Here is a 228,669-nt window from a genome sequence, read left to right as displayed (position 1 = left end):
TTGTGGGCTTGATCCCCAGTAGGGGGCATGCAGGAGGCAGCCAATCAATGATTCTGTCTCATCATTGATGTTTCTATCTCTCCCTCTCCCTTTCTCTCTGAAATCAATAAAAATATATTTAAAAAATTTTTTTAAAAAATCTCATCTTTCCATTATCCTTCCCTGACTTTCTTCAACTTGAAGAGAATTCATATTCACTCTTGAGATTTGTTTGTTTGTTTTTTAACAAATGTGCTTGCTTTCTTAACTACCTGTTATAAGAAATGTCTTAGAAATTTTTTAAACCAAATTTTATGATTGTATTGGGTGTTATATCTGTTTATTCTAGAAAATTCTCCCATATTTTATGATATTTAATTTCTTAAAGTGTTCAGACCAGTTGTCTTATAGGGTGTCCTACATTATGAACTTGTCTGATTTTCCCTCATGGTGTCATTAAACCTGTACCTCTATTCCCTGTATTTCCAGAAAACTGGAATGAATGATTTAATAAATGTAACAATCGCATAACATTTTTTTAAAGCTCTCATTTATTTATTGTACTTGGATTTTAAAAAATTGAGCAATTACAGGTTCCCTTTCTTAATATGTAGAAATAAATTCCTACTTGGATTCTGTTGTTATGATTTTTGCTTTTCATGATTACTTTTATATTAAAACTATAACCCAAAATATTTTAATGCATTGACATTGAGCATTTAACACACTTCATCCAGGTGAATAAACCCCAAGACCCAAGTCTTGAAAAAATGCTCCTTACACAGACTGCAACACTTAAGATCAGATAGAGATATGGTGCTGAGCATGTACATCATAAAGGAAAACAATGACTAGTAAGTCACTTGAAATTTTACATTTAACCAAGCATATGATTATTTAGTTATGATAGGTTCTCTGAACTAAAACAGTTATGGTGAACTGGGGGATGGCACAAAGGGGAGGGAAGTTTGAGTCATAAGTGTCCTCACAACTCATAAGGTTTCATTCTTCTTTCCGGTCAAAGGTATTCATACGTCTAGAAATAAACGCAAGTTTCTCCAGAGGTGACGGAACCGGTGCTGATTTTTTTGTCAGTGGTTTCCAGATTTCAATGCATTATACCCACGGTTATTTTCTTTTCCTGTAAATCCTCACCCAAGGATATTTTTTCCATTGATTTTCAGACAGTGGGAAGGAGGGAGGAGGAGGGGGGAAGAGAGACACATCCATTGGTTGCTCTGGCATGCACCCCAACGGAGGCCGAGAGTCCAACCCTCCAATGGCCTTCAGCTCACAATCTAACTTTACACTCAGCGATCAGATGGCAAAAGAGGGGTTTTTCAGTGACTTACCTCTGAGGCCCTGCAGGAAATATATGAGAAATATCCTAGCATGGGAAGGGAGGGTTCTAGCACCTTTTATCGTCTTAGGGTGGAAATTTTGGACCTGTGGTAACACTCAAAATCTTGCTTTTGCCTTATTAAGGATACAAACGATATATTTTTCTGTAATCTATCAAGATATACACTTCATGAAGCTCAAGCAAGCAGGATTTCAAAGTAAAGGTGATTCAAGTAGGGGTTTATTCTCTTCCCTGGTACAAATATGCAACTAATGGTTTTGAAAGAGAATTTGCATAAGAATAATCTTGGCATTTTTTAGTTTAAGGAGAATCATCATAGCCTATTGGTACAAACTATTTCCTTGGGAAAAAAATCTTGACCAGATATTATCATGAGTTCTAGCTTGATTTGAGTATGTATAGATTGTTTTGCCAGTCCATATTACATGACATTTTCTTTTATTGTATTGGAGATGCTGGGATATTAATTGCTAAAGAATGAATTGTTTTTGATGTTTAAGAAAAAAGAAAACAGTAAAAGTTAACAAATACAAATTTAGCCCTGCAATAAATGAGCTACACAGCAACTCAGTAAATTATGCCTTAAATAATGAAAGAGACATTTATTTCCATCAATGAAAATTTCCCCCTGTACAGTTGACCCTTGAACAATGCATGTTTAAACTATGGGTCCACGTATATGGGGATTCTTTTCAATAAATACCTGTACTGTTTTCCATCTGTTGTTGGGAGTTTACGGATATGGAAAGCCGATTGTATGCACTGATCTACACCATTTATATAGGGAACTTCAACATCTGTAGTATTTTCAGGGGTCCTGGGACCAATCCCCCTCGGATACCAAGAAACAAGTTTGGGGGGAGTCAAAAGTTATGTGGGGATTTTAATTGTGTGGGGGTTAGAACCTCTAACTCCTGCATTGTTCAAGGTCAACTGTAGTTTTATAACTGTATTTGATTTTGTGTCATCATCACATGACTTTATTCAAATATAAAGTAAGAATTATATAATATTAACCATCTCAAATAAATAGTTACTTGAACCTAATAGATGGAGACCAATCCTGTGAACAGTAGACTATTACCATGTATCAGCCATCATCCATGAAATATCAAGAAAAGCAAAAGAGGACTTTAAAATAGCCTGACCTTCCATGGGAAGTTATGACGACTATCGTTTTATGTATAGACCTGGAATGAGTTTTCTTGTCAAACTTCCAGATATCTGTTAGAACAGTCCACACCCAGTCTTAGAGGTAACTTACCTTTGGAAGATCAAAGAAAATTAGGTATGAGCAGAAAAAAATGCATTTGTTTCTGTACTCAACAAGAAAGAGGCTACTGGCTTCTAAACAAAGACCATTGTGAGGTAAATAAAAAGATAAAAATAGCTAAGCCATTAGTACTTCTCGACTATATATTAACAATTATTTATGTTTCAGAAGAAAAGAAAACAATACTTCAGTTAGAGCCATAAAATACCAACTCTAATGTTACTTCCTCTCTTTTTACCCAGAGTCCCAAAGCAAGAATGCCAAAGATGATATTTTCTCTAGCTATTGTGTTGTTTTCAGCTTCAAGGAGCCTAATTTATTTTGCAGTAGAGTGATGTTGCATGTATCTCCCTCATCTCTGTATTGCATTAGGTTGGCAAAATATGGACAATTTTTAACATTCAATGAAAAAAATTCTGGAAGGATCAAGGCATTTTCTTTTTATTCCAGAATGCTGAGATGATGACCCTTAAAGAGGTGAAGTCTGTTTCTAGAGTTACTCCAGGATGAGCAGATAGGTATCAAAATGACTAATTCAATGGGCTTGTTATCCAACATCCTTCACATGAAGAAAGATATTTCTGAAACTATTTCCAAAGCGAATTGCCTGAGAATTTGCTACATAGCCTTGAAATTGCCTGGTAATGTTCTTGCATTGGCGCTTTATAATGCACAGATATCAGTAGCATTTAAAATATTCGGTGAGTGCTTTCCAGAGGTTGGAGAATTCAGTGAGCCTGGAGAGTTCATCGAGCCGTTTCTTACTTATTGAGACAAAATCTTCAAGTTGTCACTGACTGTCACGATTTGGACCTTAGGAGGTCCCAGACAGGTGTGGATATCTACCATTCCTTTCCACGAGAGTTAAACTTACCTTGGGTTGTTCTTCATCCAGCGATTTCCCCCCACAAATGGGCAAATTATTTACGCCATGATTACATCGCTCATTTTTGTGAAACTGGAAATTAAACTGATTGTGCAGTTTCCAATTATTAAAAATTCACCCAAATCTCATGCATGTCCCCAGTGCACATTCTGGAGTGTTCAAACGAAATTTTCCAAGGGTGACCATCTCACACTCAGATTTTTCTAATAAGACAAACGTTTGCAGGCAAGGCTTGCAGAGCGCATATGAGTCTGGTTTCCTGAGCGGGAGCACAGGCTCTTCTGCGGCTGGATGTAACTGTTCTTTGAGCTCTTTGGAAACCACCCTGCTCTCACCTGTGCTCCGGCTGCTACGCAGACGCTCCCCTCTCCGCCGCCAGCGCCAAACCTGCAAAAATTCTGACCATAAATGTAGCTTTCCTCTTCCTGGGCCATCTGTGCTACGCCCAGGAAGAAAGAAAAACTCACCACTTGCCTCTTCTGCCAGATTTTCTCTCGCACGATTTCCTGAATATCCTCTGAGTACGTTGTCTTAATAAAAGAAGCCTTCGAAAGCCTCGTAAGAGAGAGATCGTCAGCTTACATCTAGTCCCATTCACTGGCAGAAAATATGGGCTCGCTGCCGACGTTTGCCAAGCCCCTTCTATCCCGGCAGCCTTCGGATTTTGTCTTTTCTAAGATGGAGTCTGCAAGAAACTCAGGGCTCCTCCTCCTACTTTTTAGCCTGTAGCACCACCAGGCGTCCGCACTGAAAACGTGGTGTCTACAGCGCTTTCCCTCAGACAAAGTCTGTTCGGAGTCACGTCGTCAAGTGGCACATTACTTACCTCCTGATAGATTCATTATCTCTATGGCTTTTAGGTTAGCCAATGTGAACAAAACAATAATTAGTTAGTGTATGATTTTAGTATCCTATTATCAATTATGTGATTATCATAATATCATAGCTGTACAGTTTCCTTTGAGAGTAACTTGAATTGGATTTCTTCCATTTCAGGTAGGTCAGTCATTTGGCTATGCATTCATTGAATTTATAAATTTATTGGCAGGTGTTTATTCCAGATTATATATTCAGGCACTGGGAAAGGCATTGGGGATATAAAAATTGAATAAAGCCTGGCGCCTACACCTCAGGAGGTTACAGCCTAGAAGGGAGACTCAAGTAAAACTACAATTATGGTAGTTAGTGGTAAGTGCTAAGGCAGAGATTTGCACAGGCACTGTGAGGTCCTCAAAGGGATATGTAAGTAGGAACAGAAATGGGGCATCAGGAAAGATTACCAGAGGAGGTGAGGTTTGAGTGAAGCTGAATTTTTTTGGTACCAACTTAAACACAGACCCATTGAAATTATTTTCTACTACAGCTGAAGTATTCCTGACTTTGCAAGAAATAAATTTTTCTCAAAAGATGGGAACATTGTGGCAAATGTCGAATGCAGTCTTCCAGTCAGTCAGTCCATAGCACAGGCTCCTGTATGAGGTGACAACGGCTGGGGATGGGCCCTTTTCTCCAGTTTGAATTTGGCTCATATATCTAATACTCAATTTTTTTTAAAAAAAAAAATCCTTGTTCGAGGACATGTTTTTATTGATTTTAGAGAGAGAAAAACATCATTGTGTGAGGGAAACATCGATAGGTTACCTCCCATACCTGCCCCAACTGGGGATCAAACCTGCAACCTAGGTATGTGCTCTGACTGGAACTTGAACTTGCAACCTTTTGGTATATGGGAGGATATCGAACCAGCTGAGCCATCTGGCCAGGCCTCTAATACTCAATTTTAATGAGAGCCCTGCAGCTTGAGTATGTGCGTGTATGAACCGTTTGTTCTTTTAATATATATATATATATATATATATATATATATATATATATATATATATATATATATATCACTCAGCCATAAAAAGAAGGAAATCCTGCCATTTGTGCACCATCTGGTCCTGGCCTTTTTTTGTTAGGAAGTCCATAAGAAACTATGATTCTTCCAGGACTGGTCATGGAATAGGATAGCTGCAGTCCATCTTGGCAAGAACCAGAATCATTATTACCTTTTCTTCTTTCTGCCTTTCCCTCCATTCTCTTCTTCTGGAACTTCTACTGGGCCTATGTTGGGATTTTTCAACTTATCTTCCAGGTCTTATGTGACAGTTTTAAAACCTGAGTCCCAGGTTTTTTGATACTCCTCTATTCAAAATGTAGGGCCTACGTCCCCTCTGCTTAAATCTGATCTCTGACTGCTTGACCAAAGTCAAGAAAGTATGATGGAAGTGGTATTTGCTCTTGGACCCCAGCCACCATGGTGTAAAGAAGCATAGACCATATAGAAAGGTCACATGCAAGTTTCTGATTGACTGCCAGTATCAATCATAAAAGGGAAGTTACCTCCAGAATATAGTAGCCCATAGTCACATGTCACCCTAGTTTTGGGCCTTTCTATCTGAGGCGTCATAGTACAAACAGTTCATCCCTATTATGCCCCCCACTGAATTCCTGACCCACAGAGTTCATGAGCATAGTAAAATGGCTGTTTTATGCCACTAAGTTTTAGGGTGGTTTGTCACATAACAGAAGATGACTGGAACATTGTTTACTACTCTTTCATAATTTATCTTTTTGTTCTGTGCTATTTCTTAGTTATATGCCAATTTACTAATTTGTTCTTCAGTAGAGCCCAGGCTGAATTTTATCCCATCTGCTGAGGTTTTGTTACATGACTGTGTTTCATTTTTCAAATTTCTAATAGGTTATATTGATATCCATCTATTTTTATTTCAGTCTCTTTTTTATTCTTTCATAATTCATTGTCCATTTTTTGATGTAACTCCTGAATTCACCTCTACAAGTATCTTTAAGTTTTATTTTGAATACTACTATTTTTAAAATGTTGTCTTCTTTTTACTTGCTCTTCCCACCCATGTTCATCTACTTGACCACCTAAACATGGTCTAGAACCAGGTCTTATAACAGTGATTTGGGTTTCTGGTGCAACATGGTACTAAAGATAGTACAGTTGGCTTCATTGAACCTGCCGACTATAAGTTCAGTACCTAGTGTGTGTCTGAAACCTCCATAGGTCTGAAACCTATTATAACATATAACTTCAGGGATCTTTTGGCAGCGGTGTTTCAACCTTTTGTTATGAACATCTTAGCTCCTGGCTCTAAGCATTGACCCTGACTTTTATTCTCCATCTTTCATGAAGAACATTTTTCTCCGGGTAGCCCATAAGAACCAAACTAATGCCAACCAAGGCCAACTTCCCATTCTGTAGCCCAACAATGCAAGGGTTTTATCCCTGCTCAGCATTTTATGTTTGTTCCATTTCTGGTTTTGCATTTTAAATTTTCCTGTTTTTCATTGTTATCTATCATTTCTATGTCTAGCACAGTGCACAGAAGTATATGCTTGCTTCACCAACTTAGCCAGAAAACCCTTGTTATTTTTACTTTTTAATGTTAATTTTAAGTGTTAAGTAAATATAACCAATAATTTAATGGTATTATTTTAAAATATTACATAGATTTGGAAATGAAGTCAAATTTTTAGTTGAAGAGTAAGTCTCTGATAGTCATATACTTCAACTTTATAGAAAATAGACCTTTAGATGGGAGAATTATATAGATGAATTCTGCTCCCAAGAATACAACAAACTCATCTTAAATAGAAAATAGCTATAAAATAAAACACACAGACATGACAGAGAAAGCTAAATATTTATTTTGGGGAGAATTAAATAAAACCAGACCAATTCCATTTCTTATATATCTGTATGTCTAATTTCAGCATATAAATCTATTTTAAATAACATCTATATTATATATCTTATAAATGTATAAATATGTCTACATAATAAAATTTAAATTTTTCATATTTTGATATCTATTTAATAGTTTTATGACTATATGGACATTTAAAATGAAGTTAATGTAATCTTCATTTAAAGTTAAAACATCATTACAAATAAACCTTAACAGGATTAAAGAAACCTATGCTTATTTAAAATCATCTAACATATAGTATTATAAAGAAATACTAATTTTGATCAAAATGTGTTTATGTTGATAATTCCAGGCCTCAAAATATGCTCTTCATCCCAGATAAAATGGTTTGAACAACAAAATAAATAATGGTAGTATTAGATTATAACTCAGATAATAGAGTAAATCTCCACGAGTCCATATATAAAGAACTAAATAAATAATAAATGGGGGAGAAGTAACAAGTTTTCCTTACCAAAAGATTTCAATTAATTAATGTAAAAGGAATGAGGGAAATAGAAAATCACCACTTAAATACCACAGTATTAATTACCACAGGAAACATCCAACAGTGGATACTAAAATTAATAAGCAAAAGTTTAAGCAGAAATATATTTGCATAGTTTCAAAGTGTCTGGTCTCATGTATTTATTAATTACAAAGGGAAAAAATAGCAACTTTACAGTGAAGAAACTTGGCAGGTATTATCTTAGTCAAGTGATCAAGATTAACACTACTGACCTGTTCCCTTAAAAATGGTTAACATGGTAAATTTTGTTATGTTTTTTATAATAAAAAGAGATTAACATCACCAGTTAATTTGACATCATGAAGCACTGAGAAGGACACAATAGCATTCCTGTGGTATTCTTCCCAATAATGCGTAACATCAATCTAATCATGAGAAAACAAAGACAATCTCAAATTGAGGCACATGTTTGTTAACTAAGCTTACTGTGGTAATCATTTCACAATATATGGAAATCAAGTCAATTTTTCTGTATACCTCAAAGTTATACAGTTCTGTATGTCAATCATTTCTCAATAAAACTGAAAACAATGGGGGACATTTTGCAGATAACGAACTAGCTCTCCTCCAAAGTCTTGGGGTCTGGAAGACAAGGAAATGTTAAGGAACTATCCTGGGTAGTAGAAACTAAGGAGACATAACTAAGTGCATTGTGGGAGCCTGGATTAGAGATCCTTAAAAAGAGCAAGGATAGTAATGGGAAAAAAACTGGTAGAATTGGAATAAAGCCTACAGTTTAGTTAATAGAATTACACAAACGTTACTTTCTTAATTTTGATAACTGTGCTATGGTTATGGAAGATGTTAACATTAAGGGAAGGCAGGTGAAGGGTATATGAGGACTCTATACTATTCTCACAGTTTTAGATCTAAAATTATCTCATAATAAAAAGTTTTAAAAGAGCTTAAATTCTTTATAACTTAAACTTTTCAGTGGAAATGTAGATCTATGTGCATTTCAAAGTGAAATAGGTATTTTTTTTAATTAAATACTTATCAGGGCCTTTTTATACAGGAGCATTGCAAGGCATTTGGTTATATCTTTGAATAAATACAAATAGTTCTAATGTCACTTGACATTTGTGGGAGAGTAAGTGTCCTAATTATTTTCATTCTTTGTGTTAATTTGCTGATGGAAACCTGGACTCAATCTCAGCTGGTATATAGTTCTCTCCAAATACAAATAGTTCACATCATACTCAGCATATTGATGCAGAGTTGGTCTTAGTTTTTAATCATCAGGTACAATTGAACTTTTCTTGGGAGCTTCAAGTCTGAATTAGAATGAGATTAGATCATTATTTATTTCCGTAGTTCCCAACCGGAAGTCATGGCACATTATTCACTTGTCAAAGGCAAAAATGAAAATATAATGGCAAAATACAATCTTTATAAAACTATGTTTTTTTTAAAATTTAAAGGATAGTTACTTTATGAGATTGTTGTCTTACCATTTTAAAATATCATTTCTTGCCCTAACCAGTTTGGTTCAGTGGATGGAGTGTCGGCCTGTGGACTAAAGGGTCCCAGGTTCGATTCTGGTCAAAGGCGTGTACCTCTGTTGCGGGCACATCCCTAGTGGGGGGTGTGCAGGAGGCAGCTGATCGATGTTTCTCTCTCATCGATGTTTCTAACTCTCTATCCCTCTCCCTTCCTCTCTGTTAAAAAATCAATAAAATATTTTTTTAAATATCATTTCTTTTATGAGATAATGGTATGAAATGATGGTTTTTTTACATTTTAATTTAATGTTCATACATGGAAATATAAAAAGTTGACAAATCTACATCTACTTTTATTTGTTATGTGTGTGTGAACTTTACTGCTGTTTGAAATTCAGTCTTAAAATCACTGACCTATACCATTTTCTTTCCTTATCATTGACATCAAACCAGGCTCCATTAACTATGCTCACATCATCCAAAGTAATCAAATACAATTATATCATCAAATGCAGTTAATCCAATGACTTTTAGTTAATAATGTTTTAACTAATTACTACTTACCCATAAAAGTTAATTATATGTCTTTTCTTTCTTAAAACCTCTGGTTTCAACATGTGTTAACCAATCCTAACCCAAATACACTGGAACACAAACTGTTCTATGTTTTGTGCAAGAAAGACCTTGACTCCAATGAGCAGGATTATATCTCAATTTATGGAAAATATTTAATATTGATAAGACAATTTACTGATATCCTGCATTTATCTCATCTATTCTCAAAATACTAAGAAAAAAATGTTGAAGTCAGAATAGGTTACACCAATTCTGCCTTAAGCATCTCTAACATTTAAAAATTAACTTAGCACTAACTTTTAGTATATCCCGGCTACTAGGTCAACAGCCAAGTGGTACCATTAAGTATCAGTCTTAATTCCAAGAAGAATGCTTATATAAACAAATATGATCTGGTATATTTCAGAAATATTTTAGAGGTACTGTTCTACCCTTGGAATTTCAGGTACAAATATAGTGTCCCCCTGTGCAGGACATATCCTTGTGGGTCTGAATTTACACACATTTGTCTAAAACAGGGGTGGGCAAACTTTTTGACTCGAGGGCCACAGTGGGTTCTTAAACTGGACCGGAGGGCTGGAACAAAAGCATGGATGGAGTGTTTGTGTGAACTAATATAAATTCAAAGTAAACATCATTACATAAAAGGGTATGGTCTTTTTTTTCAATAGTTTTATTCATTTCAAACGGGCCGGATCCGGCCCGCGGGCCGTAGTTCACCCACGGCTGGTCTAAAATAAGGCACAGAATTAAAGCCTCATGAATGCAGACTATATTTTTGCTTTTAAGTCACAGTTAGTAGTATTATAATAAAATATGTTAATGTTTTAATATTGGTTTCTTTAATTTTAGAATGAGAGAACTTAAAATAGCTTATGAAGGCAAACAGTGATGATTAAAAAGAAGTCTAACTTCTGTCCCTACTCCTTTTCATTCTATGAATGATTTGCTAGGAGATACAATCTTCAAAAACTGAATCAGGACGAATCAGAAACCCTGAATAGGCCAATAACAAGTGATTAAATTAAAAGCAGTAATAAATTAAATTAAAGCAATAATAATAATAATAATAATAATAATAATAAACCTCCCAAGACACAAAAGCCCTGGTCCGGATGGCTTCACATGAGAGTTTTACTAAACATTCTAAGAAAAACTAACACCATCCTCAAACTATTCAAAAAAATCCAAGAGGAAATAACACTTCCAAGCTCTTTTTATGAGGCCAGCATTATCCTAATTCTAAAACCAGATAAAGACACTACAAAGAAAGAGAATTATAGGATATTGATCCCAGATGAATATAGATACTAAAATCTTCAATAAAATAATAGCAAACCATATCCAGCACTATATTAAAAAGATCATACACCATGACCAAGTGGGATTTATTCCAGGGATGCAAGGCTGGCTGGTACAATATTTGCAAATCAATAAATGTGATAAATCACATAAATAAATCGAAAGACAAAAATCACATGATCATATCAATAGACGCAGAAAAAGCATTTGACAAACTCCAACACCCATTTTTGATAAAAACTCTCAGCAAAGTGGGAATAGAGGGATCATACCTCAACATAATAAAGGCCATATATGACAAACCTACAGCCAACATCATACTCAATGGACAAAAACTAAAACCATTTTCCCTAAGAACAGGAATAAGACAGGGTTATCTGCTTTCACCACTCTTAAGCAACATAATACTGGAAGTCTTAGTCACAGTGATCAGACAATAAGAAAACATAAAAGGGATCCAAATTGGAAAGGAGAAAGTAAAATTACCATTATTCACAGATGAAATGACATTGTTCATAGAAAACCCTAAAGACTCCACCAAAAAAATTACTAGATTTAATAAATTAAATCAGCAATGTAGAAGGATACAATACCCAGAAATTGATGGCATTTTTATACACCAATAATGAATTCTCAAAAAGAGAAACTAAAAAAATAAATAAATAAAAACTAAAAATAAGATACTTAGGAATAAACTTAACCAAGGAGGTAAAAGACCTGTACTCGGAAAATTATAGGACATTGAAAAAAGAGATAGTGAAGATATAAACAAGTGGAAGAATATACCATGTTCATGGATAGTAGAATTAACATTATTAACATGTCCATACTGCCCAAAGCAATCTATTGATTTAATGCAGTCCCTATTAAAATATACCAATGGGATATTTCACAGATCTAATACAAATACTTCAAAAATTTACATGGAACCAATAAAGACCCCGAATAGCTGCAGCATCTTGCAAAAGAAGAACAAAGTTGGAGGGATCACAATAATAGATATCAAGTTATACTACAAAGACACTGTAATCAAAACAGCCTGGTACTGGCACAAAAACAAGCATATAGACCAATGGAAGAGAACAGAGACCCCAGAAATCAACCCAAACCATTATGCTCAATTAATATTTGACAAAAGAGGCAAGAGCATACAATAGAGTTAAGACAGTCTCTTCAATAAATGATGTTGGCAAAATTGGACAGGTACATGCAAAAAAATGAAATTAGACCACCAACTTACACCATACACAAGAATAAAATCAAAATGGATAAAAGGCTTAAATGTAAGTTGTGAAACCATAAAAATCCTAGAAGAAACCATAGGCAGCAAAATCTCAGACATTTCTCATAGCGATATGTTTGCCAATACATCTGCTAGGGCAAGGGGAACAAAGGAGAAAATAAACAAGTGGAACTACATCAAAATTAAAAAAAGCTTCTGCACAGCAAAAGAAGCCTTCAACAAAATGAAAAGGGAGCCCACTGTATTGAAGAACATATTTGCCAATGATACATCTCATAAGAGTTTAATTTCTAAAATATATAAGGAACTCATACAACTTAACAAAAGGAAGACAAACAATCCAATTAATAATGGGCAAAGGACCTAAATAGGCACTTCTCCAAAGGGGACATGCAGATGGTCAAGAGACATACGAAAAAATGCTCAAAGTCACTAAATCATCAGAGAGATGCAAATTAAAATGACAATGAGGCTATTTGTCAGAATGGCTACCGTCACCAAATAACAAATGACAAGTGCTGGCGAGGATGTGGAGAAGATGAAATCCAAGTACACTACTGGTGGGAATGCAGACTGGTGTAGCCATTATAGAAAACAGTATGGAGTTTCCTCAAAAAATAAAAAATTGAACTGCCATTTAACCCAGTGATCCCACTTCTAGGAATATATCCTAATAAACCCCAAACACCATTCAGAAAGACTATATGCACCCCTATGTTCATAACAATGCAATTTTATAGCTAAGATCTGAAAACAGCCCAAGTTCCCATCAGTAAATGAGAGGATAAAAAAAAACCCTGTGGTACATGAAGTACTATGTAGCAACAAAAGAGAAGGATTTCTTATCCTTTGAGACAGCATGGAGGGACCTGGAGATTATTATGCTAAGTGAAATAAGCCAGAAAAAAGACAAGTATCACATGTCTCACTCATATGTAGAATCTAAAAACAAACTGATGAGCAAAATAGACTCAGCGACATAGAAGCATGGAACCATCTCAGAGGGAATATGGGTGTGGGAGCGGGGGGCGAATGGGAAGATATTTTTTAAAAAAGAAGGCTAGTTTCTTGGGATATATTCCTAGACGTGGGATCACTGGGTCAAATGGGATTCCATTTTGAGTTTTTTGAGGGAACTCCATACTGTTCTCCACAGTGGCTGCACCAGTCTTCATTCCCACCAGCAGTGCATGAGGGTTCCTTTTTCTCTACATTCTTGCCAGCACTTGTTATTTGTTGACAGGTGTGAGATGGTACTGCATTGTTGTTTTGGTTTGCATCTCTCGGATGATTAGTGACTTTGAGCATGTTTTCATATGTCTCTTGGCCTTCCTTATGTCCTCTTTTGAAAAGTATCTGTTTAGGTCCATTGTCCATTTTTTGATTGGGTTGTTTATCTTTCTTTTGTTAAGTTGTATGTGTCCCAAGAAACTAGAAACACCAATCAGAAAGGATATGTGCACCCCTATGTTCATAGCAGCACAATTTACCATAGCTAAGATTTGGAAACAGCCTAAGTGCCCATCAGCAGATGAGTGGATTAAAAAACTGTGGTACATCTACACAATGGAATACTATGCTGCAGTAAAAAAGAAGGAATTCTTACCATTTGCAACAGCATGGATGGAACTGGAGAGCATTATGCTAAGCGAAATAAGCCAGTCAGAGAAAGATAAGTATCACTTGATCTCACTCATTTGTGGAATATAATGAACAACATAAACTGATGAACAAAAACAGATCCAGAGACAGAAAAGTACCCATCAGACTGTGAAACCTCAGAGGGAAGATTGGGGAGGGGAGGGGTAAAGGGAAGAGATCAATCAAAGGACTTGTATGCATGCATATAAGCCTAACCAATGAAGACAGATACCAGGAAGGTGAGGGCATGAGTGGGGGGTGGGGGACAATGGGGGATAAGTTCACATATGTAATACCTTAATCAATAAAGAAAAATAAAATAAAATAAAAAGAAAAGAAAAGAAAAGAAAAAAATAATTTTAAAAAGAAGCCTAACTTGTGTCCCTACTCCATTTCATTTTATGGATGATTTGTTAGAAAATAACTCTTTTTCTGTTTCCATGTCATCCCTTCAGAATGCTCAGAGGGGAAATGGCTTAAAACCTAATCTGGTAACATCTGAAAATGTATTTTTTCTTAAGTCCACTTAATTGGTATTAATGAATTCTTTTTCCTTTAATATCTTTTTAGTTTGTAGTTGTTCAATAGCACTTATTAACTACAACAAGCTTAATTTATTATTTTATCATCCACTTTTCATTCCACACATTCAAATAAGTGCTCTCTGATAAGGAGTGGGTTAGACATCTGTGTAAAAAGAGAGGTTTGGGACTTGCCTAAGACTCCAAACAACCATTAAGAAATATACATCTACCTTAACTCTTTTTATTTTATTTTTAATTACATTTATTGGGGTGTCATTGGTTAATAAGATTATATAAGTTTCAAGTGTACATTTCTATGTTAAATGATCTGTATATTGCATTGTGTACCAACCACTCAAAATCAAGTCATCTTCCATCACCATATACTTGGCCTCCTTTAGCCTTTACTACTCCTACCCCCTTCCCTCTGGTAACCACCATACTGTTGACTGCATCTATGAGCTTCAGTTTTATATCGTATATATGAATGAAATTATATGGCTCTTAGCTTTTTCTGACTGACTTATTTTGCTTAGCATAATATTCTCAAGGTCCATCCATGTCATAAACGGCAGTATTTCATCTTTTCTTGTGGCTGAATAGTATTCCATTGAATAACATTCCTGAGTTAAATCTCTTTAGCTTTAAATCTGCCCTATACTCACATTTGAAAAATAAGTCAAATGCTCTTTTCCCTTTATGTTTCCTCCCATCCAATTATTTATGAGGACCACCATTCACCAAACATTTGCATGATTATGAATAAATGGCATGCAAGATGTTGATTCAAAGACATCTCCACTCATCATGGGACAAAAATCTAGAAATTTCTGAATAATGATAAGCTATATTTCTGTTTCTCAAACCTAATTGCTTCCTGATACTACATCAAAACTAGAAGCCAGTTTTCTTCCCTACATATGCATACCTTTCTACTGGAAAATAATTTAAAGGTAAAATAAAAGAATATCTTTATGGAACTAAGCATTTCCAGGGCCAGCACTAATGAATTTCCAGGGGAGACATGAATATTGGCTACATATAGTCATCAGGTACTCGGGCATGACCCCCTGACCCCAAAGACCTATTCCTATCAGAATCTGGTGGTACACTGGAGCCAGCTTCTGTTTTCACCTCTCCAGTGCCATGGGGAAAGGGGAAGTTGGGCATGAAGCGCTTAAGAAACCGAAACTCACTAGTGCCAGTGCCAGTGGCTGAGCACATTTCATAGGGACAAGGCTGGGATAAAGGTCCATTGGCTCCTCCTTGTACCAGGTGGTTAGGGAAATTACAGTCATCATAGAAATGCTCTTGAATTGTGATCTTTTCTCTATATTTAATTTTCTGGTAGATGTGTATAATGGAGATCACTGTGACAGAGAGGAGAAAGAGAAAGGAAAGCACAGCCAGAGAAATGACCAAATATTTAGTGGATGGATTTACCATGGTAGGATGCTTGGATGGATCCCGGAACTGCAGATAGGGCTCAGAAAAGCCATCTACCAGCAGGATGTTGAGTGAAGCAGTAGTGGAAAGAACTGGTTGGCCATGATCCTGAACAAGAATGATAAGTTTCTGCATCATGGGATCTCTCTCAGATATCTGCCGCAATGTACGGATTTCCCCATTTTGTTGTTGAACAGAGAATAACCCAGGGTCACTGGCCTTAAATAGATGATATGAAAGCCAAGAATTCTGACCCGAGTCACCATCCACAGCCACCACCTTAGTCACCAGGTAGCCTGCCTCTGAAGACCTGGGCACCAGGTCATTGCAGGGCAAGGTGCCATTCTGCAATGGGTACAAGATCATTGGGCGGTTGTCATTGTCATCCAGGACAACCACTCGGACAGTAACCTGGCTACTCAGCGATGGGAAGCCCCCATCAGTTGCCTTTATCACAAACTGAAAATCTTGAATGGCTTCATAATCCATGGTTCTCAGTGCATAGAGCTTCCCGTTGTCTGAATTTATGGAGATGTACGCAAAGACTGATAGATCTCCACTTTTTGGAGGCAGCAGAGAATATGTTACTTGGGCATTCTCACCCAAATCTAAGTCCTCAGCATGGACTTTGCCAATGAAAACTGCAGGGCTGTTGTTTTCCCGAACAGTCAAGATGTAGGAGTCCTCCCGAAACACTGGGGGATTGTCATTAATGTCAGATATTAGCACCTCTATTACAGTCTCTGTGGACAAATTGGGCGGGCCGGTATCCATGGCAACAAGGGTGATATTATAGCCTGAGACCTCCTCCCGATCCAAGCCTCTGTCCGTGACCAGCGAGTAAGCATTCCGGAACGTAGGTTTGACTGCAAAGGGAAGGTCTTCTCTGAGGAAGCAGGTGATTTTTCCTCCCACTCGAACGTCCCGGTCTCGGATAGAAAAAAGGGCCACTACAGTTTGTAGTGGGGAGTCCTCAGGGAGAGGGCTGGACACAGAGGAGACAGTCACTTCAGGAGGATTGTCATTCACATCCACCACTTCCACCAGGACTTGGCTGTGGGCAGAGAGACCTCCTCCGTCGGTAGCTTGAATGTCAATGTCGTAGGTTTCAATCGCTTCAAAATCTAGGGGCCCTCTCAGTCGAACCTCTCCCGTTTCAGAGTCAATCTGAAAAGTCTGGAGAATTGCTTCTGGGTTTTGAGCTAAAGAGTACGTTACCTTCTTGTTGGAGCCCTCGTCTAGGTCTGTGGCCGTCACCGTGACCACCAAAGAACCATTGGCGCTGTCTTCCGGTACCTGCGCGCGGTACACCAGCCTGGAGAACTGGGGCACGTGGTCGTTGACGTCCAGGACCTCCACGCGGATGTGGGCGGTGCCAGACTTGGGCGGGGACCCGCCATCCACCGCCGTAATTGTCAAGTTGACTTCAGGGTGCTCCTCTCTGTCCAGGGGTTTATCCAGCACCAGCTCGGCGTATTTAGGCCCGTGGCTGCGGAAGCGAGTGTGCAGGTGGAAATACGCGTTGGCGCTCAAGGTGTAGTTCTGGAGGCCGTTGAGGCCCACGTCCAGATCCTGGGCGCTCTGCAGAGGAAAACGGGAGCCCAGGGGCGTGCTCTCTGGAATCTTTAAAAGCGGCTCCTTGTTTGGGAAAATCGGGGCATTGTCGTTGATATCAAATACCCTGACCTCGGCACGGAAGGACTGCAGGGGCTCCACCAGCACTATTTCAAAGTGCAGAACGCACGGGTCGGCTTTGCCACAGAGTGACTCCCGATCCAGTTTCTCCTTCACGAACAGATCCCCGGTCTTGCGGTGGAGCCGGAAGTGCAGTCTGTTGCCCTCGGAAACCAGCCGCGCGCCGCGCGCAGCCAGCTTCCCTACCTCCAGCCCCAGGTCCTTAGCCACATTCGCCACAAACGAACCGCTCTCCATCTCCTCCGCCACCGAATAGCGGATGGTTGCCTCACCCCCCACAGAAATGCACAGAAAAAGGAGAAGGGACCCCACTTGCCTGCTTTGCAAGAGTTTTCTGCGCACAACCGCCATCCGTTTTCACAAGCGCACTCTGTGCAGCGGCCACCACCTGTGGCGGATAGACTTTCAAGTCTCTCTGCAGGTTCCCACCTGTGGCGGATAAACTTTCACTTCTCTGCGGGTTCGTGCAACCGCAGCTCTTGGCTTTGCTACCCTCTAAGCGCAGCTGGGCCAATGGCTAGCTGAGCCCTGTAAGCTGTTTTGCACCTGGAAGAAAATTGGCACTCCCCAGGCTATCGAATGTATTAATAGATATGTTCTCATCCAGAGAGTCAGGTAGGGGTTGAAAGTTTGTTGCCAAAGCGACGGCAGACGCGCCTTTGTAATTCCCTTTCAGAAGAAAAGTCCTTGGGAATTGAGAAGCCAGTGAGGGTTCTCGCTCAAGCTGAAGTCACCGCTTCTGGGAGCCGGCTGGGGCCACCGCAGCAACCTGCAAACCGAGGAATAAGCTACTCCTGACACTGCACGCACTCCGCCTAGAGACCAAGGGAGAGGAAAAAGATCTTGCAGTGTCTTCGGGATTCCCAGCCAAATGGGGGAGAATGGTTTGGAGGAAGTGATCAGTAGGACAAGGAAAGGGGACAGACATAGGTTATCTTCGGAACCTGGGTCCAGTAGGTACACTGATAGGGGAATTGGTCAACTACCTTCTTGATTTGCCCAAAACTCTCAAACATTTAGGAAGCAGTTGGCTTGGCACTTAACTGATCTGATGGCAGTAATATTTCTTGTGTGTGATTTCTATATACTGGCACTATGTTGAATGATTTACATGCATTATCTAATTTAATCTTTGCAACAACTCTGTGAGACATACATTATAATTTATTCTTTCACAGACAGAAAGTTGGACTGGAGATATTTTAAGATCTTCTACCTAGTAAAGATTAAAGAAGGAACTCAATTCAATATTGTCTGTCTGCAAAATCTATGCTCTTAATTAATATACTATTCTGTTTGCATATATATATATATATATATATAATGGATACATTAAATGAAGGCAAATATTTGGCTTTGGATTTTAAAGTAAATGGAACAATAGGTTACATATAAATAGGATGCCCCCAAAAATGTATACACCCACTTTGAATAATTGTAAAGGCAGTGTTTGTTAAAATGCATTTAATTTTCAAAATTGAGCGATTAGCTGTTAAAATGTGTGTACATTCTGGGGGACACCCTGTATGTATAAATGACTTGATATTTGGCAGATTTTTGCGGAGAGTTTCCTTTACAATCGTAGGATCATAGGTTATTTGAGATGCTAAAGCACCTCAGAAAGATGAGGTCCAATCTCTCCCTCCCCCTTTTTTTACAAACGAAAAACTAAGGCCTAAATCCGGAAATCTCTTGCCCAATAGAAGAACTAGAACCTGTCTGCTGACTCTGTCTCATGCTCATTATCAGAAGCACTTGGTGACTTCCCATTCTGCTCAGTGTTTCATATGCTAGATGCTATAGAAAGTTACTGCCACTTAAGAGAAATCTAAACCACATTTTCCAAGTGGGAAAAAAAGTGCATGAAAATGGTGTATATAATGTGTATGACATCCTGACATGAAGAAGTTAACAGTTCCTTCTGTCTCGTCTCCATTAGCTATTTTAACATCTGTGCATCTCTAAACAGTTTAATTTTGCTCTTCAGCTGGATCTTAATCTGTTTGGTTAGACCCTAGGGCATGCAGTAATACCCTCTTGATGGGATGAAATTCCAAAATATTTTCTTTTTTCTCTGAAAACCTGTGGAACTTTAAACATGGTGTTATTTTTAAGTCTTCATCCTTTCCAGTGAAGATAGAATGATGGGCACACAGAATAAATCTACAACTTTCTAGGTTGTAATGTCAAGGTGAGTTTTTTGGGAGAACAAAAGACCCATTCCAAAACTATATCTAAGTACTGACTTTTAAGCTTTTAAAAATATTATTTTGAAATAATTTAAAGTCATGAGTGCTTACAATGGCCTACTACTTACCCACTAGTTTGGCTTGACCAAACTTTAGTCAGGCTTCTCTTTTCTGCATAGGTCCCTGAACTTTAATTTTCCCCCCAAATTAAATAAGCCCTAAAATGCAGAACAGCCCCCACTAAATGGCTCATTCTGAGAACTGGCCAGCCACAGAAAAAAAATTTCTTGTGAAAGCACCCTGATTATGCCATCTGCTCACTCTATCCCCTTGCTTTACTCCCATACAAAGTTTACCCTCCCTATTAAAAAAAAAAAAAAACACCAAAAAACAGCATAACTTTTTTTTTTCTGTTTGATTTTGAAACATTTGCAGGTTTTGTGGTCAGAGTGTTTTCCTCCTGCCATAGTCTTTTTGATAGAGCTTCTCCTTACCTAAGTCCTGATTTGCTTATATTTGACAAAATAAGTAATAATAAGTTAGCATCAGCCCAGATGGCATGGCTCAGTGGTTGAGCATCCACCTATGATCCAGGAGGTCACAGTTTGATTCCTGGTGGGGCACATGCCCAGGTTGCAGGCTCAATCCCCAGTAGGGGGCATGCAGGAGGCAGTTGATCAATGACTCTCATCGTGGGTGTTTCTGTCTCTCTCCCTCTCCCTTCCTCTCTGAAATCAATAAAAATATTTTTAATAATAATAATAAATGACCATATGCTCTTCACCTAGATTCCCCAATTTTGCTACATTTGTGTACTCTCTCTTTTTCATATATACATGTTATTATAATATCTTACATAATATATGATATAATATATGTTATAAACATAGAGATTAGGACTTCAACGTATCTTTCTGGAGGACACAATTCAGTCTACTCTGCTAATGTCCCATTGGTCAAAGTAACTCACTTGGACAAACACAAAGTCAAAAAGTGGGGAAGTATACTAAACTCAATGTGAGGTCGAAGTATATAACATAACCAAACTCAGCATCATTGGGACAGAGGTATACTCCTCCCATAGGAGTTGAGGGGGAGAGCGATTATTTTGAATAATAAGTGTGTATTCATACAGTAGTCCTCATTTAACATTGATAGGTTCTACAACTTTAAGCAAAAGATGTATAAGGAAACCAATTTTGCCAAAGGCTAATTGATATAAATAAGAGTTAAGTTTCTATGGCAGTTCATTAACATTGTAATGAAATGATGTTAACTGAAAACTATTTTAACACTTATGTAAAATGTGTAATTTATGTTTATTTATTTACCTTTACATCATAGATTTAAATGCTTCAAGATTGTTCTGCTAATAATTTTGTCACTTTTTTCAATATTTTCAGAAAAAAAATACCCTAAGTAGAATATTGGAGAATCTCCTCATTTGTTGTTTCTATTATTGCACCAAACTTCAAGTAGTTTTAGAGTTTTAATATTTATGATATTTATTGTTACAGACATATTTATAAACATATTAGTATCTGGAGTCCCCTCCCATTTTCTTTCATGTATATTCCTTAAGTCTTAAAAAAGCTGTCTAGTTTTAGGAGCAGATGTATTTTAAAACATTGAATTCACACCTGAATTTTAGATTTCACTACTATTTTAGAATTCTATTATTTCATTGTCTTTTCATGCATTTTAAGTTTCTTATTCATTTTTGCAGGAACATGAGGCTTTGGGGGTTTAGACATCTTTCTTAGGCAGCTCAATTTATGGAAGCTGCTCTTGACCAACCATCTGTTGCTTTAAATGACAATGCTTCTTATTGTTTACCATCTACATGTGCATGTAACATAAGAAGCTATAATTTAAACCAAAATTACTTACAGGCAAGGTTTATATTACTCGTATTTTAAACAGATGGCTGTAGTGCCTTTATTTCTGCTTATTTGTTTTCCATGTTGACTCTGGTAGACAGATTATAGGTGTCTTTTCCTGAAATCTGACAAGTGTTTGGGAAACTTTCCAATTTAACCAAAAGGAGCCTAGGTTAGAGTGATAATTCTTTTCCTCATTAAACTCTAATTTTTTTGCAATTGAAGACAATCCCAATTCAGTACCTAAATTTTATTGAAATTAATATTTAAAAATAATGTTTTATACATTAAAACAAAAATGGTAACCATATTTTCTGTATTAAAATTCAGAGAAGAGTAAATGAGAAAATATAAGAATACTAAATATTAACTGGGTTGGCTAATAAAACCAACTGTGTTTCCTGGATAGGTCTGTTGTTTTCTGAGATTGATTAATTTGTTTGTGAAAGAAATTCATTTTACTCTCAATTTGTTAGAATTGGTTTTACACTGTAATGAGCTACATAGCAGTCACTTGTTTCAAAAGATGGAAAGAATGATATTAAACTACTTAGGAAGAATAGGTCACCATGAAAGACATTAAAATTTATGGTCAGTTGAAATTTTGACTTCATAGCTGCTAAAAAATGTACCCAACTTTCCATAGTATTTTCATAATAACAACATTTGAATGGGCACCTCATTAGTTCTTGCTCCTGTTTTTTTGTTGTTTTGTTATGTATCAAAGGATCTCTAGTTATTCAGCAACCTAAGGGTCTCCTTATATGAAGTTAAATTTACATATGTCACAGTGATGATCAAGTCATTGCTAAAGTAGTGTAAAACAGTGTAAAAATACACAGGGTAGAAATAATAAGCATACCATAAATTTCCTGTATTTTCAATTATCTGATGGTTTATAAACTACTAGTTCTGGAGGAAAAAGAAACATGATTTTTCCTCCTATAACTCCTGTGTCCTCTTACCACTTCCTAAACATAATTACACCTTTTTTCCCTTCCAGTAGCTGAAATCAGAGCAGTACTTTCATCTAAGCTTCCTTGAATTTATTTGGCTAACAAGATAGAACCTCAATAGCATTTCTTTTAATAAAATCTACTCTATGAATACTTTAATAAATATTTCTAAATGCCTATATATGCAAATACTTTTCCAATACCCATCTGAAAACAAGATGTGTTGGAAGACATGCTTGGGGAGATTTAAACATATTTGTAAATTATTTTCTTGTGTAGAAGTGAGAGCGCGCTCTGAAAATTCTCAGTTTCTCCTATATCTTTCTATGGCTTTTAAAAATAGGCATATCTCCCAAAATCTCATCCTGAGGTCCAAGATCCCAAGCCTTTTCAATTTGTTTCTTCAGAGTTTAGGGGTGTCAATCCAAAGTCCTTTTTGAACTTTATCAACAGCACTTTTCTCATCTACCACCAGGTGGCAGGTGGATCCACTTTTTGAAACGCTACCCAAACCCCGCCCTACCGGAAGTTGTCATGTAAAGGAACTCTCTCTGGCCACGCCTAGAGTTCAGCACCCCAGATGCGGACAGCGACACCGCCCCAGTTTAGTCCCATGACTCGCTGCAGAGATTTTCACCTGACAAAGGAACTGGCCAATACCAGCGGGTTCCAAGAGCCGCGTGACCGACTAATTTACAATGCCAGATATGGAGGGGAGTGAGAACCCCTTGATTCGGGACATTTAGGCTAGCAGGGGAACCAGCTGATATTAAATACTATTCCAAATTTCAAAAATCTGATTTTTTTCTCTCTCCCTACCCGCCGGATTCTAAGTGCATTCTTGTAAATGCTGTCTTGCTGTGCGACAGACGGTAGATTAACCAACCTCGATGTGTTGGTTTATTCCGACAAAATGCGTAAGACAGCAAAGGCGGTACAAAAGTCTGTGTGAGTTATGGCGACCAGTCCCTCCTCTTGCACAAAGCTGCTTGCCAGCTCTCCTAAGAAACCGGCGTGGGACAGCCTTCTTTTGCTGCATTGTTTTTCAATTAATTAGTCTCGGACACAAAACCAGCAGCTGTTTTTGCTCGCACCGAATTACTGTTTCAGGCAAAGAGATTGATTGGGCTGAAGCACAAGTGTGGTCTGGAAGTGACGGTTCAGGTATCATTTTCCAGTTGCCTAGCAACAAACCAGACAAAAATAGCATGTTTGCGGGTCTCAATTCCCATTTTAGAAAGGCAAAAACCCAAGAGCAAATGAAAATGGGCTTGGGACAACATAACATATTAACGGGACTAGGTATTAGAATAAGAGTCTAATTAAACCTCAGTGGTTGGGCAGCAGACAGGACTAAGGGAAACCAGTGGCTATTTAAGATGGACAAATAGGCTACATTAAGCCGAGTTTCAGCTGTAATTTTTCCGTGTTATACGGATTGCTTTCTTTCCCACTTTGTATTAGCGGCGATAATTCGGATATTTAACCAGCAGAGGGCGAGTCGACTGCACTTTTTGAAGCTGAGACACTCCCTCCTCCACCCAGCCCCCAAAGGTCCCTTGCCCTGGGGAAATTAATTTTCTAGGCTCTTAAAATGCAGACTAACCGAGGAAGGTGAGGTAGAAAGAGAGCGGTGCACAGAACTTGGCAGAGTGCCCACCCTATTAGCTTTGGATCTGTGGCTGCTCTCTTGACTCCTTGTTTGGGGCTGCTGAGGGAATTGCAATAGTTGTCCTTCCTAGGAGGGGAGCAAGGATGAAAAGCAGCCCCATCCCCAGAAGCCGTGGACATTCGGTATTTCTAGCCTCAGAGAACAGAGGGGGCCGGAGGTAGTCTAGTTAGACGATGAATGTCCCCCATGAAGGTTCGAAAGAGAAAAGAAGCAATTCACTTCTCAGGGCCAATAGCTCAGAATGTTGGAACATCCACAAAAATGGCTCTGATTTGGCTTTGCTACTCGAGGAACAAAAATGAAAGTGGAGGAAGAGGTGAGAGGCAAGTCATCTTTAAAGTCTGGCTGAGTCATCTTTAAAACAACAACCAAAGCAAGCCACTCAGGGGGAGAGACAATGAAAGAAAGCCTGCCAGAATGCAGGGCAGAGCAATAAAGCATGCTGTACAAAGTTAATTTATTGTAGGGTGGAGCCCTCCGCATTCTACACACACATACCTCTTGCTCCAGAGGGGGTTTTACCTTGTAAGATTTTGCAAAATCTCCTTGGGCAGGCAGCCAGAAATCCCATTAATTGGACATGCCCTTTCTCCATCATAAATGTATTTATGTCTCAGAATTCATCTAACTCGGTTTCATAGAAGTAAAATTAATTTTTTTCTGGAGGCCATTAAATTAAATTGTATGCAGCATTGCATTTTCTCTCCCTCAATCATTAAATTTCTGTAAAGCTTGTGTTTAAAGGACTCCATTTCATTAATAAATTCAATTCATGAGAGTATTATTTTTTTGTAAAGTTGGTAACGATAAGGTGTCTTAATAGGATAGATCAACAGTTTTCAGAAAACACTCTTGAGTCATAGTTTCATGATTAATCTTACACATAAATTGCACTTGGATGGTGTTGTGTTGCATACCTGTATTTCTGTAGCATTCTCTCTGTACATGAACACTTGTAAAATAAATTTCTATACATATACAAAACTTCAGTTATGTTACACCAAGATCCAAGCAAATACTTTAAATTGGCTAATACAATCTTCCCATGGAAGCCAAATTATCATTTAAAAACCAAAGTACTAAGTCAATGAGCGACACTTATAAAAGAGAATATACAAATATCCAATAAGCATACGAAAAGTTTTCAACATCATTAGTTATCAAAGAAATGTAATTTTAAACCACAATGAAATGCCTTTACCCACCCAAAAGAATAACTTAACTAATCAATTAATATTAAAAGCTAACATTTCCAGGTGTTGGAAAGAATGGAGCAACTTCAACTATCATACACTGCTGGTGGAGTTTAAATTGGTACATTGGGCCTGGAATATTGGCAGCATTTACTAATTTCAATATATACATACCCCACAACTCAGTAATTGCATTCTCTGATGTATACCCAATAGAAATGCTTATATGTGCATACAAAGAGACATGTAGGAGAATGTTCATCACAGAGCAAACTTGAAAGCCATTCAAATGTACCTCAATAGTAGAATGGATGAATAGATTGCTATTGCCATATATAGAAATATGTACAGCAATGACAATTTTTAAACCTATTACTATGTGCAACAATATGTATAAATCTCACAAACAATGTTCAGTAGAAAAAATCATATGTAAAATAAAATATTTTGCATGATTCTATTTATATAAACTCAATAATTGGAGAAACTAATTTGTTTTTTTGTTTTGTTTTTTTGTTTTTTTTAAAAAATATATTTTGTTGATTTTTTACAGAGAGGAAGGGAGAGAGACAGAGAGTCAGAAACATCGATGAGAGAGAAACATCGATCAGCCGCCTCCTGCACGCCCCCCACTGGGGATGTGCCCGCAACCCAGGTACATGCCCTTGACCGGAATAGAACCTGGGACCCTTCAGTCCGCAGGCCAACGCTCTATCCACTGAGCCAAACCGGCTTCGGCCAATTGGAGAAACTAATTTGATAAAAATGCAAATCGTGGTTGCCTTTAGTGGAAATCAAGACTAGAAGGGGGTGCCCTACCTGGTTTAGCTCAGTGGATAGAGCGTCAGCCTGTGGACTGAAGGGTCCCAGGTTCAATTCCAGTCAAGGGCACATGCCTGGGTTGCAGGCTTGATCCCCAGTGAGGGGTGTGCAGGAGGCAGCCAATCAATGATTCTCTCTAATCATTGATGTTTCTGTCTCTCTCTCCCTCTTTCTTCCTCTCTGAAATCAATAAAAAAAATTTTTAAAAAACTTTAAAAAAAGACTAGAAGGGGGCAAGTGGGAGGCTTCAGTGGTATTGATAATATTCTATTTTTTTATTTGGGTGTTGGTTACACAGGTAATCACTCTCAAAATCTGTTAAGCTATAACTATATAAACTTTATATAACTTTATGACTATATAAAACTATTATTTGTACATGTTAATCTATAATTTATAAATGTTAATTTTATGCAATAAAAAGCATACCATGTTCTTTTAAAAAGACACAAGGCAGATTATGTAATACTCATGATTAAACCATTCAACATCTTCCCATTACAAGGAGAGTACAATCTAAATTCCTTAACATAGCCTAGAAGGCCCTGCATGTATTAATCCTACCTAAATTTTCAGTCTCTTATTGACTACTTTCTCAGTCACCACACTTGAATTACCCTGATCGTTCATCAGTTTCTACAACATATCTATATCTTTTCAATCTTGGGTCCTTGGCCTGTTTACTCTGCCTGGAATGAATTATCACCAGCTCTTTTCATGATGCACTCCTTTTAATCCTTCAATTCTTAAATTAGTGTCACCTCTTTAGAGAAGCTTTCTTGAACTTTCCTATCTAATATCCCTGTGCTATATTTATATCTTCTATAACAAATTACCACACAATTGGTGGCTTTAAATAACACAATTTTACTCTTAGACTTCTGAAGGTCAGAAGTGTGAAATGGGTCTCACTGGGCTACAATCAAGGAAGGTATCAGCAGGAGTTCTCTCCTTATGGAGGCTCTTAGGGAGAATCCATTTTCCTGCCCCCACCGCCCAGCTTTTAGAAGCTGCTTGCACTTGTGGCCCCTTCTTCCATCTTCAAAGTCAGCAGGGCAGCAGCTTCAAATCCCTCTCTGACTCTGACACTCTCTCCTCTGCCTCTCTTTCCACCCTGTGATAAACCCAGACAACCCAGGTTAATCTTCTGATCTCAGTGTCAGCTGATTAGCAACATTAATTACTCCTTGTTATCTACACTAATAAAAGACAAACATGCAAATCGACCGTACCTTCACTACACCTTAAGCCACATCCACCAGCCAATCAGAGTGACTATATGCAAATTAACCCAACCAAGATGACGGCCGGCAGCCACGGAGCTGCAGCAAGCAGGAGGCTTGGTTGCCCAAATGATGGAGGAAGCCAAGCTTCCCACCTGCCGTGGCCAGCTCTGAGCTCCACTCAAAGCAACAAAGTTTCAATTATAGAAGATAAATAAACCCCAGATACCTGCTTTCAGCCGGCCGTGGCCACGGAGCTGGAGCGAGCAGGAGGCTTGGTTGCCCCTGGCGATGGAGGAAGCCAAGCTTCCCTCCTGCCCGCCCTGGCCAGCTCTGAGTTCCTCTCCAGGCTACAAAGTTTCAATTATAGAAGGTAAATAAATCTCAGAATAAAAAAGAAAAAAGAAAAACAGGAGAGGCTGGGAGCTTCTGTCACCGGGGGGAGGAAGGGAGAGCCTTGGCCAGCCTGAAAATGGCCCTCAGCCCCTCTCCCAGACTGGCCAGGCACCCCAGCGGGACCCCCACTCTGATCCAGGACACCCTTCAGGGCAAACCAGCTGGCCCCCACCTGTGCACCAGGCCTCTATCCTATAATAAAAGGGTAATATGCAAATTGACTCTAACAGCAGAACGACTGGGAATGACTGGTCACTATGACACACACTGACCACCAGGGGCCAGATGCTCAATGCAGGAGCTGCCCCCTGGTGGTCAGTGGGCTCCCACACAGGGAGCTCTGCTCAGCCACAAGCCAGGCTGACGGCTGCCAGTACAGTGGTGGTGGTAGGAGCCTCTCTCGCCTCCTCAGCAGTGCTAAAGATGTCTGACTGCAGCTTAGGCCTGCTCTCTGCTGGCAAGTGGACATCCCCCGAGGGCTCCCGGGCTGTCAGAGGGATGTCTGACTGCCAGCTTAGGCCCAATCCCCTGGGGAGCGGGCCTAAGCCAGCAGGTGGTCATCCCCCAAGGAGTCCCAGACTGCAAGAGGGCACAGATGGGCTGAGGGGACCCCCCTCCCAAGTGCACAAATTTTTTGTGCACCGGGCCTCTAGTATAATATAACATATTCACAAGTTCTGGAGACTAGAATGTGGACATCTTTGAAAGGGGCATTATTCTGCCTACCACAGCCCTCCTCTTTTGTTCTAGCACAGTATCATTTTTATTTCCTTAAGAGCAGTAATCACAATTTTAATCATTTTATATATTTGTTTGCTTATTCACTGTTTATCTGCCCCAACTCAAATGTAAATTCTATGATAGTACAGGCCCTATCTGTCGTGTTTTCTGCTGTTTCATAGGTGCTTATGATTATGCCTGGCACATTGTAGTTCAATAAGTATTTGTGGAAAAAATAAATAAATGATTATGAGTTTAAGTCTATGTTTTGAAACTTAACAGCTCTGTTTGGTTTATATCTTTCCCTCTCCTATAAAAATATATATTGTGTCTTAGCAGGAGGGGAATTTCTGGAGGACTCATAGCATAGATTTTTTCAAGTTCTTCATCATACTAACTCTCTGTAAAAAATCATGCCTACAGATAAAGGCTCATATATGTCCCATATATATCTTCATCTGTTTATTGTATTTAAAAGGGTTAATGTATAAGTTACCTCCTCCTAGAAAAGAGCATATCATTGGGCTCAGGCTACTGAAGAAAAGATAATCTAGAATGAAGAGTTGGCATTCTTTGTTACATTCATGTGAAAAAAAAAATAGGGTATACGGGGCTTTGAGAATGACCTAGGTATCATCAAATAATCACTGTCCCTGTTTTACCAGGTTATAATATTAGATACTAAAGTTGGTGTTTTTTAATGCTTGGTGATTCACTCGTTCATTAAGCAAATATTTATTGATCATCTATTAAGTGTCAGGCATTCTCTCGGCTCTGAGTGCACAGTATGAATAATACAAAGTTTCTGCCTTTAGAGAGCCTGAAAATAGATACATAATATTCCGTGAGATACAGAAAGTGTTATAAAGAAGAAAGGCAATAATGAGAAACTGGTAGAAGCTTTTGAATGGAGGTATGATTTATGTTATAAAAAGATAAATCTGGTTGCTGTATGGGTAGAAGAAGGGAGGCCAGTTAGAAGGCCATTGTACTAATATAGACAAAGTAATGATAGTTTGAACTAAGGTGACAGTGCTGGAGTTCATAAAAGATGGTTGGATTTGGACATATTTTAAAGATAAAATTGACATGATTTGATGAATTTGAAAGTAGAATGTTAAATAACAACAACAAAAAAATAATGGCCCTCAATTTGTTTGGGGTATCTTGGTGATTGGTGGTGTCATTTACTAATATGGGGAAAGCTGGGGTTAGTTTTGGAATGAAAAAAAATCAAGAATTTTGAACATGTTAAATTTGAAATGCATGTTAAACATCTAAGTTATGTTGAATGGGCAATTGAATATTTGGGCCTGGAGACTTAGGGGATATATCACATCTACAATATGAATATTTTAGAATAAAGATTAGAAAAACATAATTAAGCAATTAAACTAAATGTGGTTATTTAGGGAATTAGTGAAGATCGGAAGATGGTCAATCCTAGGGCACTTCAATTTAGAAGGTATACAAACTGGAGAGAAGCTAGCCAAAGAGACTAATGAAGAGCAGCCAGTGTGGTAGGAGGAAATTTGGGAGAGAATGTGCCCTGAGAGTCACATGGAGAAACTATGTCAAAAATATGGAAGGAAATACTGCTGTGGGTTTAGGAAATGAAACTTGAGATGGAAAGATGGTGGTCCTTTGTTGAATTTCTTATTTTATCAAACCCAATCAATGGTTTTCAAAGCATTTTCTAAGACCCCCACATGATACATTGATGTTTGCAAACTAGTTCTTTGTATTACTTGTGTTGATACCATGATGAGGCTGTTTTTAACAATCACCATCATGGTCATTAGACCTCGTAATCGTGCACACAGAGCTCGTAAGTCCTTCACATGGGCCCAGTAAAGAAGTTTTAGAATGTGATCATTAAATAATCTGTGCCAGCTCTTTTTCACAGAAGTGAAAAAATGAGGGACTTCTCTTCTAAAAAAATTATTTCATTTCACCTAACACTCAATCAGCAGTACAGTCATTCATTTGCTAAATGTTATTAAGTATCTTCTGTGTGTTTGGCCTATCCTAGGGTCAGGTAATATGTTGAATGAGATGGGCACCATTTCAGCCTCACAAAGCTTGGATTCTACAGACAATATAGGCAATCAGATTGCTGCAATAAATGTGTTACAGGCTACCATAAGAAGAATACAGGGTACTAGAATAACTCAAAACTGCATGTGGGCGTGGTGGTCAAAGGTTAGGAAAGGCTGGGCTCTGAAACATGAGGAGTTACCCAAGAAGGGAAACAGTGACCTGGCAATAGGGAAAAGCATAGACACAGGGTTAGAGGCAATAAAAGAACTGAGCTGCATTTGAAGAATACTGTTTTGCCCTGGCTGGGTACCTCAGTTGTTAGCGTGTTGTCCTGATAGGCCAAGGTTGTGGATTAGATCCCTGGTCAGGATACATTCAAGAATCAACCAATGAATGCATAAACAAGTGAAACAGCAAATTGAAGTTTCTCTCTCTCTTTCTCTCTTCCTCTCTCTCTAAAATCAATAAATGAAAAGTTTTTAAAATGCCGGTTTTTCCACATTCATACTTAAGAGAGGAGAAAGGGAATAGAGGAAACGCTTCCGTCCAGAAAAAAAAAAAAAAGCTACTAAATGAAGAAGGAATGATAGAATGAGGAAGTTAACATGTGATAACCCCCAGTATAATCAACAAACAACATAAGTGGATATTAAAACCATTGGGTGAAATTATTTAGGGAGAATAATAATCACAAGTCCTCAAACTATCATCCCACAAATGACCTACCAATTTCAAGATGAAAATATATATCTACAAAGGTATATTTGTAGAAATGTGGCAGTCATTGCCTTAACCAAGTAACCAAGCTTACCTTCACCAATAGGGGACAATCTGAAACTATATATCTTCTGATGAGAGGCTATATATATATATATGTAGGGGTACTATATATACACACATATAGTTTTTTTACCAAAAATGTTTAACCTTAGTGTAATCATGAGAGGCCAGAATTAGACAAGTCTAGAATGTGGAATAGATAACTAGCTAGGACACTTTTTTCCAGTCAATTATATGAAAAACAAGTAAGGTAGGGGAGCCATTCTAGCTTGAAAGAGACTGAACATCAATAATAACCAAATGCAATGAGTGAAATAAAATTGGATCATCGTTTGAAAGAAAACTACATTTGGGGGATAATTGACAAAATTTGAATATGGAGCATATATATAATTAGAATAATTGAAATAACATTAATTTCCTTATGGGTGAAAATATCATCATGATTATGTAGGAGAATGTCCTTATATTTAGGAGATGCATGCTGCATTATTTAGCAGTGATGTGTCATGATTTTTAAAACTTACTTTTAAATTGGAGGAAGTAGCCATATGGTCTGATGCTTGACTTTTAAATTGGAGGAAGTAGCCATATGGTCTGATGCTTGAAATTGATATTAGGGAAGTGTTGCAGGTATTGATAACTTGAAGTCTATATCTGATTTGGGTGTGAGTAAGTGGTTGAGGTGGGTAGAGTGTTGGCTAGTTGGAATGGAGAAGGTCAAGGAATGGAGAGACTAGACTATTAGAGGAAATATATATATATATATATTTCACATATTATGGCTGGGAAAATACTGAAGAAGATGATGAAGAATCAGTAGTTAAAATATTCAAGAAGTGAGGATGAGTGACATAAGGTCAGTAGATGACTGCCACAGAGAGAGGTAGTGGGTGGCGAAATTTGCTGAGGTGAGATTCTAAACTGCATGTTGTTAGGCAGAAGTAGAGTGATCTGGAAGTGACAGTGAGGAGCAAAGAGAATTTCTTCTTTCTAGGCCCAGGAGTATTAGTTTTAAGGAGAAACCACGGCTATATTTTAAGAAAAATAAAGGAGTGGACATTTCTTTGTAAGACGGTGAGTGTTCAGGAGAGAGGCCAAGCATATAAGGGATTTTGCTGACTGACAAAAGGGCACAGTGGAAGGGTTTCGGGAGCTGAATAGAGTGGAAATAACACAGAAAAAGGAAATCTACGGAACATGGGAGTTACTCTCTGGGGCAAAAGAGTTGATAGGGAGTTCTGAAGTTTTGGAAACTAACATAAATTGTAAAGCTACATTGCCAATCACAATGGCTGATGATGTTGGTAAGCCTGTGACTTGGGGGTGAGGAATGGGACACTTGTCAGGAACAGTCGGAATTATGAGGCTTTCATTGAGCTGAAATTGGGCCATATCGAAACCCCTTTTGACTCCTCCAACGCAGGTTTGCTAGTCAGAGACAAGGGGCAGTTGGCATCTGGCAGGAAAGTTTCTTTCTGCTGCTTTGCATATTCTCCACAGCAGAAGGAATCAAAGTTCTGACTTTCTACCCATTTTGAAAACAAATTCACTCCTGAAGCCCATGCTTCTCAGGAGGTCGGAACGTTGGAATGACAGTTGTCTATCAATGCTGCCAGTTCTCACCTGGGGCCATGGCCAGGGATAACCAAAGGCCAACAAAGCTACCTAAAAAGTAGCACTGAGCTGGAGAGCGCTCATGTTTTCCCTGTGGCGAGGAAGGGTACTCTTGAAATATGGAAAGTTTAACTAGAGCCTCCCAGATGAATTATTTTTCAGTTTAAAAGTTGGCTACTTTCTATCACTGAGATCAGAAACACAGTGGCCTAATAAGTAACTGTGGACATTTTGAAACATCCTAATATTTAAAAGGAAATTAAAAGGAAGTCTTGCTTGCTATCATTGCTAAAAATCACAAACAGACACACACATACTGAGTCACTGTAATAATTCTCTAGTCTTACTTCACTGAATCCCTGCAGATCCAATTTGGCACCAAATAACAGCCCATTCTTCTCTGCCAGCCTAGTCATTGGGAGCTGATGAGGAGGCAGATAGCACCTTAGCTACAGAAGAGAAAGAAGTGCTTTTCAGGTGACAGTTTGTTTTGGAAAAAGTCTGCAAAAGTAAAAGTCTGGCTGTGGTTTTTTTGTTTTTTTGGGGTTTTTTTCTGAGCAACACTAAGCAGTATTGGAGAGTTTGATCATGGCATCTTTGTATGTATGTATGTATGTATGTATGTATGCATGTATGTATGCATGTATTTTTAATCCTCACCCCCAGGATATTTTCCCATTGATTTTTAGAGAGAGTAAATGAGAGAGGGAAAGACAGAGAGAAATATTGATGTGAGAGAAACACATTGATTGGTTGCCTCCTGCATGCACCCCATCCAGGGCCTGGGCTGGGGAGGAGCCTGCAAGCGAGGTACCTGCCCTTGACTGGAATCAAACCTGGGATCCTTCAGTCTGCAGGCTGAAGCTCTACCCACTGAGAAACTGGCTAGGGCCCATGGCATCTTTTCTTAAATCAACTTAATTAAGTAGAAATTAGGATACCTGAGTTTGCCTCTGATTATGTCCCTGACAATTACAAGTCATCAACTTACTTACTGTTTCTCCTTCTATGCAAGTGAAAAATAAAAGTGTCCATACCTGTCAAAGGGGATTTCCGAGCCATTGGTGACTGGAGACCAGGTGTTTCAACCTCCAAGATGAAAAGAATGTTCACATCTTCAGTTCCAAGCCTTAGCTTCTTGCAAGAAATGCAAACTGCTCCTCTCAAAAGAGACCTCACTTATGCAAAGAGCGCAGCCAGAGGCAGATACCAGATTCAAAGTGGGAACCCCTCAGTAATGTCTACAAAAGGAATTAGGTTCCTAGAAGGACACAGTGTACCAAGAGGGATGGACAGCCTTTTATAAGGAGCATGTTAAGGGGGTGATGGGGATTTAGCACAGCTGATACCATTTCAACTAAAGTCAATTTTTTTCTGATGCCAATTTACCTAATTAATTCAGCTAAAATTAGCATTTGCTAGAGAGCATTGTTTTTGTGTGTGTTTTTAAAATATATTTTTATTGATTTTAGAGAGGAAGGGAGAGGGAGAGAAAGACAGAAACATCAATGATGAGAGAGAATCATTGATTGGTTGCCTCCTGCAGGCTCCACACTGGGGATCAAGCCTACAACCTGGGCATGACAGGAATTGAACCGTGACCTACTGGTTCCTAGGTTGATATTCAACCACTGGGCCATGCTGGGCCAGGCAAGAGCACTAGTTCTTAATCCTTACTGTGAATTAAGTGATTCTGACCTAGGGAATTTTAAAAAATACGAATGCCCAGGCCACATCCCCAAAGATTCTGATTCATTTTGCCTGTGGTTGAGCCCAGTCATTATCAGTAAACAAATCATACAGATAAAACAATAATATTTTAGTGTAAATATGTTCCCACTATTGCATGAAACATTGCATGAGACATACTAAAGATTATTTGCTATTTATCTGAAATTTAATTTAACTGGCTGTTCTATATTTCTGTTTGCTAAATCTGGCAATTCTACCTGAGACTCTAGCTTTAGCCAGCATTAACAATCCCACTGTTCTTGTGTGTGTACCTCATACAGGTTGTCCTGAGTTTGTCTAATGTTTTCTGAATAATTTTGCATCTTTTAAAAAGTATATTTTTCCCATTTCTAGGCAGTTCAAAAATTTGTTTTTAGCCTGTTAGTTTCTAAGGGACTATTGCATACCTATAATTTTCATATTTTTAATAAATGGTTTAGGTTTCATGTGCTTCTTTCAATTTAACCTTTTTGAGTGTTTATTTCCTTTTTGCTATTTGCTGTTATTGTGTGCAGGTGAAATAATGAATATCTTGGATTTACTTTAACATTCCAGGGGAGGGGAAGTGAGGAGATAAATAAAATAGGACTGGCAAAATGATAATTGTTCAAAGCTGAACCATGGCTATATGAGGGCTCATTGTACTATTCATTCTAATTTATGTATTTCAAACTTTTAATACAATTTTTAAATTCAAAAAAGTAAATAGATGTAATAGATATCCCTAAGGAGTGAAGGATCAGGTAGAGACTGGAAGGATCAAGTCATTAGCACTCCCCCAGAATGGAAGGAGTGGAGAAGTGTCATCTCACATCTTTGTAAAGATCAGAAATTCTGATTGTTAAAAAAAATTTAATAATTTCATAGGTGACAAATGATATCTAATTGTTTCATATTTTTTTGCCTTTGATTATTAATGAGGATGAACAGTTGATCATTTCCCAAAATATTTTAAATTCTCTGGTCTGTTTATATCTCTTAAAGGCTGAGCATGTTTATTAATTTGTATGGATTCTTTATTATATTTTCTGTTAATATTTTTGGCAGTTCGCCTTTTAACCTATGGACATGAAATAAATGTGTGTAATCAAATCCATTCCATTTTTTTGTGCTTCAATTTACTGCCTCTAAACTTAGAAGCTTCTTCTCCCCTTTTCACACTGTTTTAAAGCCAAATTTGCTGCTCAGATACTTAAAGTCATGTTGTATTCTACTAAATAATTGACACCTGTTGTGTACCAGTCTCAGCCTATCAATAAGGTGTTTAATAGTCATGCATTTTTGTTTTACTCTAGTTCTTCTATGGTTTAATTTATATTTAATTCTTTAGTCCAAATGGCATTTATGTTTTGTTGTATGGTATGGGTGAAAACCCTTTCATCTACCTTCAGCCAATCCATTATCTCCAAGTTTCCTTTTCTTGACCTCTGCTTTCTCACTTCTCCACAGGCAAGCAAATAGTGAGGGAATGAAGTGAAAAAGAAATACAAAATTATATGACTTTTTTTTTATTATTAGAAGGGAATAGTTATCTGTAAGTGACCAACTTTTTCTGGACACTCTTTCTTTTTGACTAGTAGCCAACAATGTGCATGTTTTCTTGAAATTAAAATAAAAGTTCCTTGAAAGTATCCAGAAGAAACCCTTGAAATATAAGGCAGAAAATCAACTTAACTTACTGTTAAAGCATGCAATATGAGAAAAGAATACATTCAGCATGCCCTAGGAAATTTGTTGGATTGGAAAAATTAAATTTCAACCCAGGTATATATTATGTAGATTCACTTTATGTAAATGAATTTTTTGCAGCATATTGACTTTCTGAGTTGTTATTGAGTTTTATTTTTTAAATATATTTTTATTGATTTTAGAGATGAAGGGAGAGGGAGAGAGAGATAGAAACATCAATAATGAGAGAGAATCATGGATTGGCTGCCTCCTGCACACCCCACATTGGGGATTGAGCCCACAACCTAGGCATGTGCCCTGACTGGGAATCGAACCCATGACCTCCTGGTTCTTAGGCCAATGCTCAACCACTGAGCCACCCCAGCTGGGTGAGGGTTTTAACTATAACCTGATTTTCACTGGAGATGAGAAAGGGTTTAATAAAGATAGTATGGGAAGGAGGAAGAAGAGCAGAGGAAAGAGGAAGAGGAGGGGGGAAATAGTGAGGAGGAATAAAAAGAATTGGGGGGGGGGGGAAGCACTTGGGAAAGAGGATGAATTGGAGAGTTGGGAGGAAAAGGGAAGAAAGGAATAGAAATGGATTTCCAGTCACTCAAAATGGGTTCAGGTGCCATGTTGTCAACTTTTTAAAAATGGCTCACATTTATTAAAAACTTCCTCTGTTCTAAGATCTTTACAGATATTCTTTTAAATCAGTTATCTCTCCTGGCATATGATTAGACGTTAGTGTCAAAATTCACTTTCTTATTATTTACACACATTACCTATTCTTTCAATAAACCTAAGACCCACACAGGACAGGCTCCAGGCCTGCTACCTGGGGAGTTAGTGAAACTTCTAAACAATGACATGTGGGCTCCTTTTCAGGGAAATCTTGAATGCTCTAGTTTAGTCTCAAGTCACTATGAAGACTGAAGGGTACAACTCCAGAGCAAGGCGATTGGCCCACTATACTCAATGGTTTCTAAGCTCCTGATCTAGCAAGCCCTTTGGGACACAGGCTTAATGCTCCTTCCACTGAAATGTCAAGTCTGCATTTATTACAGTAATTATCCATTGCACGAATATATGGGCTGAACATTGATTCTGAGATCACACACTCTATTTAATATATCTACTGAGCCAAATAACACCATCAATTTTTCACGCTGTTTTAAAGCCAAATTTGCTGCTCAGTCTTGAAGGCATCTTGTATTCTGGTAAATAATTGACACCTGTTGTGTGCCAGTCTCAGCCTATCAATAACCAAAGTTGTGGCCGGGCCGGCCCTTGTGGTTCTCATAATAGCAACGTGCCCTCAACAATAACCATCAGGAAACTTTGGGAAGGGGAGTATTACGTACAGATCCCGCAAATTACACAGCACACCTGGAACCACACATAGAGCACGAGAGAGCACAGGCCTGGGGTTCTGCTTTTATTGAGATTGTGGGTGAGGGCCTAGGCCAGTGGTTCTCAACCTTGGCTGCACATTAGAATCACCTGGGAATCTTTTTAAAATCCCGACTTCTGGGCCTCATTCTCCAGAAATTCTGTTTCTTTGTTACTAATGTTGTGGCCTCACCCCATAACAAAGAAACAGAATTTCCGGTGGGTGAAACCCAGAAATCAGGATTTTAAAAGATTCCCAGGTGATTCTAATGTGCAGCCAAGGTTGAGAACCACTGGCCTAGGGCTTCATGGGCTCACTCTTTATTGGTGAATTTGAAACATAGGAGAGAATTTAAAGTGCAAGAAGAGAAAAGGCAAGCAAGCGGGCCAAATGGTCAGTTATCGAAATCAACCAAAATCTCTGAAACAAAGGAGCCTGGGGGCTGGGAGTATAGGGGGCGTGGCCTGGCTCTTCATTAACTCAAGTGGCTGGTAATGTGTTTATTGAGGTAGCCATCTTTGAAGGGGCTTTGCCTTGCCAATCAATGCTTAAGTCAGGCACTTGCATTACAAAAAGAAAAGCCAACTGCCATAGCTTACTCTACAATTCTGTATCATACCATAATTATAATCTTCTGAGAGAAGAGATAAAAAAATTGTGCAATTTACGGTAATTAAACACAAATTAAATCACAATGCTGTGCTTATCATATTTTCAAAGATGAGAATGGCGGATAATATCCATTGTTAGGCAAGGTGTGAAAATTCTCATAAACTATTGGTAGGAGTATACTGTAGTTCCAGGGCCAATTTTGTAATATGTATTAAAAAAGTTTAATGTGGCCGGAACCGGTTTGGCTCAGTGGATAGAGCGTCGGCCTGCGGACTGAAGGGTCCCAGGTTCGATTCCGGTCAAGGGCATGTACCTGGGTTGCGGGCACATCCCCAGTAGGAGATGTGCAGGAGGCAGCTGATCGATGTTTCTCTCTCATCGATGTTTCTAACTCTCTATCTCTCTCCCTTCCTCTCTGTAAAAAATAAATAAAATATATTTAAAAAAAAAAAGTTTAATGTGCATATTTTTTAGCTTAGTAATTCCAATTTTTGGAGCATATCCTGAAGAAATATTGGGCTAATATGCCAAATATGATTTTAAAAAATGTTCAGTGTAGCACTGTTTATAGTAGTAAAGTTTTGGAAAACCTTTACTATCTATTAACAGGGACTGGTTAAATCAATTATAGTATAGCCATATTATGGAATATATGTAAATAATTTAAAAGATTTATATTTTTATTTATGTGAGGAAAAGTATACCACAGAAAGTAAAACTAGCACTATTACACTTAAAGTTCACAAAGGCCTTCCAAATTTCCTATTTGGGATACACCTAGCCCAGGTTTCATAAAGCTCAGGTACTGAATTTATCATTGCACACAAGTGCTATTTTGTTTTGTTTTTAGAGCAAAAATCTGAATGTAACTCAATTGTCCATTAATAGAGGAAAAGCTGAGTGCATTATGACTTTGCTGTTAGGGTAGCCAAAGGAGGAATGCACAAGGCCAAAGTGGTGAGGGATTACGAATTAATTTATGAAAAAGGCCTGGACGTAAGGAATCTCTGGCCATTTCCCATTGTGGTGATAGCAATTATCTAAATCTCACAATGGGTTAAAATTGAAAGTGCAGTTTTCAGGCCATTGAGACTTACTTTCTAGTTTATATTGTGACCAAACAGTGTTACAAAAGAAAATGAGGCCCTAACCGGTTTGGCTCAGTGGATAGAGCGTCAGCCTGCGGACTCAAGGGTCCCAGGGCCGATTCTGGTCAAGGGCATGCACCTTGGTTGTGAGCACATCCCCAGTAGGGAGTGTGTAGGAGGCAGCTGATCGATGTTTCTTTCTCATTGATGTTTCTCTCTCATCGATGTTTCTAACTCTCTATCCCTCTTCCTTCCTCTCTGTAAAAAATCAATAAAATATATATTTTTAAAAAAAGAAAATTAGGTGCTTGGGCCTGATCTCAGCCGTGCGTGTGCAGAGGGAGTGTAGCATGGCCCACGAGAGAGGAAGGGTGAGTAAGACCACAATTCCAAAGGTGTCCTCACTGCTAAATAAATCACCATGAGAAATGAGGGTGACCCTCCAGACTGGGCATCCCAATCCAGAAGGACCCAAAGCTGAACAGCTGAGGAGTCTTCTGGCCTAGTGCTAGGACTTTTGAGACAAGAGACTTTCAAAAGTCAGTGAGAGAGAGTGGGCAGAAGACTCGAGATGAGGGAAATTGAGAAACATCACTCGCCTAGAGAAGATTGGCAGGTGTGAGATGAGGGTCAGCAATGGAGACGGACAGGTCCCTGATCCAGTATCCTCCTTGGCTGGTGGGCCCATAAGGGAGGGGGGCCTAATCGAGTCACCTGAGTAGCATTTGGAGGTAAGCCCAGGACGAGCTGCCACTGCCTACTGCTCTCCAAGTAGCAAACTCGGGGGACTGAAGCCGGGGCAATGGCTCCTCTTCCCTGTGGAACCTTCCCAGGTTTAGGCACCAAACGTTAGGGTTGCCAAAGGAGGAATGCATGAGGCCAAAGTGGTGAAGGATTATGAATTTATTAGGTCATCTGGATACCAGATGAGCTGAGCCCCAAAATGGCTCCAGCATCCAAAGCCAGAGAATCAGAGATTTAAAGGACTCTAGGCAGACTTTTTCAGGGCGGAGAATTCTCTGGGCAGGTCCAGATCCCAGGAAGGTCCAGAGGGGAAGGATAATGGTCTTAGCAAGTGGAATGAGGTCTAAGTGAAAGGGAATGTCCGTTGTGAAGTGGTCTAAAGGTCAGGTCCCAGGGAGGGGTATTGATTCAATTATTTGATCAGAACTAACAATTATGATCAGATAATTATGTGGAATTGTACTGGAATCTGTAATAATAAAAGCATAATATTCTAATTAGACCGGACGACCTTCTGGATAAAGCCAGGGCTGCGAGGGAAGCCCAGGTCCAGGGTGCCAGAGGGAAGCCGGTGCTGGCAGTTGGGGGAAGGAAGGCCTACTCTTGCCCAAATTTTGTGCATCAGGCCTCTAGTTTAAAATAATGATTTAGAGTTGACCTGGAGAAATCTCCATGTTAGTGTAAGTTTTTAAAAAAGAACATTTGCCCTGGCTGGTGTGGCTCAGTTGGTTGTTGACCTGGAGAAAGCTCCATGTCAGTGTAAGTTTTTTTAAAAAGAACCTTTGCGCTGGCTGGTGTGGCTCAGTTGGTTGGAGCATCATTCTGTACGCCCAAAGGTGGCTGGTTAGATGCCCAATGAGAGCACATACCCAGGTTGTGCGTTCAGTCCCAGGTCAGGGTGCATGCAGGAGGTAGCCAATCAAAATTTCTCTCTCTCTCCCTTCTTCTCTCTAAAAAATCAATAATATATAAATGAATAATATGGTTATTGATTATATATATATATATATATATATATATATATATATACCTTCAGGGTAATGAGCATGGTATTATTTTGTTTTTGTTTTTAAAAGAAAGCAATTATACTTCTGTGAGATATACATGTGACATATATAACATATGTGATATAGATATACATATGAGATATGTTTAATTCTCTACATTTTCCCTAACTGGTTATAACAATGGGGTTGCTATAGACCACCCATAGGCACAACTTCAAAGGGAGAAAAGCACCAAGCTCATTGACTGAACTCTCCATCCTAATTATAATAGCAGTATGTGTGTGTGTGTGTGTGTGTGGAGAGAGAGCGAGAGAGAAATGTCTAAAAACACACCTGAACGTTAACACTAAATACCTGTGTGAGAGAGAATTGAAAGAAGCTGGTGATCAGATTAATATTTTTTCTTTCTATGCCTCTGGATTCTTTGATTTATAAGAAAGAACATGTACCACTTTTATAATAAAAATTCAGTGTCACAAATTTAAGTTAGGCTAGTGAAAGCAAAGCTTAAAACTGGAAAGTATTCAATCTCCTTTACCTTTAGACCTCTTTTGGCAAATTGTTTCACTCTGCTCTAAGACCAGCTACTGGCTGAGTGCTTGTCTGAATCGTTCACGTTCTTTGTGGGCTGATAATGCCCACGTCGCATGGTAAGTGCGTAACCTAACAAATGGCTGGCCTTTATGGTTTTCATGACCCAAGCTCCTTCATTTCTTTGTTCAGACCAGACTCCACACTCCAGAACCGACGTTACCAGTGTCTGTCTCTCAGGAGCTTAAACTCACAAACTAACTCATGGACTTTCTCTGTTTTAGGCAAAAGATTTTACCATTTAATGTTTCAGCAGGCATTTCCCCACGGATCAACCCCAGGAGGAAATGGGAACCAACAAAACATGTTACCTAGTTAGTTCTGACAATAAGGTTGCTGTTAGGCACAGTTTCAAAGGGAGAGTAGCACAAGGCTTGTTAGTAAAACCCTCTTCCTAATTATAATAGGAGGGCACTTGTGTGTGTGTGTGTGTGTGTGTGTGTGTGTGTGTGTGTGTGTGTGTGAAATCAGAAGGGATTTTTAGGTTGCAAGTTACATATTCTGCTAGCCAACAGCCAAGCTAATTCTGGGATAATTAGCTCCTTCTAGGAGGGCAGGAAGAATATGAAAACATGATGAAATAGAGTGAAGGAATGGCCCACTTTCTATTTCTTAGGGAAGCTCTTTAGCTTTCAAGTAATAGGGGAGTGTATCTGTAGTTCTGTGTGTGCTTTTGGCATACTTCTTGATGTTCTGGTGGTTTTAAAATCTGATTTAACACTAGAATTGCATTAATGTTTGATCAGTCACATTTATGCTTTAGGATTGAGTATTGAATTTCATAACATAAAACACACTAATACAAGATCCTAAAACTCAGAATCTTACCTAGGAGCCTAAAAGCCAACAGCTAAGGAAGGCTCTGAACCTTCACTGGGGAGCTTAACCCTTTAAAATTAGATGAATTGCAATTCTTCTAAAGAGTGAATCCTGCACTCTGTAAACGTGAACCCCATATCACATAGCCTGGCCCTTAAAAAAATAGAACTTGGGTTGTTCCTGATTAGCTGTGGGACAGTAGGCAAGTGTGTGGATCTTTCGGTGTTTTGCCCTCCTGCCAAAAGAAGTTGTTGGAGGTGATGCTTCTCTTTCCCTCTTAAGCGCACATGAAGTCTATTCATTTGAACATGCAGAAACCTTTGTTCCCTGACTTTCAGATCACTGATTATTGATGTGGAAGAGCTATAAAAAGACTGGTCACCTGGCCACTTACTTAGAGACTTGATTATTATTTATAATAGAAATAGGTAAAGAGTTGTGAAACTGACATCATTAGAACTTCAAAGCAGGAGTGAGCAAAAAAGTAGAGGGGTAAAAATATTTTTCTTGCAGTCTATATTGAATTATTTTACCATTCCTTATTCAAATTTGAATCTGTAGAGATGAAAACAAAGAATTATTATTAATAATAACTATTTATTAAGCACTACGGTGGGCCAGACACCTAAAACCTCTTTGAGATTATCTTACTAAATCTTCCCCACAAATCTACAATAATTATTAATAAATACTATAATTATTACTATAATAAATATAGTAAATACTATAATAAATACCATAATTATTCCTATGCTATAGATGGTGAAAGTGGGGCTGAAAAACAGAGTGGCTTGCCCAGGTTTCCCCAGCTAGTAAGCAGCAAAGCTACTGTGGTTTATTTCTTTCTGTAAGTAGAGTCACCACACACTCGGTTTGCCTGGAACAGTCCCAGTTTACTTGGGTCCTGAAGAAATTGTTAAATGGACCCAACAACAAATCATATGGTCACTCTATCTCAAGGTTTCTCAAATTTGGCACTGACATTTGGGGTTGGAAAATTCTTTGTTATTGGGGGCTTTTTGGTGTATTATGGGGTGTTCAGCAGCATCCTTGGCTTAGACCCACTAGATGCCCGAAGCAACTCTCACCCAAGTACCAAAAACCAAAAATGTCTCCAGGCATTTTTCCCTGAGGGGAAAAGTTGCTCCCAGTTGAGAATCACTGCATCTACAACTTACGCTCATGAAAATTTAATTACAAAAGGAAAAGACAGTCAATTTGTTACAGAACATGTACCATGAACTGAACTACCTATTACAGTGGCTGGCGTATACACTGTATTCAATAAAAGTTCACTTTGGGGGCATTATATGACTTCCCAATTGTAGAGAGGTGCAAGGCTAAACAAATAATGAGCAAGATGATTGGAGGCCTCTAGTGATAACAATTGGTTTGTTGCAACTCTTATTGGAGAAGACTGACATTGGGTACTGGCAAGCGACCCAGAAACCTCCTGGCTGCCCATTTGAGTAATACTGTGGCATTCGATTATTGATTCCACTGGGTGTTGTGCCTTAGTAATGAACATAAGAGCCAAGGAGATAGCCAAGGAGTGATGTGGTAAGTTTCATACTGCAACTTTCCTCAAAAATAGCAGCTAAGGATAACCAGTCTCCTATTTCCTCCTATTCTTATACTTAGAAATGACCACCATTTCTTTCATACCACCATTTTCCATTTATTAGCAATAACAGAGGAAATACCAGTAGCACCAATTAAAAATGAATCCACATGACGTGTTTTATCCTTACAGCTGTAATAACTAGTAACTAACATGGATTGGAAAGCACTTTGCAAAGGTAAAAAGTGCTGTACAGTTACATTATAATTATCATCATTAATAAATTAGCCCGATTCTCCTAGTATTCAAAAGGCACGTAAGGTCAGATACATGGGTTTCAGTGGGGCAAATGATCACAACCTATAATGTAGCAATGGTTCAGACGTGTTGGCAACAAGTTTTACCCCATGCAATCCTGCAGAGCTGAAGTTACACACCCTTCAAAATATGGGAGAATGAAGCTGAAAATAGAGAAAACAGATTTTTTTGAGATTTACTGCTTTTGTTTTAATAACAGACTCCTACCTCTTTTACGTTAACTTTTAAAATATAATTACTCAAACTTCTAAATTGTACATTTTAACAAAATCAACATTTCTTATTTAAGGTGACAGTAAATTTTATTATTCTCTATGAGCTGATATTCCAGACATCATTAGAATTTCAAAGCAGTCTGCAACTTGAAAGAGGTCAGATTGGTAATTTTGTGCTTTCATACCCTCAGGGAATATCTTGAGTATTCATCCCAGAATTGTTACTAGAAAAAAACAGCTTTATCCATTCCCTTGCCAGCAGGAGTCTTGGCAAGAGACGGCTCTTGGCTGACCATAAATAAAATTCCTTGAATCACCAATATCTTGATTTAAGAAATAAATTTTACTGTGTCTTACATACACAAAAGCTGATTAACAATGGTTAAAAAAACATTAGTCCACTTTTTCACAGGTGTACAAAAGGAAATATGATGAAATTACATTCAACAATAAAGCTTAAAGTTCACTCTAGGTAATAGTTGCATTAACATTCACATACACAAGCACAGAGTAGGTATATTTCAGGAGTCTTATCATAGCATACAGCATACATATGGGAGATTGATCTCAGGTAACATCATAGGTGTTAGCAAGATTAGCAATTCAGAGTGTTCTAGAAAAGGTAAACAAACCAAAGAGAAGGTGTAGGCTAGCGCACCAAGACAAATCACAGAATTAGAGGATTGCAAAGTCTGCTCACTGTGTGTATGAGAAAACAATATTTTTCTTCCATTTCTGGGTCTTGATATAGTTGGCTAGAGAAGGTTGTGTATTCAAAGTGCACGTAATTGTTTTTTAGAAAAGAGAGAGAGAAAGATCCTTTTATTTAGTAATTAATACATGCAAGAGGCAGCCCCAGAGTGACCTGAAAGAGTAAAGCTGTGATTGGCAGGTGGCCGGTATAATACAGATGTTCCAGGCAATTCTCTTAAAGCACTTCTGTAGCAGCAATGATCATTTAAATGGCTGTAGACTGAATTCGGTTTTGAGGCGAGTTTAGGGGAATTGTCTTCATCATAGCTCTCTTTAAAGATTTATAGTTATAGATTTTCTCTGTTTTAAATAAATCTATCAAACAACAAACAGCATAAAGTGAGGTGTTGGGTTTTTCTTTTGCTTTTGCATATGTGTTATTGGAAAAGGATCTGGCCTTTTCATAAACACCGTGTGCAAAAGAATTTTTCATAAAGTGAGCACAAGGACATGTACAGGAAACGCATCAGATCTGCTTCTGTTGCCCTGGCTGGCCCCCTGCTAAACACTGAACTGTTGACTTGTAGATACAATTCAGGTTTTAGGTATAATGACATCACAGCCAACAGACTTTAGGGACTGCTAAAGCCTTGTCCATGAGGACAGTTTGGCTGATTGAGAGTGGCCACCACCTCTTGAGTTGTAAGATTTAGAAAGTCTGGTTCCTTTTAAATTTCACATTTCCCCTCCTGACTGGTAACTCCCCGTGTCGATTTGCCTTTGTTTCCCAGCCCTCCTTTCACCAACTAGTTTAATCTGGCCCATCCCAGCCAATGCGGCACTCACATACCCCTGGTGGCCACACATGCCTAGTGGCCACAGATACCCAAGCTGCTGGATCTTAAAACCTTTCAGCCTGCCCAGCAAGTGTCATCAAGACAGGATCCCCGGAGCTCAGGGCAGAGAGTCCAACCTCTCACTGGCGGGGCTGGGAAGCCTCTCCTTTGCGGCGGAGGAGAAAGGAAACTTGGGTCTGCTTTTTAGGTTCTGAAAACAAGCCAGAGTGGAGAGAAAGAGTTAACACCAGACTTAGCGAAGCTTTTCAGACAAAACCTGTCCAATGAGATCTAGACAAACTCAGGGAACTTCCTGCAGGTTTCTGAGGTCTACTGAGAGGGTGGATAGGAGAAAGGAGGGGGAGTTGCTACACGGGAGAGAGTTGCCATTATTACAAAAACTGGCTAAGTGGCTTATTTCCGTTACAGGACCTCACTGGTCACTGTTGTCGGTCGTGCTGTTCCCTTTCTCTTTTTTCTCCTGGGTCTTGTTACCCTTCTTCTTTTTCTTCTTTTTCTTGGTCTCCTCCTTTTTGCCGAAGGTTATGAAGTCACTTTTGTCAATTTGGCTGTTAGTGGGCTCCTGCCGGATGGAGATGATTGCAGGAGATCCTGGGATAATGAATTTGTCTGGCAACTCACCGGGACCAGATTGTTTGGGGTTGCCTGGTCCGTATTTAAAGGTCCAGCTGTTGCTGTTGACACCAGCACCGACTGGAGGGGACACCTCTCCTGCCTCAGGTTCTGAAAGACAAAAGATCACAAGTCAGTAAGGGAGTCAGCCTTCCATGCCACATTAGTGGGTAGAATATAGGAAAAGCTACACAGACAGGCCTGGCCCCCAAGAAAAAGAAAAAGAAAAACAAGAACACCCTGAGGTCAACTGTAAACAGGGCATTCCCTGGAGCAATCAGATACCCTGGGACATTTTTTCTTGTAGTCACCTCACAAACTGAAATACCTGAATCTCACCTGATGTCAGGTACTACACTACTGTTTCTTAAGCCAGTCTAAGGACCACTGGAGTCTCCAAGTTCTGTCAGAATTTTTTAAATACAGGTTTCAATAACGACGGTAACTTAAAAGGCAGCTGATATGATAGATTCTGCATCATCTGGATGGTGCTCCCCAATTTAAGAACTGCTAGGGGATTTCAGAACCCTTGTTTGCAATTGTATTCAAAATGCTTTGTCTTCAGCTAATGGGGAAAAGAAACCAAAAAAGAAATACATGATGCAGTTTAGAATGTTAAAAAAAAAAAAAAAAGCAGAATTTGTTACTTTTAGTGTATGAATTCAAGAAAACTTCAGCTACAAAATATATTTTGACACCTACTCTGTCCAAATAAAGGTAAATCTAGTTGAATTAATTATACTTGAACCTTAAACAACATGGGGTTGTTAAAGGCACTGAACAACCCCCCCACCCCCGCCCAAGTAAAAAATCTACATATAACTTTTGACTCCCAAAGAACTTAACTACTAATAGCCAGCCTATTGTTGACTGGAAGCCTTGCCACTAACATATACAGTTTATTAACACATACTTTGTATATTATATGTGTTATATAATGTATTCTTATAATTAAGCCAGAGAAAAGAAAATGTTATTAAGAAAAACATAAGGAAGAGAAACTACATTTACAATATTATACTTACTTATTGAAAAAATCCACATATTAGTGAACCCGTGTAGTTCAAACCCGAGTTGTTCAAGAGTCAACTGTATTTAATCCTAATTCTATTTTAAAAACCTTGCGGAGTGGTGACATGAAGCAGAGGAGGGATGGGAGTAAGTGTGGGCATCGAGGGACACTACCCAGCATAAGAGAATGGGATCCTGTTGTAAATCCGGCCTGCTTGTTTGGATAAAGCACTGGGAGCCAACCTCGCTTGCCAAGTCCAGTCCCCTCCCTCAATGTGCTTACAGTCCGGATGGAACTTATACTTAACAACTATAAACCAATTTGATAACTGCAACAACCAAGGTACATGTGAAGTATTATAGGACTCAAGAGGAGAAAGTAATTAATTATACTTGAGAAAGTCAAAGGAGATGCCAGAGAAGAGATTAAATTTACACTGAGACTTGGGGAAATAATTACACATCCACAAGGGTTTTCAATGCAAGACTTTCCCAAGAGTCTAGTTGGAAGACACGCCATAAAGTATACCCATGACTTCTAGAAAAGTAGAGGTCAGCGCTAGAGAGGAAGAGTAATGGTCTGTCTGGGCAAAGTAACCTCAGGGGCCATGGCACTGGAACCTTTGACATCACGGCAATGTTCTTCCATCTGGCACTGCTCCTTTGCTGGAGTTGTGGAGCTTTTGGTGCAGGGTAAGGATGTTGCAAATTTAGTTCAAGTACCAGCAAGCAGAGGGGGGAGGGAGTAAGAAACTTTCTTTTCTCCCCTAAGCCCCTTTCCCTACACCATGCTTCCCCTGCCAGAGCTCACTGCCACAATAGCTCTTTGGATAGAGACAGTAGATATTTTTTCTCTGAGACTACTTCCTTTGATTCATCTAATATAATCAAATCTGCACTTGATCTCAGCCAGAATCTGCCTGTTTACCTTTCAAACACAGGCCCTGACCCTGACAGACTAAGACAAAAGTGGGAAATGTATTTAGAAGCCTCTGATTTGGCATCCAGGGGAATTGGGTTTCAACACCACTCTTCAGTCCTTTATTGCTCTTACAGGAGGCCAGGATGGAAATTCCTCTCCAACCACACCCAGAACTCTGCATGCGGCCTTTAGGACTGTCATCTGGAGATGCAGAGCTCAGAGATACCTTTGTCTTGCAGAACTGAGGAACATTAATGGCCATGCCTATTGGCCAAGGGAGCCCCTCCCAGCAGCACCACTAAGAGTTAGTGAGCTCTTTACCAGTCACTGAGCTTCTCTGGGCTTTGCTGGGAGTCTTAGTTGGGTTTGACTCGGCCTAAACTCCAAGAAGCAATGAGACGATCATTCAGGTGCATCCTCCTCATCTTCAGCTTCTGCAGAGCAGAACAAGATCTGCTTTCTTGACCCTTCACAGGCCGTTGTGCCTAACCTGTTCTGGCTGATGAATAAGCAAACACCTCTGATGGCTCTTTCAGGTGAAATAATAGCTTAAGGATCTGACAAACAACATTTACTGACCTTCTGATCTGAGTCCCTTTGGTCAAGAGCACTGAAACCCTTGACCAGCTTCGCCTATAGCTGTGACTTTGGGGCAGAATCAAGGAGATAACTCCCTCTGAAGGAGATGAGAAAGACACGCCTTTTATGTCCCTAACCCTGGCCCAGCGCCAGTCCCAGCAAAAGGTCAATCAAGGGAATGTTTTTTCCTTCCGTGCTGCCTCCCTTCCCCCATCCTGGGACCGCCCACAAGTCTCCTCCCCTCAGCTCCCGGGACCTAACTCACAGGCAGACAAAGACAGGACTGAAAAGCAAGCAGTCAAGACACAAATGAATGGATCGATTAGACTCGAGGATTTCAGACACACATCAAGCAGGTGTGGATCCCTCACATTCAGATAACAACCCAATAGGATTTGAAATTTTTAATAAAATATGATCATCATGGTAAATGGTTTTGCTTCTTTTTTTATTTTTCCACAACAGTTAGGAATACATTTTAAAATCAGAACCGCGTATATATATTTAAAAGCATGTAGATCTGCAACTTTAAAAACTGCCCTCTGGAGGTAGCTGACCACTTCCCTTAATCCTGTAATCCAGTTTAGGCACTTCCCTTAGGCACTACCCAGGGCCTTCTTAGCAACATTCCCAATCTTCCTCTTTCGCGCTAAACCAGCTCAGGTGAAGTTCATCTTCCATGACTGGGAGTGATTGGGCTGGAGGCTTTGCCAATGCCAAAGCCAGGGAATGTCCTGAAGATAGTGAATATGTGCCAGACTTGTAAACTCACCCCCAACCCTATTCTGAACTGCCCTGGACAATCAGCTAAGGCCAGGAGAGGTTTATCTGATGTAAAATAACTTCCCCGAATGGAACAACACAAAGTCATTTTGGCCAAGGATCTTACTTTCAGGAAAGCTCTTAGGAGGGCTAGAGAATTATGGAGGGTATTTAATTCTCTTTTCCTCTCTTTATTTTGCTTTGCTCTTCTGAATGTGAGGGCCTGCCCTGGCTCTATGACTTGATAGTATATAGTCCTGAGCAATGGACATAAATATCTCTGAGCCTGTTTCCTTATTCATAAAATGGAGATGATCACCCTCCTGTCTACATCAAGGTTATGGGTGTAGTTAACATTTATTGTGCCCTTCCTCTCTGTGTGGCACTGGGTTGAGTAGATCTGCGTGCAATGTAATTTTTCGCTCCCCACCATAGGAAGTAGCTATTGCCAATATCCATGCATGTTTTATAGGTACATCTGTTTTATATATTAAAAGACTAAGGACCGATGGTCACATGGTTATTAAATGGTGGGACCTGGCAGTCTCACTCCAGTTAGGAGACCCACATCCTGAGCGGTGGGTGACGACTCTTTGAAAACCCTGCAGCATTATACAAATGAGGCAATTACTATAATTATATCTGTTTCGTTACCATGTGGGGAACAGAGATATAGGCCGGAGTCTCCAGGCTAGATCCGCTGAAAGGAGCGGAGGTGGGGGGAGGGGTGCGTGGGAGTGACAAGCTCAGGAAAAGCGCTGTTCCGTCTGCAGGTTTCAGCCCCGCCCCTTCGCTCTTCATTCATCCCTTTGTTACCATCTCGGGGAGTTGGGTGCTAACGTTAATAAAGAGCTTCCAGAAAACTCATCATTTTGATTAAAGCCGGGAACTATCTTGCCAGACAGCACTCTGGAGCCTGCCTACCGCCGGCTCTGCTAGGTTAGCGCAGCCAGCAAAAGGCTATTAAATGATTACAGCCGTTTTCGGCCCAGCAGACAGCGCCCCTGGACGCACGTTCTCGGGCGCAGATGCTCTGCCTCTGGCGACGCTGGGAAGAGGCAGGACACAGAAGGCTCTGCAGCGTCTGGGTTTGCAAGTGAACATCCTGGCTTTCTGAGCAGGGGCCGCTGCCGCAACCTCTTCCTTAACCGCTCTCCCCACCCGACTCAGCCACCGCCGCCTTTAAGCAGCTCCGGTTTCATCTGAGCCTTCTTTGGCTTTGAGCAGCCATTTCATCTCCGTCTCCTACCTCAGTCTCTTTCTTCCTCTGCGTGTGTGTGTGTGTGAGGGGGGGCGGGATTTGGCAGATTGTAGAATTATACATGCTAAGCCTGATCAGAAGGCAAAAAGCAACCGCCACCAAACCCGCTCAAAGACCAGGTTGCAAAACATCTCCAGCTCCCCCCCCCCACCCCCCATATCCTGCCATCTGTGGGGGGTGTGGACTGCTGGGACAAGCTCCGCCTCCTCCCCTCACTCAATCCTTTAAGAATCGGGCGACGTTAATCTGAGTAATTACAGCCCACAAAGCACAGGAGAGCCGAGGTCTGAAACCCACACCCTGCTAGGTCAGAGAGAGGAGGAGAAAGCTCACACCACCTGGGCTGGCATTTCCCCCACGGCTTCTAGTCCTTCAGTGACAGTGGAAAGGATTTTCCATGGAAACAAGAAATGTAAAAATATACTTCCTGCTCTGTGTAAGACTTTAAGGCTCCATAATCAGAATAGCAGGTTTAGGTTCAGCTAGTGTCAATGGTGTGATGTTTAGAAAATTATGTAATATTTCCGGGCGTCGGTTTTCATGTGTAAAGGAGATGATAGCACCCACCTCATGGGCTGTGTTAGGATTAAATGCAATTATCCTTAAAGAGCACATAAGGCGGTATCTGGCGCAAAGTAACAACTCATTGCGTTTTACTGATGGTAGTAAGATCAGAGCAGCAGCAGATTTATTCATTTGTTTAAGGAATATTGATCAGTTACTTATGTTGGGTCAGGCACTTTATTAAGCATTTTGCATATGTATGTATTTATTTGAAAATATATATCATATATATACGTATATATATATATATGTAAAAGATTTCCATTTTATAGATAAGGAAACCGAAGGCTTAAATTACAAGACAATTTGCCCTGAATCACAGAGGGATTTGGTAATAAAGCTAAAAAATTATTCTCTGACTGATTCCCCAGCTCCATAATAGATTTTTATTTCTTTTTACTTCTTGAAGCTTTGGGGACGGGGGAGGAGACACAGTTGAGCTCTATTCACAGGCCTAGTATTCTGATCCCTAGAGTAGCTGGAGAGGGATAGTGTGTGTGTGATCAGAAGGCAGGCTTGGTGATGGGGAAGCCGATATGGTCCCACTCCCCCGGGGCCGCCACTCCTGGGGTTTCACCTCCTCTGAGTGGGCTGAGTGATCTGGAAGAAGATTTTGTGGCTGCCTGGTGCCTCAGGCCACAGCTGGGCTAATTTTCAGTAATCTTGGAGCGGAAGAGATAAATACAGTTGCGTATTTTTAAGCCTCAGCTCTTGCTTTGTGCCCAAAATAACTCTGCCATTTCTAGGTTAAGAGTATAAAGACTTCACGGGCTAGGAACCCAGATTCAAAAATCGGAATAGCCGGTCTCAAATCTTCCTATATCTCCATAGTCAGCTAAAAAAAAAAATTAAAATAATTACATTTCTTGTTTCTGTGACTACCCCAGGGCTCCTTTTTAAAAAAATCATTAAGAACTTCAAGATGGCTACAGCATAATATTAAACCAAACAGGGCTTTTCCAAGTGCTGGGCAGCCTGGCTTGGACCCCAGAGCCACTGCTGGGTTCCTCCTTCAGCACCAAAACTTGACAGTGACTCTTCCCAGGGTCTCACACGGACTCTCTATCCCACCCAAACCTGTGTATGGCATACTCTTTCCACCTAATAATAACACTGCTTCTGGCTTGGGTTGAGTTTTCAAACTTTCCTTCTCCAGCTTTCCCCCCTTATTTTGCTACAATCTGTGCTGCTTAAATTTGGCAGCAATCCCAGGCTCTGTGCTGCTGTGTCACTTCTCAGCCTTGAGCAACCATTTCTAGACAAGCAGTGATGTCCCTGCATTGAGGGTATAAAATGGAGGAGCTGTCCGGACACCGCAGCAGGAGAGCAAGAGGAACAGTCACAGGGAGGGCCCTCATCCCCACGACCCCCCACACTCTGCAAATACCACTCCACTGAAACCAAACAGTTTGAATCCTATTTACCGTGCGCCAGGTATTGTACTAAACGCCAGAACATTACATTGAATAAATGCTAACATGTTTGCGTGCTTCGCATGAGCTAAGCACTGAGCTAAGCATTTTTGCATGTATTGTCTCATTTAATCCCTATAGCAGCCTACAGTCTTGCATCTTTCACACACTAATAAACCTGAGGCACAACAATTAAGTGCTACAGCAGGGATCTGAGGCACTGTGCAAAGCCACGCTGCCTCCCTTAAGCTCACACACGTAAAATTTAAACAAACCTGCCCTTCACTCTCCATATTTTCTCAGACATAATCAAGACCAAATCCACCAGAATTACCTAAGAAAATTTCCAAAGCCAGTTCTTTTTACAAAAAGGCTGCACACACCTCACTTTGGGTGCCACATTTCTAGACACTCTAAGTTTCCAACCCTTGCTTTAGGTAGAGAAAAACGCTAAGTTGATAAGATAGCTCATGAGTTAGTCTTCGGATATTATAGGTTGTTTTAAAGATTCATAGAGCAGAGGGGGCTTATACGGTCTCCTTTCTTAAAAACAAACAAACCAACAAGTCTTCTGGTGGCTCTCCATTGCTAGCAAAAGGAACTCCAAGTTCTCTAGCTGGATTTTTAAGGCCTTACAAAATCTGACTTCAGACTACCCTTCTGACCTCATTTCCCAACAGTCCTTCATCCCACTCTATTCCTCAGATGTACTCATTCCATTTACCCAGATTACACACTTCTGATTTTTTTTTTTTTTAGAATGCATGTATTGTTCCCTTTGCCTGGAACTATCTTTCTTCCCACATCCTACTTGCCATGCTTCAATACCCAAATTACATGTCACATAGTCTCTGACCTGGTCACCTAAATTCCCAATTCCATCTCTGGATTCCCACAACATCCAGTATTCATGGTTATTGAGGAAGCATTAGGGCCCGGTGAAAATAATTTGGGGGACTCTTTCAGGAAAGGTGAACCAGCTTACCATATTTACATGGGGCTTGTTTTGATTACAACACAGATAGGATCTGAGTCCCATTCTGGACTGACAGACCCTGGTGGCTTGTCTCAGCTTCCTTTTCCCTCATTGGCCCTGCCTATGCATGGCACTATTATGGTCTTTATCACATAACATGGTAATATTTCTGTTTTATTTCTGTTTCCACATACTAGTTTATAAGGACAGGACTGTGTTATATTGAATATTATATTTGCATCACCTAGAACAGAGACTGGTCTTAAGCAGATGGTTAATAAATATTTGTTTAATGAATATATACTAGTAGAAGGTTCCAACAAAATTCTATATTGAAGCTAAGCCAGGAAAAAATACCTTTGGAATGATATTCTAATATTTTACTGCTTTATGTTTATGTGTGTGTGTGTGTGTGTGTGTGTGTTTGTGTGTGTGTGTGTGTAAGAGAGCAAGAGAATATATATGAATGAATGAGTGAATGAATGAGTGATTTTAAAGAGAATGGTGGTGGTGGTGGTAGTTTAAGGAGGAGTTCTAGGGACCTGCCTATGAAGTGGGTTTTGTGAGGATCTTCATAGGGTCCTTCAAATCATTACCATTTAGAAGACTAGCATCCTGGAGGCAAGGTTGTGATCCTGAGTGAGAAAGGACCAAAGCAGATAACTTATATCTCTAAATCCCTATGTTTAAAGAGAGCTATTAAGAGCTCGTCCTCCTTAAAAAATTTCACCAAAGAAGATATTTAGAATCAATTTATACTTGGTCCAATAGAGGGAAATTGACATGACACTGATCATTGACTAAACAGGACCCCATTCACTGCAGACAACAGGGACAGCAGTTTTAGTGACATCTTGGTGACACAGGAGCCTGCAGGAGATGCTGAACTCCAAGGAAGCTCTTTCATGGGTCTCAGGCCTAATCACTGTCAGAGGCATGAGGGGTGGTTTATTCTCCAGTCAGAGCTGCTGAGAGTCTCTAGTCAGACGCTCTAGGTTTTGGAGGTGCCTAGCCTGTTTGGATTTCAAGAAGATAGCTAGTATGAGAAAAGGTTTGTTAAGCAAAATGCTCCTAAAAAAATACACCAACAAATCCTGAATACATGTATATCCATAGATTTTTCCCAGAATCACCCTCACCCCTGACCCTGACACAGGATGCCTCATTGAGGAAAAGCAAGTGAGATGTAGGAATACTGACAAAGCAACCTCTTCTGCTCCACTTCCCACCACCCCCAACACACACATACACGCCAATCGGGCTCTGCACTTCCTTCTTCGGGGAAGTCCTGGGTATACATTTTAATCTGCTTTCACCTAGACACAGATACTAAATGCATACAGGACAGGTAATACATGTTGCCCCTGTCTCCTGGCATTACCCTGGGGAGAGTAACTTTTCTGCTAGCTGCCATGCCCTTTAATTGAATCCTTCCAGATTAGCCTGTGGATGATTCAAAGAGTACTGTCTTGTCCTGACTGCTCCCCAACTTTAGGAAAAATACTCTTAAGCCTGGGACAGAACAATATCTCTTATCCCTTAATAATGCAGTGGGAACCATTTTCCTCTTGTCTCCACATTTCTACCCTTACCCATAGAGAAGGGAATACCCACCAAACCAATATTTCCATCCTGTAGCGATAGGTTAGGAAGGGAGCTCTTACCTTTAGCTCCACTTCCTTACTTACTCTCCCCAGTAAGGAAAAGTTGTTCATCGGATTGGGGAGATGTCCATAAATCATACTTTATTGTTTTGTCATTTTAAAAAATTATTTATTTTTAATCTTTATGGTTGAAAGTACATAAATCATACTTTAAATAGATTGTGCTTCTTGATTGAACAAAGTTAGCATCAACAGTCACTGTTCCTTCATGACATACTTCTCTAGTTCTCTTTCTCTCTCTCTCTTCTAGCTTAGCCTCTGTTTGGTCATTAAACCAGGACAGTTCTCCCTCCACACCAAGGGAGAGGTCTGCCATTCTTCATTTCTTTTCTCTTGCATTTGGGAGGTTGGACACCCTATCATATTCTCCAGACTATCCTTACCAATAATAAACCCGATTCTGAACTTTGTGAGTCTATTCTTAATTAGTTAAGATTTGGAGGGAAAGCAAGGTGATTAATTAGTCTCCACCAAACTTCTGACAATAGCCTTCGAAAAGCATTTAAAGTCTCGTCCATACTGACTATAACCTTTTCATAGTCCTAATACGCACCTTATTTTACCTTCACCTCTACTGAAATTTACACACAGACACACAAAGCCATCTGTGCTGAACATGAAAGACCTTGTGGTAGAAATATAATGGTCCCCAAAGATGTCTGTGTCCTAATCCCTGGAACTTGTGGAAATGTTATGTTTCATGACAAACGAGACTTTGCAGATCTGATCCTGACACAGTGGAATCATAAGGATCTTTATAAGTGAAAGAGGGATTAAAGAGAGTCAGAGTCAGCAAGAGATTTGCAGACACTCCTGCTGTTGGCTTTGAAGATTGAGGAGGGAGCCAGGAGCCCTGAAAGGTAGGCAGCCTCTTACAACTGGAAAAGGCAAATAAATGGATCCTCCCCTAGAACTTCCATAAGGAATGCACCCCTACTTATGCCTTGATTTTAGCCCAGTCAAACCCATTTTGGACTTCCAATAGTCAGAAATATGAGATAATAAGTTTATATTGTTTTAAACCATGTAGTTTGTGGTAATTTGTTACAGCAGGCCTGGGAAACTAATATAGATTTTGGTACCTGGAAGTGAAGTATTTTTCACCTGATGCGTGGGACAAAATAACAGTAGTATGTTAGTTAAGTGCATAGGGCTCACCATCAGAGAGCCAGGCGTTCAAATATTGCCTTTGCCATTGTATTCATCAACAAATATTTATTAAGCACCATTATGTGCTACACATCTTACTTGACATTGGAAATATAATGATGACCAAAAAAACACTAATTGTGTGACTGTAGAGAAGTCACTTAATTCCTGAGCTTCAATTTTCTTATCTGAAACATGAGAATAATAATATACTTCTCTCTTATTTAAATAGGCAATGCATGTAATGTGCATTATCACAGTTCTCAATAAATAGTAGCTATTATTAAGTCTTTCTTTCTCTTCTTCTAAAAGACTACTTCTAAAATCCAGGGGGCACAGGATTTAAAGACTCTGAAATTTCAACAACAAAGACTGTCCCAATGACACACACACAAACACACACACACACACACACACACACACACACACACACGCTTGCTAACAGGCATTGGCTAAGAGAAGGAAACTTCTATATACCATAGCTCATCATCAAATAGAAATCCAAGCTCCCCAGCACAAAGGTGTCCAGCGCTGGCCTGGTTACTTACCTGATGATGCTCTTCTTCCCCCTAAAACTCTTGGACATGCAGCATGTGGTGTGCACTAACATAAATCATTCATACTGGCTGAGGCTTGCCGCAGATCTTTAGGTGACTCCCAGTGATAATGGGAACAGAGGTGTGATAGGTGTTCTTGGGCAATGCAATCTCTATGATGCAGGGTCAAAAGGGTAAGAGTGAAGACTTGGGGAATGTCACCTCACTACTCAGCTTGACCCATTGTGTCACCTAGAGCAACAGCTCTGGACACAGGATTGGCCCAATGTTGGAAGTAAGCTGCAGCTGGCAAACTTTCTTGGACCATCAACAATACACTTGTTTGTTCAGACCTTGTGTATAGAACAGGCTGTATATATTTTTAAAGTTTGTTTAGTTGTGTGTTTTTTTATATTCAGTGGCAGCTGTAATCTGGAGGCTCAGGGTGCCCCATTTGGGATTCAGCAGTCAAAGGACACAACCTTAGTATCGGTAAACTTCTCAACATTCCTGTTCTCTTGTGATTCCAAATTTGGTTCCTTAAAATTCCTAAACCTTTCAGAGTTATACATTTTGAATATGACTTCTACAAAGCTCTCAACTTCTTGTTTTAATACCAGCACAAACATCCTTTTCCCCCTTATTTCCTTTGGTATTGCCACCCTTGAGCCTGCCATCTCCTATCCTTTACCTAGTCCAGCCGTGGGCAAACTATGGCCCATGGGCCGAATCCGGCCCATTTGAAATGAATAAAACTAAAAAAAAAAAAAAGACCGTACCCTTTTATGTAATGATGTTTACTTTGAATTTATATTAGTTCACACAAACACTCCATTCATGCTTTTGTTCTGGCCCTCCGGTCCAGTTTAAGAACCCACTGTGGCCCTCGAGTCAAAAAGTTTGCCCACCCCTGATAGTCTGTTCCCTTGAAAGTAGACTTCCAGCAGCAGCTGAGGAAGCTCTTGATGTCTCTGATATCTGGAATGGCATCAATCTCTGCTTCCCTCCTTTTTTTGACTGTGGGTGACAAGCTCCAAGTGCTGAGGCAGAGAGAGGCTCCTCTCCAATCCACATGCTTACTTCCAGGCTTCTAGGCAATGAGCTCTCTTCTATGACCCTTCCCTAGAGGCCCATAGTCTCTAGCAGTGCTTGACCTGAAAATGTTTCTCCAGATTAGGCAACGACCTTCTCAACTGCAAAGTGACTGCCTCTGTGAAAATGAACTTTTCAAATTCTTTTGGAATCTGGGCCAAGTTTCTCTGAAAATACTTGTCATTAAAGATGCTTGCTGTTGCTAGGGACAGGCTTTCACTTCTCGTTTACTACAATCAAAGTGGCTGAGGGCAACACTTGCTGCAGCTGCAAAGCTTAAAGGAATTAAAAGCTATCTCTATTCTTCTGCCCTTGATCCAGGTCATAAGTAGGTCCTTCTTGCCCAAGCACCATCCAGAGAGGAGCTCCAAGCCCACCAATCCCAACAATTCAAGCAATCTTTCCTACAGAATGAAGTGTAGAGTTCCACCCTCCTCTTCCTCTTCCCCTTCCTCACAAAGCTCTCAAACACACAGGTAGCCTTTCATCTTTGAGCTAAGTCAGGTCAGAGTTGGTGACCCCTCTTCCTTTGCCCTTTGTGACACTAGGATCCTCCCTGGAGAAACCTGAATTTCCTTTTTGAGGAGAGGCTTAAAACTTCAGGTGGGCAGCATGGTGTGGAGAGAAAGCTAGAAGGAAGAGTAATTCAGAAACTCCCCTGTCCCGTGCAACACTCTTAAACAAAAGAAGGATAAGGTGTACTCTTTTTCTAAGACATACTCAAAAGTTGTTTCTCATGCTGCAGTTTTCAGGGGCCAGACTACACTGCTCCAGTGGTACATTAGAGGGATCAATAATAACTGAAGTAACTGTAATGAGTCTCCATTTCCTGACCCTGCTTTAGCAGCTTCTCTGCATCTGTGGGATTTGAAGGGAACTGAAGCCTAAGGGAACAGTTCCTGCTGCTCTTCTCTGCTCAGTCCAGAAGCATATAGCTGAGGGCACACAGGACTGTGTTTTCAGGAGGCACATGATCTCTTTTGGACCACTATTAGAGAAGAAATTCATTTATTGTGCATCATGGCCCCAGCCCTGACTGTATTCTGCCAGGACTACCCATTCTGGAAGAGTTTATGTAGGAAAAAATGAGGGAGGTGCATGAACTACAGGGTGTAGAAAAAGAACTATCTCAGAATCTATTTATTAAACAGAAATGTTTAAATTCAGAGAAACCAGAAAGTCTTCACTCAGTTGTTTATCTCCATGACCATTAAAAATTGAAGGTGCAGTGTTCTTCTAAGAAGGAGATGAAGAAAGTCATGGATAGATGGAATCAGTGCAGACTTAAGCTTCAAGGCTTCTCCTAGGTAGAGTATTCTAATTCCCGTTGCACAACATCTTGCTCTCTCTCTCTCCAGGCCAAGTCAGAACACACAAGGTAAGCCACAGCAAGCGCTCCATCAGACATGGTGCGCTCCACATCCCACACAGGGAAAGGCATCTTAAAGGGCCCAACTTTCCTCAGCTGTGAGATGCAAGGTGAGAGGGAGGATACCGGCAGGAGGGAGCTGCCCCACCCACAGAGATCTCTGATCTCATTTCTTTTCCTAATAAAGATATGCACACACCTCCCAGGACTATCATTGCCATGACAACAGAAATTGAGGGTGAGCGGGTTAGTGGAACAGCGAGTGAGCTGAGTGTGATTTCCAAATTCTCAAACAAGGCCTGAGGCTGCACTTGCTCACAAAGTGGAAAAATTCATGTTGGCAGTTCTAAATAGATTCCAAAATATTAAGGCTCATGAGTTCTTTCTGGGGAAGAGTCAGAGAGGGAGTCTCCGTGGAGGCCCTCCGTGGGGAGTTGATTTTCTCAGAGGGGTGGGAATCTCTAAGACAATGAAGAGCCTGAACCCCCCTTTAAAAGTAGGACACATAAACTCTGTCCATTTTCCACAGAGCAAAGAGATGTGGCAAACCAGGGCAACAATATCCCCCAAGGACACAAAAAAGACAGGTGCTTTTAAAAAATATTTTGTATGGTACAGCCTTTCCACAGAAATAACTCAGAACAACTCAGACCTACATTCTGAAGCTAAAGGATAGACTTGTACCTTGAAAAATCATTGATATAGTTACCATTTACTAGGCTCTATAATATGTGTGTATTATCTCATTTAATTCTTGCAACAACCCTATAAAGCAGACAAGGCTATTATCTCTATTTTACAGAAGAAGAAACTGGAATAAAAATTAAAAAAAAGTAATGGTCCCAGGGACATACAACTACTGAGTGGCAGAACTAGAGTCCAAAGGAGTGTTACTCTGACCCACAGCCTGAGCTCTTAGTGATTCTCTCTCTGATATGGAAAAAGGCGTCCTGTTTCTTGCAAGAATCTTAAGCTGATGCTTCCTTGCATGGTTTCTGAGCTTGCAAAGATATTAGACAACTTCGAGGATATTTAATCTTGACTCTCTAGGCCAGTTCTTAAACTTTAGGGCCCATCAGTATCTCATGGAGGGCTTGTTAAAATAGATGGCTGGGCCCTACCCTGAGAATTTCTGGTTCAGTAGGTATTGTTAGAGCTGCTGCTCTGGGAACCATCCTGTGCTCTAAACTAAGGTTCTCTAAGCCTCGCTGCCTTAGTTGCCTCACCTACCTAACTAATCTTTCACTGTTCGGTCCTGGATCCCCTGGGGTGTTACTTGACAACCTAGAAAGTTATCCTTGGTAGTACTGTGTGTTTGGGAATTCCCTGAGCTCTTTTGAAAATAGTGAATAGCTCCCACTCCAAAAATAATTTACTTTTGCCTTAGGTAAGTCCTGAGATCCCATGAAATATAGAAAGAGGAGCCTGGATGAACCAGTGGGAGATGGCAAAGTAGTCTGGCACCCTGAAGCCAGACCAGCTCTTGAAGGGAGGGGGAGTTTTGTTTGTGTTTTTTTGTTTTGTTTTGTTTTGTTTTTACAACCTCTTGGGATTTCCTCTAGGAACTAGTCACAAGAGGGTAATCATTAAAACCTCTTCAGAGCATTCACATTAAGAAAGTTAGAGTTGCCGAAACCGGTTTGGCTCAGTGGATAGAGCATCGGCCTGCGGACTGAAGGGTCCCAGGTTCGATTCCGGTTAAGGGCATGTACCTGGGTTGCAGGCATATCCCCAGTAGGAGATGTGCAGGAGGCAGTTGATCGATGTTTCTCGCTCATTGATGTTTCTGACTCTCTATCTCTCTCCTTTCCTCTCTGTAAAAAATCAATAAAATATATTTAAAAAAAAAAAAGAAAGAAAGTTAGAGTTGTAAACGTGAATGACTGGCCCTTTAATGCCCCTCTCCTCAAAACACATTCCTCCACTTGGAGAAGAGACTGTAGCTATATGCCTGCACTCCCTATTTAGCCATTTTCTTTCTCTGCTCAGTCTCACAGGAACCTGAGTAAAAGTAAGAAGCCAGCGGGCCATGTCTGCTTACACAGAGAGCCTGGAGAAAGGGGCCAGAAATCAGGATTAATGGATTTAATGCCTGAGTTGTTTATCTTGCAGGAAACATCACCTGGTGATGTCCCCATTGATCCCTTCAGAGCAGGACTTTTGTGGACTCTGTAAATAAATGAGCAGTTTAGAGACAAAGCAAAGTAATTCATCAGTGGAGGAAAAACAACTGCAAGGAACACATGTGAATGAGGATCCCAGCACAGCAGGTCCCTCTCCCTTAATGCCATGCCTGCAGCTGTTGTGTGTGCTATGAGAAGATGCTGGTTCATGAGGTCTCAGACACAAGTGTAAGGCAACTCAGGAACCAGGAGGAAGCCTTTTGGAAGCAGCTGCACCTTCATCATGAAGCACTGAAGGACAACAGAAGCAATGAAAGGCAGGCTCTACTAGAAACAACCAAGCTTTTTGAAGCATTTTCCTTTTCTTTTTTTTTTCTTTTTTACAGAGAGGAAGGGAGAGGGATAGAGAGTTAGAAACATCGATGAGAGAGGAACATCGATCAGCTGCCTCCTGCACACTCCCCACTGGGAATGTGCCCACAACCAAGGCACATGCCCTTGACCGGAACCAAACTGGGACCCCTGAGTCCACAGGCCGATGCTCTAGTCCAGCGGTGGGCAAACTTTTTGACTCGAGGGCCACAATGGGTTCTTAAACTGGACCGGAGGGCCGGAACAAAAGCATGGATGGAGTGTTTGTGTGAACTAATATAAATTCAAAGTAAACATCATTACATAAAAGGGTACAGTCTTTTTTTTTTTTTTTTTTAGTTTTATTTATTTCAAACGGGCCGGATCCGGCCCGCGGGCCGTAGTTTGCCCACGGCTGCTCTAGTCTATCTGCTGAGCCAAACCAGTCAGAGCCATTTTCCTTTTCTTTGGGCAGAATTAATAAATCCCTCTCATTTCATCCCCACGAGGGTGGCTAGGGATGAATGGACTGTATAGATGTCAGGATGATCCCAAAAACTACAGAGTGTCTGTTTCTGGGCCTAGGAATGAGAACTATTGAATTCTGGTTATCAGCCAAGTCCAGCCACATCACAGATTGCTCAAAAGTATCCCAGAAAAAAAAGGAGTAAAAAGGTTAGACATCTATTAATATTATATGTCAAGCACTATATTCAGCTGTTTATTCTTACCATGGCAACTCGATAAGATAGGTGTTATTTTTATACCCAATTTATAAGGATAGGTAATTAGGAAAACATGAATTTAAGCAATTTGCTTATGCTCACCCAGCAAGTAAGTTTGGAATTGTGGTGCAGTTCAGATCTGATGCCACATCCTAATCTTAATCTTTATGCCATAGTCCCTCCAAACAGTGCAAAACATGTTTTGAGTCCTAAAACCTAAGAGTACCAAAGGACAGAGCAGAAGGCAGAGGAATATCTCTTTAACTTAGATCTTTGGTATGGAGGGATGTTGAAAAGTATGGTTAGGTCACCCATGGAGTACCTGGGAGATGTAAGCTCTGTCCAGCTCAGTCCATGAGGAATGTGATTTATGAGTCAGCAGCTAAGCACAGTCCTAGAGAAAAGGGATTACACAAGAGGGATTGGGACAGTAGGGAAGGAGAGAAATGGAAACTCCTTCCCTATCTTCTGGAAAGAAGATGGGTTCCTAAAATTCTTTTGAATCTGAAGGAGAGACCTGAGCCATATGCAAATGAAATCATCAGTACACAGTCCCTATTTCACATTTGCCTAGGCATATACATCCACCAGCATCATCACTGAAAGGAAGAATGTATTCAAAGTTAGTTCTTGGCTCACCAGTATGATCTATGAGAACAAGAAAAGCCCTGACATGAAGGTAGCAGGGCATGACTTCATGTGGCTGCTTTGACTGGCCTCACCTTTCCAGAGGCCTCCCTATCCTGAAACACTTGGCAGTCTAAACCCACCTGCTCATCCATCACTTCTTCACTCCATCATTGGCATTGGGGCTACAGATTTGTCAATGAATGCTCTCTTGCCATCTGGCAATATTAGCTCTCTAATGAATTGCTTTAACTTGTGCATTTGTTTTTTTGACAAATGTGACTTTTAGTTAAATTATGCAACATTCATAAATAGCAAATGCTGGCTGATTAGAATCAATGAAAGGCCTTAGAGTTGCCAGCAAAAATGGGCCCTTAACTGTACATGTTACTTAGATAGCTTAATCATTTGAAAGGCATCTGAGTATTTTTGGAAAGTACTTTTTACACACAAACTTATGTCATCTATTATGTATGTGAGTATGTATTTGAATTTGGATAAATTTTTGCAAGCCAGCCATGCTCTGAATATAAGTGCTAGATACACTTGGCTATGAAGCAAGACACACTTGGGTTGGATTCTACTTCTGCCACATGAACCTGGGTATGTTTCTTAACCTCACTGTGTCTCTAGTTTCTCATATGTGAAATCGATATACTAAATCCCCTGCAAGATTGTCATGACAAATAAATGAAATCACACATGTAATGTGCTTGGCACAGAGTCTGGGTATATATGGCTCAATACTTTATTAACTATTATCATCACCATGATGTTCTATTCATAGAGGATGATGGAAGACACCATTTGCAATCTCCATAACCCTTCCTTTCTGAAAACTACCACAGGAATGAGCCTCCAAAGCCATCTTTTAATTATGTAACACTGCTTTAGTGATTGGGTAAGAATAAGGAAACTACGGAAATGTGACTTGATTCAACCTGGCAGATCCTTTTTCTTGAAAATGTGAATTAGGAATTTGTCTCCATTGGTCCTCTGAACTAAGAAACTATGAGGCAGTCATGTTTGGTAATGTGTATGTTAAGGCAGTGAAGGTCAGTCTACAGAATGATGTAGTTGCGCAGCAAGAAGCAGATCCGACTTTGACTTTAAGTCAGAGAGTGGTGCCTTGGTTCTGATAACTTTCTACTTTCATGAAAAACCCCATTCCATCTATCTATCTATCTATCTATCTATCTACCTACCTACCTACCTACCTATCTATCATCTCCCTTTTGCTCACTACTTTGAATGGGTTTCCATTGTCTTCAACCAAAAGATCTTTGCTCCCAGTGTCATTTTTGCGCATGAAGCCACCAAATTTCTGTGAAACTTGGAGAAGCTAAACATTTGAAAGTTACCTGATTATTTTAGAAAATCACACACACACACACACACACACACACACACACACACACACACACACACATGCGAGCACACTTTATATTATCTGTTTTTAACTCCTGAAGGACATTAAGTAGAAAATCGAAATAACCATGTATGTAAGGAAGTCATACATGTAAGGAAGTCATACATGTAAGGAAAAGAAAGAATAAATAGAGAGCCATTAACAATCCTGGTCTTCCAAAAACAGGTTACCTTATCGCTTTCCAGAACCCAAACAAGAAGGGAGAAACCCTGGGTCTTTACCTGGAGTTGCACTGGATACTGTTGGCCATTGCTGATCAGATCCTCCTGGTCCAGCCCGTAGAATGCCAGCCTCCTCCAGGTGCACGGAGCTGAGTAAACACATAGACCCAAATAACAATTAGACCACAAATGCCTTTCCAAATCTCATTCCACCCTCAGAAAGTGCTTATACATCTCTGGAGACAGGGCTGCAGCTAACACATTCTACTCATGCTCGAACAGAAGCAATTACTGCTGAGCAATCACCTTGCAGAAACTGCAAAAGCATTGCTGACTTACTGCCTGCTATATTTAGGCACTAAGCATGTTTTACTTTTATGGCAATTTTGGTCTTCATTAATGCCATGGTCTTCATTTAATCTAACTGGAAACCCATCGGAGGGCTAATGCTGTTTTAACATCTTAATGCTGAAGCAGATGAGGAGAGCTTGTTCTCAAAAGCCCCCAAGCCTCTCTTGCTGGTTCTCTTGTTTCTGAATTCTCTATAGCAGTGGTTTTCAACCTTCCTAATGCCGCGACCCTTTAATACAGTTCCTCATGTTGTGGTGACCCCCAACCATAAAATTATTTTCGTTGCTACTTCATAACTGTAATTTTGCTACTGTTATGAATTGTAATGTAAATATCTGATATGCAGGATGTATTTTCATTGTTCGCAAAGAGGAAAACACACAAAAATTATTTGCTGATAAGTGTAATATTGTTCCAGTTTGGCTACCCAATTAATTCTTTTTTTTAATGAATTACTTTTCTTCTTCTTTTTAAAAATATATGTTTATTGATTTAAGAGAGGAAGAGAGAGGGAGAGAGAGATAGAAACATATAAACATCAATGATGAGAGAGAATCATTGACCGGCTGCCTCCTGAACACCCCCAACTGGGGATCGAGCCCACAGCCCAGTCATGTGCCCTTGACTGAAATGGAACCTGGAACCCTTTAGTCCACAGGCTGATGCTCTATCCACTGAGCCAAACCAGCCAGGGGTACCCAATTAATTCTTAACCTTATATTCTGTTTTACCCTTTCTGTATCTTTTAAAAAATATTTTTTGTTGATTTTAGAGAGGAAGGGAAAGGAAAAGAGAAATAGAAACATCAATAATGAGAGAGAATCATTAATTGTCTGCCTCTTGCATGCTCCCCACTGGGGATGGAGCCCGGCAAGCCAGGTATGTGCCCTGCCTGGGAATTGAACCGTGATCTCCTAGTTCATAAGTCAACGCTCAACCACTGAGCCAATCTGGCCAGGCTCTTTCTGTATCATTCATTCATAGATGACTCAACCTACATATAGGGACTAGAGGAAGCTTAACACCACCACTCATGGGTCCCAGTTCAGAAGAGATCAATTCAGCCTGAAATATGGCAAGGAGTGAGACATGAACTGGGAGACTATTAGAAGCAAGTGGAAATAGAACATAAACTGCTCAAGAGTGGAGAGAACAGTGTAGTCATTTGTGTATATCTAATGCTAGCACATATTAGACTTTCAAATATTAGTAGGATGAATGAAAGAAAGAAAGGAACAAATGGGACCCTAAGGGTAAATATCATCCAAGAAAATCCTCACCAATATTAGAGGACTCTTTTAAACTAGACATTCATTAATTTTGCACGTTAAGTTGCTAAATTAAACTTACACTACTTTTTGAAGGGGTTATATGAGGCAACAGAACAGGCAAACTTGAACTATGTGGGAGAAGGGCATCTACAAATTTAATATTCTCTTACTCTTTGGAAAATCAATTATTAGGCTCTGACCTGTTGCTATTATTCCCTTCATCTACACCTTAGAATCTTCTCTTTTTTTCCAAATATTAATATCCTTCAGGTGTTCCTGGATTTAAGTTATATGGGTTCAATCAGATTCATTCTGAAGATGTAACTACCCTAGAACCAGCTCAGCTCAAAGCAGAATTTTCAAAGGAATAGTAACATGATGCCTGAAGCTGGAAAGGCCAAGAAGCCAAGCACATGTATAAAAAAGATGCATAATTCTAATATATGGTTAATGTACTACATTGTGAGTAAAAACTTACATTTAGCTTTATTTCATTTTCATCCTACTTAAATCTATATCTTAATTGAAACCTGAATAGGAGCATATTTGACTTTTTTCCATTTAAAAATGGGATAAGGGTGTGATATGTTTTAGTATTTCAATTTAAGTGTAACTTTTCAAGTGTATCTCATCACTTGGTACTTTTGAAGTAAAGCACTAATTCAATAGGGAAAGAGTTCGTATGGTAAACCATGCTTTTTCCTGTTGCGTAGCTCCAACACAATAGCTCGGATGTAGGCAAAAGCATAGCTGGTCTCTAACAAACACAAAAAATCCTTCTGATATCTACTCTATGGCCTCTGCATAAATGTTTTGGGCCTAAAATTATGACCCAGGTTCCAATGTAACATCTCACCAAGTCAACTGCCAATGTTCAGCCCTTCACTCATTGCTTCTCATTCAGAAATGGCAGCCAGTATAATTTCTGCTCAATCTTTAATGTTATGCTTAAGAATATATTAATTTATTTTAATTTAATGCATTTTTAATAGACTAAAACTAATTTTTCATTAACTCAACATATACTTTGCATGCTCTGTCTTTAAAAATCGATCTAGGTTTGGTGAAGATCAAGTTAAGAGTTGCCCAGAGCCCAGCCAGCATGGTTCAGTGGTTGAGCGTCTGTGGGAAACTGCCTATTGTCTTCTCTAGCAGAGGTGTGGACAAGGAGCCCAGAATGCTGGTGACCCTTAAAGCCCTGGCAAAGGTCAGAGCTGTGCACCCACTGTTTAGTCCAGACAATGGTAGCTGAAGCAACTTCCCCACCAGATAGTCATGTAAATCCTTACTGATAAGATAGTCTGTCTGTTACTGGAATTTGCCTGCCTAAGGGCTATAGGTGTATCCCAAACTAAATAAAAGGATGGCAAAGCCTGAACAAAAGCGGAGTCCATTCTCTTGGGATGGGCTCTCGCCTGGCCCCCCAATTTCCAAGTTATTTTCTGTCTCGACTCTTTCATTTGTGTGCGCTCCCTCTTCCAGATCCTGAACCCTGAACTCCTTGGGACGTAGGGGAACATTCACATCTGGCGCCTCAATGGGACATCTGGAAGAGAAGACTTCATCTAGAGTGAAAAAACGAAGGTTCACCGTATAGATGGGGGAGAATTCACCAGATAGGTGGGCACACTGTATAGGTGGGGAGATATTTCACTGCACGCAAAGCCCATGATCAGCTGCAGAATTTGCAATCTGTAAGTAGAGTGGGAACGTGTCTTTCTAGCCAGGCTAATGAGGCAGAATTCAGCTTAAAATATATTTGATGGTCTTTCCAAGTTAAATTTCAAGGCTATAAGCAAGGGATGATTTTTGGAAAACTCCAAGGGCCCGGAGTGATTCAAAGAATTTGTTCTCTCTTCTTAAAGGAAATATTTTTGAATTTAGCCGATTTAATATACTTGAAATTGCATGGAAAGCTTTCTCAAATAAAAATTAATAACTATAGTTTACTTATATTTTAAATTTTATGAAGGTTTTGGCCTCTAAGAAGGGCAAAATAAAGTAACAATATATTTCTTAAATACAGCCAAATTTTTCAGATGGAATTTTAAAAGACCCCAGCCCATTTTTATTTTTGAATAGTTGATTGGGAATATACTGAAATTCTAGAGAGAGGCAGTTCCTGAACCAGGGATAAAAGACACTGCTTTGGTAATTTTTAATGCTGGACATTCTCTGGTGTAAACTTTTAGTGTATTCTGCGCACCTGTATAAGAGTGTTGATGTTTTTGTGTCTCTTTGTTGTTGTTCAATTTATTTAAAAAAGAGGCCCGCCATGGCGCAATGAAGGTGAAGGCCCGCCAGGGCCGAGGTGGGATCCCGAAGCCTCTCCAGTCCGCCGAGGGTGCACCACTGGCCTGTCTCACCCGCCGCGCCGGGGAGGTGGAGCATGAGCGCACGTGCTAGGACCCAAAAGATGGTGAACTATGCCTGGGTAGGGTGAAGCCAGAGGAAACTCTGGTGGAAGTCCATAGCGGTCCTGATGTGCAAATCGGTCGTCTGACCTGGGTATAGGGGCGAAAGACTAATTGAAGTTTCCCTCAGGATAGCTGGCGCTCTCGCAGAAAAAAAAAAAAAGAAGAAGAAGAAGAAGAGGCAAGTCCCGCTTTGGGGAAGCCTAGCTGTGTGTGGTGGGGTTGAAAGCGTGAGAGAGATTACAAGAAAGTCCCAGCAGCTGCCAAGAATTCTTAATCTTGGGGGCTCTTCTTGCTCTCCCTCTCAGGGTTCAGCCACCAGAAACAACTAGTGAGATTTCTGCTTGTCTGCAATATAATGTTGGCTGTCTATCTCTTAGAGACTTTGGTTTGCTCTTCTCTTGTTTATTGTGAGGATAAACAAATCATCTTTTCTGTCAAAGAACAGTTTAGACAGCTGCCATTTTGGACTGCCTGATTTGGCAGTCGCCATACTGGCCACATGGCTTACCGCTCCCCTGGGGGCCGCCATCTTGAAACAGCAAAGGCCAACCCTTCCCTTTGAATTAGCCAATTGAGAAAGACCGTGCGCCTGAGCTCCAATCAAGAGCAAAGGACAGGCCGAAACCGGTTTGGCTCCGTGGATAGAGCGTTGGCTTGCGGACTGAAAGGTCCCAGGTTCGATTCCGGTCAAGGGCATGTACCTGGGTTGCGGGCATATCCCCAGTGGGAGATGTGCAGGAGGCAGCTGATCGATGTTTCTCTCTCATCGATGTTTCTAACTCTCTATCTCTCTCTCCCTTCCTCTCTGTAAAAAATCAATAAAATATAAAAAAAAAAAAAAGAGCAAAGGACAGGTCACGTGCGTTAAGGCACTCTGCTTCAGAAAGGAACTTGCAAAGTTTCAGAGCCAAGTTCAAACAGGAAACTTTCAGGTAGGGTAGCATGTGTCCAGTCAGGGACACCAGGAAAGCCAAGAGTCAGGATCCCCCGTGGGGGCATCTGCCAGTGATACTCTGTGTATTTGCATTTCACAGATTGGGAGTTTATGAATTATTTTCAATGCTCAATACACTGCTTGCAATAAGCCATGTGCCTCATTTTAAAATTTTACATATTATTTATTCTTTATATGCTGAAATCATAATTGAATCCAAGTAAAGTTTAGGAAAATTACTAAAACCTCCCATAATCCCTCTGTATATGCAAATAAGCCAAAGGGGATACTCTTTAAAAATATAATTGCTAATATTTACAGGGTAAACTAAAGGTTGTTGTTAAAATACTAAACCTGACAGTAATTACAGTCACCATAAATGAAAAATCACTTGAAATATATGGCTTTGTGGTAGTATTTGTTAAAATCTCAAAAAGCAACCAAGTTTATTACATTTGTTGCTTGGTGTAAAAAAGAAAGAAAAGTGTCTGGAAGGAAATAAAAAGAGGTTTCCTTCAGATGTCTAACTGTAATTAAAAATCAATATATTGGGCCTCATAAGCTAAAGTAAGTAATTTGTGTTTTGTTTTGTTTTTAAATATATTTTATTGATTTTTTTACAGAGAGGAAGGGAGAGGGATAGAGAGAAACATCGATGAGAGAGAAACATCGATCAGCTGCCTCCTGCACGCCCCCTACTGGGGATGTGCCCGCAACCCAGGTACATGCCCTTGACCGGAATCAAACCTGGGACCCTTCAGTCTGCAGGCCGACACTCTATCCACTGAGCCAAACCCGTCAGGGCAGTAATTTGTGTTTTTGCCTCCCTAAACAAAGTTTATGTAAAACAAAGTTACCCAAAGATTAATAGAAGAAATTTAATTAATGTCATTTACTGTCCATAACTTAGGACAAGTAAAGTTAAAAAATAAACCTTATTTTAGATTTATTTAAATTGGCTAATTAAAATAAATGAATATTCATAAAAGCTTTGTTGTACTGGGCAGGAAACTGTTCCTGAAGCATTAACTAATTTTTTACTAATGGCTTATCTCATAGTAAACTTGCTTAACATGCAATGAATCCAAAGCAGTCATATTTCTGTGCAGAAAATTAAAATTAAAAAGTTATCAAGACGCCGAAACCGGTTTGGCTCAGTGGATAGAGCGTCGGCCTGCGGACTGAAAGGTCCCAGGTTCGATTCCGGTCAAGGGCATGTACCTGGGTTGCGGGCATGTCCCCAGTGGGAGATGTGCAGGAGGCAGCTGAGTGATGTTTCTCTCTCATCGATGTTTCTGGCTCTCTATCTCTCTCCCTTCTTCTCTGTAAAAAATCAATAAAAAATATATTAAAAAAAAAAAAGTTATCAAGACTGCATTGCAAAATTTCCAAAAGCCTTTTAATATTATTTAAATCAAAAAAGAAGAGGGATAGTGTAACAATCCCCTGTGAGTAAATTACATCAAGAAAATTTTTTACTTTAAAAATTATTTTTCACTTGTAAAGCTGAAGACAAGACACCCATGAAAACAAACATGGTGTCAAAATAAGCCAAAGGAAAATGGTTTGGGCACAATGAAAAGAAAGGATCCCATGTCTAGTTTATAGAAAAGAATCTTTTATTAACCTTTGGTCGAGAATATGTTTGTATATTTCCAGAAAACTCCTCTAAGCCCATGTGGATTCCTGCAATAAGGGATCCCAGAGAGCAACTGACCAGATTGCTCCAGCCACGAAGACAAGAGGAGAAACAGTCCAGAGATGGGAGATGGTGAAGACGCCTTGCCATACTAACAGTCAGCAGCTGTGTGTTGTGACAGGTTGCCCAGGACCAAGCCAGAGAAGGTCAGACCTGCACTGCCACCGTTTGCCCACCATCCTGAGCTAGCATATCGTTACTGGCATGTACACATAAGGAACTGTTGGACATTGAAATTGGGACACAAAAAACTGTTGGCCCAGAAAGAAACTTACAACAGACTGATTCCTTGGATGCCTGGCAGCAATTTAAAAAGGACATGACATTTGCCTCTCAGCATATGTCACTATTGCTTGTATCATTTTTGTTCTCATGTTTATTTCTAGTCTGCAGATGTAGAATGAAGAGTCTTAAAAGGACTCAAACCCTTTTGGGCAGCACTCATTTTTCAAGATTTTTTAAGGAAAAGAAAAGGGGGAGATGTGGGAAACGGCCTATTGTCTTCTCTAGCAGAGAGGTGTGGACAAGGAGCCCAGAATGCTGGTGACCTTGAAGCCCTGGCAAAGGTCAGAGCTGTGCACCACTGTTTAGTCCAGACAATGGTAGCTGAAGCAACTTCCCCACCAGATAGTCATGTAAATCCTTACTGATAAGATAGTCTGTCTGTTACTGGAATTTGCCTGCCTAAGGGCTATAGGTGTATCCCAAACTAAATAAAAGGATGGCAAGGCCTGAGCAAAAGTGGAGTCCATCCTCTTGGGATGGGCTCTCGCCTGGCCCCCCAATTTCCAAATTATTTTCTGTCTCGTCCCTTTCATTTGTGTGTGCCCTCTCTTCCAGATCCTGAACGCTGAACCACGTGGGACATGGGGGAACATACACAAGCGTAGACCTATGAACCAAGTGGTCACAGTTCAATTCCTGGTCAGAGCACATGCCTGGGTTTTGGGCTCGATCCCTAGTGTGGGGCGTGAAGGAGGCAGCCAATTGATGATTCTCTCTCATCATTGGTGTTTCTATCTCTCTCTTCCTCTCCCATCCTCTCTGAAATTTAAAAAAAAAAAAAAATTGTTGCCCAGCCCTCGCTGGTTTGGCTTAGTGGATAGAGCATCAGCCTGCGGACCCAAGGGTCCTAGGTTCAATCCCAGTCAAGGGCATGTATCTCAGTTGCCGGCTTGATCCCTGGCCCTGGTCCGGGGCCAGTACGGGAGGCAACCAATCCATGTGTCTCTCACAGTGATGTTTCTTTCTCTCTCTCTCTCCTTTCCTTCCACTCTCTCTAAAAATTGATGGAAAATATCCTCGGGTGAGGATTAACAAAATAAATAAATAAGGCTCTATGACCTAAAACAACAACAACAAAAAAAACCCAGTTGCCCAGCCCAGCCAGGTGTGGCCCAGTGGTTGAGCATTGACCCAGGAATCAAGAGGTCACTGGTTCGATTCCAGGTCAGGGCATATGCCCAGGTTGCGGTCTTAATCCTCAGTGTGGGGTGTGCAGGAGGCAGCCGATCAATGAATGATTCTCTCTCATCATGGATGTTTCTATCTCTCTCTCCCTCTCCCTTTCTTCAGGAAATCAAATAAAAAAATATTTTTAAAAAAATGTTGCCCAGATATTTTGAAGGGCTTATGTTTGAAGTTTATTTCTTCTTTAAAACAAAATCCCTTTGGTGGCAGTGGCCATTGGTTTCTTGGCCCTCCCCTTTGGTTTCCAAAGACGCTCACAAATAATGAATCTTTTACTTGGCCCCATGGCATAGATACTACATCAGCTCTGGTAATAACGGTTGTTAATCAATTACTGTCAAAGAGACAAAATAGAGAAAGCAACATTATATTTAATCTGAGTCTCAGAGTAATAATATTACTCTAGATTAATATAAAGTAAGCTAGATTTGGTCTCCAGATATTTAATAAAGGCCCTTCACATGGCTCATCCTCGTAAGAGCCCAAGCCATTGATGGCCATAAGATAGCAACAAGATGGAAAAGATAAAAAGACTCTATCTAATAGGGGTGAACATGAATAAGAATAATTATCAATTATTGTGGCTGACAGACCATAACTATCAATGTGCAATAGCAAATCAAGGTAGACAACATGTACACATATATTACACAAAGTACTCAAGTCGAAACATATTAGTATTATTACAACTTTTACAAGGGGACAGAGCCCTGGCTGGGTGGCTCATGGTTGGAGCGTCATCCTGTACAACAAAAGGTTGTGGGTTTGATTCCCAGTCGGAGTACATACCCAGGTTGCAAGTTCAGTCCTCAGTTGGGGCACGTACAGGAGGCAACCAATCAATGTTTCTCTCTTACATTGATGTTTTGTTTTGTTTTTCTCTCTCTCCCTCTCCCTCCCTCTCTCTCTAAAAAATAAAATAAACACACACACACACACCAGATCCTCAGGTAAGGATTTAAAAAAAAAAAAAGAAGGAAAAGGAGAAAGTATAGATAGAGAAGGGATAAAGGAGTTGGAATTACTTCCTCATAGAAATTCTAATGAGAGAATGAATACAGCAGCCTGTCTGCAATTTTACAGAAGACATTTGCCAGCACTTGAGAAGCATTTGGCACTGACCACTTCCAATGTTTCAAGGAATAGACACAGAGAAAAATAATTGCATTCCCCTGGCAGAGTGTCTAAAGCTTCCTAGTTTTGACAGCTGCTTCCGGAGACATAGTTTATCTGAGCTATACAAAGTTCAAGTTACCACTGAGTGAAGGAAGGAGAAAAATACATACCTGTGCATTCCTGCTCTCAGGGAGGCAGAGTAACGCCAGTCAGGATTGGGCTGTCGTGGCTGCAAAATCACAAAGGGAGTTTTTGTTAATATGACCAAACAATAATCTCCTGGTGATGATGTTCATTGATTAGTTGTTTCTTAAATATTTCCATGCATCTAAAAAAAAAAAGTACTGAAGGAGCCTTTTCATGTGTCACACTAAGGTGATATCCATATATATAGCAGTTCAGGAGAAAATTAGATGATCTCGTCAGGGTCCTTGCACCGGCTAAATATCACAGAAAACCAGATTTAATGATGCTGTGAGGACCAGCTTCAGCTTCCCCTCACTCAAAACAGGTCTGTGTTCTTAAAGCAGCACTGTGGAAGGGCTATCTGTTTTGAGACAGGAAACGCTTTTGTTACTTTTGCCCTAAATGCCCCACTAGGGGCACATCTCCAGTTTGGCGTTTGAGCTGTAACAGGGCACATGACTACACAGGCTCTGCAGGTCTGGCTGGACTGCAGAGCACTGCAATCTGCTGCTGGATTTGTAAACTGCAGCGTGTTTGACCCAGGACAATGTGCCCCGTCATCATGCCAGCAACTGGTAACTGACAGCCTCCTCTGCGGATTGAAGAGGAATGCTAGGAAGAGGAAAGCAAACCACGGTGCAGTTTGGCCTTGTTTTGCTACATAATCCTTTCCATGAAATTCCCTCCTTCTCTGAGTGCTTGGCCTCCTCACTCAGTTACTGTTCACTGAGCTCTAATTGTTTCACAGGGAATCGCTGACATGTAAGAAGATGGCTCATTCTGCACCACCAATGTGTTGGAAAGATCTGCTCCCATGTGTCTACAAACTGTCAATCCAAAGTGAAGGAGACAAAGAGGAAAACATGAGCAACTAAATACTGTTCGGGGAGTTATGTGCTGAATAGAAACTACTCAGGAATCAGTGGGTACAAAAATCAATGATCATCGCTATCTTGTATCAATTAGCAAAAGTTTTATATGAAAAACCTATGATAGATGTTCCTCTCAAAGTGGCCCTGTCACGAAATACTGAGTTCTATTTGAGTGAAAAGATGAGAGACAGAGGTTGTATTTTATTTTTTTCTTTGGATTATAATGATCATATTTAGTAGACACAAAGCCAGAGTAATACCAATAAACTATTTCAAAATGTCAATAATTCTTGTTCCTATCATAGTTCATTCACAGGATGCACAGTATTCCATAAACACACTTCTTCCCAACATCTAGAGCAGTGATTAGCAGTTCAACTTCCAGAAAGACTTTGAGATGGCTAAATGATATTCAAAGATTCAGCCAAAGTCAAGACCCAGGAGAAGCTACAGCTCTAGGATACTTTAAATGTCTCCATGCATTAACTGTCCTGTCTGGTCCTTTCCACTCTATTGGCAACATATGAATATGCAAGCTGCTTCATCTTTGTTTTATTTTAAGTTCACAAAATGCTATGGATAATCTATATAAAGTAGCATAAAACCATCTACAGACAAAAGGAGGGGGTTCCCATTTTATATCAGTGGTGTTAGAGGGAACAGAAGAGAAGATATTTGCAAATCCTTTTATAAACTTGAAACTATGATGGAAGTACTTTTTATTAATCAGATCATCACCATCTTTCACCTTACTGTCAGCAGTCTTAGCATCAGCTTGTCAATTGTGAGAACCTTCCTTCAAGAAAGACTTTGACATCTGTTGAATGAATGTTGCCAATTTTTCAATGATTGGGTAACATTCATGATGAAAATTGCTGCAGCTTGATCTTTGGAATGAAATCACCAGCCTCATTTTGCTGAATGGCAAAGTTCTAGCAGGATTGACCAGGAAATTCAGTTCCTCACACAAACTCACTTCCTCAGCAACATTTAATTTGTCATGCTGCTATTTTCTAGAATAGACCGTTAGCAACAAGATGCTTCTGATCTTCATTTGCCAGAATCATAGTTATGATGGCAGTAAGATCAGGCAGGAAAAAGGTAAGGAAGAAAGCAATAAATGTTTTAAGTATCCACACTAGGCAATGGGATAAGCACTTTTACATATTATTGCATTTATCCTAATACATTCTTTGTTACATAATACATTTTATAAAAATGATTTATCTGTTTTGTTCATAAACCATGAGTATCCAAAAATATTCATAATACATAGCTATGTCCTTAGAGCCTAGCAGGATTCAGATATTTTTAGGTTTTTAAAATGTTTTTGAATAAACTATCATGCAACATTACTGTACTTAAATTATAAAAATGAGAAATATGAGTTTTAGAGAGATTAAGTTACTTGCCTAATTGGTGGATTTGGCTGATAGTTATGCTTAGGTCTCCCTAATGTGAAAGTTGTGTTTTAAATAAATTTACATGAAATTATACATTTTTTTCTTTTTTCTCTGTTTTACTTCTGAATTTCCCAAATATTGCTTTATATTAACATAATACAAAATTAAAAGTAATAAAATGTACACAGATTTTATCCAAATTTGATTAAACTTGGAACAATTTCAAGTTGAAAGGATGATTTCTGATACATTTGACACAGTGAACACGTATACTAAGGCCTTGAACTAATTGCCATTATTTAATTCTTGGATGGTACATCACAGGACTATGCTTAATTTCTATTGGTGAAAAGCCCCAGTATGGTCTATTGTTCCAAAGCTTAGTCCTTTAGTAGAATCATGGTCACAAAATTCCAGATGTGGAGAAACTCAACTAGGTATTCTATATGGGTGATATAGTTTAATTAATAAACAAAACCCATTTAAGGTTCTATCCAAATTACACAAAGATTTTACTTATCCTGAAATGATATTTTTGTTATTTTTACCATAGAATATTTGATCTAAGGAAAGCTGAATCACTTTTTCCAAGACAGATATAAAATAAAATAGGTTAAAAATACCCTATGTCTCCTGGCCAGAGTGGCTCAGTAGTTGAGCGTCAATGACCTATGAACCAGGAGGTCACGGTTCAATTCCCAGTCAGGGCACATGCCCAGGTTGTGGGCTTGGTTCCCAGTAGTGGGTGTGCAGGAGGCAGCTGATCAATGATTCTCATCATTGATGTTTCTATCTCACTCCTCCTCTCCCTTCCTCCCTGAAATCAATAAAAATATATTTTTAAAATACCCTATGTCATTCATAAAGTCATAGGACTACTCAGGAAATAATATGCTATCTTCTTATCATGAAAATTCATACTGAAGCTATCAATAAATGGCCCTCTGAAACATGAGACTAGATGGAGCATCTCATTTTCCTTCCTAATAGGACTCTATTAAGGATGTATCCACTGCAGATTTTTCACAGTGATATTCTGTGAACACTGATATAATCAATGATAGGCAGAATCCTAAAATTGCCCCCAAGATCCACACACCACAGTGTATATGCCCTGAATAATCTCCAAGACTGTATATGATGGATCTTACTCCATATTAGGTTATGTTACATGGCACAATTGACTTAAGAAAGGAGGATCAGGAGAGAAACCAAGATGGCAGCATAGGTAAACACCTGAAATTGCTGCCTCGCACAACCACTTCAAAAATACAACTAAAAGGCAAAATGGACATCGTCCAGAACCACAGGAAGGCTGGCTGTGTGGAAATTCTACAACTAGAAGGAAAGAGAAAAGCACACTGAGACTCAGAGGCGGTGAGGAAGTAAAGTGCAGAGGTACGGAGGCGTACCCGGAAAAGGCTGGCAACTGAGGACGCAGTTGTCTTTTTCAATCGGTAGGGAGTCTTGAGCTCCCGACTGCTCTGAACTCCAGTTCTGGGCAAGTCTCTGGGGACCCAGACTCACACGGGGAGAAATTGGACTGTCTGGCATCGGGCGGAACTCGAGGGCGGCTTTCTCTCAGAGGTGCTTGCAGCAATTACCGCGGGACACTGAGACCCAAGGCCTCTTAGGTCAGGACTGAGGATCAGCCATAGCTGTTTGCTCTGCCCTGTTGGTTCCCTGAGATCCTGTCCCACCCAAGCTGTGTGCAGAGGCTTTTGCATATGAATGGTCTGGCCCTTTGCAATCTAACATTACCTAACAAACTGCAGCTGGGTCAGACAGACCCAGAACATCCAAAAGAAGGCCCAAGGCCCCACAGTAGCTTGCATTGCTTCACAGCTTCCCCTCATCTGGGCACCTCCAAAACCCAAAGAGGAAGAATCTGTAGATCTCTCCATAGCTCCTACTGTGTAGCCTCGTGCAGAGGCTAAATTAGCACCTCCTTAGAGATCCAAGAGCCAGTGTACCCAGTGGTCAGAGTGGGACCATCCAGATTACAACTCCTCAGATCCGTAAGGGACACACTCAGGGGGCAGACTCAGTGAGCACCAAAGCCCCACTGAAGCAAGTCTTGCCCCAGAAGGCTGTCTCCAGAACAGAAGTTCTCCCACTGTAGACACAGCTGATTCTCACAGCCAATTGGCCTGGAGGTCAATTCCTCCCAGTGATACTTACAACAATCAAGGCTTAACTACAACAAGACTGTGCACAAAGCCCACAAAGGGGTGTACCAAGAGTGTCCACCTCAGGTAATTGGGGAGGCTGGGCCACTGGGCCCTAAAGGTCACCTAGCACAGAAAGCCACTCTGTCAACACAGGGAAGCAGCCAAAATGCAGAGACAAAGAAACAGGTCACAAATGACAGAAATGGAGGAAAGCAAACTACTGGATATAGAGTTCAAAACCACGGTTATAAGGTTTTTCAAGAATTTTCTAGAAACCACTGATAAATTTAGTGAGACCCTCTAAGATATGAACAAGGACCAACTAGAAATTAAGTATACACTGACTACAAGAAAGAATATTATACAGAGATCCAACAGCAGACTAGAGGATTGCAAGAATCAAGTCAAAGATTTGAAATACAAAGAAGCAAAAAACACCCAACCAGAAAAGCAAAAAGCAAAAAGAATCCAAAAATATGAAGATAGTGTAAGAAGCCTCTGGGACAACTTCAAGCATACCAACATCCGAATTATGGGAGTGCCAGAAGAAAAGAGAGAGAGCAAGATATTGAAAACCTATTTGAAGAAATAATGACAGAAAACTTCCCCTACCTGGTGAAAGAAATAGACTTACAATTCCAGGAAGTGCAGAGAACCCCAAACAAGAGGAATCCAAAGAGGACCACACCAAGACACATCATAATTAAAATGCCAAGGGCAAAAGACAAAGAGAGAATCTTAAAAGCAGCAAGAGAAAAACAGTTAGTTACCTACAAGGGAGCACCCATAAGACTGTCAGCTGATTTCTCAATAGACTCTATGCAGGCCAGAAGGGAGTGGCAAGAAATATTCAAAGTGATGAATAGCAAAAACCTACAACCAAGATTACTTTACCCAGCAAAGCTATCATTCAGAATTAAAGGTCAGATAAAGAGCTTCACAGATAAGAAAAAGCTAAAGCAGTTCATTACCACCAAATCAGTATTATATGAAACACTGAAAGGTATCCTTTAAGAAGAGGAAGAAGAAGAAAAAGGTTAAGATAAAAATTACGAACAACAAATACATATCAACAAGTGAATCTAAAAAATCAAGTGAATAAAAAATCTGATGAACAGAATAACCTGGTGAATCTAATAGAATCAGGGGCATAGAAAGGGAGTGGACTGACAATTCTCAGGGGGAAAGGGGTGTGAGGGGTGCAGGAAGAGACTGGAAAAAAATCGTACACCTATGGGTGAGGACAGTGGAGCGGGGGGTAAGGGCAGAGGGTGAGGTGGGAACTGGGTGGAGGGGAGCTATGGGGGGGAAAAAGAAGAACAAGTGTAATAATCTGAACAATAAAGATTTAATTTTTTTTAAAAAAAGAAAGGAGGATCATCTAGGAGGGACCAGCGTACTCACATGAGCCTTTTAAATATGGGTCTAGAGATCAGAGATAGATATCAGTGAGACTTGAAGCATGAGAGGGATTCTATGTGAGAGAAGATTCTCCACTTAAGTTTTGACGATGTTGGGGGCCATAGGCAAGGACTGGAGAGCAACCTTTAAGAGCTGAGAGTGATCTACAGCCAACAGTACAAAATGGGGATCTCCATCCTCAAGCAACTGAATTCTGCCAACAACCTGGATGAACTCGAAAGCAGATTCTTTCCTCAAAGCCTCCAGAAAAGAGCTCAGCCCAGCTGCCATGTTGATTTCAGCTTTGTGAAAACCTGAGCAGAGAAGCCAGTCACTTTGTGCAGGGCTCTGAGATAATAAGTGAGTATTGTTTTTAATAATTGGTAGCAATTTCTTACACAGCAATAGAAAATGAATACACAGACTATTGGTTAGATTCAAAAATGAATCTAACATTTAAAATAATAATTGTTATGTTACATATTAGTTGTCTAGTAAAGCAAATTAAAAAGATGATAAACATGAGAATTCTAGGTTAAATATTTGCCTCTGAAGCCATTTACAACCCCTAATTCACAGAGCAGGAAAGTAAAATAAATATGACTTTAAAAGAGACCAAATAGGTTTCAGTACAACAGAAAATACTAGGTTTGCTTAATTCTGAATGCACAGCCTGCTAACACAGCAGTTAGTCTCTCACTCACAGTTTCACTTCCCTGGAGCCCAGAGTTCCAACCCTGCAAGGCCAGAAAGAAATTAAGGCTGCTTATGTGCCAAACAACTAACATTTCTCGTCACCTTTGCAATGTTAAATATTTCTTTGCATTTCTCAAGTCCAAATTCTTGAAAGAAAAACTTGTATAACATTTAGGCTCACAAATTTAAAACACTAAGAATTTCTCTTGGCCTTTGATTATTGAAATCCTGATTAAAAATGACAATGCTCAAAATTTTATATAAATAAGCTAAATTTGTATTCACACTATAATATGCATGGGGACAGGTGAAGTCCTACAAAAGTCACAAAGACACTGTAAATCCCCATTAAATTTAGTTCAACGTCTGGGGCATGGTGATGACAATTTTTCCTCAAACATTTACAAACTGATATCATCCTGACCTCCAATTGAAAGCAAAAATCGGTGGCCAACCAAGGCAAGTATCCAGAACTGACTCTGCTCGTCTGTCAAGCAGACAGCATGCCAATAGACCATTTATAATATGCCAGACTGTGTCCCTGCAGAGTGTTCTGAGGTAGACCAGATGCCCATATGACGGCTCACCCCTGGGTCAGAGGAAAGGGTAAACCAATGACATTCAAGCTACAGTAAATAGATTTCTTCATCAGTCAGAATATGAACAAGATAAAGAGACAGAGAAGAGCTCAGCCATGATTCCATCTGGCTCAGCATATCTGCAGGAAAGGGAGAAAGGAGGTAATTTGAAGAAATTATTATATTATCATACAAAAGAAAATTAACCTTTTTTCAGAAGGACAGTCCTATAACCAATATGGAAATGGCAAAACAAAACAGCCTCACCCACTCAAGGATGAAACACTGGAATAGGAAGCTCACAGATACAATTTCTTCAGCTATTCTGACCATTGTGCACTACTCACAAATTTGCCACCATAACACTTCGCACTAAGTGTAAATTCTGTTCCAGGACAGAGTCACCAGGGAGAAAAGTTAGTCCTGGGGGAAATAAATTAGGTGCCACTTAACAAAAAGTGTTAACTCTCCAGGCCACTGCACCTAGAATTGGGGTAAATCTGTTTACACAGTGGCTGAAATAACTGAAGATTTGGTGACTACTAATTGTTTTGAAAATAAATGAAAGTGAATGCAAAACAACTCGTTTCTGCTCGTCTTTTGGCAATTTTCACATTTTGTACCAACTGGTCCCACGGAGGCCCCGTTAAACAAATCCGCCCAGAGTGCCCAAAGGGACTCAGCAGTAGTCACAGGACCACAACTGCACAGAATTCACCTGCAGATTTGATTCCTTTACTTGGAGACTCTGAAAGCAGTGCTAACCACATTCAGTATCAGGTTTTCAGAAATCTCTGAAGAGAAATTCTGCCCTATTCCCAAATAGTTACTTCAAAAACCTCATTGCCCAAGTGGTTCACTGGGGAGTAAAACTCATCAAAAGATTAGAGTCTGCTGTTAAATGCTGATGTTTAATAAGCAACAAGAGAGAAATCAGAGAAAGGACCAAGATAAAAGATCTTAATAGGTTGTGCAAATTGTAAAACAAATAAACAAGTAAAAGTATATTAGCTTGGTAGTAACATTTTTACTCATTGATCCTTCCATTTGTGACCTACTTCTACGCAAGGAATTACTCTTTTTCCAAAAGCAATTAATTCACATTACTAGGCGAACCTGGTAGTAACCTAAAGGCCTGAGAATCCCATGTCAGAAGGAGTATAAGCATTGGGATTCTTGCAAACTCATGCTATTTCAAACAGCACAGTCCTTGTAGCCAGACAGACATGAGTTAAAATACTACTAGCAGAGTGACTCGTATGTCACAACCTCTCTGAGCTTGTTTCCTCACGTTATTGATCAATGTTTAATGTGATTTACAAGTAATGAAACCATACATATATTGCAAAGTAGAATACTTTCATATAGCAGGGTAGTCAGTGCAATTTCCCTTACTCATCCTCTCCGGCTTCCATCTGATTTTAATGTAGGCACATGGCCTTAATTGCACCCCAGGACCCTCCTGCCATCTGCAGTAACTAGGTGTGGAAAAGAGAAAGCCTAACATGGGAATTTAGCAGGTTGATTAGCAGTGATGACTTTCAGAGTTGACTGATTTTTGTTGCCATTTTGCCATGCTATGACAATGTGACACTCCCTCCCCACCACTGCAACAATTTCAGGAGCTGTAAGTCTTAAGGCCCTTCACTGGATTTCCCAAAGTGTCTGGCAGAAATTTGCCTTTATTAAAATCATGCACTCTCCTGCCAAAATCCCACAAGAGCAAGCACTTTTCTCATCGAATTTGCTTCCTAGATGAAAGGTCTGTATACCAAAGTACACATTAACACATAGGTCAGTGTAAAACAAATAGTTCATGTATCCAATTGCCCCAAGCTTTGAGCCAAGAGATAGAGAGTAAGCTTGTCATTCCCCTGAGCTTCCGGCTTACAGCTGGTGGCAAAGCTTGTCTGGCCTGCTCTCCACCCCTCTTCATCATCTGTGGCCTACCCTAGGCCCAAGAGGGTTTCACAGGAATTTGTTAAGCAAATATCTTACAGCATCCTTATTTAAAGTCAATTCCTTTGACATGCTTCCAAAAGCTATGATCTAAAGAATTCTAGAAGTTCCTTGATTTTCCCTCCTGTTTTTCTTAATCTTCAATCTGCCTCCCATGGCTGCTCAGCACTGACTAACATCAGGCTCTTCTGCTAAATCTGCCTACAATGAACACAGAAAATTCTCTCAACCCATCTCTGGTTTGTTGGGGCGGGGGGGACAGGGGAGTTCTGTGCATATGCATTACTTTCCTCAAGTTTAGCATGGATTTAGAATGTGAATCTATGCACATTAATAAAAAGACAGCAAAATGGCAATGAAAATGCATCACAAAATTATAGGAGGGACAATTACTATTAACTGATTTTGTAGTAGCTCTAAAAGTCCTAGCTACAAAGTAGTTGTGTAAGAAGATAACAATTCATCCCTATTTATGGGAAAATTTTGGGCTTCTGAAATCCAAGTTTAAAGGATCACAAAGCAGATTTCTATTATTTCAAGCATGCTTATTGAGACAAACACCTATATAAACACATCCACACATGCATGCACTGTCCAATAATTTACAGACATTCTTTACAACAATGAGCAGATGGCCTTATGCCCACTTAAAACTAGTGTATTTACAAACACCTGTCTTTCATGTACAGTAAGCCATCCATTTTCCAAGGCATTTGTAGCTATTGCAAACTAAATATTAGATCCAGAAAATGAATGTGTGCTTTGGAACCTGTTGAAGAATTGTCATTTAACTTAAAGACGCAAGGGGCTTGCCCTGGCTGGGTAGTTCAGTTGGTCGTCCCAATACACCAAGGTTGTGGGTTCGATCTCCGGTCAGGGCACATACAAGAATCAACCAATGAATGCATTAAAAAAGTGAAACAACAAATCAATGTTTCTCTTCCTATCTCTATCTCTCTCTAAAATCAATAAATACAAATTTTAAAAAGAAGACAAGAGGGGCTTGAAGAGGCTAGTTCACATCTCATCAAAACCTTAGGGATTATCAACAGGGAATCAAAAGATTACAGATTGTATTTAAGCTAAATGCAGGGAAATCCTCTTACAATGAATTCACTATATGCCAAAAAAGGTGACTAGTAGGAGAATTCTTTCCCCCTCATCTTTCTTCTCAACCTTATTCCGGTCTTCAGCATATCCCCACATCCCTAACCCACTCATTATCTCCCTGGTCCAACCAGACAAAAAGTGGTTCTCTGTCTCTCTGCTTACCACCATTCATTTCCTCTGGCAGCCCATACAGAAGAGTTACCACAGCAAACCGCCAAAGTAAACTTTGGCTTCAGGGTGAGGTCCACATTCTTTGGTTATATCACCTCTGCCATCAATTTCCAGAATACCCTATCACATTAGCTCAGTGCAATTACTAGAAATATTAACTGGATAATTTTCACTATAGATGATCCAAGGTATAAACAGGAACAGCCTTCAGAGGTGATCACCACAGCCCCTAGAGGTTTCAGAGCTTTTAAAAACACAACACTCCTATAGCATTTCAAAAGAGAACTTTCCCTTTATATAACACTAGAGGCTCAATGCACGAAATTCATGCAAGCATAGGCCTTCCATCCCCCGGCTGCCAGCACTGGCTTCCCTCTGGCACCTGGGACCCGGGCTTCCCTCGCAGCCCGGCTTCATCTGGAAGGTCATCTGGAAGGACGCCCGGAAGGATGTCTGGTCTAGTTAGCATATTATGCTTTTATTAGTGTAGATTATTATAGACAGCAGAGGCTATTTCTCCTTGAATCTCATAATGTTATGCCCTATAGCATCATTTTATTCTCAAGCCTATACTATTTCTCTACAGAGCTGTATTTTAACATCAAATATTTAAGACTAATCCTTATTTCTCAAGCGATGTTATGGTCTTTCTGAAAAGAAAATGGAAAGTAAAACAACTGTCTAGTACTACTTTTCTACAGAGGAAACAGCAGATTATAATCAAAGCACAGGTACTATATATACTCAGTTTACCAGATAACCCCTGTCACTGTTAATAGCCTAATAAAGCCATGTACATGATACTGGGGGCAGAAGGGGTGTGTGAAAAACGCATGACTTTATGGAAGACACCCCCCCCCCCAACTACTATCTCACCTCATGTTGAGAAATAGCCTCATTTTTTAGAATAATCAGGTTCCCAGAACTCTGTCCACTTTGGCCTGCGAGGTGCCTGTTGTCACTTGCTGCTGCTTGAGCTCCCCCAGGCCCAGGTCCTGTCTGCGCCCCTGTGTTGTAAAACATGAAAGTGTCACTCCCTGAGCCTGCTGTCAGGCAGGCCTTGTAGCAGTAGGTCTTAGTGAGGGAGCCATTCCCTCGCACCTCAATGAAGTGAGGCTGCACTTTGAGGCCATGCGGTATCCTGGCATCAATATTGTTATTGGCCTGTTTGTACAGTTCTGCAGAGCACCGCTCCCTCACTCCACAAAAGCCTCCACAGCAGGCGGTGCCATATGCAGTGTAGCGGTAGCACTTGATGATGCTCAAAACAACGATTGTCAAAAGAAATATAAAAGACACTGTGCTTAATGCTATTATTAGGTAAAGTGTAATTTCAGAGAATGTCCGAGGACTCCTAACATGTCTCTGAGTGTCAGGGAGGGTTTTGGAAACTCTATCCACCACAGCTACTGTAATGGACACAGAGGCTGACAGTGATGGCTCTCCATTGTCTCGGACCACCACGGTCAGGTTGAAAGTGGTTCCACTCTCATCTCCCATCTTCCTGGTAGTCCTAATTTCTCCTGTGTGTAGTTCTACTTTGAAAAGGTCCAAATCAGAAGTCTGGGCCAGATGGTAAAAGAGCCAAGCATTTTGCCCAGAGTCTGAGTCCATGGCTATGACTTTGGTGACCAGGTAGCCAGCAGGGGCAGTCCGAGGCACCATCTCAATGGCTGCTGACGAATTGGTTGAGGTAGGGTACAGGATGTAAGGGGCATGGTCATTCATGTCCACCACATACACGTTGGCGGTCACAGTGCTGCTCAGTGGTGGGCTCCCCTTGTCTTGGGCCTCCACGGTCACAAAGAACTCCCGAAACTTCTCATAGTCAAAGGAGTTGACAGCATAAAGGCTGCCACTGGCACTGTCAATGGAGACATAGGAGGTGACTGGCAGCCCTTGAATCTCCCTCTCCAGGAGGGAGTAGGTCACCTCTGCATTCTCCTTTTCGTCTGGGTCTGTGGCTTGTACTGTGCAGAGCAACACCCCTGGCAAATTGTTCTCCTGGACGTAGACGGAGTAGGTGTCCTTCGGGAAGCTTGGTGGATTGTCATTGATGTCAGAGATCACAACCTGCAGTGTCCTCTGGGATGTGAGCGGTGGTACTCCCCCATCAGTGGCTGTCACTGTGATGTTGTAGGCAGCCACCCGCTCCCTGTCCAGCGGGCCACTCACCACCAGTGTGTAGGAGTTTCCAAAGCCATTCAGTCGGAAAGGCAGTGTGGCCTCGAGGCCCAGGCTCACTTTCCGGTTGGGGCCTGAGTCTTGGTCATTGACACTGAGAAGGGCCACCACGGTGTTGGGTGCAGCATCCTCAGGCACCGGGCTGTACAGGTCTGTGAGCACCACTTCTGGTGCATTATCATTCACGTCCACAATGTCCACCAGCACCTTGCAGTGACCCACCATGGGCACTGGACCCCGGTCAGTCGCCTGCACATAGATCTGATAGGAAGAGGCCTCCTCATAATCCAGCGCCCCACTCACCCGCACTTCCCCTGTGCTGGCATCGATGCTGAAGAGCTGCCTCTCCCTGTCCGACGTGTAGCTGCTCAAGGAATACCGGAGCTCTCCGTTGGAGCCCTCGTCTGGGTCTGAGGCATTCAGCTTCACCACCAATGTGCCTGGGGGCGCGTCCTCGCGAAGCTGGACGCGGTAAGTGGACTGGTCGAAGGAGGGAGAATTGTCATTAGTGTCCAGGACACGCACGGAGATCTGTGCCGTGCCCGAGCGGGCTGGGCTGCCCCCGTCCACAGCTGTGAGAACCAGGTGGTGCCAGACTGCCTGCTCTCGGTCTAGGCCCTTACGCAGCACCAGCTCCAGCACCTTGCTGTTCTCCTGCAGGGGTTTCAGGTCCAGCTCGAAGTGCTCGCTGGGGCTGAGCTCGTAGGTCTGCACCGAGTTGGCGCCCACGTCGGGGTCCTGCGCGCTCTCTATGTGAAAGCGCGCTCCGGGCGCCACCGACTCGCTTACCTGAAGCTGGTAGTCGGGCCGCGGGAAGCGCGGCGAGTTGTCATTGATGTCCAGTACCTCCACCTCCACGGCGCTCACCGCCACGGGGTTGTGCGCCAGCACCTCCAAGCTGAGCAGGCAGCGAGGCCGCTGCTCACACAGCGCCTCCCGGTCGATGCGCTCGTTGACGAAGAGCGCTCCGCTCGTCAAGTCCAGCTCCAGGTAGCGCGGGCTGGGCGAACCCAGATGGTTGATGCGCAGGCAGCCTGGCCCCAAGCGCCGCAGCTCCAGCCCCAGCGCGCGAGCCACGTTGCCCACCAGCGCGCCAGGTGCCTGCTCCTCCGGCACCGAATAGCGCAGCTGGGCGGCCGCTGGGCCTGGCAGCAGCAGCAGGAGAGACAGCGGCGGCAGCAGCAGCAGCAGCCAGGGCATGGGCGGCCGGAGTCGCACAGGCTCTGTCGCCCCAGATCTGCTGCGCGCCAGCTCCATAGCCGCTGGCTGCGGCGGAGGCAGCCGGGCAGGGCCGGAGGCAGCAGCTTCCCCAGCCGTGCTCCACGCCCGCCCGGCCCTGCCTCCGCTCGTGCAGCCCGGCGCCCGCTCCCCGCGGCTCACGCGCTAGCAAACGCCGGGGGCCGCTCCCCTCGTAGGCCCTCCGGAGGGCTCCTCGCCCCGCCGCCCTGCTGACTCCCCATACCCCATCTCCTCTGCTCGCCTCCCAGTCGCTCAGCTTGGCTTCGCTTCCAGTAGCCACCGCCGCTGCTCCTCCAAGGGTGAGGGAAAGGAAGCAGAGGGGAGGGGGGAGGGCTCTGCTGGTCCCGGTCCGGGTCCGGGTCCGGGTCCGATTCCGCACCGAGAAAGCGAACCGCGGCAACGCGGACTGCTCAGTCGCTCCAGCCACTCCAGCCCCAACTCCTTCACTCTGGACCCAGCGGATCCCAGCAGACCGCGGGAACGTGGCCACTCCCTTTCTCCCTGCCCCCACCGTCCTGCTCATCCAATCTCCACGGCCCCTCGACTGCTGAACGGGTCTAGTAAGGAGATTATTGTGGGAAAAGCAGCTGTCTCCACTCCCCAGGAAAAGATTTCCAAGCGCAATTTAGGAAAATAAACTGAAGGCCTTAGCTGAGTAGGGCACCTGGATGGCGGCTCCACATTAAAAGGAAACAAACGCACGGGGGCGGGCGAGGGGGGGGGGCGTGCTCTAAGGGTTACTGATGATGGGGGTTGATTATTTGCCTGACCCCAACATTTTCCCTGGAAAACCATAAGTACTGCAGAAAGTGTGAAACTTCTAGGGCGGGGGGGGGGGGGGGGGCGGCGCCGGGGGGCGGGGGGGACTGCCGTCTTCTTTCAAACCTAAAACTGGGATCCTGGGATTCAACACTCAAGTCTGATCCTAGCCATGTGGCCCTTCCTTGGCAAAGAAACAATATTTCAGGTTTTAATTCTCTCTTTAAAAATTTGGCCCCAGGAAGCTGCAGGCTAAGGCTCTTATTTGACCCCTTTTGATCATAGTGGGGGGATCTGATAAAATTTTAAAGAGATTCTTTCCTCAAGCTTTTCCTAATTTTACTTCAAATATTTTTCATTTGTCACCCAAGGCATTTTCTTTGTTCTTTCGAGAGTGATTTCAATCTTTTTCTTTAATGGATGACAATGTCTTCAAGAGCTTGCAAAACCATTAAATCAAGAGAGTTACTCTTGATCTCTGAGGCCTGGCTGGAATTCCGACTCCATTAATGCTTTGCAGTGAAAAGTCTGCTGTTATTAAGCAAAATGTGGAGGCTGGGATTTATCTCACAGTAGCCAGCAATTTCTATGGCTGTAGTTCATCTTCCATAAATACACTCTGAGCTTCAGCTCCCTCAGACTCCACCTTACACGGCTGCAGAGGCAACAAAAAGACAACTACTTCTCTTCAGTGAGCAAGAAGGCAGAAGGATCACAGGAAGCCTTTCTGTGCTGTGTCATTTCCTCTGTATCTCTTTTCTGAGCATACACTCCATCCAGGCCCTCTCGTCTCTTCCACCGTTTAAAATCCATTGCCCCACATGCAAAAAGCACTCACTGAAATGTCCTTGCTCTTCTTCGTCTGCTAGCATCCTCTCACTCTCAGCATCTTCCTCTGTGGGTCATTTGCTAGCTATGAGCTGGAACAGAGCCAGCATAAGACCTGACGTTTGGCATCCTTTCCTTCTTGAGGGGAGAGCCGAAGAGGCCAGGGCAATGAACCTGACACCCAGATTTCAAAGGCCCGGACTAGCACATCCCTTCCTTCTACCCACCAAGGACCCTCGCTGACAACACTCCCCAACCTAACCAATTGTATTCCAGAGAAGCCCCCAGCTTCCTCCTATCACTGCTGCTTCTTATTTGTCCTCTTTGCTCCCTCAAGAGTACAGAGTGGGAAGCAACTTCCATCACGTTCTATTTCTGTCTTCTTTCTTAGGTCTCTGGCTTCTCCCTCTCTGCTTCCTCCCAGAATGTCCCTATGTAACTTTGCCTCTGTTGGCTGTGGTGATTTGATCTCAGAAGGCCTTAAACTCTCAAGTGCATGAAATGGCCTTTGTCTCCACCCATTACTCATTTCTGGAAATAAATGGCTTCTAAGTGGGATCAAGTTATAAGTTGTCAGGAAGCGTGACCTTTTCTTCCCTCATCTCCTCCCAGGCCCTCACAGTGGCTGCCTCCCCTGCCCACAGCTCAGAAACCTGGCCACTGGGTATTGACCATGCATGGACCTGTGCCCCGGCAAAGATCACAGGCACTTAAAGAAGAGATTAAAGCGATAGAGGCTTGGGGATGTTTTTAATGGAAGTCCCTGAGTGTCACATCTTTGGAGAGAAAACAGGGCTTGTCTTTTAGCAATTTTGTCATCTTCCAGCAGGGGCACCTGCCAGGTTGTCCATTCTGATGTGTCAGGATCATGAGCTTTAACTAGTATTTATTCCCTCAAAGACGGAGAAGGCAAACACTATCCTCATGCTATTGTACTTAGCCTCCTGCCAATCTTACTAGTTGGTGGGATGGGATTGCTTAGACTGCTGGCAAGTGCCCTGTCTACAAATATTGGTGCTAATGCTTTGACTACACCATTATGCATTCCCTTCCCTTGGATATTCAAGAACTCCCTATTACAAAGCAGAATAGCACAGTGATTAGGAACACAGACTTTGGAGTCAGCCATACTCCTGCTAATACTAACTATGTGGCCTTGGCCATGTTACTTAACCTAAGCTTCAGTTACTCATTTTAATTGGGGAAGACAATGTTAAGTAAAACTCATAGGGTCATTATGATGATATGAAATGATATATAGGAAATAATTTGCATAGTGACTGACAAGTATAATATTACTATTCTTATTAAAATGCAACAATTTATTATCATCATCAGATCATATCTTAGTTGACAGTCTATATATGGCAAGGCCCTTTAGGTATCAAATACAGATAAGTACCTATAACTATGCCAGATAGGAAGTCAGTGATGATGGGGAAGATAGGTGTGCACCAATGTTATGCTTTCCCAATTATTTCGAGAGCTTATCCTATAGTTTGGAACAAAAAACCAGTCCCTTTCTATATCACCAAGCAAAAGGGACTTCTGTCATAAGTATTCCTTCAAGGTATTTATTTCCTCACAAGTTATTCACCTTTTAGGATATGTGAAAATACTTTAGCAACCGAGTACAGACAAGTTCCCAAACATGCTATCATCTCCAGCGCCCAGTATAGACTTGGCACATAGATTCTTTTTTTTAAATACATTTTTATTGATTTCAGAAAGGAAGGGAGAGGGAGATAGAGATAGAAATATCAGTGATAGCAAATTATTGATCAGCTGCCTCCTGCATGCCCCACATTGGGGATTGAGCCCACAACCTGGGCATGTGCTCTGACTGGAAATCAAACCATTGACATTCAATCACTGAGCCACGGTGGCTGGGCCAGAGATTCTTAATTAATGTTTTTTAAACAGAACTAAATTTACATCTTTACTTGTGCAATTCTCTCAAATAGAAATAGCTTCTTTTTTCTTCCCCTTTCTGAATCTTATGTATACTTCAAGCTCCATCTTCAAACCCACCTAACCCAAGAAACATTGTCTGTTGCAAATATAATGGTCTTTTTTCTCTTTCACAGCCTACCACATATCTCTGAATGCTGATACATGTCTTGCTATAATTCATCAAAATTCTTTCATATTATTTCTTTACCTAATTATAAGTCCCTTGCAAGCAGAAGCCATGTCATATTTCTGTGTATTCTTCACAGGGTGGGAAACCTTATACACTCTTGATAATAAGTGATGATTGTTTCATTTTCTTCAGGTCTGTTTTTAGAAGTTCAGAAAGAACTGCTTCAATTAGGCACTTTCCCTTTGTTGTAGATGGACAGACCATGTCTAATGGAGAGAGGGCTCAAGAGCCTGCAATGATTTTACTATAGTTTTCTTTCTTTAAATTTTGAAATACAAAGTATTTCTAACCTGGAGAGCTAAAGCCCACAAATAAAGTTGCTGGATTCTAAGAAAGGCTCTGCCCCAAAGTATTATGTCATCACTCTTTATATTACAATCATAAAACGAAGGTATTCCTTGCTCATAACTAACAAGAAAAGTGATAGATAAGAGAAGTACCATGATAAGACATGGTTTTGTTTACGCCTATGCTAGACAAGAACTCTGAAATAGCATCCCTCAATTGTATCCCTTAATTGTATTTGTAAAATGCATCTATCATGAGGTCACTGGGCACAGGAGCAAAACCAATCACAATACAACTGTACTAAGCCTATGAGAAAAATACTGGCACTCCGTGAGCTCTCCCAATTCACATAGACTTTCCTTTCTCTATTATTAGCATCAAAAATCATTTTACTTTGGGGAACCAAACAATCTGGAGCCTTTTGGCCACAGGGCTCATTCGTTTGATGAAGCTTTGGGCTGACCATTATGAAAATATCTGCTAAATAGGGAAGGACCTAATTTTCATTTTTTTAAAATTTTTATTGTTCAGATTATTACAGATGACCCTTTTTCCCCCCATAGCTCCCTTCTACCCGGTTCCCACCCCACCCCAGACCCTCGCCACCCCACTGTCCGTGTCCATAGATACTGCATATATGCATATAAGATCTTTATCCAATCTCTTCCCGCTCCCTCCACATTCCCTCCTCCCCACCCCCGAGAATTGTTAGTCCGTTCCATTTCCATGCACCTGATTCTATTACATTCACCAGTTTATTCTGTTCATCAGATTTTTTATTCATTTGATTTTTAGATTCACTTGTTAATAGATCTGTATTTGTTGTCACTTTGTTGTTCATAATTTTTTATCTTTACCTTTTTCTTCTTCCTCCTCTTCTTAAAGAATACTCTTCAGCATTTCATATAATACTGTTTTGGTTGTGATGAACTCCTTTAGCTTTTTGTTGTCTGTGAAGCTCTTTCTCTGACCTTCAATTCTAAATGATAGCTTTGCTGGGTAGAGTAATCTTAGTTGTAGGTTCTTGCTATTCATCACTTTGAATATTTCTTTGAATTACTCCCTTCTGGCCTGCATAGTTTCTATTGAGAAATCAGCTGACAGTCATATGGGTACTCCCTTGTAGGTAACTAACTGTTTTTCCCTTGCTGCTTATTTTTGGATTCTTTTTTATTTTTGCTCTTCCGGTTGGGTGTTATTTGCTTCCTCATATTTCTAATCTTTGACTTGATTCTTGGGATCCTCTAGTCTACTGTTGAATCTCTGTATATTATTCTTTATTTCAGTCAGTGTATGCTTAATTTCTGACTGGTCCTTTTCCTTTTTTTTTTTTTTTTTTTTTTTGCATTCTCACTAAGATCCTTAAAGGTCTCACTAAGTTCCTTGGAGGTTTCTAGAAGATTCTTAAGTAACCTTATAACTGTGGTTTTGAATTCTATATCCAGTAGCTTGCTTTCTTCCATTTCTTTTATTTGTGACATGTTTCTTTATCTCCGCATTTTGGCTGTTTCCCTGTGTTTGTTTCTATGTATTGGTAGCTGCTAAGTCTCCTTGAGTTGATAGAGTGGCCTTGTATAGTAGGTGTCCTATAGGGCCCAGTGGCTCAGCTTCCCCAATCACCTAAGGTGGACACTCTTGGTGAACTACTTTGTGGGCTGTGTGCACAGTCTTGTTGTAGTTGAGTCTTGAATGCTGTTGGGAGGAAGCAGAGAGGGAGAAGCGAGAGACCTAAGAAAGAAGACAGAATCTGGGAGGAATTGACCTCCAGGCCAATTGGCTGTGAAGACCAACGTGTCTACAATGGAAGAGCTGCAGTGCAGGAAACACCCTTATGGGGCAGGACTTGCTTCAGTGGGGCTTTGGTGCTCACTGAGTCTGCCCCTTGAGTGTGTCACTTATACTAGTAGATGTGAAGAGTTGTAATCTGGTATGGTCTCACACTGACCACTGGGTACACTGGCTCTTGGATCTCCAAGGAGGTGCAAAGTCAGCCACTGCCTGGGGCCACCCAGCAGGAGCTACAGAGAGATCTGCAGATTCCTCCTCTTTGCATCAGGTTTGGAAGTGCCCAGACGAGGCCCAGCTGTGAAGCAAGTCAGGCTGCTACTGGTGCCAGCCCTGGGCCTTCTTTTGATAGCTTTGGGGCTCCCTGACCCAGCTGCAGCTTGTTTGACAGGTTTTAGGCTGAGAAAGGACAGGCCATTCATATGCAAAAGCCGCTGCACACAGCTTGGGTGGGGTTGTAAATTGGGTAGGGTGGGGTCTCAGGGAATCTCCAGGGCAGAGCAAACAGCAATGGCTGCCAGTCAGCCCTACACCAGGGAAGTCCCAGCACAGGAACAATGACCCTTGCGAGCACCTCCATCTGGAAGAAAGCTGTCTCTGCCTTCCTGCCCCAATGCCAGACAGTCCAGTTTCTCCCCATATGTGTCTGTGTTCCCCAGAGTCTCACTCGGCACTGGAGCTCAGAGCAAGTGGGAGCTTGTATCTCCCGCCTGATTAAAAAAGCAGCACACCCAGGTGCCAGCCCATTCTCCACCTCTGCACCTCCTACCAATCTCAATGCGCTTTCTTCTTCTTAACCTCTCTAGTTGTAGTACTTCCACTCAGCCAGCTTTCCTGTGGTTCTGGATGATAGTTGTTATGTATGTTAGTTGTAATTTTGATGTGGTTGTGGGAGGCAGCAAGTACAGGTGTTTACCTATGCTGCCATCTTGGTTCTCTCCTAATTTTCATTTTTAAGTTGTGTATTGATTTGTTTCCCACACACCAAGCACATGATATATAATTTAAAAACAGAGACAAAATAACATCCCAATGCTTAGTCCAAGATAGTTTTAAAAACTCCATCTTATTATGAAGGAAAAGAACTCTTCCCGAAGGAAAATACTTTCCAATATGATTACAATATTCTTTACAGGTATGGCATCCAGTGGATGGGGAGATATAAAAAGATTTTTCATATAACATGACAGCTGAATTTTTTTTCATATTCCCTTCCCTGCAGAGGAAATACATTATCTTTTAGAGAGAGAGCCTCTAAATATTTAGTTCTTCAACTTTTAGTTGATTCTTAACTGAGGCATCATAACATTGCTTAGAATAAACAAAAGAACTCAAGCTATATTTGGACAAGTAACAATAAAAAGGGAGAATAGGTTGGAAGTTTGGGACAGATTGTGCAATATTAAGAGATAAAATCAAACTATTCAATTACATAGGGATTTTGTTTCTCTATCAGTATTCTCAATTGTTATGGCCTAACAAAAATCATAGAATGTTAAAGGTTGAGAGGTATTAAAAAAGTATCTCATCCAAATTCTTTATTTTTCATTGAAGAAAATTAGCGAAACTTGAACCTCAAGATCAGTGAGGAGATACTAAGTATAAAAGTTTATAAGTAAGTCAAATGTATGTATAATAATCTTACAAATGTGACCAACGAAACAAAATTCCTATTTTTAAAAGTATTATTGAGCTTGATCTAAATTCAAAACTCTAATATTATTAAAGTGGCTGTTTATGACCACTTAGAAATGAAGGCATTCATACTAGGGACTACTTTTTAATTAAAAACTGGTAACATGAAATCAACCACAAAGACCAAAAAGAATTGCATGGGCATTTTAGATTTTCAGTTGAGAAGGGAAATGTGACAGGCACAGTCTATCTGGAATTCATGGAGACGTTAAACAAAGTCCCCTAATATTCTTGCATACAAAATGAATAAAGAAAGACCGCAAGACAGGATAGTTAGGTGATTTTATAATTGTTTGAATAATAATGCCAAAGAATGCTTATTAATGGAAAGCTTCAACTTGGAAGGAGAAGTCTAGTAGGTAACTGCAGAGATCCACCCACCATTGGTCTCATCCATTCAACATTTTATGAATGGCTCAAGACAGGGAAGCATCAAGTTCCCAAGCCAACCCAGCAGCAAGTTGAGCTCTCTGGAATACAAATAACAACTGCCTAGGTTAAGCCATGTTTCTAATTTACTAAAATTACTACCAATGTTCTATTTGAGACTTAAGACATGACAGAAATTTGTAAGTTTGTATTTAAGTTCATTTCTGGCTTCTAGTATTGCCATTAAAACCTGTTCCAAGTTTCCATTCATCACTTGGGGCCTTTTGTTTTAATAGAAAACTTTGTTTGGCCCTGTTTCCCCTCTGCAATTCTTGGGATTTTAGCCATAGAATAAAATAAGATGGTAAGTTGGCACTAAAGAACAGTCTTGTTCCCAAGTGGATTTTAGCCAAAGCATTCATTGATTTGGATCCCTTTTTTCCCCTCCTATTTAAAAAAAAAATGTAGATATTGTTGAAGTACCTTGTATTGGGACTATTTTCCAAGATATGACCTAAACTCAGGCTAAATGAAGGCCACAGTTTCTCCTTTCTACACCCATTGTGCTTGCTGCTTGGAAAAAAAACTAAACAGACCTATACCTTTGCCTAAGAAGGATCAATGCCCAAAAGTTTCTGTTTATATACTCAGTATATAAAGTAACTGTTGGCTTTAGGGTCCTTCTTGCATCCTGATACCTTAGTGCTAACAGTTTACATACTATTTCTATACATATTATCTCATTTAATCCTCACGAGAGCCCAGTGAGGTTAGTATTAATGAAGGAACTGGATCCCAAAAAAGGCAAAGGAAATTTTCAGAATCTCCAGGAAGCTTTTTACCATGCCCCTACTTCTTGAGATTTTAATATAGCATCAGACCACTACACATGTGATCCTAATCATGAATCGTATCATTCAAAAACCAAATCATGTTGTACACCTAAAACTAATATAATATTATATGTCAATTATACCTCAATTAAAAAAGAATTATATTACTGGTCTCAAGCTATTAATTTCCAAATATTTTATATTCAACTAGAGGTCCAGTGCATGAAATTCATGCACTCAGGGGTCCCTCAGCCTGGCCTGCGCCCTCTCGCAGTCCGAGAGCCCTCAGGGGATGTCCAACTGACGGCTTAGGCCTGCTCCTTGTGGGAGTGCACTATCAGGATTCAGCTCCTGCATTGAGCGTCTGACCCCTGGTGGTCAGTGCACATCATAGCAACTGGTCATTCCACCGTTCGGTTTATTTGCATATTGGCCTTTTATTATATAGGATTGTTTTCACAACTAAATTTTCTTTTAAAGACTTCAATTGGATCTTCTATATGTTTTTTCTTTTTTTAAATATATTTTTATTGATTTCAGAGAGGAAGGGAGAGGGAGAGATAGAAACATCAATAATGAGAGAGAATCATTGATTGGCTGCCTCTTGCACACCCCCTACTGGGGGTCAAGCCCACAACCCCAGGCATGTGCCCTTGACCAGAATCGAACTTGGGACCCTTCAGTCCACAGGCCGACACTCTATCCGCTGAGTCAAACCAGCTAGGGTGGATCTTCTATATGTTTTTTCAATGGCTGACTTTAGCAAAATCATGATGCTAAACAGATTTATATTTCATATCCCAACCTCTTCTTTCAGTACCATCTTTCCACCCACAATATTTTGCCTAAGTAATGGGGTTTTACAAATGATTTTGACTTTTCTGATATAAATCCCACTCATATATTCCTTGTGATAGGTTTTGTTACATAATTCCTTCAGCAGTTATGTGTACATTATAAAATGGATAAAGTATAAATCCTCTAAATTAGTCAAGTAGAGATGTACTGTGTTTTCTGTGAATATTAAAAGTTCTTTAAGACATTTTTATGAGATAATTATTATTAACTAAAACCTTTCTTTATCAAAGCTCATTTTTCACAGTTATTTAGAAAAGACTCATAAATTCTTCAATTTTGTGGTAACCTCAGAATTTTTTTACAATGCATTTTTTAGGTAGCAAGATCTAGAGTTAAATTCCACTGGCAATGACGGGCCACAATCCCACTTCCAGGTTTTTAATCACATTGATGCTTAGATCATGAACCTAGGTGGGGGGCCCTTAAAGGAATCCTGCTTCATGTGAAACCAGACTCAAAGATCAGGCTCTACTGTTTATTAATTATGTGTCCTTGGGAAAGTTGTTTAATTTCTCCAAACCTCAGCTTAATAAAATGAGGAAAACACATACTTACTACAAACAATTGCTGCTAGACATTTATTGAGATGAAGTATATAAAATTTGCACTATATAAATTTGCAATAAATTCAATAAAAAAGAAAAAAATTAGTTATTAGCCAGAAAAAAAATGATAAGACAGCATGGGAATAGAAGTCTCATGAAATTATCCAAATAACCTGAGAAGAAAGGAGGGATGAGTAAAAATAAATAGAAAATCCAATATTCTGCATTCTCTCTCTCTCTCTCTCTCTCACACACACACACACACACACACACACACACACGTAAAAGAAGCATACTTTACTTGACAGAATTGAAAAGGAAAATCTAGTACTGGTTCTATTTATACAGCATCTCTGAATAATGGTCTCAAAGATTTTAAAATCATTTAACTTAATGTATCTACAACTTAAAATTGGTTAATATCAACTTCAGCTTTTCAATAGTGAATAGGAAAAAAAAATACACAAAACTCCCCAATCAAGTAACACTTTGGCTTTTGAGGTGCGTGTGTGTTTTTTAATCTGAATCTATTGGGTAATTCTCTAATAAATCCAGTTAACCCAAGACAATGGGATAGTACCTTTAACAACGACATAAAATTGAAGCATAGAATGGTTCAATAGTTTACTAGGAATACAGAGTTGATTTCAGGTAGAACTGGGTAAAAATCTCACTTCCTTTCTAATTCAATGTTACATTTATTATAACAGAGTTGTCACCCTAGGATATTCAATATCCTTTATAATTAAAATTTCATCATAGCCTCCCATGATTGGTTTTCTGCAGTACTCTCAAGTTAGACTAGTATTCCTTTGATTCCATTATGATAAGCTCATTTAAAATCTCAACTGTATATGAAACATTTATTGGTTCATAAATCAATGTATACATAGACTATATTGGACAGCTATGTCTCCTAAGATATGTGGATTTAGTGTGACATAAGCTAGAAGGAATTGCAGAATAAAGGGAATTTTCAAATTACAAAAATTAATGCTTTGCAAGTCAACGATGATGTGCTAAGAAAGTAACAACCACACTAATAAAGTCAGACTGTGAGTTTCCTGGGTACAAGGGTGAATATTGTGTTCCTAGATGAAAAAGCCAGCTATAACTCTGGAAAGTTGACAGTTGTAGGTTAGCGGTAGGCACAGAAAATTATCATTGATCATTTCCTATTCTTATTCCCCCACCCCAAATATTTTGAAAAGACTCACAGAGGTATTTAATAGTGTTACAACAGGAAATGCCAACTTGAAAATACAGAAAGCAAGTAATCGTATTCTTCTTCACAATAACTATTTTTAAAACTCTTATATGTTGATCTAATGAAGCAAGATTTAAATTCCAATTCATTAAACATTCATTAGTATTTAGTATGTGACAATCCCAGAGCTAAGTGCTTTCATGTATGTCATCAAATTCAATTCTCATTAAAGAAATATTTTCATATTCATCAAGGTTATTGAGGCAACATCAAAGAACTGAACTCATAGATACAAAGAACAGATTGGTGGTTGCCAGAGGGATGTGAGGACTTGGCAAAATGGGTAAAATGTGGTCAAAAGGTACAAACTTCCACTCATAAAATAAGTCAAGGAGATGTAATGTCCAACATGGTGACTTTAGCTAATCATACTGTATTATTTATTTGAAAGTTGCTAAAAGAGTAGACATTGACATTTCTTATCACAAGAAAAAAAATGTAACTGTGTGGCGATGGATACTAACTGCCGGTAACCTGATTTTGATGGTCGTTTTGATATATATATATATATATATATATATATATATATATATATATATATATATACAAATATTGAATCAATATGATGTACACTTGAAATAAATGTAATGTTATATGTCAATTATATCTCAATGAAAAAAGTGATTAGATTAAACCCTGTAGACAAGCAAGAGCACTTTATAATTTTCCAACAATTCCCATTTATCTCAAAGGCAGAAAAGTATGAATATCTAGATATAGACATTTATATTGTTACTGGATTTAGATAAATCTAATGGTTTTCAAGCTTTAGTATACACAAGAATTTCCTGGTAGAGTTGTACCAATGCACTAGGAAAATTGTACTTGGAAACATTTATGTGATTTTTCAAGCTTATTATTACTTCAATATGCACCGAGTGGCCAGATTATTATGACCACCCCATCAGGTCTTCACTGACACTTCCAAAAATGCTGAATATTGAAAACTTCCTAAGCAAATACTTTCACAGTTTTTTTTTATTATTATTTGCATAACTAATTCACTTTATTGTACTGCTGGGGTGGTCATAATAATCTGGCCAGTCATAATAATCTGGCCACTCAGTGTATATATTCATCATACATACTTACTTTGGAACCTAATCCTTGGGTAATATGTTATTGCACTGTATTTCCATTTATTTTTACCTTTTCTCTATTCTTTTGTTATTTTGAAATCTCAGACTTTATAAGGAAAAAAATATTGCCTTAAGTTATACTGTCAGAATCTAAGTTGCAGAGATAAATCAGGACCAAACAATCTTACTACATTCTAAAAGAAAACATGTCCACTTTCTGGTGCTATCCTTAGAGGTAAATGTTAGGGAAGAGGGTTGTCATGTTAAGGTAAAATAATAATCCCATTGGAATTTTTATTGACACAGAGTGATAAGAAAAGTGAACAATTGTAGATAACATTAATTAATTTATTTTTTAAATATCTCTATTGATTTCAGGGAAGGACAGAGAGAAACATCGTGTGAGAGAAACACATCGATTGGTTGTCTCCTGAACAGGCTTTGACCAGAGCCTGAGCCGGGTAGGAACCTGCAACCAAGGTACATATCCTAGACTGGTATCAAACCCAGGACCCTTTGAATTGAACCCAGAACCTTTTGGTCCACAGGCCAATGCTCTATCCACTGAGCAAAACTGGCTAAGGCTGTAGATAACATTCTAAAAAACAAATTCCCTTAGACATTTATGTTGTTTCTAAATTTTTCCTATAATATAATATTATAATGATCATCTTTGTATTTTTAGTATATATACTGTGGCATTGTTTTGTAGGATCCATGCATAGTAGAAATAATGGGTCCAAAAGTATGAATATTTAAATTTTAATAGGTATTATCAAGCTTCCTTCAAAAGGTCTACAATTTCACATTCATTCCAAGTGTTTATTTTATAAAACTTCAACTAAGCTTGAGCATTGTCAGTTTTCATAATTTTTATCAGTCTCTATGGGAAGGGGAAAATATCTTTTTAAAAAAAATATTTTAAGGAAGGGAGAGGGAGAGAGAGATTGAAACATCAGTGATGAGAGAGAATCATTGATCAGCTGCCTCCTACATACCTCTCTAATGGGGATAGAGCCCACAACCCAGGCATGTACCCTGACCAGGATCGAACCATGACCTCCTGGTTCATTGGTCAACATTCAACCACTGAGCCACACTGGCTTGGCAGGAAAAAAATCTTTTTATTTTCTTTTTTTTTTATTAGTAAGCTTGGATGTCTTCATTTGGGCCATTACTAACTTTTCCTATATAAATGCTTATTTCTGTGTGTGATCTATTTTTGTATTTTATTGTACACTTTTCTTATCATAGTTCACCATTCTTAATGCACACATATATTAATGTAAACAATTTATATAGTCACATTTTAAGTCTGGAAATAATTCAAATTAAAATAATATCATTAGTGGAATATATGTAGTCATTAAAGTTGTGCTGATAAAGTTTTTAATAACATAAGACCTTATGTAACAATATTTAGTGAGGAAAGAGCATGAATTTAAAATATACATGCTTCCCTAAATTTCACGATCCTATATAATAAAGCGGTAATATGCAAATTGACTGTCACAGCCTCACACAAGATGGCCGCCACCATGCGGGCACAAGATAACCGCCCCCATGTGTCAAAAGATGACTGCCCCCATGTGGTCACAAGATGGCCACCACAAGATGGCCGGCAGGGGAGGCAGTTGTGGGCGATCAGACCAGCAGGGGAGGGCAGTTGGGGGGGACCAGGCCTGCCAGGGAGGGCAGTTAGGGGTGACCAGGCTGGCAGGGGAGGGCAGTTGGGGGTGATCAGGCCTGCAGGGGAGCAGTTAGGCATTGATCAGGCTGGCAGGTGTGTGGTTAGGGGGTGATCAGGCTGGCAGGCAGAAGTGGTTAGGGGCAATCAGGCAGGCAGTCAGGCGAGTAGTGGGGAGCCAGCAGTCCCGAATTGTGAGAGGGATGTCCAACTGCTGGCAGGAGAGGGCAGTTGTGGGAGACATGGCCTGTGGGATCAGGCCTAAACCGGCAGTTGGACATCTCCTGAGGGGTGCCAGATTGGAGAGGGTGCAGGCTGGGCTGAGGGACACCCCACCCCAGTGCACAAATTTCATTCACTCGGCCTCTAGTATCCAATCTAATAAAATAGAAACATGCAAATTGACTGTACCTTTGCTACATCCACCAGCCAATCAGAGTGACTATATGCAAATTAACCCAACCAAGATGGCGGCTGGCAGCCACGGAGCTGGAGCAAGCAGGAGGCTTGGTTGCCCCAGCGATGGAGGAAGCCAAGCTTCCCGCCAGCCCTGGCCAGCTCTGGCCTCCACTGATGGCAACAGAGTTTCAATTATAGAAGACAAATAAACCCCAGATACCTGCTTTCAGGCAGCCTCCACTGGGAGCTTGGATGGCTGGGGGCCGTGGCCAGCCTGCAAACAGCCATCAGCCCCTCACCCAGGCTGGCCAGGCACCCCAGCGGGACCCCCACCCTGATCCAGGACACCTTTCAGGGCAAACCAGCCGGCCCCAACCCATGCATCAGGCCTCTATCCTATATAATAAAAGGGTAATATGCAAATTGACCCTAACAGTAGAACGACTGGGAATGACTGGTCACTATGACACACACTGACCACCAGGGGGCAGATGCTCAATGCAGGAGCTGCCCCCTGGTTGTCAGTGCATTCCCACAGGGGGAGCTCTGCTCAGTCACAAGCCAGGCTGATGGCTGCCAGTACAGCGGTGGTGGTGGGAGCCTCTCCCACCTCCTCAGCAGTGCTAAGGATGTCTGACTGCAGCTTAGGCCTGCTCCCCACTGGCAAGTGGGCATCTCCCAAGGGCTCCTGGGCTTCCAGAGGGATGTCTGACTGCCAGCTTAGGCCCAATCCCCCGGGAAGCGGGCCTAAGCCAGCAGGTGGTCATCCTCCGAGGGGTCCCAGACTGCAAGAGGGCACAGGCCAGGCTGAAGGACATCCCTCCCTCCCCCCGAGTGCACAAATTTTTGTGCACCAGGCCTCTAGTTCTATAATAAAGGTAAATTAACTACAATGAAACACACTATATCCTATATAATAAAACCCTAATATGCAAATTGACCAAACAGTGGAACAACTGGTGGAACAACTGGTCACTATTATGCACACTCAATGCAGGAGCTGCCTCCTGGTGGTCAGTGCTCTACCACAGGGGGAGTGCTGCTCAGCCAGAAGCCAGGCTCAAAAGCTGGCGCACACAGCAGCAGCGGTGGCAGGAGCCTCTCCCACCTCTGCTACAGGCAGGCAGTAAGGAGCAAGGGGCCCTGGACTGTGAGAGCCCCGGACTGCGAGAGGGCACAGGCTGGGCTGAGGGATCCCCTCCCCATCCCCAGTGCACATATTTTGTGCACTGGGCCTCTAGTTTACATATAATTACAACTAATTTTAAAAATATGCATAGAACATGTTTTTTTAAAAGAAGCCATAGAAACATATTTGTAACTGTACTTGGATATTGGGATTACACATAATTTCTTTTCCCAAGATGTCTGCAGTGGTCATGTGGTACTCTTTAATGGGAAATGTATCTTTAGATATTTTTTCATCCTTACTGGCTCCCTATCTCTTCATGATAAAATTTAAAATCCTAAGCATTGCGATGAAGAATCTTCTTAATCTGATTTTTATGTAGCTTTCTAGCTTCAGCTTCTTCCCTCCTTACATGTTTACAGCATGCTCTGGTCAAATTAAACCATTTTCAACTTCTCTTATGCCTTCTCAATCCTCTAGGCCAGTGGTCGGCAAACTCATTAGTCAACAGAGCCAAATATCAACAGTACAATGATTGAAATTTCTTTTGAGAGCCAAATTTTTTTTTTTTGAGAGCCAAATTTTTTTAACTTAAACTATATAGGTAGGTACATTGTTATTAACTTATTTAGGGTACTCCTAAGGCTTAGGAAGAGCCACACTCAAGGGGCCAAGAGCCACATGTGGCTCGTGAGCCGCAGTTTGCCAACCACGGCTCTAGGCCTTTATGGTTTTTGCTCAGAGTTGAGAAATGCCCATTCTCAACTCTACCTCCATGCTCCCCAAATCATCCATTAACATTCTGATAAAAAGATATGTTACATGGGAAGATTTCCTTACCTGCCCCCACCCTTCATCAAACACCATGCCAAATCAGTTGCTTCCCTTCTGTGCTTCCTGGAGAGTATGTATTTGTCTCAATTATAGCTCAAACCTGGTTATATCATAATTGATGGTTGACTTCTTTATTGTTGGAAATCTTGTTATGGATTATAAATTATTTGTCTCCACATTTGTGTGTCCTACGCTAAAAAAGTACGTTAAATAGAATGACTAGAATAGAGAAATATAGAAATTGTTTTATGTCAAGTAAAGCTACAAGTACCAACTTTAATAAAATTTCATTATCTCTGAATGTTTTACATGGAAGTGTATGCTCTCTTGGTTCAGTGACTAAGTATTTCATAGTAAACATAATCTCTGAATCATTGTTTTCTAAAATTAATAATGTGATTTAAATCTCCCCATCAGGGTTTGGGATAAAATTAAGATACTGTTGTTTTCAAAGGAAAAGTAATTCAAATATTTTAAAGCATACATAGAAGCATTTTTATGTTACTTAGGTGTAATCTGCTGCTGATAAAACTGTATGATAGGGAATTTCAGGTAATGGCAGCCTAAATTATTCAGAGCAGCCATCCTACTGAAAGCAACTAAATATTCTGGATAAAATATTAAAACAATTATCTTAAAAGCACTGAAAATCTGACAAGATAATGGGGAACTGTGAGGACAAATTCTGGTGGGAATTTAAACACAGGGAGGTGAGCAGAATATTAAACTTTCTTTTTGTTCCAAAACTATTTACTGACACTAAGTTGGACATAAACTCAGAACTTGAAGGGGGGGAGGCGATAGAAATTAAGGACCAAGACGTACATGAGATAAGGAGTCTTACAGCATCTATATTAATCAAGGACTACACTCTCCAAGTGATGGCATACCAAAACTAAATCTACCTACCCCCTAGCCCCAAGAACGGCTGGGGAGCTTGACTGAGCACCAACCCAGACATAAGGAAAACAGGAAAGCAAAAAAATCCTATAAACTGTACATCCTGCAGATTTTCAGCTGGGTATACATGGTAGTCTATGTAGACAAGGACCCTCAAGTCTTGAACTTGGTTTAAAGTGGTTTACAACTGGTAGTATTCAGATGTAAATAAAAATCTGTCTTGAAGGAAGGCGATTTCATTCAAGATCTCAGGATATTCTGACAAATATTATTTTCAGGTTAGTGATCATTACAAGTCAAAATAAAATCTGGCACACATGGAAACAGGGAGCTGTGATCAAAAACCAGCTGAAGCGGCACACAGCAGAAACATGCTTGCAGACTTTGGACTCTAGGATTATCAGATGGAGATTTAATACATTTAAAGAATTAAAAAGCAAGCCTGAAAATATTTAAAGGGAGCAAGAAATGATTTAAAAAATTCATAGCAGATGTGAACAACAATTATTAGAATTTTTAAAATAAAAAATACAATAACTAAAATAAAAAACTCAGGGGATACTCTTGATAGCATATTGGACACAAGAAAAACAAGAGGTGACAATCGCTAACATCAGAATTGGAAAGGAAAATATCACCATAGATCCGCAGACGTTTAAAAGATTACAAGAGGACGTTATAAACAACTTTATGCCAAAATATTTGAAATTTTAGATAAAATTAATGTACTTCTGGAGAAACAAAATTTAAAAAAAACGAATAAAAATATGAATAAATTTATCATTAATAAAGAAATGTGATATTATTATTTAAAACTTTCCGAAGCCGAAACTGGTTTGGCTCGGTGGATGGAGCGTCGGCCTGTGGACTGAAAGGTCCTAGGTTCGATTCCGGTCAAGGGCATGTACCTGGGTTGCGGGCACATCCCCAGTAGGAGATGTGCAGGAGGCAGCTGATCGATGTTTCTCTCTCATCGATGTTTCTAACTCTCTATCTCTCTCCCTTCCTCTCTGTAAAAAATCAATAAAATATATTTTTAAAAAAAGTTTAATAAAAAAAAAAAAACTTTCCCAAAAAGAAAACTTAAACGAACACAGAGCATCACTGGTGAATACGACTAAATACTGAAGAAAGAAACCTCACCAATCTGAGCAAATAGGTCCTCTGGAGAAGAGAAAAAAGAGAGAAAAACTTCTGACTTGTTTAATAGGGCCAGCATAACCCTGATACCAAACGCTCATAGAAAAGGAAAATGACCAGCCAATCTCAAGTGATAATATAGATGCAAAAGCCCACTAACAACATATCTTAATTGGTTGGTTTTATTTTGTATGCACATTGTTTTGGTTTAAATAAAACAGCTGTAATCTTTGCTCAAAGATACTAATGAATAAGCATAATGCACCTGAATGCAGAGTGCATTTTTGAGGGTACATCATTAGAGCTATGCTATGAAAATAGTATAAATGTAGGTGGGTCTGGGAATAGGCAAGAATTTGAGGCGAGATACAAAGGTGTTTCTCTTTCTCTGCAGCTCAGAAGGCTTTGTGACTACATGTTCATTCCTAGATTCCAAGGCAAGTTCCAGATGAATGTATAATGACCTTCTGTGTTTATAATGCTTGAGGAGGAAATTATTATCCTAATTCTTTTTCATAAATGCAGTATAAAAGAGACATGTAATTTATTAATACCCCGAACCATTCTCATCTCATAAATTAAAATTAGGAACAAAATGTATCATTTACTTTAGGTTTTTTAGAATAATCCTTACCCACAAGTCTTACTTCCCATAATACTTTAGTTGAAATCCTAGACTGTATCCATATTCACTTGACGTTCTGCCAAATGTTATTTCTGATATTCACGTCATATGCAATTGAGCAACGTAAAAGCCTTTTAGCAATTTAGTCCACCTTTATCCCAACACAACTAAGTGTTTTTAGTCTTTGAAATATTACTGTTTCCCACTACTGCAAATACTGAAGACAACAAAAATCAATAGGTCATTAATATTATCAGACATATTATTAAAACTTTCTCACTCACACTTTTCCCAGGCATTACTTTTTCCTTCTGTCCACTCAGTTATATAATGCTCTTTTCCTTCCTTTTTAATAATTTGAGGTTTCTCAATTATACAAAAAATACTATTATACTGTCTACATGGTATTTTTAAAAATCTGAATATATTTCATATGCCATGCAAGCTTCCTTACTTACAGGACATTAAAGTTTTTCAAAGTGTGGTTATCAGCTTCAGAGTTAAAATAAATATAAGGAAACATCTAATTAGCCTATGGAAAAGTCTACTTATGGAATATTGTTAACAAATAAAAACACCTACAATACCAAAAACATTCTACCACTCTGTTAATAAATGACACTGCAAAGAGGAAATATCTTATATGCTATATATCCTGCAAAAGAAACACTATAATTCTAGAAGAACAATACACTAACATAACACTGGTATGTTCAAGATATCATTTTCACCCTAGCCAGTTTGGCTCAGTAGATAGAGCGTCAGCCTGCGGACCGAAGGGTCCCAGGTTTGATTCCGGTCAAGGGCACATGCCTGGGTTGTGGGCTCGGTCCAATGTGCAGGAGGCAGCCAATCAATTATTCCCTCTCATCATTGATGTTTCTATCTCTCTCTTCCTCTCCCTTCCTCTCTGAAATCTTTAAAAATATACTAAAAAAAGGTTATCATTTTAATGTGGAATATTTAATAAACTCAGTTTGTACACCACTGTGTGTTTTGTTACAAAATATTATCTAAAAATTTTCCAATGCCATTAATTTTAAATTCTAAGTAGAAATTTCTATCTCAGAGGCACCATCTTAGAGAACAATCTAAAAAAATTAAATTGCCCATCAAGAATCTTAACAGAAAAAATTGACATGAGACACATGTTGTCTGCTTGTTGCACAGTGGGCCAATTTTCTTTATAGTTGTCAAATATTATCAATAGAAAAGACATAAATATAAATGTTTTCATAAATTTCTTTTTTTTTTTTAGGGCAGGCCAGAATTCATTTTTTTAAAATATATTTTATTGATTTTTTACAGAGAGGAAGGGAGAGGGCTAGAGATCCAGAAACATCGATGAGAGAGAAGTATTGATCAGCTGCCTCCTGCACACTCCCTTCTGGGGATGTGCCCACAACCAAGGTACATGCCCTTGACCAGAATCAAACCTGGGACTCTTGAGTCTGCAGGCTGATGCTCTATCCACTGAACCAAACCCAAGTTTCTTAAACTGATAGATTTAAGTATTTTAAACTAAAATAAGATAGAGCCCTAACCAGTTTGGCTCAGTTGAAAGAGCATCAGCCTGTGAACTGAAGGGTCCCAGGTTTGATTCCAGACAAGGGCATGTACCTTGGTTGTGGGCACATCCCCAGTAGGGGGTGTGCAGGAGGCAGCTGATCAATGGTTCTAACTCTCTATCCCTCTCCCTTCCTTTCTGTAAAAAAATCAATAAAATATATCTTTTAAAAAATTAAAAATAAAAAAAATAAGATAGAAAAGCTTAGAATTTGAACAGACTATAAACACATGAATCAATATGATTCTGTATGACTCAGGCACACATTAAAATTATTACTCCAGCTTTATAAAAGTTACTTTACCCATGTTTTATTGCATCACACTTTCTTTATATATCAGGAAATATCCAACCCACAAAAGTATTGGCAGACAATGAACTGCTTAATAAGTGCAATATCAACAATGATGTAAAAGACTGTTCATCTGGATGAATGGGGTGACACAATATTCCCGCATGCATGAACAGTACATTTCTGTTACCTTAGCACTCATGTTAGTAAAAATTTGGTCTTGGGGACAGCTATATTTTTCATTCTGACTAGCTGTTTTTCCTTCTAACTTCCAGATCCATTGGTTTTCTTATCACTTATATTACCTTTCGAATCTAGTTAAAATGTGTTTCTCAAACCATTCCTGACCCCCAAACTTCATAGACATTACGTGTATCCAAATCCCTATTTGTTACAGAAGCAATGAAATAAAAGAAATAAATGATGAGAGCTTATGCACTAAGTGCTTTAATACTTGAAATATTAACATTTTATGCATCAATTTTTCCCTTTAAGTTAATTGCATTTAATTTAAATTCACTGCAAATTTCACATGTAATGATGTGCATTCTTACTAATCACTTTGTTATCCACAGAATACAGCATTGAGGTTTTTCATGTTATCTTTAGGATCATAAAATGCCTTTATGTTGTTTCATTATTATATAAAAATGATCTTTAAACAGTTAGGTATATATACACAGGTAAAGTAAGTTAAAGTTTTTCCCTCTATGCTGAACAGTGTTAACATCCAATTCATACATGCACAAATTTTTTATTCATTCAGCAAGTACTTACTAATCATATAATATGTGCTGGATTTTATTATATCTTGTGAGAATATTAAATATGCAAAATTATAATGGTATAAATCTATTTTTGCAGTTAACATCATTATTTGAAGTAAAATAACATAACCCACTTTTCCCCTTATTACCTAGAATAGTAAAACAAGGATCTTCCATTCTCCCTAATTTCTGCACACCTCCTTCCCTTCTATTCATGATTTCTGTGAGAAGTTAGAAAGAATATTGTAAAACTGCTAGCCCAATTGCTACCATTCCATTCAAAAAGTTTTGTAATGCCAAGAGGCACTAAGGATAAATGGAAGTATTTAAATAATTTAACATTCAAATATGGTGTTTATTTATTTCTAAGTATATTGGCTTATAAAATAATAAGAATAGTAAATCCAAGTTGAATGGACTTTGAATGGTAAGTGCACCTTTGAAAACACCGGTTTTTGACATAACAATTACTCATCTTTCTTGTGAAATCCTGTATAATAAAAGGCTAATATGCAAATTGTCCCAGGAGTTTGACCAGGGGGCAGGGCTGCCCATCAACTGCCCACAGCCCCTCCCCCTGGCCAGCCTGGTCGGACCCCACCCGTACACGAATTTGTGCACCAGGCCTCTAGCATATCAATAAAACACACAAAAAAGTTGTCAAGTCCTATGCACAATGCCATCACCTTTCTATCAATACAAATAGCTGTTCTGAGACATTCTTATAATTGTGTGGAGCTATTAGCTATGTTGTGGAGTATTGTTCTCAAAAAAAGACTGCTTTGCCAAAAAGGCACTCATGTAAAGGATGGCCTATGCTGCGTTTTACTAGATGGTATCTCATTTAAGAATCAATTCAAATGCCATCTCTATCACAAAGCCTTCTCTGATTCCCTCCTCCATGCCCACATGTTCTCTCGTGTTCTCTCTCTCCCTTCTTTGAACATCCATTGCAATTATTTTTACACCTTTTTTAGGTTATCATCATTTTTACTCATCTATTGTAAAGTTTAAGTAAATGTCTCATCTTCCATGATATTAAGCTTGTACTATGCAAAAACTCACATACTTTTCATTCCCACTTTAGGTCTTACACATCTTTTACTCAGAGTAATTTTTGAATGAAGGGATATTTGCTTTAAGTAATTTCTTGAAGAAATTCCTAAAAGGAATGATTTAAAAACATGTCAGGTCATTTATTACCTATACTAGGCATTTTGGTGCTTTTTATTTTTAATTTTATATCTTCATGCTATATTACTTTTATTGTTCTTCAGTGGGTTTAATTTCTTACCCTTGTTTCTCAAAAATAAACTATAATCTCCTTGAGGTCAAGAACAGTCTTTTAATACTTTTATGCTCCCAGAATTCTTAGCACAAGGAGTACTAAGCAGGAGTGTTCAACTCAATGCATTAAATGTTGCCAAAGGATCATCTAATAAACATTTAAAAACATCTGCCAGTCATCTCCTGGCTAAGAAAATCAAGTCCCACAAAATTTACTTACCATGGCATTGACATTTACGTGCTCTTTCCTATTCCGAATCTGAATACAGGCTATTGGCAAATTCAGTCCTACCCCGGTGGCCAGATTTCTCAGGTCAGCAGCACTGTACTCCCCACGCCACAGCAAACTGTTATTATCAGAACCAAGTCCCAGGGAGGCCCAATAGAGATAGGTCTGAGAAAGTCTCTCGACTGTAGTGACATCTATTGTGGCTGATGCCATGCAAGGATTCGAACTCACCGCCCTTCCATTCCTCAGCTCCTCTGGAGAGCAACAGCAGCTCTGAGAGCAATAACCTGGGCTCTGGCTCAATTTGATACACACAAAGAAAAGTAAGCACCCCAGAAATAAAAAGGAAACACAGGCCAGAGCAATTACTAAATATAGGTTCCGGGCAGAAAGGTGCCCTCCTGTTTCCCAGGCATCTTCAAAGTCTGGAAGGACCTGAGGAACAGAGTTGCTCAACAGCACACCCAGCGTGACAGAGGAGGAGAGTGGTGGGTCTCCGTGGTCCCGAACCACTACTACCACCCTCTGTCTCAGTGCATCAGTGGGAAGAAGTAAGCGGGCAGTACGGAGCTCTCCCATGTTGGCTGAAATTCTGAAAAGGCTGGAGTCAGAAGCCTGGGAGATGTGGTAGGAAAGCCAGGCATTGGAGCCACTGTCTGCATCCTCTGCGACTACTTTTGTGACCAAGTGCCCAGTTCTGGCAGAGCGGGGCACGATTTCCACTGGGACGGTGCCATTTCTGGTCACAGGAAACAAGATGACGGGAGCATTGTCGTTCCTATCTACCACAAACAAGTTCACAGCCACGGTTGCACTTCGGGGAGGAATGCCCCCATCCCGGGCTCCCACTTGAAAGTGAACCTCCTTGAGTTGCTCAAAGTCAAAGGACGTTTTGGCAGTGATCGCCCCGCTGGATGATTCTACTGCCACCCAGCCAGCGGCTGCCTGCCCTTCAGCGCTAATACCCAACAGCTCATAGAAGACAAGGCCGTTGCTCCCTAAGTCTGGGTCCTGGGCAAACACGCGGCCTAGAGAGGCTCCCGGGCCATTGTTTTCAGCCACAAAAAGTTCCTGTTGGGGTTGAGAAAAGCTTGGTGCATTGTCATTCACATCAGCAACTGACACAGTCAGTGTCCTGCGGCTGCTAAGTGGTGGCGAGCCGCCGTCTGAGGCGGTGATCAGGACCTGGTATTCGCTGACCTGCTCCCGGTCCAGGGGCCCATCGGTGAGCAAACTGTAGTAATTGTCAAAAGAAGCCTTCAGCTTAAAAGGGCCTCCATCGGATATGCTACAAATGACCTTACCATTGGCACCAAGCTCCTCATCCCTTACACTGAGGAGAGCAATCACCGTGCCGGGGGCGGTGCCCTCGGAAACGGGGCTGGAGAGAGTCAGCAGGTTCACCTCCGGGGCGTGGTCGTTCACGTCAGTCACTTCCACCAGCAGTTTGGCGGTGCTGGCTAGACCGAAGGCGCCCTCATCCCTCGCCTCGATGTATGCCTCCAGCAGCGTTTCAGGAGGACCTAGCGAAGCTGCTACCCGCACCTCCCCATTTCTAGGGTGAACGTGAAAGTGATGTCGCAGCTTTGCCTGCGTGCTGCTGCTTAAGGAGTACCGGACTTCCCCATTGGAGCCTTCGTCCGGGTCCGAGGCCTGAACTCGGACTAACACGGTACCGTTGGGTACGGTCTCTGGCACCTTGGTGCGATATACCGTGCGCTCAAATACAGGTGCATTGTCGTTCGTGTCCACCACAATGATAGTGACCTGCGCGTCCCCGGAGCGTGCGGGCCGCCCGTGGTCGCGAGCGGTGAGCACCAGCCTGTGGGTGGCGCGTTCCTCGCGATCCAGAGCTTTCTCCAGAACCAACTCTGGGAATTCGCTGCCGTCGGCCCGCGACCCCATGTCCAGGCGGAAGTGCTGGCTGGGGCTCAGGCTGTAGCTGAGCACCGCGTTGCTTCCCTCATCGGCATCTTGGGCGCTGGGGAGGGTAAAACGGGCCCCCGGCGCCAGGAACTCGGGGATGTGCAGCTGCACGTCGTGGGCGGGGAAGAGAGGCGAGTTGTCGTTGATGTCCAGGACGTGGATGCGCATGTTGTGCAGCTCCAGCGGGTCCTCCAGCACCAGCTCATAGGTCAAGACGCAGGGAGCTTTGGCCCCGCAAAGCCGTTCGCGGTCCGCCGGCTCTCGGACCAGCAAGCTACCGCTGGCCAGATCCACCCCGAAGTAGGGCCCGTCGTGGCTGGAAAGGAAGCGAAAGTTCCGCCAGGACAGAACCGCCGCTGACAGCCTCAGGTCCGCGGTGACATTGCCTACGGCCACGCCCCGCGGAGTCTCCTCCAGCACTGAGTATTCGAGTTGTCCCGCGGCAGCGCCACAGGAGACCCACACACACAGAGCCGCCACCCTCCAGCCCACCACCCTCCCTGTCGGCATCCTCGCTCCACCGGCGATGGCCCGGGACCATGCTCCGCACTCCCGGAGAGCACGGGCCGTGGGAAAGAGCAAGGGCCGCCGGCCGCCGCGCGGCTTGGAGGTGCAGAGACCGCCGACGTTCCGCCTTCTGGATGCCGGGGTTGCCCGGGACTGGCCGGCGGGGAGCAAGCCTGGCTAGAGCCGAGGCTTGGCAGCCGTCTGGGGAAGCGCAGCGGGCCGTGTGCGGAGGAGCGCAGCGCCGCCTAGGGGCGCAGAGACGAGGTAACCGGCGGAGGTGGGGAAGCGCCGTCCCAGTAACCTGCCCGCTGGGATCGCGCCCGGAACCAGGCAGCGGGCGCCGGGCAGGCAAGGAAGACGCTCTGAGAACCTAACACAGCATCGCTTCATCGGTGTTTCCTGGGACACAGCCCCGAGGCCGCCCCGGCCTTCGCCTCCACAAACTCCGCCCGAAGACAGCTTGTAGCTAGGACTGAGCTCGGCTGGGCTTCCCTCGCCGACTGTCAGAGAGCGGAGCGTTCAGTCGGGGAACCGCGGACCCCCTAATGCGCGCATGAGCGAGGAACTCCGAGAGGAACTTCCCCGCGGAGATGGTGAGAGGCGGAACCTTGACCGCGAACGAACACCCCTTCGAGACTTACGGAAACAGCAGCCCCGATCCTAGTGCTGTGGTGCAATCGTGCTGGATTCCCAGCCTCTCCGCTGCGGGTTAGTCTCTCCGGCACCTCCGCATAATCCCAGGAGCCCCCAAGATTTAAAGAGAGGCATCCAGCCAGGGGAACAGTGACCTCCCTAAAGCTTCCTCCAGACTCGCGCTTTGTGATGCACCCAAGTGGGAGAGTTCACGCTTACGGTTTCTACGTTCAGCTTTTTTGCGGGTCAGCAGTTTCTCTTTCCCCAGGAGACCCTACTGGGAGTGTTTGCTAGCGCCCGGGGGGGAGAGGAGGTCAGGAACCAGTCAATATCCAGCATCAGAAATTCAGAAAGATGCACAACTCATTCCCAAACAGGACATGAGAAGTGAGTGGGGAGAGGAAGTACTGAGATACTACCCAGAGTGTGACCAGGAAAGTACTCCATGAATATTTTGAAAACAGCAATGAGGCAGGGTAAGAACAGGCTAGATACCTATACTTTCTCCATCTTCTTTTTTTTCTTTTCATTTATTTTTTTATTTTAGAGAGAGAGGGAAAGAGGAAGGAAGAGGGAAAGAAACATTGATTTGTTGTTCCACTTATTCATGCATTCATTGGTTGATTCTAGGATCAAACCCGCAACCTTGGCTTATCAGGAAGCCACTCCAAACCAGCTGAGCTACCCAGCAAGGGCCTTCATCTTTGTTTTTAAGCCAGTCTTCTGCACAGAAATCCTAGTGTTCCGTTCTATTAAAAACGACTGTGAGCTACAAGTAATAACTCCAAATTCTGCCTAGCTCCCTACGACCAGTGGCTTTCCCTGAGATGGAGGCGAGATGAAAAAAGAGACTGACTTAAGTTACTATTAAACACTAAATTCCTCAATTAAATCCTTCTTTTAATACAACTGCAGTATTCAAAGTCCTAAGAACCAAAATTTGAAAGACAAAAGCTGACTACAAGTCAAGAATTGAAGCTTTCAGGGCATTCTATTTTCTGATCAGAAAACTGCCTGAATATTGTTAATTATTGAAACTGAATGCAGGATACATGGGGGTTAGTTGCATCATTCTCTCCACTCTAGTGTATGTTTGAATATTTCTAAAATAACTTTTTAATTGATGATTAAAATGGCGGGGGTGGGGGAGACCAATCACCTCCCTGGAACATCACAAACTCATCTCTTATCACTTCCAAGGAAGAAGAGCAGGCTGCAATACCAGGTAATATAAGCAGTAAATGCCCCTGTCTAATTTTTCTTTCTAAATTAAGGAACCAAAAACTCATCAAGTCTTGGATAAAATTAAAGCAGGAAGCATGTGAGCCCGTTGAAGGGTTAGGTAGAGTCATAGGTATAGCCATCTTTAGGGATCTTCATTAGGATGCAAAATAACTGATACAAATTAAATTTATTCTTCACTAAATCTCAGGACCAAAACTAATTGCCTGCTTCAATTTGTAGACAATTAGTGCCAGAGGTTATGATTTGCATTACCTTATTTTAACTTAATGTTGCTAACCAAGCTAACCTGTTTTGGGGTGAATGGTTATAATTTTCACTTTTCCCTTAGCATTAGGTGAAATACACCTGGAGAAGATGTACTCAACTTCTGGAAGGCCCCAACTTTTAGCATTTAAGCTCCCAGTTATACTGGGTTTAGGGACTCTGAGCTGTATCTAGGGTAGTATTATGGGGGGGGGCGGGGGGGATTAGGAAGAGGGGAGAAGGAAAAACTCATCTTGACAAATACTCTTCCCCCTTCACACACTTCTCAGACTTTGGGCTTCCCTTTTTCTCACTTCTCTAAACTGGCACTGGTGTCTAATTTCAAAGATTTAATTTGTGCCAAAAATAAGAGGATAGCACTCACCTAGTGGAATTTGTTCCACCATCTGCCTCCATATGTTTAGGCATAACTGTGATTTGTGGGAAAGCAATATTTACTCAAATACAATGGAATTTGTGGGAAAGAAATATTTAGGAGATATTTGGAAATCCCATAGATGAGAAAGTCTCAAAAATTTTTCCTTTTGTATAAGATGACTAGGTAAACACTAAAATCATGAATTAACAAAATATTTCTTTAGCAGAACCTTTCCTTTCTGACATATCATTTTCCCATTTTATGACATTATCCATAGTTTCTCATAATTGAGGCATTTTTAATTTTTTAATTAGGTACAAGTACAACTTTAAGTGGACTTGATGCAAAAACACAGTCCTGATTTCTGCTTGGGCTCTATTGCCAAGATTATTATAATAAAGCTCTCCCACCAAACTTGGCCTTAAACTGTAAGTTCAAAAGATTTCTAGGCATATGCATAAACTCCTGTTAGACATCTTGAGGTCAAACAAACAAAAACAGTAAATCTATACTCACTGAAGAGTTTGTCAGCAAAAGAATATTATACTTTAAGTAAAATTTCTTAGTGCTTAAGATGACTCCCTGGGAGTATATTGTGTACTTATGAAAACTAAAGGATACGACATCACAAATTTTAATCTAATAAAATAGCTTAATGAAGTTTCCAAAACAAATCCAACAGAGTGGGAATTCTTTGTATCACTGTGTCATTCTTTTTTTTACTTGAACCCTTTACCAATGACACAGTACTACATAATTTCTTTCTCAGATTTCTAGTGCTAAGGAACTAGTTTCTCTCCATGACAGAGCCCCATATACTAGTAAAAAGTCTTGGATCTTTCTTCATGAATCTTCACTCTAATTAATTCTATGCTGTATTTATTTGGTCTAATCACATAATATATTTTACCTACATCCAAATTTCATATTCCTTTCTATAATCATGTGCCAATTTTTTTAAATTACCTTTTTCTAAAAATATTTTTCCATTTCATCTTTAAAGTGTAACCCTCAGAACTTAAAGTCATACTCCAGGTTGGTCAAATCAGATCCAAGAAAAGGCGATCTGGTTCATTGATTTTAAATAGCACATATCAAGTAATGGAGTCTAAAGTTGCACCTGGGCCCTGGCCAGTGTGGCTCAGTTGGTTGGGCATTGTCCTGTGCATCAAAAGGTTGATGATTCTATTCCCAATTAGGGCACATGCCCAGGGTTTCAAGCTTGATTGTGGTAAGGGGTGTAGAGGGGGGCAGCTAATCAATGTTTCTCTCCCTCTCCCTCCACTCTCTCTAAAAATCAATTAAAAAGTCAATCATTTGCTGAAACCGGTTTGGCTCAGTGGATAGAGCGTTGGCCTGCGGACTGAAGGGTCCCAGGTTCGATTCCGGTCAAGGGCATGTACCTGGGTTGCAGGCACATCCCCAGTGGGAGATGTGCAGGAGGCAGCTGATCGATGTTTCTCTCTCATCGATGTTTCTAACTCTCTATCCCTCTCCCTTCCTCTCTGTAAAAAATCAATAAAATATATTTTAAAAAAAAGTCAATCATTTTTAAAATTTTATTGATTTTTAGAGAGAGAATGGAAGAGTGAGAGAAAGACATCTATGTGCAAGAGAAACATTGTCGATTGCCTCTTGCAGGCACTCTGACTGGGGGTCAAACCTGAAACCTGGGCATGTGCCCTGACCTGGAATGGAATCTGCCACCTTTTGGTGGATGGGAAGATGCTCTCACCAACTGAGCCAGCCAGGGCTGCATCTGGTTCTTAAACAGTTACATCACATACTTTTTTTTTAAATATATTTTATTGATTTTTTACAGAGAGGAAGGGAGAGAGATAGAGAGCCAGAAACATCGATGAGAGAGAAACATTGATCAGCTGCCTCCTGCACATCTCCCACTGGGGATATGCCCGCAACCCTGGTACATGCCCCTGACCGGAATCAAACCTGGGACCTCTCAGTCCACAGGCCGACGCTCTATCCACTGAGCCAAACCGGCCTCGGCCACATACTTTTTTGTGATGGATTGAAAACTAAAATAAACACCCATTTTTTTCTAGATACTACTAAACCACACATCGAAAAGTCCTAGACTTTTATACTTACACTAGGGGCCCAGTGCACGAAATTCGTGCACTGGGTGTGGGGGCGGGGGGAGTGTCCCTCAGCCCAGCCTGCCCCCTCTCACATACTGGGAGCCCTCAGGCGTTGACCCCCATCACCCTCCGATCGCCTGATCGGCCCCTTGCCCAGGCCTGACGCCTCCGCCAGAGGTGTCAGGCTTGGACAGGGGACCCCCATCTCCCCCCCATCACTGGCTTTGGCCCCCGCCCAGGCCTGAGGCCTCTGGCCCAGGAATCATGCCTGGGCAGGGGACCCCCATCTCCCTCTGATCGCTTGCTCCACCCCCCGCCAAAGCCTGACGCCTCTGACCCAGGCTTCAGGCCTGGGCAAGGGGACCATCATATCCCCCCAATCCCCGGCTCCGCCCCCCACCCAGGCCTGATGCCTCAGCCAGAGGACTTGACCCTCATCACCCTCCGATCACCAATCACCGGATCTGCCCCTTGACCAGGCCTGAGGCCTCCAGCAGAGGTGTCAGGCCTGGGCAGGGGACCCCCAGCTCCCCGCGGTTGCAGGCTCCGCCCCTGCCCAGGCCTGACACCTCTGGCCTAGGCGCCAGGCCCAGGCAGCGGGGACCTGCAGTGGCAGCGAGGGGGCGCCACGATTGTGGGCTTCGCTTTAGGCCCAGGCAAGGGACCCCTAGCTCCTGGGACTGCCAGCTTCGACCGTGCCCAGCTCCCATCACTGGCTCCACCCCTACTTCCTGCTATCACTGGCCAGGGCGGCAAAGGCGCCTGATTCTCCGATCATGCCTGGGGGGGAGGGCAAAGGCGGCCCCAGGCTCCCCCCTGGGTTTCAGATCACTGTCAGTGGCAGGGGGCTTCTTCCTGCTTTCCCTTTCACCTCCCTGCATTGTGCCTACATATGCAAATTAGCCGCCATCTTAGTTGGCAGTTAATTTGCATATAGCCCTGATTAGCCAATGAAAAAGGTATCACGTACGCCAATTACCATTTTTCTCTTTTATTAGTGTAGATTTTTTTTACTTAAATTTGTTTAATGCCTGGTCTAATCACATAATATATTTTACCTACATCCAAATTTCATATTCCTACATATTTGGTAAGCAGTCACACTAGATGTTCTTCTGAGCTACAGATGAAATTTTTCATCAAGTGTGGCTGAAAAGAAAGGCCTGCAATTACCACCAACCAACCTACCTGACATCAGTTTATTAGATGGTGTCTAACCTGAAATAAAAATTTGACAAAGATACTAACAGTCTTCAAAAATGAATCTATGCAAATCTCATATAATAGTTTCCAAAAATGCTAAACAAAGTATTGCCAGGTCACAATTATGATAGATGCTTAAAAGAAATTTGATAAATGAACAACATAAACTGATGAACAAAAACAGATCCAGAGACAGAGAAGCATCAATCAGACCGTCAAACCTCAGAGGGAAGGGGAGGGTGGGGTCAAGGGGGAGAGATCAACCAAAGGACTTGTATGCATGCATATAAGCCTAACCAATGGACACATACACAGACACCAGGGGGTGAGGGCATGAGTGGGGAGAGGGCAATGGGGAGATAAGGACACATATGTAATACCTTAATCTATAAAGGAAATTTTTTAAAAAAGAAATTTGATAAGAATTTAGCAAACATCACAAAACAATGGTCATCTTCATTTTAAGCAGTAAAACACCAGAATTATTCCCATCAAAAGTCATGAACATAATGCAGGACACTTCAGGTCACACTTATTATTCAATACTGACTTGGATACCCTAGTCAAAACAAGATAAGGAAATGTGTGTGTATTTTAGAAAAGAGAATAAAATATATTGTTAGATGATAAATTTATAGGTAATATAATTTCCTACTCATAAAATCACAGAGAATTACAAAAAATAATTAAAATTAAAAAGAGTTCAATGAGATGGTTACCTTAAAAATAAAAAACCTAGCTTTCATACATACCTGCAATAACTAGACAAAAAGTGGGATTTCTACCAATCATGGATAAATGAAAATGGAGATTTTAATGTCTCTCCTTCTCCATGAAACCAACCAAAAATAATAAAAAGTACAGCCAAGCCCTAACTGGTTTGGCTCAGTGGATAGAGTGTCAGCCTTTGGACTGAAGGGTCCTGTGTTCAATTCTGGTCTAGGGCACATGCCTGGGTTGTGGGCTCAATCCCCAGTAGGGGGTGTGCAGGAGGCCAATCAATTATTCTCTCTCATCATTGATGTTTCTATTTCTCTCTCCCTCTCCCTTCCTCTCTGAAATCAATAAAAACATATTTTTTAAACTTTGCAGCTGTGCCCTAGCCAGTTTGGCTCAGTGCATAGAGCATCAGCCTGTGGATTGAAGGATCCCATGTTTGAGTCCAGTCAAGGGCACATGCCTGGGTTGTGGACTCAGTCCCCATGGTGGGGCATGCAGAAGGCAGCTGATTAATGATTCTCTCTCATCATTGATGTTCCTATCTCTTTCTCCCTCTCCCTTCCTCTCTGAATTCAATGAAAAATATGTATTCTTAAAAAATTACAGCCTAAGTGCCCATCAGTAGATGAATGGATTAGAAAACTGTGGTATATCTACACGATAGAATACTATGCTGCTCTAAAAAGGAAGGAACTCTTACCATTTGCAACAGCATGGATGGAACTGGAGAGCATTATGCTAAGTGAAATAAGCCAGTCAATGAAGGAAAAATACCACATGATCTCACTCATTCATGGATAATAAAGGCCATTATAAACTTATGAACAATAATAGATACAGAGGCAGAGCTGCCTCAACCTGATTGTCAAACTGCAGCGGGAAGGCCAGGGAGGGTTGCGGGGCAGGAGGGAGGGGGTAAGAGATCAACCGAAGGACTTGTATGCATGCATATAAGCATAACCAATGGACATAAGACACTGGGGGATAGGGGTGGCCAGGGGATTGTCAAGGGCGGGGGGGAAAAAGGACACATATGTAATACCCTTTGTAATACTTTAAGCAATAAAACAATTAAAAAATTTTAATTAAAAACAGTAAAAAAATAAATTAATTAAATAAAACTTTGCAGATGTACTCTAATCTTGCTTTTTAAAAAAGAATACTTTAGAAGGAATCAATAGCAGGTTAGATAAAGCAGAGGATCAAGTCAGCAATTTGGAAGACAGTGTAGCAAAAAACACCCAATCAGAACAGCAAAAAGAAAAAAGAATTTTTAAAAATGAGGATAGCTTAAGGGACCTCTGGGATATTGTCAAGCATAAAAACATCCACATCCTGAAGGAGAAGAGAGACACCAAGGGATTGAGAACCTGTTTGAAGAAATAATGACTGAAAACTTTCCTAACCTGGTGAAGAAAAAAGACACACAAGTCCAGGAAGCACAGAGTCCTAAACAAGATGAACCCAAAAAGGCCCACACCAAGACACATCATAATTAAAATGGCAACTGTTAATGACAAAGATAGAATCTTAAAAGCATCATGAAAAAGACAGTTAATTACAAGGGAGCTCCTATAAGATTGTCAGCTGATTTCTTAACAGAAACATTTCAAGTCAGAAGAAATATTCAAAGTGATAAAAAGCAAAAACCTACAATCAACACTACTCTACCCAGCAAGACTATTACTTATTATTTAAAAATTGAATGTGAAATAAAGCTCTTCCCAGACAAGAAAACGCTAACAGAGTTCATTACCACCAGCCCAGCATTACAAAAAATGTTAAAGGGTCTTTCTTATGAAAAAGAAAGAAAGAAAAGAGAGGAACATAGTTATAAAGAATAAAGTGACATGGACAACAAGGGGATGGGAGCATGAGTGTGTGTGTGGGGGGGAGGTTGGGGACTAATGGGGGGGATGAGGACACATTTGTAATACCTTAACTAATAATGAAAAAAAAAGAATGAAGTGGTACAAATACACTGTATCTACAATTATTTAATTTAGCCTTTCCTTTGAGTATTATATTACAAGAATTTTAATGTCATTGACATGCCTGTCAATCTTTTCCTTTGTGATTTCATCTGCTACTTCAAACCTTAGAGAATTGTAATCTCTGTGGATTTTTCTTAGTTTCAATCAAGTACAATGTCTCTTCCACACCTCCTTTTCTCATCCTTTCCTTGAACTTTGCTTTAAATATTGTTTGTTTTAGATATACCTCAAGGCAGATTTACTTTTAAGCCTCAATCTCTTGTTTATATCACACATATAAAGGATTCAGACAAGGGGTAATCATATTTTAATTTATGAGGATTTATGAGTAAAGGTTATAGAAATTGTGCTTGTTCAACTTTGACACTGAATCAGCTTATTGGTGTGGGTGAGGAGATTGGCAAACTTTAAAAGACTTAAAGAAGATGAAAGGATAGATACTATTCATCAACTGTTCTTCATTTCTGTTAAGAGTTAAAGGAAATGTATATACTAGGGTAAGAACAACTTAGGTTTGAAAATATAGAATTGTTACACAGTTATCAGAATTAACATATTGAGTTCTATTATGAAGAGAGACTGAAAGAAGAATTAAGTTGATCTTGCCTAGATTGTAAAATTACAGACTCTGTAATGATTTTAAATATTTATATAGCATTTTGTAGTTTACAAAACAATTCCCCATAATTATTTCATCTGATTCTCACAGCAGCCATGTGAAGTAGGCATATATCCACTTAAGGATGAGGAAACTGACTTACTGAATTTCAAAGTTACAAAGTTGTACAACTTGCTCTCTTTTAAAAATGTTTTTTATGGGACATAAGGAAGGCCAAGAGACATATGAAAACATGCTCAAAGTCACTAATCATCTGAGAGATGCAAATCAAAATGACAAGGAGGTACCATCTCACACCGGTCAGAATGGCTATCATCAATGAGTCAGCAGATGACAAGTGCTGGAGAGGATTTGGAGAAAAAGGAACCCTCCTTCACTGCTGGTGGGAATGCAGACTGTGGAGAACAGTATGCAGTTTCCTCAAAAAACTAAAAATGGAACTTCCATTTGACCCAGTGATCCCACTTCTAGGAATATATCCCAAGAAACCAGAAACACCAATCAGAAAGGATATATGCACCCCTATGTTCATAGCAGCACAATTTACAATACCTAAGATTTGGAATCAGCCTTAGTGCCCATCAGCAGATGAGTATATTAAAAAACTTTGGCACATCTATGCAATGGAATACTATGCTGTAATAAAAAGGAAGGAACTCCTACCATTCGAAACAGCATGGATGGAGCTGGAGAGCATTATGCTAAGTGAAATAAGTCAGTCAGACAAAGATAAATATCACATGATCTCACTCATTTGTGGACTATAATGAACAATATAAACCAATGAACAAAAACAGATCTAGAGGCATAGAAGCATTTTTCAGATGCTCAAACCTCAGAGGGGAGGTAGGGGAGGGTGGGGGTAAGGGGGAGAGATCAACCAAAGGACTTATATGCATGTATATATGCCTAACCAATGGACACAGACACCAGGGGAGTGAGGGCATGAGTGTGGGGGGGTGGGGGCAATGGGAGGATAAGGACACATATGTAATACCTTAATCAATAAAGAATAAGAATAAGAATAATAAAAGAATAAAGTGGTAATAAATACATACCTATCAATAATTACTCAAATGTAAATGGGTTATATTCTCCAATCAAATGGCATGGATAGGCTGAATGAATAAGAAAAGAAGACCTATATATATGCTGTCTATAGGAGACCTATCTCAGAATGAAAGACTGAAAGTAAGTGGGTAGAAAAAGATATTTCATGCAAACGGAAATGGAAAAAAAAGCTGGGGTAGCAATACCTATATCAGAGAAAATAGACTTTAAAACAAAGACTACAAGAGAGAAAGAATGACATTACATAATAAAAGGACCAATCCAACAAGAGGATAAATAACCCTTGTAAATATTTATGTACCCAACATAGAAGCACCTAAATATATAAGGCATATCTTGGACATAAAAGAGAGAGTAACAGTAATACAGTCATAGAAGTATATTGTAACACCCCACTGACATCAATGAATAAATCTTTCAGGCAGAAAATCAACAAGAAAAAAGCAGTCTTAAAGGACACACTAGACCATATAAATTCAATTGATCTTTTCAGAGTATTTCACCCCAAAACTACAGAATATACATTATTTCCAGGTGCACCTAGAACATTTTCTAGAATAGACCTCATGTTAGGACACAAAACAAGTCTCAATAAATTTAAGAAGATTAAAATCATGTAAAGCATTTTCTCCTACCACAATGATATAGAACTAGAAGTCAATTACAAGAAAAAAAACCTGAAAAACACACAAACACACAGAGGCTAAATAACATGTTACTAAACAATAAATGGGTTAACATTCATTTCTTTTTTAAAAGAAATAAAAAGATACCTGAGGCAAATAGAAATGAAAAAGCAACAACCCAAAATCTGTGAACCCCAGCAACAGCAGTCCTACGAGGGAAATTCATAGCATGACAGGCCAACCTCAAGAAATAAGAAAATTTACACCTAAGGGAATGATATAACTTTACACCTAAAAGAACTAGAAAGAACGATAAACAAAGCCCAAAGGAAATATAAGAAAATAGTAAAGATAAGAATGGAAATAAATTAAATAGAATCTTAAAAAATTACAAAAGAGCAATGAAAACAAGAGCTGGTTCTTTGAAAAGATAAACTAGATTGATAAACATTTAACCAGACTCGTCAAGAAGAAAAAAAGAGAGGTCCCAAATAAATAAAATGATTTATGAAAGAGAAGAAGTAAAACGAACACCACATAAATACAAAGGATTATAAGAAAATATTACAAATAACTATATGCCAACAAATTGGACAATAGGGAAGAAATGGATAAACTCCTAGAAACATACAATTTTCCAAAACTGAATCCAGAGTAAACAGAAAATCTAAACAGACCAATTACAACTAACAAAATCGAAGCTGTACTTAAAAAAAACTCCCAACAAACAAAAGTCTTATGGTACATATATATAAAGAAATACTACCCAGTCATCAGAAAAGACATTTACAACAACATGGATGGATCTTGAGAATATCATGACCTCGCTCATATGTGGAATCCAATGAACAAAATAAACTGTTGAACAAAATAGATCCAAAGACATAGAAACATGGACTAGACTGTGGAATCTCAGAGGGAAGGCGGGGAGGGTGAGTAAGTGGAAAGAGATCAACCAAAGAACTTGTATACATATGTGAATAACATATGGACACAGATAATAGGGTGGTTAAGACCTGGGGTAGGGGTTCGGGACCGGCTAGAAGAGGTCAATGGTGGGGGGGGGGGGTGTGAAAGAAGGGGTATATTCAATACTTTCAACAATAAAGATATTTTTAAAGATGTAAAATACATGTAGAATTAAAATAAGTGACAATAGCAGCATATGGGTTGGGAAGTTGGCAAATGCATTATCCAGGTTTTTTAAAAAGTACATAATTGTTCGTGACTTGTATTATTTATCCAATCTATAAAAAGCCAGTGGCCGGAAGGAGGGAACGACCAAATGAGCGCTCTCATTAGGTGCATTGAGGGGTCTTACACAATTTCTCGTGCTGAGCCTCTAGTAATAATAATAAAATTTTATGGTGGTGACATGCTTATACATGTGCCAATGAAATGCGAAAGGAAAATCACATCAGATATGAAAACCTGACAGGGAAATGCAGATGTGCCTAGAGGAAAACGCAGAGGGACCAACACAAGGCTTTTTGGGTTTATGGTTTTGGTTTTTTAATATATTTTTATTGATTTCAGAAAGGAAGGGAGAGGAAGAGAGAGTGATGGAAACATCAATGATGAGAAAGAATCATTGATCAGGGGCCTCCCGCAGGCCCCCTACTGGAGATCAAGCCCCAAACGCGGGCATGTGCCCTTGACTGGAATCAAAGCCTGGACCTTTCAGTCCGCAGGCTGATGCTCTATCCACTGAGCCAACCCAGCTAGGGCAAGGCTTTCTGTTTTTTAATGCACCTCTTAAAAAGACGTTTATATAAAGTTTTTATACTCTTTAAAATAAAGCATGTATGTGGGTATATTGTAAATGTTTTAAATAGATTTAAATTTTTAAAATTGTGGTTAGCTTCATTTAAATGTTTTCTAAATGCTTAAGTATTCACAATATGTTGTTTCTTACAAATGCTCACACACTCAATATTTACCAACTATTAAGAATACAACAAAAACTGTTTTTGACTTAGGATTTCTGACTAAAGAATAAACTCATATGTCAACAACACTCATTAAATACCATAACGACGACCAGAAAATTTAAAGATTAACCTTAAAGCAAAAATTGTGAGGAAGAGGGAAATAGAAAGACAACTTTACATATGAACTCACCTCTTTCAATTGTTCTAAATCTGCTTCTTTTTCAGCTGTTCCCTCTGAAGAAATCAGACAAGGAGGTAGGCTGGGACTGAAGGCCATGAGGTCCGTCTTGGGCGGCCCCTCCCCAGAGCACACCCTCTGCCGCCTCTGCTGTGAGTACGACCAGCTGCCCACCGCGCTGGAGCACACCAGCACGGGCTTCCCCGGGCCACATGCGCCCTCATTGGGCGGCGTCGAGCACCGCAGAGCCAGGTACAGAATCAGCGTGAGCACCAGCAGGCTGGACACCGCGCAGATGGCGATGATCAGGTACACGTTCACGTCCACCAGCGCCACCTCTGGGCCCGTGACCCCCGCCAACATTCCCGACGAAGCTTTAGGCGCCTGGGCGCTGTCCACCAGCGACAGCAGCACAGTGGCCGTGACCGCCAGCGCCGGCTCGCCATGGTCCTTCACCAGCACCAGCAGGCGCTGCCGCGGAGAGTCCGCCTCGTCCAGGGCGCGCGTCGTGCTGACCTCGCCCGTGTACAGCCCCACGCGGAACGGGCTGCGCGCACCACCCGCCGCCGGCAGCAGCTCATACGACAGCCACGCGTTGTAGCCCGAGTCCGCGTCCACCGCGCGCACCTTCGCCACCACCTGGCCCGCGCCCACCGACCGCGACACCAGCTCGCTCACAGCACCGCCCGGGCCGCCTGGAGCCGGCGGCAGCAGCGCGGGCGCGTTGTCGTTCTCGTCCAGCACGAACACCCGCAGCGTCACGGTGCTGCCCAGAGGAGGCTCGCCCGCGTCGCGCGCGCTCACCTGGAACTGCAGCAGCTCCAGCTCCTCGTGGTCCAGAGGCTGCAGCGCGGACACCCGGCCGCTCTCCGCGTGCACCGACACGTAGCTCGACAGCGCGCGCTCGCCCACCCGCCGCTCCACCAGCGAGTAGGACACCAGCGCGTTCTCCTGCGCGTCCGCGTCCCGCGCCGACACCGTGAAGATGTGGCGGCCGGGCGGGTTGTTCTCCTTCACGAACACCGTGTGCTCGGGCTGCGCGAACAGCGGCGCGTTGTCGTTCACGTCGGCCACCTCCACGGACACGCTGGCTGTGGACGACAGAGAAGGCGAGCCCCCGTCCCGCGCGGTCACTACTACAGCGTAGTCCGACACGCTCTCCCGGTCCAGGGCGCTGTCCAGAACCAGTGAATAGTAATTCTTGAATGTGGACACCAGCTTAAAGGGGACATGCGGTGTTAATAAGCAGGTCACCTGTCCGTTAGTGCCAGAGTCACGGTCGGACACGCTGACCAAGGCAATGACGGTGCCCACCTGAGCATCCTCTGGCACCGGGAGTGACAGAGAAGTGATAGCAACTTCTGGAGCGTTATCATTTATGTCTAGTATTTCCACCAAAATGGTACAATGACCCGCCATGGGAATATTCCCCTGGTCAACTGCCTCAACGGATATTTCATAAAATTTCTCTTCTTCAAAATCCAGTTTACCTTTGGTCCTAATTTCTCCACTGTTGGGATTTATGATAAATGCATTCAATACTGCAGGCGACACAGGGCTTCTAAATGAGTAGATTATATCTCCATTTATCCCATCATCAGGATCTGTGGCATTTAGCTTGAACACTAATGTTCCATTAAATGCGTTCTCTAAAACTTTCACCTTGTAAATGAATTTGTCAAATTCTGGGGCGTTGTCATTCACATCCAGAACTGTGATCAGCAGCTGAACTGTGCCGGTCAGCTCGGGTTTACCTCCATCAGTGGCTGTCAATAATAACCTATGTTCCTGAATTTCCTCTCTGTCCAATGATTTCCTCAACACAAGTGATAACGAAGACGTTTGTTGACGGTTATGTTGTGTGTCCAAAGCGAAATAATCGCTGGGATCCATTCGGTAGGTCAAAGCGGAGTTTACTCCAACATCTGCATCGGAAGCGCCATCTAGTGGAAACCGAGTTTCCGGAGGTCTAGATTCTGCAATGATTATTCTTTTCTTATTTTCAGGAAACACGGGCGGGTTGTCGTTAATGTCCTTCACCTCCACCTCCACATGGAAAACCTGCAGCGGCCGCTCCACCACCACCTCCAGGTGGATGCTGCACTCCAGGCTCCGCCCGCACAGCTCCTCGCGGTCGATCCGAGAATTCACAAACAAAATGCCATTCTGCAGATTTACCTCCAGGAGGTCCCCGCGGCCTTTGGACGCCACCCGGAACAGGCGCGGCACCAGCTCCGCCAGCTCCAGCCCCAGGTCCTGCGCGATGCGGCCCACGAAGGTGCCGTGCTTGGCCTCCTCCGGGACCGAGTAGTGAACCTGGCCGCTCCCCGCCTCCCAGGCTGCGAGGAGCAAAAGCGAGAACAGCAAACGTCGGGTTCCTGGGCCTCCTCGCCGGGAAAACAGCATGGTACACTCAAAAGGCTTCAGAAATATCTGAAGGATATAGAATACCTTACCTCAAACTGACTCTCAAGATCCAATTATACGGCCTTCTATCGTGGGAGAATTCGCTAGAGGTTTTCCACTATATGCCAAATTTTCTGCAGGAGGAGGAAGCGGAGGCGCGTTCTTAGAGGAAACGTTCTCAGTGAAGAGCGACACCATGCGCATGAATGTGTAAGTGTAAAATGATTCTGTCTTCATATTTCCCATTTTGGTAGGGTGTTTTGTTTTTGTTTTTGTTTTACCTTTTGTGAGGTTTTTCACTGCAGATAGGTAACTGTTTTTCTTTCCAAAAGCAGTAAATCACTGCATTCTGCTCAGCATTGGTTGTTCATTGAAAAATGGTTGATGAGTTCCTTTTTTCATAAGTATATTTTTGCATGTGTAAAACTTCCATGCAGAATTTTAAGAGGGGGAGTATTGTACATTGACTTTTGAAAATCAGCCTCTACTTCTGTGAAGCTTTGTAGGTTTTGGTGAGAATGTTCTTTTCCTGTAATATTTTTTGAGATCTGCTCAACACTACAGCCATGGACTCCAAATGGAAATATAACCAATCCCATAATAAAACGTATGAACTTGGAAAATAATCATAAGTAATAAACCAGATTTTAAATAAATACATCATGTTTATAAATTACCCCAAATATGACTGTGAAATGTGACTAAAATATTTGTATTTTAAGTAAGTGTCCAGTGTGTGTAGGCGTTTACATGTGAATGTGTATGTGTGCATAAACACAACATTTTAGGCCATTTAGATATAACAATGCTTTAAAGTTCTGGATTCTCTTTGTATAAAACATGCCAATAACTAGCATGCCAAGAATTATGCATTTGGTGGAATATAAATTACTTATCAATAGGTTAAACTTCCCTTCCCCATCTTATACCATCACTGGGGGAAATCTTACTATCATTTAAATTGACTGATTTTCCAAGCAACAACAGGTTGACACAGATGTTAACAAAAGGAAGAGAGGAAGGGAATATTACCTTAACCTATTGCTATAACTAATATTACCAGGCCCCAAGTTCCAGACCAAGTAGTGCTATGAAAGATATGGAATAGCTCCAATAATTCTCTTGCCTGTTCAGTGCAAACTGCAGGAAATAATAGTTGAGATCATTTCTGTATTTTTGTTCCACTCTGAAAATTTGAGTAATGTATTTGGTATTCTCTTATCTTCATCTTTATCTTTCTCTCCTGCACCCTGACTTTTATTAACATAGCTTTATTGTTTTAAGGTTTTTTTTATTGAGTTTTAGAGAGAGAGGAAGGGAGAGGGAGAAACATCAATCGGATGCCTCCTGGATGCCCCCTACCAGGGATCAAACCAGCAACCAGGGCATGTGCCATGACTAGGAATTGGACCAGCAAGCTTTTGGGTGCATGAGATGATGCCCAATCAACTGAGCCACACTGGCCAGGGCAACATAGCTTTTCTCTTACAATGAGAATAACCCCTTGATTCTTTCTAATTGTTCTTGTTTATCAGGCCCTAACTTGTCTCACTTACCTTTCTACCTAAGCTAGACTGCATAGTCAATCATTTAAAACATACCCTTCCAGACACTCACCTACTTATACTATTACACTTCTAATATTTTCTTTTTTTTCCACTTCATTCATTTACTTTATCCTTTAGATAATAATGAATGAAACAGTAAAACCACATGTAGAATAAAAAACACATTTATTATTAAGCCCAATGTCCATTACTAATACTTCCTTTTCTGTATATTTTAACATACCAATAAAATGATTTGCTAATATCAATTACATTAAATTAATAGCAAGATAATTTCGAGTCCGTGTTTTTTGTTTTTATAGGATAAATACAAAAATTATTTAATCAACTCTAATGTTTTCTTTAGTTCCAGCACACAGCCTAACTACCCATTTTCTTCATATCAAGCTTCTCAGTATAAGATAGTCATTTAGTCATGAGACTTTATTCTCTATAGGTTTACTCTCACTTTTACTTCAATTGGGCCCTCAGATGAGCGCATAATTAACTATTCCCAGACGCCTACAAAGATTCCTCCATATTCTTTTCCCTCTTGTCTCAAATTTTCAACCTCTTTCCCACCAACTGGTTCTCAGATGATTTACCCAAAGTAATAAGTCATCAATATGAACTCAATGTCTCTCTTCTTATATCAACACTAGAGGCCCAGTGCACGAAATTTGTGCACGGCAGGGGGGGGGTCCCTCAGCCCAGCCTGCACCCTCTCCAATCTGGGACCCCTTGGGGAATGTCTGACTACTGGTTTAGACCCAATCGGGATCGGGCCTAAACTGGCAGTCAGACATCCCTCTCACAATCCAGGACTGCTGGCTCCTAACCACTTGCCTGCCTGGCTACCTGAGTGCCCCTAACCGCTTCTGCCTGCCATCCTGATTGCCCCTTAACTGCTCCCTTGCTGGCTTGATTGACGCCTAACTGCTCCCCTGCTGGCCTGATCACCCCCAACTGCCTTCCCCTGCTGGCCCAATCACCCCCAACTGCCCTCCCCTGCTGGCCTGTTTGCCCCCAACTTCCCTCCACTGCTGGCCTGGTCATCCCCAACTGCCCTCCCCTGCTGGCCTGATCACCCACACTGCCCTCTCCTGCCGGCCATCTTGTGGTGGCCATCTTATGATGACGTCGCATGTGGCAACACCTAAGTTTTTATTATATAGGATAGTTTCATAAAAGATATGATGTTTTAATCACTTTTGAGTCTGAACTCTCTTATATTTTAATCTGGTTGCCTACTTTGAAATAAAGAATGTTTTTAGCCCATTCATACTGAGGTTCAAAGGGTCATGACCAGAGGTCCAAGAATGGGTTTCAGCATGGGTCCTGCAATATTATGCCAAATGGTATGCTGTGTAATTGTAAGGGGAGAATGGCCACATGTGACTTTTGTTGGATTCCCAAAGAGGTCAATGATTCCATCACCCTGCATGTAGCTAAGAACCAGTGAATTAGAAAAATGACCTAGCGGTAAATGATCTTTGCTAGAAACTTCAGGTGTGATACCAAATGGAAAGATAATTTCACAGACATTAGAAATAAAGCATTAAAAGATAGAAAATGTAAAAGGTGATATGGATGAAACTGGTCATTGTTAACAGGCTTCATGTTATCACAGTTAACTTTTTCCTTCCTAGATAAATCTTTAAAAAAACAAAAAACAGGAAAATTGCCAACTAGAATGTTTTGCAGATATTATAAGCCTATACACATGCCTTTAGCAAATTTGAATGACTTGATTGCGTAATATAAATAACCTTATTTGCCTAGTTTACTTGGAAGCAAAAATCTAGGAGTTCTGGTTGAGTATCCTATATAATAAAAGAGAAACATGTAAATTGACCATCCCTCCACTATGCTCACCAGCCAATCAGGAGTGAGTATGCAAATTAACCCTACAAAGTTGGCAGGTTGATTTGCATGCGCAGGTCTCAAGTGCCCCAGGAGGCAATGGCGGCTGCTGGCTCCTGGGACCTTTGCAGGCCCTGGGAGGCGAGGCCAGCCATGCCTAGCCACTCCTGTGGACTCCCAGGACCTTCGCCAGCAGAGAGCAGAGCAGGAGAGTGGGCGGAGAGCGGGAGGTTTGGAGGACTTGGCAGAGCAGGAGGCTGCTGGACATAGAGCAGAGCAAGAGAGAGGGTGGCTTGGAAGGTGTGGCTCCCTCTGTCACCCCAGCTTCCTCATCACAGCTGTGGAAACTAACAGCAGGGAGGAGGAAGTCCCACCCCTACAGAATCAGCCAGAATCAGCCATTGGTCAGACAACTCTCAGCGGCCTGACAGCAAGGACTCTCATTCACCTGCATCTCAGACAGTGACAGTAGAGAGGTGGGGCTATGTCTAAAGAACAACTGTTGATACAACATAGTTCCGCAGCCAAAAGATGCTGGTGTTATCGACAGAAAATGTCTGAAGAGCAAAGTGTGTCTGATCTTGAAAGAAGGCAGTGCCTGTGACAGAATGTATCTGAAGACCAGCTACTGGAAACATGTCGCTCTGATGCCAAAAAACACCAGCGTCATCAACAGAAAATGTCTAAAGACCAATGTGCCTTTGAAGTTGAAAGAAGTGGTAGCGATGACAGAATATGTCTAGAGAACAGTCATCAACAAGTACTACCAATACTGGTAGGAACTGCCTTCTCAGCAAAAATGGAGTACATGAGGTTGCAATTCTCGAACATAGTTGTGGTGGAATGACTGTTAGATGTGAATTTTGCCTATCACTAAATTTCTCTGATGAAAAACCATCCAATGGGAAATTTACTTGATGTTGTAGCAAAGGGAAAGTCTGTCCAAATGATATACATTTTCCAGATTACCCAGCATATTTAAAAAGATTAATGACAAACGAAGATTCTGACAGTAAAAAATTCATGGAAAATATTTGTTCCATAAATAGTTCTTTTGCTTTTGCTTCCATGGGTGCAAATATTGCATCGCCATCAGGATATGGGCCATACTGTTTTAGAATACATGGACAAGTTTATCACCGTACTGGAACTTTACATCCTTCGGATGGTGTTTTTCAGAAGTTTGCTCAACTCTATATTTTGGATACAGCCAAAGCTACAAGTAAAAGATTAGCAATGCCAGAAAACCAGGGCTGCTCAGAAAGACTCATAATCAACATCAACAACCTCATGCATGAAATAAATGAATTAACAAAATCGTAGAAGATGCTACATGAGGTAGAAAAGGAAGCCCAATATGAAGCAGCAGCAAAAGATATTGCTCCACAGAAGTAACAATGGCAATTAAATAGGATCATAACAGCGACCCAGATAGATATAATTCTCCCCGTGTAACTGAGGTTGCTGTCATATTCAGAAATGAAGATGGAGAACCTCCTTTTGAAAGGGACTTGCTCATACATTGTAAACCAGATCCCAATAATCCAAATGCCACTAAAATGAAACAAATCAATATCCTGTTTCCTACATTAGATGCAATGACATATCCTATTCTTTTTCCACATGGTGAAAAAGGCTGGGGAACAGATATAGTATTAAGACTCAGAGACAACAGTGTAATCGACAATAATACTAGACAAAATGTAAGGACACGAGTCACACAAATGCAGTATTATGGATTTCATCTCTCTGTGTGGGACACGTTCAATCCTATTTTATTTTTTTTTTCTTTTTTTTTTTTTTTTTAAATATATTTTATTGATTTTTTACAGAGAGGAAGGGAGAGAGATAAGAGAGTCAGAAACATCGATGAGAGAGAAACATCCATCAGCTGCCTCCTGCACACCCCCTACTGGGGATGTGCCGGCAACCAACGTACATGCCCTTGACCGGAATCGAACCTGGAACCTTTCAGTCCGCAGGCCGACGCTCTATCCACTGAGCCAAACCGGTTTCGGCCAATCCTATTTTAAATGCAGGAAAATTAACTCAACAGTTTATCGTGGATTCATATTTAAAAATGGAGGCCAATCGGATAAATTTCATCATAGCAAACCAATCTAAGTTGAGAGTTGAAAAATATAGTGGTTTGATAGATTATCTCAAATCTAGATCTGAAAATGACAATGTGCCGATTGGTAAAATGATAATACTTCCATCATCTTTGAGGGTAGTCCCAGAAATATGCAGTAGTGATATCAGGATGCTATGGCAATTGTAATGAAGTATGGCAAGCCCAATTTATTCATAACCATGACATGCAACCCCAAATGGGCAGATATTGCAAACAATTTACAACACTGGCAAAAAGTTGAAAACAGACCTGACTTGGTAGCCAGAGTTTTTAATATGAAGCTGAATGCTCTTTTAAATGATATCTGTAAATGCCATTTACTTGGCAAAATAATAGCTAAAATTCATGTCATTGAATTTCAGAAACACGGACTGCCTCACACTCACATATTATTGATATTAGATAGTGAGTCCAAATTATGTTCCTCTAATTAATTCCCTTTCAATGTGCACAAATTTTGTGCACCAGGCCACTAGTATAATAAATAAATCTCTACCCATTTCACAGAACAAAATAAAAAAGAACAGAACTTTCAATTATATTATTTCAATGAAAGAAGCATACTAGAATGCAAGACTGCATTTTTAATGCAAATAATATTAAAGCAAGTTTTATCTTATCTGTAGTAAAAATTAATGATTTTCTAATGAGCAATAAATTTATGATGAATGTTTAACACCTCAGAAAAAGAAAGGTAAATTCTTTCAGTCCTAATAGAGTGTTCTGTCATTGATATGAGCCTGAAGGGAGAAAAGTCAAGTGATCTAATAAGATGAAAATATCAAGGCAAAAGGCTGTTAAAAGAGAAAGAGAATGAGAATCCATAGTGATTATCTACATTACTGAGGATTAGAGATACAATAGTTACCTGAGTAGATCAATGATAATTAGAAATATTTCTAATAAAGTGATAATGGGAAAGTCGGTTCCTTTTGATTCCTGGTTGGAGGAATTTGGGAGAAAGTTGACCAAAGTTCCTCTCTCTCTCTCTCTCTCTCTCTCTCTCTCTCTCTCTCTCTCATTCCTCTCTGTAAAACTCAATTAAAAGTTTTGAGTCATGTTGATTTTTTAATTGTATCATGGCATTTCACTAACATTGTTCTTTAAAAGAATATTCAAAATACACAATATTCATTTAAATTGTCAATGAAATAAACTGGATTTTCTAAAAATTAACTTAGCCCTAGCTGTTTTGGATCAGTGGATAGAGCTTCAGCCTGCAGACTTAAGGGTCCCGGTTTCAATTCAGGTCAAGGGCACATGCCCAGTGGGGGTGGGGGCGTGCAGGAGGCAGCCAATCAACGGTTCTCTCTCAACATTGATTTTTCTATCTCTCCCTCTGCCTTCCTCTCTGAAATCAATGAAAATGTTTTTTAAAATAAAATAAATTAAAATTTTAACATAGACTTCAAAAAAGGGAGAACCTATAGCACTCACCTGCTCAAAATGATTTGACCCGGTCTCCTGCCTTTCCCCTCCATCCTCTTTATGCGGACCTGAAGGAAGACTGGGGCTGAAGGCCATGAGGTCCGTCTTGGGCGGCCCCTCCCCAGAGCACACCCTCTGTCGCTTCTGCTGTGAGTATGACCAGCTGCCCAGCGCGCTGGAGCACACCAGCACCGGCTTCCCCGGGCCGCACCCGCCCTCGGTGGGAGCCGTCGAGCACCGCAGAGCCAGGTACAGAATCAGCGTGAGCACCAGCAGGCTGGACACCGCGCAGATGGCGATGATCAGGTACACGTTCACGTCCACCAGCGCCGCCTCTGGGCCTGTGACCCCCGCCGACATTCGCGAAGAGGCCTTAGGCGCCTGGCCGCTGTCCACCAGCGACAGCAGCACGGTGGCCGTGGCCACCAGCGCCGGCTCGCCATGGTCCTTCACCAGCACCAGCAGGCGCTGCCGCGGAGAGTCCGCCTCGTCCAGGGCGCGCGTCGTGCTGACCTCGCCCGTGTACAGCCCCACGCGGAACGGGCTGCGCGCACCATCCGCCGCCGGCAGCAGCTCATAGCACAGCCACGCGTTGTAGCCCGAGTCCGCGTCCACCGCGCGCACCTTCGCCACCACCTGGCCCGCGCCCACCGACCGCGGCACCAGCTCGCTCACAGCACCGCCCGGGCCGCCTGGAGCCGGCGGCAGCAGCGCGGGCGCGTTGTCGTTCTCGTCCAGCACGAACACCCGCAGCGTCACGGTGCTGCCCAGAGGAGGCTCGCCCGCGTCGCGCGCGCTCACCTGGAACTGCAGCAGCTCCAGCTCCTCGCGGTCCAGAGGCTGCAGCGCGGACACCCGGCCGCTCTCCGCGTGCACCGACACGTAGCTCGACAGCGCGCGCTCGCCCACCCGCCGCTCCACCAGCGAGTAGGACACCAGCGCGTTCTCCTGCGCGTCCGCGTCCCGCGCCGACACCGTGAAGATGTGGCGGCCGGGCGGGTTGTTCTCCTTCACGAACACCGTGTGCTCGGGCTGCGCGAACAGCGGCGCGTTGTCGTTCACGTCGGCCACCTCCACGGACACGCTGGCTGTGGACGACAGCGAAGGCGAACCCTGGTCCCGCGCTGTCACCACCAACTCGTAGTGTGACACCTTCTCGCGGTCCAGGGCGCTGTCCAGCACTAGTGAGTAGTAATTCTTGAACGTGGACATGATCTTGAAGGGAACTTCGGGCGTTAGAGAACAGATCACCTGTCCGTTCGCACCAGAATCGCGGTCGGATACACTAATTAACGCAATGACAGTACTAGGCTGAGTGGCCTCTGGGACTGGGAGAGACAGGGAAGTCACGGTGATTTCAGGCGCATTATCATTGGCATCTAAGATTTCTACCCAGACTGTACAGTGACCTGCCATTGGAGGATTTCCCTTATCTGTGGCCTGTACTTCAATTTCATAAAATTTGTTTTTTTCATAATCTAAAGTTCCATTTACCCTCACCTCGCCACTGTTTTTACCTATTGTGAATAAGGGTTTCCCATCGGGCTTAACGGACAACAAGGAGTATGTGACTTCCCCATTGACTCCTTCATCTAGATCGGTAGCGTTCAATTTTATCACAAACGTTTCTCTAGCTGCGTTTTCCATTAATCTCACCTTGTATTCTGGTTGCTCAAATTCTGGTTCATTGTCGTTAGTATCCAAGATGCAGATGAAAAGCTGAACCGTGCCCGTTAGCTCCGGCTTTCCCTGGTCTGCAGCCGTCAGTAGCAAACTAATTTCCGGAGTTTTCTCCCTATCCAGAGACTTCTTTAGTGTAAGTGATAGTCTATTAGTCTGCTTACTATTTCTTGGTAATTCTAAAGAAAAATATTCATTTTGACTTAGCCTGTAAGTCAATAGAGCATTCTCTCCTATATCCGCATCTGAGGCGCCCTCTAGAGGAAAATGGGAGTCAGGTGGCTTCGATTCCGGAATCAGCAGCTTTTGTTCTCTGAGAGAGAACACCGGCCGGTTGTCGTTAATGTCCTTCACCTCCACCTCCACGTGGAAAACCTGCAGCGGCTTCTCCACCACCACCTCCAGGTGGATGCTGCACTCCAGGCTCCGCCCGCACAGCTCCTCGCGGTCGATCCGAGAATTCACAAACAAAATGCCATTCTGCAGATTTACCTCCAGGAGGTCCCCGCGGTCTTTGGACGCCACCCGGAACAGGCGCGGCACCAGCTCCGCCAGCTCCAGCCCCAGGTCCTGCGCGATGCGGCCCACGAAGGTGCCGTGCGTGGCCTCCTCGGGGACCGCGTAGTGGACCTGGCCGCTCCCCGCCTCCCAGAGCGCGAATAGCAGAAGCGACAGCAGCAGTTGCTGAGTGTCCAATCCCCCTCTTTGAACCCCAAACATTGCACACGACATTAACTTGCAAAAAATGATTCTTTACACTTACAGTACCAGAGACTCCAGTTCCGGGTTTAAAATCTCGCTGAATTTTTTAGAAGCTTCATAGGATCCGTTAACAGTAGCGACCGGCTTGATGGAGTCGTTTTATATGGGGAGTTCCTGGATGGTCAGACCAACCCTTGAATGAACTATTTTCATCAAGTAAAGAGCGACACCTTGTGCCTGAAATTGTGAGTATTGTGCACTACACCCAATATCGCAGAATTTCACTTAAAGAAAAAAAATAATTTCTCATGTTTCCTGATATTTTAACCCCAAGGTATTATTTTCAAAGTACTTTTTTATGGAATATTCAGATTTTAAGCCATATTAAAATTGATGGTAGGTGGGAAATGGCATTTTAGTATTGACTAACATCAAATTTAAATTCTTGTTCCTATGTTTGATTTAAAGTTATAAAATTACTCTTTTACTCATCTACATATATACAGAGAGATCAATTCTAAGAATAACTTTATAAAACTATGGTTAATCACTTCCTATGGGTATTGTTCCTCATACAAATATTATCAAATTTGAATTGTTTTACTTCTAGTCTCCCTTGTTACTTTGACTGCTAGGAAACTCAAGGACAAAATTAAAGTTTTAATAAAAACTATGTATTCTTAAATCCTGCATATTGTGTTCCCACCTATGTGCACTTGACTTCTACTTATATTTTCCTTAGCTCTGATACATTTGTGATCTTCTATAAGTTTTATTTTATTTTATTTTATTTTATTGTTGACAGTATTACATTTAATTGTGAACTTATGGTAAACACCTTTATATCTATTGAAGAACAAGAAAAACAAAAATATTTTTCCAAATTTGGCAGTTTAAAACATAGAATTCACAAGGGAGACATTTATTGATGTAAATTAAATTTATATTTCATGTAAATTTTATATGATCATGTAAGTTGCAATGCTCACAGTATAATATGAGGTATGACAATAGTGACACTATTAGTGTCAATGATATGACAGAAGTCATCTTTTCAATGATGAATTTCATTATCATTCAATGAAATAAATAAAAACCACCATGAAAATGTCTATACCATATTGATATTTCTAAGTTATCTATATTGGTTTTTGTATATCTAGTTAAGATATATTCATAAAAACAGCTGACCTGCATCTTGTTAAAAGAATTTTGGGTTTAAGATCATAATTTTATTCAAAACAAAATAAATGACATCTAATTGTATCTCCTTTATGTGCCTAAAAGTGCACTAAAAAATAAACAATCTAACCAAATGGCAAATAACTTCTGCAATGGATGCAGAAGTGTAGAAAGTGATTCAGAATATATACACTGTAGCTTAAGTATTTTGTTGTATAGTTTTGATGGTTCATCTCCAATCTAAAAATATTGCAATGACATATGAAGAAATCACTAGTATATTTATTATGTGTTAATATTTTTCCTTGAATATACACACATGTGTATAAGCACAGGGTGAGGCAAAAGTAGGTTTATGGTTGTTTATATAAAAATAATACAATAATTAATAAATAATAATACAAGAATAAACTCTGTGTTTTGCATACTTAACAACTGTAAACCTACTTTTGCCCTACCCTGTATTATTCTGAAATTTCCAATTTCAGATCTTGTTCCACTTTTTTCAAGTTTACTCTTTTCCTGATATTATCATTCTGCAAGAACTCATAAAATAAATGCAAATTCTTTCTTTAAAAACTAATAAAGCAAATTCTCCATCTTTTATGACACTGAATTATGTTACACATCCGTAAAAGAGTCAAATGGGCCTCTAATCAAACTATAACATTACACTAGATAACAGTAGATTTAACATGATATTTGAAGCCTGTCAGATTTATTTTGGAGAAAAAGAAAGCAACAGATATTCAACCACTTCATTATGGAAATTGGAATTGAGAAGTGACATGCAATGTTGAATCTTCAAAAATAGATGGAGATATGGAGAAAGTTTACCCAAGGATGATGATGATATTTCATGTCTGAATTAAAATGAGAATTTAAGAATTACTAGCAGATGCACCAAGTTGGAATTTTCCTAGAATATAAGTATGGACAGATATCATTCTATGATGTGACAAAGAGACTCCTCATTTATAATTTCTCAAAGGAGCTCTCAGACCTGTATTTTCTCTTTGTTTCCCAAATGAAGGTACAAATTCAGACTCTCTTAGCATCTGCCTCCCTGATGTTTTCTTTGTGTAATGTTGCTGTAGTCCTCAACCTTCCTTGGTGTGAAATCTAAAACCACAAGATACTCGAAAGTCTAGGGCATGACTTTGTAAAAGAATTTATATATGTTAAGTAATCTAATAAAAGATTTCTTGTGCTTAAAAAAAAATAATTACTTTTCAGTAATGTGGTATTTTGTGAGTATATGAAGTGAAACTGGACAAACACCAAATCATAAAAGAATTTTATATATTGTATGAACCAATGATTCATCTTTTGCATTTTGGCTGTGATATTTCATTTATCACCATCTCAACTAGCCCCTTTAGAAGAGATTATGCTACTGTTGAACTCACCTTTGGGGATTGGCCTGGGATCTGGCAATAGACTAATGCCAAGAAGTCACATCAATATCATTGATAAACTGATTTTGTAAAATCATTGAAAAGACTGAGGAACTTTGTGCCTGACCCTTACTGAACCAATCTGGTTAGTCTTAAATTTCAACTGGATGCCCTGCTAGTCATGTATTAGAGTGTATGGATTAACGTTCTACTAGTCCTCATCATCCACTAATATTTTATAAAAAGTCTAGTATTATTACTTATTGAAAACATAGACAAATAAATCTTAAAGTAATTCTTAGAAACCCAGGAGGTTCTTGAAAATCAATAGGTTAGAAGTACTATTCAAAATTGTATTAACAAAATTATAGGATATATTCAGTGATGTTCACTCTGTTAGTTTTTAAAGAAAGAATTTGCATTTATTTTATGAGTTCAAGTATATACAGTTCTTTGATCACAGGTTATTTGTTCAGGTGGCACAAATCTCAGACAACAATAAGACTGAAGAAGAATGAAACCTGAAAGACCTTAATACATTCCAAAATTTCCACAGGCAATATATACCATTAAAGCTGTATTGAATTTTGGAAACATTTATTGAATCCTTGTTTATGTTCTGGATCCCAGAAATAATCATATCACCACTTATATTTGTCCAAAACATTACCCTTATTCGCAGTGTTAAAAGAACAAGGTCATTTTCAGATGTGTCAATTGGCTTTAGTGTTCTGCAAGAACATTGCAAACCACAGTCTTCTGATTTTTCTCATATATTAAATGATTCTTATTTATATCACTTCCAAACAACTGATCCATAGTCTTCATAAGACAATTCTTCATTATTTACCAGTTGAATAATGTAAATACCTGTTTTAATGTAATATTAATTAACACAAATGATAATGATGATCATGAACTCTTCTAAGAAAAAAATTTAATGTAAGAATCTTAATTCCTATGGCATTGTACAAAATTAATCATGAAGATAATTGTGAAGGGGTTTTTTTTCTAAGCAAAACAGCGGAGGATTCACCTGTATACAGCTGTGCTGATTTTCCTAGCCGGAACTATGCCTGATCAGAGAAAAGTTTACTGCAGAAAGATCCACAGTGAATAAAAGAATAGGTCTGGAATCTAAAAGATATGCATTTGAATATCATCTTTATCATGTACTAGCTGGATGGCAGTGGACAAGATAGATATCTCACCACTTCTTATATCATTTTTAAAATTCAGATAGTCACATGTAATTGACATGCTGTTACAGGAAATAAATGAAATTATGCATTTTAAGCCCTTCATATCCATATCATGTCTAACAAATGAAATAGCTCACATCGTGGTGGTTTATTGTAGTCAGTGGCCAATGTTTGCTCTTATTCTATTCTATAGCTAAGGATAAAGACAATCCCAGTACAGTAACTAGGGCATGGTTTTTCCTTTTCTGAAATCATCCTACTTTTTAGGCAGAAAATGACCACTAATGCCTTCTCAGCATTTCTATTAACTTCACCCTATCTATTACAACATGGTCTCCTCCCACATGTCAATTAGCATAAACAATTTATTTCTCCAACAATCCAATGAAAGTATCTCTAATTTGTATTCAGGAGTCAAAAACAAACACAAAAAAACCTTCCACATTATTTAATTCACAACCTTACAGCTCAAAATAAAAGTTCTCTGTGATCTTTTTGAAGAAAATTCCCATGAATATAGCTTTGTGACCAAGAAGGTGTTTGCACCAAATGTATCTAAAGTACACAATGTTAAATTCTGAAATGCCATCAACAACACCATTGTCAAATACTAGTGCTAAGTGGGCATGCCAAGTGGAAGTTCCACAATTGTTATGCTTAAGTTATTTAAAGACATGTTATTTTGAGGACCAAGTGGCTTGGGGAACACAGGCAGCAGAATCCACAGTACACCATGCATGGGAAGACTCTCTCAATCTCAAAGCATAAAGAAGTGTGACTTTTCCTACCCTAAAATACTTCCACACAGTTTCATGGCAGGTGCCATGAATGGAAGAACGTATAATAAATGCTCAAAAAAAATCTTCCAAATACAATAGAGGCGCTTAATGAATTAATCAGGAGGAGAACAGCAATGGGTTCAACAGGCAATTAGCAAACTGGACTTATATTAGGAAATAAAGGGAAAATGTCTAAAGCAGCTGAAGACTATGAAGAAAATGAGCTTGAAATCATAGGGGCATTAAAGACAGAGAAGTAAAATCATGCCCAAAGTCAAGGAGAAACTCCACCCACTATTTCAAAGAAGCACACCATTGATTATAAAGAAACAAAATGGAAAGAAGGATCTTTTACCCTTTGAGACAGCATGGAGGGACCTGGAGAGTATTATGCTAAGCAAAATAAGCCAGTCAGAGAAAGACAAGTATCACATGATCTCACTCATATGTGGAATCTAATGAACAAAATAAACTGTTGAATAAAATAGATCCAGAGACACAGAAGCATGGCACAGACTGTGAAGCCTCAGAGGGAAGGTGTGGGAAGGTGGATTGGTGAGAAGAGATCAACCAAAGAACTTGTATGCACATACGCATAACCCATGGACACAGACGGTGGTGGAGGTCTGGAGCAGTGGGCAGGGGAGGGCTAGAAGTGGTCATTGGGAGAAAAAAAGGGACATATGTAATACTTTCAACAATAAAGATTTTTTTAAAGGAAAAAATGCTTTATAAAATGAGGCCACCTCGCCAGCCCATACCCATTAATAGATGAATTTATGGATTATAGTAAGGTAAAAATTTAAACATGTTTGAACTCAAATTAACTAAATTATAAAGTTATGCATTATTATGGAGATGCATAAGCATAGTAAGTGGAGGCCACCACTTAGAATTTTAAAAAATGGGTAGGAAGAATGAACTTGCTGCAAAATTGAGAAGTAGAAGATTAGAGCCTTGCCCATGCCCTTCATTTCTTATCAGTGAACCTTGCCCCTTTCCAGACTGAAACTTATGCATTCACAGGAAGCTTTAGCCACCTATTTCATTTTTGTTATTACTGAGTGGAAGTGTGTTCATGAAGACTGTAGGGAAAAGTAATAAAAATGGCTGCACTTCCTGTTTGCTTTAAAATAAGCCATTGAAAGAGAAAGGACAAAACAAATAAATTAAATATTGGTGAACTACTATGTGGTTGACATTAATGGCCATGAAATACATCCCAGAATTACTGTACTTACATTCCCGCAAATCTCCTGTAGTTCTCCGTTATCTCTAGAACCAGGAGGTACACTCGGACTGAAGGCCATGAGGTCCGTCTTGGGCGGCCCCTCCCCAGAGCACGCCCTCTGCCGCCTCTGCTGTGAGTATGACCAGCTCCCCACCGCGCTGGAGCACACCAGCACGGGCTTCCCTGGTCCGCACCAGCCCTCGGTGGGCGGCGCCGAGCACCGCAGCGCCCTGTACAGCAGCAGCGAGAGCACCAGCAGGCTGGACACCGCGCAGATGGCGATGATCAGGTACACGTTCACGTCCACCAGCGCCGTCCCTGAGTCCTGGGCACCCAAAGACGCTCGCGAAGAGGCCTTAGGCGCCTGGCCGCTGTCCACCAGCGACAGCAGCACAGTGGCCGTGGCCACCAGCGCCGGCTCGCCATGGTCCTTCACCAGCACCAGCAGGCGCTGCCGCGGAGAGTCCGCCTCGTCCAGGGCGCGCGTCGTGCTGACCTCGCCCGTGTACAGCCCCACGCGGAACGGGCTGCGCGCACCATCCGCCGCCGGCAGCAGCTCATACGACAGCCACGCGTTGTAGCCCGAGTCCGCGTCCACCGCGCGCACCTTCGCCACCACCTGGCCCGCGCCCACCGACCGCGACACCAGCTCGCTCACAGCACCGCCCGGGCCGCCTGGAGCCGGCGGCAGCAGCGCGGGCGCGTTGTCGTTCTCGTCCAGCACGAACACCCGCAGCGTCACGGTGCTGCCCAGAGGAGGCTCGCCCGCGTCGCGCGCGCTCACCTGGAACTGCAGCAGCTCCAGCTCCTCGCGGTCCAGAGGCTGCAGCGCGGACACCCGGCCGCTCTCCGCGTGCACCGACACGTAGCTCGACAGCGCGCGCTCGCCCACCCGCCGCTCCACCAGCGAGTAGGACACCAGCGCGTTCTCCTGCGCGTCCGCGTCCCGCGCCGACACCGTGAAGATGTGGCGGCCGGGCGGGTTGTTCTCCTTCACGAACACCGTGTGCTCGGGCTGCGCGAACAGCGGCGCGTTGTCGTTCACGTCGGCCACCTCCACGGACACGCTGGCTGTGGACGACAGCGAAGGCGAGCCCCCGTCCCGCGCTGTCACAACTACAATGTAGTTCGCCACACTCTCGCGGTCCAGGGCGCTGTCCAGCACCAGCGAATAGTAATTCTTGAAGGTGGGCATCAGCTTGAAGGGGGATTGGGGTGTTAACGAGCAGGTCACTTGCCCGTTGACACCGGTATCATGGTCGTTTACACTGATCAAGGCGATGACGGTCCCCAGTAGAGCGTCCTCAGGAACAGGAAGTGAGAGTGAAGTCACTAGCAACTCCGGAGCATTATCATTGATGTCCACGACTTCTACCAAGATGGTGCAGTGACCAAACATTGGGGGGCTTCCATTATCAACTGCTTCTATTTGCAGCTTCCATAATTGAGTTTCTTCAAAATCTATTTTTCCATTTACTTTTATTTCTCCGGTGACTGGTTCTATGCAGAAAGTTGCTGCTGTATCCGGGGAGACATCAGCTGCAAAGGAGTAAAGAATGTGGCTATTTGAAGCCTCGTCCAAATCCGAGGCGTTAAGTCTAAGAACCAGCGTGCCGTTCCTTGTATTTTCCAGTAGCTTCACCCGATGGACTGCTTTGTCAAATACTGGGGCGTTGTCGTTTGCATCCAGCACTGTGATCTGTACTTCCGCAGTACCTGTCCGCTCAGGTGTGCCCCCGTCTGTTGCTTTAAGCACCAAGAGGAGCTCCGAAGCGACTTCCCTGTCTAAAGGTTTTTTTAGTACCAGGTGAAGCGGTTTTACCTGGTCGTCGTTGGTCGGTACTTCCAGAGAGAAGTATTCATTGGGGCTCAGTCTGTAAGTCAGCAGAGCGTTGACCCCGATATCTGCATCCGAGGCGCCCTCTAGCGAAAAATGAGAGTCAAGAGCCCTAGCTTCGGAAATAAATAGATTTTTTTGTGTCGCTGGGAACACCGGCGGGTTGTCGTTAATGTCCTTCACCTCCACCTCCACGTGGAAAACCTGCAGCGGCCGCTCCACCACCACCTCCAGGTGGATGCTGCACTCCGCGCTCCGCCCGCACAGCTCCTCGCGGTCGATCCGAGAATTCACAAACAAAATGCCATTCTGCAGATTTACCTCCAGGAGGTCCCCGCGGCCTTTGGACGCCACCCGGAACAGGCGCGGCACCAGCTCCGCCAGCTCCAGCCCCAGGTCCTGCGCGATGCGGCCCACGAAGGTGCCGTGCTTGGCCTCCTCCGGGACCGCGTAGTGGACCTGGCGGCTCCCGGTCTCCTGAGGAGCGAAAAGCAGAAGCGAGAGCAGCAAAAACCGGGCTCCCTCGTCACCTGATCCTGAAGCTAACATCATGCCTTGATTCTGGTTAGTAAATCAACATTTCGCGAGTAGAAAGGTGTAGTCCTTTTGAGATATTTCTTCCGAGTCTTTATTCCTGAGGTCCCAGATGATCTTAACAATATGGGTGTGCTTGTCGTCTTTAAAGCTCCGGAAAGGTGGAGAATCTTTCTGATCCTGGGAATAATAGTTTTCTTTGTTAAAACAATCCTCTCCTTGGAGAACAACGACATCCTGTGGCTCAAAATGGAAGTACGTTTGCGTTTATACTGGTATTTCTTTGACTTACATTGTTTCTTCTGTGATTCCCTTCATATTGGTCCATGGTTTTCTTTGTGGGCCTTTAATTCTTTATATAGTACTTGTGTGTGACCACTAGATCTTTAAAGGTGGGTGTGTCTTATAAATTAGAATTCCAAGAAGAGTTTTATCTTGCATGTGGACATGTAAGAGAATGTGCTACCACACAACTATATTATCATATATATGAAGATGAAAACTCCATGTTGTAGGTTACTAGTGATACTGGTTTTTTAGACTTTTTAGAAATTGATCATTTTGGAATTAGTTTTTATTAAGTTTACTCCATTGCTAATATTCTATAATTTTCTATTGCTTAATCTTTATACTATGTTAAATTGTTCTAAACATTTAGTCCAGTTATGTAGAGGGTAACTCAGGATGCAAGTTCTATAAGTTACGTCTTTAACATAATGATATTTCAAATCAGTGCTAAATATGTAAGCTATTTATCAATTCATCCAAATATTTAATTGCTTTCATGTTAATGAATTTACCAAGTACTGGTTTCTGGAAATACAAGGGATACTCAACTTTGTCTCATTTTAAAGCTTTTTTCCAATTCCTGTATCTGCTCTGGATGAATGCTGTTGTCTCCACCCTGAAGGACAATTTAAATTTTCATTGCATCCATTGCTATTTGTAAAGATAACCTCTTTCTAATTAAAAAAAAATACACACCACTGAATCAGGAATTCAAGTTATAGTTGCCAGTTTGTTTATACCCATTTTATTCCAGAATTGGCTTAAGGAGAGTGTGGTATAAAGGGTATTCTAAATCCCATTCATTCATTCAATTTTATTTTCCTGTTTTTATCTCAAGTACAAAAAAATACATTGAGATTTTCATAACTGTTATCAATTACAATAAAGTTTATCATGTTGTCTTTTTTAAATAAAAATATTTTAATCATTTTCAAGGCTGTTAAGGAGCAACTATTCAATATTTGAAATCCTTCCACTAAGATGGCAGCCATTAGGAAAACCCCAAATTTTTCTACTAACAAAAACATTGTGTGTGGATACCCAAGGGAATCTAAGGTTTTATGTAAAAGTGTAGTCTTCATTTGAAACACTTTTTTAAATGCTGATTCAGTGAATCTATGCCAAAGATTTATAATTCAAACTACTTCTAAGACCAACATATTTGCCCTAAAGAAAAGCAAGAAAATTTTAGTACATGAAAGTGAGGAAGGGAGAGGGAGAGAGAGATAGAAGCATCAATGATGAGAATCATCATCCCTGCCTCCTGCATGCCCCCTATTGGGGATTGAGGCCACAACCCCCGCCCCCATGTGCCCTGACCAGGAATCAAACCATGACCTCCTGGCTCATGGGTCAATGCTCAACCACTGAGCAACACCAGTCAGATTATTATGCTGCTAGATAAAATCCTAACTTGTTAGGTTAATATTTTTGTAAATACTTGTATTTAGAAAGAAAATATGTTTAAAAGAAGGCAAAATAAAACAAATGGCACTAAATTGGTAAACACATAATTCTATGTTTCATTAATACCTCACATCAAGAGTTATCTTTAGACAAGGCTTTTCTGCAGAAGGGAACACTGATATAAAGGTCTGAAAGAGAGGGCAGGTATAAGAAGAAGGAATTCTATACACAAGTTGAAATACTCTGCATAACTTATCGTCTATAATCTCTAAAGGTTGGAGACTGGCCATGGAAAATATTAACATTGAAGACAATGCTATTCTTAAATTCCTGCCACAGTTCTCTCTTTTAGTGTTTCTAAACTTCAATAGAGGTGTCAATTTTTATTAGAAGCTATTTTTGATGTACATAGAGTAAACATTAAATCTGCATACAGAAAGGAAAAGATAATTGATTTAAAAAAAGGGTCAAGATGCATTACTATTTGGTAACACTGAAATTAATAAAAAATTTAAAATAAAATTATAGATACTGGGTAACAACCAGTTTCAGAAAGGCATAATTAATAAGATAGTATCGGCCACCATGCAATTTATTTTATTTATTTTGTTTTTTTATTGATTTCAGAGAGAGGGAGGGAGAGAGAGATAGAAACATCAATGATGAGAGAGAATCATTGATCCCTGCCTCCAGCACACCGCCTACTAGGGATTGAGCCTGCAATCAGGGTATGTGCCCTGACCAGAATGAAACCTCCTGGTTCATAGGTCAATGCTCAACCACTGGGCCACACCAGCCAGGCAATGCAATTTACTTGTTTTGCATTTCTGAGTCTATAGCATCCCAACACACCCTGTTTAAGATGACTAGAGAATTACCAAACTAAAGTGCACTATGTGATATCAAAGCAGTAAAAAACATTCTACAAAGATAATTCCATTTTCTTTTGAAACTTCTAATATTAATTTGGATGAAATGAATCATTTTCAGTCTTCTAAAATAAAATTGATTTTCAAATGCTCTTCATTAGTAAACATAATCGTAACTCCGTCCTCAAAGTTGAAGAGCTAATGCTTGAATAATAAGCAATGCCTCATTCTACTAAACAATAGGACACTGGGTAAAATTATACAAATAAATAGGAATTATTTTCTGCTGCTAAAGTAAGTGAGGAATGTACACCGACACAGGTACCACCACTCCAAAATAAAAAAATTTTTAAAAATGTAAAAGCTTAAAACACAACTTAATTCCATAGATTGGAACATTTTTATGAATGAACTTCCTGTTTTCATGTGGTACTTACTATTAAGAATAAAGTATAAACATTGAATATTAAAGATCTATTATGCATTGTAAGTTATGTTACACTGCACATATTCTTTACTTAGGGAACAGAGAGCACACTTTTACCAGGAAGAAAATTGATCCGCTCAGTCTTTTTGTTACTATAACATGGTCATTTTAAAATTTAGATTTGAAAAATAAGTAAACTTGTGAATTAAAGTGCTAATCCTACAAACATTTATAACATTAAAAAGTTACAGGCTTATTTTAAAGCCCACAAAAACATTAAATATTTGTAGTAAAAGTATAAATAAGTTCAGGATAAATGACATATTTTTTAAATTGAAGTAACCAGCAAAAGTTGATGCACAGGGTACAATAGACAAAATATAAAATCAACTTTTAAAATAAACTATGCTACAATAGGTATTTCCAGATATATTTCAGGCATTATAGAAATATGCTATACAGACCGAGGATGAAGATATTCCAAGACGTGTATTTGACAAGGAAAAGGTGGCGAAGTAAACTATCATTCACACAAAAATATGAAAATTAAAAAGTAATACCCACCTTCCTAAAGTGGTCCCCTCCAATAGACTGTTCTTCCGTTTCCACCTCTGGTACTGGACACGGTGGAAGGCTGGGGCTGAAGGCCATGAGGTCCGTCTTGGGCGGCCCCTCCCCAGAGCACACCCTCTGCCGCCTCTGCTGTGAGTACGACCAGCTGCCCACGGCGCTGGAGCACACCAGCACGGGCTTCCCCGGGCCACATGCGCCCTCCGAGGGCGGCGCCCAGCACCGCAGCGCCGTGTACAGCAGCAGCGAGAGCACCAGCAGGCTGGACACCGCGCAGATGGCGATGATCAGGTACACGTTCACGTCCACCAGCGCCGCCTCCGCGCTCGCAGAGCCAGAAGACAATCGCGATGAGGCCTTGGGCACTTGACCGCTGTCCACCAGCGACAGCAGCACAGTGGCCGTGGCCACCAGCGCCGGCTCCCCGTGGTCCTTCACCAGCACCAGCAGGCGCTGCCGCGGAGAGTCCGCCTCGTCCAGGGTGCGCGTCGTGCTGACCTCGCCCGTGTACAGCCCCACGCGGAACGGGCTGCGCGCACCACCCGCCGCCGGCAGCAGCTCATAGCACAGCCACGCGTTGTAGCCCGAGTCCGCGTCCACCGCGCGCACCTTCGCCACCACCTGGCCCGCGCCCACCGACCGCGACACCAGCTCGCTCACAGCACCGCCCGGGCCGCCTGGAGCCGGCGGCAGCAGCGCGGGCGCGTTGTCGTTCTCGTCCAGCACGAACACCCGCAGCGTCACGGTGCTGCCCAGAGGAGGCTCGCCCGCGTCGCGCGCGCTCACCTGGAACTGCAGCAGCTCCAGCTCCTCGTGGTCCAGAGGCTGCAGCGCGGACACCCGGCCGCTCTCCGCGTGCACCGACACGTAGCTCGACAGCGCGCGCTCGCCCACCCGCCGCTCCACCAGCGAGTAGGACACCAGCGCGTTCTCCTGCGCGTCCGCGTCCCGCGCCGACACCGTGAAGATGTGGCGGCCGGGCGGGTTGTTCTCCTTCACGAACACCGTGTGCTCGGGCTGCGCGAACAGCGGCGCGTTGTCGTTCACGTCGGCCACCTCCACGGACACGCTGGCTGTGGACGACAGCGAAGGCGAGCCCCCGTCCCGCGCGGTCACCACCACCTCATAGTTCGCCACGCTCTCGCGGTCCAGGGCGCTGTCCAGCACCAGCGAATAGTAATTCTTGAAGGTGGACACCAGCCTGAAGGGGACATGCGGTGTTAGGGAGCAGGTCACCTGCCCGTTGGCGCCAGAGTCACGGTCAGACACGCTGACCAAGGCGATGACAGTGCCCAACTGAGCATCCTCTGGCACCGGGAGTGACAGCGAGGTGACAACCACCTCGGGGGAATTGTCATTTTCATCCAGGATTTCCACTAGGACAGTGCAGTGACCAGCCATTGGCGGGTTTCCTTTATCTGTAACATCTACATGTATTTCATAAGCGTTACTGTCTTCAAAGTCAATAGCATCATTTACTCTTATTTCTCCCGTCCTTTCATTCATTAGAAATTTCCTTCTTATGCTGGGTGTAACCAAGGAGCTAAATGAATATATCAATTCCTTGTTTATTTCTTCATCTGCATCAGAAGCATTTAGCCATATTACCAACGTTTGGTTTGGGGCATTTTCATACATCTTAACTTCATATATGGATCGGTCAAATATTGGGGCATTATCATTGGCATCCAACACCAGGATCAGCAGAGAAACAGATCCAGTAAGTTCGGGTTTGCCTCCATCAGTTGCCGTTAATAACAACAAAAGCTGAGGATTTTCTTCGCGATCCAGCAGTTTCCGTAGCACAAGTACTGGGAATTTGCCTTTCTCTTTCTTGTTTATAATATCAAGAACGAAAAACTCATTTGGGCTGAGTCTGTACGTAAGCTTTGCGTTTTCTCCAACATCCGCATCAGATGCGCCTTCTAGTGGAAACCGAGAGTCAAGCAGTCGAGATTCCGGTATTGCCAGCTTTTGTTCGGAGACGGAGAATACCGGCGGGTTGTCGTTAATGTCCTTCACCTCCACCTCCACGTGGAAAACCTGCAGCGGCCGCTCCACCACCACCTCCAGGTGGATGCTGCACTCCAGGCTCCGCCCGCACAGCTCCTCCCGATCGATCCGAGAATTCACAAACAAAATGCCATTCTGCAGATTTACCTCCAGGAGGTCCCCGTGGTCTTTGGACGCCACCCGGAACAGGCGCGGCACCAGCTCCGCCAGCTCCAGCCCCAGATCCTGCGCGATGCGACCCACAAAAGTACCGTGTTTGGCCTCTTCGGGGACCCAATAATGGACCTGGCAAATCCCGATCTCCCAGGATGCGAGGAGCAGAAGTGAAAGCAGCAGATGGCCGCTTCTCAGGTCGCTGGGTCTGTAAACCAACATCATACATACTTTCCCGGTTTTACAAATCCATGAATCAGCGGGTCTAGAAGACTAATATGCTCTGAATTTTCCTGTTGGGTTCCTTACGTTCAATTATATCGAAATGGCTGAGATCTCAGAATGACGCTCCTTCCTGGTCCTTGAGAATCACAGGATTATGCCTTTGTTCTAAAAAACCCATTTTGTGGAAGACAGCGACATCCGGTGGCTTAATGTGTAAGTACAATTCCATTGGTTACCTTCTTTTTCAAATCTTTTTCTTTTTCCCCCATGATTTGATACTTCAATTCTGCAAGGGCATAGTTCAGCTGCAGGAGGCCCCTCCACCAGCAGGCACAGCCTGCAGCCAGCTCTTCATGCTCACGATTCAGGGGCACAGCCTCTCCCAACACAGACACATTCACTCCTGTATTCCAAGATGACCCCAGGGTCCCACAACCCTCACAACCTGCTCAGCTGTCCTCATCCCTACCCGTCCTTCAGGTCGGATGGGGAGGAGGACAGTGCTAGAAGGAGGTGGCGGTGACTGTGGTAGGAGAGGAGGTAGCGGGGGCTCCATAGGCTCTGGTGGGCGGAGCCTGGGCCTCAACCCCTCGAACAGTGAGAACTTCAGGGGGGCTGCTAGGGTGTTGAGACCCTGAGGAAGCACAGCTCGGGCCAGAAGGAGACGCCCTCCTTGATATTGTCCATGACAGAAAGTGCCGTGTACATGAAGCCCCGAAAGGCCTAGTTGTCATTCTCACCGAGGTCCATGTCCTCTGGACTGTCCGCTCTATTTTTACATATCTGTATCTCTATGGACTATCAAAGCTTCACATTATGTCTCTTTTGTGAATAATAACAATCATTGTCCATCCCCAGTACAGATCTCTAGTAAATGTAGAATCTTGGAGAAGTCATTCTTTCCTTAACCATGATTATAATTTCATTAGCTAAATTTCAATATACCCTTAATATCTGCATAATAATGAGTGTACTCATATTTCATTGGATAACAAATTTAGGTAACCTCAATTTCTGACACAATTCATTTCTCTTTGTCATTATTTTGAGATTAAATAAACCTTATTCAGACACTAATTTTAAGTATCAATTCTCTGTGAGGTGTTTGGATATCCTAAAAGAGAATACTAGCTTCAACATCAGAAATTTCTCCATTCTGATTTCTATTTCCCAACTTACTAATCATGTGGCTTGGGGGAAATAATTTACACAACTACTTTGATAACATTTGTATAATAATATGGTGGCTGTGCAAATTAAGTGCCTAGGATAGTATCTTAAGGAAAGTGAGTGCTTCATAAATGGCTACTAGTCTCAGGCCTGTTTAGTCGCATTTATTTTCATAATGCTGGAGACACAGATTGGTTCCTTGGGGAAAATTATTACCAATATAATATTGTCGCTCTACAGTGCCTTCACTAATGCTACTGCTCAGGCTGAGTAGAGGCTCCTGTTTTTAGGAAAACATAAAAGGCTTTTATTGAGAAATCAGTTATACAGAACGAAGTTTCACTTTTTTATGTACATCTTACATGGGCAAAAAGAATCTTAATTATGATTATAAATAAAATAATTCAAAAATGTATGATTTTTCACTTTCATACAGAACTACTTTCATCATTGTTATGTTTAAGCTTTTCAAATACCCCAAATAAATATTTTTGGAATTATCAAATAGTTTTGTCTAGCCACTGAGTCAAACCGGTTAGGGTGGGGGATGACGTTTTTAGTGCTCCTTAATCAATATAACATATTCAAATAACTCAGCCCAAGCTCAAGTAACATATGGAACCTGAAAAAAAAAAGTGCAAGGACAGAGATATTTGAAGGTATAAGTCTAGATTTAAGGTGAATTGTGCTGACAGACAGGTTTTACCATGGAAGTTCAGAGGCTCTTTAAGTTTTAAAAGAAATAAAATAAAAGATTGTTTTGTAGGATGTACCAAACATGTGTTCTATAGAATGAAATTTTTAAAATTATTGAAATACGTATTTGGAAAAACTAAGTTACTTACATTTTCATGGTTATACTACTGTGGCTCTATTCTCAACACCACTCTGATCTTTTTTTACTGAGTTTTTAATTAAGGAACATTGTCTAAAATACCTAACACGCCCTAACCGGTTTGGCTCAGTGGATAGAGCGTCGGACTGCGGACTGAAGGGTCCCAGGTTCGATTCTGGTCAAGGGCATGTATCTTGGTTGCAGGCATAGCCCCAGTAGGGGGTGTGCAGGAGGCAGCTGATCGATGTTTCTAACTCTCTATCCCTCTCCCTTCCTCTCGGTAAAAAAACAATAAAATATATTTTAAAATACCTAACACAATAAAAATATAGAATAGAAATATAATTGCATCACAAAAACTCCACATACGTACAAAGGAAGTTTTTAAAATATTAATTAGAAAACAAATGCTTGAACTAACAATAGCGTGTGAAGAACCACCAACTTGAAAGGCACAAACCACAATTCAGGAAATATAAGTTTGCCATGTAGTGACTTTACAGCTGCATCACCTAATATCCAGATTTCTGTCTTTTGGAATATTGAAGAAAAAGTAAATACTCATATAAACTGGTAGAGGTAATTAAGTTCCAAACTATGAATTTTTAGAGAACTCAAAGTGTAGAATATCGGTAGATCTTTAATGTCCAAACTTCATATCATTACCAGAAGTTTTTGACAGATAGGAGAAAGATTTTTGAAGAAAGAAAATATCAATTGGGATGTACTTTCTCCAATATCAGATAAAATATGAATTTCAATAAATATTCTAAGTGTAGAGAAAACTCTCAGTCAGCATTTTCTTATGGCCTACATTGTCAGACATACAGAAAAAAATCTACACATTTTTAATAAGAATTATATTTGTAACATTTGTTGTTAAAATTAGATCCCTCGAGTTAAAGCATCTGTTTTCAGGCGTACACGGGCGGTTACTCACTGATGTTATAGATACCCCGTAGTGCTGACCAACCATGTCTCTCAACGTTCTCCACCCACAGAAAGGGAGAAAACTGCAAAGTTGACTAGTACCAGTTACTACATATTTCTGCTATGAGGTTTCTTATTAGCAAAGCTACTCAATGAGATATTATCCGTACCTGAGAAATGAATAAATGATGATAGAGTGGTGTTGAAGTTTACTTAACATGTAAAAACTAAATTGATTTTCACCAAATATGTCCAGGTACAATGACATCCCAACTTTAGTAATTCAATATGATGCCCATAACAAGTATTAAATAGAAGTAATTCATCCCTGGCCGGTCTGGCTCAGTGGATTGGAGGGTGGTCCAGTACATGGCTGGTTCCACTGAGGCTGGCTGGATCCTGGGGGGTGGTGGGTGCCCCTAGGTCCAAACCCCCACAGGGTAGCAAAGGGGAGGCAACAGATCCATGTTTCTCTCGCTCATGGATGTTTCTCTCTATATTTCTCCTTTCCTCTCTCTAAAATCAATTTTTTAAAAAAGATATCCTTGGATGAGGATCTTTTTTAAGTAATTCAGTACCTAATGAATAACTGTTCAACATATGGTTTATAATGATTCTCAATTGGAAGTGGAAACAAACACAAAAATAGCTAAAAATTTAAGGTATTCACTTTCTGGTAATAAATTAGACCAGATACCTAAAAATAAATGAATAAAAACTATTTAAATGTACTGTATAAGTATTAAGAATATTTTCTAGACTAAATAAATATATTAATACATAAAATATAAGAGCCACCTACCTTCCCAGTGGAGTCAAAAGAAGCTTCTGGATCTCCCACTGCAACTACAGATCCAGGAGGACCTGGAGGAAGACTAGGGCTGAAGGCCATGAGGTCCGTCTTGGGCGGCCCCTCCCCAGAGCACACCCTCTGCCGCCTCTGCTGTGAGTACGACCAGCTGCCCACGGCGCTGGAGCACACCAGCACGGGCTTCCCCGGCCCGCACGCACCCTCCGTGGGCGGCGCCGAGCACCGCAGAGCCGTGTACAGCAGCAGCGAGAGCACCAGCAGGCTGGACACCGCGCAGATGGCGATGATCAGGTACACGTTCACGTCCACCAGCGCCGCCTCCGCGCTCGCAGAGCCAGAAGACAATCGCGATGAGGCCTTGGGCACTTGACCGCTGTCCACCAGCGACAGCAGCACGGTGGCCGTGACCGCCAGCGCCGGCTCGCCATGGTCCTTCACCAGCACCAGCAGGCGCTGCCGCGGAGAGTCCGCCTCGTCCAGGGCGCGCGTCGTGCTGACCTCGCCCGTGTACAGCCCCACGCGGAACGGGCTGCGCGCACCACCCGCCGCCGGCAGCAGCTCATAGCACAGCCACGCGTTGTAGCCCGAGTCCGCGTCCACCGCGCGCACCTTCGCCACCACCTGGCCCGCGCCCACCGACCGCGACACCAGCTCGCTCACAGCACCGCCCGGGCCGCCTGGAGCCGGCGGCAGCAGCGCGGGCGCGTTGTCGTTCTCGTCCAGCACGAACACCCGCAGCGTCACGGTGCTGCCCAGAGGAGGCTCGCCCGCGTCGCGCGCGCTCACCTGGAACTGCAGCAGCTCCAGCTCCTCGTGGTCCAGAGGCTGCAGCGCGGACACCCGGCCGCTCTCCGCGTGCACCGACACGTAGCTCGACAGCGCGCGCTCGCCCACCCGCCGCTCCACCAGCGAGTAGGACACCAGCGCGTTCTCCTGCGCGTCCGCGTCCCGCGCCGACACCGTGAAGATGTGGCGGCCGGGCGGGTTGTTCTCCTTCACGAACACCGTGTGCTCGGGCTGCGCGAACAGCGGCGCGTTGTCGTTCACGTCGGCCACCTCCACGGACACGCTGGCTGTGGCCGACAGCGAAGGCGATCCCCCGTCCCGCGCGGTCACTACTACAGCGTAGTCCGACACGCTCTCCCGGTCCAGGGCGCTGTCCAGCACCAGAGAATAGTAATTCTTGAAGGTGGACACCAGCTTGAAGGGGGCATGGGATGACAAGGTGCAGGTTACATGCCCGTTGACACCGGAATCCAAGTCGGACACACTGATTAAGGCAATCACGGTACCCAGTGGCGCATCTTCTGGGACTGGAAGGGACATTGAAGTCAAGGAAATCTGAGGGACGTTATCATTAATATCTAAGACTTTTACCAAAACTGTACAATGGCCCGCCATCGGTGGCTGGCCTCTGTCCGTGGCGTCAATGCGGATTTTATAGAAACTCACTTGTTCAAAATCCAAATTATTTCGAATTCTTATTTCTCCACTATTAGATTCTATGCTAAATTGATCAATAACCATGGGTGGAACAAAGCTATTAAAAGAGTAAGAAATCTCCCGATTAATTCCTTCGTCGGGATCAGAAGCATTCAGTCTGATAACTATGGTTCCGTTGTCTGAGTTTTCGAATATTCTCACTTCATATTCAGACTGTTGGAAACGGGGAGCATTGTCATTCACGTCCATCACGGTGACCAGCACCTGAACGCTGCCGGTGAGCTCAGGTTTGCCTCCGTCGGTGGCCGTCAGTAATAAGTTATGTGTCGGAGTTTCCTCTCGGTCCACAGATTTCCTTAACACGAGCTCAAGTTGCTTATTCTCCTCATTTTTTGAATTCACGTCTAGCGTGAAGTAATCGCTGTAGCTAAGCCTATAGGTTAAAATGGAGTTCGCTCCCATATCTGCATCCCAAGCGCCCTCTAGCGGAAACCGAGAATCTGGCAATCTGGATTCTGAAACATGCAGCTTTTGCTCCTTTACCGGGAACACCGGCGGGTTGTCGTTAATGTCCTTCACCTCCACCTCCACGTGGAAAACCTGCAGCGGCCGCTCCACCACCACCTCCAGGTGGATGCTGCACTCAGCCCTCCTCCCGCACAGCTCCTCGCGGTCGATCCGAGAATTCACAAACAAAATGCCATTCTGCAGATTTACCTCCAGGAGGTCCCCGCGGCCTTTGGACGCCACCCGGAACAGGCGCGGCACCAGCTCCGCCAGCTCCAGCCCCAGGTCCTGCGCGATGCGGCCCACGAAGGTGCCGTGCTTGGCCTCCTCCGCCACCGAGTAGTGAACTTGGTCGCTCCCAGTCTCCCAGGCTGCCAAGAACAGAAGCGAGAGCAGCAGACACCGGGCTTCCGGGCCTCCTCGCCAAGGAAACACCATGTCAAGTACTTGTTTTATTGCTATCAAAGAGCTTGTTTGATACAAAGGCGTACTGGTGCGTTTCCTGAAGTCTTCAATACAATTCCGCTGCCTCCGCCATTGTTCAGCATTTAGAGCCGGATACAGGGCTGCTAGAGGAAGGCTGGATCTTGGCGGACAGAACTTCTTTGTGGACAGCGACATCAAGCGGCTCTAAAGGGTAATAATTATTGAATTCACTTACCTCGCTAAAATGGGGTTCTTTTAATCCAATGAATATTTTCTTTTCTCTTATTCTACTTAATAGTGTGTCTTCACCTTTATCAGTCGTAGAAGTATTTATACCTCCTGGCTCCTTACGTTAATTTTGTTCCAGCTGGGGATCTCTTTCTTCATAAATAAATTTCTTCCCAATATTTTAAATATTGATATATACACCTCAAATTTGCACTTTACTTTTTCATCTTAAATGACTCAGTAGTGGGTGATTAAGCTCTCCTTCGAATTCATATATTAGCAATTCTCAATGGTGGCTGTGATTTTAAAAAACACCTTTATTTAATGAGATCTGTCTTAATATATTTAATTGGAACCTCTGTAGAGGCGCTTATCACTGACCTTTTATTCTAGTTATTTTGGAGCAACAAGAAAACCCTTTTCTTACTATCAGAAAGGACTTCATAAAATATGTATTAGCCAGCATTCTTTACTTGAAGGTTTTCTTGAGAGGTAAGAATATTTCATTAATTTGACCCTAACTGAAGATTTCTAAATTTTAAAACTTAACTAAAGCATCACATATGGCTTTTACCTAAGTACCTATTAATCCAGATGTATGAGAATGAGATTAACATGTAATCATAATGATATTTTCAGGCACAGAATAAACTTATTTTAAATCCTTATATAAGTGCAAGTAATATGGAAAAGGGGAATAAGAGCATTTTCTGTGAAACTACTTACATTATTTTCATGTAAACTACTATATAGTTCATTCTAAATTGTGAGGAAGATTGTGTAAAGATAACTGCATTCTTCAATATCTCTGTGAGAACTTTTTACCAACAAAGGAAATTTTCCATAGCCTTGGTATGTCAGTTTGAATTTCAGAAAGAAAAAAAAACCCTACCGTAATGAAAAAGTGATAATTGGTGGATAAAGATTGGAGTATGGAGGAGGATTTCATATCAACTTCTAGTCATTCCCCCACCCCAAAAGTAGAATTTTAAATTTTTCTTCAAGTGTGCTTGGGAAATGGTTTTTAAAGTATATGTATGTGAAAATAAAAGAAAAATAAAGCAATACAAATAGAATTACAATTACCATCATCATCAAAAGTTAGAATATTTATAGGTTATTCTACAAATGTGACTATTCTTTCAACAAGAGGAGCAAATTTGTTCTGATTGTGTGGATGCAAATTACTGCTCAATAGTAAATAATTCCATTGAATATGGGCATCTCTACCTTTATGTAAAAGAACACTGAAAACAATAAACAGACATTCTAAAATAACTTCCTAAGGTATACTAAGATTTTACCAACTGTAAAAGTGGACAATACTCATGGTTGAATTTGTTTAAGTAAGGTATTGGTCCACTAATGTATAAACATAGAAATGGATGAATAAATCACTATATACAATACAATAAAGTAAGATGCAGGTATTTAAAAGAGAGAGAAAACAACCAAACAACCAGAAAGCTTTTTATGAAATAATATGGCATAAATACCAAGATATAGTAGAAAAACTAAGAGTAGGTTAAATGTAAGCACTTGCTTTTTTAAAATAAAGAAGAAAGGCAGATTGTATATATACATATAAAATCTTAGAGGAAACTAAAGAAATTTAAAATGTTTCAGAAATTCGAAGAGATAAAGTGATTGGTTTAGGTTTGAAGGTGACAGACTTGTCATTATATACTACTTGACATTTTGAATGTGGGTATGTTGGTTATACAAAGAAAGAACAAAATAAATATACTACTGAAATATCATTTAAACTATATTTGTAAGTTACAATATTCATCATGGTCAAGCAAAAAAACTACTACTGAGTAAGTTAAAAAGAATTCAGTAACTAGAAAAAGAAAATTGAAAAGATAATTCAAGTTCTAGACTAAGCATAAAGAGGCAATATTGAACAGGTGATATTGAAATATGTAAGTTTTTATAAATAAAAATGTGTAGAATATTTCAAATTTGTTTTTAAAGAGCAATTATAAAGACTTCATAGCAAAGTGGGGCATGTAAACATTCAGTTAGGGACTTCCACTATATAATAGAAAGTAAACTCATTATTCCAATTGGTAAAAATTTCCCACAAAAATAAAAAAATAACTAATATAAAGTGCCAATTATAACCTACAAGATTGGACACTCTAACAACAAAACTGCATATTTAACATACCAGTAAATATAATTCAACATAAAGAGTGAAAAAAGTGCAATAATATTAAAAACAAAATTACATATAAATCTATCAACTAAATATATAATGAATTATATAAAAATATTTGAGCAGAAAACCTAAAAGACTGCGTTTTTAAGTAGCTGAAAATAAAAATTCTTTAGACTCACGTTGTCTTCAGAGCTGGGACCCGGAGGAAGACTGGGGCTGAAGGCCATGAGGTCCGTCTTGGGCGGCCCCTCCCCAGAGCACACCCTCTGCCGCCTCTGCTGTGAGTACGACCAGCTGCCCACGGCGCTGGAGCACACCAGCACGGGCTTCCCCCGCCCGCACGCACCCTCCGTGGGCGGCGCCGAGCACCGCAGCGCCGTGTACAGCAGCAGCGAGAGCACCAGCAGGCTGGACACCGCGCAGATGGCGATGATCAGGTACACGTTCACGTCCACCAGCGCCGTCCCTGAGTCCTGGGCACCCAAAGACGCTCGCGAAGAGGCCTTAGGTGCCTGGCCGCTGTCCACCAGCGACAGCAGCACAGTGGCGGTGGCCACCAGCGCCGGCTCGCCATGGTCCTTCACCAGCACCAGCAGGCGCTGCCGCGGAGAGTCCGCCTCGTCCAGGGCGCGCGTCGTGCTGATCTCGCCCGTGTACAGCCCCACGCGGAACGGGCTGCGCGCACCACCCGCCGCCGGCAGCAGCTCATACGACAGCCACGCGTTGTAGCCCGAGTCCGCGTCCACCGCGCGCACCTTCGCCACCACCTGGCCCGCGCCCACCGACCGCGACACCAGCTCGCTCACAGCACCGCCCGGGCCGCCTGGAGCCGGCGGCAGCAGCGCGGGCGCGTTGTCGTTCTCGTCCAGCACGAACACCCGCAGCGTCACGGTGCTGCCCAGAGGAGGCTCGCCCGCGTCGCGCGCGCTCACCTGGAACTGCAGCAGCTCCAGCTCCTCGTGGTCCAGAGGCTGCAGCGCGAACACCCGGCCGCTCTCCGCGTGCACCGACACGTAGCTCGACAGCGCGCGCTCGCCCACCCGCCGCTCCACCAGCGAGTAGGACACCAGCGCGTTCTCCTGCGCGTCCGCGTCCCGCGCCGACACCGTGAAGATGTGGCGGCCGGGCGGGTTGTTCTCCTTCACGAACACCGTGTGCTCGGGCTGCGCGAACAGCGGCGCGTTGTCGTTCACGTCGGCCACCTCCACGGACACGCTGGCTGTGGACGACAGAGAAGGCGAGCCCCCGTCCCGCGCTGTCACCACCAGCTCATAGTTCGCCACACTCTCGCGGTCCAGGGCGCTGTCCAGCACCAGCGAATAGTAATTCTTGAAGGTAGACACCAGCCTGAAGGGCCCGTGGGGCATCAGGACGCAGGTCACCTGGCCATTGGCGCCAGCATCGTGGTCGGACACACTGATTAGGGCAATCACACTACCGAGGGGAGCGTCTTCCCTGACTGGAAGGGACAATGAAGTCAAGGAAATCTGAGGGACGTTATCATTAACATCTAAGACTTTTACCAAAACTGTACAATGACCCGCCATCGGTGGGTGGCCTCTGTCCGTGGCGTCAATGCGAATTTTATAGGATTTCACTTTTTCAAAGTCCAAATTATTTCGAATATTTATTTCTCCACTATTAGAATCTATGCTAAACTGGTCAATAACCATGGGTGAAACAAAGCTATTAAAAGAGTAAGAAACCTCCTGATTAATTCCTTCGTCGGGATCAGAAGCATTCAGTCTGATAACTATTGTTCCGTTGTCTGAGTTTTCGAATATTCTCACTTCATATTCAGACTGTTGGAAACGGGGAGCATTGTCATTCACGTCCATCACGGTGACCAGCACCTGAGCGCTCCCGGTGAGCTCAGGTTTGCCTCTGTCAGTGGCCATGAGCAATAAATTATGTTCAGGAGTTTCCTCTCTGTCCAAAGGCTTCCTTAACACGAGCCCAATTTGTGTATTATCATCACTGTTTGTTTTCACATCTAGCGTGAAATATTCACTGGAACTGAGTTTGTAGGTTAAAATGGAATTTACACCAACATCCTCATCCGAAGCGCCCTCTAGTGGAAACAGAGAATCTGGCAGCCTAGATTCGTAAATGAGCACTCTTTGTTCCTTTACCGGAAACACCGGCGGGTTGTCATTAATGTCCTTCACCTCCACCTCCACGTGGAAAACCTGCAGCGGCCGCTCCACCACCACCTCCAGGTGGATGCTGCACTCCAGGCTCCGCCCGCACAGCTCCTCCCGATCGATCCGAGAATTCACAAACAAAATGCCATTCTGCAGATTTACCTCCAGAAGGTCCCCGCGGCCCTTGGACGCCACCCGGAACAGGCGCGGCACCAGCTCCGCCAGCTCCAGCCCCAGGTCCTGCGCGATGCGGCCCACGAAGGTGCCGTGCTTGGCCTCCTCCGCCACCGAGTAGTGAACCTGGCCGCTCCCAGCCTCCCAGGCTGCAAGGAACAGAAGCGAGAGCAGCAGACACCGAGATCCCAGGCGGCCTTCCAGGGTAATAACCATGTCAAATGCTTGTTTTATTTCCAACAGAAGATCTCTCGGCATTGAGATGAAATACGGTATGATCCAAGTCTGTTAATGCAAGTCTTCTGCGCCTGCCATCATTCAGCACTGGTGGAAGGATGCAGTAATAGGATTGTGTTTGAATACTAGCTAGAAGCTAGATGTAACTTCCTGGTAGACAGCGACATCATGCGGCTCCAAGGGGTAAGTAAGAAATGAATTCACATAACTGCGCTATGCTCTAGCAGTCTAGTTCTTTAAATTTTTTTAAAAAGTCTTCTTTTGTCTTACTTTAATAGTAAATCTCCTCATGTTTGTCATCTGCAGAGTCGGTTTCATCTTCTCTGACTTCTTTTATAATTTAGAGTAGGGTAAAGGATCAACTTTTTCATAGTGAAATGACTTTCCTTCCAATAATTTATATATCAATCAATTAAGAAAATTTAAGTGTGATTCGAACGCGGTTTGGGAATTAGAAGTGCAAATTATCCTACACTTTTTATGTACATAAAAAACATTTGCCTATATTTCAGTCATCAGACATGCTGTTATATATTTTGCTCTGAGAAAAGAATGTAATTTTAAATGAACAAATTATATCCAAAATTTTAAAACCTTATAGATTATTGAAGTCCATTATTTTTTTTTGTTCAATGAATATCAAATATTCCTGTGGATGGCTCTTTTACTTAATAATGGAAGATAAAGATTTTAGTGTAATTTATATTCTTTGCATTTATAAATTTCTCTGCAGTTTATATTAGGCCTCCCCCTTAAAACATTTTCCTTCACATACTTCCCCATCATTACTAATTCTAGTGAAATTTCTACCCATTGTTTCCTGATGCTGTGATCCTTCAGTTGCCCCTAAATGGCCTCATATTTTTCTCTCAACCTCAACCTTTTATATGCTTTTATTTCAGTGTTCCCACCCACTTCCAATGTTTCAATTAAGAGTTTTATTTAAGATATCCCCAAACCTACATCTTTCTTATTGCTATGGTTATAATTGTCATTTTCACCCATAGATGCTGAAAATTGCTAGGAACTGCAATGGAAATAGGTTTGGAAAATAATTTAATTACAATTTGAGGAATATGAAGAGAAATCATTACTAACTCCCAAATTCAACTCTTGAAATTTTCATTTTATTTTAATGGCATGAACATTCTCCGTATCACCAATATGATACCTTTTATTGCATCTTCTTCCTTACCTTCCCTATTCAAAGTCTGTCTAGAGTCCATTTTTCTTTTCACATACCATCGCATTTATCTTCATGACTACAGCTTTTATTGAATTGCACTAAATTAAAAAATTCCGAGAAATTAAAATAACTTCTACATGACCTGATAAGTGATCACAAGGTAACTTTTCCATTGTTATTTTCAACTACTCCCCAATGTGAATTCTATTTTACATACATAATAGATCACTTGTTTTCTTCTTCAACACATTATTTGTTCAAGCTGTTTCTATAAAATTACCTCCATCTTTACCTGTGAAAATGTTAGCTTCACATCAAAGTAAAGCCCAACTTTCAATTTCACCATGAATTCATTCTTAATGTCATCAACTGGAAGTGATTAAACTCTTTCACAAAGAAGAAATCAGAGTCACAAAAAGAGACTTCTCAAATGGACACATGCCAACATACACCTTCTGTTAAAATTCTGATATACTTGTAAAATCATCAAGACAACTGTAATCAAAGCTCCCCCCAATAAGTTACACCTTAAAATTATAACCTAGATCAATGTAGTAGCTCTTATCACTAAGTTTCTATTGCAGTTATTTTGAATAAACAAATAGTTCATTTGCTACCCAATAATAACCCCAAAAGAAAAGGGTCCTTTGCTTGCAGGAAGATTAAGACTTGACAAAAGATATATTGAACTGCAGTCTTGTTCTTAAAATGTTTCAATAGTGTTTCATAAATTTTGCCTTAAATGAAGTCTCTTCAAATTTCAACTTTCTAATTTGTTAATTAAAATTAAGTATCAAACCTCTTTCCATTACAATTCCTAGCAACTTCCAGAAAGCTTATAATTCTATTAAGTATAATAATTTTAATAATTCTGTTTATTGGCTTTAGTAGAAAATTATACAATGTTTCTAAAATCATTTATGTAAAATAAGTTAACATGGAAAAGGAAAATGGTCCTCTCATGAGAAACAGCTTAATGATGTATTCAGTTATTTCTAAAAATACGTAATTCATTCTAGTGGGGCTGGTGTGGCTCAGTGTTCAGTGTTTGAGCGTGGACCTGTGAACCAGGAGGTTCGTTCCAGTTGGGGTGGGGTTACGGGCTCCATCACCAGTAGCGGGTGTGCAGGAGGCAGGAAATCAATGATTCTCTTTCATCATTGATGTTTCTATCATCCTCTCTCTCCTTTCCTCTCTGAAATCAATAAAATCTATTTTAAAAATAATTCATTCTAGTTAAGGGAGAAGATTATGTATAGAAGAAAAGGCTTAGTCAATCTATGAATAACTTCCTCTCCCAAAGAAAGATTTCAGTTATAACATAAATCAAAGAATTTCTATTTTAAAACTAAATTAACTTGATTTTTTTAAAATCTGCCAATTGCTAACAAATTGGTGAGAACTCCCTTCTCAATTTCTAGGATTTCCCCCAAAGTAATGGGATATTCAAAGTATTTGAATAGTATGATACAAGTGTATTTATAAAATTAAATACATGTGAGAATGCAAGAAATAGGCAAAGCAATAAAAATGGGAATTGACATTTTATAATACGAAATGTGAAATATTAACTACCTGCTAAACCCACATTGTTGTTGTTGTTTTTCAACAATTGTAGAAAAACAATTGTCTGTATTTGAGATGGAGGGTACCCTTGCCTATGGTAGATTCAAATATACAGCTTTGTTATACATCATTGTATTGGTAAGCAACCAACTCAAGAGGGAAGTTTGTATCATGGTACAGTTACTTTTTAATCAGAAAACATAAAAGCAACCATAAGTACAAAATTTTCCAAATTTTTCATTGATTTTTAGAGAGAGAGGAAGGGAGAGGGAGACAGAAAGAAACATCGATGTGAGAGAGAAACATCCATCTGCTGCCTCCTGCACACACCCGACCTGGGGTCCAGCCCTATTGGTGCATAGGATGATGCCCAACCAACTAAGCCACACCGGCCAGGGCAGGACCAAAATTTTAATTTAGAAATGTTAAAATTTTCCTTACTATGAGATTTCACAATGACATCTCACCAACATAATTTAATAAATTGTAAAAATGCAAGTTAGGCGAAAGCTAATCATTGTTCCACTAAATGTTGGTGTTAATAGGGAAAAATAATGCTATATCTACAAAATGGGACACGATCGATCTGGGAAGAAATATGAGACATCCCCTTAAGTAACAATATGTCGTTACTTATTGATTGAAGATATATTGATTGAAGAAAACAAGAGGAAAAGCAAAATGAATATTATGGAATAAGATGGGAGAGGGCAGTTTATTTGTATATAAAGAAAACATCTCCAGAAAGATAACCAAGGTATTGCAATATCTGAAATACTTAAAAGATGTATTAAATGGCTTGATATTGGAGATGGGAGGGAAACATTTTAAACCATGTAAATGTATTTCCTAATAAGAATGAATAAAATGAAACATTCAAGCTAAAAATATTAATCTATAAATTCATCATGAGCATGCTAGCCTAACTGTTTAGATAAACTTGAAGAGAATTATTCCATACTCAAATATTACTGAAAAACATAAATTAAATTGGTGTAACAAAAATACTGAAATAATTGATATTCAACGGAAAACAAAAGGAAAACTAATTCAATGACGTAAAAACATTTTGACGTACCATAGTATCAGGCTTTGAGAACAAATAATAACTCCAAATATATGTCTTACAAGCATTTTCCTACATTTTCTAAGATTGAAAATTAAAATATTTATAAAAATTTAATTCCGGAAACAATTTCTATCATGGAAAAAATTAATCCATTAACTACAACCATAAAAACCTTATAAAGAGAGGGAATATTACTGAAATAAACTCTATAATACAAAGCAATTCTCTCCAACAAACCAAAATTAATTTTAAATATAAGCATATTTTAAAATATATTTTTATTGATTTCAGAGAGGAAGGGAGAGAATGATAGAAACATCAATGATGAGAGAGAATCATTGATTGGCTGCCTCCTGCACGCCCCCTACTGGGGATGTGCCCTTGACCAGAATCAAACCTGGACCCTTCAGTCTGCAGGCCCACGCTCCATCCACTGAGCCAAACCAGCTAAGGCAATTTTAAGTTAAAGAGATAGTACCAACAGATAACTTACACCTAAAAGAATGGTAAGTACAAAGCCATAATCCATATATATAAAAGCCTGAGCAACCATTACGACTGGACCACGGACCACCACCGGTAGCTACAATGTGCACTGACCACCAGGGGGCAGAGCTCAATGCAGGAGCTGCCCCCTGGTGGTCAGTGTGCTCCCACAGCCAACCTCCCTGGCCAGCCAACTTCCCTTGGTACTGGCCGCCCCATCAACCCCAATCCCGGGCCAGGCTGAGGGACCCACCCTTGCATGAATTTATGCATGGGACCTCTAGTTTAAAATTAAAAAAAATTGAGAGAAATATTAAACATTAAATATGAAAAAAAATGACGAAAATAACCATGAATAAAATATTTGAGACTCACATTGTCTTCAGAGCTGGGACCATGAGGTAGGCTGGGACTGAAGGCCATGAGGTCCGTCTTGGGCGGCCCCTCCCCAGAGCACACCCTCTGCCGCCTCTGCTGTGAGTACGACCAGCTGCCCACGGCGCTGGAGCACACCAACACGGGCTTCCTCGGCCCGCACGCACCCTCCCTGGGCGGCGCCGAGCACCGCAGCGCCGTGTACAGCAGCAGCGAGAGCACCAGCAGGCTGGACACCGCGCAGATGGCGATGATCAGGTACACGTTCACGTCCACCAGCGCCGTCCCTGAGCCCTGGGCACCCAAAGAAGCTCGCGAAGAGGCCTTAGGTGCCTGGCCACTGTCCACCAGCGACAGCAGCACAGTGGCGGTGGCCATAAGCGCCGGCTCGCCATGGTCCTTCACCAGCACCAGCAGGCGCTGGCGCGGAGAGTCCGCCTCGTCCAGGGCGCGCGTCGTGCTGACCTCGCCCGTGTACAGCCCCACGCGGAACGGGCTGCGCGCACCATCCGCCGCCGGCAGCAGCTCATACGACAGCCACGCGTTGTAGCCCGAGTCCGCGTCCACCGCGCGCACCTTCGCCACCACCTGGCCCGCGCCCACCGACCGCGACACCAGCTCGCTCACAGCACCGCCCAGGCCGCCTGGAGCCGGCGGCAGCAGCGCGGGCGCGTTGTCGTTCTCGTCCAGCACGAACACCCGCAGCGTCACGGTGCTGCCCAGAGGAGGCTCGCCCGCGTCGCGCGCGCTCACCTGGAACTGCAGCAGCTCCAGCTCCTCGTGGTCCAGAGGCTGCAGCGCGGACACCCGGCCGCTCTCCGCGTGCACCGACACGTAGCTCGACAGCGCGCGCTCGCCCACCCGCCGCTCCACCAGCGAGTAGGACACCAGCGCGTTCTCCTGCGCGTCCGCGTCCCGCGCCGACACCGTGAAGATGTGGCGGCCGGGCGGGTTGTTCTCCTTCACGAACACCGTGTGCTCGGGCTGCGCGAACAGCGGCGCGTTGTCGTTCACGTCGGCCACCTCCACGGACACGCTGGCTGTGGCCGACAGCGAAGGCGAGCCCCCGTCCCGCGCTGTCACCACCAGCTCATAGTTCGCCATGCTCTCGCGGTCCAGGGCGCTGTCCAGCACCAGCGAATAGTAATTCTTGAAGGTGGACACCAGCCTGAAGGGAACGTGTGGCGTCAGGGTGCAGGTCACTTGTCCGTTGGCACCGGAATCTCGGTCGGACAGACTGATCAAAGCAATGACTGTGTCCAGTGGAGTATCCTCTTTGACCGGCAGAGATAGGGAAGTTACGGCCATCTCTGGAGTGTTATCATTCTCATCCAAGAGTTTCACTATTACTTTGCAGTGTCCAGTTAATGGGAATGTACTTTTATCTACAGCATCGATGTTGATTTCATATAAATTACAGTCTTCATAATCCAGTTCTCCCTTAACCATTATTTCCCCACTATTAGAATTGATTGTAAATTTAGATTTTACATTGTCAAGAACAAGATTACTAAAGAGGTACACTATTTCCTTATTAATACCCTCATCTGCATCTGAGGCGTTCAATTTAATAACTAACGTCCCATTCGGTGTATTTTCAAGTAATCTAACGTTATACACTGATTTATCAAATTCTGGGGCATTATCATTTGCATCCAATACATTGATCAATAACTGAACAGTACCTGTTAGTTCAGGTTTTCCTCCATCCACTGCAATCAGTAATAAACGAAGTTCTTGGGTTTCTTCTCTGTCTACTGGCTTCGTCAATACTAGCCCTAAAGAGTTAGTTCCTTCTTCATTTGTTTTCACATCCAAATGAAAATGTTCATTAGAATTTAACTTGTATCTCAATTCTGCGTTTGCTCCGATATCCATATCAAATGCGCCCTCTAGCGGAAACCTGGAATCTACTGTTCTTGATTCTAAAATAAATAATCTTTGTTCTTGTCGCAAGAACCTTGGCGGGTTGTCGTTAATGTCCTTCACCTCCACCTCCACGTGGAAAACCTGCAGCGGCCTCTCCACCACCACCTCCAGGTGGATGCTGCACTCAGCCCTCCGCCCGCACAGCTCCTCGCGGTCGATCCGAGAATTCACAAACAAAATGCCATTCTGCAGATTTACCTCCAGAAGGTCCCCGCGGCCCTTGGACGCCACCCGGAACAGGCGCGGCACCAGCTCCGCCAGCTCCAGCCCCAGGTCCTGCGCGATGCGGCCCACGAAGGTGCCGTGCTTGGCCTCCTCCTGGACGGAGTAGTGGACCTGGCCGCTCCCGGCCTCCCAGGCTGCGATGAGCAGAAGGGAGAGCAGCAGACGCCGGGCTCCCGTCCTTCTTTGGGAACATACCATCGCAAATTTGGTGCAATTTTCAAACGTCTTTGCACTACCACACAACAGCTTTGGGAAACTTAATTCCCAATTTGCTTTAATTTTTACTTGCTCGCCTTTTCATCTTCAGCCGCTGAGGAAAAAATGGAGTGGCCTTTTTCTAAGGAATGTAAACTGACTGTACTGTATTCCTTTGTTTAAAAATAAAATAAAAACGCGGTTTCTAGCGCCATCATGTGGATGAAAGGGTGAGTATTTTACCTTGATATGCTTTATTTTCCTTACATTTGTTAAATATTTCCTCATTTCAATGACTCGAGTATTCTTTATTTCCCTTATCTCCAATCAAAATATAACCGTAAATTTTTAATAAAAGATAAATTTTCATTAAACATTGCAAAATCAATACTAATTGAGTAGTGCCACACCAATCTTTTCTAAAGTGATAATTATTGATTTATTTTCTTTAGGGAGAGGCTTTATAGATTCACTAGATGACTTTAAACGTTTTAGTTTTTTATCTTTTCTGTTTCAATATATTTTATTTAAAATTCTTGAATTTTTATTATTTTTATGCTATGTTTGTATACTACTTTTATGTTACTCATAAAACAAATTCATACTCCTATTGGCCGTATTTAATATTGGATCTTATTTTCAAAGTAACTAAAACTATTTGAATAGTATTCTTGTCTGAGTTCCATTTTGGAAGTCTGATTTTCAAATTGCTGAAATCCATTTCTTTAATTTCTCTCAATATCACCCAACTACCTTTACAGTTCACTGAAAAATTATAATGTGGAGATTTAAATTTTCTAGAAGCCTTAATCAATTTTGGTAAACATCTTGACACAATTTTCTAATTAGATTCATTAAGACAGCATTTCATCAAGTTGCTATTATCTATAAGTCCATGTTGATATAAATTGTGGGCTCACATATCTTTGCTTTTATGCAACAAATAAAAATCCTAATGTCTGTAGATAAACTACTCTATAAAATGTTTGGGTTCTAGTAAGAATTAAAAGGGTGAAAATAAAGCACATTATTAACTGGGCTAACTCTATGTTAATTTTATCTCTTTGAACCCTCCAGTTGATTTGCTGCATGATACCACTTAGACATCACTTAATAAATGTAGCCAGAAGAAAATGTCCCCAATCTTTCTAATGAAAATATATTTAACATTCTTTAAATGTTACAAAATCTTCCTTATCTGTGAAGATAAAGGGTTCAGGACATCAACAATTCTATTACTTGACACTTTTACATATAAAGCATAAATCCCAAATATATTTCCTTAGTTCTGGTATAAATCATATGTGGGACTTGAAGTATTTGTGTGTGTGTCAATGTAGAAAACAAATGTGGAAAAGTGGTAATATGAAGAATAGCTTGAAAAGCAATAAGGAATTACTAAAGAAAATACAAAGTCATTTGAAATTAATTTGTTTCCTAGTATTCAAAGTAGTAATGTAAAGAAATAAAATATTACTGGATTTATTTCTGATATAATTATTAAAGTATATATCATTCATTTAATTTTTGGAAAAATCTTACTATCTCTACTGTTCTGACTTTCCCCTTAGCATTCAGATCATCCAAACACTAAAGAATTTAAACACTAATCAACTTTCAAGACCACTTACTAAACAGATAATAATTTTAAATATTTTAATGCACAATAATAAAAAGGAAAATTATAATCAATGTGTCAAAAATATCAGTTAACATCGATACACTTTCTATTACAGATCCATGGTAATATGAAACTATAGTATAAATAAATTACTTGGAAAAAAGCAAATATTAAATATTTAACAGCCAAACTGACAGTGTGGTATTTACAGTGTTTGCATAGTAATTGTATAGACAGAATATTTTCAGTATATATTTAAATATTTTTTAAAAGATACTAACTGGAGAAAATGTCATCAACACTATCACATGCTTCTCTTAGTTTATAATATTTTCATGTAACTACAAAGATATTTCAGGAGAAAACAAAACTCTTGACATTTGATCCACCTTTTCATCTGTTAGATTATATTAAGCCTTTGAATTATCATCTTGCATTTGTCTTTTAATGCTCAACTCTTTTTTGGAGGTTACTTTCTCAACAATTATAGACTTTATAATCTTAATTCTATAGATGGCTCCATAGGTAGAGAAAATTCTTTAAATCTTTTTCCAAACCATTCTTCCAATCAAGTATTACAGATTACTTCATTGACTGAACTTTTCACTAGCTAGTTTCTCTGGAAATTTCAGTTACAGTTAAGCCCCACTGCAGAAATAAAAACCCTTCATTGACACTGAATTTAGGTTAAGAAAACCAGGTAGTTTGGAGGCATCTCTTCCTAATTTACTGGGAAGTATTCAGGAAGATTTTACACTAGAAAATTTAATTTTTCATTGGAGTCTAAATGTTCTTTATTTGCTACAAAACCAGAATAAAATTTTAATATGCTATAATATATTTTGCTCCTCTCTATAGAAAACTCTATAGGTCTATCACACTGCTGAGAAATAGCAGGTGAAATTGAAGTAATCTTTTAAAGATTTATAAATAATTTATGCATCTGGGTCAAATTTGACCAAAATTATGTATAAAAATAATTTATCCTATGCATGCATATTGTGTGTATACCATACATATCTTTACATTACTTTTATAATGGTTCAACTTTCCTATAAAGTATTGAGCTAAAATATTTATATTATATATCCATTCTGGAGAGAAAATCTGAGTATTGCTAAAGTGCCTCTGAGAGAATAAGTAAATTAAGTAGTTTTCCTCACAATACCATTGCCTTCATTAATGCCAAATGAGCTCATTTCATGGTGAAAGGGACAGTGGAGCAAAGTCCTAGAACTTTTGGGCTTAGTCTATGCATTCACGTTAATAGCGTTAGGCAAGTTTTTTTATGTCTCTGAGCCACAGATTAGTCATCATTAAATTGAGAGAAATTACTAACTCTTAGGTCACATCCAGTTTTAAAATTCTAGGCCAAATGAATAGAACTTAGTGAGGTACAAAATTCCTATAGCATTAGCCAGTATCCAGGATTAAAAAAAAAAAAAGCAGGGTAATTAAACAGTAATAAACTTCAATAAGCTTGGTTCTCATGATACCAATGGTGGGGAGACTATAAAATCAACCTGGGGAGTTTGAGAGATAAAAGTAAAATGTTTGGAAGATTTATAATGATAGATATCATTGTAGTAGATAAAAAGAGAAAAATTTTATTTCAAGTCTTTCCATAAATGCCCTAAATCCATATATGTGGAGGAATATAACTACATCTAGAACTACAACTTCCACGCACAATACCCAGAATTCAATACATTATCAAGCTAACTGAGCAAGAGGATCATAAGAAAAAATGAACAATGAAAAAGATGCAGATGATCCAATTATTACAGTGATCCAGCAGATCAAAAATAAACTGTGATTAATGTAATAAGTTTTAAAAATTCACCATAATGTTAATCTATTTCTAAAAGTAAAATTATAATTCTAAAGTTAAAAATGTCATAATTGAAGGTTAGGTTCAATCAATGATTTTAACACTAGACTGAACTAAGAAGAAAGGGGGAAATGCTAAAGTAGATGATTGGTCAGAATAAAATATCCAGCATGTAATAAAAAAGATCAAATATGATTTTCAAAAAATAGATAGGGCACTGAAGATATAAGAGATATGGTGAAAAATTTAATCCACATATCCCTTCAATTACAGAAGAGGAAAAGAAAAAAACATGAGGCAGAAGCAATGTTTGAAGGCAGACAGCTGAAATTTTGCTAGACTGATGAAAGACATCAAACCACATATTCAAGAAGCTTTAAAAACCACAAGCTAGATAAAACCAAAAAAATTAAAACTGAGCATATAATAAAGGAATGGAAAAATCAAAAACAAAGAAAAATTATGAAAAGGAGCTGAAGAAAAAGAAAAATGCAGACCACCTGAACAATAATTTTGACAGCCATCTTTTCTTTTTTTTTTTAATATTTTTTATTGATTAAGATATTACATATGTGTACCCTCAACCCCCCCTCTCCCCGCTCACCCCCTCACCCCCCCGTTGTCCGTGTCCATTGGTTAGGCCTATATGCTTGCATATAAGTCCTTTGGTTGATCTTTCCCCCTTGCCCCCACCCTCCCCTACCTTCCCTCCAAGGCCCGACAGTCCAATCAATGCCTCTCCGTCTCTGGATCAGTCCTTGTTCATCAGTTTATGTTGTTCATTATATTCCACAAATAAGTGAGATCTTGTGGTATTTATCCGCTCTCCAGTTCCATCCATGCTGTGGCAAATGGTAAGAGTTCCTTTTTCTTCTTCCTCTTCTTAAAGAATACCTTTCAGCTTTTCATATAATGCTGGTTTGGTGGTGATGAACTCCTTTAGCTTATTCTTATCCGTGAAGCTCTTTATCTGACCTTCCATTCTGAATGATAGCTTTGCTGGATAAAGTAATCTTGGTTGCAGGTTCTTGCTATTCATCTCTTTGAATATTTCTTGCCACTCTCTTCTGGCCTGCATGGTTTCTGTTGAGAAATCAGCTGACAGTCGGATGGGTACTCCCTTGTAGGTAACTGACTGTCTTTCTCTTGCTGCTTTTAAGATTCTCTCTTTATCTTTTGCTCTTGGCATTTTAATTATGATGTGTCTTGGTGTGGTCCTCTTTGGATTCCTTTTGTTTGGGGTTCTCTGCGCTTCCTGGACTTGTAAGTCCATTTCTTTCACCAGGTGGGGGAAGTTTTCTGTCATTATTTCTTCGAAAAGGTTTTCAATATCTTGCCCTCTCTCTCCTTCTGGTACCCCTATAATTCTGATGTTGGTACGCTTTAAGTTGTCCCAGAGGTTCCTTACACTATCTTCATATTTTTTGAATCTCTTTTCTTTTTTCTTTTTCGGTTGGGTATTTTTTGTTTCTTTGCATTTCAAATCTTTGACTTGATTCTTGGGATCCTCTTGTCTGCTGTTGGAGCTCTGTAAAGTATTCTTTATTGCAGTCAGTGTATGCATAATTTCTAATTGGTCCTTTTTCATGACCTCCATGGTCTCACCATACTCCTTGAGGGATTCATTAAATTTATCGGCGGTTTCCATAAAATTCTTGACAAACCTTATAAACGTGGACTTGAACTCTATATCCAGTCGTCTGGCCTCCTCCGTTTCTGCCAATTGTGACCTGTTTCTTTGTCTCCGCATTTTGGCTGCTTCCCTGTGTTGATAGAGTGGCCTGCGCGCCAGGTGTCCTGTAGGGCCCAGTGGCTCAGCCTCCCCAGTTACCCGGGGTGGACACTCTTGGTGCACTCTTGGTGCCTCGCTTGTTGTAGGATCACTGGGAGGAATTGACCTCCAGGCCAATTGGCTGTGGGAAGCAGCTGTGTCTGAAGTGGGAGAATGGTCCCCCTCTGACCACTGGGTACAGTGGCTCCTGGATCTAAGGAGGTGCTAATTCAGCCCCTGCCTGAGGCCACACAGCAGGAACTACGAAGAGGCTCAGCTGTGAAGCAATGCAAGCCGCTGCGGGGCCTTGGGCCTTCTCTTGGAAGTTCCGGGTCTGGCTGGCCCGGCTGCAGTTAGGTAATTATCAGGTTGCAAAGTTCTGGGGCATTCACATGCAAAAGCCTCTGCCGCAGCCCGGGTGGGGCGGGGTCTCAGGGAGGCAAAAGGCCGGAGAAAGAAGCTATGGCTGATTCTCCCGCCCAGCGTGCTTTTCTTTTCTTCTAGTTGTAGAAATTACACTCAGCCAGCCTTCCTGTTGTTTTGGACGATGTTTGCTCCGTCCTTTGGGCTAATTTTCAATTGTTGTGGGAGGCGACTATTTCCCGGTGTTTATCTATGCCGCCATCTTAGTTTCTCCCTCCGACAGCCATCTTTTCAAAAGAAGACTATGGAATGTCATCTTGAAAGTGCTGGGGGTGGGGAATAACTTCCCACTCAGCAAAACTATTTCCCAAAAGTGATGGTGAAATAAGCATATTTGTGATATATAAAAGTTAGAGAATTCTTTACTACCAGAAATATTAATATTATTAATATTCTATTTAACATAGCACTAATGGTTCTACCCAATGCCATAAGACACAAAGGATATAAAAGGTATAAGAACTGAAAAGAATAAAATGCAACCATTATTACCTGCTGATAGGATGATTGTCTATATCAAAAAATATAAAGCACTTGTAGATAAATTACTAGAATTAATAACATGTTAAAACAAAACAAAAAATACAACATATTCATATATATCATTATTAAACAGAAATAAATTTTTAACTTAAAGCTGATGTGCATAATGATCACAAAATGCAAATACCTAAGAATCAATCTAATGAAAGATGTATAGAACCTCTACATTAAAAATTTATAAAATATTAAGAAATTTTACATATTTTTTAGATAAATAGACCATGTACATGAATTGATGACTCTTTATTATAAAGATGTCAACTAGTTTCATGTTCTTCAATACTAGATTCAATGCAATACAAATCAAAACCTCACGAAGTTCTTTTCGTGGAAAATTTAGGTGGAAATGAAAGAAGCGAAATGGCATTGATGCAAAAAAAGTTACATAGATTAGAACAGAAAAACACCATGCATATATAATGGACAATTGTTTTTTTAAAAAATATGTGGAACTCATTTTAAAGAAATGGTCTTGATCCAGTTGAATATCCCTGGGGGAAAATTATTCTTGATCCCAAGTGATAGAGAATAAGAGTGCAAAATCAAGAAAGGGGTTATATCCAGAATATGATAAAATTGTAAAAATAATAGAAAAATACAACAGCTATAGAAAAATAGGCAGACTATGTGAACAGCTATTGCACAAAATGGAATGTAAATGTAAAAAATTTCCAATAATACAAAAGGTGCTCAACCTCATTTATAAATCAAGAAACATAAAACTGAAATACTAAACACACCCAGCAAAATGATAGCCACTTAAATAATCTGGTAATGCTTAGTTTGGGAGCTATGTAGAACAATAGGAAGTCTCATACACTCTAGCACTAGTGTAAACAGGTAAATGCATTTGGGGAAAATTGTTTGGCATTATGTATTAAAGATGAAGATGTGTACATATTCTATGTTCCACTAATCTCATTCATAGTTTTAAAAATGAAAAAATTGTATACATGGGTACTGAAAATTTTACACATACATTTATAGCAGCACTATTTAAAATAGGCATAAAGAGAATGCAGAGGAAACCAAGATGGCGGCATAGGTAAACACCGGAGTTTGCTGCCTCAAACAACCACTTCAAAAATACAACTAAAAGACGGAACAGACATCATCCAGAACCACAGGAAGACTGGGTGAGTGGAAATTCCACAACTAGAAGGAAAGAGAAAAGCATACCAAGACTCAGAGGGGGCGCAGTGCAGAAGTAAAATACTAAGGTGCAGAGGTGCATGTGGAGAGGACTGGCGGCTGAGGGCATGGTTGTCGTTTTCAATCGGGAGGGAGTCTCAGGCTCTGAGCTCCAGTTCCAGGCGAGTCTCTGGGGACCCAGACTCATATGGGAGAAGCGGAACGGTCTGGCATCAGTCGGAACTCCAGTGCAGCTTCCTCTCCGAGGGGCAAGCAGGGATTGTCCAGACACTGAGAAGTGGAGCCTCTGAGAGCAGCCATAACTGCTAGCCCCGACCTGTGGATCCCGTGGGACCCGCCCAGCCCAAGCCCTGCAGGGAGGCTTTTGCTGGAGAGCTTAAGGCAGAGGTTAGATTAGCACCTTCCTAGAGATCCAGGAGCCAAGAGCCACCCAGAGGTCAGAGTGGGACCATCCAGTTTGCAGCTCTGTGGAACCATAAAGGACACTCTCAGGGGGCAGACTCAGTGAGCACCAAAGCCCCATTGAAGCAAGTCTTGTCCCGGAGGGGTGTCTCCAGCACAGAAGTTCTCCCACTGCAGACACAGCTAATTCTCATAGCCAATTGGCCTGGAGGTCAATTCCTCCCATTGATACCTACAACAATCAAGGCTTAACTACAACAAGACTGTGCACAAAGACCACAAGGGGCTGCACCAAGAGTGTCCTCCTCAGGTAATCAGGGAGGCTGAACCACTGGGCCCTATAGGACACCTAGCACAGAAAACTGCTTTATCAACACAGGGAAGCAGCCAAAATGCAGAGACAAAGAAAAAGGACACAAATGACAGAAATGGAGGAAAGCAAACTGCTGGATATAGAGTTCAAAACCACACTTTTAAGGTTTTTCAAGAATTTTCTAGAAACTGCCGATAAACTTAATGAGATCTACAAGAAATCTAATGAGACCCTCGAGGTTGAGATAAAGGATCAACTAGAAATTAAGCATACACTGACTGAAATAAAGAATATTATACAGAATCCCAACAGCAGACTAGAGGATCACAAGAATCAAGTCAACGATTTGAAATACGAAGAAGCAAAAAACACCCAACCGGAAAAGCAAAATGAAAAAAGAATCCAAAAATACGAAGATAGTGTAAGGAGCCTCTGGGACAGCTTCAAGCATACCAACATCTGAATTATAGGGGTGCCAGAAGATGAGAGAGAGCAAGATATTGAAAACCTATTTGAAGAAATAATGACAGAAAACTTCCCCCACCTGGTGAAAGAAATAGACTTACAAGTCCAGGAAGCGCAGAGAACACAAAAAAAAGGAATCCAAAGAGGACCACACTAAGACACATCATAACTACAATGCCAAGAGCAAAAGAGAAAGAGAGAATCTTAAAAGCAGCAAGAGCAAGAAAGTCAGTTACCTACAAGGGAGTACCCATATGACTGTCAGCTGATTTCTCAACAGAAACTTTGCAGGCCAGAAGGGAGTGGCAAGAAATATTCAAAGTGATGAATGCCAAGAACCTACAACCTACAAAATCAACCTAAGTTACAGAGCTAAAACCCTGGTTGCATTTGGGAAAGAAAAAAAAGGTGTTTGGGAGATGTATTTGAGTGGCTTCTGGATTAGAGCTAAAAGAAGTTTCACTTTCTTTCTTTTTTTTTTTTTAGTATATTTTATTGATTTTTTTACAGAGAGGAAGGGAGAGGGATAGAGAGCTAGAAACATCGATGAGAGAGAAACATCGATCAGCTGCCTCCTGCACACCCCCTACTGGGGATGTGCCCGCAACCAAGGTACATGCCCTTGACCGGAATCAAACCCAGGACCTCTCAGTCCTCAGGTCGATGCTCTATCCACTGAGCCAAACCGGTTTGGCAGAAGTTTCACTTTCAAATAATTAATTGGCCAATATAATTCTGTCTGTACACATTTCAATTATGGGCAAATAACAAGAAAATGCTCTCTAGAAAGTTAATTCCAACTGATAACAAGTAAGTGGAAGATAGTATACACAGAGTTAATAACTATGGTTATATGTATGCCTTGGTGCCCTGTAATTCTGTAATATTTTACTAAAATGCCTAAGAAGTAAAGAAATTTAAGTCAGAGAAATTTGATTCTGAAAAGTCTTTTAAATTAAGAATAAATTAATAAAAGAAAAGAAAAGGAAACTTCAGATTAAATTATTGGGTTTAAATAAAAAGATTTGTAAAAACTAACCTTTGAGAGGGAATTCCCAGTTGCTGGCTGCTGGTCTTTGTCCCCAGAGTCCGGTACACTGGGACTAAAAGCCATGAGGTCTGTCTTGGGCGGCCCCTCCCCAGAGCACACCCTCTGCCGCCTCTGCTGTGAGTACGACCAGCTGCCCACGGCGCTGGAGCACACCAGCACGGGCTTCCTCGGCCCGCACGCACCCTCCGTGGGCGGCGCCCAGCACCGCAGAGCCGTGTACAGCAGCAGCGAGAGCACCAGCAGGCTGGACACCGCGCAGATGGCGATGATCAGGTACACGTTCACGTCCACCAGCGCCGCCTCCGCGTTCTCAGGGCCGGAAGAAGCTCGCGACCCGGCCTTAGGCGCCTGGCCGCTGTCCACCAGCGACAGCAGCACAGTGGCCGTGGCCACCAGCGCCGGCTCGCCATGGTCCTTCACCAGCACCAGCAGGCGCTGGCGCGGAGAGTCCGCCTGGTCCAGGGCGCGCGTCGTGCTGACCTCGCCCGTGTACAGCCCCACGCGGAACGGGCTGCGCGCACCATCCGCCGCCGGCAGCAGCTCATACGACAGCCACGCGTTGTAGCCCGAGTCCGCGTCCACCGCGCGCACCTTCGCCACCACCTGGCCCGCGCCCACCGACCGCGACACCAGCTCGCTCACAGCACCGCCCGGGCCGCCTGGAGCCGGCGGCAGCAGCGCGGGCGCGTTGTCGTTCTCGTCCAGCACGAACACCCGCAGCGTCACGGTGCTGCCCAGAGGAGGCTCGCCCGCGTCGCGCGCGCTCACCTGGAACTGCAGCAGCTCCAGCTCCTCGTGGTCCAGAGGCTGCAGCGCGGACACCCGGCCGCTCTCCGCGTGCACCGACACGTAGCTCGACAGCGCGCGCTCGCCCACCCGCCGCTCCACCAGCGAGTAGGACACCAGCGCGTTCTCCTGCGCGTCCGCGTCCCGCGCCGACACCGTGAAGATGTGGCGGCCGGGCGGGTTGTTCTCCTTCACGAACACCGTGTGCTCGGGCTGCGCGAACAGCGGCGCGTTGTCGTTCACGTCGGCCACCTCCACGGACAGGCTCGCGGTGGTCGACAGCGAAGGCGAGCCCCCATCCCGCGCTGTCACCACCAGCTCATAGTTCGCCATGCTCTCGCGGTCCAGGGCGCTGTCCAGCACCAGCGAATAGTAATTCTTGAAGGTGGACACCAGCCTGAAGGGAACGTGTGGCGACAGGGTGCAGGTCACTTGCCCATTGACACCAGAGTCCAGGTCAGACACCCTTATCAGGGCTATGACGGTGCCCAGTGAAGCGTCTTCTCTGATTGGGAGTGACAGGGACTTGAACTCCATTACTGGGACATTATCATTGGTGTCTTCCACTTCCACCATAACTGTACAATGGCCAGAGAGTGGAAGCTGTCCCTTATCAATGCCCTCTACAAGAATCTCATAGGATTTGCTTTCTTCAAAATCGATATGTCCCTTTACCATAATTTCTCCAGTAACTGAATCTATGTGGAACTTGGATTTCACATTTGGTAAAATATCAGTTGATAATGAATAAATAATGTCTCCATTCAAGCCTTCGTCTAAATCTGAAGCATTAAGTTTAATTACCAACGTCCCATTGGGAACATTTTCTGGTAATTTCACTACATAGAGTGTTCTGTCGAAAGCTGGGGCGTTGTCATTGGCGTCCAGCACGGTGATGTGTAACTGAATGGTGCCCGTCAGCTCAGGTTTGCCACCATCAGTGGCCGTGAGCACTAAAAAAATCTCTGGAGCTTCTTCCCTGTCTAAAAGTTTCCTTAAAACAAGTCCGAGACGTTTTACCTGTTCGCCTTTGGAAGGTTTTTCCAGCGAGAAATACTCATTGGAGCTCAGTCTGTAAGTCAGCAGAGCGTTCGCCCCGATATCTGCATCCGAGGCGCCCTCTAGCGGAAACCGGGAGTCAAGCGGCCTGGATTCCGCGATATACAGATTCTTTTGTGTTCTCGGGAACACAGGCGGGTTGTCGTTAATGTCCTTCACCTCCACCTCCACGTGGAAAACCTGCAGCGGCCGCTCCACCACCACCTCCAGGTGGATGCTGCACTCCAGGCTCCGCCCGCACAGCTCCTCGCGGTCGATACGAGAATTCACAAACAAAATGCCATTCTGCAGATTTACCTCCAGGAGGTCCCCGCGGTCCTTGGACGCCGCCCGGAACAGGCGCGGCACCAGCTCCGCCAGCTCCAGCCCCAGGTCCTGCGCGATGCGGCCCACGAAGGTGCCGTGCTTGGCCTCCTCCGGGACTGAGTAATGGATCTGGCCGCTCCCCGCCTTCCAGGTTGTGAAGAACAGAAGGGAGAGCAGCAGACGCCGGGATTCCTGGCCTCTTCCCCAGGAAATCTCCATCTCATTAAGGGATCTTATTTCAAAATCAAAAGATATCTTCCGACCATTCAGTCCACTGTCGCTGCATCCTCCATTTTCCAGCATCTGGATAGTGGATGCAGCTTCTTTACAATAAGAATAGAAGGGATTTTTTTCTTCCTCTCTCAGATCATTTCACGGTACAGAGCGACATCATGTGGCTCCAAACCGTAAGTAACCCATCCTGGAAATTCGTCCTCTAAGCTGCTAAATCTTACCTGTTCTTTCAGCCCCCCCCCCCCCCCCCCCCCGCCTACTTTGATGCTACTGACGAACAGAATCACATTTTGTACGACTGAGGCACACATTTTGTACCACCGATTGTGTGTGATCCTTAGTTTCACCAAAGGGGCAGCTTTTAATTCCATGGAAGTCCTTTTTTCATTCAGGGTTTAAGTATTTACAGAGACGCAACTGTAGCTACACACACTTTGTAAACATACAATTGTAAAGTGGTGGTTGAGAGGATTCCTGTGTTCCTGAAAATGCAGGAAGGTTGTTATTAATGCTGACACACCTGTCATCTTTGGATTTCATATTCCAGGTGTTGAAGTCTTCAGAGACTCTATCTATAGGGAACCTCTGATTCCAAGAATAAGCCATTGAAAGGGAAATTTGAAAATGGTAAAAATAAAAAATAAAGAAAGCAAAAGCCAGCGTTTAATTGAAAGTCTTCCTTAAATCATCTAAGGGCTGACGGGACAAGGAAGTTTTAACAAAGAAGTCGGTTGTTATGGTATATAATTTATATGAAAAAGTATTCCAAAGAATAGTATTCACTGAAATCCATTCACTTACCATGATCAACACTAGTATTCTCATTTTGTCTCATGGTTTATATATTCTTGCCTATTCTCCATTAGACTTCTCCATTAGAAGTCTAATATGCCTAAACTTCTACTTTCTCCTATATTGTTCACATATTTTAGTCAAAGTGGTCACTTTTCTGCTTCCAACAAAATATTTTACTAAACAAACATACTCATTTTGTCCCTGTCTAAATAACAGCCATCATTTCCAAACTCTTAGCAAAGCAACTTGCCCCATTTTATAATCATTTAAAACTTCCTTGACTAGTGAAGACTTTCATGATTAAATCAATTGGGCAGGCACCTTTAATTTCTTTTATATACTACAGCATCCAGGTTGGATCACTTGGACCATTTATTACATTAATTTCTCTTTTGTGGATATTTTTATATGTATGTATGATCCTCTTTTTTGAAATATAAACTTTTAAAAAGAATAGTTGTGTCTTTTTAAAATATATTTTTATTGATTTGAGAGAGAAAGGGAGATGGAGAGATAGAAACATCATTGATGAGAGAGAATCATTGATCACCTGCCTTAAGCCTGCAACCCGGACATGTGCCCTTGACCAGAATAGAACTCAGGACCCTTCAGTCCATAGGCCGATGCCCTATCCACTGGGCCAAACCAGCGAGGGCAATAGTTGTGTCTTATAGTCTAAGTAGCTCAGAATACTTAAGTAGTATTTGCTGAACATGTACCTAATAGAATGGTTTGGTTCTCTTCAATTGACTAATAAAATGCATTAAATTAAGGTAGTCACATAGCTAGTCAGGAAAATATGATGTCTCACCAGCCTCTATAACTTTCCAGAGATACAAATATATTATCCTTAGGCATTACCCTAATTAATATATTAATTGCCACATTGAAAACCTTGGATTTAGCTTAGTTTTCATTCCAGTTTCTTTTTGTTGTTGTCGTTAATCCTCACCCAAGGATATTCTTTCCTTTGATTCTTAGAGAGAGTGGAAGGGAGGTGGGGAGAGAGAGAGAAACATCAATGTGAGAGAGACACATCGATTGGTTGCCTCCCACATGTACCGGAGCGGGGATCCAGCCTGCAACCAAGGTACTGCCCTTGACCAAAATGAAACCTGTGATCCTTCAGTCTGCATGCAAAGCCACCACAGAGCCAAACAGGCCAGGGCTCATTCCAGATCATAGTCATGATCTTTGAGACACCTGAGTTTTAATAGTCAATGAGTAAGTACCAATTAATACAGCACACTATAATTTGCTGATATTAAGAATTTTAATATAGAAGGACGTGCTGGTAGCCATTTAAACTTTCTTTGTCTCTTATGTTCATAAACCTCTTTCCCCCTTTGTTGTCCAATTGTCTAGGACAAAAAAAAAATCAATGTAGTGAAAATACCTTTAGCCTCCCTTTTATGAAGAGCCACAGTCACAAATTTTTTTCTGAATTAAAACATTAATCACCCCTAACTGGTTTGGCTCCATGAATATAGCATCAGACTGTGGACTGAAGAGTCCTGGGTTTGATATGCCTAGGTTGTGGGCTCAATCCCCAGTGTGGGGCATGCAGGAGGCAGCTGATCAATGATTCTCTCTCATCACTGAGGTTTCTCTCTCTCTCTCCCTCTCTCTTCCTCTCTGAAGTCAATAAAAAAAAATACATTTAAAAAATAAATAAATAAACCAGTCTGGCCGGCATGGCTCAGTGGTTGAGTGTTGACCTATGAACTGGAAGGTCACAGTTTGATTACCAGTCAGGGCACATGTATGAATTGTAGGCTTGATTCCTCAGTGTAGGGCCTGCAGGAGGCAGCTGATCAATGTCTCTCTCTCATCATTGCTGTTTCTATCTCTCTCTCCCTCTCCTTTCTTCTCTAAAATCAATAAAAATATATTTTTTAAAAAACACTTAAATCAGAGTGGTTTCACTGTTTGAGGACCCAAACTGCAGATTTGTACTTTGTGATCATGGGTGTCAAACATACTGGAAGAAAGTGAAAAGGACTCTCTGTCCATTTATTTTGCAGAATAATTAATACATAGATGAGAATGCAACAGAATAGAAACTATTTGGAATTCACCTGTTATAGCAGCAATACATCCTAAAGAGAAAAACTCACAAGTCTTTAAAATGTCTTATTAGCTGAGAACTTTAGAATTGTAATTTTGTTCATTCATTTTCTCACTATTTTTAATAGTAAGCATTAAGAAATCAACAGGAAGTGAAATTGTAACCTTCCCTTTATATCATCATTTAGAAAATATTCTAGTAATTTGAAGAGGAGAGCTTGATTTTAAGACTGCTGTCCTGGGAGACAAGAACTTTTCATGACCCTATTATTTATAACTAGAGACCCGGTGCATGAAATTCGTGCACTCGCGGGGGTCCCTCAGCCCAGCCTGTGCCCTCTCGCAGTCCAGGAGTCTTTGGGGGATGTCCGACCGCTGCAGAAGTGGGAGAGGCTCCCTCCACCACTACTGCACTTGCCAGCTGTGAGCCCAGCTCAGGGCTTCTGGTTGAACGGCACTCCCCCTGTGGGAGTGCACTGACCACCAGGAGGCAGCTCCTGCATTGAGTGTCTGCCCACTGGTGGTCAGTGTGCATCATAGCGACTGGTTGTTCCACCATTTGGTAGATTTGCATATTAGCCTTTTTATTATATAGGATAGGATGAAAACGAGGCCTAACAAAACAAATAGTGACCTGAGGTTGGAAATGTTGTCACTAATACTAGCTAGAATAGACAGCAGCAAAGAATAGTGCCCGAAAAAAGAAATGAAAGGTAGAAAGAGAGGGATTGTCTCACTATTTTATATGTTAGCCTCCCTCCTGCAATGTAATTGAGTGTTAACCAGGTTTCAGCAAGGACGTGTGAACAAGGAGGTAGAAAGTTATACTAAAGGCCTGATGCATGGATTCGTGCACCTGTGGAGTCCCTCGGAGTGGCCTGCCGGGATTGGTCCAAAACCAGCAGTGCAATGCCGCCTGCCAGTCCTGCCTGCTGCTCTCGCTTATCCCAGCCCCGCTGTGCCTGCCGCTGACTCGCATCAGATGGATCCAGAGAGGCTTGCACCACTGCAGCAGCGCTTACCAGCTGTGAGCCCTGTGTCTGGGGTCTGTCGGTCAGCTGAGCTGAGCAGCGCTCTCGCTGTGGGAGCGCACTGACCACCAAAGGGGCAGCTCCTGTGTTGAGTGTCTTCCCCCTGGTGGTCAGTGCACATCATAGCGATGGGTCAACCAGTCATTCAGTCGACCGGTTGTAACAGTTGCTTAGGCTTTTATGTATATAGATAACTTGTGTGGAAATTATTTCATATAATTGTATTCATTGGAGCCCATTTCTCTCCCATGAGCAAGGTCTGTATTCTCCATTTTGTTTTTTATAAATACTAGATTTATAAATACTAGACAGTTCTCTAGTCTCTAATATGCCTAAGCTTTGGTTTCCAGTGGCAAGAAACTTGAATGGGAGCCCAACTCTTTGCTAGGGGAAATGACCAAATATCAATTAAGGGTATGACTAAAAAAATAATCTGACTTCCACTTTATTGGTGCAAGTTATTGGGAGCTTTGTACTTCCTACATGACACACATTAATAGACAGGTTGGTGTTCAGAGGAAGACCACCAACAATGGCACTGACTTACTGGACTTTTTGGATATTAGCATCCTTAATAATGTATGTGAAAGATGGTAGTGATTAATAAGGTTTTTAGGGCAGACACAGCTGATTCTCATAGCCACTTGGCCTGGAGGTCAAACCCTCCCTGGTATTAGCTATAACAATCAAGGTTTAACTATAAGACTGCGCACAAAGACCACTAGGGGGTGCACCGAGGAAGCATAACAAAATGCGGAGACAAAGAAACAGGACAAAATTGTCAATGGAAGATATAGAGTTCAGAACCACACTTTTAAGGTCTCTCAAGAACTGTTTAGAAGCCACCGATAAACTTAATGAGATCTACAAGAAAACTAATGAGACCCTCGATGTTATATTGGGGAACCAACTAGAAATTAAGCATACACGGACTGAAATAAAGAATACTATACAGACTCCCAACAGCAGACCAGAGGAGCGCAAGAATCAAGTCAATGATTTGAAATGCAAGGAAGCAAAAAACACCCAACCGGAAAAGCAAAATGAAAAAAGAATCCAAAAATGCGAGGATAGTGTAAGGAGCCTCTGGGACAGCTTCAAGCGTACCAACATCAGAATTATAGGGGTGCCAGAAGATGAGAGAGAGCAAGATATTGAAAACCTATTTGAAGAAATAATGACAGAAAACTTCCCCCACCTGGTGAAAGAAATGGACTTACAGGTCCAAGAAGCACGGAGAACCCCAAACAAAAGGAATCCAAAGAGGACCACACCAAGACACATCATAATTAAAATGCCAAGAGCAAAAGACAAAGAGAGAATCTTAAAAACAGCAAGAGAAAGAAACTCAGTTACCTACAAGGGAATACCCATACGACTGTCAGCTGATTTCTCAACAGAAACTTGGCAGGCCAGAAGGGAGTGGCAAGAAATATTCAAAGTGATGAATACCAAGAACCTACAACCAAGATTACTTTATCCAGCAAAGCTATCATTCAGAATTGAAGATCAGATAAAGAGCTTCACAGATAAGGAAAAGCTAAAGGAGTTCATCACCATCAAACCAGGATTATATGAAATGCTGAAAGGTATCCTTTAAGAAGAGGAAGAAGAAGAAAAAGGTAAAGATACAAATTATGAACAACAAATATGCATCTATCAACAAGTGAATCTAAGAATCAAGTGAATAAATAATCTGATGAACAGAATGAACTGGTGATTATAATAGAATCAGGGACATAGAAAGGGAATGGACGGACTATTCTTGGGGGGGAAAGGGGTGTGGGAGATGCGGGAAGAGACTGGACAAAAATCGTGCACCTATGGATGAGGACAGTGGGTGGGGAGTGAGGGCGGAGAATGGGGCGGGAACTGGGAGGAGGGGAGTTATGGGGGGAAAAAAGAGGAACAAATGTAATAATCTGAACAATAAAGATTTAATTAAAAAAAATAAGGTTTTTAGTATAATAGTTTTTAAATTATATGCAAGTATTACTTTCAACAAATTGTTCAAATGGAAAATAATAATTCTTAACAAGATTAATAATATTCTTTCAAAAAGAATATTTTCTAAATGATGATATAAAGGGAAGGTTACAATTTCACTTCCTATTGATTTCTTAATGCTTACTATTAAAAATAGTGAGAAAATGAATGAACAAAATTACAATTCTAAAGCAACAAAAATTATTCTATTTATTTTTCACCCAGTTGGGAAATTAGCAACAATACCCATTAGTGAAATGTGAGCACGAGTTCTGAAACAAATTAATTTCAAGTAGAGCAGAAGAACTGAGATTCCAGATGAATGAATAAATGAGCCATAGAAGCTCAGTAAGAGATTACAGATTTAATAAACTAATATTGAAACCGGAGATATAAGAGCATAATAAAAAGAGGGTGGTAAGCATTCAAGGTGGATTCATAAAATGGGCCAGTGACATTTGGACTGAAATCCAGTAGGAACTACAAATGAAAAGTGGCCAAAGCTGTTGAAGCGTGGTGTTGAGATCTGTACACCACGTTTGGAGTCAAATATTCTAAACAATGCAATTTATCCAGAAAAATATACTTAGTTCCTATCCGACCTTTAGTGATAAAATAACCCTACTACTGCAACTACGGGGGGGCGGGGAATATCTGCAAGTATGGTTCTCACTTCGTGCTGATTTGCTTCAAAAAAATTAGTCACAAGATGTTTAAACATCTCAGCCACAAAACCTGGAACTGGAAAACTAATTACAAAACACATAGAGCAATAAGTTGTAAAATGTTTCCAAAGGAGTCGAAATATTGAGGAACAAAAGACAAAGACATTCTGGAAAGGATTTTTAAAATTACTCACTTTGGCAGAAACATCAACATCCACATTCAGCTGCTCTTCTGTATCCCCGCTAAGTGGGCCAGGAGGAAGGCTAGGACTAAAAGCCATGAGGTCCGTCTTTGGCGGGCCCTCCCCAGAGCACACCCTCCCCTGCCTCTGCTGGGAGGAGGACCAGCTGCCCACGGCGCTGGAGCACACCAGCACGGGCTTTCCGGGCCCGCGTGCACCCTGAGTGGGCGGCGCCGAGCACCGCAGAGCCGTGTACAGCAGCAGCGAGAGCACCAGCAGGCTGGACACCGCGCAGATGGCGATGATCAGGTACACGTTCACATCCAGTAGCGCGGTCTCCGAGCTCACAACACCCGCCAACGCCTTCGACCGGGTCTTTGGCGCCTGGTTGCTGTCCACCAGCGACAGCAGCACAGTGGCCGTGGCCACCAGCGCCGGCTCGCCATGGTCCTTCACCAGCACCAGCAGGCGCTGCCGCGGAGAGTCCGCCTCGTCCAGGGCGCGCGTCGTGCTGACCTCGCCCGTGTACAGCCCCACGCGGAACGGGCTGCGCGCACCACCCGCCGCCGGCAGCAGCTCATACGACAGCCACGCGTTGTAGCCCGAGTCCGCGTCCACCGCGCGCACCTTCGCCACCACCTGGCCCGCGCCCACCGACCGCGACACCAGCTCGCTCACAGCACCGCCCGGGCCGCCTGGAGCCGGCGGCAGCAGCGCGGGCGCGTTGTCGTTCTCGTCCAGCACGAACACCCGCAGCGTCACGGTGCTGCCCAGAGGAGGCTCGCCCGCGTCGCGCGCGCTCACCTGGAACTGCAGCAGCTCCAGCTCCTCGCGGTCCAGAGGCTGCAGCGCGGACACCCGGCCGCTCTCCGCGTGCACCGACACGTAGCTCGACAGCGCGCGCTCGCCCACCCGCCGCTCCACCAGCGAGTAGGACACCAGCGCGTTCTCCTGCGCGTCCGCGTCCCGCGCCGACACCGTGAAGATGTGGCGGCCGGGCGGGTTGTTCTCCTTCACGAACACCGTGTGCTCGGGCTGCGCGAACAGCGGCGCGTTGTCGTTCACGTCGGCCACCTCCACGGACACGCTGGCTGTGGACGACAGCGAAGGCGAGCCCCCGTCCCGCGCTGTCACCACCAACTCGTAGTGTGACAGCTTCTCGCGGTCCAGGGCGCTGTCCAGCACCAGAGAATAGTAATTCTTGAAGGTAGACACCAGCTTGAAGGGGACGTGAGGTGATAGTAAGCAGGTCACCTGCCCGTTGGCACCTGAGTCGCGATCGGACACCATAATAAGAGCAATTACTGTGCCCAGAAGAGCGTCCTCTCGGATCGGAAGTGAAAGAGATGTTATTGAGACTTCTGGTGTGTTATCATTGATGTCCACAATTTTCACTGAAATTTTACAGTGCCCAGTCATTGACGGAGTTCCATTGTCATATGCAAGGACTTGAATCTCGTAGGATTTCGCCACTTCATAATCTAATTGTCCTTTAGTTCTGATTTCCCCTGTGCTGGGGTCTATTTTGAACTTGGTCTTTATAGTAGAGGGCACATCACTACTAAATGAATACACAATCGCGCTGTTTGATCCTTCATCCGCATCAGAAGAATTTAGTTTAATCACTAACGTTCCGTTTGCGGTGTTCTCTAACAATTGCACTTTGTAAACTGATTGGTCAAAAGTAGGTTCATTGTCATTCACATCCAAGACATTAATAAACACTTGAACGGTGCCCGTGAGCTCAGGTTTGCCGCCATCCGTAGCCACCAGTAACAAATTAACCGCGGCAGTCTCCTCTCTGTCCAGAGATTTCCTAAGCACAAGAGACAAAGACTGGCTTAGTTCATCATTTGCGTGTATGTCTAGAGAGAAAAACTCACTGGAGCTGAGCTTGTAGGAAAGAAGAGCGTTTACTCCGATATCTGCATCAGTTGCTCCCTCTAGAGGAAACCGGGAGTCAACCAGCTTCGATTCGGAAAACCCAATAGTCTTGACCGACATGGGAAACACAGGCGGGTTGTCGTTAATGTCCTTCACCTCCACCTCCACGTGGAAAACCTGCAGCGGCCTCTCCACCACCACCTCCAGGTGGATGCTGCACTCCAGGCTCCGCCCGCACAGCTCCTCGCGGTCGATCCGAGAATTCACAAACAAAATGCCATTCTGCAGATTTACCTCCAGGAGGTCCCCGCGGTCTTTGGACGCCACCCGGAACAGGCGCGGCACCAGCTCCGCCAGCTCCAGCCCCAGGTCCTGCGCGATGCGGCCCACGAAGGTGCCGTGCTTGGCCTCCTCGGGGACCGCGTAGTGGACCTGGCCGCTCCCAGCCTCCCAGGCTGCCAGGAACAGAATGGAGAGCAGCAGACGCCCGACCTCCGCGTCCTTTCTCATAGAAGACACCATTACCAATCCTCAGTGAGCTGATCAAATTAGAAAATCATGGTTTGTAAAATGTGAAATATTCTCCTCTCGTCTCCTGCTTCTCTTATTGTTCCGCTTCTTCTGAGTGACGATGGGGCTCTGGGTATTTTTCCTCCTAGAGGACACTCTGTGGTAGACAGCGACATCATGTGGCCAAAGGTAGGCATTACTGCTTATCCTATAGATTTAAAACTAGACTATTGTCTGGTCTAAGTTTATTCATAACTTTCATCTTTGAAAAATAGCTATTTTAAACTCTGGAATATATCATTTCCCCTTTTTATTGGGTTAAAACACATAAAATTTACCATCTCAACCGTTTTTAAGTATACAGTTTAGTATGTTAGTATATTCACATTGTTGTGAAACAGATCTCCACAACTTTTCACCTTACAAATCCGAAACTCCACTCACTAGACAACTCCCACTTCTCCACCACATACCCCCACACCATTCTACTCTCCGATTCTTTGAATTTAATCAGTTTAGTTACCCTATATTAGTGGAATCACACAGTATTTGTCTGTGACTGGTTTATTTCACTCAGCATAATGGCCTCCAGTTTCACCCTTGTTGTAGCATGTGATGGGTTTTCCTTCCTTTTTTAAGACTGAATAATATTATAATGTGTGTATATATCACACTTTGTTTACCTATTCATCCCCAGGTGTGTATATGCCACATTTTGTTTCGCTATTCATCCATCTGTTCATGGATATTTGGGATGTTTCCACCTCTTGGCTATTGTGAACAATGCTGCTATGAACATGGGTGTGAAAAATCTATCTTTCAGACCCTGCTTTCAATTCTTTTGGCTACAGTATGTCTTTTTTAAAACCATTTCTTCAAGTGATGCACACAGGAATCAAAGGGTACTTCAATCAATTATTTTTGTGATTTAACTTTGTTTTCTGAACTGTTTGCAGATGTTTGAAAGTTAATAATTTCTCACTTGGAAAATGTGTTCTTAATTTAGGAATATTCCATTTTATACTACATTTAAATATTTGAATAGTATAATTGATCCCTTTCTTAGAGCTAATGCTTTTATTAATTCTTAATTGGCCCCTTCACACAAAACCAATATAAAAATAAGATAAAGATAACATAGGGAAGAAAATAAAATGAATTTAGGAGTGGGTCAGTGTCCAATATACATAATAATCATTTTCAGTTACTCTAAGGTCACAAATTTTGCTTTCAGAAAGAGGAAAAAGTGTCCATAAAAGAACAGCAAAAACATTTTCTAAAGAAAAACTAGCTTTTCCTGGTGCTAAAAATCAATACTAATTTCTTTCTTGAGTCCTATCTTAAGAAACTTATTCACACCCTGTATGGAAGTGTATGTTTATTTTAATCATATTCTAGTAATGAACTGACTTAAGAAAGCAGAGCATCACTTACTGTCTTATACATGGAAATGGATAATTATTTACTGGTTTCAGGCAGAGCTGTGTATACACACTTCAGTATCTCCACATTTATGCTTTATTTTCCTCTGCTGACCTTCTTTCTCAGGTAGGCTTTTCCCATGTGATGGCAAAATGGCCAAAGTAGCTTTTAGTCTACATTTAGTGACTCTCAATAGAAAGCGCCCTTTTCCTGATAGTCCCAGCAAAAATCCTAAAATATCACTTCCTTTGACCCAGTTTAGATGGCATATCTTTCCTTTAGTCAATAGTTGTGATGGTTCTCACTTGGCCAGACATGGGTCACATATTCATTGTTGAAGCCAGGAGATGAAAATGGCAAGGCTGCTCTTGTGAAGTGAAGGCCAAGGCAAGACCTCATGTAAGCAGATTCTCTTGGATCTTAAACTGATTTCACATAGCTACAGACTGGCCATTACATCACTCCGTATTTGCAATGCAACTGCATGTTTTTAATACCCAGTAATTTTGACATACAGTGGCCAACATACTGGCTACTATTGACATATTAAGAAATTATACCACATATTAGCTCTTGGAAATATAGCTTAGTTAAGGCAATTTTTGTAATCCCTTAAGGTAATTTTGCTGGGTTTTTGGAATAACATGGCTGGGGGTATGAGGTGTATTCTGTTATTCAGGGTCTCTGAGGATCTAGCATATCTCTCTCCCTCGGAGAAATAGAGTGCTAATGCCAGAAATCCAAGCACATTTCCTCCAGTGGGGAAAAAAGAATGAGAATGCGTGCTGAACAAATACCACCCAGCTTGACATCTCTTGACATCTGTAGTGGGTTGAATAGTACACACCCAGTTCCTTTGCACGTGACTTTATTTGGAATAAAGATATTCATGGATATAGTTAAGGTAACTCTAACATCATCCTAGATTAGGGTTGGCCATAATCAAATGACAGGTGTCCTTATAAGAGACAGAAAAAGAAAAGATACACAGAGACACAGGAAATAAATGTGAGGCAGAAATTGGAGTTATGTTGCCACAAGCCAAGGAATGCCAGGAACCACCAGAAACTGGAAGAGGCCAGGATGAATTTGCCCCTAGAGTCTTCAGAGGGACCATGGCCCTGCCAGAACACCACTGAGCAACACCAGCCGGGCAATACCTTACTTTCTAATTACATAGTTATACCAGAAAATAGAGTTACACTTCTAATCTTGAAAAGGAAACGTTTTGGGTTTTTGTTGGTTTTTGTTTGTTTGTTTTTTAGAGAAGGAACATATCAAGAATTAGTCTTCTCAAGTGCCCTGCCTTGCATTTTAGGTGATGTAAAAATAGTGCTTTCCCACAAATGAAATCACACTGGTATCATCATACCAAGGCAACTTGAAAATAAAATTATAATTCCTAAAATCATAATCATGAAACGAAAACTAATTACCGAGACTGAAGAATTAAAAGATAATAATGTATGTGGTTAACAAGATTTTGTTTCCCTTGGGGTGTTTGAAAATTGGAGCCTCCATAGAAACATGAGAATAACTGTTATTCTCAGTATGTACAGCATGATGATCCTTGTCTAGTGTTTTCAGATAGACAACGAAGCTGTGAAGCTACTAACTTTAATGGATAATTAACATTAACCAAAATTAATCCAGTTGCATAACAATGATTATCTGGTAAAAGATCTTATCATACAAAACTTCCTATTCTGAGGATCTGACCATTTTTCAGTCAGTAAATTTCCTAAATGACTGACTAATTTGAAATGTAAATATACCATGAAATAAACACTAAAGAATAAGTTTTGCCATAAATCTATATTATTTTGTGTTTTTATTGATACTGAAATATTGTTTGAATAACCCATTAATCATAGGAAAGGACAGGTGAAAAAGTAAGAAAATAAAGCAACTGGTTCGTCTTTATAAAAGAAGAAGAGAGGAATTAATATAATACATTTTCTGAAAGAAATCTTATAAAGAAAGATGAAACTATTGAAAGTTGTGTTAACTACTCAAAGATTCTGAAAGAGACAAGAATATTAACTACCAATGGGAATTCCATTCATATTTATTTGTTTAAAGAAATACTTAATAACAAATCTCTCCACAATAATCTTGTTCTCCATTCCAGAATTACCTTTTCATTAAAAATCACCTTTTTAAACCCACTTCTTTTAGTTTAGTGATCATTAACCAATATTTGAGATTTACCTTCAAGTTAAAACCTTCAACTAACCCAGAAAACTTTTTACCTATACAACAATAATCAATATACAGAAAGAACTGTTGAGCATCAGTCTAACATTTTCTTTTTGTCAGTGATCCCAATGTATTTCTGTGAAGGCATGTCTGAATGTCTTCAGGCCAAATTCAAAAAAGGCTATTGGTATTCGTTAAATGATGCTCAATTCCATTAATAATCTTATTGTTAACCTCTCTGTGAAGCATTATTAGATAACTACTTTTTCAACCTATATAAATTCTTCAAGAAATAAATTGTGCCAGTTTAGCTTCAAATGCTAGCTTGTAACTCAAGTTTTTCTGGCTTGATAGAAGAAAATATATGTTTACGTTTTCCATACTATTTATGATTTTTAGTTCAGCTTCAAAATATAGTTTTCTCTATCCATCCCAATTGTTTGATCATTTTTATTCACCTTTCCAGGACATTTTCCTCTACTTGACTATATTTTGCTTTAGTGATGCAATGAGAATTACATATACTTTCTGAGTACTATTCACATAGATGGGGGAAACCTTCATCTGCTTTGTTTCTAAGAAAGCTTGCTGATAACAGTCAGCATTTTATTGCCTCTTTTTAAAAAGTCATGAATAGCCCAGCTGTCTCAGTGGTTGAGCATCGACCTACGAACCAGGAGGTCATGGCTCAATTCCATGTCAGGGCACATGCCTGGGTTGTGGGCTTGATCCCCAGTATGAGGCACGCAGGAGACAGCCCATCAATGACTCTCATTGTTGATGTTTCTATCTCTCTCTCCATTTCCACTCCTCTCTAAAATCAATAAAAATAGTTTTTAAAGTTATGAATAGAACAACATCTCCCTTTATAAACACCCTGCTATACAAAGAAAATGGAAAAAGCAATATTATACCAAATCCAAGTCTTTTCATAACCCCATTGTTATTTTAAATAGGTAAAAACAGGTTTAAACTTGTTATTTTAAATACAATGTGTTCTCCTTCCCACCCCCAAGCCAGAGACCTTCCCTATCTTGTTTCACTGTTGCTCTGTCCCTAGGTTCTACAGCAGGGCTTAGTATATAAGAGAGTTATGTGCTTGTGGAATGGATCCATAAATAAACATTGTCTATGGAGGAAACGCTAAGCCTGAACATTAGGAAATATAGCTATGGGAACAGAGTAATGCGAATGGGCAAGAGAAATTAATTTTGGTCAAAGACTTGACACTTCACTATAAGATTAAAGTAATAAACTTGAAAATGTCACTGTAATTGACTACATTCAGATCCTGTGTTAAATGTAATCAAGACTACTTAGTATTTTCTGTGTGTATTCTTTTTAAGTAGGATGCTTTTTCAAAGAATACGTCAATTTGTCCCTACATTTTTTTGTTGTTGTTGTGCTTGTTATTTCTATGTTCCATTCAGGATGCAGCTGTATATAATAACATAAATACCTGTGTTGAATGGTAAGATTTCTTTCAATTTTAGTGGACACTTTGAATACATTCTAAAGAGTCACATTTAAAAAGGTGATTATATAAGTTAAATTTAAAAAAACAAAACATTAAAGGCAAAGATTGAAAGTTGGACTTACATTACCAGAATGTTCCGAATTTACTTCTGGGTGTTCATTTTCTTCCGACGTATTCGGACCCGGAGGAAGACTGGGGCTGAAGGCCATGAGGTCCGTCTTGGGCGGCCCCTCCCCAGAGCACACCCTCTGCCGCCTCTGCTGTGAGTACGACCAGCTGCCCACGGCGCTGGAGCACACCAGCACGGGCTTCCCCGGCCCGCACGCACCCTCCGTGGGCGGCGCCCAGCACCGCAGAGCCGTGTACAGCAGCAGCGAGAGCACCAGCAGGCTGGACACCGCGCAGATGGCGATGATCAGGTACACGTTCACGTCCACCAGCGCCGCCTCCGCCTTCGCAGCGCCAGGAGAAGTTTGGGAGGAGGTCTTTGGCGCTTGGCTATTCTCCACCAGCGACAGCAGCACAGTGGCGGTGGCCTCCAGCGCCGGCTCCCCGTGGTCCTTCACCAGCACCAGCAGGCGCTGGCGCGGAGAGTCCGCCTCGTCCAGGGCGCGCGTCGTGCTGACCTCGCCCGTGTACAGCCCCACGCGGAACGGGCTGCGCGCACCACCCGCCGCCGGCAGCAGCTCATACGACAGCCACGCGTTGTAGCCCGAGTCCGCGTCCACCGCGCGCACCTTCGCCACCACCTGGCCCGCGCCCACCGACCGCGACACCAGCTCGCTCACAGCACCGCCCGGGCCGCCTGGAGCCGGCGGCAGCAGCGCGGGCGCGTTGTCGTTCTCGTCCAGCACGAACACCCGCAGCGTCACGGTGCTGCCCAGAGGAGGCTCGCCCGCGTCGCGCGCGCTCACCTGGAACTGCAGCAGCTCCAGCTCCTCGCGGTCCAGAGGCTGCAGCGCGGACACCCGGCCGCTCTCCGCGTGCACCGACACGTAGCTCGACAGCGCGCGCTCGCCCACCCGCCGCTCCACCAGCGAGTAGGACACCAGCGCGTTCTCCTGCGCGTCCGCGTCCCGCGCCGACACCGTGAAGATGTGGCGGCGGGGCGGGTTGTTCTCCTTCACGAACACCGTGTGCTCGGGCTGCGCGAACAGCGGCGCGTTGTCGTTCACGTCGGCCACCTCCACGGACACGCTGGCGGTGGACGACAGAGAAGGCGAGCCCCCGTCCCGCGCGGTCACTACTACAGCGTAGTCCGACACACTCTCGCGGTCCAGGGCGCTGTCCAGCACCAGCGAATAGTAATTCTTGAAGGTGGACACCAGCCTGAAGGGGACACGCGGTGTCAGGGTGCAGGTCACCTGCCCGTTGACACTGGAGTCCCGGTCGGACACGGAGATGAAGGCAATGACAGTGCCGAGAGGGGCGTCCTCTCTGACCGGCAAGGACAAAGACCTGACCGCCAGTTCCGGAGCATTATCATTTACATCCAGCACTTTCACTAAAACCTTGCAGTGATTTGACATGGGAGGACTTCCTTTATCAACTGCTTTTATCTGAATTTCGTAGGATTTTGTCTCTTCATAATCCAGTTTACCAATTAGCCTAATTTCTCCTGAGCTGGAATCAATTTTGAAGTTCTTTCTAATGTTCACAGGAACATCACTGCCAAAGAAAAAGACAACTTCTCCATTTACACCTTCGTCAGCGTCAGAGGCATTTAATGTGGTTACTAATGTCCCATTTGCTATAGTTTCCAATAAATGGACTCTGTACACGGCCTGAGAAAACAATGGGGCGTTGTCATTAACGTCGAGCACCGTTATCAGCAGGTGAACTGTACCTTCCAGCTCAGGTTTGCCCCCATCCGTGGCTGTCAATAATAAATGAAGTTCTGGTGTTTCTTCTCTGTCCAAAACTTTCCTCAATTCAAGCGCAAGTGACTTACTCAGCTCATCACTTGCCTGTATATCCAACGAGAAATAATCACTGGGGCTGAGCGTATACGTTAGAAGAGAATTGGTGCCAATGTCGGCATCGGCAGCGCCCTCTAGCGGGAAATGCGATCCCAGCAGTCTAGATTCGGGAATAAATAACCTTTGTTCTCTCTCTCTGAAGACTGGTGGATTATCGTTAATGTCCTTCACCTCCACCTCCACGTGGAAAACCTGTGGCGGCCGCTCCACGATCACCTCCAGGTGGATGCTGCACTCCAGGCTCCGCCCGCACAGCTCCTCGCGGTCGATCCGAGAATTCACAAACAAAATGCCATTCTGCAGATTTACCTCCAGGAGGTCCCCGCGGCCTTTGGACGCCACCCGGAACAGGCGCGGCACCAGCTCCGCCAGCTCCAGCCCCAGGTCCTGCGCGATGCGGCCCACGAAGGTGCCGTGCTTGGCCTCCTCGGGGACCGCGTAGTGGACCTGGCCGCTCCCCGCCTTCCAGGTTGCAAGAAGCAGAAGAGAGAGCAGCAGGCGCCGGGCTCCCTTGCCTCCTCGCCTGGGATACAGCATCGCAGAAGCACTACACTTTTCCTACCTCTCTCGCCTTACTTCAAAATCATGTCTCTTTACTTCATATTTTTAGTACTTCCTCTCAGCGTTTCTGTCTTCTCTCGGGCGGTGACAAAATGGAGCTTCCTCCTTTCGTGTTGGCGATCAAACATTCCCACTGACAAGATTTTGTGGTATACAGCGACATCCTGTGGCTGACTGTAGATTTTTAGATCATTCATTGATTTCCAAAATAGCCTCATATTCATTTGCAATTTACGCAAGGCAATCATTTTCAATTTTATATCCTTTTAAAGGCCCAGACATTTCAAGTGTCACTTGAGAGTGTGTAATTCAATATTTTCCTTTAGCTGTTTTCACAAAAGTATTTACAATTGCATTTGGGAAAATCACGATATACATAAGTTCATCTTTTTATTTAAAATAATCTATCGGCTCATATCTTTTTATTATTAAATATTTATAACTGCACACTTTAGTTTTAAAATAAGGCACTTAGACCACTGAGGTTCACCTTATCCTAAGCTAGTTTGGGTGTTTATTTTTTAAATGATATAACATTACCAAGTACTTACATATGAAATATTTTGAAATTTTGATGAAATATATTTAAGATTCCTTCAATGTTGTATAAAAACCATTTCTGACCCAGCCAACGTGCCTCAGTAGTTGAGCATCGACCTATGAACCAGCAGGTCACGGTTCATGCTCAGGTTTCGGATTCAAACCCCAGTGTGGGGCGTAAAGGAAGCAGCCAATCAATGATTCTCTCTCATCATTGATGTTTCTGTTTCTCTCTCCTTCCCCTTCCTCTCTGGAATCAATAAAAATATATTTTAAAACCATTCCTGATACTTTAAATCTTATAATAATGATATTTGGAACATTTCTATTTGTTGCTTGTTACATAACATCAATTTAGAATAATGACTTTTAACCTCCAAATGTCATTATTCCAAATTGAATTAGTATCCACTGGATCTTCCTTCCTACAATAAATTTTAAGGAAATTATATTTTTCTTTTTTCATATTAAGGCAAACATTGTCATATTTCAGTTAAAATAATATAAATATTGAATCAATATCAAATACACATATCTGAAATTTTGATAATAATAATTCATCATCAACATTTAAATGAAAATCTAATGTAATTAGGTTTTCAGGAGAAACTATTTGAGAAAATCATATTAATAAACTTTTCCAACTTCAGTCCAATTCATAATAATAACCTCATAGCTAAATCAAAATTTAGGTATGTTGTCATAAACTACCACTAGTTAATTTTTAAAAGAATGTCCTTAATATTTCTATTTTAAGTATTATGGATTTTTAAGAATATTAATATGAATAAGAATTAGTCTATTGCCTTTCTAATCAGAAACCCTAAGTCATTGTTTAAATTGATAATTAAAATATAGATGAAACATGTTATTTTATTTTTCAAAAACAAGCATATAATTTCAATAGTTCCGTGTAATAATTACTTCATTGAAAAATACAGCAATATATGCTACATCAATATCCTCTAGTCTCAAAATGAAGCAAATTCTGAATTTATGACTTTTCTAAATATTAGATTTAAACAATACTATCAATACTTGAATTAAGAAAATGTAGAATAAATACTAATCACAATTCACTGACATTCAAATATCTTAAACATAAAACTGTTGAATTAAATATACTTTATTTCCACACATAAAAGCTTATTTTACCTTTTATTACTTTTTAATATATTTTTTATTGATTTCAGAGAAGGAGCAGGAGAAAGAGATAGAAACTTCAATGATGAGAGAGAATCATTGATCGGCTGCCTCCTGCACACCCCACACTGGGGATCAAGCCCGAAAACCAGTCATGTGCCCTGACCAGGAATCGAACCATGACCTCCTTGTTTTTAGGTCCAGGTGCAACCACTGAGCCTTGCCAGCCAGCTATTTTACCTTTTAAAACATACCTAATATAACTGAAAATTATATGATCATGTGTTAATATTGAGGACTACAATGATCTTTAAATATAATTTCAACCACAAACCATATTATACTGTTTCATCCTTTGTCTTTCTTTTGATGAAAAATGCTCAATTTGAAGATATTCTCAATATTAGAGAAATGTAATTTACAATAACCAGATGACAATTAATTGAAACAAAACAACACTTGACCATGGACTTCATTGTCATGGTAATGATCATGACAACAAAGGACTACAGAATACTATCCTCAAGGAAAAAGCAAAGGAGAGTATAAATGCCTTGAAAAAAGTGTTATCAGAGATAGCTGTTTTTTGGTGGGTTTTTTTTTTAAATAGATTTTATTGATTTTTTTACAGAGAGGAAGGGAGAGAGACAGAGAGTTAGAAACATCGATCAGCTGTCTGCTGCACATCTTCCACTGGGGATGTGCCCACAACCAAGGCACATGCCCTTGACCGGAATCGAACCTGGGACCCTCCAGTCCGCAGGCTGACTCTCTATCCACTGAGCCAAACCGGTTTCGGCCAGAGATAGCTGTTTTAAAAAAGCAGTGTTTGTATGTTATTGGAGTTAAGCTGGTATAAACCCAAATTAAAGTGCTACAACTTCAAGATACTAAATGCAATCTCCGTGATAACCGCGAAGAAAACAGGTGTAGAATCTGAATAGATCTATAACCATTAAGGAAATTGAATCAGCAATTTAAAAAATCTGACAAAGAGAAGTCCTAGACCCACTGGCATCGCTGACGAATTCTACCAAACATTTAAAGAAAAAATAATGTCAACCTTTTTTCAAACTTTTTCAAAAATTGAAAAGGCGGGAACACTTTCTAACTCCTTCTATGAGGCCAGCATTACACTCATACCAAAGCCAGACAAAGACACTACAAGAAAATAAAGCTGCAGATAAGTATTCCTTAAAAAATTGATGCTAAAATCCTCAAAAAATATTTAAAAACAGGATTCAACATTCCAATATTTAAAAGCAAGTGGGATTTACTCCTGAAATACAAGGATGTCTCAACATCAATCAATGTAAGATACCACATTAACAGAATAAACAAAAATCCACATGATCATATTAATAAATGCATAAAATGCATTTCAAAAAATTCAATACCCTTTCATGAAAAAAGCAATAAATATCCTAGGAATACAAGGAAACTACCTCAACATAATAAAATGCAATACATGAAAAACCCAGAGTGAACACATCATCCTCGATAGTGAAAGACTGAAAGCTTTTCCTCTGTAAAAAAAAAAAGAAAGAAAGAAACAAAGCCCGCTTTTACCTCTTCAATTCAACAAAGTAATGGAAGTTCTAGCCAAAGCAATAAGGCAAGAAAAATAAATAAAAGGCATCCAAATTTGTTAGAAAGAAGTAAAATTATCACCCTGGCCAGTGTAGCTCACTGGTTGGAGCGTTGGCCCATGCACCAAAGTGTTGAGGGTTTGATCCCAGTCAACGGCATGTACCTGGGTTGCAGGTTTGATCCCTGCCTAGGTGGGGGCAAGTTCTAGAGGTAACTAATATCTCTCTCTCTCTCTCTCTCTCTCTCTCTCTCTCTCTCTCTCTCTCCCCCCTTTCTCTTCCTCCTTCCTTCCTCCCTCCCTTCCACTCTATCTAAAATCAATGGAGCTCTAGCCAGATTGGCTCAGTGGATAGAGCATCCGCCTGCAGACTGAATGGTCCTGGGTTCAATCCGGTCAAGGGCATGTACCTAGGTTGCAGGCTCCTCCCCACTGGGACCCTGGTTGGGGCACATGCAGGAGGCAACCAATTGATGTGTTTCTCTAACATCAATATTTTTCTCTGTCTTTCCCTCTATCATCCACTCTCTCTAAAAAAAAAAAATCAATGGAAAAATATCCTTGAGTGAGGAAAAAGGAAGGAAGAAAGAGAGAGAGAGAGAGAGAGAGAGAGAGAGAGAGAGAGAGAGAGAGAGAAGAGAAGAGAAGAGAAGAGAAGAGAAGAGAAGAGAAGAGAAGAGAAGAGAAGAGAAGAGAAGAGAAAGGAAGGGAAGGGAATGGAAGGGAAGGGAAGGGAAGGGAAGGAAAGGGAAGGGAAGGGAAGGGAAGGAAAGGAAAGGAAAGGAAAGGAAAGGAAAGGAAAGGAAAGGAAAGGAAAGGAAAAGAAAGGAAAGGAAAGGAAAGGAAAGAAATCTCTGTTCACAGATAATATGCTCTTTTATGTAGAAAACCTTAAAGATTACATGGAAAAACTTAAAATTAATAAATCAATTCAACTAAGTATCAGGAAAACAAAATCAACACACACAAAGTCAGTTACATTACCATACACTAAAAACAAACAACAAGAAATTAAGAAAGCAATTCCATTTAGAATATCATAAAAATACTTAGAAATTAACTGAGGTTAAAGATCTGTATGATGAAAGATACAAAGACATTTCTGAAACAAATTAAAGAACACACAAACAAATGAAAGGCATCTCATGTTCATAGATTAGAAGAATGATTGTTGTTATGATATCAGTAATAACCAAATTGATCTACACACTTAATGTAATCCTTATCAAAACTCCAATGATATGTAACTTTCAATAATAAATAATTTAAATTTTTTAAAATCCCAATGATATTTTTTGCAGAAGTAGAAAAACCCATCCTAAAATCCAAATGGAATGTCAAGGGACCCCAAGTAGCCAAAACAACCCTGAAAAAGAACAAAGCTGAAGGACTCACACTTCATAATTTCAAACCTTACTACAAGGCTACAGTAATCAAAACAGTGTAGTACTGGCATAAAGACAAACATATAGACTAATGGAATTAAATAGAGGTCCAGAAATAAACCTTCACATATAATCAAATAATTTTAAACAACGGTGCCAAGAACACTTAATACAAAGGAAGACAATTTTTTTAACAAATGGTGCTGGAAAAATAGGATATCCACCTGCAAAAGAATGACGTCCTACCCTTACGTAATGCTACATATAAAAATTAACTCAGAATGGATTCATCGCCTAAATATAAGACCTAAAATGATAAAATTCTCAGAAGAAAACATACGGTAAAAGCTTCACGATGTTGGATTTGGCAATGATTTTTTTGATATGATGCCGAAGGCACAGGCAACAAATGAAAAAAATTAGGCAAATAAGACCATAAAAATGAAACATTCTTTCCATTTAAAGAAAATATCAAGACCTTCCAGTATCCAGTTCCAAATGGAAGGAGCTTGGAAATAACCACTCCATCCTAACAAGTATAAAGCTGAACAGACGTAAGAATCAACAACTCTTCTTGGATGTGTAGGAGAGAGGAGGACACGGAGCAAAGCACAACCTCCAATGTTAGGAACATAGATAGGGGAATAAAGGAAGTCACGGATTACTGCTGCGGAGATTCAAGAGCAGAAACCATTGTGGAACCAGTGCCAGAGTAGTAAAATGTGAACTGTAATTTACAAATTGCTAGAGACTAAGTGTGAATAAGTCTGAGAGTTGAAAACTCCACATGGGAGCAGTCATAGGGGGCCCTCACAATATTTTGAGATTTACTTCCAGGATCTTGACCAGATTCCCACAGTAAAAGTCAGAGAAAAATTTCCTCATGCTTCTGTCAGTGGCAGGGGAACCAGAATACCTATAATAAGATAAATATACAAAAATAAATTGTATCTCCATAAACTAAAAATGAAATACCAAGACCGCTCTATTTTTATTAACAAGGCCTTCACTTAGGGGAAACTAATTAATGAGAAACTAACCTGTTGGGTTATTATCAGAGCCTAAGTAGCCTGAAAAAAAAGGAAAATACCAAACTCCAGCATGCTCTGGCCTCCCATGAGGGAGTTGGGAAATAACTGCCCCACCTAATGGGGGAGAAAAAACTGAGAAATATTTGTGAAATTTACAGTCCAAAAGCATAAGCTTATTAAAAAACTGAGTTAACTTACATGTATGCATATAAGCATAACCAATGGACACAAGACACTGGGGGGTAGGGGAGGCTGGGGGAATGTTAAGGGGGTGGGAGATATATGTAATACTCTTTGTAATACTTTCAGCAATAAAACAAAATTTTTAAAAAACTGAGTTAATCACAGGACTATAGAATGCTTTTTCTCTTCCCTCACTTCACCACCACATTATTACAGGGCAATTACAGCAGTTCCTTATACCTGGTACATCATGTTCAGTGAGCAAGAAAAAATTATGAGACATATCAAAAGGGGAAAAAACCCACAATTTGAATAGACAGAACATATATCAGAACCAGACATCTCAGAAATGTTGAAATTATCATATGGGGAATTTAAAACAACTATAATTAATATGCTAGAGGCTCTGCAGTGATGGCGAACCTTTTGAGCTCGGCGTATCAGCATTTTGAAAAACCCTAACTTAACTCTGGTGCCGTGTCACATATACAAATTTTTTGATATTTGCAACCATAGTAAAACAAAGACGTATATTTTTGATATTTATTCTATATATTTAAATGCCATTTAACAAAGAAAAATCAACCAAAGAAATGAGTTCGCGTGTCACCTCTGACACATGTGTCATAGGTTCGCCATCACTGGACTAGTGGGTAAGTAGACAGAATGCAAGAGTAGGTGAACAATATAAACAGAGAGATGGAAATACTAATAAAAAATCAAAAATAAATGCTAGAGATAAAAACCACTGTAACATAAATAAAGAATGTGTTTAATAGGCTCATTAGTAGACTGAACATGAATGAGAAAAGAATCTCTGAGCTAGAGGATATATTAATAGACTCTTTGAAAACCAAAAAGCAAGGAAAGTAAAGACTGAAAAAAGCAGAACAGAATATCCAAAGACTGTGGGACAACTACAAAATATATAACATGCATATAATGGGAATACTAGGGAATACAAAGATAAAGGAACAGAAGAAATATTTGAAATGATAATAATTGAGAATTTCCCCCCAAATTAATGTCAGATGCCAAATTACAGATTCAGAAAGCTCAGATAACAGTAGGCAAGATAGATGCCAAAAATAATCTACACCTAGCCATATCAATTTCAAACTAAAGAAAACCAAAGATTTTTTAAAATCCTGAATGAAGTCATCAGAGGAGGGGGAAAACACTCCTCCTATAGAGGAACAAAGAGAACAATTATATCTGACTTCTCTTCAGAAACCATGAGAACTTCCTCAACTTGATAAAGAGCATTCATGCAAAAATTACAGCTAACATTCTACTTAACAGGGGAGGATTAAATGCTTTCATTCTATGACTGGGAACAAGACAAAGATGTCTGATTTTACTACTCTTATTTAGCATAGTGCTAGAAGTTCTACCCTGTGCAATAAAGCAAGAAAAGGAAATAAGAGACATATAAGTGAGAAAAAAAGAAAATTATCCCTACTTACAGATTATCACTATTTAATGTACAACTTGTACATTAAAATTCCAAGGAATAAAAAAAAACCTAGATAAGTGAGTTAAGCAATGCCACAAAAACAAGATAAACATACAAAAATAAATTTTATTTCTATATACTAACAATAAAAATATACATGCCAAAATTAAATTTAAAATGCCATTTACATTATCTCAAAAAGAGGAACCTAGGTATAAATGTAACAAAATATGTACAGGACTTATATTCTGAAACTACACACCACTAATGAAAGAAATCAAAAGCTACCTAAAGAAATAGAGAGACATACTCTGTGAATTGGATGTCTCAACATGTTATATAGGGAGATGTCAATTTTCCCTGAATTGATTTATAGATTTAACACAATTATTACCAAAGTTCCAATAAGATTTTCCGTAGATATAGACAAGATTATTTAGAATGTCAAAGAAACCAGAATACCTATAACAATTTTTAAAAACAAGAAATAAGTAGAAGTAATCCACTATCCTATTTTAACATTTATTATATAGATACATAAGTCAAGACTGTGGTATTGGCAGATGAATAGACATATAGATCAATGGAACAAAATAAAAAATCCAAAAATAATCACATATAAATGTGCAGAACTGAATTTTGACAAAGGTGCAAAAGCAATTACATGCAGGAAAGAAAGCTTTTTCAACAAATGGTGTTGGCGCAATTGAACTTTGTTAGGAAAAAAAATGAATAAAACCTTCACCTACCTAAATCTCATATCTTATACTAAAATTAACTCAAAATGAATCAGAGAGGCTTCAGTGACTATACTCAATGAGAAATAGTCTTTTTAAAAGTTTGCAAATGTCTCAAGACAAAAAGTCCATCACAGCCTTCAACATTAAAATTAAAACAGCAAACTCTTGGGAAGGGGCTGGGGAATAATCTAATTCCCACAGCTACCACATAATAATAGCTGAATGCCCAATTTTCAAAAAAATTTACTGGCATACAATAAAACATAAAAACATGGCTTATTCAAAAGAACAAAGTTAATAGAAATCATTCCAAAGAAGTGCACACATTGGACTTCATGGACAAAGACTTTAAAATAACTGTCTTAAATATGCTTAAAAAAAAAAAAAGCTAAGTGGAAACATGGATGAAGAAGTAAAAGAAATCAGGAGAATGATATGAACAAACTGAGAATAACAACACAGAAATAGAAATTATGAAAAGGAACCAAACAAAATCTGGAGCCTAAAAATACAGTAACAAGTGAAAAATTCACCAGAGGGGTTCAATAACAGATTTGAGCAGTCAAAGGAAAGAATCAGCAAACTTAAAGACAGGACAATGAAATTTATTATCTGAGGGACAGAAAGAAAAAGATGGAAGAAAAGTAAATGAAGGCTACCTGTAAATAAGCCCTGACAGTTTTTCTTTTCTTTTTTGTAATGCAAATGCCTGACTTAAGCTTTGTTGACAGAGGTTTCCACTTCAAAGACAGCTATCTTAAATAAAAACATTGCTAGCCACATGATTAGATAAAGAGCCAGGTCACCTACCCCCACCAAGGCTCTTTTGTTTTAGATACTGTATGTTGCTTGATTTCATTTGAGCGGCTTTTTTTTCTCTCTTTCTATGCTTAACATTACACTCTTACGTGTGTTTTTGTTTTGTTTTATTGAAGTATAATTGCCATACAATATCTTACTAATTTCAGGTGTATATCATAGTAACTTTATATGTATATACATTACAAAATGATCACTACAATAAGTCTAGTTATGAACTGTCAACATACAAAGTTTTTACAATATTATTACCATATTCCCTAGGCTGTACATCCCACAAGTTACTTTTTGTTGTTTTTGTTAATCTTCACCCAAGGATATTTTTCCATTTAATTTTTTTTTTTTTAGAGAGAGAATGGAAGAGAGACAGAAAGACAGAGGGAAACATTGATGTGAGAGAAACACATAGATTGGTTGCCTCCTACATGAGCCCAGACCAGGGCCCGGGATGGGGAGGAGCCTGCAACCAAGGTGCATGCCTTTGACCAGATTCAAACACAGGACCCTTTGGTCCGCAGGCTGATGCTCTATCCACTAAGCCAAACCAGCAGGGAAACTTACTTATTTTATAACCAGATGTGTGTACCTCTTAAACCTGTACGCCAGCCTGGCCAGTGTGGCTCAATGATTGAGCATCAACCCATGAACTAGGAGATCAAGGTTCCATTCCCAGTCAGGGCACATGCCCGGGTTGCGGGCTTGATCCCCACCCAGTATGGGGTGTGCAGGAGGCAGCTGATCAGTGATTCTCTCTAATCATTGATACTTCTATCTCTCTCCCTCTTCCTTCCTTTCACTGAAATAAATAAAAACATTTTAAAAACTTCCTAATGCAACCAATTTCTGAATATTAATTTATAAAAACAATATTATTGTAATTTTGGTTGTAACTCCACTTTTTGTGTTCTACTTAATTTAAAAGACAAATACATAAATATAATTTAAATCTATCTTATTGGGCACACAATGTATAAAAGATATGATATGTGACATCAAAACATAAATGAAGGGGGATGGAGGTGCCTAAGAGTAAAATTCTTGAATGTAATTGAAGTTGACTTGGTATTGATTCAAATGAGACTGTTATAATTTTAGGATGCTATATGTAATCCCCATTATAATCACAAAGATATCTTTAGAAAAACACAGAAGTAAATTAGAAGAGAATCAATACACATGACTACAAAAAATCAACTAAACACAAAAGAAACTAGTAATGGAGTATATAAGGGACCCAAAAAAGCTATAAGACATACATTTTAAAAATAGCAAAATGAAAAATAGTAAATAATTCATTATCAGTATACTATTATTCTAATTGTGAATCGTTTAATTCTCCATTCAAAAGGCAGATATTGGTAGAATGGATTTTAAAATGATCCAATTCTATGCTGTCTATAGAAGACAAACTTTAGATACAAAGACACAAGTAGGTTGAGCCTGGCCAGCATAGCTCAGTGGTTTAGCATCGACCTATGAACCAGGAGATTGCAACTTGATTCCTGATCAGGGCACATGCCTGGGATTGGGGGCTTGATCCCCAGTGTGGGAGCATGCAGGAGGCAGCCGATGAATGATTCTCTTTCATCACTGATGTTTCTGTCTCCCTCCCTCCCTCTCTGCAATCAATTTTTTTAAAAAGACACAAGTAGGTTGAAAGGAAAGGACTGGGGAAAAAGTTTATCATGCAAACAGTAACCATAAATCAGACAAAATAGAGTTTAAAACGAAAATGTTACTAGAGCTAAAGAGGATATTTTTTTCCATTGATTTCTGGAGAGAGTGGAAGGGAGGTAGAAGGGGAAGACAGAAAGAGAGAAAGAAACATTGACATGAGAGAGACACATCGATTGGTTGCCTCCCACACATGTCCTTATCAGGGCTGGAGAACCTGCAACTGAGGTACATGCCCTTGACTGGTAATTGAAGCTGTGACCCTTCAGTCAGCAGCCAACGAAGAGTGATATTTAATATTGATAAAAGGATCACTCCATTTTGAAATTATAAAAATGATAAATAGCCCTAGCCGGTTTTGCTTAGTGGATAGAGCGTCGGTCTGTGGACTGAAGGGTCCCAGGTTTGATTCCGTCCAAGGGCATGTACCTCGGTTGCGGGCACATCCCCAATAGGGGCTGTGCAGGGGGCAGCTGATCGATGTTTCTCTCTCATCGATGTTTCTAACTCTCTATCCCTCTCCCTTCCTCTCTGTAAAAAATCAATAAAATATATATTTTAAAAGATTATAAATATATATCCACCTGACAAAAGAATCCTGAAACACATGAAGCAAAGATTGATACAACTGAGGAGAGAAATAATTCAACAACTATGCAGAAGATCAACAAGAAAACAGAAGACCTGAAAAACAATCTATACAAACTAACAGACTTTTACAGAGAACTCCATCCAACAATAGCAGAATATAAAATCTTCTCAAGTTCACTTGAGACATTCTTCAAGTTCTAGAGAATGCTACATAAGCTAGGCCATAAAGCAAACCTCAAAACATTTAAAAGGCCCTGCTGGTGTGGCTCAATGGTTGAGCATCACCTATGAACCAGGAGGTCAAGGTTTGATTCCCAGTCAGGGCACATGCCCAAAAAGAGAGAAGAATCAAATTATTAAAACCAGAAGGAGACATTAGTTGTATATGTTTTTATCTTATAGAAATAAAAAGAATGATAAGATTATATTATGAACAACTACAGCCAACAAATTATATACTAGTAATGTAGATAAAATTTTAAAATTCCTGGGAAACACAAACTACCAAATTGTGTCAGGAAGAAATGTAAAAATCTGAATATATCTATAACTGAAGAGATTAAATTAGTAAAAAAAGTTTGCACAAGAAAAAGCCCAGAACCACCTCATTATTTAAAGAAGAATTAATATCAATTCTTCAAAAACCCTTCTAAAGAGCAGAACACTTTAAAACAAAAATGTTACTAGAGCTAAAGATATATATATATATATATATATATATATATATATATATATATATATATATCTCCAAAGAACAGAAGAGGATGGAACACTTCCCAGCTCATTCTATGAGGTTATTGATATTGTTTAAAGATCATGAATCATGGCTAGTGGTGAGTTATCCCAATAATACAAGGTTGTTTTGTCATCTGAAAATCAATTTATGTAATACTCTATATCAATAAAAGACAAAAGTCACATGATCATATTGATAGACATTTTTCTTTTGGGGATATGGTGTGAGTTAAAAGAAAGGTGAAGGAGCAGTAAAGGTAAGAAATCAATGAGAGCTGAACAAGGTCCTGGAAGCGAAGGAGGATTAAGGAAAGAGTAACAGAGACAGGGAAAGGACTGTAATAAGTTTTTCTGGATGTAGAAATGAGGCAGTTCTAAAGCTATCATATTTTTAATTTGCTTTAGCTAAGAAATTATTTAGTAAGGCAATTTTAAGTCCAATTTCAAGTTGGAATACTCCTATCAATTGAAGAAAGCATGCCTTTGGTAAGTAGAAATATTATTTCTTTTTTGTTCTAAGGTGTCTTTTTTGTTCTAAAATGTACAATCTAGTCCACATCAAATGTCCTTCAAATTTCTGAGTTGTAACTGGTAGAATTGTGCCAGAGATATATGAGCTTAAATTAGCATACAGAATTTCTACATTTTCCAATTTTTTTTTCTATAATAGATATTCTTTTTTTTTTAATATTTTTTATTGATTAAGATATTACATATGTGTACCCTCAACCCCCCCTCCCCCCGCTCATCCCCTCACCTCCCCGTTGTCCGTGTCCATTGGTTAGGCCTATATGCTTGCATATAAGTCCTTTGGTTGATCTTTCCCCCTTGCCCCCACCCTCCCCTACCTTCCCTCCAAGGCCCGACAGTCCAATCAAAGCCTCTCCGTCTCTGGATCAGTCCTTGTTCATCAGTTTATGTTGTTCATTATATTCCACAAATAAGTGAGATCTTGTGGTATTTATCCGCTCTCCAGTTCCATCCATGCTGTGGCAAATGGTAAGAGTTCCTTTTTCTTCTTCCTCTTCTTAAAGAATACCTTTCAGCATTTCATATAATGCTGGTTTGGTGGTGATGAACTCCTTTAGCTTTTTCTTATCTGTGAAGCTCTTTATCTGACCTTCCATTCTGAATGATAGCTTTGCTGGATAAAGTAATCTTGGTTGCAGGTTCTTGCTATTCATCTCTTTGAATATTTCTTGCCACTCTCTTCTGGCCTGCATGGTTTCTGTTGAGAAATCAGCTGACAGTCGGATGGGTACTCCCTTGTAGGTAACTGACTGTCTTTCTCTTGCTGCTTTTAAGATTCTCTCTTTATCTTTTGCTCTTGGCATTTTAATTATGATGTGTCTTGGTGTGGTCCTCTTTGGATTCCTTTTGTTTGGGGTTCTCTGCGCTTCCTGGACTTGTAAGTCCATTTCTTTCACCAGGTGGGGGAAGTTTTCTGTCATTATTTCTTCGAAAAGGTTTTCAATATCTTGCCCTCTCTCTCCTTCTGGTACCCCTATAATTCTGATGTTGGTACGCTTTAAGTTGTCCCAGAGGTTCCTTACACTATCTTCGTATTTTTTGAATCTCTTTTCTTTTTTCTTTTTCGGTTGGGTATTTTTTGTTTCTTTGCATTTCAAATCTTTGACTTGATTCTTGGGATCCTCTTGTCTGCTGTTGGATCTCTGTAAATTATTCTTTATTTCAGTCAGTGTATGCTTAATTTCTAGTTGGTCCTTTTTCATGACCTCCATAGTCTCACTATACTCCTTGAGGGATTTATTAAATTTATCGGCGGTTTCCATAAAATTCTTGAAAAACCTTATAAACGTGGCCTTGAACTCTATATCCAGTCGTCTGGCCTCTTCCGTTTCTGCCAATTGTGACCTGTTTCTTTGTCTCCGCATTTTGGCTGCTTACCTGTGTTGATAGAGTGGCCTGCGCGCCAGGTGTCCTGTAGGGCCCAGTGGCTCAGCCTCCCCAGTTACCCGGGGTGGACACTCTTGGTGCACTCTTGGTGCCTTGTTTGTTGTAGGATCACTGGGAGGAATTGACCTCCAGGCCAATTGGCTGTGGGAATCAGCTGTGTCTGACGTGGGAGAATGGTCCCCCTCTGACCACTGGGTACAGTGGCTCCTGGATCTAAGGAGGTGCTAATTCAGCCCCTGCCTGAGGCCACACAGCCGGGCCACGAAGAGGCTCAGCTGTGAAGCAATGCAAGCCGCTGCGGGGCCTTGGGCCTTCTCTTGGAAGTTCCGGGTCTGCTTGGCTGGGCTATAGTTGGGTACATTCACATGCAAAAGCCTCTGCCGCAGCCTGGGTGGGGCGGGGTCTCAGGGAGTCAAAAGGGGCGGAGAAAGACACTATGGCTGATTCTCCGCGCCCAGAGTCGCGCGTCTCAGTGTCCCGGTAACGGCTGCAAGCACCTCTGAGGGAAATCCGCCCTCAAGTTCGCCCGCTGCCGCCTGACAGAGCAGCCTCTCCCCGTATGAGTCCTGGGTCCCCAGAGACTTCCCAGAACCGGAGTTCAGAGCAGTCGGGAGCTTGTGATTCAAAAAGACAGCCGCGTCCTCCGGTGCCACCCCCTTTCCGTGCGCGCGAGCCGCCGCCGTACCTCTGCACTCAGCCTCCGCAGCTCCTCTGGCTCTCAGCGTGCTTTTCTTTTCTTCTAGTTGTAGAAATTACACTCAGCCAGCCTTCCTGTTGTTTTGGACGATGTTTGCTCCGTCCTTTGGGATAATTTTCAATTGTTGTGTGGGGCGACTATTTCCCGGTGTTTATCTATGCCGCCATCTTGGTTTCTTTCCAATAGATATTCTTATATTCTGCAAACAAAAGCATAAAATGTGAAGGTTTTCTTAGTTAATTAAATTATATTATAAATTCTCTCATACTGACAAAGATGTAAATGTTGCTTAAAGGCTTTCCTACATTCCTTACATTTGTTCTTACCAGAATGAATCTATATACATAAAACCCTAAGTGACCTTTACCACCGGTCAACTGCTAGACCAGTCAACTGGTCACTATGACGATGCACTGACCACCAGGTGGCAGACACTCAAGGCAGGAGCAGCCCTCTGGTGGTCAGTGCACTCCCACGGCCAGCCAACCTCCCCCAGTCCCTCCCAACTGCCAGCCGGCCCCAATCAGCCCCAATCAGAACTGGGTGAGATGGCCCAATCAGCCCTGATCACTGGTCAGGCGGAGGGACCCCACCTGTGCACGAATTCGTGCACCAGGCCTCTAGTTATTTAATAAAAACTAAGATCTCTAACATGAATAAATATCTTCCCAAACACCTTGCACTTATGGAGTTCCTCCCCTGTATGAATTCTCTGAGATGGGTAATATGATAGCCACTACTTAAGGTCTCTTCACAAATTTTATATTTATATAGTATTCATTAGTATGATTCTGTTTTGCACATTAGAATATCTTCCCAACTAATGACTTTTTCACATTCCCTACCACCATTATAATTCACACCAGCATAAATTCATTAACATATATTAAGGTTGGAATTATATCTAAAAGCCTTCGCGCATTCTCTGCATTCAAAGGATTCCTTACCAATATGAGTACTCTGCTCTCAAGTATCTTGTTAATATGTAGTAATTGTTTTCCCACTTTGATTACTTTAATAGGTGTTTTTTAAACCAATATTACTTGATCTGATAAGTTGTTGATACAGTAAAGTCTTTATTGAATTTCTTATATTCATAAAGCTTCTCAGCAGTATGACTTCTCTAATATATAGTAATTCTAAATATCTTCCCACACTTATTATATTAATCAGGCATCTCACCAATATAAATTCTCTAATATTGAGTAACTTGTCCACATACAATAAAAGTTTTCCCACATTCCTTTAATTTATAATTTTTTAAAATATATTTTTATTGATTTCAGAGAGGAAGGGAGAGAGGATAGAAACATCAATGATGAGAGAGATTCATTAATCGGCTGCCTCCTGCACACCTATCTACTGGGCATTCAGCCCTCAACCCAGGCATATGCCCAGACCAGGAATTGAACTGGAGACCTCTTGGTTCCTGGGTTGATGCTCAACCCCTGAGCCATACCTGGCTGGGTAAATTTACAATTATTATCATCAGTATGAATTCTCTGGTGTGAAAAACATATTCAATAAGGTCTAAAGGCTTTCCCACATTCTTTATATTCCTGAGTTCTTGTCTATATGAATTCTCTGATGTTTATTAACTTGTCCATACACAGTAAAGGTTTCCATTCATTCATTACATTCATAAAATTTATAGCCAGTATGAATTCTCTGGTTTGAAGAAAGAACACAATTGGGTCTAAAGACAATTTCACATTCTTTATATTCCTATAGTTTCTCATCTATATAAACACTCTGGTGTGAATAAATTGTCCACATACAATAAAGACCTTATTGCATTTCTGATGTTCATAAGCATCTTACTAGTATAAATTCTCTAATATATAGTAAGAACTAAATTAAATCTAAACATCCTTCTACACTTCTTACATTCATTAGGTTTCTCATCAGTATACATTCTTGATGTTAAGTAACTTGTCCACAAATAATAAAGGCTTTCCTACATTACTAATATTCATAAAGTTTATCATAAGTAAAAATTCTCTGGTTTGTAGAAAGAACTCAATTAATTTTAAAAACATTCCTACGTTTCTTATATTCACAGGATTTCTCACCAGTATGAATTTTCTGGTGTTCACTAAATTATCCACATAAATAATGACTTGCTCACATTCTTAACATTCATAAAATTTCTCGCCAGTATGAATTCTCTATGGCATGGCAAGGACTGAATTAAATGTATTTATTTACTATTTATTTATTTATTTATTTATTTATTTGAGAAGAAAGGGAGAGAAACATACAGACAGGCCCAGGGAGAGAGAAACATCAATTAGTTGCCTCCCATACATGCCCTGACTGGGAATCAAACCTGCAACCTAGAAATGTGCCCTGAGCAGGAATTGAACCCAAAACCTTTTGGTGTACAAGACAACACTCCAAATAACTGAGCTACCCAGCCAGGACAGGACTAAATTGAAGTAAAAAATCTGTTTATATCTCTTACATTCATTGTGTGTTTCACCAGTATGAGTTCTCTGATGCTAAGTAAATTGATATTCATTACTGAAGGTCATTGATTTTTTTTCCCATTGATTTTTAGAGAGAGAGTGGAATGGAGGGATGGAGGGGAAGAAAGAGAGAGAGAGACATTGATGTGAGAATGTGAGAGAGACATTTGTTACCTCCTGCACACACCCCAACCAGTGCTGGGGATTGAGCCTGCACTCCAGGTACATGCCCTTGACCAGGAATGGAACCCATCACCTTTCATTGCACAGGCTGATGTGCTAATCACTGAGAAACACTATAAAGCATCTAGGAATTAACTTAATATATTTATTAAGACCTCAATAAAAAAATATAATACGCTTTTAATATACAGAGATTATAAATAGAGCAACATTCTTTTTAAAAAATATATCTTTTTATTGATTTCAGAGAGGAAAGGGACAGGGAGAGAGAGATAGAAACATCAATGATGAGAGAGAATCATTGATTGACTGCCTCTTGCACGCCCCCTACTGGGGACAAAGCCTGAAACTCAAGCATGTGCCCTGACCAGGAATCAAACCATGAGTTCCTGGTTTATAGGTTGATGCTCAACTATTAAGCCATCTAGCCAGGTATAATTAGAGCAACATTCAATACTTATATGTCATTTGTTGCTATAATGTACCATCTACCCAACTTAATCTATAAATTAAAAATAATTGACATCAAAATTCCAGTTGGATTTTTAAGGCAACTAGATAAGCTAAAATTTAATAGAAGAATTTTCAATGAATAATAAATTTACTTTATTTTAAATCAACACAATAAATAAATTGGCTCATGTGATTATGGAGATTGAAAATTCCCAAGATCTGCAGTCTGAAGGGACTGAGAACCTAGAATGCTTATGGTGTGAGTTCAAGTCTGACTCTGAAGGCAGAAGAAATCTAATGTTCCCATATCAACGACCATCAGACAAAGGGAGTGAATTCTCTCTTTTCAGCCCTTTATTCTATTTAGACCTTCAACAGATTGGATAAGGTTCACCCACGCTAGGGAAGACAATCCTCTTTACTGACTCTACCAATTCAAATGTTAATCTCATCCTTCCACTAAACCAGCACTTTTTCCTCCTCTGCTATTACCCAGCCTGGACTCAAAGGCAACCTGAAACCCAGACCTGCACACCAGCTGAAGACAAGAGTTCCAACAGAATCTTTCTCTTTGTGGTCTTGGAACCAGAAAAAAGAGTATTATAGCTCAAAGGTGGTTGTGTTGCAGGCTCTATCCTCAGTAAGGTAGCATGCAGGAGGCAGCCGATCAATGATTCTCATCATTGATGTTTCTATCTCTCTCTGCCTCTCCCTTCCTCTCTGAAATCAATCATATATATATATATGTACTGTGGTATATTTACACAATGGAATACTATGCAGCTGTAAAAAATGATCTCTTAACCTTTGAGACAACATGGATGGACCTGAAGACTATTATACTAAGCACAATAAGGCAATTAGAGAAAGACAAAAATCACATGATCTCACTTATAAATGGATTCTAAAGAAAAAATAAACTGAGGAACAAAATAGGGTCCAGAGGTATGGGTGCATGGAATAGAATAATAGATCTCAGTAGTGGGGAGGCCTAGGGGGGACAGAAGGAGATTAACCAAAGAACATATATGCATAATTCATGGATATAGACAATAGCATGGGGCGGGTGGAGAGTGCAAAAAGGTAGAAAAGGGAGACATCTGTAATACTGTCAATAAATAAAAAGAATAATACTGGCCTCATAAAATGAGCTTGGGAATCTTCCCTCCTCTTGAATTTTTTGGGATAGTTTGAAAAGGATAGGTGTTATTTCTTCTTTGAATTTTTGATAAAATTCATCTGTGAAGCCATCTGGTCCAGAACTTTTGTTTGCTGGAAGTTTTTTTGTTTACTGCTTCAATTTAGTTAGTTGTAATCCATTTGTTCAGATTTTCTGATTCTTCTTGAATCAGTTTTGGAAGAGTATGTTTCTAGGAATTTATCCATTTTGACCAGGTCGTCCAATTTGTTGGCATTTAATTGTTTGTAATATTTTCTTACAATCCTTTGTATTTCTGTGGTGTAAGTTTTTACTTCTCTTTCATTTCTGATTTTATTTATTTATTTGGGTCCTCTCTCTTTTTTTCTTTAGGAGTCTCATTAAAAGTTTGTCAATCTTGTTTATCTTCTCAAAGAACCAGCTCTTCAGTAATCTTTTGTATTTTTTATTCCCTATGCCATTTATTTCCATTATATTGTTTGTTATCGTGAACTATTTCCACAGATCTGACAACCTGACTCCATCCATTCAACAAACTTTCGTGAGCTTTGCCTAAAGGGAGCTAGAAGGAGCATTAAATTCCAGAGAATCAGTATGTTCCCGTATGTCAGATTTCTGCAGTTCTTGACTTGAGACCTTCCACCTCAGTTTCTTCCCCCAAATGGTTTCTGTCTTACTCTTGCTTCTTCAGGTAAGTACTATGCAGAAATCTCTGCCTTTTCAGACCCATCCCATATCCACCTATAATGTTACTCTGGGTCCTCTAAGAAGCAAACGTTGAGATGGAATTGAGCCCGGCTTGTGTTGCTCAGTGGTTGAACATTGAACTATGAACGAGGAGGTCATGATTGGATTCCAGGTCAGGTCACATGCCCGGGTTGTGGGTTTAATCCCTAGTGTGGGGTGTGAAGGAGGCAGCCGATCAATGATTCTCTCTCATCATTGATTGTGCCATGCCAGCACGGCCAAGGGTGAACCTGAGGAGGGGCGGTGAAGGATTAAAGACAGACAAAGAGAATACAGCTGGGGCTTTCTGGATCTCTCATGCCTGGAAGAAGACACAGAAAGATGCAGCCTGCAAGTCGATGTTTTATTTTATAGTCTCATTAAAACAAGGGTAGATTAACATGTATACAAATGTTCTTGTTTTGGCAACACTGGCTGCACCTCCCACAGCCTTTTAGCCACTTAGGAAGGAATTAGGGAGGGCTACAATGTCAGGCTTAATTATGCTAGGAGAGCTCTGCCCTCCAGGCTGGGACTTGTTTGTGGCTCTGCCACAGGTCAGTCGAGGCTTAATCCCATAACCGCTCCCTACAATTGATGTCCCTCTCTCCCTCTCCCTTCTTCTCTGAAATCAATAAAAAAATTTTTTTAAAAACAATTAACCAATGAGTACATACATAAGTGGAATAACAAAACAATGTTTCTCTCTTTCCCTTCCTCTCTCTCTCAAATCAATAAAAAAAAAAAGACAGTGTGGCATTGACAAAAGAACAGACAAATAGATCAACAGAACAAAATAGAAAGCCCAGAAATAGACCCACACAAATAAAGCCAACTGATCTTTGACAAAGGAAACAAGGCAATTCAATGGAGAAAGGGGAATCTTTTCAGAAAATCTGGAGCAAGTGGAAATACAAATGTAAACAAAAAATAATCTAGAAACACCCTAGCCCAGGGGTGGGCAAACTTTTTGACTCGAGGGCCACAATGGGTTCTTAAACTGGACCGGAGGGCCGGAACAAAAGCATGGATGGAGTGTTTGTGTGAACTAATATAAATTCAAAGTAAACATCATTACATAAAAGGGTACGGTCTTTTTTTTTTATTTCAATAGTTTTATTCATTTCAAATATTTTAACAAGAAGGATGTAAACACTAATTATTATAATTTGAAACTTCAAAAAATGGAGGAATCATAGCACAATAACATACCTTATATTGAAGATGGCAAAGGCAAAATAAAATTGCCTAACAAAGGAAAGGTACAAAAGCCTTTCAAATTAAACTTAAATATAATAAAATAATTTAAAACTAAAACAAATAGAAAAGAACAAAATGTGTAAACAGTAAGTTAAACATTTTCTTTAGTGCAACTTCCAAATTATGCCCGGGACGTAGATGTAAATGGCAATGTAGACTGGGTTGAAAGGTTTTTGGTCCTTAAAACATCAACTTCAGTGGGAACAGTGTTGTTGGTCTCCTATTTAGCTAATGCATCAAAGTCTGGAGTTAGTTTTGTTGTGGCTATTCTCAGGATAGATCTGAGGTGTTCGTCAGTTAAGCTGGATCTGTGAAGGGCTTTGTTGATGTTCTTGACGCTAAATGTCAGCTCACAAACATAGGTTGACCCAAACAGCACCAGTATCTTCTGTGCCATCCTCCGGATGTTTGGAAAAGTGGCTTCATTAAGTGAAGCATAAAAGTCTCTTAGTTCAAGAGAGCTGAATTTCTCCTTTAGGACAAAGTCAGACTGAAGATCGATGAGTTCCAGTTGCACCTCTTCTGGTGCTGTTTCAGGGTTTTGTGACAAAGGACAGGCCACCAGTTGAAGTGACTGGTCAATTTTTTCAAAATCAGAAAACCGACGACAGAATTCTGCATGCAAGTCATCCAGTAATTTGCTGTATTTCTTCACGTTTTGGATGGTCTCCTTCTGTGTGGCTAGTGTGGCAAAATGAGTGAAGACTTTGTCTGGAAAAGAAAATCAGCTTCGATTTAAAGGCTTTCACATTAGTGTACATGTCATGTACATACTGATCTTTTCCCTGTAGCTTCACATTTAGCTCATTCAAATGTGAAAATATATCTACAGCAAATGCAAAGTCACACAGCCAATTCTTGTCACTCAGCTCAGTAAATTCGTCAGACTTGCCCTTAAATTTCAAAAATGCACCAATCTCTTCTTTGAGCTCCCACACTCGTTGGAAAACTTTGCCCAAACTCAACCAGCGGACATGAGAGTGGTAAAGTAAGTCGTGGTGATCCGCATCAGTTTCCTCCAAAAACTTAATAAACTGACGGTGCTGAAGTCCCTTTGCTCGAATGAAATTAACAAGCTTTACGACTGGATTAACAACATGATTAAGTTGTAATATAGACTTGCACAATGATTCCTGGTGAATAATACAGTGAAGAAAAATAACATCTTGGTTAGGGTTCTCCTCTTTCACTTTATCCTGAATTCTTTTTAGCAGTCCAACATTTTTTCCAGTTAAATTTGGAGATCCATCTGTCGTGACATTAGCAAGTTTACTCCATGGTAGCTTCATTTTCTCGATGACAGTAGACACCCGGTCATGCAAGTCCTCTCCCCGTGTTTTTCCTTTCAGTGGCTCCATGGCTAAAAACTCCTCCGTAATTTCAAAATTGTCACTAATCCCTCGGATAAAAATTAAGAGCTGAGCAGTGTCCTTTACATCACTTTCATCCAATGCTAGTGAATAAAACTTAAAGAACTCTGCCTTACTATTTAACTTGCTGGCCAAGTCTTCATCAATCAGTTCCACTCGACAAGTCACTGTCCTGCGCAATAAGCTGAGTTTTTCAAACTTGCCTTTGCTCTCTGGACACAAGAGACCTGCTGTCTCTATCATACATTCTTTCAAAAACTCGCCTTCAGAGAGAGGTTTGCTAGCTTTTGCTAATTTGAATGATAGCATAAAACTTGCTTTGGTAGTTGTCTCTTGAATTGCAGTTTGTCTGTGAAAGACATTTTGCTGAGCCTGTAATTTAGCCATCAACCTCTGTGCAGTAGCCTCCCGTTCTTGAGGTGACTGCTTGCTAGCATAGTTGCCATGCTTTGTGGCAAAGTGACGGCTGAGATTGTACTCTTTGAAGACTGCAAGTGTTTCCTGGCATATCAGACATACCGGCATTTTTTTCGGTGAAAAAAATATTTTGTTGTCCACTCCCTCTTAAACACTCGGCATTCACTGTCCACTTTCCTTTTCTTTGGTCCACTCAGGTTTAATATTGGGCTAAAACCAACAGTACCGTTCTCTTATTAAATTCTTTACTAAAATAAGACAGTAAAGTATAAAAACAAGTGATTAAATTTGCTCTACTATAACATTTTTGGTCTTCTAAAAAATATATATATATAACAAAATCATCTGAAAAAGTTCAGACATGGGACAGAGGCACACCCTGACCATAGAGAACAACCCCTTTCCTCCACAGGAAACCTGTGTATCTTTCACACAGGCCCTTTGTTTATGGTAACACACATAGCTGCACATCGCTGTGTCTTCCAGACACACTTGTATGGGAGGTGCTAGGGCAGTGCAAAACATGGGTAACCAGTAGTTACCACTAGCACTTCCGTTACTGGCAAAAAACAGCCGCAGTGCACATAGTGTGAAAGAGCCCATTATCAATGTCAGATTGCATCCACTGGACTCTATAAAAACAACCAAGTGCCACTTTTAAATGCCCATTGCAACAGTTTTTCTTATTAAAAGCTGGAAATGGCAGGATATTTATATATATATACCCCTACTGTGACAGCCTGGCAGAGCATTACAAAGGAGAAAACCCAGCATCCGGTGATGTCCATAAGTACAAGACTTCAGGCTGTCATTACCAGGAAAGGGTTTCATCCAAGTATTAGATATGAACATTTGATTTTCAGTTTTTCATTTGTCCAATTACTTCTGAAACCCTGAAATTAAGCGATTTTGTAATAAAACCTTTAGTTCATCACATTTCTATACAATCTTTTTGTTCAACCCACTGAATTAGGGTTCTTTCACACTAGCCGTGCTGCCGTTGCAGTGTGGTGCAGTACTGCAATGCAGCGCAGCTAGGTTTAATGCAGGGTACACAGGTTTCCATCATGTTTGCGTTGATGCTAATGTGCAGTGGTGCATGTTAACACAAATGCCCTGTAGCACGCATTTTTACAGCTGAAAGTCTTTGTTGTTTTATTAACAAGTCATTGTGATGTACAGAATGTGGGAACAGGAAAAAATTGTGTTTGAGTAGAGCTCTTAATCTCACCTCAGAAAGGCTCTGATACTGTGCTCTCCAGGGGCGTTTCTCCCTACATCACCACGATAACGTGTCTACGCAATCCCAGGGTGATGTCGGAAGACGAGTTCGTGGGCATTACAAGGAGCCTCTGGAAGATTGAGAGGTTGTTCCTTCTACTGAATGGGCGGATATAAATCCGCCCACTCAGAAAAAGGAGCTGCAGCTGTGTTTCCCGACGTTGCCATGTTAACACTGCTGCTGGTGAAGGAGCGGAGGGGAGAGCAAGAGAACCCTCTGCTCTTTCGGCTCCGCCGGCCGGATAGAACAGCCGAACGGGTCAGATCCGGCCCGCGGGCCGTAGTTTGCCTACGGCTGCCCTAGCTGGTTTGGTTCAGTGCATAGATCGTTGGCCCAAGGAATGAAAGGTCCCAGGTTCAATTCTGGTCAAGGGCACATAGCTTGGTTGCAGGCTCAATCCCTGGCTCTGGTTGGGGCATGTAGAGAGGGCAAACAATAGATGTGTCTCTGTCATATCAATGTTTCTCTGTCTCTCCCTCTCCTTTCCACTTTCTCTAAAAATCAATGGAAAATACCCTCAGGTGGGGATTAACAACAACAACAACAAAATCTTGACACATACTTTATACCTGTTACAAAAATTAACTCTTAAAATGAATCAATAGATCTAAATGTAAAATGCAAAACTATAAAACTTTTAGAATACATCATAGGAGAAAATTCAGGTGACCTTAGGTTAGATGATGAATTTTGAGATATAACACCAAAAACACAATATAAGAAAGAAAAAAATTGATGTTGGACTTTGTTAAAATTAAAAACTTCTGTTCTATAAAAAAATTTTTTAAATATATTTTATTGATTTCTTACAGAGAGGAAGGGAGAGAGATAGAGAGTTAGAAACATCGATGAGAGAGAAACATCGATCAGCCGCCTCCTACACATCTCCCACTGGGGATATGCCCACAACCCAGGTACATGCCCCTGACCGGAATCGAACCCGGGACCCTTCAGTCCACAGGCCGACACTCTATCCAAACCGGCTTCGGCTATAAAAATATTTTTTAAAAAAATCCTCACCCAAGGATATGTTTTCATTGATTTTTATTCAAGGGTATTTTTTCCCATTGATTCTTTTTTTTTTTTTAATATATTTTTATTGATTTCAGAGAGGAAGGAAGAGGGAGAGAGAGATAGAAACATCCACGATGAGAGAGAATCATGGATCGCCTGCCTCCTGCACGTCCCCCACTGGGGATTGAGCCCACAACCCGGGCATGTGCCCTTGACCGGAATCGAACCTGGGACCTTTCGGTCCCCAGGCCGACGCTCTATCCACTGAGCCAAACCGGCTGCATTGATTCTTTTAAAAATATTTTGTTATTGATTTCAGAGAGGAAGGGAGAGGAAGAGATAGAAACATCGATGATGAGAGAAAATCACTGATCAGCTGCCTCCTTCACACCCCACACAGGGGATTCAGCCCACAACCTGGGCATATGACCTAACCGGAAATCAAACCATGATCTCCTGGTTCATATTTCAGTGCTCAACCACTGAGCAACACAAGCTGGGCTGATTTTTTTTAGAAAGCATCAAAGGAAGGGAGGAAGGGGGAGAGAGAAACATCAATGTGAGAGAGACATGTCAATCGGTTGTCTCACAGAAGCACCCCAACTCGGCCAGGGATAGAAACTGCAACTCAGGTATGTACCCTTGACCAGAAATTGAACCCAAGACCCTTCTGTGAAGGTCAATGCTCTAACCACTGAGAAATACTATTCAGGGCTAAGTGATTTTTTTTAAGTGAGGAAGGAAGAGGGAGAGAGAGAGAAACATTGATGTTAGAGAGAAACATCTATTGGTTGCCTCCCGTATGCATCACAATCAGGGATTGAACCCACAACCTGGGTATGTGTCCTGACTGGGAATCAAAACACAACCTTTCAGTGTACAGGACCATATAAGTTTTCTCTCTTTACCATGATCAGCACGGCTAGAGAGCGGACGAATTCTGAGTAGGGGTGACAGGAGATTGAGAAAAATAAAGAGACAGACAGTAGGGAAAGTTGGGACCAGGTGGGATGCTGCCCTCTGATGGAGAGACAGTGACCGAGAGCTAGTGCAGCACATTTATTAAATACAGCATGATACCAAGAAGTTTTACTAGAGTTTAAGACAAAGGAAATTATGTGAAATCATGACTAAGGATCAAGCTGCAATTCTTCATTCTTGTGGCTTCTTTGTAATTGTCACTCCTGGCTGAGCCCAGATAATTTCATCCATTTCTGGTACCTGGCTTCACCTAGATCATTAAAACCAACCCCTGGCACCTGAGCTAAAGGTCAGCCTGACAACATACCTGCCTCTGGCAAGGTATGTTTCCAGAACATGGCTCTGCCAAAGCCACTGGACTCAGCTGACAATCGGCTCATGCACCTTCCCAGGCACTCTCTACATCTCCCCCTTTTTTATTTTTAAATGTAGTTTATGGACATCTAATTGGAGCCTTAGTACTTGAGATCGCAGGAGCTTGCTGCTGACTGAAAGAAAGCAGGATAAAATTAGTGGTACACAAAGGAATCCTATTAGGTACCAGGCAGTGTGTTTTAACATTTTCCATGGATTAAATCCTTTTAAATCATCCAGCAATTCTTTTGCCAGTTTCAAAGAAGATATAATCTCATCATGACTATTCTGAATGGCTTGCACATGTTTGAGTAGCCGCACTAGGTCTATACTGATATTATTATGATGCCATATTCCCTGTAGGTGCATCTTGACTTTACTGCAGTCCCATAGAGAACTGTTATAGCGGGCTGAAGTTGCACAAATATATGTAAAAGCAGCATGACATTGCAGTTGCTGTCTAATCTTGGCACTTCCTAATTTATTACCCAGTCCTATTACTACAACTTCCAAAGCATTTAACTTTGTTTTTAACTTTTTGTCTATATCTTCTTGATCTTGAAGTACAGTCGAGTTGTTCTGAGCCAATTCATTAACAAACTTCGCATTCTGGGTGCTTTGGATCAATGCAAGAGACACAGTCACAGCAGATGCGATAACAGTAACTCGAGTAACAATACCAAAAATAATAAGTCCCAAAGCACGCTTTTCCTGGGACAGCTGATTGTGTAATTCCTGTAATGCCTGAAGGCCCGCATCATGATACCATTTTCCTGGAAATGGTATCATAATAAAAGATACCATTATTATGCTTTCCTAGGAAGCATAATAAAAGAAGGCATTAACATATCTTCATTCAGATTATGCCTCGAAACACAGTTGGTAAGGTTACAGTGATGGCATTGGACAGTATAATGAGTGTCTAATCTGGTGATGTTCACATTTCCAGTCACCAATACATATGGGGGCTGGACACAGGCTCGTAAGTCATAGCAAGGGCTTGATGAACATGCTCCTTTAATATCAGCTAAGGAAGAGCCAGTAAAATTAAGAAAGTCAAGGGCAGCGGCTAAACGCTAAAGATCTTCCTGTAAATTTCCTGTTTTTGTGGCCAGGGCGTTACCCACAAACCCTCCTGGTGACATAGGCTCCTGATGGGGACGTTTAGCATCAAGTCTGTGAGACCAATCCGATACATACAAGTCAGAGCCAGAAATATTATGTCTCATTGGTACTGGGTTGGCACAATCTTGCCATTGAGGAAATGCTCCCAGCTCAATAGTGATGCTATCAGGACAGTAGGGAAGTGGGGGATGCTTATCAGACAGCCATCTGGTGGAAATCCTAGTTTAGTAACTGTCTGAAGATATTTTCCCATGTCCCAGGGGCCTGCAACATTAGCAACGTCTGCGCCTCCATAGGACATCTTATTTTCTAGGCCAAGCTGCAAACATCCTGAAGTTCCCTTTTTAGATAAACAAATACGGAGCTCCCCACTAAAACCATCTATACTAATATAAGGGTAATATGCCAATTAGGGCAGACGTCTTCCAGATGTTTTTCCAGACAAAGCTTCCGTGGCTGCGAAGGGCTGAGGCTCAGGCTGGCAGTGGCAACAGCAATGGGGTAATGGGGGTCGCATCTTCCCCTGATCCACCAGGTTGCCTCCCGCAGAGGGAGGCCAGACTGCAGCTTAGGCCGGGGGCCGAGGCAGAGGAGGTTAGGGGCAATCAGGCTGGCAGGGAAGCAAGTTAAGGGCGATCAGGCCAGCAGGGGGTTAAGGTAGGGGCGATTAGGCTGGTAGGCAGAGGCAGTTAGGGGCAATCAGGCAGGCAGGCAGAGGGTTTAGGGGCAATCAGCCAGACAGGCAGAGGGGTTAGGGGTGATCAGGCAGGCAGGCGAGCGGTTAGGAGCCAGTGGTCCTGGATTGTGAGAGGGACTGCCCCCCATCCTGTGCACGAATTTCATGCACTGGGCCTTTATTTATAAGTATAATCACCTTGGGAAGAAGGAGTTATGTGTTTGTCGGAGCTACCCCTGACCATATTGGTGTTGTTAGTAACACTGGCACTGATTCCCTGGTCCAGGTGGCTGGATTGACCACAGAGGGGTCTGGAACTTATGTCCAGTAAGTTTC

General features: G+C 41.2%; 10 protein-coding genes across 15 annotated transcripts; all 10 read right to left on the bottom strand.

Moving 5' to 3' along the window:
* Nucleotides 1–15,554: 15,554 nt before the first annotated feature.
* PCDHB1 (protocadherin beta 1) lies at nt 15,555–18,011 on the bottom strand (the record flags this gene model as incomplete). The annotated part of the gene is made up of 1 exon (XM_081090852.1): nt 15,555–18,011. The coding sequence occupies one exon, from the start codon at nt 18,009–18,011 to the stop codon at nt 15,555–15,557; it is 2,457 nt and encodes an 818-aa protein (XP_080946978.1).
* A 27,208-nt stretch (nt 18,012–45,219) lies between these two features.
* On the bottom strand, nt 45,220–183,593 carry LOC308518975 (protocadherin alpha-C2; the record flags this gene model as incomplete). 6 transcript variants are annotated; one of them, XM_081090824.1, is made up of 5 exons in its annotated part: nt 45,220–46,635; nt 47,067–47,168; nt 65,831–65,919; nt 75,199–75,257; nt 181,212–183,593. In XM_081090824.1, the coding sequence occupies 5 exons, from the start codon at nt 183,591–183,593 to the stop codon at nt 46,565–46,567; spliced, it is 2,703 nt and encodes a 900-aa protein (XP_080946950.1). In that variant the 3' UTR covers nt 45,220–46,564. The 6 variants fall into 6 exon arrangements, with proteins under 6 accessions (XP_080946950.1, XP_080946947.1, XP_080946948.1 ...); XM_081090821.1 differs by lacking the exon at nt 181,212–183,593 and adding an exon at nt 86,452–89,016; XM_081090822.1 differs by lacking the exon at nt 181,212–183,593 and adding an exon at nt 127,690–132,620 and having other exon boundaries at nt 45,220–47,168.
* Nucleotides 112,271–114,739, bottom strand: PCDHAC1 (protocadherin alpha subfamily C, 1; the record flags this gene model as incomplete). The annotated part of the gene is made up of 1 exon (XM_081090851.1): nt 112,271–114,739. One exon carries the CDS (start codon nt 114,737–114,739, stop codon nt 112,271–112,273), a length of 2,469 nt encoding a protein of 822 aa, XP_080946977.1.
* LOC308519252 (protocadherin alpha-11-like) lies at nt 136,392–140,809 on the bottom strand (the record flags this gene model as incomplete). The annotated part of the gene is made up of 2 exons (XM_081091241.1): nt 137,065–140,809; nt 136,392–136,421 (listed from the first exon to the last, which is right to left on the bottom strand). Exons 1-2 carry the CDS (start codon nt 139,465–139,467, stop codon nt 136,392–136,394), a joined length of 2,433 nt encoding a protein of 810 aa, XP_080947367.1. The 5' UTR covers nt 139,468–140,809.
* LOC308519251 (protocadherin alpha-10-like) lies at nt 145,126–147,617 on the bottom strand (the record flags this gene model as incomplete). The annotated part of the gene is given in 2 exon segments (XM_081091240.1): nt 145,126–145,209; nt 145,212–147,617. Coding segments are annotated over 2 exon segments (2,490 nt in total).
* LOC308519250 (protocadherin alpha-8-like) lies at nt 157,247–161,982 on the bottom strand (the record flags this gene model as incomplete). Its single annotated transcript, XM_081091239.1, has 1 exon — nt 157,247–161,982. The coding sequence occupies exon 1, from the start codon at nt 159,866–159,868 to the stop codon at nt 157,247–157,249; it is 2,622 nt and encodes an 873-aa protein (XP_080947365.1). The 5' UTR covers nt 159,869–161,982.
* LOC308519249 (protocadherin alpha-6-like) lies at nt 162,194–164,614 on the bottom strand (the record flags this gene model as incomplete). Its single annotated transcript, XM_081091238.1, has 1 exon — nt 162,194–164,614. The coding sequence occupies exon 1, from the start codon at nt 164,597–164,599 to the stop codon at nt 162,194–162,196; it is 2,406 nt and encodes an 801-aa protein (XP_080947364.1). The 5' UTR covers nt 164,600–164,614.
* Nucleotides 165,618–171,684, bottom strand: LOC308519246 (protocadherin alpha-5-like; the record flags this gene model as incomplete). Its single annotated transcript, XM_081091235.1, has 3 exons — nt 169,278–171,684; nt 166,099–166,175; nt 165,618–165,647 (listed from the first exon to the last, which is right to left on the bottom strand). Exons 1-3 carry the CDS (start codon nt 171,652–171,654, stop codon nt 165,618–165,620), a joined length of 2,484 nt encoding a protein of 827 aa, XP_080947361.1. The 5' UTR covers nt 171,655–171,684.
* Nucleotides 183,594–190,236: 6,643 nt separating the features above from the next.
* LOC308520289 (protocadherin alpha-2-like) lies at nt 190,237–193,828 on the bottom strand (the record flags this gene model as incomplete). Its single annotated transcript, XM_081092785.1, is given in 2 exon segments — nt 190,237–190,332; nt 190,338–193,828. Coding segments are annotated over 2 exon segments (2,499 nt in total). The 5' UTR covers nt 192,741–193,828.
* A 1,879-nt stretch (nt 193,829–195,707) lies between these two features.
* LOC308518981 (protocadherin alpha-1-like) lies at nt 195,708–200,342 on the bottom strand (the record flags this gene model as incomplete). The annotated part of the gene is made up of 1 exon (XM_081090853.1): nt 195,708–200,342. The coding sequence occupies one exon, from the start codon at nt 200,340–200,342 to the stop codon at nt 197,919–197,921; it is 2,424 nt and encodes an 807-aa protein (XP_080946979.1). The 3' UTR covers nt 195,708–197,918.
* Nucleotides 200,343–228,669: the final 28,327 nt, after the last annotated feature.

Source organism: Myotis nattereri (genome assembly GCF_964212035.1).
Source record: "Myotis nattereri genome assembly, chromosome: 5".
In the NCBI taxonomy this organism is placed as follows: Eukaryota; Metazoa; Chordata; class Mammalia; order Chiroptera; family Vespertilionidae; genus Myotis; species Myotis nattereri.
Note: the sequence above shows the minus strand (reverse complement) of the source record. Positions and strands in the feature narration are given on the sequence as shown.